At 43.1% G+C, this 288,358-nt stretch overlaps 3 protein-coding genes and 1 non-coding gene across 5 annotated transcripts; 3 read left to right on the plus strand and 1 right to left on the minus strand.

The window, feature by feature from the left end:
* The first annotated feature begins 7,946 nt into the window (after positions 1-7,946).
* Positions 7,947-82,330, plus strand: LOC149873657 (uncharacterized). Its single transcript, XM_090036724.1, has 5 exons — positions 7,947-7,968; positions 40,175-40,406; positions 40,969-41,078; positions 73,481-73,553; positions 81,795-82,330. The coding sequence occupies exons 1-4, from the start codon at positions 7,947-7,949 to the stop codon at positions 73,549-73,551; spliced, it is 435 nt and encodes a 144-aa protein (XP_089892850.1). The 3' UTR covers positions 73,552-73,553; positions 81,795-82,330.
* A 3,373-nt stretch (positions 82,331-85,703) lies between these two features.
* Positions 85,704-151,081, plus strand: LOC149873658 (spermatogenesis-associated protein 7 homolog). Its single transcript, XM_090048974.1, has 10 exons — positions 85,704-85,790; positions 92,543-92,637; positions 93,338-93,385; positions 121,718-121,839; positions 123,307-123,806; positions 123,940-124,000; positions 125,361-125,425; positions 127,960-128,037; positions 131,067-131,124; positions 149,975-151,081. The coding sequence occupies exons 4-10, from the start codon at positions 121,780-121,782 to the stop codon at positions 150,101-150,103; spliced, it is 951 nt and encodes a 316-aa protein (XP_089905100.1). The 5' UTR covers positions 85,704-85,790; positions 92,543-92,637; positions 93,338-93,385; positions 121,718-121,779; the 3' UTR covers positions 150,104-151,081.
* Positions 151,082-162,501: 11,420 nt separating this feature from the next.
* Positions 162,502-221,116, minus strand: CENPF (centromere protein F). Of its 2 annotated transcripts, XM_090048984.1 has the most exons (20): positions 221,024-221,116; positions 218,251-218,427; positions 216,821-217,017; positions 214,353-214,468; positions 213,335-213,426; positions 212,001-212,292; positions 209,239-209,441; positions 204,691-204,816; positions 202,600-202,728; positions 199,886-200,008; positions 194,902-195,037; positions 186,842-190,365; positions 183,015-185,309; positions 180,986-181,138; positions 179,793-179,969; positions 177,265-177,426; positions 175,659-175,821; positions 173,997-174,473; positions 169,823-170,016; positions 162,502-166,411 (listed from the first exon to the last, which is right to left on the minus strand). In XM_090048984.1, exons 2-20 carry the CDS (start codon positions 218,410-218,412, stop codon positions 166,205-166,207), a joined length of 8,928 nt encoding a protein of 2,975 aa, XP_089905110.1. In that variant the 5' UTR covers positions 218,413-218,427; positions 221,024-221,116; the 3' UTR covers positions 162,502-166,204. The 2 variants fall into 2 exon arrangements, with proteins under 2 accessions (XP_089905110.1, XP_089905120.1); XM_090048994.1 differs by lacking the exon at positions 221,024-221,116 and having other exon boundaries at positions 216,821-217,073; positions 218,251-218,381.
* On the plus strand, positions 215,160-215,275 carry LOC149873660 (U5 spliceosomal RNA). Its single transcript, XR_016440135.1, has one exon. It is a non-coding gene; the product is annotated as a U5 spliceosomal RNA (small nuclear RNA).
* Positions 221,117-288,358: the final 67,242 nt, after the last annotated feature.

Raw genomic sequence — 288,358 nt, forward strand, 5'->3', positions numbered from 1 at the left:
TTTTACCTTTAAATAATTTTGTTTGTCCACTGCTTTGAGGACGTTCAGAAGACATTGATTTAACCCACATTGTTTTAGGGAAAGCTCCTTCCAAAAGGAGAGACTAGAGTTATTCATAATAATCTAGAATTTAAAAAGCAAGTCACTCTGAGACTAGCGGTGTACTAAACCTTCAGAACTTGTCTGTGTCAGATAGTCAGACTAAACCTTGTGGAAACAGATTTGCCATAATAAAGTCATAACAAAATGCAGCAGTACCGTTTTAGGCAGTGGATTGATCTGGTAATAATACAATCTGTTTTGAAATTTCTAGGCCTGTAATATTAGGGTATAATGCAATAATGTTGGTTTAATACAATAATAAATGTGATAATAATTGTTAAGCACTCTTTTCCAATACAACTCCACAATAAAGGCAACTAACTTTGCAATCAGTAAGAGGGAAGTTCACTTGAGACTTAAAAACAAGAATAAAGACTCCTGGTTATAGCCATGCACATCCTTGTCCTCCGTTTGGGATTCCCTACCATGTTGTTTCATGACATTTATGGGAATTGGTGAACAACTCTGGAAGTGGCAATAACCATCTAAAGACTTTGTTTCCCAAACGTAAATCTGCTATTGGACCTAGCCTTGTTCTCTCCTGAATTCAAAGGAAGTGTCAAATCCCCATGGATTTCAGAAGGAAGCATTCCCAAACAGAGCCATATAAACACATGTTTTAGAGCAAAATTCAGTGCTGGTAAACAAGTGTGTCATAATATTCTTTTGACTATTATTATGCAGCCTCTGTGGAGACGTGCTGTTCGAATGCAGGACTATGATTAACATTTAAGTGTTTCAGCAGTTCTGAAACTGCCTACTCTCATGATTTTTCTCCTCATGAGGTTTGAAAGATGTGGTGCCTTGCCTGTAACCCCAGATCTTGAACTCAGGTAAATATAAGAAGTCAGTTTTCACATTTGTTTTCTAGTCCTCAATTGCCAAGAAAAGATAGAAAAATAATGAATCTTCCAAGCTGAAGAAAAAGGCCCTATTACTATTTCTTTAATATTATGATTTTTTAATAACAGCAAACCAGGTTTTTTCAATGGGTGAGATTGAATATAGGATAGAAAAAACTATATATATGTAGGTAAATCTGTTTTGCAGAAAGTCTTGGCCTTGTGCTATCTCTTAGTAATTAGCCCAAACACCACAGAAAATGGCCCTTTTTCTGTGTACTTTAAACAAAATGGGCACATCCAGAGCAGCGGGCACATGCATTTCCCCAAGGACAAAACTTGTCACCAGGGAATGTCCCTGTACGCCCACTCTGGCATGCAGCAAATTGCCCCAGGTGGGGTAAGAGAGGCCGGGCCCAGTAGCTGTGCTGGCCCCAGCAGACTTACCTGGCATCCTCCTGGGGCTGCAGCAGTGGAGATCCAGGTGCCCAGAGCCTAGCCAGCAGCTGAAACGTGGCTCTGGCCAGCCAGACTCCTGTTTTGGGTGACACATGCTGCACCCACGTGTGCCACCCCACTTTTTTTTGTTCCATTTGTTTTAGATCCTGGGATTTAATTATGGCTCCATGCTGCAAATATGCGGCACAGAAAAAGTTTTTCATATGCACTGCATGCATTTTGGGTGCCTTCAAAGGCTTTTGCATCTGGACGCGCCCAGTGGCTTCAAATCCACTCTGGTGCTGCAGTTGTTCCTTTATGTTTCGGTTCAAAACCAAAGTGCTATCATGGTCTCACCTACCTGAAATAAAAAGTAATCTCAGTGGAAGGGCATCTTGTTTTCTCCTCCCTCTAAGGAAAACAAAACATTCCTAAAGTTTGCCACTGAAGAATCAAGGCAAATCTGTTTCCCTGGGAACTATATTATGACTTTTAGATTATAAACAAACAAGGTTGTTACTGGGGCTCTATATGAGACATGGCAGATGCTAAAAAACTTTTCATAATCCCTGCAATCCAAAGGCATTATTATCAAAGAGCTGTATTTCATATAACATAGTTTTCTGCTCTACTTTTGAACTGGTTTCTTGGCTTCTCTATTGATACATTAAATTATTCATCTGGGCCATATATTCTCCTTATTTAAGCCAATTTTTGATAATTGCAGTATTGGATAAACATATGCTTGGCCTGATGTGCAACTATCTGTGTTACACATCTCATTTGTGGGATGAATTTCCACAGCTTCCCCATGGCTATCCCCAACTGTGGAGCGTGTACATCAATTAAATTTTGGTACATTGAACAAATCGGATGGTGTAGCCAGGTTTGATAACTTGGCATGACTTAAAGAAACTCCTCTGAAACTAGTGGAACTTCAGTAATATAAACCCAGTATAGGAAAAGAATCAGATTCTGTGATCTGATGACTAATTAATATGTTTTCTTGAAATACCTGAGAAAAATGCAGATTCTCTCTCCAAAATTAGATATCAGAGCACATCAGCCTCCTTTTTATACAAGAAAACAGTGACTCCTTTAATAAATTCATAACAACACAGTTGTAACTATAGCATCATCACAGCTCCATCATGATCTGGTGTTTAATATTTCATGTTAGGAAAGCTAGAAAAATCTCCCCATTGCACCAGTATTTTAGTTTTGACCTCAACATTTCAGTTTACTGTCACACATACACAAACACATGCCAAGTAGCTCTCTAGACTCTTCTTTAAAAAATGTATGTATAACAGTCAGCCTCCAAAGTCATCAAAACCAAACAAGACCACTGGAGCAAGAAGTAAATACTTCCACGTGTTTGTCATACTTTAAGGAACAGTTTTGGTTTAGGTTTATTTTCTGCTGGTTTCTGTGTTTAAATTAGGTTCATCTGTGTTTTTTCCAGTATCATTTGTAATCTGCATTTATGCATGTGTTTTCCACTCATTGGAAAGATTTGCTTAGATGGAGGTTATCAATCTTTGCAAGCCCTTAATACTCGGTGATCACACCAACATTTTTGTTCTATACCACAAAGAGAAAAGTTGATGCGTGGTTTCTTTGCACTCCTACCCTCTTTTACAAAGCTTTAGAGTGGGAACCCAGGCAGCAAAATCTATGCAGTATGTGCCATAACATGCAAAGGATCTAGAAATCCGAATATTGCATTGTAGAAACATTATCAAAAGGTTTCCTTTTCTGTCCTCTGCCTTTAGTCTTATAATAGGCCCCAGAAGCATCCTCTCCCTGACAGAAGTTGTCAACCTGCCATAAAAATGGGCTAATACCATGTTAGCTGACAAGACACTGCATAAAAATTGTCCAAAGTAAACACTGTCAAAAGTTTTAAATGCTTTTTGTAGGCTGATGGTAGGAGACGAAGAACACCAAGAGGTTTATAACAAATAAAAATTAATGACTTGTTACCCTTCTCCAAAGAGAGTAATAAAAGTCTTTCCTGTTTACAATGCTTAACAGGGTTCAGATCTTTGTCACACAGAGGCCAGGCAGCTATCAATAGAGAAACAGGAAATATTTGCTTGTCCCTTCTCCCATCACAAACCTATTAATAATTAACCTCATCAGGTTCCTCCACTGCTAGACTAAATCAGCCCTACTTCCATACTTGCATACTTCCCATCACTAATATGCTTCATATTTTAAGACAAATATACTATTGATGGGGGGAAGGGGAATCAGACCATGTGCTGGGGATAGCCATCATATTTTCTTAGCAATGATTACAGTATATGGGACAGATTGTCAAAATACTCATCACTTATCATTAGCCTCACTCTGCTCTTTTACAGAAAAAAAAATAGTAGAATGGAATTTTAAATCCCCCTCCCTCCCTGAAGTCTAGTGAAGAGACAGGAATATAAAACAGTTTTCCTGGAGGAAAATACGTTTTTTTCCTTTTTAAAAAATCACTTTTAGATTAAGGATTTAACTACTGCACTACCAGAAGATGAAGTTACTTCACTCTTTCATGATACCTAATCTAAATCTGACTTCACTTCACTGAAGTAGGCATTAATTTCTTCAAATACAGGAATGCACAAAACCAAGGTACAAAACAGCAAAATGTACCTGGCCCAAAGTTCCAAGCAATTCATTAGCAGAGACAGGGATAGATTTTCTAGACTTCTGACAGTGTATTTAGCCACTAGGCTATGCACCAGTTATGCACAATTGCCTACAGTATGCAATAAGGTTCTACTAACTAATGCTGCTGAAAGCCAACCTAGGTATATTTTTAACAAAAGAAGTAAACCAAAAAACTCTGAAGGGTGCTAAACTCAGATTCTGGCAAACTAGACTCAGAAACAGACCAATTCCAAAGAAAAGAAACTTGCTTTCAAAGAGCTCTGTTAAAGATTCTGAAAAACCTGCTTAAGTATCTCATTCGTTTCCATGGTTGCTAACACTAAGTTGTGAGATGGTCTACAATGGTCATTGAGGCCACACACTTCTCAAGAATTTTAAAAACTTCATGCTAGGTGCATCTACACATGTAATTAATGTGAAGCAATAAACTTCAGAGCACTTTGAGCTGGAGTGAACTGCTCCTGGGCGCAGCATCTACACAGGCACCCAGGACAGCAACAATTTGAGCTGGGGTGGAACAGGCCTGGGCTGACAGGGGCACCGGAAGTCAGCCCTGGCCTCCAAGTGGCTGCATCAGATGGTGGAGGGATTAGCTGGGACACAAGGGTACAGAACCAACAGAGCCCATGTGGCTAGGCAGGAGTCTGCCCCAACCCGGTCACCATCTACACCTGTGTTTCAGCACAGTTAAGTACTCCACCACAAGATAACATTGCTGGAGACTATATTACAGTGGAGTTAGTTTACGGTGCCCAAATACTGGCACACATGTAGATGGTGATGGTTTTCTTCAGAGCTAGTCAGTCTACTCTACAGTAAAGCACGTGTGTAGACACGCCCACTAAGGTGAAAATTGCACCTTGACTTGTTTTTGGGGAGGGTTTTGTTTTTTCTTAAATTCATGGAAGTGATCATAGCAACTTTCAGGATAAGTGCAGATACTACTGAGAGAAACAAATTTAAATCAAGTCAAGATCTCCAAGAGTTCAACGAATGATTTCTGTTTACCCTTTAGCCGTACTACGGGTCTTTGTTTTTAGCTGTTGGCTCCACTGGACACAGATGTAAGAAGGTTTTTACACCAGGGGATGACACTGTTGCTACTTAAGGAACAGGGGGAGAAAAGCACAGGAATTGAATTGCAGATTTTAGCTGCAAATGGTATTTTTCTTAAAAAGTCTTGTGTACATACATTGGCAGGAAAATGTCTGTTGTGTACAATAGAAACCCCATGCTGCACTAGAAGAATATAGGCAAAACTTCACTGTTAACTTCATAAGTATTCAATGAGAGCAAAAAGATATTCAAGACAAAAGAGGAAATACTTTTGCTCCACATAGGTGTTGTTGGTACAATTATACTCAAAGATGGAATAGACATTTATATGAATAAGAATACCTAGACCTGTAATAAGTTCATGCTAAAAAGATCAAGTAAGAACCACATATCAGTTAACAAGTAAATCTGTCAGGATTTAAGATGAGGCCTTCACATGTAGATTATTCCATATTTGCCTGCTGGGGGAGGGAGGTCTCTCTTGGTCCCTGTTCTGAAATATTTGTGGTAGGCTGTTGAAGACAGGGCATTAACCCATGGGTCAGACTCAACATGACAATTCCCTTGTGCCAAGGTCTGCAAGGGAATACACAGGTAGTACTCCAGTTATGCACACTAGGATGGATATTTGTGATCCCCACAGGACTAGCAGTGCAGAAACTTAAGTTTCTGATATTTTTCTATATTTACTTTAAAGCAGTGGTTCTCAGCCTGCCTAGATGGAAGGCACTCCTTGGACATTGCTAGCTCTTAGTTTTGCTCGTTTTTTTGACTATGGAAAAATAAAGGGCAATTCTCCTGTTACAAAGAACTAAGAAAAACCACACCAGTTAAAATAGTTTTGTCACTATACGTTCCAATTTGAAATCTCTGGGCATTTATAGACGTATTCCAGGGGACAGGAAAGGCACTTTAATTAGCACAGCTCTGAGAGCCGTGCTAATTAAAAGCACTGGAGCATCACATGCACCACTGCCTGTCCCCACTGAAAAAATGGCAGCAGGGCAGTTTGAACTAAAGCTCGAATACCTCACTACCATTTTTCAGCATGGGGACACTGATACATGTGAGCTGGAGTCTGCTGGAGCGTGGTAATTATCACGTTCCAGAAGACTCATTTAATCAAGTCTGCTCCAGTGCGCTGGAATTACAGCACATCGGAGCAGCCTCCATGCCCGTGTATAGGAGCCCTCTGGGTTTACACACAATTCACAAGATAAGTTTCAGCAGTGCTAACATTGCGTGGCACCCCATGGCTCATGACACCTCAAGATGCCTATAGCACCCTGATTGAGAATTACAGCTTTAAGATAACCAAGATCAGAATCTGGGCAGTCAAGTAATCAGTAGGGAAGTTTCTCCAGACAAAAATGCCTCAAAGACTTAAACTCCCCTTCTTGTTGATTATTATTATTTACCATTTTTATTATAGAGCCTAGGAACCCTGTTGAAAAACTGTGACTCTCTTTGAGCCAGGCACTGTACAAGACACAAAAAGGAAATATATGACTCAAGGAGCATACCACCCAGCTTTAATACAAGAGAGGAAGGAAGGATTATAAAACACAATAGGACAATATTCGTCAATGTGCTTTGCTACAACTACTGCATACAAGTGGCCTAATCACGTCCAAGTTTTTTGTAAGCATCAACACTGAGCAAAGGGATCAGGGATGGCTAAGAAGGAAAAATATGGAAGTTTTGCAAATGTTGATAGGAAGCTCCTCTAAAGTTTTGTGGGGAATATGAAAGAAGGCACAGAGATGATTAAGTATGCAGGTTGAAATAAGCTGAATGGAAGTCAATAGTGAATGACAGATAATAGGTAGAATGTAGATAAGCCATGAAGAGCCTTGAAAGGAAAAATCAGTAGCTTATATTTTATACAACAGAGAAAGGGGCTCCCATTGCAGTGGGATTAAGAAAAAGAGGTAGTAACAGTGACACAAAGACTAAGCAAACAGACATCCATGCCCACAAATGACCAAAACTGGGGAAGCAACAATAAGTAGTATACATTTGTTCAACTTTGGAGGCAGACATGTGTTTGTTTTTTGGCTGGGCAGCTCAGAGTTACCTGTGCTCTCCAGCTGCCCCAAGAGTCTACGGTAGCGAATTTCCCAGCTGCACATTGCACTGCTTAGCCTCTCCTCAGGGTGCACACCTGAAGATAGGGGAACTTGCAATGGCACATCAGGGATTCCCCAGAAGTGCCTCTGAAAGCAGAGAAATCCAAAGTTATCCCATCTGCAGAGATGTCACCTGTTGTCCTGCATGTAGGGTACATCTGTTTTGTTCAATGAAGCGGATCAGCTGCGCCTGGACGCATCCCAGCACAGATTATCTGCTTCATTTGGATACATCTGTTTATGGTCTTTGTTACCAACAGAGAAGACATATTTTTCTAGAATGGGAAGAAGAATATGTTGGGAGCAGCTAATTTTATTGCCATAGTACATAAAACCATGGATGGATATATATGAAAGAATGCTAGGATATACTTATTAACATTCCTGATGAAGTAGGTGTATCTATCCAATATAACAAGAAAGGTTTTGTCTGATGGGCAGACACGTTGCTATTAGGTAAAGGAAAAATTTAGGTCACCACTTTGACTTCAGTTCAAGTATTCTACAACCTGAATTTTTTTTAATACTGGCCTTATTCTGAAATTCATCAATGGTGTCCTGCAGGTGTTTTTTTTGGACAACAATCAGTCCATCCTTGCCAAAAGGGACTACTTTACTTGATTTTCCACTTGCTGAAGTTTAAAAGGTCATGCATTTGGTACCCTTCAAACAAACTACTTCCTCAGTGAAAAAGGAGTTTATACAATTGGCAATGGAAGTGAAGAATACCAAAGGTAAGTTATATGAATTTCAGCAAGAGAGGCAGTCTTGAATAGAGATTATTTGAATATGCTAGAAAAGTACCCAGGCACTTCTTAAAGTTAGGAAGCTGCCTCCTGGGTAAGAAAAATCAGAATTTTGGGGGAGTAGCTTTTTCCTAGTGGCAGGCATTTATCTCTAAGAGAGAGAGAGAAAAGACAACCACACCAGCAGTTCTATCTTCAAAAGCAGCCAAATTTTCACACAGAGAATTCCATTTGCAGATGAATAAGTCAAGTCCAGCTCAGCAGTTGAGCAAAATTTTCCTTGTGCTTTGATTTTACTCCCCTGCCTTATGCATTCCATTTAATTCTACCCAGGCCTCATCCTCCCACCAGAGACTATCCTCAATCCCAAATCAGATTTTCTTCACATGGAAATTCAACACAAAACAGTTTAAAAACAAAACAAAACAGTGGTTCAACATTTTTTCTTTCAGAATTCCCCATCCTCAAAAAAAGTTTTTTTTCTTTTAAACAAAAGACTACTTAAAAAAAACCCCACAAACAAAAAACAACTGTTTTTCTAATATTTATGTTGAATATTCAATTTTACCCCTTTTCTCTTTTCCTTATCGAGTGAAAAAGAATGAATGTCTGAGAGTTTACATACATGACTATATCCCCTCCCCCCCACCCACATGCTTTTCTTGCTTTATCAGTGTTTCTTTTTCCATTCTAACCTTTTCCAGAATTAAGGATCTGGAGGAAGTTTGCAAAGAATGGAAGGATGTAAATAAAAAAGAAAGCTATAAGGAGTATAGAAAGAAACAAAATAGGCAGTAGGCCTGTGTGAAGCCCCAAGTATTCGATTCAGATTCAGTGGGACAGTGATTCAATTCGGTGATGCAAGCCACTGTCTCAATTTGATTCAGCTGAACTGGATTAAAAAAATTCAGCAGCAATTCAGAGATTCAGCCATAGACTAAACAGGCAGCAATCCTCGACCATGCTGGACACAGCTGCCTCCAGCTGATAAGTCTGTTCTGGTGGGCAGAAGGAATGGGCATGGGGAAGGGGATACATCAATGCCCCCACAGCAAGGGAGCAATTGGGGTTGGGGCTGGGACAAGTTGCCCAGCCAGGGTGGTGGGAGCATAGGACTCGGGGAGGGGGGCTCCCACCACTGCATGCCGCCACGTGCCGCTGGTCCAGGAGGGCATGCAAGTGGGCATGTGCCCCATGATCAGCAGGGGGCAGGCTGCACTATGGATGGGTGGCAGAAGGCACTGGGGGTGAGAGCTATGCCCTCCTGCTGCTCGCCCAGCCAAGGTGGGGAGGCATGGTATGGTACCACTGCACTGCCTCAGACAAGCAGCATGCAGCAGTGGAAGCTACTTCAGCCTCCCCACGCCTTCAGGGCAAGCTGTGGCTTCACTCTGGCTCGGCAAGCAGCAGCAGGGCATGGGGGCCAGCACATGCACCTGGGTTGGGGTGACCCAGCAGCAGGGGCTATGGGGAATCTTAGGGTGGCTGCAGCCCTCCCATAGCTCCCGCTCCACTGTGCTCTGTGATACAGGCAGAACCAGGGCTGTGCTCTGGGCTGTGGCTGGGGCTCTGGCTGTGTCCTTCCCTCCCCCCACGACAACAGACTTACCAGCTAGAGGCAGCTGTTTCCACCGTGGTAAAGGACTGCTGCCAATTTAGTCTATAGCCAAATCTCTCCGAATTGATTCAAAGGCTTCCAATTCAATTTGGACCTTTTAATGGGTCTCCTGATTCAATTGAATCTGAGAGGAATTGGCTGAGGTCATTGCAGGACCCCTGGTACGACTTTACAAGCACTCATGGTGCTCTGGTGTGGTGCCAGAGGACTGGAAGAGGCTCAAGGTGGTTCCCATCTTCAAAAAGGGGAGGAAGAAGGACCCAGGAAATTATAGGTCAGTTAGTCTTACCTCAATCCTGGGCAAGCTTTTTGAGAAAATTATTCTAGCACATATCCACGAGGGGCCAGCAAGGGAGATTATGCTTAGGGGCAACCAACACGGGTTCATTAGAGGCAGGTCCTGTCAGACCAACCTGGTGGCCTTCTATGACCAGTTCACCAAATCCTTAGATTTGGGGTAGCAGTAGACATAGTCTTCCTGGACTTTTGGAAGGCCTTCGACACTGTCTCTCACCCCGTTCTCATTAAGAAACTGGGGGACTGTGGTGTTGACACCTACACAGTCAACTGGGTTGCCAACTGGCTGGAGGGCCACACCCGGAGAGTGGTGGTGGATGGGTCATTTTCGACCGGGAGGGATGTGGGCAGTGGGGTCCCCCAGAGCTCAGTCCTCAGGCCTGCACTGTTCAACATCATCAGTGACTTGGATGAGGGGGTAAAAAGCACCCTGTTCAAATTTGTTGATGACACTAAGATGTGGGGGGAATAGGCTGCAATCAGACCTAGACAGGTTACAGGGGTGGGCAGATCAGAATAGGATGGGATTCAACACTGACAAGTGCAAGATGATGCACCTGGGGAGGAAGAACCAGCACCATACCTACAGGCTGGGGAACTGCCTTCTCATCAGTGCAGAGGCAGAAAAGGATCTTGGAGTCATCATTGATGCCAAGATGAACATGGGCCGGCAGTGTGGGGAGGCAGTCAGGAAGGCCAACCGCGCCTTGTCATGCATCCACTTATGCATCTCAAGCAGGTCCAAGGAGGTGATCCTCCCCCTCTATGCGGCACTGGTCAGGCCGCAGCTGGAGTACTGCGTCCAGTTCTGGGTGCTGCACTTCAAGAGGGATGTGGACAACATGGAGAGGGTCCAGAGGAGGGCTACTCACATGATCATGGGGCAGCAGGGCAGGCCCTACGAGGAGAGGCTATGGGACCTGAACCTGTTCAGCCTCCAGAAGAGAAGGCTGAGGGGGGAATCTAGTGGCCTGTTACAAACTAGTCAGGGGGGATCAGCAGGCATTGGGGGAGTCACTGTTCCCCCGAGCACCGCCAGGAGTGACCAGGAATAACAGTCACAAGCTGGCAGAGGGTAGATTTAGACTAGACATCAGGAAGTGCTACTTCACAGTCAGGGCAGCTAGGATCTGGAACCAACTTCCAAGAGAAGTGGTGCTGGCTCCTACCCTGGGCGTCTTTAAGATAAGGCTAGATGAAAACCTTGCTGGGGTCGTTTGACCCCAGTACTCTTTCCTGCCATGGCAGGGGAGTCAGACTTGATAATCTGCTCAGGTCCCTTCCAACCCTAGAAACTATGAAATTCAGATTCAGAGATTCAGCAGCCAAATCAGGCTGAATCTCCTCCAAATTGAATCAGCTATCAAAGCTCCACACAGACCTAATAGGCAGATGAATACTTTATTGCACTTTTTATTTTATTATGCCATATGGCAAAACTTCACAGTTTTTCACGAAATATTTTGCAAAAGAAAGTTTACAAACGAACAGTTACAGTTCTAACCCCAAACAAAGTGGGAGGGGACCTTATAAGTGTTTCAAAACAATTGTTTTTCCCTTATTTTTTGACCAGATGCCTTCTTCAGACAAGTTGAATTACAGCTAACAATCACTGGAGCCGAAGTCGTTTACCAAAAAAAAGAATGAGAAAGAGAGTGAGAGACTGCCCTTAATGGTCATCTAAGGTGCTGTTGATACCAGGTTTTACTGGGTATATATGTTCTACATGGGTAGAATTCATTCATAAAATGCATTTCATCAACAGGTTTGCCAAACAAATACATTGAATCTTTACACCATGCTTGGGACATTAGACGCACAGTAGTTTGAAGAATACAATCATGTATGTGATATTTTGATTTTGGCATCAATTGAAGAACCCCATCTACTTCAGTAAACTGTACAGAAAAAGTGCAGGGAGTAAGAACCACATTCCAATCCCAGCTCAAACTCAATAACACAAATGCTTGACTGAAGAGAGGCTAGATAAAGACTGTTGTAGAATGGTGTAAAAATATACTACATACAAGAACAACTTGCAATAATGAAAAACCTAACTCATTTTAAGACGAACCATGGTCAGTTTATGGGGGGGGAGGAGAAATAATCATGTTGGCCTTAATGGAAACTGGACTTGATGACTCAAGTCTCCTTGAAGCTTTTGTTCTATACTTCTTTAGTCTCCAGTATCCTGTTCACCCTTAAAATTAATAACTCTAAGTGCATACCTGCCACTGTTGTTTAAACGACAGGTGCTGATGTCTTCATTCATCTCTTCCTCAGGCAAAATTTCATTTCAGTCACTAGAAGTTTACTAAAATGAAAGCTCAGTAAGGACACTGGGAGTTGACCCATGTGGTCATTTGGCTAGTCACAGACTGTAAATTATGCAAGTGCTTGTACTGCTATTAGAGAGAACAATGGGTTTTAGGACGATTTCCTGCAAGGAGCTTCCTCTCGGTGTTTGCTTTGAGTCACCTTCACACCTTTCATCAATCCACTTACTAGCTTATTAAAAATACATAAGCAGCAAAATGTTACCCTCTAGTCATTCAAGATGTTTCCAGTTCATAAAACAAATAAGATTTACCCAGAACCTCAAGTGAAGATCCCCCTCCTCCAAGATCTTACCACCAGAAAAGGGATGGCAGTGATGACAATATTAATAAACAAATAGTTGCAAATATTTGTTATAAACAACTAAACTGAAAATAATTGTGTATGGATAAAGCAAAGATTGGCATAGCAACACCAAGATTAAATATATCTTACAGTCCTTCTCATTTAAAAAAATCAACATGATTAGGTCAAATCATGGCCTGATGAATCACTAAGGGCACTGAATTCAATATAGTAAGTGTCTCACCTGTTGGGCTTAAGATGTTAATTAGAATTGTTGCTGCACCTCTATTATCTTAAGTCTTCTACATCCATGCCCATAAAACAAACCATGGATTAGATGCAGTAAATGAGGAGAGGTTATAAATTAATCTAAACTGATCAAATGTAATGAGTAAGTAGAATCTACATAGGAAGGCAAGGCACGGGAACACCATATCTTCCATAACTTATCCTACTACCTTACTTAGCTATATTCACCATCATAATTACTACAAGAGCTCTTCACAAACTGAGGATACCCCATGCTCTAGGAATCAAACCATCGGAACAGGTAGAAGGTCACTACGTTGGTACAGACAGCAATGAAGGAAAATAATTCCTTAATACTTAGATTAATATTAGCATGCTTATTTAACAAAAACAAAAGATAAAGGAGGGCAAAATGCATCTCAACCATTTTGCAAGTGAGTGTACATATGTGCACACCCACTTACGAATTGTAAAAACAGTTTCAAACAACTCTTTTACAAAATGTTTAGGTTTACCTAGACATGTTCTTGTTTTCAGTGTGTTCAGCCAAGTTAAGAAAAAAAATATCAAGATTATATTAACTTTGCTGACTTTAACAAAACTATGCAGTTAGCTTGGTTGCTAGAAAAAAGGTAGTAGACAACACATAAGGTGTTTCATTGGGTTTTAATGATTGAGGTGGGGAGAAGAGGATAACCTGTAATGCTATGGAGAACTATTCTTTTTCAGATAATTGGTCAGGAATTGTGCCAGTCTTAAAAGCAGTCTCTAGTTCCTGCACTTCATTGGAGGGTGAGTGACAGCTACAGTGACTGTGTTACAGGACAGTGGGGAAATAAATTGCTCCTGGACTTAAGAAAAATGGGACACTAGCTGATCCAGCTTCTCAGATTTTGGCCAGGCTCAGCAAAGACTTTGGAGGTTGCGACTTATTCATTGCATAAAGCATTTACATTTTTCAATTGAAAAGTACAAAAATAACCCTTCCTCAAATCACCAAATATATTTTATCTGCTTTCAAGAAATCCAAGTTGCTAATTTTAGTCGTTTTAGCGACAGGGTCAATACAGCTATAGCAAGATGCTAAAAACTGAATTCCACTACTTCTATTACATTGTTAACACAATGGATTATGCATACTATGCAGCTACAGCTTTTTAGCCCCTTTAGTTATTTGACTTTCACGGACTCAGTCCTCAGCCATGAGGACAATGGGATTGTACATAAAAATCCCCAGGATGAACATGAAACCTAAAGATTGTACTTGCAATCATTTGTGGAGTGAAAATGCCCCTAAAGTTTAATTAATTAACTTCTGCTGGTGTTTTAGAAAGTACATGGAAGCATCTATGTACAACTGGAACCATAATGTTAAAATTTATGCCCAGCATATTCTAGGGCAGGAGTCCAAAAGACAGACATGGCCTGCAGCACTGTATTAATCTGGCCTGCAAAGCTACCTACAGATCTGGAAATTTGGCTGTGGGGAGCAAATCTTCAGAACTGGGGGGGGGGCCTGCGGTCTTGCTTACTGGATCCAGTGCCCAGGACCAACACACAGGGCCAGGTAGAGGTGACACTGGGCTTCAAGGCCCAATCCTGGCACATTGGAGGAGGGGCTGTGCCAGACCCATGGAACACAATCCCAGCATGCAGGAAGGCAGCAGGTGGTGCTGGGCCACTGGGACCCAATCCTGGCATGTGGAGGGCAGGAGGGGGCAATGCTGGGCTCTGTGGCCCTATCTGGCCTGCACATAGCCAAAAGATTGAGCACCACCATTCTAAAGGAATACAGGAACTTTTCTGCTTTATTAGTCAGTAATGTAAAGGTCAAATAGCTGACAGTCTACATTCAAATGTCTTGAATGCAGCTCTGTCACGTACATTAGTATTGCATTAGGTTAAATGGCTCTGTTTGGTTATGGGAACAAGACATTAAGAAACTATAATGAGCTCATCTGATGAATATAACTGTCCTCAGCATAGCACTGCTGTAGTAAGACAAGCTTAATATTTTGCCCTGATTGCTACCTTTCCTTCAACACGTTTGCCTTATAGCAAGATCCATTATGGTGTTTTGACCAGAAGAAGAAGTGTTTTCAAGGAAATACTAAGGCACACTGTATCGAACTAGGAATTAGTCAGAGCCTACTAGTTTGCTTAACTATCAGTATCACTGAGAACTGTACTGTAAAAGGCATGGTTGTCAAGGTCATGGCATTTGCCTTTCTTTGAAGGAAGGTAAATACCGATTGGTTCTTTCTGAAAGGTTAAGGGAGGGAGCTTTGCACTTGATTAATGTGTTAATGGAGCAGTTCAAGTGTCTGAAGCTGCCTCTTCTGTAGTGCCAAAAATATAGCCAATAAGCACCTTTGAATGACTTTGGGTGAGGGTTTTCATGAAGTTTGTCCTAGATGTAAAGGACAATGCTAATTTCTCTATGCCTCCATGGACAATACCATTCTGCAGACATATATAAAGCAAAACAGAGCCTCCATCCTCTCCCCACTCACCTAGTAAACACAGACTCTACTACAGGACCCAAATCAATGGCTTAAAAAGGGCCTAATATGGGGGTAATAGAGATTTTTTCCATCTCCTCATTTAACATTTCAGACTGGGTAGAAGCAAGAACACAAAATCATCAAGAGATAACAAGTTAAGTTGAAACCAGACTGCTTCTCACTGTGTTTGTATAGTGCCAAGCACAGTGGGCTCCCAGCCTCAGTTCTGGATATACTTATTCACCAGAAATATCCTGGAGTTATATTAATAAAATTAGCCTGCATCTTCTTTTAGCCTATCATTTACAAGTTTAAAAAAGTATATCAACTTAAAAACCCTGAAACCTTCTTGCCAACCTCTCTTTGGAAATCATTGCATTTGCAGAAAATCCAAACTGCTTGTGGTTTTTGAAATCTAATCACCCATTCCCAAAACACTTGCTTTCAAAAACCAATTAAAGTTGCTAAGTGATAACAATGTACTTACCTATCATAACACTTCAAAAAAAAACCCCAAGTACTTAAAAGCACAAAAATGAATAATTAAGAACATCAATCTTATGCTGCCCACAATATAGCCAATTTGTACCTATTTCATCACAACTCCATTAAGTGTCACCATGGATTGTTTTTAAAACTTATTATTTTTATATCATGATGCCAACGTCTAAATATTTTCACGAAAGGGATAAGTGGTGTCTGGATGAAAGCTACTGAGAATCAACTTCATTAAAGTTATTAGAGTTTCTCAGAGAGTGTAATATTTACTCAATATTTAGAGCTAGATTTTAGTAAGCATTGCACTGGTGATGGGATAGGAGATGCTGGAGACTTACCAACTTAAATTATAGATAGTAGAGATCACGAAGGGTTACAAAAGGAAGCCAGAATACAGGGGAAAACCAGAATACAAAAGGAGCCTTGTTCTTTTTTAATTCATTGTAGTCTCGCTTCTCAAGAAAAGAAAAAGAAAGTCACTGTGATTTCCAAACTGCGTTTCACAGTTAAGCAGATAAACCAATTCAACAGACTGCACATGGGTTCATGCTCATGCTTGGCCCCTTTAACACATTTCTGCCCAAGGACAACTGCAGGAGTGAGGACATATCTCATCATCTAAACAATCATAACTAAGAAATACTAAAAATTGATGTGCGACAGATTTCACAAGGAGATAGAGTAAAATAAACTGAATTATTGTTGTGAATTATCCATTCAGCTCCATATAATATGATTTGAACTTCTAGATGTAGATTTTGGATCCAGCCCTAAAAATGTTGACTACTGAATGTAATGGTTATGACTACAGGCAGTACTGTCAGGAGTGCTAGCAAGAGCAGGCGCAAATTAGCCTTTCTTGAATTCTGAGACTCAAATAATTTGTCTTTACTTATTTGGGGGCAAAATTGTTCCCTTGTTCCACAAACAGCTCTCCCACAATGGCTCCACATGCTGATCCAGGGGAATAAAAAAATATCCCTTTGTGCTCAAAGGAGGAATTTCCAGTAACTTTTGTTCAAACACTTATTTTCCCTATGCAGGAATATTCTTGTGCCAAGAACCATATAGCTGAATAATAAAACTGTGCAGTGTTTGAGCAAAAAGTAGTCAACAGATAGCTGAATATCAAGACATGGATGATCCTCTAAAGTGGTTTATTTAAGGCATAATAACTGTGAGATGGCAAAGCACACAATTAGCCAAGTGTATTACTGGTGTTTGTTTCCTTTCTTCTTGTAACAAGGCACTGAGATGTGCCTGCTCCTTGAACAGAGCAAGCAGCTTGAGAGGCTGCTCGAAGGTGGCAGAGGGGATCTAATGAGGGGCTTACCTGACCAGAAGAGGGCTCAGGCTGGAGCTCTATGGCTAGGGACAGACATTATACATAAACCAGTTTAAGTGATCAGAAACTGGTTTAAGCCTGTAACAGAGCCAAAGTTCAGCGCACATAAACCAGTTTCAAAATGGCCAAAACCAATTTAAAATAGACCTAGAGGAATATATTATCAAACGTAACTGATTCAGTTAACATGAGTTTATTTCATTATTGGTTCAATCTACGCATCTTAGAGAAGCCTGTGAGGATTGAATTGATTTAGCCTCTGGTTTTTTGACTGTCTGTACTTAGCCTATAAGCTCAGAGCCTGCAGTGGTCAGGGAGTCTCTCCCCAGCAACCATGAAGTGAGGAGCCCTAGTTGCAGGGCTCCTGAAGGGACCTGGATTGAGCTAAACAATGCTGCAGGCCTGGGAACAGAGGCAAATTCCCTGGGCCAAGAAATTCTGGGTTATAGACAAGTGGCCTTTGTTTTATGTTAACTCCTAGAAGGTTTGAAGTGCCTACCAGAGGGACCATGGGCCCAGGGAAGGGCCAAGCTAGTCTGAGAGCCCAGAGGAGGGGCTGTGTGCAGGACTAGAGGGTCCACGAGTCCAAGGGGACCAAGGGCATAGGCGAGGGTATGCACACTGGGAGGTGAGAGATGAGGAAAGTTTGCCCTCTTAAAAGGGTAGGGGGCTTCTTCTGTTGTTTTTGTTTCTGTTATAGCCCAGGGGCTTATGGTTTATGTCACTGTTTATATCAGTGGTTTGTGTTGGGACTGTAAAGGGTGGGCACATGATTACCTTGAGCCCTGCCAGGGACAGGCTGAAGGCTTGAGCTACTGTTGAGTCCAGAGAAGGGCAGCATGCAAGGCTGCAAAGCCACACATGGACCAGGAGCCCAGACCCCAAGACAGGCACAGTCACATAAGTGATTGTTGAGCCCAGAGTGGGCATAATGCTACATTAGACCCACAGAACCAGACAGGGGCCCAGCGCCCAAGAGGGGTACAGCTACACTAGGGCCACGGGCCTGGGGACTGGAAGGGACAAACTAGAGCTAGCACCTCAAAGCCAGGTCCAACACAATGGGCCTGGGCTAAAAGGCATAGCTGAGAGGAAAAAAGGGTAGCAGGCAAGAAGGCCAAAGCCCAACCAGTGAACAAGGATACAATAATATCCACGAGGCTTGGGGCACGGTGCAGAAGAAAAGGAGCCATACAATTTGCCCTTAAGGCTACAGGTGCTCTACAGGAGCCTAGTTGGGCCAGGAGGGACCTACCAGGCCTGAGGGCTGGATTGAGACCCAGTGGTGAATTGCTACAAGTAAGGCTTACCCTAAAGCCTTTTGGCACGCTCCCTTAATCAACCTTTAATATTAAGAACAAGGCATGGCAGGAAAGCAATTTAGGTAGACTGGCATTAGAGTTTGAGCTGGGCAGGAGCTTCAGGGCCACTAGGGGAGAGCCATGGCCACCTTTGTGGCCATGAGACCTGCTACGCCTCAATTATCAGGTGTTGGCTACAACTGGAAGTTGGATTCCTAGCTTGGTAAGAAGAGAGTTTGATTTCATTTGGCAAGTTGTCTATTCCCATGACTTCTGTGGTGTGTAGAGGTATAAATGTTGCAGAAATTTATCCTATGAAATTAGCCACTTTTCCTGATCATTTTTGATGAACTGTAGAATCTGTTTATGAAGAGCAAGTTTTTTTTAGAAGTATACTTAGGCTCTGTCTATCAGCACTTTCGGAGGACTGATAACAGACAGCTTTAAAACAGGATGGGTGTGCATATCTGTTCCTTTTTGCTGCTCTCTTTGTGCTGAAAGCTGCAAGAGAAAAGTGGCAGGGAAGAAATCAAGAATGGATAAGCCCTACATATAAACTCTTCCTCTTAACATCTACTCTGTGCCACTGTGAGACACTCAGTTAGACAGACCTGTGTGGTATTTCTCATGCTCTTAGAGTCTATATCACCAAGCAGAGACAGAGACAAGAGCAATAAGATAAGGCAGCATGCACTGCTTAGTTCTGTGCTCCAAATTACAGAGGAATAGATAGAAAGTTGGTACAAAACGAATGCTTGATGTTAGAACTGCTGAGAAATAAATGAGTGATTTCCTATGTTGCTGAAGAAGCAGAGCAAGTCAAAAAGGATGGTTCAAAAAGAGGTTATCTGTACATTTTGCTATGCCATTTACTTCATAGATGACATGCATCATTGTGCATAGAATGTGCACAAGACTTCAAGAAAACCCCAGGTTTAAATTATTTTTTAAGATGTACATAAGGATGGTTCAGGCAGAAATGATCCTACCCTGAGCTATTCTATCTGAGGTCCCTTCTAGCCCTATTTTTCTCTGATCCTAGCGGGTTTTGTACAAGATAAAAGCAGTTTCATCTTCTGGACCTATTTCTGTTTGGCTTTTAGGCAGAAGAATTGCACCTGATTTACATCGGCACAAGAGAAATGAAAAGCATCCCCGCACTTAAAAATGGTGGCGAGGAATACCTGCTGCCGTTTTTACATGCGGGGATGCTGATGCATAAGGCGCAGCAGCGCTTTAATTAGAGCGGTTCTTGGAGTCACTTTGAAGTACCATGCCCCCACCCTCCCCCACCCCATCCCTGGAACATGTGTAAAAGTGCCTTTAAAAAAAAAATTACTGTTTTCAAAGGCCATACCTACTTATTTGCATTCTATTTCTGATGCGTCTTTTCTTTCTACATATTGGTGCTCTTCAAAAAATATGCTGATCTAAATATCAGGTCCTTCTCAGAATTGTTCTCAGTATTGTTTGCCCTTGGTGGAGTTCTCAACCTCATGTGATGAGTTGCTGACATCATATTTTAAAACCATCTTAAAACCATTTTGAATTCATCCACACACATGCGGATACTTGATTCCACACCTTGTGCTGCTGCTACCTGCCCCCCACTAATGCCTGTGCCACGCGCCCTCTGGCATGTGGCAGGTTACCCCAGGGATGATTGGGGACACTGGGGTCAGCCTTACCTGGGGTTCTGGGGGCCTCTTGGGGCTGCAGCAGTGGCAATCATGCTCCCTATGTGCTACTCTGCTGTTTTTTGAATGGGCATTTTTTGACCCCTGGATATCCAGCTGAATGTGTGGTATGTGGCACCATAGATGCGTCTGTAGCACCACATACCACATAGCCACAACTGTCTGGACACAGCCTCTCTATATAATCAGTTTAACTATGGCACTCAGATTCTTGAAAATAAGAAGTTATTAAATTCATAGCAAGTGTTCAGCACTTACAAGCTGGAAGAAATACACGCTTTACAAAGTGAAGAAGAGTCCATAGATAAGCAGGCTGTAGTTTGCTAGCTGAGGCACAGCAGTTGATTTATACCTGATTTCAGGAATAAGAGACTATGAACACCATTCAGTTTCTCTGCCTTCAGCAGTATTGGAGAAACAAGAAACCCAGATCTGTTTCAGGAAATTCTTTCCTAGTCTATGTGAACTAAATTAATACAAGACTAAAGAATGCAAGAAGTATTTTTGCACTGTACACACTATGCTTTAGTATAGTGGGTCAAATTCAGCTCTGGTGTATGAACGTATTAAGCGGCAGTAAAAACGGCTTATTATAAACTTGCACTCTGATGTGAATAAGGCCACTGGAACTAATTGTGGAACCTAGGGATAAGTCCCATCTTAGCACAGTTTGGTTACTTGAGGAGTGAAATGTTTTTCAACAGAGTATTTCTAGGTTGTCCTGCCAGCAGAGAGCACATCTCACTGTTGCTTCAAAGTCGGAGAGTGCTCTCTTGTATGCTGCCCAGCCTGGCACACAGTCCCTCTACTACATGAGATGTATGTAGCATTCACAAGAGTGACAGCTCACCAAGTGAGCACTAGTAGCTTAAATTATCCTATTCTCTTTTCCTCTGCAGCCACCGCACCTGTACAACTACCAGAAAAAAGGCAGCATCTAGGGCTGAAATGCCAGAGAACTTTCAGGAGAAAGGAATTTCCTTCAGGTCCTTTCTTTCTCCTTTTCAACAAAAAAGACTCTGCTTCCTAATCACAGACAGAAAAGCCTTCCTGAGGATCATTCTACAGAATAATGAATTAGCAATAACAAGTTTTCCAAGAAATCATCTCCTCTTCAAAAATGATCTCTCTCTATTCTATTCTCTCTGGGAAGAATGGGAATAGATTCTCTGGTTTATATATATATTTTAAAAGGCCAAATCAAAGATTTCCCAGCTTTAAAGAAAACTTATATATCTTAAGGAAAACTAAAGCATCACATCTCTTGCTTTAAGGACACAGAAAGTCTACTCATGGCAACTGATATATGAACCCTATCATTATTTACAACTTCCTTTAAAATCAGCAACACCTCTTTACAAGTCCTGTTACAATCTCTGATTTCATCCAGCTGCATTACATAAAACAAAGCACTTAAGCAGAGGGGTTTTTTAGTTGCACATACAGCTGACCAAATTTTGCCCTTTGTTATACTGGTTAAGTCTTCCCCCTCTGCTAATTTCGCACCTAACTGCATGGAGAGTTAAGAATATTTACCCATGAAGCGTTAGAATTTTTAATTTAAATATTTATTATTAAAAAGACTACCCTCCCATTCCACATGAAATCAACAAAGTGAAAGCACCATCAAGTGAAAATCAGATCCACTGAATCTAGTGAAATAGCATTGACTTCAGTGAAGTATTTGAAAGCAGTGTTTCTACGATGCAAGATCACACATATCCACTATCTTTATCCCAAACACTAGTATTTCTTGCTTCAATAACTCAATGAGATGCATACCAAATTTGTGACTAACCACGTAAGTTATCAAGTCATTCTTTCCACAACAGGGCAACAAGGATAGAGGAGAAGCAGTATATATCTTGACCCTAGTAAAGCTTTTGACCATTTCACACAACAGTCTCATAAGTATGTCAGGAAAGGATGGTTCATATGAAACTACTGCAAGGCATGTTAGTAGAAAAACTGTACCCAAGCAAGAGCTATCAGTGGATCACTATTAAAATGGAAAAGATATATCAAGTGGGTCTTCACAAGGTCTATCCTGGACTCCTATGATCCAATATTTTCATTAGAGACTTGGATGCCCTTATTAAACTTCTAAATTATAGAATGATAGGGTTGGACATTACCTCAAAGGTCATCTGGTCTGACTACTAAGATGATAGCAAGCTGGGAGGGGTGCAAACATGCTAAAGGAATGGATTACAATACAAAACGACCTTGATAAACTGTAGAAGCCTGAAATGAATAAGATGCAGTTTAATAAGAACACATGCTAAGTACTACACTTAGGCAGGAATACTTAATTGCACAAAATTCAAAAAGGGAAATGATTGATTAAACAGCCATTCCACAGAAAAGGATCTGGGATGGATTAGTGGAACAGAAACTGAACTCAAGTCAGCAATGCCAAACTACTGCAAATGAAATCAAACATCATACAGGGATGTATAAATAGGCATGTCCTACTTAAAACATATGAATCAATCTTTCCATTTTACTCCCAACTAATAAGGTATCAGCTGGAGTACCACATCGAGTTTTGTGCATCAGCACAAAAGATGTGGGCCAAAAGGAGAAGGTCCAGAAGAGAGTGATAAAAATGATCAAGGTCTAGAAAACATTAAAATAATTGAGTTTGTTTATTTTAGAGAAAACTTAAATATGATCATAGTCTCCAAATACGTAAAAGGATATAACATTCCTCTTTGATCTAAATTATTCTCTATATCCATTAGGATAGAAAACTTAAGTAATAGGTTTAAACTGCAGCAAGGAGTGATTTAGGATGTATCCTAAGGAAAACTCTTCAGCTATAACAGCAGTTAAGCAGTGGAACAGATTACCTAGGGAGGTTGTGCAAGCTCCATCATTGCATGTTTTAAGAATAATGCAGACAAACATCTATAAGGAATCTTTTACATATACTGGAGTAATAGCTTTGGGTAGGGGGATTGATTAGATGGCCTCTTGGGTCCCTTCTGGCCTTCATTTCTATGATTTATCAAATACCATTCTTCCAGGAAACTTAAAGTAATGTGGTATTTCAGGTAATTAATACTATAGCCATAGTTTTATGATTTAAGTGACGCAAATAGTGTTCCTTTATTTTTATTGTAAAAAACTAATTTTACTTGGTATGTAGGTAACAAAGGAAGAAAAATGAGTAATGTCACTAAAAATCATGGATAGTTTGGATTAACTTGTGCATAAAATCTCATAAAAGTCTATACACCACCTTTTAGATATATTTTGCCAAATTCTCCCGCAGGACCTTTGGTACATAAACCCAGAGAGGCATTAGAAGAGTACAATATAGGACTCCTTCAGCCATGCTTTGGTGAAAACAACAGGGTGACACCTGAGGGACTGAATTCCCACCTAACTCTATCACATTCATCATCACAAGACAGGTTGGTTAATATTAATTATGTAACATATTTTAACAGTAGGAAGAAGATCAAAGCTCTTTATATAGACTCCAAAGCAACTAGACACAGAACTGCCTGTAGTGCATACACACGTGAAGTGCTGTAATTAACCTTTCTCTGGTAAAAATTGTGACTTGTAAATTTTAAAGCCCAAATAAACTGAATTTGGAAGTCGTAATGCACCTCCTCTCTTACCAGGCTTTGCATCTGCTGAGAAGACTCAAGATGTATTCAGAGACAAAGATATGGTGTTTCTGCAGCTTTACTAATCATCTTTCCCCTCTTCCACTGCTCTAGTGCTCATGCACATTTTCTCTGAAAACAACAAACCAGATAGAATACAACCTGGATCACAGACCTTCTGATATATGCATATTTGAATTTTTTATTCAACCCTTGCAATTTTGTCATCACTATATAAGGATGCATGTATGGGGGCCGGGGGTGGGAATCAGGAAATCACCTTGGCTGATATAACTTAAGAAATACTGTACCCAATTGCAACCTCCATGAGAATGCTGCTACCTCAGATCAATTCCATTTATTTTGGCCACACTACTACAACTTGTCACAAAAATCAGAAACAGATCCTGTAAGCGAGCTATAATTCAGCATTTCTAGAAATGAGCTTTTCAGTACCAACAACTCTTTATGGATTTTGCCTTTTTACTATAAAGTAAAACTGTAAGCTTGCATTAAATAGTCTGGATTTTCTCCATAAAATAAAAATAAGCCATATGAAATTATGTCAGATGATTGAAGTCTATCCATAGAACAACTATATTATATACAGTGTATGCATACCTATCGTTAGCATGAGTACACTGGTTATAAGAGAGAGGGCATTCTGCTTGTATATGCTGAACACACCATTTAAAATAAATGGTTGCAGAATTTACTGCAGATGGTATGATTCAAAGGTATCTGTTTGTGATTCTTTATCTTGTTGCTTAGGATTTCTGAGAAGGAAATTATGCTGATAATTATTTTCTCTAGAAATTCAAGGCACAATAATCACATCAACTGATGTATGTATTTTGTTATTTGTTCTGCTGCTCCATTTTGTCAGGATGACTATCATATTCAATATCCTCGGTTTATTAGCATCCTGCAGTAATGTATTTAAGTTGGAGATGTTATTGTATCTTTGTACTGAAGAAGGAAAACTAATACAATGAAATTCAAAGGAACCCATATATCTTGAGTAGAATCCTATTTTACTGTATAGGCCCAAATAGCACCCAGCTCCGTAACTGCCGCTTTGACAAGTATACACATTTGCAGTCCTACTCCATGTTCAGTCTAGATGCATAAGCATTCACACAGCTACTTCAACACATGCAGTAGGCCATGCAGAGACCAAGAAGATACGTAGCTCTGTATATGCATATGCTGGCCAAGTCACAAAATAGTATCCAGCAAAACCCACAAATAAACCAGTAGGACTTGAAAAAGGAGGATTCTCCCATGCTTTTAGCCTGATAGCCAAGTGGTTAGGACACTACCCAAGGAAGTAGGAGACCCCAAGTCTACCCTCCCCTCCTCAGAGCAAAGTTTGAACTACACCACTCCGACTTTCCAGAGCAGTTCCTAAATACCAGGCCACAAGTTAGGAATTTATTCAGTGCTCTCTCCAGCCCTGCATCTGGGGACAGAGACATGCAGCTAGCCCTTGAACAACCAAGAGAGGGAGATACCCTCTCCTTCTTTTGAGTGAGATGGATGCTGCTCTGAAAGAGTGGGGAACCTGGATTGTAGCCTTGCTCCCAATGGGGCAAATACCCACATTGCTCAGCATCCATCTCATCCAGTGAAATTAAATGCGACATGCAATAGCTCATCCTTAGGAGGATGACTGGAAAGGGAATTAGATAATACTGAACCTGTTCCCTGGTAGTTAAATCAGAGACAAGCGGGTTCAAAACCCCTCTGGGTAAGGAGGACCTAAAACCTGGATGAGAACCCTAACTACTTGACTGTTAGACTAAAATCCCTCTGTGCCCCAATTTTAGGACTTATGTGCCCGTGTGGACCCTGAGTGCAGCCTATTACACATGCTCAGTAACCATGTGGGCATGTAAGTGCCAAAATGGCAGTTACACCAGTGGCAGTTTCCAAACTACGTAAGTAAAGTGAAATAGGATTCTGCCCGTTTGTGTGCGTTTAGTTGTTAAGCAATATATGCAATTTCTTCTTCATATTTTTTGTTGATTTAAATACAATTTAGCAGCAGATTCATTTTACAATAAAATTTACTCAGTACAGGCCAAATCCTAGGGCCAGCAGTCCCAGGGATCCTGAACCCCAAGTAGTGGCCTATGGAAGACCTTAGTCTTTGGAAAGACAAAGAGAACAGACTACATGTCCTCTAATGCTTGATGAAGGCAGTCTCCAGCCCACCTGCCTTGTATTGCAATGTAATGCGGAAAAGCATTCTGCACTTGGCTTGCTTAGCATCTGGGGTGGGGGACAGGCAGTTGAGGGTTTTCTTCTGCTGAAGAAAGTAAGAAGGAACTATGAAGCCAGGTAGCCAGAAGTCAGATTCCTGGCCCTGAAGTGGAGTGCATGTCAGACACCTGAAATAGAGGCCTGGAGAATGGCTTGTTCCCACACTTGCTATACTGAAGGAAGGGTAGAGATGCAAGGGAAAGGATTAGGAAAGGGTTCCATAAATTTTAATCATGATCTTGCAACCCACTTTTAAAATTAGATGAACTTTGTTCCTTTCCCTTGACCCCTTTCCCCATCAGTCTCAACCTTGCCTATCTGAGATTAAATTCATTAAAAACAGGCATAAACCAAACGTTTCACTCTTAAATCTAAACTTCCTCCAAGTTTTAGATTAGACATATTACACATGCATATTGAAGAGCCTTTAAATGAGAGAGTAATTTCCTTTGTATACAAGGATGAAGTGATGCAAAAGTAGAGGGGGAAGAAATGGTACACATAATACAGTGCTTGGACTTAGTCTCCTAAATTAAGTATTTTTTAAAACATTATCCAAAATCTAATTCCCATTTTCCCCAAGGTAATTTCAGTTCCTAGATCACTCAAGCTTTCTGTAAACGTTATCCTGGAGTTCGTTCAAGTCACCAAAATTGTGGCTGGTTTGATCAGGGCCTGTTTAAAATATAGAAATCTGTGGCCTGATTCTACATTCACTCAAGTATTAACTTCTCTGACACTGTCTCTGTCGTAATGTAAATGTCAAAACAGGAACTCAAAAGCAGGTCTCGACTCCCAGTCCTCTGCTCAGATTACCTCAGCAGTTAGTTAAACTTACCAAAATACAGATGGATCACGAAGCCGGCAAATTAAGATATTTTCAGCATTATAAGTTGTTTCTACATAGTATGAAATCCTGACTAACACAAATACATACACATTTTAGCTTGCTCTAGTTACCTCTCTTCCTTTTAAAATGTTTCATTCAGTAACTTCCAAGCTAAAATGTGAGCACTGAGAGCTTGAACCTTCAAGTGCTGAGTTTAGCACCTTCAAAAATCACCTCCTTATTTTAAACACAGCTCAATTTTGTCCTAACACTAGAACATTTGCTAAAAAAGCTGTTATAGTGTAGGTTCAGATTTCTACAGAAGTTCTTGTTTTTTCAACACTGTTATTTTTAGCATTTAAAAATATCAAAGCCATTCATGGTTTGCCATCCTTCTGATCTTCCTTTTATATCTTGGGGGGTTGATGATGCACATCATCAATGCAATTCATTCCCTTAAGTCAGAACTGCAGAGATCTGAGGATCTCATATTCCTCTAATAGAAAATCCTTCTTTCGCTTGTGGCACTGGAGCATGAACCGAATGCAAAGAGCGGGTATAATGGTTTTAACAAGAATGCTAAGTTAGAATTTCAGTTACGTTCCCTACTTTAATAATCAAGAAACCTAGTACTGTGCCAAATTAATTTTATAGTTTCTCACATCTTATAGTTACACTTTTCTGAATGAAGGAAAGTAAAGCCTGTTTTTGTTTAGCCATGTTACAATAAAGAATATTTCTGGTGAAATAAAATGCATGGACATTAACAAAATGGCATTTAGAAAATAGCTAACATCATGAGCAGACATTTGTGCAGGTGGAATTAGAAAGCCAGATTATTTTTTCCTTATACTTGAATATATATTAAATAAATAATATATGTATATGTGTGTATATGCATATATGTACATATATCCTCAGTTAAGAAATCAGACAGAGAACTTCATAATATGGGAAACAAGGCTAGAAGTTTCGCTAACCAGTTTTCACTGCCACCAGGGGCTATAAAATTAATTTTGTCTGTGCACATTTCCTTTGACAAACTAATTTAAATAGCCTTAGCCTCATTTATTTTCTAAACATGGGCGATGCTTGGCCTGGATTGCCTATACACCCTGAAGGATGAGGGAGTGGGTAATTGAAGGCTTGGATACACTGGGCTATAACATAATTTATAATATGGCCATATGCTGTTGAACACAAGGACTTTAAATATTTATACCCACTTCCAGAAAACTCTGCCTGTAGAGGTTGAGGCAGAGGGGGCTATGGCACAATGAGAATCCAACTCTGAACGTAGATAGGGGTGGTAGTGTTTAGCACTGTGTTTGTTACCACAACTGTTGCTCAAATTCATGATGCAAAAGTTGTGAGAATGACTTTGTAGTTAGCAAACCCTTCGATCCCTCTCCTGTACTCCTTATCACCACCAGGTGGCTCTAGTCCCCCTCTGCTGCATGCTGGCCCTCCTCTGACACATACTGATTAATTATAGATAATTATACAGTATGTGATTGTATATACACTGTAGTATATGTTGTATGATATACATTAATATATAATGGTATATTGTTATAATAAAGTATATAAATAATGTACTGCACTTCCCCATAAATTTGACTGCCATGTGATGGAGGATGCCCACAGCAGGTTTGCTTTCATATCCACAGTGATGCAATGAAGCCAAGTAGGAAGTTGTCTCACATACAGTTGTCATTTTTTTGAAAAGGAGCTTTTCAGCTGGAGAGGCAGGAATGCAAATGATTCTCAGCTTGTAATTATCTGACTAGGTTCACCCCAGGTGATGCACAAAGTGAAGGTTCCTCCTCCTGAGCATGGATTCGTGCCTTTGGGAACAGAAAGTGGTTTCTGTTGTAAGAAAGCGGGTTTATGGAGGAAGGAGGACCCGGGAAACTATAGGCCAGTTAGTCTTACCTCGATCCTGGGTAAGCTTTTTGAGAGAATTATTCTGGCACATGTCCACGAGGGGCCAGCAGGGGAGATTATGCTTGGGGGCAACCAACACGGATTCATTAGAGGCAGGTCCTGTCAGAACAACCTGGTGGCCTTCTATGACCAGGTCACCAAATCCTTAGATGCAAGGGTAGCAGTGGACATAGTCTTTCTGGACTTTCGGAAGGCCTTCGACACTGTCTCTCACCCCGTTCTCATTAAGAAACAGGGGGACTGTGGTGTCGACACCTACGCAGTCAAATGGGTTGCCAGCTGGCTGGAGGGCCGCACCCAGAGAATGGTGGTGGATGGGTCATTTTCGACCTGGAGGGATGTGGGCAGTGGGGTCCCCCAGGGCTCGGTCCTCGGGCCCACACTGTTCAACATCTTCATCAGTGACTTGGACGAGGGGGTAAATAGCACCCTGTTCAAATTCACTGATGACACCAAGATGTGGGGGGATGTGGGCATGCTAGAAGGGAGGAATAGGCTACAATCAGACCTAGACAGGTTACAGAGGTGGGTGGATGAGAATAGGATGAGATTCAGCACTGACAAGTGCAAGGTGATGCACATGGGGAGGAAGAACCAGCACCATACCTACAGGCTGGGGAACTCCCTTCTCGTCATTGCAGAGGCAGAAAAGGATCTTGGAGTCATCACTGATGCCAAGATGAACATGGGCCGGCAGTGTGGGGATGCAGTCAGGGAAGCCAACAGCACCTTGTCATGCATCCACTTATGCATCTCAAGCAGGTCCAAGGAGGTGATCCTCCCCCTCTGTGCAGCACTGGTCAGGCCGCAGCTGGAGTACTGCATCCAGTTCTGGGTGCCGCACTTCAAGAGGGATGTGGACAACATGGAGAGGGTCCAGAGGAGGGCCACTCACATGATCAGGGGGCAGCAGGGCAGGCCCTACAAGGAGAAGCTACAGGACCTGAACCTGTTCAGCCTCCACAAGAGAAGGCTGAGGGGGATCTAGTGGCCTGTTACAAACTAGTCAGAGGAGATCAGCAGGCACTGGGGGAGTCTCTGTTCACCCAAGCACTACCAGGAGTGACTAGAAATAATGGTCACAAGCTGGCAGAGGGTAAATTCAGACTAGACATCAGGAGGCGCTACTTCACAGTCAGGGCGGCTAGGGTCTGGAACCAACTTCCAAGCGAAGTGGTGCTGGCTCCTACCCTGGGGGTCTTTAAGACAAGGCTAGACAAATACCTTGCTGGGGTCATTTGACCCCAGTACTCTTTCCTGCCATGGCAGGGGGTCGGACTTGATGATCTACTCAGGTCTCTTCCAACCCTATCAACTATGAAACTACGCTACGTCAAAATCACTACAGAAGGCCTGTCAGTGGACAAATGCCTACAAATAACAACAACACTGTGTTTTTCTGCCAGATCCACCTTTTTAAAGCTATGTTGTTTGCTTCTGGATCACCTGTTTGAAAAAAGTCTGTCATGATCTTGTATGGCTACAGTGTCCTTCAGGTACCCTATGCCTTATACCAGAGTCTCCACCAGCAGCTACTGCCATAGATTGACATTAATCAGTATCATAGATCGCATATAACACATTGAGCTGTGGTCTGGTTGGGAAGGTAGTAAAAACAGCTTTAGTAGAAAATGTAGTTAAAGAATTAAGACAGCAATAGCTGTGCCTTTCATTTTTCAAGTAGGTATTCCTGCAGTAAGTTGCCAGGAGAAGAAAAAAAAAAGGCATTGACTAAAATTGTTTACTGTGCTCCATCTGTCTTAGCTTAGCTTGTAGCTAGTGTCCGAGTTATTTTGGAAGCGTCTATTTCCTCCTTACTCCATCCAGCACCTCACAAGGCAGGCTTGTGCGTCCTGTAAAAAAGGCTATCCTCGTGCCCGAAGAATGAGTCAAAGTTTTACCTGCATGAATGAGGAGGCAGAGATGAGAAGTGCATTGTGGATAATAACTCTGCCCCCATCATTACTAAGAGGTAGTGCTTCAGACTTTATGCCCAGCACTTGGAAGGTAACTGCTAGGAATTTTACAGACAACATATTGGTGCAAGCAAAGTAAAGCAAGATATAGGAACATGAGGGTGTGTGCCGTTGTAAATAAAGACAGTGGTAATTAGAAACTAATAGCCTTTGGATATCCAAGAATGTCATTCCCAATGTAGTCCTACATGTAACCTATATGTAGTCAGAATGTTACTAAAAATCATTCTTTTCAAAAGACATCATTCATTATTTTTAAACAAATTGCCAGTTTTATAGGATTAGTAATACCGCTTAGCTACTGATACATGTATTGCTGTTCTCAGCAGGTATGAACAGGTTTACAACTGAGTCCAAAGTACAGCCAATTATTTGACTGCATTCTTTTCCCCTTTTTCCCCGCTGTGCTTGGATGGCTTGGTTAAGAGGGACTTGGATCCAAACTAGTCTTGAGCTTGGTTTTTCAAAGGTAAAACCCTCCCTCCCTGCAAAACAAAACAAAAAAATATGTTTTCATTTGTCATAAAGGACAAAAGCAAAAATTAATGGTATAAGTCATTATTTACTCAGCAGGGTGGATGTACATGGAGCCTGAAGATAGGAAAGCCAGGCTCACCAAGTAACAGGGTCCTTGCCTGGAAGGGTTAGTCCTCCTTTACCATTCACCACATCTGGCAGATGGTTATTCCATAAGGTGCGCTTCTGCGGTACCGAATCAGAGAATTCTGCACTTCTAATTCTGTTAGATTATAAGGTACACCTCTTCCTTGCCTTCTGTCTGACTTGAGACTTAACATGGCTACCTACCTCTCTCCATTTATCAAGTCCTTACAGCTTAATTTAGTGAAGGGGATTCTCAAACTGAGGAGAAATAACCCACTCTACCAGGTTGCAGGCTAGCATTGCAGCTGCGCCATAGCTGCTACAGCAGAGCCTACAATACTCCAGTGCTTCTTCTCCATCACAGAATGATGGTGAATGGCTGGATACAGAAGTTTTACCATAAGCTAAGCATAACTGTAAAGGTTAACACAAGAAGCCAGAGGATTCACCAGCCCAACCCTGTGGCTAAAATACAGAACACCGACAGGGCTTAGAGTACAGATCTCCTGAACAGGCGCCCTGAATCCCGTCTTCCCTTGTTGTTCTACACTGTTTCCCGTAAAGGACAGACTGGGATTTGCCTTTAGAACACAAGCTGGCACAATAGGGAACAAACAGTACAATACCACAGAGAAACAGAGTGGCAGGTGGTCACTGTAGCCAAGCCTGATGTTAAATTTATTCCTAATGTTATCTGTCAACAAGCTATTTAAGGCTTGTGTCTATATTTTTATCCTTCCTGCTGGTTTGAATTTCTGGTTTATTATTGCAAATTAATGATAAAGATATTAATAAGATAAGCTTCCTCCCAGTTGCTGGAAACATGTATTTTGGAAACATTTTGCTCTCAATTTACTATTGCTAGATATGAAAAAGATTCCAAGAATCAAATCACGTTATTTATATATTAGATGAAAAACAAATGGACAGGCATTCCTGCTAGACATTCAATAAAAGAAAGGACTATAAATGATTATGATAATACCTACTGAAAACATACAGTGGGAGAAGAGAACATGAGATACAGAAATATCAGGGATTCCTGTCTACAAAGAAACCACTGTTGATCCTTGTTCAATATATTAAATCTCCAGTTTCAAAGGATGCTAGGCCCTCATGGCCCCCATTAAATGCTGCTGGAGTTCTGTTAAGTTTTCAGCACTTCTGAGACTTATATCTTACAACTTCTAAACAGGTTTTACAATGAAGTCGTATTTATTCTCAATGAAGATTTCATTTCCATGCTATCTACCATGGGTGCATTAGCCTTTGCATACCATGTTGATGATGAGCAGTACTTGGCTGTTTTTACCTCTTATAGGTTAGTAAAACCTCTTAGTTTAGTAAAAAAAAAAAAAAAGGAGAGAGAATTTCTGGGAGCTTGTTTTGTGTGTAAGACTCATTGTCCTACTTATGACTCTCTCCATAAGTACAGGGAAACAAACACAAAAATTAAGCATGTATATGTACCGTGTTCAAAGCTTTTGCTTGAAGACGTTCCTTAATGTTGCTCTCCTTGTGTTCTTAAGATATTGGGGGGGGGGGGAAGCAAACTAATAAAATGTTTTTCTTTTAGTTTGTTTTTAATGAGTCATTCTACTAAGTATTTGCATTAGCAGGTCTCCTGCTGCTGCTAGATTCCTCAACTATGTTTGTTTAGTTGTTGTACTTTTCAAGAGGCACAGCACTTGATTTTTTCCTCCTAGCTTTTCTTTGTATTTTACAAAAAAATTAAAGATCTAAATGTTTGAACAACTGATTAAGCATCCAGTCTTGCAACCATAATTTGAGTATCCCCAGTAAAGTCAACTGGACTACTCGTTGGGTGTCTACACATGCACTTTAATGTGCAGTCACATATTTTACTGTGCATTTAAGTGTTGTGTAAAAAAACCCATACAGTAATGCACAGTAAAATAGGCTATTGCGTATTAACCATCACTTAAAACCATGGGCATTCGTTACTGCCCATTAAGGCAGCCTAACGAGCATTTTTTAGTACCTCACATTGGAGCTACTAAATTTAAATACACATTTGAAAAGACAACTTAACACACATGTAGACGCACACACTGAATAAGGATTGAAGGACCAATCTGATGTATTATTATTTCTTTGTGGGGTTTCTTTTTTTCTTTGATCCAATTGAGCTGTTCTAGTATGAGCAGCAGAACAGCAACATACACAGATGAAATGCAACTACAATCAAGTTTAAAGTTCAAAGCTTTTTTATTTCTTCTTAGGCTTCAAAAGGAAGACAAGCCTGTTAATACTGAGCTCTTCTCAATACAAAAAGTTAATTACAGCTGCATTTAAGCCATTTTGAGAAAAAGACCCACATCCCCCCCGCCTTCAAATAAAGAAATCTAACATTTTGAACACTTCAGAGAAGTTTCATATTTGAAGCCAACTTGCTGATTCACACTGACATTTTGTCACAGTTCTACAATGTGATATTATAAGAGCTCTTTCTTGAATAAAAGTGGGCCATGGGCAAGGTTGTGATATGTTGGCTAGCACAAGTAGAAGCAGCTAAATCTATTAGAGGCTGAAGAGCATTTAGCTCCCTTCCAGTTCCAAGTGCTGGCCATATGTTCGCCATTCAATCTCCTGAATACTAGCTTAATAAATTTGCTCTCTCAGCAAAGCTTAAGTCCTTTCTGTTTCAGATACAAGGAAAGGGAAAAGGAGAATATGCTACTTAAGCCCAAGGCTAAAACCCATCCACTAGATTAAAAGGAAATAAAGGACTCAATGCTTACCTGTTCATAAGGGTGGTTGACCAGAGATCTTCTCTGATTGAAAGCCTGGGTGTCAAGAGAAGCATTTGTAAAGCAGCTCTTCAGAATAGTATTATTTTTACCAGATCTGGTGTTAATGTTGTTTTCCCTGCTTTTCAGTAGATTGAGGAGAGAAAAGGGAGGACTTCAAAGGACTATAAACAAAACCACCTTTGAAAGTATCAGCGTTTAAAAACAGCCTTTTCCTGATTGCAGAATTAGGGCTTACACTTTGTTTTAGAGCCCACTTCTACTCTGAAAAGTGATTGTGTATAAATGGTATCCTCTTACTTATCACATCTGTTCCCTGTGTGAATTCAGAACTGCATCTGCTGACTTCAGTAACAAAAATAATCTTTTTTTTCCATTACTTGTTATTCTTGTAGCACCACCACAACTGAGAGAGAGTGAACTGCAGCATTCCTTGTCTATCTATTTACTATGAGATACTTACAAGAATAATAAACTATATGCTTGCAAATCAACTGGCCAGGTGAAATTGAAGGTATAACCGGCCCTACATGACTCTTTAACTGTGATGCTATTCAGAAAGATAAGAATATTTCACCTTAAAGTCCCTAGAAAATATTCAGCACAGAATTTTTCCAAGGCTGAAGTTTAAATTTTTTCCTCCCCAATATAAATTCTGCTGGGATATATGTATATTTGGTTATTTTTAGCTTTCTTCTTTTGTGGAGTTACCTAGTAAACAAGCATATATGTCCTTGCATATTATGCTATGCCATGACAAACCTTATGCTCAGTTCTACATTCAACAAATTAAATTCTGTGTTTAAACATAGAGATTTCAGTTTCTATTGAAGTGAATGGCAAGTATAGTCCTTCATTCAATATTTCCAGATAATATTCCATTTTAAATACATACACTTAGAAAGGTTCAACTAATTTTCTAATCTTGCCAGGCAACCTCTAGTGATGTGAAATAGAGCTGCTTTACTAAGCCCATTACATTGTGAACTGCACAAGTATTGATGGGTGTTAGGTGAGTTTGAAAGTCACATGTTCAGGCCAGTGGGGACCTAGAAGACTGAAAGGTAAGAATCTCCCTTCTAATTTCAGGCTTTCCCTCCACCCTCTGGGGTTCCCCTAGCTCCCCTCCTGCTTCCCCCCCCCCTACTCCTGGGGCATTACTTACCTGTGGCTACCTGTGCTGTTTGTCCCAGTGAAGCAGGAAGGGAAGAGTTAACCTGCCTTCCCAAGCACTCTTCTAGCAATGTAACACCAAGCAGGAATCCAGGGTGCTGGGGGCAGTGGGACCTGATCTGGGTCAACAAGGGCGGGATCTGTGGCATAGATCAGAGAGAATCCTGCCCTGGAGTGGCCACCTAATGAGTGCTTAAAACCAGTCTCAGTCTTCATGTGTGGGCAAGCTAAGGGGTAAGAGCTCCAGGAACCCCCCAAAATTATCATTAGCACTGTTCATGCATCTTTTCTAGGAGGATGTTCCTATTAAATCTACTGTTATAAAGCAGTCAAGTCTTCTATGAATGAATGTATCTCAAGTCAGAGAACAATTTCCACAACTCCAACATCACTCCAACTATTTTTTGCATTCTTCTTCCATTCAAAAGTACTCTTTTCACTTGTGTTCTCTGCTTTCAGAAGTCCCCTAGGCTTAGTTTAAGGATGTCTGTGTTTCAGTTAAACCACAAGGTGCTTTTCTACAGCTATTTGACTCATGCAAGTGTCATTTCTCAATCATCATGTTTTTCTGCAGTACTCAGTATTGACTGAAGATGGCTTAAATTAGGAGTATATCTGCACTACAGTCAGGAACAGTGACAAAAGTTGGGTTGAGGGCATGGCAAGACCCCTTACCCTCTGTTGAGGCTGGGTTGCCCCTGCACTCTGCTCTGTGCAGCTAGGTGGGACCCTGCTACACCAGCCATATTGGAACCACCAGTCAGCTCCCATGTGCAGGCAGACTAGGCACTGCCCATCTGGCCCACCAGGAAAAAAGGTTGACCAGCACTGATCTAGACAGAGCCCAAACAATAAAGACTCAAACAGTTCATTTCTTCCCACATCCAATTAGTTGAATGCTCTAGCATAGTAACTGAGTATAATATTGAAAACACCTGGGACTGGTCACATGTTTCATTGCAAGGGAGAGGTTTGGCCTTCCCATCCTATTAGTCTCAATGGTTATTAGTATGGCACTGTGCCTGACTGAGCCTTTAGAATCAGCTCAGGTGTCTCTGCCTGCCACTGCATGATACTGGGTAGTCATATGCCTAGTTCCTACATAACTTTTTATCTGTATTTTATAAAAGAGGTAAGGATTGTTATCTCCATTGCATGGATGAGAAAAATTAAGCAGAGAGGGGTAAAGCAACTTGCCCAAGATCACCTAGCAAACCAGGGTCAGAGTTGACCTATGTGTCTCCTGAATCCCAGTGCTCTCTCGATTAGGAAACACTGCCTCCCAAAATTTGTAACAAGCAATACTTCCTGGATTATTCCAAAACCCGAAGTCAGTAATCATAATTTCTGGCTGTGAGTAGCTATAACAACTTCAAGGATAGCTTATCAGCAGGATTTGAACATAAAACCTTATCACAGATCTCTACAGCTTATCACAGACCTTTTCTGCTTCAATGAAAGACTAGCTCCTTTAACATGGAAAAATAGTAGAGTATGGTTTTGTGATTTTTCTGTGTTGGCCAGCCACCAGAAATGGAGATAATACACATTGTGCAAACATATAACAGCGAGCTGTGAGAAATTTTTGTAATGATCACAGGAACAGGGGTCAACCCTTCTTTTAAATATCATATTGGGTCCAGCCACTTGATCACAGAAGAAGAGTAAGTGTTTCCCATAGCTCTTTTACATTAGGCCCTGAGAGAAAACTTCACTCACAATTATCACAGAAGTGTACAGCCCTGTTGCCAAACACCAGTACTTAGCTTTGCTTACAGAATTGTGTTTTCAAACGACATCAAGAAACATGAGATCATCAGAACATCAAACTACATCAAGATCATCAGAAATTACTTTTGGAAAAAGCAAGGAATATTTACTGCAAAACTTAAGTAGCAAAAGATGTATCTTTATGACAAATGGAGAGAGTTGGTTAGCTGTGTTATCTGAAATTAGGCTGAAGGTAGGGCAGGATGGTACTTTAGGGTATTTTTACACATGCTGTGGGACATGGCACTGGGAGCATTGATTAGCCTGCTGCACTAATTAAAAGCTCCAGAGTGTCATGTGTATTGGCATCACTGCACTGAAAAAAATGGTGGTGGGACGCTTTGAACTAAAGCTCATCAAATGTGTTTTATTTCAAAGCATCCTGCTGCCATTTTTTTAGTGTGGAGACACATGGTGACGCTGACATGTGATGTGGAAGGCTGCCAGAGCATATCAGTTTCTGTGATCCAGCAGATTCAGTTAATTGAGTCTGCTCTGACACGCTGGATCTCCGGTGCATTGGAGCAGGCTCTGTGCACATGTAAAGGAGACCTTAGAGACTAACTGCTTTAGAGAGGCATGAATTGTTGCCTACAAAAGCTTGTGCCTCTCTGAACCAGTTTATCTTGAAGGTGCCACTCTGCCTTACTTTCTGCCATTTTTATGGCATAAAGCAGTGGCATAAAGAGGTATCAAAGTATTATAGCTATGCTGCTGTGGTGGTTCACATGAGCTAATTACTGCTGCTGAGGAACAGGGGTAGTTAACCTGGGCAGAGCACCAAACTAATACATCTATACTGGTTCCATACCATGAGCTAGATCATGTATTGCTGCATAATACTGCTTTGTAGTTTCAGCATATACTAAGTGACCCTTGATTTATCATTTACAGTAACAATGCATTTTGGATGAGTCCCAAAATGGAGTGTGCTGTCTGGGGAGCAAGGGAAATTTCTGCTATGGTGACCTGGAACATCATTGTAACCTTCTATTGAAACTCACTACAGAATATTCTTCCCTGCACTTACTTGTGCTCTACAACTTCTGCATTCCTTGGGGAACAAGTTATACTTGGGGCGGGCAATTATTTCAGGCAGAGGGCCGCTTACTGAGGTTTGGCAAGCCATCGAGGGCTGCATGACAGGCAGCCAGGGGCAGATAAATATTAATTTTCTAAAATGTTAGGGGCCTTGTGGGCTGGATAGAATGGCCTGGTGGGCCATATCCGGCCTGCAGGCCGCATTTTGCCCACCCCTGAGTTATACCAACAACCCTTCCCTAGAACCTGCTCAATACCAGAGGTAAATTCACCACTGAACAGGATAGCATTCTTCTGTTACAGTTAGATCACAGCCAGCAACCACCTGTTACTACCAACAAATAAAGCTATTCCTTTCAGTCACATGGTGGAGATATATGATTTAGATCTGAAGGTCCCGAGTTTAACTCAGAGGAGCTGTCATGCAGTCACTGCCCACTTTACCTGAATATGGTACCTGAGCAGCTTTGCAAAAAACTTTGTTTTTTATAATCACTCCTCCCTCTGTGGATTGTGCACTTCCAAATTTATTCCAGGGATTTACTGGTATTTACTCTCTGGTGAAACTGCATGATCTGGAGGGCAGGAGACAGGGATGTGGATAGGTGTGTTTCTTAGGACATCACAGAATCCAATAAGTCATCAGCAGAACATTTCAAATCTCAAGAAGCTTGACTTACACTTTAAGCACTTTTGTGGGATGCACATGTTGGACTCTAATGATGGAATACGCCTTAGGGCTTCATCTTTATGCTGGTTCATTACATGTGTACCACTCCCATTAACATTAATGGGAATTTAATGTACTGAGCAAGGGGAGAATATACCCTGTGGAGCCAGCTCAGGTCCTTGCAATGATTAGCACTAATGAGCTCCTACAAAGCCTGTTTTTAAACTAATTGTGAAGATCAGATATTGATAGTTAAACAGCTGATTAGCATTAACTCTACTTTTTGATGGTCAAGTCACCATCAACAATGCATTATTGTGAGAATAGAGACTGTTATATTTTTCTGCTGTTCTTCTTTGTTTTGCTGCACTGTAATCATCTCCTTCCCTCTCCCAGCCTGCCCTCAACAGCTCACTTTGAGGGGTGCGTTTTATTTGGAGAAGTGGTGTTTTCAAATAATCTGGATCCTATTTTTAAAAGTAGCCAGCTAGAAAAGGTCTATGTCTGGGATTGTGCAGCATCTAAATGTGTGGCTGCAGGTTACTTTTCTTCTTCTCTTGTATTGAATCATTGTCACTTAGGTTTGTTTTTGTGTATTTTTCTCCTTTGGTCTAAAATTGCCTGAAACATTTACATGTGGGTGTCAGGAACACAATGTCTGCCAGCAGCTTGAAAGCCCCTCTAAAGCCCTATATTTTTCATCTGCTGACCACGACTTTTTGTGGCTCAGCCTTTTTTTTTTTTTTCCTTTTACTACTAATCCCATTTTCTGAAAGCCCCTGGGAGACATCCTCTAAGTGAAAGGGCGCTTGAAAGGCAGATTGATTCTTTGCAAGCTGGCCATACCCACGCCGATTTGTCTAACCTTCGCTCCAGCAGTTGGAGCCTTGGCCCTAAAAATAAAAGGGAACAAGCAATAAATAAGTGCGTGTGGTATGAGCTCTTATTATATAGTGTGTGTGTGTGTGTGTATGGAGGTGTGTATATATATAGAGAGATAAAGGTGTGTGTGTATATAGAGGGTATGTATGTAGATGGAAGGGTGTGTGTGCGCATAGATAGAGGCGTGTATATTTGTGTGCATATATACAGAGATCTGTGTATATATAGAGAGAGGTGTATGTGTGTATACAGAGAGAGCTGTGTGTGTCTATATATAGAGAGAGAGGAGGGGTGTCTACATAGATATATATATAGAGAGGTGAGTGTAGATAGAGATGTGTATGTATACATATATATATAGAGAGAGAGAGAGACTGAGGGACGTGCGTGTATACACATAGCTGTGGGGTGTACAAAGGCGTATATGGATAGATGTATGTGTTCATAGCATGTGTATATAGGGGGGGCGGTTTGTAGAGAGCTTTTAAACCTCCCTCCCAAGCCGTGCGTGAGGAGAGACGGTCCCAGGCCGGGCCGGAGGGGTGTGCACAGCTGCGGGCGGCGGGGCAAGGCCGGACCCAGCTTCCCGGCCGCGGGGGTGTGGGAAGCGCTGGCGGGGCCGGGCCGGGCCCCTACCGCGGCGGCGCGGCAATGCCCAGGTTTGGTCGCCGCGCCAGTTGCTAGGGAGGAGCCGGCGCGGCGGCCGGGCCGAGCTGCGGCAGCGTCCGGAGCGGAGCAGCTCCGCGGGGTAAGAGGTCCGTCCCGCCCGTGTGGTGGGGAGGGAGCAGGAGCGGGGTCTCCGTCCCCGAGTCCCGCTACCCCGCTGGGTGCGGAGGGAAGGGGCAGCTCGGGCCCAGCCCCGGGGCTCCTGGGACAAGCCTCCTCCTGGCCTGCGGGCTTGGGCTTGCGGCCCCCCGCCCAGCGGCTACAGAGTCTCCCACTTCAGCAGAGCAGCTGCACTGCCACCTCCAAAACGCACAGGTCACCCCTTGTTTTGCCCTTGACATGACGGACAAGGGGCAATGGCATCGCCCCGCTTTCCCTGCTCAGGCAGACCCCGGGCTGGATTAACACCTAGGCACGTGGCTAGGGCCCTGAGCTGGGGACCCTGGGGCCTTCCCTCCATGGCAGCTGGCAAAAATAGTGCCATCCATCTCCCTTCTCTTGCCCTCCCCTCAGCCAGCCTCACTTCCTAGCCCCAGCTCTGACCCTGTTTTCCATGGAAAGCCACACCGGAGTGAAGATGGGGGTCTGGACCTGCCTAGGGCCCACTAAAGAGTTAATCAGACCCTGTTTTTCCCCCCCAACAGCCAGACCCATTTCCCCACAGTAGCGGTGGAGCCACATTTGAGGGAAGACTCCTCCCTGCCCAGCCAGACTCAGGACATGGGTCTGATGGAGCAGGGAAAGCACCATGGAGGTATGTTTCCCCACTCAGAAGAGTATCACCTGTTTGTCTCACCGCTGATTGTCCTTTCACGCAACATAAGGAAAGGGATCAGCAGCTATTTGCTCAGTGTTTGGGCTGCCATAAAAAAAACGTGGTGGGACAAGTGAGAGGCTGGGTAACGTCCATTTCCACCTAGGGTGCCTGTGCTGGACTTCGAAGCAGTAGGTTATGTACTGAGCCCAAAGAACAAGCATTTGCTTAAAAGGGGCCTCTGTTTCCAGGGGGGATAGACTTCTGTGATGAAAGCATTTCTGAAGATTAGACCAAACCCATGGAAAAGTAGGTCCTGATGCATTTGGATTCAGGGTCAGATTCCCTGGTGGCCTTGGGAACCAACCAAAATGCCAGAACTAGGCTCAGCCCAGACCTGAATTTTGGGACAAATCATGGACATGCTGATACGGAAAGGTGTAGTGCAAGTGACAGATAATATCTGAACTCTCTAGGAGACACCTGGGGTAAGGAAAGCAGCCAGCATGCTACTAGCAGTGGTTTCTGAGGGGACAGTCTAAGGGTGGAGCGGTGCTTCACCTATTTGACTTGGTGATGCTCTAGCTGCTCAGATCATCAAGCTTGTATCTCTTCTGATCAAGTCCTTGATGCCAGCCCATTTCTCTCTGGTGCTTCTGAGCTTGTTAGGCCTCAAAAGGATGGCCTTGCCAGTTGGGCATTCGGTCTCCTCCCCACTGTTGCCATGCCTCTGCAGGGGCATAACTGAGTACTTCCTTACTCAGGGCTAATTCTGTAATCTAGATATCAAAAGAAGCCAGGAGTGTGAAAACACAAAATCAATGTGTAAGGTGAGGTAATATAAAGGGGGAAATATAGGACCTAACGCGCCAGTGATGTGAAGCTAGATTAGTGCTAAAATCTAGTAGAACCCAGCTCATGTAGTCCTCAACAGGCCTAAATTTAATAAGCCCTTTAGAGTTCACTACTGCTGCCTATCTTTTTAAACTGTCAAAGGTCTTTTAGGTTAGTCTTTGATTGACTGCAGCTGAGGGACCTCCAGCAGAGAGTTGCTTCTACCTGAAGATAGATAGTAGAGGGGATTCGAATTAAAGCATCTTTTTTCACTTCTAGCGCTCTTACAGCAAAGATCAGTAGGGCTTCGTCATTCTACTGTGTGATCTCAGTCTTATTAAGCCAAGATTTTGCTGAAAGGTAATGCCCCTGCCTGTCTGTCCACAACACTCGCACACTGACTTCTCCAGCCCTCCTCATGCTGCTGTACTTATTTTAAATTATTCTGGTCCACTGCATGTATTATTAGTGTCTTGCGTTAACTAACTATACACTTGTCTTTACAAGAAAAACAATCCACCCCCCCCCCAAAAAAACCAAACAAACGCACACACCAACAACTAAAGATGCGTATATTTAACACTGGTAAGTTTCCTGCTAAAAAAAAAAAACTTGGCTAGCTGAACATCCAAGGTGAAGGCATCCATTTGTTCTCAAGCCAAAAACAATTTCCTGAGAGCTCTAGGTATGTGGGAAAGTACTTGGGGTGGCCTGACCTTAATGTGCACACAGTTTTGGACCTGAAAGATTGCAGTTATCAGAAGATTATCATGTTAACAGGCATGGGGATATTCAGCACCTCTTTTGAGGTTTTCAAGAAAACTAATTATATTTTTTATCAAAACATTTTAAAACATACAATTGCTTTTTTGACCAATTTTTCATTTTTAAAAGCTGGCTTTGCTGAAAATGTTTTGCATTTTAATTGAAAACCCTATTTGGTTACCAAGAAATGGAAAAAATGATTGATTTCAACTAACACCCAATACAATTACAGGGAAAAAATACAGTTTTTTTTTTTTGTTTTTTTTTTGGGAAGGAAAATTCAATGCGTCAGCTTCTAGTTTTCAGCACCTTTTAGTACCATGCAAGTTGGGCCTATAATTAGAAGTCAGATATCTTATTGTTTGTTATCTATGCTAAATCACCCATCGTCATCCAAATGGTAATCTTCCAGAAGATGTTAATCTGATTAGCCTATGGTGGTGCCTAAACTATTATAGTACTATAAAAACAATCCAAGTTACAAATCTAGGTTTTAAATAAATAGATTTTTTTCTTTTAAATGTAGTCTATTAAGTGATGACCATTTATTATTTATAATAATACTTCCATTTATTCCAATAAAATTAATGGGGTGGAACTTCATCTGATATAAAACAGCATAAAACCAAGACAATCGATGGAATCACATAGTTTATAGAACTTGTAGGTACAGCTCTTCTTTATGCCCAACCACCTATTTCTCTCTCTCACCACCCCCGCATGAAGAATATTGTACGGATTCTTTGAAGGGAGATGCAGGCATAAAGGGTCACATCCTGGCTCCATAGAAGTCAATGGCAAAACTTTAGCTGATTTCTGGATAGCCAGAATTTCATCTAAATTTACAATAAGAATGATTTAAAAAAAACAACAAACAAACAAACCCCCCCCCGTCTCTTCCTCCCCCTCCTCCCACCCTTGAAGCCAATATTAATTTACCACTTAGACTAGAATTTCACCCTAAGAGACTTGGAGGGAATATAAACCTTCATAGATCATAAGCCCATCATAATTAGTGGGAGGTGGGGGAGGAACTTTACCTGTAGATTTCATTTGATAACTGCAGCACAGAATTGCTTGTGGCATCTCCTAAGCGACTGCTACTGGCTGCTCTTGCCTCCAGGATACTAGTCTAATCCAGTCTTACATTTGTTTCTGCCTGTGTTCCTGCTGAAGCATAGGACATCTTCAGGACATCAGATCTAATCTACTGTAATTGTACCAGGTTTTTCTGTATTGGTTTTAATCACTGTCCTAGCGACCAGGAAATAAAACAAACAAAATAAGAACCAGCACACTTGGGTAAGTTTATATTTGGCTGTATCCTTTGCTAATTTAGTGGAATTTCACTAATTATCACATTATTAACTGGCCACCTAGATAGTTATTAGAAAAAGATTGATGGTCTTATCCGGTTCTTAGCTCTTATGTAACAGGTATTTGCTCTCTTATTATTTAGAGGTTATTTTTTGCAGATATGTGCTACATCATTTATACTAGTGTACTATAAAAAAAATCATAAAAACCATGGAAAAAAATAGAGCTAGAAGGGACATCAGGAGGTCATCTAGACCAATCCCCTCCTCGGTTGGGATCATTCCTGTTCAAATCATGCCAAACAAGTGTTAACCTGCTCTTTAAAAATTCCACTGATGGATATTTTACAGCCACTTTAGACAATCTGTTCCAATGTTTTACTGTCCTCAATGAGAAAGTTCTTCCTAATATCCAGCCTAAATTTCTTCTGTTACAGTTTAAACTTAACTGTCATCTAGGCCCATGCAGTCACAGAAATAAATTTTCACCATCTTTATAACCACCCTTCATATATTTGAAGACTGTTACCAAATCCCCCCTCAGTCTTCTTTGGACTAAATAATCCTGGTTCTTTCAGTCTTCTCTCATAAATCAAGTTTTTTAGACCTCTGATAATTTTTGTTGCTTTCTTCTGAACTAGTTCCAATTTCTCCACGTTTTTCTTGAAGTATGTTGCTCAAAAGTGGATATAATACTCCAAGGGAGGCCTCATCACTGCTGACTAAAGTGGAAAAAATCACTTCCTTTAATTACAAGTGACACACTTTTTTTATACAAACTAATATGCTACTGGCTTTTTTATTTGTTTGCAAGATGAACACATCATGGACTATTTTTTAGTTTGCAGTCCATTATAAATCCAGTGCTTTTTCTGCAGTACTGCAGCCTAGCCACTCACTCCCAAATTTGTATTTGTGCATTTCTTAAATACAGGACTTTGCACTTGTCCTTAGTGACTTGTGTTTGATTAATTTTTGGACCATTTTTACAGTTTAATCAAGGTCATTCCTAATGATTATTCTTTGAACACAGTGATCCAACCAGTTATGTATCCATCTTACAGTACTTTCATCCAAACAGTGTTTCATTTGCTAACTTATGAAGATGTCATGAGAGACGATGTTGAAAGCCTTACTAAATCAAGTGATTCATATCCACTGCTCTCTTTGCAATTCACAAAGTCTGTCACCTTTTTTTTTGTGGAAGGAAATCTGGTGGTTCAAGCATGATTTGATCTTCATAAATCCGTGTCAGTAGATCCTTATCACCTTGGCTAAGTACAGACATTCAAGAAGCCTGAGGCACAGTTGATCTAAGTTTTGCACTTTTCTGTAAGTGGCATAGTTTAGATTTGTAGCGAACAGAATATACATTTTCCCTTCGGAGTGGGGGAAGGAGCCAAATCTTAGACTGAATTCTGCCATTTTTAAACTAGTCTGTGTGTGCTGAACTTCTGTTATGGTTTTAAACTGGTTTCTGATCACTTGTACTGGTAAAAGTGTAATGTCTGTACCAGGCCCTTAATAATATCTCCTCTAGGGTTAGAAACAGATATTGCCTTTCATTGCTTCTGAGCTGTCATAAACAGGCTGAGGGGAGCAGGTGGGGGTAAGAGGGTGAGAGGTGGCAGGGGACCTGAGGCTATGAGGCTGATGGAGCAGGGAGTGGATGCCCAGAGCAGCAGGAGGCAAGGTTGGATGGGGGTAAGGGACAGAGGCAAGCTGTTTAACCTGCCCTCCTGCCACTGCTTTCCCCACTTCAGTAGTGAGGGGGATGTATTAAAGATGGCCCTTCAATAGTTAGATTGTAGATGTGGGAAATTATGTCAAATTTATACATTTTCTGTCTAAAATTAATTATTGGGGGTCATCTTAAATTCAGGCAAATATGGTACTTTGGTTAGTCTCTGGAAATCTACCTTGCCTTCTAATTCCTTGAAGGCTCTAGGATGAATCTTGTCTGACTCTATGGACTTAAAAACATCCAGCTTCTGTAAGTAATTTCTAACCCATTCTTTCCCAATCTAGGTTGATTATCTTCTTCCCTACCCTTGCTGCCAACTGTGCTCATCATTTAATAGCAGACATTATTCATGAAGACTGCAAGAAAAAAGGCATTAAAAGCCTTCTCTGCATCTTCCATTATTTGATTGCCCTCCTCAAATATGCAGTAATTACTGTAAAATTGAACTGTACCTATTCAGATAAATTAAGCAATGCCACTTCATGAATTACTCAATCATGTTTTTTCATGTAAGGCTATATTTTACAAGGTATTAAAGATGCCTAAAGGGGTAAAATGCCTAGATGATTTCAGAAGGGCCTCGATATCTAAGATATACTCCATCCTTGTTTGCTAAGGGCCTAGTCCTGTAAGGTGCTGAACACCTGCCCTCAGGTTGCAAGCACCTTCATTTCCACTTTTGTTCATTTGAATAGTAGTTTACAGTGGGACCATCATTCATTAATCCCAGTCAGCAAGGCTGTGCTGTATAACAGACCTGCTTTGGCTCCATAATGCATGCTGAATGACTTCTTCCCGAAAACAAAGGCTTTTGTGCCAGAGGAGCAGATGGTGAACCTATCAGTTTTTCACCTTAAGCCAGTGGTTCTCAACCTTTTTTAGACTCAAGGCACCCCTCAGAAAATACCGGTTCTTTGCTTGTACTCATTTTTTGACTATGGGAAAATAATAGAGCAGTTTTTCTGTTGTAGTCACTTCACAACAGATCAAAATGTTCTTAATGCTGTGGATTACTATTTAAAATCCCTGGGTTTCTCTTGTGAATCATATATGCACAACTAACAATGCTACCATTACTTAGCACTCTGTGGCACCCTTAAATAGATCTCAGAGCACCCCAAGGTGCTGCAGCAGCCTGGTTGAAAATCACCATCTTAAGCTATCTGATTAGACAAGTCAAATATATGTGATTCAGTTACTTGCTCTTCCTGTGGTTCAGTTCCTTTGCTCTCTGGGCTGATTTAATCTTTAAATTAAACACTTTCACACTGCAACTTTAATGCTTTTCTTAGTAATTTAGATATCATCTGTTGCCCTTGAAGCTTTACAGCTTTGCATTAAATAACTAGCTAATGTGGCCTTACTATTTGCAGTATTTCTTATTGTTACTAAAGGGAATACTTCAAGACAGCTGCTGAATGATTGTTAATATTAGATTGTTCAGATAAATACCATATTTACCCGAATACAAGATGACCCTGAATTTAAGGTGACTCCCCCCGTAATTAAATTCTAGACCTGGAAAATGCATACTTTTGTTATAATTTGTTATGTCTGGAGTCTGCTTTTTGAAGGGTCATCTTACACTTGTCTCCACCACCTGTCCCGTTACTACTGCTTTCCCTGCTGCAGTGGTGGGGGAGGCAGTGGAGAAGCATGTTATAGGACAGGCCATCAAGGGAGCAGTAGGGGGCAGGCGGTGTGGAGGCAGTAGTGGGGCAAGCAGCTTAACCAGTGCCACCTCCGCCCCCCACTTAATCCTCCTTGTACCTACCCCTCCAACAACCTCAGCCCCTGCCAACAACCTCAGGCCCCCACACCCTGCTTCCCCCAGCCAACCCTCTCCCCTCCCCTAGGGTTTCAAGTTACAAAACCCAGTTCTTGGATTTAACCAAGATGTGCCCACAAAGATGTCTTTAAACCACATGTACAGCTGCCTAGTTCTTCTGATCAGGCCTGACATTGACTCCAGCGGAGGTGCTCTGGCAGCTAAGCTACAACTAATGCATTTCCATTGTACCTTGCTAGGGATGCTAGGGATATAATAGTGGATAGAGTGGAGCTGCTTTGCTGCCCAGATTTTTTTCCCTATTCAGGAAAAATTCCCAGCTTCCCAGTATCCCTGGATTGTATAGTTCCTTTTCACTGGCCTTTTATTCTTTGGAATTGGCTATTGTTGCCCTTCATTGTTATGGTGACCACTAGCATTCATTTAAAACAAAATACTAGTATTGAGAACTGTAAAACACCAAAGTACAGTAGACAGAAAGCACAATAATGTACTGTATAAGCTTCTGTGCAGTCAGGCCAATAGCATAGCACACCATGGTAGCAGCATCAAAGTATAAAGCTGCAGTCTTTGTCTCCATCTGTAACCATCTCTGTGCTGTAGCCACTAAAAGAAGAAACTATTGTAGTATACATATGTTCAAATGATCTGGGAGAACTCTCCTGGCACCACTGTGATCTGCAAAGCCACCCCTTTTAGTCCCACCCAAACAGCTGGTATGAACTATAACAAAGGAATATGCATCCTGGCCCTAACACCAACTAAACCACTCTGGGCCTGAACATAAACAGTGGCTATCTATCTGTACAATAAGGCTTCCTCTTTATTCTGGGTCATATTCCTCTGCATGGCAGCTATATTCTGTTTGCCTCCCCCAAAATAGCACTGGTGCCAGTTAGGAGCATTCTTGGCTCCTCCTGCTTTGGAGCTCCTTTTTCTGTAGCCTCCAGGACCAGACTGCCCACATAGGGTCAGGTCCTGAGCTTATATAGACATTTGGGCTGGAAGGGACCCCAGAGGATCATCAAGTCCAGCCCCCTGCCCCAGGGGCAGGAAGTCAGCAGGGATCACAGGATCCCAGCAAGATAAGCATCCAAATGCATCTTGAAGGTGTTCACAGTGGATGTTTGAACCACCTCAGGTGGCAGTCTGTTCCAAACCTTGGGGGCTTGGACAGTGAAGAAGTTCTTTTTTAAATCGATCACAGTGGAGTTTGTGACCGTTTGATCTTGTCATCCCCTGCGGGGGCTCTGGTGAACAGACGTTCCCCCAGATCCTGATGAGCACCCCTAATAAACTTATAGGTGGCCACCAGATCACCCCTGAGCCTACACTTTTTCAGGCTAAAGAGCCCCATTGCTCTCAGCCTCTCGTAAGGTCTATTTTCCTGACTTCTGATTATGTGTGTGGCTCTCCTCTGCACCCTCTCAAGCTTCTCCACATCCTTTTTGGATTGCGGAGCCCAAAACTGGACGCAGTACTCCAACTGCGGCCTCACCAAGGCTGAATACAGTGGGAGAATGACATCCCAGGATCTGCTTGAGAGGCATCTATGGGTGCAAGCCAGTGTTTTGCTCACTTTACTAGCTGCAGCATCACACTGAAGGCTCATGTTCATCTTGTGGCCAACTATGACCCCCCAAGTCCCTTTCATCTGTAGTGCTAACTAGCGTAGCACTACCAAGCCTATAAGCACGGTGCAGGTTTTTCCTCCCAAGGTGGAGAACTTTGCATTTTTCGGTGTTGAACACTATCAGGTTCTCATCCGCCCATTTCATGAGTCTGTCTGGATCCGCCTGGATGGCCCTCCCAGCCTCAGGTGTGGATACTTTACCCCAGAGTTTGGTGTCATCGGCAAACTTGGCCAGTCCGCTTCTGACAACAATGTCCACATCATTGGTGAAGATATTAAGCAGTATAGGCCTTAGGACAGATCCTTGTGGGACCCCACTGGTCACAGTGTGCCAAGACAATTAGCTCCTGTTGACCACAACCCTCTGGGTCCTGCCGTGGAGCCAGTTCCCCAGCCAGCAGATTGTGGTGATGTCAAGGCCACAGTTAGCCAATTTAGCCAAGAGGTGATTGTGGGATACCAGATTGAAGGCTTTTTTTAAAGTTGAGGTATACAATGTCGATCTCTTCTCCCTTGTCCAGGTGATAAGTCACCTGGTCATAAAAGGAAATGAGATTGGTCAAGCAAGACCTACCCGCAGCAAACCCATGCTGGGTATCCCTCAGGATATTGCCTTCAGCTAGTCTGTTAAGGATGGCCTCCTTGATAATCTTTTGCAAGACCTTCCCCAGGATAGAGGTCAGGCTGATGGGCCTGTAGTTTGCCAGATCTACTTTCCTCCCTTTCTTGAAGATAGGTATGACATTGCCCTCTTCCAATCTTCGGGCACTTCACCAGAGAGCCAGGAGCTCTCAAAGATCTGTGCCAGGGGCTGAGCTATGATGCTTGCCAGCTCCCTGAGTACCCTTGGGTGTAACCCATCAGGGCCGGCCAACTTGAAGGTGTCCAGCCTGTCGACATGTTCCTTCATGAGGTCAGCTTCGATGGAGTGCAAGGAATCTCCCTCACCTGGGCCTCCAGGTGAAAAACTGACGCAAAGTACCCATTTAGCAAGTTTGCTTTTTCCTGGGCGTCAGTTGCCCCATCCGGTTTAGCAGGGGTCCAATGCCGCCCTTGCTTTTCCTCTGGCTCCCCACACGGTTGAACACCATCAGGTTCTCATCCGCCCATTTCATGAGTCTGTCTGGATCCGCCTGGATGGCCCTCCCAGCCTCAGGTGTGGATACTTTACCCCAGAGTTTGGTGTCATCGGCAAACTTGGCCAGTCCGCTTCTGACAACAATGTCCACATCATTGGTGAAGATGTTAAGCAGTATAGGCCTTAGGACAGATCCTTGTGGGACCCCACACCCGCTCCAAGTTAGGCACCGCTCCGAGTTAGGCTCCGGAGCGGTGAGAGACGTGCGTCCCCGCTCCCCCGAAGCCCCCAGACACCCCCTCAGCAGCCGCAGAGCCCCCTGCCAATCCCCAGCACAGCCGGAGGTAAGCGGGCTCGTGGTGGGAAGGGGTTAACTCCTCGCTCCCTGGGAGGAGGCCGCTGCCTGGTGCCGGCCGGGTCAAGCCCCCGCCCAGGCCCCTACTTGGCCCAGCCCCCCAGGGAGTGACAAGAGAAAGAGTGGGGTACTCACCAGTCCCCCTCCTGTAAGGCAGGGCCCCCCAAATCCTGGGCAGGACCCCCCTGGCCTGAGAAACCAGCGTTCCCCGATGGCAGGTCCACTGCGCATGCACGCAGTTTAAAAGGGCCCGCCAAACGGGGGGGGGGTGTGGAAAAAAAGCTCAGTTAGGCTCCAGAGCAGTGAGAGACGCGCGGGTGAAGCCCGCTGCGCCCCTGCTCCCCCGAAGCCCCCCAGACACCCCCTCAGCAGCCGCAGAGCCCCCTGCCGACCCCCAGCACAGCCGGAGGTAAGTGGGCTCGTGGTGGGAAGGGGTTAACTCCTTGCTCCCTGGGAGGAGGCCGCTGCCTGGTGCCGGGCCGGGTCAAGCCCCCGCCCAGGCCCCTACTTGGCCCAGCCCCCTAGGGAGCCGCGCGAACAGGCTGCGTAAACAGGCGCTTGAATTAGCGTGGAGTTCGCACAGGAGAGGGCACGGGAAGGCACGAGACCCTGCCTGCGACCCCTCCAGAGTAGTCAGCCCCAGCCGTAGCCAGCCTACCAGAGGCATGACATGGATGGGCACGCGCCGCACCCCGAGGGTCCCCTCGGGCTCTGCAGCCCCCCCATCGGGCACCTCAGAGACGGCCACCCAGACGGAGCCCATGGTTCCGGGCTCCACACAGACGGAGCCCCTGGCTCTTGGCTGCGGGGGCTGCCTGTCCCTTTTTCAGGCTCTGGGGCCCAGGAGCATAGCCACCTCCCCTTGCGGGGTCTGCTCCCTACTGGGGTCTCTGGCACGCCAGCTGGAGGAGCTCCAAGCCACAGTCCAGAGACTGCATGCCATCAGGGACTGCGAGCAGGAGATAGACTCCTACTGCCAGGCCCTTCTCCCCCGGGAGCCACAGGGTAGAGCACCGTCTCCCTCCACGACTAAGGAGGACTCTGGGACCTCCCGCTCTGCCCAGTCAGGGGCATGGACCAAGGTGGTCAAGGGCCCTAAGGCCCACCGCACCAAGGCCCCTCCCTCGCCAGAGCTTAGCAACAGGATCGCACCTCTTGCAGCCCCAGCAGAGCCTGCTCAGTTGCCAGCTCCCGCAGGCAACCCAGGCTCAACCACCGCTACTGGCCCCGCTCTCCCCAAGTCAAAGCGAAAGGTGTTTGTTGTGGGAGACTCCATCCTGCGGGGCACTGAGGGGGCAATCTGCCGCCCCAACCCCTTAGCCCGGGAAGTCTGCTGCTTCCTGGGGGCCTGCATCCGAGACATTGTGGAGAGGATCCCACAGCTCCTCCGGCCCACAGACCACTACCCCATGCTTCTTATTCACGTGGGCACCAATGACACGGCTCGGAGCACCCCCAACCAGGTCATGAGGTGCTACAGGGATTTGGGAGCGGGGCTTAGGGGTCTGGGAGCTCAAGTGGTGTTTTCATCGATCGTCCCAGTCTCGGGCTATGGGAGAGGAGGATCCACGCAGTGAACCAAAGACTGCGGAGCTGGTGTCATCGGGAAGGCTTTGGCTTTCATGACCACAGCCCGCTCTTTGTCGAGAGAGGCAGCGAGCTGCTGGGAAGAGATGGCCTCTACCTCTCTCCCCTGGGGAGGAGGCTCTTCTCAGCCAGGCTGGCTGACCTGCTCCACTGGGCTTTAAACTAAGCCCACTGGGGGGTGGGACTACTGCCACTGCTGGCCCGCTGAGCAACCCTTGCAAAGCCAGTCGACCAAGGCACTTAAGGGAGCCCACCCCTGCCCCAGCCCTGGCACAATCTGTGGGCAAGGCAAGAACCCCCAAGGGCACACTTGCCTGCCTGTACACTAATGCCAGGAGCCTGGGTAACAAGCAGGAGGAGCTTGTCCTCCTGCTTAGTGCAAAGAATTATGACGTCATTGGGATAACGGAGACCTGGTGGGACTCCACCCATGACTGGACCACGGGTATAGAGGGCTATACCCTGTATAGGAGGGATTGTGTAGACAAAAGGGGCGGGGGTGTAGCTCTCTATGTGAAGGAAAGCTACATGTCCCTGCAAGCTGATGTTGGCTACTGGCATGGACAGCTAGAGACCCTCTGGGTAAAAATTCGTGGGAAAAACGGCACAGGGGACACAATGGTGGGAGTCTACTACAGACCTCCCACTCAAAGTCCTGAGCTTGACCAGGAGTTTGCCTGGGAACTGACTGAGGCTGTTTGCTCCAGGACCTTGGTTGTCATGGGTGACTTCAATTACCCGGACATCTTGTGGGAAGATCACTCAGCAAAATCCGAGCGGTCGCAAAGCTTTCTCTCATGCGTGGATGACCTCTACCTGACTCAAGAAGTCTATGGGCCAACGAGAGGCAAAGCGCTGCTCGACCTGGTACTGGCTACAGGGGACGACCTAATCGGCGACCTAGTGATTGATGGGAAGCTGGGTGACAGCGACCACGAGCTGATCACCTTCACCATCCGCCGTAAAGCTGGCAAGTCAGTCAGCAACACAGAAGTCCTTGACTTCAGAAAAGCCGACTTCGACAAGCTCAAAAGGCTTGTCGGTCAGGCCCTCAGGGACCATGACCCCAGGGAGAGGGGAGTTCAAGAAGAGTGGTTGCTTCTCAAGGAAGCGATCCTCAATGCACAAGCTAAATCTATTCCAACACGGAGGAAAGGCAGCAAGAAGGCACAGCAGCCCTCCTGGCTATCCAGGGACCTAGTGGACCTCCTGCGGCTAAAAAGGAAAGCCTACAAAGGATGGAGGACGGGATTCACCTCCAAGGAGAATTATTCTGCACTGGTCCGGTCCTGCAGGGAGCAAACCAGGAAAGCCAAGGCTGCAACTGAACTCCAACTAGCTTCAAGCATCAAGGACAACAAAAAGTCCTTTTTCAGATATGTGGGGAGCTGGAGGAAAAGCAAGGGCAATGTTGGACCCCTGCTAAATCAGATGGGGCAACTGACAACTGACGCCCAGGAAAAAGCCAACCTATTAAATAGGTACTTTCCATCAGTCTTTCATCAGTCCCATGGGATGCCCATGCCTGCTATGGGACAGGGAGATCCAGGTGATGGGGATCCCCTACCCTCCATAAATGCTGACCTCGTGAAGGAACACCTTGAGAATACCTTCAAGTCAGCCGGCCCTGACAATCTGCACCCCAGGGTACTCAAGGAGCTGGCAAGCGTCATAGCCCAGCCCCTGGCATGGATCTTTGAAAACTCCTGGCGCTCTGGTGTAGTGCCCGGAGACTAGAAGAAGGCCAATGTGGTGCTGATCTTCAAGAAAGGGAGGAGAGTGGATCCGGCAAACTACAGGCCCATTAGTCTGACTTCTATCCTGGGGAAGATCTTAGAAAAGTTTATTAAGGAGGCCATCCTTGATGGACTGGCCCAGGCTAACATTCTAAGGGACAGCCAGCACGGGTTTGTTACGGGTAGGTCTTGTTTTACCAATCTCATTTCCTTCTATGACCAGGTGACCTATCACCTGGACAAGGGAGAAGAGATTGATGTCATATATCTTGACTTGAAAAAAGGCTTTGATCTGGTATCACATGATCACCTCTTGGCCAAACTGCCCAGTTGTGGCCTTGGCTCCACCATGATCTGCTGGCTGGGAAACTGGCTCCGTGGTCGGACCCAGAGGGTTGTAATTGATGGCAGTCACTCATCGTGGTACCCTGTGACCAGTGGGGTCCCTCAAGTCTCTCCTGGCACCCATCCTGTTCAACATCTTCGTTAATGATGTGGACATTGGAGTCAAGAGTGGACTGGCCAAGTTCGCCAATGACGCCAAACTTTGGGGCAAAGCATCCACGCCAGAAGATAGGCGGGTGATCCAGGCTGACCTGGACAAGCTCAGCAAATGGACGGACGAGAACCTGATGGTTTAACACTGAAAAATGCAAGGTTTTCCACCTTGGGAGGAAAAACCTGCAGCTTCCTTATAGGCTCGGCAGTGCTACGTTGGATAGCACTACAGAAGAAAGAGACTTGGAGGTCATCATTGACCACAAGATGAACATGAGCCTCCAATGCGATGCTGCAGCTAGTAAAGCGACCAAAATGCTGGCGTGCATCCATAGATGCGTCTTGAGCAAATCCCGGGACATCATTCTCCCCTTGTACTCGGCCTTGGTGGGGCCGCAGCTGGAGTACTGCATCCAGTTTTGGGCTCCACAATTCAAAAAGGATGTGGAGAAGCTTGAGAGAGTCCAGAACAGAGCCACACGCATGATCAGAGGTCAGGATAACAGATCTTACGATGACAGGCTGAGAGCCATGGGACTCTTCAGCCTGGAAAAGCGCAGGCTCAGGGGTGATCTGATGGTCACCTATAAGTTTATCAAGGGTGACCACCAGGATCTGGGGGAACGTTTGTTCACCAGAGCACCCCAAGAGATGACGAGGTCAAATGGTTATAAACTACTGTGAGACCGTTTCAGGCTGGACATAAGGAAGAATTTCTTTACTGTCCGAGCCCCCAAGGTCTGGAACAGTCTGCCAGCGGAGGTGGTTCAAGCACCTACATTGAACACCTTCAAGAGTAAATTGGATGTTTATCTTGCTGGGATCCGATGACCCCAGCTGACTTCCTGCCCTTTGGGCAGGGGGCTGGACTCAATGATCTCCCGAGGTCCCTTCCAGCCCTAATGTCTATGAAATCTATGAAATACCTAAAAAACGACTTTTTATTTTCCTTGATATTTGTAGCTAGCTGGAGTTCCATCGCAGTTTTGGCTTTCCTGATTTGCTCTCTGCAAGTCTGGCCCAGAGCAGAGTATTCCTCCTTGGTGGCAGTTCCAGTCCTCCATCCTTTGTAGATCTTCTTTTTAAGACGCAGGAGATCTGCCAGTTCCCTGGAGAGCCAAGGTGGCTGCTGTGCCCTTTTGTTGCCTTTCCTTCGAGACAGGGTGGTCTTTGCTGGCACATCCAGGATTGCTCCCTTGAGGAGCAACCACTCGTTCTGAGCTCCCATCACCATTGGGTTGTGGCCTTTTAGGGCCTCTCTGACAAGCCTCCTTTGCTTGTCAAAGTCAGCTTTCCTGAAGTTGAGGACTTCTGTATTACTGACTGACTTGCCAGCTTTACGGCAGATGGTGAAGGCGATCAGTTCATGATCACGGTCGCCCAGCTTCCCTTCGATTGTTAGGTTGCTAATTAGGTCATCCCCGATTGCCAGTATGAGGTCGAGCAGCTCTTTATCTCTTGTTGGTCTGTAGACTTCCTGTGTCAGATAGAGGTTGTCCACACATGAGAGAGAGCTTTGCGACCGCTCGGATTTGACTGAGCATTCCTCCCACGAGATGTCTGGGTAGTTAAAGTCTCCCATGACAACCATGCACTGCGATTATGCGGCATCACCCAATTCCCTGGTGAACTCCTGGTCAATGTCTGTCCTGCCCCCTTCTGGTCAGGTGATGTAGTAGCCATCACAGGTGTGTTCATTCTGACACTAAGGACCTTCCTGCCTGACTTTGCAGTTGCTTAGTTGCTGTTTGTAGCTCTTAGCCTCTGAGCAGCCTTGCTGTCTGTCCCTTGTGCCTAGTACTGCTTACTTTTGGCTAGAACTCAGCTAGAAGGTAACTAGTTCCTTAACAGTTAGCTTTCCCTGAGCTAGATCACTCTTGCAATTTCCTTTTAAGTTACACCTGGCACCCTGGTATCTTGGAGGACTATACTGTGGCTTCTTTCTGAAGGAAACGTGTACAGACAGGGCACATCTAAATCAGCTCTGCAGTAAACATCTTGTGTCTACATGTGTGGCTTTATTAGGTTGCAGGAAACTAAGCAACTCCACAGTAGGGTAGTGCTTATAAATACAAGTACTACCCTGCTGTGGAGTTTTTTTACTCTGCAGCACCACATATGCAGATGCTGATACTGCTGGCTGGGACATGAGGGTACTTCAGTACAGGGATTGTGTACTGGCTAACCCCACACTAGAGCACCCTCATGCCCCAGGCTGGCAAGCTTAGCCCTCGGGCCTGCTGCCAACCGGCGCTGCTCCGATCCAGCTCAACATGCTGCAGTCCTGGGCCTGTGTTCAAATGGTGTGCCTGGGAACAATAAACTCCAGCATGATATGCACTGAAGTTTATTGCTGCATCCTAGTAGCACATTTAGATGAGCTCACATTCGCTCTCTCAGGAGAAACTCTCTGGAGCAATTTAACCCTCGTTGTTCTGGGTTTATTTTTTTCCTGAAGCAGCCATTTTTGCTGTGGGAGAAAAAGTGTGAACACTTGTTTCTTTTGGTAGGTCAGCAATTCTCCTTGGAGAAACGAATGTCTGTATGTAGTCCATATTACCTTTGTCAGCTGTTAAAACATATTATTAGTTATTGTAAACCAGCAGGTTTCAAATGCAAATTGTAGCATCTGGAGAGGATGTTATGTTCAAGACAGTCACGTTTGACCTAGTATTTGACATATCAACTGTGATTTATGATCCTAAGGGTTTAAACTTGGAAACATAGGAATCCTAGAATAATTATTAATAAATAGAATCATAAGAATAGATCTATTTGTTTAGATTTTTCAGTTTAATAGTCTTATAGAGCATTTGTTTATAGTGTAATACATCACATCTTGTCACAGATAAAAAAAAAAAAAAGTGCAGCCATTCAGGAATAAATAAGCTACTAACCAAGAGTCACTAGGCACGTGTACACATGATATGAATGGATTCAGTTAATTCTGGCTCATGTCACGCTGGAGTTTGTTGCCCCTGAACGCCGTGTTTACATGTGTGCCCAGGACTATAGCATGTTGAGCCAGGTTGATGCAGCCCTGGCTGGCAGGGGATCTGGGGAGTCAGCCTGCCAACCTGGGGCTGCTCTGATCCAGCTCAACATGCTGCAGAGGAGCTGACTGGAGTACAAGGGTGCTCCAGCGCAGGGCTAGTCAGCAGGCAGCTGTGCACTGAAGCACCCTCGTGTCAGCCCTGTTAGCGTCTACACATGTGTCACAGCCGTAGGATAGTTAGTACTTGTGTTTACAAGTGCTAACCTATGACAGAGTTAATTAGTTTTCTGCGACCTAATAGGGCTGCATGTGTAGCTCTAGTAGAGCTAATTAGGCAACTCCACAGTAAACATCTTGTGTAGATGTATCCACTGAAACATTGCATGAATATCATGAGAAAACTCTCAGATAACAGTCAAATACTGATGTTAACACTGAGAAGTCTAATAATACCCAACTTCATAACATGTAGACAGTAGGTTCCCAGCTTCAAATGTATATAGACCTGCTTACCCCTTGCTTTTACTTGCCCAGGAGATGGCCGTATTCTTTGTTAATGACCACAGTCTGAAGAGTTTTATCTGCAAATTGCTTTGCCTTAAAAAGAAAGAAAAGTGTCTCTGTCTTTATGGAAATAGGTGCTTGACTGTGCTTCCTGCCAAAGCCTACCGGGCTTCCACATCATGACTACGTGTTTGAGAGGCAGTTTGGTTGCTCTTGCTGGAATCAGCTCACCTGTCCTGCCATCATATGGAGGATATACTGATACCCTAGTGTGTACCAATGTCTCCCTGTTAGATAATACCTAAGAGATCACATGTTTTGGCTGAACCACAGGCCATGTACTACAGGAAAAGGTCTGTTAGAACATTATTCTTTCATAGAGGGCAGAAATAAATACTAATCACTACTTAAGTGAATCTCAGCTACTTAATTGGGACAGAAAAGGCCAATGTAATTGTGGAGCTTTTATTACCATTTTAGATGCTTGAAAATGATGTAAGGAAATAATGAGTCTAAACTATAGGAAAATATTCTTCCTGTCCCCAGATTTTGTGATTAGCATGATTAAGTGGAAGAGTAAGACTGTAAGTGGGTTGCTTAGCTTGCTGTCTTTTCAGGGGTATCTGTTCCACGAGGAGCTCCTTAGCAAGCCTAAAGCAAAATTCAGCCTTTTAAATATATAAACAAACACAATAAAATCCCTCTGCCCTGTCCTAGACTCTTACACAGCTCCTTTTATTCTAGCCCCAGCACAGCAGCCTAGCCCCTTCTTGCAGTAAGCTCCTGCTCACTTCTCTGAGACCATTTAAAGCTCCCCGTGGGACACTTCTTGTGTAAAAGCTCCACAGCTAGGCTTTCTTAACAAGGCTGACTGTTCCCCCATAATGGGGCAGAACATCTTGTTACAAGGATGCTTTAGCCAGGGAGGATCATCATTGGACCTCAGACAAAAACTTCCCAATGCCTCAGAGGAAAATAATAATTATAACAAGAAGAAGTTACATTTGTGAAGAGAACAATATATATTTCTAGCCCCAGTCAGATAGTGCTGCTTTCAACATAACATCCAGTAGTCTTCCAACTCCTCATCCATTTCATAATTGTAGCAATGATCCCCATCCCCTTCAGTTGGATCAATAATTTCCCAAGAGACATGGTATCAAGAAGCCTGTTATCTGATCATAGAACACTATTAAATTCATTCAACACAATAATTTCTGATAAATACGTATTATGTTTTGTTCTATTTTCTTTTTCCTTCCATATCTTTCAGTATTTTTCCTTCACTATCTGTTTTAGGATCTTACTGCTGTTGAAGTCAAGGTAACAGGTTGGTAACAGATTCAAGGAAGGTCTGTGCTAAAATAACTTCTGTTTCATGTAGCAATTCCTTCAGTATTCAGTGAAGGAGATTATCCAGACACGCAGATTTTGTGACGATAAGTAGTCTAAATTTTGCTTCCATCTCAGGTATGATGATAGGTAAATTTGTATTTTCATTTCTATATAGTGCACAACCAATATTTTCAGTTACCTATTCATTCTCATTGAAGAGTGAGATAAAGTATTAGTTCAGTTCTTGGGGCTATCTAGGTTAAACTTGATTCCCCACCCCCCATCCGCTTCTTCCATTTTGAGTTTCTTTTTATTTATATAACCAAAAAAGCTGTTTCCAAAGTCAAAGTCAACAAAGCGCTTGGCCCTTCTTTTTTTGTTTCAGCATTTTTTTGACCAGAGAAAGATATTCCTCCTTACTGAGGCGTCTTACAGTCTCATTTTCCATTCCTTATTGATCTTCTGCTTATGCTTAATGACCTGCTTGAGGTTCCTGTACATTTACACAGGTCTGTAGTCCTGTCCCACCAATTCTTTTCTTTGCTAGGGATGGACGTTCCAATCGTACTGATACTTTTGTCTTAATATAATTCCACATCATTCCTACCATCTTAGCTCTCAAATCTAGTCAGCCATCTAAACTAATTGCCTCAGTTGCAAGAGTTAGCCCTTACAGGGCATGTCCAGATGAGTGTGCACACATTTTCCCAGGGACAAATAGCACAAGTACACCGTTGGGCTACTTGTCCACAGGGAACGCTCCTACATTTGTGCTCTGGTATGTGGCAAGTTGCCCTGACCTGGGTAGGAGAGGCTGGGGCCATCACCTGAGCTGTCCCCAGCAGCCTTACCTGGGGTCCCAGTGGCCTCCCAGGGCTGCAGAGGTGGTGATCTGGCAGCACAGAGCCTGGCTGGCAGCTAGTTCCAGGTGGTGCATGATACTGCCATGTGTGCTGCCCTGCTTTTTTCTAGTGTGGGTTTTTTTTACACTGGCATCTCCCAGTATCAGAAAACCTCCCTGCACTGCAAATCAGCAGTGCAGAGAATGCCTGCACATGTGGCACTGCAGACAGGTCTGTGGTACCACATACTGCACGTGCACACTCTTCTGGACACGTCCATGAAGTTCCCCTGCATCTTCGAAAGATCTGCTCATGGAATCATCCTTCTTGATAAGTATATGAGGATTCTCATTTGGATGTATCATCAGGCAATACTTCAGATGTGTAGAGTTGTCAGTAGGTTCTTATTCAAAGATAGCGTACATCCTACATCTTACATGTCCTGTCATCCTCATCTCTCTGTCTTGCTTGGAAGCTCTTGCAGGGATACTATAGTTGCCATCCTTAGAAAAAGACCTTGCAGGAGGATTAAAAAAGAAAAACCACTGCTACCCAAAATACATACTCATAACCAAACCAGATTCACTCAGAAACTCCTGATTTCCTGCCTTTTTAACTAGCTCCCAGTGGTTGCTGGCATTTTAGCTTTTATACCTAAGAGGTATTCCCACCCCTCTAATTAGGCTCAGTCAAAAAGCCTTCAAACCTCTCCTACTCAGTACAGCCCTTACTATAAACTCTAACTGATAGTGCCTTACACAAAGTACTGATGAAAAATGCCAGAAAAGATGGAACTGATTAGATCTTTTAAAAAGAAAGATGCTTTTCTAAATACACTGCAAGCTAAACTTGCCAGCTGCTACTTTTTCAGGTCTTGTTAATGTAAAGGAACCAAGAACAAGAGCCTGTCCTGTAAAGGTAAATTTGCCCTTATTTTCATGTGCACCATGTTGTATTTGTCTTTTGTTCTTGTTTTTCTGAGTTCGCAGGGACGGTTTCTAGGCATAACACTCCTTGGTATCAAAGAGAATAAATAACTCTTGTATTCTGTCCTTTATTCATCTCTCCAGTCCTGCTTTTTCACCTTTTCTTTGTAGCTACAGGTATAAGGGAGACCACCCAGTGACAGAAAATCTACTTTTGCTCAACAACTGACTAGTACACTGTTAAACAAGGGATTGTGCTAGTCAGAGAGCTTGGCTATGCTCCAGTTCCCAATTTCTGAGAGACTGTCTTGGGAGATGCTTGTTGAACTCTGACTGTTGTTTAAAGTAGGGATGAATTGAGTCCAAGCTGGTGAACAGTGCCATTTAAGAGACCTAGTCATTAAGTACCATGAAATGCAACCAGCTGGGTATTGGTATGACCCAGACAGAGGGAGATATGGTTAAAATAAAATTCCAAATGCCTGAAAAAAATCTTTCCATTTTAGGATGGAGACCTTTTTCCAGTCTGGCTGAAGTGAGGCAGGAGTAGATCTAGGGCTCCTGCCTCCCCTGGAGACAGTGGGGACAACATCAGTAGCAAGTGGGAGAGTGAATGTGTCACTGAACACAGAGGGGAAGGGAGGAGGGAATTCTTACTGATTTGAGCACTTTTTTTCTAAAGACCCAGGTTCCTGCTCATAGCACATGGTCTGAAAAGGAGTTGGTGGGGAGACACTGCAATCCCCTGAATCTAGGAACCTATCTAAATCATGGCAGAAGTTTGTGCGTCTTTAATCTTGCTGTTTTTGCTGTGCCACTGAGTGCCTGAGAGGCAAAAACCATGGCATTAATTGCCTCTCAGCCATTCAGAATTGGGGGGTGGGGCATGTGGTGAAAAGAGTGATAGTAAAGGTGCTACTGTGCTATGAACTTCCACCACAATTTAGGTAGGTCCCGATAATGGTAATAGTTGTCTGAAATGATATAGCTCTCTTTCTCCTGAGAAATAAGATCCACCACCCTGCATCCACACTTGTGCAATGAATAGAAAATCTCTGAGAAAGATTAAGAACACACATCTGCTCAAACCTACTTTCCTTTCAAAGTTATACTGAACACCCCACATTCTCAGCATTAGGAACCTTATGTGGCTAATTTGTAGCCACACTATGGTATGCTTTACTAATTCAGTAAGGATTACATTACAAGTAGGCATACATGGTAGAAGGCAGCATAACCGTCTGTCACTAATGACTAATATGACCAAAGGCAAGGCTGATGGCAGAACCTTTATAAAGACTTTTTTTTAATTTTTTTTTTGCATTAGCTCTTCCACACTGCAGGCCAGTTCCTGCTAGGGACAAATACTCTAAATGCTCACTGAAATCTATGGAAACTGCTGGCATTTCTCCCAATTTGCAGAATCAGGCCTTTTGTTCTTATAGAACAGTCCCTTCTCACAGCAGTAACTACCACAGCCTTCTGCTTTTGGTTCATTCTTTTAGATTGTCTTAATATTGTATTTAATTCTAAAGATTAAGGGAGATTCTGCCTCATCCTTTCTGTGCATGCCATTATCTATGTCTTGTTATATCTGCTCATTATTACTATTGTTATGCAGTGGGTGGCTGCCAGGGAGCAGGCAAGGTTAGGGTCAGGGGCTGGGCAGCGGGTGGCATGAAGGTGTCCACCAGTGTCAGAACAGTGTCCAGCACCCAGCAGTCACCATCAGTGGCCTGCACTATCTGGGCCAGGATGGTGTTGTGTTTCTTCAGTGCCTCCACCTGCTCATACTTCAGGGCTAGGAGCTGCCCAGAACTTCTTGTCCACTTGGTCCCGTACCTTCTCCCAACTACATCCTCCACCTGGCAGGCCTGAGTGTCCCCCAGCTGGTCCTCCAATGCCATGACCAAGTGGTCCAGGAGGAGGGTCCTGTTCAGGGTCCTCCTTTGGTGGAACTGGCCCATCCACAAGGCCCTGGCTGTGGGTGCTGGTGGCCCTGAGGCCTCATCACAGCTGCCAAGGGAGGCCTCTCCCCCATGTGTAGCAGCAGCCCCTGAAAAGCCATAAGACAGAAGATGTTTGTCAGAGTTTGCAACATTTCTGAGATAAGGTGCTCTGTACCCAGGGCCGTGCGCTGCCCAGCCCCAGACTGGGGAGTCAGGCATGCACAGGTGGCTAGGGACCATGGTAAGTTGGCCTGGCAGGCCTGGGCTCAGGCAGCCACTGGCCAAGCCCCACTTCCCCGCTTGTTCCTCTGGGACCGGCAGGCTGCTGGCCACAGGCAGTCTGCCTCTCCCACAATGGGACAAGCGAGGCTCCTGGCAGCACCTGCTGCTATGGCTTTAGACCCTGCTCTCCCTACCTCCTGAATGCCAACTGCTCTGCTGCACTGCCACCCAGCCTACAGTGCCTGGGCTCAGGGGGCATAGGGCTCCTGGACAACTGGGATGAGAAACTGCCTGCATCCCACCCTGCCCACAAGGGGCCTCTCCAGGGAGGTGCCCCGGGGCTAGCCCCCCCACGCTGCTGCTGCACCCCAAGCATGCCCTTGCTGCACATGCCCTGGGCCATGTACAAGGACCTGTTTGCATGGACCAAGGGATGCCTGACCCGCTATGCCTTGCTGCTGCTGCTGGCCGTAGTGCCTTAGGTGTACCTGGTACAGGACCCTGAGCTATGACAGCATGGGGGGCGAGCCCAGGCTGCCCTGCAACCTCTGCTGCTGGCTGGATGGCTACACTACATATCCCTGCTCTCTGCTGCTGAAAAGGAAATTGCTGCTGGCATTGACACATTCCTCAGCATGAGAGGCTTATGCCCGTGTAGGTGCAGGGGCATGGGTTGCTCAGTAAAGTTTGGCACTGTCTCCCACCTCCTTGCATGCTGTGTGGGGGGGAAAGCCAAGGCCAGGGAAGTACAGAGGGGGGAAGGAGGAAGGCAGGGGTAGGGGCGAGGAGGGTCCTCTTTTAAGGCCAGGGATCGCATGGCTGCCAGCTCCACATAGTCGCAGCTGTTGGTGACAGTGTGCAGCTCTGGGCAGTGTCCTCTGCTGGCGGGGTGTGGCAGTGACATAGCTGTTTGGGGCTGCGGCGCTTCTGCGGCAGGCTTTGGCCTGGACTTCCTAAGTTGCTGTTGCAGGGTGCAGCTGCGGAGCTGCTGGACACCTGAGGGGTCCTCCCTTGGTGACATGTCACCAGAGCTGGCAGGCCAGGGCAGGTGCTTGGGCAAGGCACCTGTGCTGCTATAGACAGCATGGCTGCAGCCTGGGTTCTGGAACACAAGTATGTCTGTCATTTCCTGCATAAAGGGTATGGACTTCTGGGCATTCTCCAACCAATGGAAACCCACTGTGCCCGCAAGTCCTTGATCTTTACATGGCACTGCCGCAACAACCAGTCCTGCCCGCGCTCCCCAAATCCAGGCTGACAGCCCCTCATAGACATGGGTGTTGGAGTGCCAGCCCACTTGAACTGGTGCTGCATCTTTGCCTTGCCCCACAGTGCCAAGAGGTCACCAGTCTCCTCTGTGGACCAGTTGGAGTCCTGGGTGTTGGCATGGGTGTGTCCATGGCCGTGGACAAGGATGCCATCATTGATTTGGGGTGTCTGGGCCCCTGCACAGCTATCCCTGTGCCACTGGACCTGGACAGCTGCCTGCAATACCTGGCACAGGGGTCCAGTGTGCCCCAGAGCACCAGCGAAGTGCCAATATGGGGCAGAGGTAGTGCCCCAAAGCACCTCCATGCTGAGGGTGGGCTGCAGGCAGGTGAAACTGGTTCCAGCATCCTGTTGCTGCCTGCCTCTGTGGGCTGGCAGGCCTACCTGGAGCCTGCAGCAGCCTACAGGCCTGGATGGCGGGGCTCTGGCAGCCGCGCTGGGGTGCAGGCAGGCTAGGACAGCTGCCCTGCAGCCTGCCTAGGGAGACACAAGGGTCTGAAGTGGCCTCAAGCTCCCTGTTGGTGTGCCCTAGGGCTCTCAGTGCCAGCAGGCTTTTAAAGGCCTGAGGGAGGGTCTGCCATAGAGGTAGCCCAGCCCTAGGGCAGGAGAGGCTCCCAGCTTGGGGCCCTGAGGCTAGCCTCAGGCCAGTCCCTTAGTAGCAGAGCTACATGTAGTTGTGTCTACACGTGCATAACTGCACAGTAACTAATCAAGTGTAAATTTGCTACACATTTATTTATTGAACTTTTCAATTAGACTGTAAAAATTAAAGTGGCCGTAGAAGCAAACAGCTGCTGGAAGGTTTTTCCCTAGGTGTAATAGGTCTGTGCAGGTGATATAAAACTGCAGAAAATTTAAAGGAAGTGAACATAAATGACGCAGGCAAGAAACACCATTAAATAAAAATGACACCCTACTGGATTTGGAAATCATAATGGTCATTCCTCTAGTACCGGGGTTGTTAACTAGGAGTATGCGTACCTCTATGGGTACTTGGAAAGGTCTTTGTGGGTACATGTAAGGCAGGCAGGGACAGAGCACACCCCAGTCTCTTCTGGCATGTTCCTACACATTGCCTCTTACCCAGGGGAGGGGTGCTCTGGGCACCGCTGGCCCCACATGGCACACCGTGGTGCCTCCCCACCTCACACCCCAGTTCACTTTCCTGATTGACTGCCACCCTTGGCCAGCAACCAATGGCAAGGAGGCCCCACTCTGCAAACAGACATGGGGAAGGGGGGTTCGCACACAGCAGCTGCTGCTGCAACCCACCACCCTGTGCTGCTGCCTCCCAGAAGCAGAGCTGCAGGGGGCAAAGGTAGCCTGAGGAAGGGGGGTGAAGGCAGTGGCACCCCTCTGCAGGCTGCACAGGTGCTGCCCAGCCGGCTGGATGTAGGGGGAGGGGCTTGCATGTAGCAGCCATTACTGTAACTGCCCACCACCTTGTGCTACCACCACACGCTGCTTTCCCATGGCCGGTCATACGTGCAGCTCTGCAGGCCCATCAGCAGCCTACAGAGCCTTACGTGTGACCAGCCATGGAAGAGTGGTGTGGGGGCAGCAGGCAGGGGCGGTGCTACCCACTACCCCCCATGTGTCCGGCTGCCGCCACCAGAAAGGATACACTAGTTAAAAAAGGTTGAAAACCCCTGCTCTAGTAGTATAGGTTAGTTTCCTGGGAAATCAATGCCAGGGACTTATTTTTAATGTAATTTGTTTGTCCATATGCACTAGTCTTTATGCAGAGATTGTCACAAAAGGCATTTAGGTAAATCCAGCAATGCCCAGTTCCTGAGAAGCAGGATAAATTGGCCCTCATCATTGTATATGCTGCCATGGCTAGACTGCTTCTGGTACTAAATCTGTCTCAAGTATCTCAACACTGTATGTACTCTGAAATGTAGCTGTCCCTTAGTATAGCAGTGCCTTCTGGTGACTCCAGCCATTAAATTATTTTAGAAATGGTATTAGAATAATTTTCAATCTCTTCCTGTGCCTACGAAGCATGTGTTTAAGAACACTGTTGAATCAAGAAATGCAGTTGTGCTGATTTCTGTGTCATGCAATTTCAATTGTTTCAGTGACTTGGTAGTCACTGGGTGTCAAGGTGTTGTTTGTGGAAGAATTTATGGAAGCAGGTGATCAACTGAACATTTTTTAAATGAACTTGAGCATATCTGGAGAGTCCAAGACTGCTATTGCATTGGATCCTTTCCTTCACTTGGGAAGCAAGAAATTTACAGGAGCTGAATTGAACATAAAAATGTTTCCTGGAAACATTTTTCCCTCTCTTACTTCTATACCACTCTAATGACATATAGCAAAACCTTATGGTCTGAGCTTCAAGCTACTGTTTATAAGTGCTGATTGTGAACGAAACCACTCTTTCTATGGAGAAAGCAAACCTAATGTCCTAATATATTATAGCTTCAAGATTTAGATATGTATGCAGAATGTATGGAGTTAAGATCATGAACTCAGGAAAGCTAGGTTTATTTCTCTGCCACCAATTTTCTGTGAGACCAGAAATAAATTACTTAATCGCTTTCTGGGTCATTTCTTCATGGCTAAAATGTGGATACTAACTATTATGGAGATATGGAGTAATTATGGGGATTACAACTTTGTTGCTAAAATGAGAATTATACAGTGCATGCTGAAGTCATTGCCTAAGAATGCCTTCAAATCCTACAACTGTACTAATGCAGTTACCACATGTGGGGTCCTGCCTCTCCTTACCATAGCATTGCCTGGAAGTTTCCCAGTTTTTCGAGCCCAGGCTAACATGGGATTCGTGATTAATTGTATGATTCAACTGCATCAATATGCAACAACTGTATACCTATGTAGCCACTATGCATGGGGTTCTGTATTGTCCCCCAACTCTACTAAGCCATGTAATGATTGTAACATTTTCTTCGCCAACCCTTTTATCTGGGTTATCTATTTAGATTGTGAGTTCTTTGGGATATAGACAGTCTCCAACTTTGTGTTTATCTAGAGTAGGGTCTATAGGGAAATGGTTTAAGCGAGGACTCTAGAAGTTACTGTTTTTCAAATAGTAACAACAGCAACAACAACAAAAGCATATTTGCATGACCAATTGTTATAATTACATGTGCAAATGACAAATAAGATACCACACTATTTGCAAATATGAAGGCTGTGTATACAGTCACAGTACTTGCACAGATTTTATAGTATGCATTGCATGTGCACTTGTAAATGCCTGTCTTTAAATTAGTTAAATTTCTTGGGTCAAACTGTGACACCTTTGGACATCTTTACTTAGTTTTTTTTCATTCAGGACAATTTGCCATTATTTTTTTCTTTTTTCTTTTTCAGGTTCAAGTCTTGGTTAAGTAATCACCACACAAGTACTTCAAGATAAAATGAGACCAAAATAAATAATCATAACGCCTCCTGTTCTAACAAATTTGCATGCAAATAATAGTCTTCCTTACATATAATGACCTTAACTCTGTCCTTTCATCTACAGCTCTTTCACAAAAATGATAGAATTCTGAAAACTCTGATTTCCCCAGAGATAATTTACTGATGCTTCCCCAGAAGGAATAAAAAGATGATGAATATGATTAATAATAATATTTTAAATTCTGTAAACATGCAGTGCAGGGTACATGTTAAATGATGGAACAGAGAAAAATCTTCTTTACTTGTTAATACAGTGTACTAAAGGATAATCTAATGATCGGAATGCCTTCAAATGTAACAATTAACAAAAGTGATTGAAAAATAATTATTTTTAATTTTCTTTAAGTACTATGGTCTGTCATCTTGGAACTGAGAGAACTTCCTTTTGTACACATCCTGCTATGGTTATATAGCAAGTTCTTCTAAAGTAAAGAAATACCTTTATTTCTTAATTAAAGGGCATTAATTAGATGGGATTACATAAAACAAAAGGCTGGAAGGGACTTTAGGAGGTCCTTTAGTCCACTCCTCTGCTTAAGGCACAGTTATCCCTATCTAAATGGTTATACACAAATGTTTGTCCAATTTGCTTTTAAAAATGTCTAATGACATAGATTCCATCATCTCCCTAAGAAATCTGTTCCAGTATTTAACCACATATTTAGTTACAAAATTCTTCCTAATATCCCATCTAAATTTTCCTTGTTACAATTTAAGCTTGTTGCTTCTTGTCCTCTCTCCTCTGGGCAGAGAGAAGAGTTGATCGGCATCCTCTGCAACAATCCACTTTATATTTAAAGACAATTATCAAGTTCTCCCCACAGAATCCGAAAGCATCTAGTCAGGCTTAACTCACTTTAGTTTCAGTGAGAGTTTAGCTTATGTTAGAACTCAGAGGAGATAGCAAGATTTGGTCCAAATAGGGCATATCTACACATGCAATAACTCTGGGGCATATTGTTCTGGAGATTATTGCTCCTGGGTGCTCTGAGTGTGTACCTGTGACCACAGCATATTGAACCAGGATGCAGCTGCCCCTGCTGGCAGGGGGCCCCAGGGGTCAGCCTGCCTGTCTGGGGCTGTTCCCTCCTGGTTCAGTGTGCTGTGAAGGGGCTGCTGGGTGTGAGGATACTCCAGTGTGGGGCTAACCAACAGGCAGCCCCCGCACTAAAGTACCCTCATGCCCCATCGATCTGCGCATGCAGTGCTGCAGAGTAGAACACTCCACAGAAGGATAGTACTTGTATTTGTAACTATTATTCTGCTGCAGAATTAGTGTTGACTAGGGGTGTGCGGAATGGGCTGTGTTCGATTTGGATTTGGATTCAGCCCGAATAGGGGACAGTGATTCTATTCATTGATTCAGATCACTGTCCTGATTCAATTTGGCTGAATCCAAATCTGAAGATTTGATGCTGATTCGGAAAAATCAGCGATTCGGCCATAGACACAGCTTTAAATGTTTTTTCTACATACCTCAGGGTACCAGGTGTGGCACATGAATGTTGCAGTGGTGAGGCAGATGGAGCATCCCACAGGAGCGTGGGGGCCTCCCCCCGCATGCTGGGTGGCAGACCTGGAAGTGGACCAGAAAACTTTCTGGGTCCACTTCCAGGTCCACTGCCGAGCACACAGGGGACCCATCCCCCCAGCTCGGTGATCGGCCACAGGTGGACCCTGGGTGCCCCCCCAGACCCAGGAGGCACCAGTTACCAAGCTGGGGGACAGAGAGAAGGTCCTCTGCAGGAGACCAGGAAGTGGACCAGAAGTGCTTCTGGTCCATTTCCGGGTCCACCACCGAGCGCACTGGGGACCTCCCCTGTGCTCCTGTGGGACGCTCCATCCACCCTACCATCTCAGCATTCACAAGCCACCCTGGTACTGTGAGGTATGTAGAAAAAACATTTAAAGCTGTGTCTATGTCCGAATCATTGAATCTTCAAATCGATTTGGAGGGTTCCGATTCGATTCAAAGAAATTAAAGGGTCTTCTGATTCAATTCAGATTAGGAGGTTCGGCCACCAAATCTCCACTGAATCCAATCAGCAAGTGAAGCTTTGCACAGCTCTAATGTTTACTCCAACCTAATAGGGATACACATGTAGACATGCAACCTTTACCATGCCACTAATTAGTCTACTCTGTAGTAAATATTGTGTGTAGATGCACCTACAGAGTATTACTCATAACCTTCACAGCCTCCATTATTCAGGAGCTCTGGAAATTGGTGTCGTCTTTTTACTGCATCCCTTTATGTTTATGAGGACTGACCAAGATTTTTTTAAAGGTGATGAGTGATTTGAATACTTCCGTTTGTTAGGCCTCTTCTACACATTACACTTAAGCTAAGTACAGACAGTCAAAAAAGCCTGAAGCTGAATCAGATCAATCCTCACAGGTTAATCTAAGCTGTGTAGATTTAACTGATAAGCAAGCGAACAGTCACTCACTTTTGATTCTGGAAATGCAGCTACATGCCTGCAGTGGCCAAAGCCAGCAGCTGGGGGCTACTAGAACATGCCTTCTTCCTTAGCTGGAGCAACAAGCTTGGGCCAAGGCTAGCCCGCCCACTCTGTAAGGAGGGGTTTGCTGGGGAAGTGCAAAGCATCCTGGGATGTTGGGGGACTGTGAGTTAACTCGGATCTGAAGGGAATCTGGGACACAATTTCAATAAACCGATTTAACCTAAATCAATTAAGTCTGATATCCATCCAGTTTTATCTTAAATTGGTTTTGGCCATTTTGAAAGTGGTTTATGGGCACTGAACTTCTGTTGTGTTACAGATTTGAACTGCTTTCCAATCACTTATACTGGTTTACGTATACTTTCTGTCCCTAGCCTTAAAAACCAGGTAATCACGCCTTAAGTTGTGACCCAGCTACACATTCAGCCAATTAATGGCATGATATAACAAGCAGTAAGCTATGAAGTTATTCCACAAAAAATGTGGAAGAACTTCATTGCTTGTTCTAATTGCCATTAATTGACCATTTGGCAAGGTACTCCCCTGTGACTAGAAGCCCACCCATCAACTGAGGGGCTCCTGGCCAAAGTGGTGTACCACCCACTGTAAGCTCTGCAGCTCATAAGGCTTGCAGTGGTGGCAGTATCTTTTGCTGTGGGGGCAGTAGGAAGAATGTTCCTGCTGCTGCAAGCCCTGCACATCACAAGGCTAGGTGGGGACAGTATTTTACTCACCGTCAGTGCTGTGAGCCCCTTAGCAATGTCAGCTGTGGGGTTCACTGCGGGGTTACTGCAAGCCCAACTGAGTCCCATTAGCTGTGGGGCTTGCAGCCATGGGAGCCAGTTCAGGTGGCACCCAGGATCATGATCCTAGGCTTCCCCAGCACTGGCCATAAAAAGTGCAATGAGATCAAATGCATGATCCCTCAGTTGTGCTTCCTGCCACGTATGTGTGGTACAGCAGGAGGCACACTTGCATGGATCATGCATTAGATCCCATTGCACCTTTACCTGCATGTGTAGTGGGGCCCTTAGTGTTCAAATATGTTACACCAGAAGGGGCCTGAATTTCAGAATGCCCTGAGCACCACCCTCGGAAATCAGGCATAGTCCTCTGTTAAATGTTAAAGGGAAGTCTTGGAGGTCCCTAGAAGCCGTAAGCTAAAATTATGCCTTCAAGTCAAAGAACAGTTTTGTTAATTTTGCCATCAGTGATGGTATTCACTCCACTCTGGGATGCTGGTAACTTACCCCTGCCAGGGAAAGGATCTCATTGCAGCTCAAAAAAAAAAAATTTTTCAAATATCAATTCTTACTAAATGACTTAAGTTAAACTGGTTCAACATATTGATATGTCAGCAGTATGTTGCCAAGCACTTGAAGCCTAAGCACAATAAGCCTTAGATCCCCAAGTGGTCACATAATAAATATACCTAAGGTATACATTTAAAGAGTAATAGTTAAACTGGTGCAAATGACTGTATGACTATATTTACTTCAGTCTTAGGATGGCTGAGTATAGTTTAGATTAAGCTCTCTTATAGTGAAATAAGATTATCCACGGTGTTGTTTGTACCAGTTTAAAAGCCAATTAAAATAAATTTCAATGGCATAACTTTCCCAGGTAAATCAGGTTTCTTTTGAAAATGGTACTGGCATACTTTTGAAAATTTTACTGTACATGTCTCAAGCTGTTGCATCTCATTTTCAAGAGACTTAAGGTCAGATTTTTATGTTATTTAGGCACCATTAATTCAGGTGTCAGAGAGTTAGGTACCTGCATGATTTGGAAAATCCAACTATTGTACACTTAAGAGAGTAAAGCTGACTGATTTTCTGTGAGATGTGGGCTTCTATGCACCTAAGTCATTTCTGACAAATGAGATTTAGGCTTATAAATCATTTTGCTCCTTCAAAAAGTTACCTCATGCCTTTTTTGAAATATTTCAACTGTCACAATAGGTGAAACATTATAATACTCCTTCATGACATCAGCAGAATTCAGATACTCCTTTCAGTTCTATGCTTATAGTTACCTCTGTATTACAGTGGTGAAGAGCTAATTTCAGTGTTTTGCTTTAGGTGTCTGTGCCATATTTTTTTTAATTTCATATATACACATAAATTATTATATTGTTTACACTTCACCCTCAACCTGAATCATATTACATGAGCATCATGATGGTTTTTATGCTTCGTTGTACTTCCAAGTACTTCTTGCATAAAAATATAGTATGTCACATTATATAAATGTTAGTATTATACATTTCTGTTCCACACAGGCAATTCTCATACAGATGCTGCTATAGCAGAAATTTCTTTCAATAGTGACAATCAAAATTTTCATGCCAAACAGTAATGGTATCATAGCAGGGAATAAGTAAGAGGCACTTCAAAGACACTCCATATTTAAAGTCCATAGGAGGTGGGCATATAACTCCCCTTTATGCCTTTGGAAATTTCTCCTTATCTTAAGGAAAGATCAGATTCTTCCCTTCATGCAAGGATGTGCCCAACTCTATCTTTTCCTTCCTGGTTCTTTGCCACTTGTGGGACAGCAGGATACCTATAAGAGTCATGATGTCCAGTGGTTCTTAAACCAGATATTGTTCCTGAACCCCTTTGTGGGAGTGACACAAAGAGGATGGAGAAGGAACATAAGTTACTGCAGGTTGCTTTTAGTTGTATACCATGTGTCTGGGATCATTCCAGTGCTGAATCTAGCTTTCCTGGTTCTCTAGAGCTTAATAGCTGGAATCTTATGGAGTCTTTGCAAGGCAGGAAGCTTCTTAATATAATAAATGATTTTCCATTATAATTGTTTTCCATTTGGGTTCTGAAAGACATTATAATATTAAATAATTAAGCCTTTCTATACCCCTGTACAAGAGAGTAAAGATTACTGAACTGTTTTATAAGGAAAACAGACACAAAATGTCTGAGCTGGGAGTGCTCTCAGGAGTCCAAGTCCCTTAATCCTCATATCAGCATTATTTGAATTACTGATTACAAGGGAGTGTTCCTCCCAAAGCATCTCCTGGCTCTGAAATACTTTGATGCTTTTAATTTTTCTTAATATTTCCTGATTTATAAACAGCTATTCATTATAATTTCCTTCTTTTCAAGGATCACAGCTAGCCATGGTCCCTAAGTATTCCATGATGGGCCCTTTCAGAGGACACGTGCATCAAAAGTAGTCGTAAGTATTGAAAAGAAAAATGAAAATGTCAGAGATACTGGTTGTAGCCATATTGGTCTAAAGCCAAAGGCAGACAAAAATCTGGGGACAGAAGTGATATCTTTTGTTAGACCAACTAAATAATTGCAAAAAACATTATTTGCAAGCTTTTGGGCCCACACACCCTTCTTCAGGCAAAGGAGAATTCAAAGATTGTAAAATTTCTCCCAGGTAGAAGAGAAACTTCATCTTGCACAGGGAAAGTCAGAGATGGTAGGAAAAGTCCGTCTGTAAAAACATAAATGAATGTCACATTCTGCCATTGAGCCAACAACCTAAATATTAATGAGACATATATTAAATGCATTTTTTATGATATCCGCTTTGTTGTTAAAAGCGGATATTTTCCCTACCCCATACCCTTTCCCCAGTTCAGCAGAGGAACAGACCTTACTTACAGACTAATAAGTCTCCTTAGTTTAATCTCATCTCCTGTTCACAAGCCAGCTGCACTTTACTGTCATAACGGTCATAAAATGCTCCAAGACCATTTTAGGCTGAACATAAGGAAAAACTTATTTACTGTCAAAGTGCCCAAGGCCCGGAATAGACTCCCTCCAGAGGTGGTGCAAGCATCTGCTCTGGAATCTTTTAAGAAACATTTGGACATTTATCTTGCTGGGATCCTTTGACCCCAGCTGACTTCCTGCTCCTGGGGCAGGGGGCTGGACTCAATGATCTTCTGAGGTCCCTTCCAGCCCTAATGTTTATGAAATCAGAGGCAAAGGGCTTCATGTTCCATTACTGCTCCCTCGATTAATCTAGTAACATTTTAATTCCTTGTTTTGGAAGTACCTTGGGACTGGCTGCTCTGGGTAGAAGTGTCCATCCAAAAAGGAGCATTCAAAGACAACTAAAACTTGGGTAGTTTTAGAATTTCTTTCCATTAGAAAGATCTGCTATTTTAACTGCACTGCTGTAATGAAACTAGCAAAACATCTCTCTTTCACCTACATGTATATGGGGTTAAAAATGATTACCTTACTATAGCATAGTTTGGTCTGGAATTGGAATAAGCCATATTAGTTTGAGACAAGTTTGAACCTGTGTAATGGCATCCATGCAAAGGCTTTTACTGATACAACATGTTCAATTAAAACTATCCTCCCTCACATTTCCCTAATGCTAAGCAAGCAGAGCTAGTCACACACAGAGGGCATGTTGGTTTTCTACTCTGAAGGGGACTGCAGCAAGCAAATTCCTTCCCTATCTTTGGACACTCGGGATACAGTATAGCTGGAGCAGTCTGAGGCAAGGGCTCACCAGTACTCTCTCTTCAGGATTGTGGCTAAACACCCCGAAGAATAATCACTAACTAGCAAAGCAACTTGAAATAATTACTCCATAAAATCAGCCCCGCTAAGGTAAAAGGCTGTAACTTGTGTGTGCCAGTCATCATTCTGAATACTCTGCTGGTGGATCGTTATTATTTATTATTTGTATTGTAGTTAGCACTTAGTACTGTAGTCATGGACTTGGGCTCCATTGTACCGTACACTGAGCAAACACGGAATAGAATGAAGTTACCTGCCATGAAGAATTTAAAATCTAAATATAAGATAAGCGACAGCAAGTTAATATGGCCAAACAAATGGGGGCCCATAAGAGACAATGAGACAGGATTGGCCAACACAGTAACTAGTGGTCTCAGTATGCTAGCTGCTTAATGATGGCTCTTCCCATCCTGCATACATTTCATATTTGCTCTTCTGAGCAGGGATCAGCCTCCGAAGTGTATGGATTGCATCTGGCACATAGTCACATCTATCCTACCATAATCAGAAATGGCCTCAGTCTCATGTTAAAGAAACCATGTGAAAATGTTTTCTGATGGGACTTAGAACCCCACGCCGTGACACTAGGAGCGGCCGTGATTTCTCCTAACGTCCCCTACTGTGCCAAGTTCAAGATAAAGCACCCTTGTTCTCACACGCCATGTCTTTGATGTTAGGTATTTTATAAGGAAGGCTGCCTTTTTGTCCCCTTGGACATGGTGCTCTGGTTTATCCTTGCCCCTGTTCTGTATTGTCTGACTTGGTGCACCCCAGCCTTATGGGCTATGCGTGGCTCCAACCACCCCTGTACCACGCCCCAAGCCTCACAGATGTCCCGGACGTTGTTTGGTCAATTTCCTTTCTGCGCCCTCCCTGGCTTGTCACGCAGCCTGCACCCTCACTGGCGCTCCCTGGCTTGTCACGCAGCCTTGCGCCCTCACTGGCGCTCCCTGGCTTGTCACGCACTGCCCACTCTTGGACTTCTCGCAATTGGGGCTCAGGTGGCCGTAGCCATGCCTGGCCCCCAAATCCCCGCCTCGGGTCTTAAAGCAAGTACCTGCTCTGGGGCTTCTTGCACATGCCCGCTCTGGGGCTTCTCGCAATTGGGGCTCAGGTGGCTGTAGCTGTGCCTGGCCCCCAAATCCCCTCCTCAGGTCTTAAATTTCCTGTGAGGCTCAGGCGGCCTGGGCCTTACCTGGCCCCCAATCCTCTGCACCCCTTCTCAGGGCTGGGGTCAATGCACCCCTGAATGTTGTGCCCTTTCTGGCACCGGGGTCCCCACACTACTGAGGAGCCCCTATGAGGCCTCCTCCAACCCCTAATAGCCTCACCTAGTCCTCTGGTGTCATAAAACTACAAACAGAAAACTCAAGCCCCTGGGCTATAACATAAACTCTAAGCCATCTGGCTAACCATCATTCAAATCCCTACCAGCGCATTCTCCACCCAGTATGCTCAAACAGAAGCTGCTCAGGCCATCAGGCTTCTCTTCTCTACTTGCTCCAGCTGAGATACTTCTCCCTTGGCTGCTAGCAGAGAACTGCCCCCCTGGCCTCAGCCTGGATTATATATATAGGTCAGGCCCTGCCCCCTACCAGTCTGCTGACCAACTGCGGTTGTCCCGGTAACCAGCACCTGTACCTCTTTATAGGTGCAGAGCACTAAGGTGCCCTGTGACACTTAGTTCTCCCTTTTTTGGTCACAGAGAGGTTTGTGAGGCATTTCATGGTCTTGAAGATTATGTTTATGATGTTATTTGTGAGCTGTAACCCTGTTATACGAAAAACATTTATGTTGGATTAAACTGAGCTAGTGAAAACTTAGAACAATTATAGCATTTTGTAAAGCAGCAATGATACCTGTTTGGCGGCTTCCTCTCTTTTAGTCCATGCCTCAGGAAAGAGGGTAGCTGCAGTATCTGTTTTAGAGGGTAGCTGCCACTCATATGATCAGGGGACAACAGGGCAGGCCCTATGAGGAGAGGCTACGGGACCTGAACCTGTTCAGCCTCCACAAGAGAAGGCTGAGGGGGGATCTTGTGGCCTGTTATAAACTAGTCAGGGGGGATCAGCACCGCCAGGAGTGACCAGGAAGCTGGTTCCGTTATTCCTGGTCACGAGAAGTGGTGCAGGCTTCTACCCTGGGGGTGTTTAAGAGGAGGCTGGATGAACATCTTTCTGGGGTTGTTTGACCCCAGTACTCTTTCCTGCCATGGCAGGGGGTCGGACTAGATGATCTGTTCAGGTCCCTTCCAACCCTAGAAACTATGAAACTATGAAAATGGGGAAACGAAGCTTTCTGTATGGTAGAAGTGTTACAGTAGTTCACATCCTTTGGAGAGCAGCCTTCAGCATTATATTTTTATTTTAAGTAGAAGCAACAGCTTTCACTGTGGCCTAGGAAGGAAGGAAAGTATCCCCTCAGGTAATGAGCAGGAATTAAGGATCTGGATGCAGGTCTCTTCAGTACCTTGTCTAACAACCCCATTAAGCTACTACTGTTTTGCATTTGTATTTAGGTAGCATCTGCAGGATCCAATCAGTATCAGGGCCTATAAGCATTTAAGGAAGCTTTTATAGTACCTCTACTGCCAGAAGCATTAAATAAACAGGGATTGTGTGTTTTTCTACCTTTGCTTGGCCTACAGTTAATTTCTTTTTTGATACTTTTACCTCCTTCAAGATTTCCATTGCAAGTTTAAAATCAGGCCTCAGGGATAACCTTCAGTTAGTACAGTGTCCAAGGGCTGCGTCAGTTTTCTTTATTTTACTAATATTGTCAATTTTCCTCTGCTTTGTTTTGCAGTTGATGTTTGGCTTGTAATTATTGAAGATCTTCAAAAGAGCTTGTTTATTGTTCAGCTAAAAATAGCCCAGGCTGGTAATACTACTATGGTTATACAGAAGAGCTAGGAATGTATGGGACAGGTGACAAAAATCAGCTAAAGTCAGTTGCATTAGTTTCATTAAAAAAAAGAGAAAGAAATGCTGCTTACAATGCAAATACTTCAGCTGCTTAGTTATTGTACTTACCAAAAGACTGAGGCCACGTACAGGTATTATGTTTCTATTGGGAGAGTTGCCACTCCTGTGGTAGAAACTACGGGCATTCACTCAACTATTCCAATGGGAAATACGCTTCTTCTAGGAGAAAGATATTCCAGGTGTTAACCTGGAAGACCTCCCTTGCAAGAGAAACCGTATCACAAGAAGGAATGCTTGTGTGCTCCCTTCCTGGTCTGGTCCAGGAGGGTAGTGAAGCAGTGGGTCAGAGCACCTTACCCATTCCCCTGACCATTCCCCATTTCAGGAGCAGGTAAGATGCTTGGCTCCATTTCCCTCCTGGACTGATGTTGGATGTACTCCTTGCCCCACCCACTCCCCAGACCAGGGCTGCAGTGTGGAGATGCGATAGTGGTTTGCACTGCTGCTCCAGTGCCCTTACAGACAGGTCTGGGGAAGGCACAAAGAGCAGGGGAGAGGAGGTGGGTATAGGCTGAATGCCTACACTGCTCCCTTTCCTGGTTAGATTTCTGCAATTTTTTCAGGAATTTCCACTGCTAGAAACGAATGCCTTTTTGAGGTCTAAGATTACATTCTGTTCAATCAGTGAGGCTTGCTATACACTTAAAAATTTTGATGGGAAAACTGTTTCAGTTAGGTGTATGTTTTTTTTTTTATTATTGAACTTGTTGTATCAGTAAAAGCCTTTGCGTGGATGCCATTACACAGGTACAAACTTGTCTCAAACTAATATGGCTTATTCCAGTTCCAGACCAAACTATGCTATAGTAAGGTAATCATTTTTAACCCCATATACATGTAGGTGAAAGAGAGATGTTTTGCTAGTTTCATTACAGCAGTGCAGTTAAAATAGCAGATCTTTCTAATGGAAAGAAGTTCTAAAACTGCCCAAGTTTTAGTTGTCTTTGAATGCTCCTTTTTGGATGGACACTTCTACCCAGAGCAGCCAGTCCCAAGGTACTTCCAAAACAAGGAATTAAAATGTTACTAGATTAATCGAGGGAGCAGTAATGGAATATGAAGCCCATTGCCTCTGATTTCATAGATACTAGGGCTGGAAGGGACCTCAGAAGATCATTGAGTCCAGCCCCCTGCCCCAGGAGCAGGAAGTCAGCTGGGGTCAAAGGATCCCAGCAAGATAAATGTCCAAATGTTTCTTAAAAGATTCCAGAGCAGATGCTTGCACCACCTCTGGAGGGAGTCTATTCCAGGCCTTGGGCACTTCGACAGTAAATAAGTTTTTCCTTATGTTCAGCCTAAAATGGTCTTGGAGGAGTTTATGACCGTTGGACCGTGTCATCCCTTGGGGTACTCTGGTGAACAGGCATTTTCCCAGATCCTGATGCACACCCTTTGTGTACTTATAGGCAGTGGGTGATGATGTGGGTCATTGCTGGTAACGCAGCCTTGTCTGGTAATACCTGAAAGTTGGCACTGTCTGTTAGTCTCAGTCAGAGGTGTAACTATGTGGCTGAGTGCCTAGTATGGCTGTCACACACAGGGGCAGCAATGACTTCAGGTTGCCACGAAACGACCAGTGTGATTGTGTGGCTGCAGCAGCAGCTGTTCCCCTCCCCCTTCAACAAGCTGAAGGCTCCTTCCGCACGTATATATGTTGAAGAACACATTGGAGCAGACTCAATTCATCGAATTTTCTAGAGTGTGCTAATTAACATGCTCCAACTGCCTTGGCATCATAAGTATTCAGCATCCTCGCACTTCAAAACAGCAGCAGGGGCACTTCAACTCAAGCTTGCTGAACGAGCTTTAGTTAAAAGCACCCCTGTGGCCATTTTGAAGCACAAGACACTGAATACACGAGATGCTGATGGCACTTTAATTACAGCAGCTCCTGAGAGCTGCTCTAATTAAAGTGTTCCCCCACCCCAGAGCACATGTAAAGATGCTCTTAGTTATGCCACTGGTCTCAGTCCAGTTCTCGAAAGACAGACAGTCACAAATGACACCACCACTACAGTGGTCATTAGTTGGTATTTGATATCAAATTAACAGTGGTAGTGAAAGCTTTAGGAAAGAGCCATGGTGCATTAGCAACAATATGATAGGCAGAATGAAGGTGGGAATGAATACAGGTGCCTTTCTCCTTAGCTTCTTATTTCTATGCATTTTACAGTTTTGAGTGGATAAGGTATATGCTGATGAAGTTTATATTGTCACTAGAGATAATTTTTTGTTCACTAATTGCAGTCATATTTTGAACTTTCTGGTTTCAGAAAATAGTGGTAGTTGCAGCTATTAAAGTATGCTGCTATGTACAGTCAATTGCAATGTAATTACAGTTCAATTACACTACCCTTATAAGAATGCATAACCAAAAAAAATGACTTACTACTGTCTTATGCAAGCAGATCAGAAGAATTTTAACAGAAAAAAGGACAAAAATAAAGTGTTTTGAGTCAACAGCCTAGTGAGGATCCAAATCACCTCTCATGTGCTTTTCAAAGCCACATATTGAGTTTTTAGCCATATAAAAATGCATGTTTTATCACTGTCAGTGTGCATCAGAAACCAGTAGTGCAACTTCCAGATTTATAATGGTAGATTAATCTTCAGACATGATGTGCAGAACAGTGTACTGCAGCACAATTAATAGAGGCTAGATAGATTAGTCGTGACACAACTAAATCAATTCAACTACAGTAAGCGACCTGTGAGCCATTGCAACAAAAAAAAAAGAAAGAAAGAAAACAGAAGCCAAGGATGACGATATTATTTTTGTTCTTTGTATCTCATTCCTATCAGCATTTTCTGGATCTTTTTTGATACAGGAAAAAATATATTCTTTTTAGTGAAAAAAGCATACTGCCCAAAGAAACCCAAAGAAAACATTAATCATTCTCCGGATTTCCTGTGTGTGTGTGTGTGTGTGTGTGTGTGTGTGTGTGTGTGTGTGTGTGTCTATCTATCTATATCAAATGTAGAAAAATTCTAAGTCTTGAATTTTTCAAGGGCTCAGACAAAGCAATGTTATGAATATTTTGTACATATAAAAACTCTTCATAGGCCCCCCAGTAGTTAACCCAGAAGTAGGGTCAACTTTTTTTTTTTTTAAATGAGCAAAAGGACTATATAAGGATACACAACTGTTTAAATCTCCTGTTGAAGCCAGGTTATATGCAGACCTCAGCATAAATTTTAATAGGGGTTACCACAGCTTCTCTATTTTTTTCCCCAGCAACTTAAATATTTGAAGACTTAAAACAAAAAATCCTGATTCAAGTTAGACATACAAAAAACTAGAACTCCTGGTTCCAAAATGATACCTTTTATTAGACCAACTGGATACCAAGTACACCCCTGATTCAAATTGGACACACCAACAAATTAGCTAAACTAAGCTGTTGTCTCTCTTTCACATACCTGTCTAGTGGTCACACTTGTGGCCCATGTTTACTATAGTATCTAACTATGTCACCAACTTGAATTATCCTCACAATCCCACTGTAAGATAAAGAAGCATCCGTATGCTAATTTTAGAATGGGCAACTGGGACACAGAAAGGCCAGCTGATTTCCTTTAGATCATTGAGAAATCGTCAGTGGAGACTTCCGTGATCCTTTCTTTTATTTATTATGTGGCAACATCTGCAATTTAACTTGCTATACATGAAAATTGATTTTGCTGATCCAAGAAAGTGTCAGTTTCTATAAGAAATTAAACAATTATAGTTTTACCATATTGTACATCTTCAGCCTTTGAGGTTCCGGCTGTAATTCATTTCCAGAAGGATGTTCCCATAAGTGAATTTGAGCTAGTTTTAATCTCCTGGTATTATTGATATTATCACACTGTTTTTGTCATGCTCCTTTTTCTCTACATGTATTAAAATCAGCACATCAGGGAGAGATTATGGCATTACTCAGAATGTTATTTTCTTTCTTTAGTGACAACAGTTCAGATCATCTGCTAATTTCAAATCATTACATATCCACTGATTGAAGTCAATGGAGCTACTACAGTTTATACTAGCTAGGAATGTGGTCTTATATTTACTTATATTTTATTCTGATTATAGTATAACTTTTGCCAGTGTGATGATAGGGCTTAACTGGCAAAACTTCTGTAAGCTTTTGCTTTTAGAGTTTTTGCAACTATAAAATGCCTGCAAGAACTATGAAATTTTATGGCTCTGATATTAAACCTCTTATTCTTGCTATTGTATTTATTCATGAGTGCTTTCATTGACCAAAATTAGACCACATGTAGTCATAATTTTTCACCAAACTGAGTAAAAATCTAGATTTACACGTCTTTGTCTCCTATCACATTGTGACATTCCTACTAATCTGTAAAGTGGTATTTATTATGAATAAATATAGCATTGCCTGTACTTTTACACTCAAAATCCTAAGGTATTTTATAGCAGTCTTGTATTAGATATTTATGTCAATGTCTATGAGCCATATAGTATGTACTGCTTTGCCCCTCAATAATGTAATCACCTTTTAATAATGTAAAGGCCTCTTAATAAACCTTTGGCTTGTGCTTATATGTTCCAAGTACATCGCTGTATTTTGTCAGGACAGGTTCGAGAGCCCTGTTTCTAAAGCTGGCTGTCGTTGGGTTTGCTGCTGCACATAAATATCCCACTGAAGGCAGCAGAACTTTCTTGCTAAATCCCTTGCAGGGCAGGCTCCAAGGGTAGCCATATTGCTCTCTAGTGGTTGCCTTGATCCTACCTTACTTGCCCACTCCAGCCTCGCAGGTTCCCACCCTGCTGTCTTGCCTCTCATGCCTCAGTGTTAAAGTCAAGTGGGGAGGCTGCCCACAGGAACCAATGAGCTCAGGGTGCTCTTCCTATCCTCATTACGTAGTCTCTTCATCGCTGGGGCTTGAGCCCTACTGCTCTAATTGCCTTAAGTGCTAGAATTGTGACCTCCATCTTCCCCTATAGTCATGTAGAAGCCTCACAGGTGTCACTTGGCATAGTTTTGGAGTCCCTGGACCTCAACATGCACTTAGCTCCTCAGGCCTTAAATTTTTGTTCAGACTGCAGCCTTGCATCCTTGGCTTTCTTACTCTGATTGGGTCCCTCAACCCAGGTTCACTGCCCGGGACCTTGGCTCCTGGTCTCCAGCCCAGGTCTCACCCTCCCAGGCTCTGGGCCCCTTGGCCCCAGTCTTACTATATTGGACTTGGCCCACTCATACAGTCTGTGGGGTTTTGGGCTCTCTCTTGCCCTCTGCCTTTACAGGGTCTTTCTAGGCCTACTCATACAGTCTTAGTTACAGGCTCTGATCCCCAGTTTGCAGTCTAGTCTTCCAGCAACAGTGGCAGCAAGTCTCCAGGCATTCCCTGCAGCCTCCAAGCCTCCCCTCACAGCCACTTTCTCAGTCCTCCAGTGTAAACTTAAGCACAAATATAAGCTAGATGCTGCCAAGCTAAAATTCACCCCTAGCTTGGGTCTGAGTCACACCATAGTGATAAGAAATAAACATACAACTGGTTGCTCCCTGGCTCACTCATCTTCCGTGATGGGGTAGGGGTCAGGGCCCCATTATACCTTGTCACTGGCCTTTAAACCATCAGTTGCACTAACAAGTTCTAAAACACATGTAAGCAACAAAAGGAAAAATGGTGGCACATCCATCTCCTGATTCTTTTTCTTTTATACCGGTTTATATACTCAGAGTGCTATACAAAAATTAATAAAGCCTAACCATACCCCCATGACAGAGGTAGTATTGTAAGCAGCATTTTCCTCATCTGATAGAGGAGTGATAGATGGCAAACTAGAAATAGAGAAGGTTACAAAGGAAAAAAGAAAGAAACAAAAACAAGGTTAGAACTAAGAAATTCCAGACTTTTAATTCTGTATACATCTCTTTCAGACTTCCATCAAAAGTTTGAAACTAAATCATTAACTAAAACTGTAGCCTGGGGCTATAGAGAATAAAACACCTAATCATTGCCCAGCCACAAGCCAAATCTGAAAAGGTTGTGCTAATTATCCTGATTTAAGGACTTTTCAGCACCAGTAGATGTATCAGCCAAGGGCAGATTTGATTCCCCACATCCCGTAATATGTTTGATATCACCTGCTGAAGACTATCCTACAGAACCTGTCATGTCTGAAGGGCAAATCTAGGATGGAAAAAATACATGGTTAAAACAGAATGAAGAGATCATTTACTTTTATAGACAAAATTCATTAAAGCTTCCTCTGCCACTGAAATATATATCATTCAGTCTGTATGGAGTGAGCAGCTAACTGCACTAACATTAAAATATCATAGTAAAAATTATCTGATGTTGTTTTTTATTAAGAATACCTACCCCTGTCCCGCATGGAACCTAAAGAGCCACCTGCAGGGTTCTTGGTGTACAATCAAGGCCTAATGCAATTGGGATCCATACTAACCTCAACATTAGTCCTACATAATACATATAAGCATGCTCTCATTTGTTTCTCCATCTCTTTTGGCAGTTTGCCACAAACCAACAGTAATTCATCAAAAGCAACTTTTATCAGAGTAAGGAAAAATTCTACCTAACTTTGAAGCAGAAAAATATTAAAAATCCAATTCTGCCAACCAGGTGTAGTGCTTGTTACCAGTTGTGCTCCCATTATGGTCCAATAATAAGTGCAAGCTTAGGTCCTTTGCACTCAGCTTTCACTAAACATTTAAGGCCAAGAGAAACTCACTTTATTGCAAGTTGAAGTAGAGTATTTAAGGAGAAACATAATCAAGCCAAAAAAATCAGATTGGGATATAGATACTGACACCCCCTCCTGTTTAGGATTGTATGGATCAGAGGTTTTGGTTTGGCCCATTTGAACGAGAAGGGCCAACTGTAACATTTAAGTTTCAATCTCCTTTGGATTCTGAATGTACTTACTAAAAATTAAGAATGAGGTTTAATCTTGGTTTTTACTTCATCTCATCTCTAATTATAAGGTAAGTTTGGAGGAGAGGAATCTCAGAGTCAGAAAGAAATGGAGCTGCAATCATGGAGAATGGTGGAATAGAACTAAATTCTCCAAGTAGTGGAGCAGGGACAGAAAATAGTCCAGGTATGGAGAAGAGGTGTTGGGACTTGGCATTTGAAGAAATATGAGGGTCAAGGGATAACATAGTAAAAAGTTTTGAACATCACAAGGGAAACATCAAAACATTTTGGACATGGATCAGAAGTCAAAGAAATGATGGTATACTAGACCATCAGAATAGTTCAGTCTGAATATTTTAGATATCCTACAGGTTAGAGGGTCCAAGGACTGTTATCATCAAATAGTGGGGCATATATTTCCACTCTCCATTCCAGCCTCAGTCACTGGGTCAAATCTACCTATATTTGCATCTATTCAACCACATTTACTATGCCAGGGTGTTTTGTATGTAACTGAGGGTAGAAGTTAGCTCAGTATTGGTGTGGGAGTTAGTTAAAGACATGTATACACATTTCTTTCCAATCCTATGTTCCAGTTTCTAGTATTAAATCTTTTAAATTGCAGAGTTTCATATTGTAGTGAAGATTAAATAACAAACCCATATTCTCCAGAGAACTATAATGGCAAAGATTAATGCATACATAAGTGGTGATTTAATAGGAATACAAATGCAGTACTCATACATTATGCATTGCAAACCATAATTTTCAAGTATTCAAAAACACACCAAACTGCAATAATTTATAACTCTTTCTTGCTATGTTTCCTATGTGAAAAAATAAAGTAAATGTTTTTCCATCACAAATAGAGCAGACCAAATGTTTAAACATTTTAAAGCTATTATTGTCTAAGATATTCTTAGCTTGTTGACTGAAATAAGATTTTATTCTCACAGCTTTTTCCCCTGGATCCTCCTGCAATCTGTCAAGTCAGTACATCATTCAAGATCACATGGCTACTCATTACAAGAAATTGCTGTCTGCCAAAGGTATATGAAATCTATAGTATTGACTATATCCATCAAGCTAATAGATAAAATCATACCTAAGAACCTGTTGGTTACAATAGTTCCTGGCTGGCTTGTTTTTTTTTTTCTTCACACTAAAGCAACTAATGTCAGAAGAATTTTAAACCCAAGCGCAATATAGGCAAGACTTAATTAGAACATAGAAATAGTTTTGAGAAGCATGTAATGATGTTTTACATCTCTTCCTATTTAACTTCATTTTTTAAATGAAATTTCATGTCTTTGCAAGATGCCCGACTGACACCACTGGAAACAGGTGCTCACTTGATAGAACAGGTACAGCAAAGCAGCACCAGCACAAACTTTTGTGTACTGCACTCCACCCTCCTTTGGCTAGTTTCCTTCCTGTGAGTTATCAGTATAGTGCCTGTCATACATACTAAATTCCCAAGAAATAAATATATTGCATGAGAATCATAAATGTGTAGGGCTAGAAAGGATCACAGGAGATCATCTAATCTACCGCTCTGCACTAAGACAGGATTGCTGACACCTGTTTTTAAAAGCCTCCAATGAAAGAGATTTGATGACTCCCAAGATAGCAGTATTTGACTGCCTTTGTAGTTAGAAAGATTCTAAGTTCTAAGTTGGAGAAATGTGAATTTGATAAGACAGATATCAAGTTCTTGGTCTATGTGATGAAGCCTGAAGGGTTGTCTATGGACCTGAAAAAAGTAACTACTGTCTTAGATTGGCAACCACCAAAAGTTGCCCATGGAGTGCAGTGCTTCCTTGGTTTTGCCAGTTTCTAGAGGTGGTTCATCAAGGGGTTTTCCAAGCATGTAGTCCTTATCACTGCCCTCCTTAAGAAAGGGGCATGCTTCACATGGACCCTGGAGGCCCAGGCTGCCTTCAAGAGGCTTAATAAAGCCTTCAACTCAGCCTGACCCTGCCCAGCCTTTCCTGGTGGAAAATGATGCCTCATCTTTGCCTTTGGGGCTGTACTGACCAACGATTGGGGATGCAGGGACTTCTTTAGCCATGCACTACTTTTCCAGGAAACTGTCCCCTGCCAAGCACAATTATAATATGGACTGGGAGCTTCTAACCATCAAGTCAGCTTTTAAATAATGGTGGTGCCATTTAGAATGGGCTCATCCACCTGGAATTTCAACCACAGCCAGATCAAGTGGTCTCTATTCTTTACCCAGTTGAATTTTACTGCCACATACCACCCTGGCACCAAGACCAGTAAGGCAGATGCCCTGTCCCAAAAAGATGAATATTCAGAACTTCTTCCTGCTACTCACTCCATGGTCCTGAGTCCAGGGAGCTTTAACAAGGCCACAGTAAACAAGGAACTAGTGATGTGGCTCCATTCTATGCTTCCCCAAGATCTATTGGCTTCTTGAGTTCCACAGGTTTCAGAAGGGGCCGGATCATGGCCTCAAATCAAATTTCCAGTTTTGTGATGGCCACCTCTGATGCAAGGGACACCTGTACATCCCAGAGGGGGAACTACACATTGAAGTCCTGTAGTCGTATTGCTTGTCAGTTCCAAAAGCTTGTCACTGATTTTGTGTCTATCAAAATATTTTGCAGAGGAATACACAATGGTAATTCCAAAATAACATTTCTGGTTACAAGTTAGAGTGTACGCTACATTGCTTAGACACCAGACTAATCTGCCTGCTCTTCTACAAAGAGTTCTGATCTTTGGCACAATAAGCCAAAACCCAGTTGGACTGTATGCTTAGATGATGCCTAGACTTTTCCGTTTCTTTAAAACTCTACATAGTAACTAACAAATCTGTGCACAGCATGTTCTAAGAGGTGGGATTTATTGAACACTTGACTGGATCTGTGATCTTTCTCAGGAGCAGCCAGCTGAGAGCATTGATGGATGTCCTCAAACACAGTGACAAATCTATATTAAAAAAGGGAATGCCAAGTAACTTTCCTATCTTATTTCAGTAATGGTTTCCTTATATTTGGATGTTTTTGATGGTTACTTAAGGAAGATAAAATTGGAGTTAGCCCAGTGGTTCAGTAGGCAGCATCCATTATGAAGGTGATGTTGAGGTGACTCCTTTCAGAGATCTGGAAAATTACAGAGGTGAAACTGAATGGGCTGGGGGAGATTACTTTAGTGTCTAGACTCAAGGTTGTGACTGAGCAGCAGCATTTATAAATACTTCCTTTTTCCAGCTATAAATTGTGGGAAGGAGAATTTGGGACATAGGATTTGCCATCTCAGCACCTTGTTCCAGGACATCCTATCTATTTGAGTCACTGGAAAATGTCAGATGCTTCAGGAAACGGTGAAAAATACTGTAATGGAAACTGCTACCCCACAATAATGGAGTGAACTGTAACTGTGTTTAGGCTTCTATAAATCATATAGGCCTTTGCCATCATGACCTTGTCTAACCAAGAACCATGTTGCTAACGTGCCACAAGCCTGGTGACCACATACAATTTTCACAGAGTTCAGGTTGTAGCTGCTATTATTTTTCATAGAGTAGCCTGTCAATTCAGCTCTTTCCAGCAGTGAAAAAACTTGATTCAAATCTAAGGACATAATTTTTAAAGTGATATCAGCACTTCCATGTTACAAATGAATACCTTTTGACTACATTATGAAATTTCTTGGCTATTCTTTCTTTCCATTTTTTTCTATCACCATAAACCACCATTTCTCTCTTGGTCAGGTTGGTAAAGAACAAGTAACTATTATGAAGTCACTACTCATCTGCAGCCAGGGAAGGTAACCTGGGGCTGAGAAGTGTCCTTTACTTCACATTACCACATTGAAAAAATATAACACACAAGCATGTTTCACCTTCATCTGCTTAGCTTTGTATGTAGGTGAATTTTTGCCATTGTGGGACTAATACATTTTAGTCACAAAGTAAGTGTGCACCTAAGACTGAAAAATACCAATTCCTTTCTTTCTGATTGAATAGTTACTCATAAATATACTGGACTCTCTAGACGTATCCTGATGAGCATGCACATGCCATTTGCAGCACCCAAAACACATTTGAGGTACTGCAAACTGCACACATCCACCCATTAACTAGCAATGCTGGGGGGGTGGGGGTTGACACTGGGAGATCCTGGTGTCAAAAAAACCCCCAACGCTGCTAAAAAAAAGTAGCATGCACAGCACGCAGCAGCAGATTGTGCCAACAGAAATGGAGCCTGGTTGTCCGCTGGCTAGGCTCTGAGCAGCTGACTCGGCACCGCTGCTGCCCCAGGAGGCCCCCAGAACTCTAAGGCTGCTGGGGCCAGTCTCCCCTACGCCACTGGGGTTATTTTGTTGTGCACTGGAGCACGCATGCAGGGGTGTGCCCTGGGACAAACAGCAGCAGCACAAATATTTGCCGCTGTTATTTGTGCCTCAGGAAATGCATGCCCTTATATGTTTGCACTCATTGGAACACACCCCCTAAGGGCAACAACGACCACTATGCACAACTCACACTTACTATAAGCTCTGCTACTTAAATTAAAGCTCTCTGTCTAGTCATGTGGGGAGAAGGGCCAGCGCAGAGAAAGAACTGCTTCGAGGATATTTAGGTCATTCTTTTTAATCTAATGCGCTTGTGCTCAAAAGGTAAATTCACAGACAGAAAGTCCTAGTAGAAGAGGCGCTCAGATGTTCTGTTTTAATTATCCAAACAGGTTTCAATTTTTTGTAGTTCAAATGAAGACACTGCTCTTCCATAGCAGCATTCAGCTGATTGATGTAGATTTGTAACACTCACATATTTTCACATATTTTACCAACAAAGTCTGAAGTTATACACTTCTGAGTAAAAGCATTAAAACATCATAATTAAACTCTATGAAGTCACATTAGAGAGATGACCTTTAATACTAGAACATATACTTCACTTAGTCTCAGCCAGTCAGTCAGTCCCAAGGCCATGCCAACCGTTGAAGCAACTTTGATATAGCAATAACTTTCCTCCATCCTTTCCGGGCTTTTGCAATCCTTGTACAATCTATGGGGTCAGGTTTACCCTGCCACTGGTATGATGCAGCCCAGTTCAAACTGTTTCATGGTCAGGTTGTTGGCAACTAAACCAGCACCTCCCCATACCTGGTCTGCCAGGTGAGGAGGGTGTATAGAGATGCAGCAGGACTAAAACTAAAACCTGCCAAAGGGTGGATGAGCTCACAATTGCCAATGGCCATCCACACCTGGAGAAGAGATAGGCACTGCCAGGTTATTTTTGACTGAAGAATCTCCAATGATACAAAACCAATTAACCACCCTCATAATGGATCGGTTGAGCCCCAGGTTAATAACAACAACGTTTTTCATTGGCACTTAGTAGGATGAAGTAGAAAAATATGCTACTGTCAAGCTGACCTCTTCTACTGAAGATGCTCAGGGTGGGATGGTCAATAATGTTACTGGGTCAAAAATCAAGCTCACTAAACAAGAAATCACCATTGGAACATGGAATGTGAGAACTCTATGCTACAGGAAAACTTGAGGAGCTTGTCCCTGAAATAAATCTTGCAAGAGTCTTGTAAAATAAATGTTGAGCACAGGTATTCTCCTTAATGATATGAAGCATGTCATAATTCTTTTCATAGTAAAAAGTGATACTAAATCTCAAGGCATATGTTCAAATTATTTCCTTTAACATCCAGTCCCCTCTACATAATCATACAGATTCTGATTTTCAAAAGTGCTAATAAACATCCATTATTTCCACTGAGGTCAGTAAGAGCATCAAGTGCTTAGCACCTCTGAAAACTGGGTCTTCATTTTTTAGGACCTGATATTGTGTGGATTTGAGTGATGTCAGCTCATCTGTCCCTTGAAAACCTGGCCTTCCTGGCCAAACTCCAGTTGGAGATCTGGAGTCCACGGCTCTGTATATCTGAAACATTGTTTAGGCATGGTTGCACAAGATCAAATTTGATATAATATATAGTGATAACCACCTGTCTGTCTCTCCTCTGTCTTTCCTCTGTCTCATGAAGAGGGATCCAGGTTTTCCATTTCCCACAAAATTTACCACAGATTTTACATTTTACCAGAGACAAACACGGATTTCTCATTTTACCGGAGAAACCTGCAGATTTTGCAGTTTTGTGATGAGCCCTCTGTAGGGCTCAGGAGTGCGGGGAGGGTGCTCCCTGCCACTGCATGCAAACCCATGCCCCCCATATCTGTGTGTGTGGCAGGGGCTGTGTGCTGCCTGCTTCAGGCTTATGCTCCCAGCCCTGCTGCTCTCTCCTGGGGCCTGTGCAGCCCAGCGTGTGTGACCTGGTGCTGCAGGGAACAGTGAAACCACTCAGGAAGCTGCCTGTTTCTGCGAGCTCCATGCTGCCCGCATCCTCTGCATGCAGCCCCATGCTGTCGCCTCTGCTGCAGTCACATAGGCAGGGGATGCCTCGCCAGGGCAGCACAGATCTCACAGTGGCAGGCAGCTTCCTGCATGGCTCCACTGTTTTTTGCAGCATAAGGTCACACATGCCCGACTGTGAAGGCGCCAAGGGGTGGGGGGAGGCAGCAGGGTGGGAGCCCACATGGGCAACACCTGGCCCCCACCCTGTGCACAGAGGTAGGGGGCACGGGTCCCCCTGTGTGCGCCATGAGTGTGTGCCATGGCAGGGAGCAGCCTCCCCTCCCCAAGCCTGCAATGGGCAGTGGGATCTGGGCTCCGCTGCAGCAGCTGCTGCATCCTGCCAGGGGCAGGGGGTTGCAGACCCTGGTCTGTGGCCCCATAGCCCTGGCAGCTGAGAGCCCCCTCCAGCAGGGCTGTGGAAGCAGGAACTGTGGGTGGGGGGCAAGGAACACCAGCAGGGCTGAGGGGGAGGCTGTGCAGGGCAGGGGAAGTTTGAGGGGGATTGAGGGGCACCAGGAGAGTCAGGGGAGCTGTGGAGGACCTTTCAGTTTAATCACAGATTTTGGGGGTTTATCAGAGAATTTGCAGGGGGGTATTAATCAGAGAATTTGTGATTTTTATTTATTTATTTAATCAGGGAAACCCATGATTCCTGCTCATGAAAATGGAGCTTCTGGCCTTTAAATGAAATTGGAATTTTCCATTACTTATAAGTGGCTGTCTCCTGCTTGGGCTGTCAGCAGTTATTTTTCCCTAGATTTCAGCAAATCTTTTATTGCTCTAGGTGGGCTGAATTATACAGCACTTCTGGTTGCATCCTTATGATGTAACATTCATCTCATGAGAATAGAACTGAGAGTGATGTAAAGCAGAAGTCTAATAAGATTTAGATTAGGAATTGAAACTCTTTTAATTTAGAGTTTGAAAATTAAAAATTAAAAACCCTGATGATTGCAAAATGTATGATTCCTAATGAAGTAACACACCTCCTCACACCTTAACTTGTCACATCTCCCCTGGCTACTGACTGGAAGCACTTGCACAAGAGTTGCCTCTGAATAGCAATGTGTGCGAATACCAAGCATCTGGACTAGCTCAAACTTCAGCTTTCCTGATTTGCAACATAGTAGGGAATGTGGTAAAAGCCATTATCTATTTTTTTTACGTCTTATGTTATTATAATTTGACTAGAGATAGGTCCAAACCAGGGATGGATTGGAGGAGGGGGAGGTGCAGCAGTGCAATTACATCCCCCTTTGATTACTGTTCTACCCAAACTTTAAAACCACCTGCCTGGGAGGGGAAGCAGCATTTCTATTCAGGCAGTGCTGAGAGAATCAATTCACTTCCTGGCTCATTTATCATCTCCCTGATTCCTATTAATCTCTCTCCACTCCACAGGTGTGAACAACCTTCTGTCCTTTTTAATTGTCTTGATGTTCCGCTATGCAAACTATCCTGCCTTCTGCAATTTTGCTGTCTGTTAGTCATTCCTGGTAATGTCTCTCTTCCATTTCATATCCCTGCAGATTATTTTTAGCTCTAGCCAAAAAAATTTAACTTGGGTATGGTAATATTAATTCAGGTGTAGAAATGACTGCCAGTAAAGTATTGGAGCCACTGTCAAGATGCTCAAGAAGTCTAGATTATGTTTTATGAAGCTAAATAAGAGATGTACATAACTATAACAAGTACAGAACTAATGATACAATATCTTTTTTATTATTTTTGCCTAGTTGTATTTTTCAGTGCACATTCCAATAGTTTACATTTGTTTTTGATTTGATCTTAAAAATAATACAGTGCTAGCCCCTTAATATATTAGTCAAACTTGTAATTTCTCTTTAATTGGAGAAAAATGTGTTGTGTTATATATGATGATGTGCCACACCATCTGCAATCCCTTCTCAAAATCTTAGATCCACCCATGGTCCACAAAATTCAGACCCAAGTCTGAGTTTCCCTCAGGAAAGGAGGAGGAAGAACTGTGTAGGTCACTTTAAAAAAACCCAAAACAGCAGACTTTCAGGACTTGTAAAATAAAATGTCTTTAATAATATAAGCCTTGGTATTAACCATCCAAAGTTCCTAGTGAATTCAGTTGCTCAACAGGATCATCCCTATCAAGTTTAGTCAGATTATTCAAGGGAAATGTTGAGATCTCAGTTAAACATGCTTATTTTTCTGTTAATCTAGCTGCTGTTGATTCATCTGCACCAAAAAGTTTGCATACTAGCATTAAATGTGAGTATAATTTTTATTCTGCTTTCAAAATATGTTTGGTTTGGAAATATTTATCTTGGATAATCTTATTTTGTTTTGTGATGCTGATGGTGTTTTGAAAACCACTTGCACAGCTAAAGTTGGCATCATTCCAAGTGTGGTCAAGATGATAACATAACTGTATCAATAGTGTGCTACATGCTTGTACTGATATGTGCTGAATCTCAGGCCCTGGGATTTTGCCTTGTTTGTACTCCAGTTATTTTGTTTGACATATATTTTTTTTGGCTTGATTTTCCTGTCTAAACCCTGAAATTTTAGTTGACATACATGGAGTACTAATCACTAACCTTGTATATTCCTTGGTAATTAGTACTAATCATAAGGCAAATAATTCATGGAACAGGAAAGGCAGAAATGAAAATCTGGGCATCAGGCAAGTTAAAAGCTAGAGCAGGTTTTGATGATTTATTGATTGGGTGGGGTTTTTTTGTTGTTTTCTAAAACAGGGGAGTGTTGGTCTGCATCCTGTCGCCATCTGTTGGCTGAACATGGAGTATCAATGGAATGGGGAATACAGGCAGATCTTGTTCCACTTCCCCCTTCCCCCCCCAAAAAAGGCTGGTGGCAAGTAGGTAGCACAAGATTTACACACCACCCCTGGAGACAACCTATCACCTGGCGAATGGAAACAGGACTTATATTCACAAACCTTGGAAAGCATTCCATTCCTTCTGCATTTGTTGGTTGTATAGATTAGAAATATACATGTCCTTTGTATAGACAGTTACCGTACTGTAAAATCCAGGTAAAAATTGCCCAAAAAAGAGAAAAGAATCATTTTTCAACAATGCTCTTAGGTACCTAAATTTGGGCATGACAGTGAGAAGGATATAACAAACTTGAAAGAAGAGAAGTACAAATATACAAGCCTGTAGGATAGTGCACATACTGTAGTGATGCACTTCTTACAATCTAAACATATACTTACAAGGTTCAGAATGTGCTCTTGAATGCAGAAGCACAAGAGAGCCAGTGAGGGGTCAGAACTGAAAACTGAAATTCTCTTCCTTGTTTGGGATGCTTGTTTTTCCCATTAACCACTTTACAAAAACAGTTCTGAACTAATGGAACAAAATAATACAGAAACAGAGTTGCAAGCATAAGTGTTAGTGTTTGGGAGAAAATGGTACTCTCGGGGAGAGAAGATTTTCTGTAATCTACCTGATTTCTGAATTTCTTTCTACACACAACAAATGTTAACGACCACCCCACCCCCTCCTTCATAGGTTTTGATCTTTCAGGAATCATCCTATTTTCTTCTGCTAATTGTTTGTCTGCTGCCCCTGGGATTTTCCTTCCCCCCTCCAATTTCACAGCTCTATTCTCTTAGCATTCACTGTGCCTGCTTCCTTGCTGAGCCCTGATGAAGAATGCCTTGCATTTGAAAGCTTGTCTGATTTTATTCCAACCATGCAGTTGGTCAAAAAGAAGATAGCACCTCCAAAAAAATCCTTGCCTTTTTCATTGTTTAGAAAGGTCAAGAGGACGGAACGTATTTAACTACTTGGAGAGGGTTTATTTTACAGTTTTATATTGTTCTGTATGGCTGGTATTACCAGAGGTGTGGCAGCATAGCCTACGGCAGCTACACGATGCCCCAGGCAGTGCTGGCACCCACTGTACCAATTACAACTGTGCAATCAGCTGCTGCTGCAGCAACAGTTGCTTTTGCACCCCACCAAAAAAGGCAGTGCCCAGACTGCTGCCCAGCTGGGCTCCCTTTAGTTACACTGCTGGGTATTACTATATATTTAAACTTCTCAACTGAGAGCAATGTGCAACACACTGAACATACATGTAAGTAAGAAACCACCTCTGCTGTGAAAATCTTCTAGTCCAGGGCCGGCTTCTAGTCCAGTCTAGTCCAACTTTGTTGTGGTGGTTGGGGTGCCTCTACACCCCTCCCCAAGATCCCCCCTGGGTTCTGCTGACAGCACATAGTCTCCTCTGCCAGTGGCAGCACATGAACCACTGCTCCCTATCACATGGCCTGCATAGGCAGTGCCTAAAGCTTCACTCCCCTTCCCCACCGACTGTGCAGCAGTAGGAGAGGCAGTCAGTGGGGTCACATGCTGGCTTCTTGGGCTGCTAGCTGGACAGTCCTGTTCTAGTCAATACAGACAAAGCAGAAGGCTAGAAAATAAGGATATTATCTCAGTTTTGCTGGTGGGAAACTGACATCCAGAGGCCCAGATCTTGCAATGTTCAGGCGACTTTAAGTATAAACAGGCTAAGACTGTAAGCTGAAGCCCTGGAGGACCCAAAGTGAGATTCTTAGATTAGTTGGGGGAACACCCCTTTCACTAGTGGGGTCTGTTCCTGTAAGCCCAATACCTGGTACCTGCCTGGCCCCAGCATCAGAAACACCTCGGTCAGAGCTTGCACAAAGATGGTGGGAGAGCAGCTAAATGTAGGGAAAATGAATGGGAGTAAAGGAGAGAGAAAAGGCAATGGGGGAGAGATATAGTAGCATGCCTTTACAGGGATGTGCACTTGGAACAGTGAAATAGGGGATCAGTGAGACTCCTACTGTGCTGCAGGGCAATTAGATCAGAAATCTTAGCTGGGAAAGTCCTTTTAGAATCAGAGGAGCAGTTTACTCTCCCCACAGTGCCAGCACAGCTCCAGTGATAAACAAGCAAGAAAAAGAACATCCCCTACCTGGAACACTATTAATCCTGGGGTACTGTGAACCCCCAGGAGTAAGAAGAAGTCAGTCCTTGTGTTCCCGTGAGCCCAGGGGCTGCAATTCTATGTGACAATCATATGGACTGTCCAAGGGCATGTAGGAGAGCTCCTTGTGTATTCTCACAGCACAACACAATTGTGTAAGGGGCAGCCAGAATCTTGCACCAGCTAATTAATTTTCAGTACAGCCCTTGCTGTGCGCTTTAGGTGTTCACTCAACACAGGAAGTGAAAGTCCTGTGGAAAGGAGAACTTAGAAAATGCTACTGGGAGGTCATGGGGAGAAAAAAAGGCACCAGTATTCCCAGGCTTGTTCTAGGGCTACATCTTCATTTGCGTGGCTCAACTATTGATTCAGGGCAGCTGAACGACTCTCCCAAGAGACATTCTTTTTAAGAAAAGAAAATCTTTAAGTGGCCCTGACTTTCCCTAGTCTTTTATCTTCCTTTATAGGGGGGAGGTGACAAAGGGACCAAGGAAGGATTTAGGCAACTACAGTTCAGACTACTGCTCCCAAAATGGAATCCAGGACTGGCATCAGGACTAAGGACAGACATCACACACAAACCAGTGTAAGTGATCAGAAACTGGTTTAAACCTGTAGCAGAACAGATGTTCAGTGCACATAAATCTGTGTGAAAATGGCTGAAACCAGTTTGAGATAAACCTGATTGAATGTAGGATCAGACTTGACTGATTTGGCTCAAACCGGTTTATGCAATGTCTGTCCCAGATTCCTTCCTGGTTTAAGATAAACCAGACACCCCCAGCATCCCAGCATGCTCTCTGGGCTGGGTGGGGCTCTCTGCTCCACAGCAGGGCTTGCCCCTCCCCTCCGCTTCCTGGCTGGAGCTCCAGAGACTGCAGGCTGCCCCCCACTCCTTTTCAGCACTCCCTGCTAAGCAGGAATTCCCTCCTCCCCTCTGCCTTGCTGAGAAGGTTTCTGTGTATTAGCTAGCAGACCACATGCTGGGTCAGTGCCCAGGGCAGTCACTACACTGGCCCCTCGACCCCCTCTTCCCCCCCCACTACAACACTGCTAGTAGCACAGGCATTCAAGGGGAGGTAAAGACTTGGGTTCTGGTTCCTGCTCCCAAGACTGCTTCTGTAAGGGTGCTGCTAACAGACACCCTTCTTCTCCCCTATTGAGCACTAACACAATGGAGGCACTGGCATAGCTAAGGGGTTGATGTGCAAATCATTCTTGCTTTAGAAAGTGATTTAATGGCTCCCAAAATAGGCCTCTATTCAGCATTGGCAATGTGCAGGGGGTGCATGCAGGTGCACATACACCCCCTGAGCTTGGCAGTGCATCCCCTGCAAAAAGTGCCCTCGACGCTGCTGGCAGTACCTGCAGGCAGTTGCCGCTTGCCACCTCCCCCCCCCCCACTGCCAACACCACCAGCACCATCTGCGGGTGGTCCCCGATTGTCGCTGGGCATCGCTGGTGCTGTCTGCAGGTGGTCACCACTCTACCCCCCCCCACCACCGACATGGCCGTGGCTGCCTGCAGGAGCTTCTCGCTTGGCCTGCCTCTGCTACCGACACCACACACAGATGGTTTCCATGCCCCCCCAGCCTCCAAGGGCATACAGCATTCTTACTACTCAGCATTAACATTTGGAAAGGTGGAGAATAAATGAGGGATGTTTTGCAAGACTGTTAGTGTGATAGGAGGACACAGGTAAATCTCTGCCCTGGAGAAGATTAATATGTTTTCTTCTTTCCATTTAAAAAAAATGAGACGTCTTTTTTTCCTGTTTATGATATTACACTAAATACACATGACATCCTTTTAAATCATTGAAAACTATCATAATAGAAAAGTGTTTCAATAAATATACAACCTGCTAGAACACTACTCACTTTCCATAATTGCTTACCATCTTCTAAATCTATGTATCCTGTAAGTGCCTCTTTGCTTTGCAAATGCATGATTTGTATTGGATATCACCTGCTTCATAGATGACCTGCAAGAAGGAAATTCAGGTTATTCAACAGTAAGTCACATATGTATACAAGCCTATTAAAAAGACAAATTTAAACAGCCGGAGAGATTAATTTAAATCCATAGTCTGAAAAGATGGAACAAATACTGTATACCAGTCTTTTGTTTCTTATAAAAATGAATATACTATAGATAATTATCTTGTACATGATTATTTGAGAATCTGAAAATGCCCTATCTTATAAGATGTTTGTACATTCACTTATTAAATTAAAGAATATATAGGCAGAGAAGGACAAGTACTAAAACCAGATTATAGGACTTTATTCCAGAAGCTTTCAGGTGTTAGACGTAGTTTGAGTTTGATGTATGAATAACTGTGTAGTAGAGTTTCCAAGTAAGGGCTCCATTTTAAGTGAATCTGCGACCGATGAAGTGTTGTAGTGTCAAAACAGTGCAATACTGCCTGTGTTTCTGTTTGTCCCCATTTTAAAATATCAACATAGTGGCATCCAAAACAGAATGTTCATAATACATCTTCCAGTATATCAGACCTTTCTATATTTTCAGCACAGGCTTGTAACAGCTTCTCAGACTGTTTATAAGATTATACCATCTGAGGCAAGTGCCAGCAAAAGCAAGATGGTTATGTACAGCAGGGACTTTGATACATAAGTTAACGATGCAGGAAAAAGCTAGGGGCACACGGTAATTTCCAGTACATGATAATAGAAACCGTTTATAAGAGATATGAATGAGCAGATATAGACCCAAAGTTTTCTGCTTGACAAACTTGTAAAGGTTGAACAACATATTGTTCAAGAGACCCTTCACTGTAGGGTTGTTGGGCTCGGGAATGCCCTTGCTGGTGCAGCTGGCATTTTCATCTTGTTGTTGGGAAGCAAGAATCTAATTCTCTAGAATATGGTTTCTTGTATTCTTTGGTCAGGGAAATCTGAAAAGGGATTTATTGGTACTTAGTGCCTTAGTTCTTTAAAGCTGTATTCTGAATAGAATGATTTTATGCTAGATGCATGTGTGGAAGAGCCCCGAGCTCAGAGAGCCCCAGGGCTGACCAGGCCGGTCGGAGCACACCCAGCCAGGGCCGGCAGCGCAGGAACGTGGGGTGCGAGAGTGGTGGCGCAGCCGCAGCAGGGAAGAGAGCGCGGGAGGCGAACCTAACGCAGGGCTTGGCGGCCCGCGCCTTAGTTAACTTCCCCAGGTGCAGCGAGGAGCCGGGTGGCTCAAAAGCGGTGCCGGCGCAGAGCTTCGGGGGACCGGAAGAGCGGGAGGAGGAGGAGGAGCTTCCCGGCGGGGAAGCGGTGCGACGGAAGATGGCAGATCGGCACCTGGCGAGGGTCTTCTGGAGCTGGGAAGGGCCCCGCAGGGGCAGGACACGAGGGACGGAGGGCCCTGTCGGCCGTGGACCAGATGGTGAAGGCTGGGGTGGGGGAGCTCCCCATCCCAGCCCCAAGCAGCGCGGCCCGTAGCCGGAAGCGGCGGAGGCGGGCCGGCCCATGTGGTGCTGAGCAAAAAAACAGAGCCCAGGCAGGAGCGGCGTGCTCTGGCCGCACAGAGGGAACCCCAATTGGGGAACATAGGCCTCCGGCAGGAGGCGGACGGGACTCAACAAGAGACCTGAGCCAGCCCTGGCGGGGAGCTGGCGGAGCAGCTCGCATGTCGCTAATGGGACAATTTTCTTTCGAGGGACTAGCCCACCTCAGCTGAGGAGAGGGGGGCACCCCTTTCGACTCATAACGGAGGCCTGGGCGAGGGTGTAGGGGAGGCAGGAGCCCTCATGGACCCCAGACCGGACTGGACAGGAGGTACTGCTTTTGGACGTGTGCGTGCCAGGGTATTCACTGAACCTAATAACAGCAAAGTCGTGGCAGGCAGACTTGGCGAGAGCATACCAGAAGCGGGATCCACCCCTGTAACAGGAGGGCAAGCCCCACAGTGATCTGCGGGCGCCCAAACTCGCGCCATTGCGGGCGGGCCCACGGACAGCATAGATAGACATACCAGGTCATAAGAAATATATCTAAGTATGAATGATAACTCATTAATGGGCATGGGTAAGTAAGAAAACATGGTACAGCTGAAGGTATATTGGGCCAGTTTCAAGGCAAGAGCAGAGTTAATAATGTATCTTCTTCTTGTATGATCTACTCAGCAGTGATCAGCTCAGGTCAAGCAATAAGGATACCTCATTACTCAGCCTAGTAAAAGCTACCTTTCAAATCTCTTCCTGAGTCAGATGGCAGGCATCACAGAAAAGAAGAAGAGTGACCAACAAAACAGTGATTGGGTATAAGTTTTTGTCGTACTGATTAGCTTCTTTCTCTCTCATTAACCTGGGTAAGCCAGTGCCCAGCTCTAAATTCTCCTCAAGCATTTGAAAACACATCTATCAACCTCTTGGCTTAAGAGTAAAAGCATTTACTGGAAGCCTATCAAAGTTTACCAGTGTGGAAGATGTACTGCAGTACATATATGATTCAATCATAAAAAATGAAAATGAAGCAGAGATGTTTCAAGCATCAGGCAAGTAAAAATCCCTGAAAATACCCATTTGTGAAAATTGATTCTAACCAATAAAACCTGTTACAATGTATGTGTTAAGTCTGCATGCTTCTGAAGTAATCAAAGTGTAGCAAAAGCACTACCACCCTGTTTCATTCAGGGTTAAAGTTACAGCAGCTTAACTAACTGCTATCACTATAACTAATGTGCACTGCCATGTGGCAGCTCCCCTGCCCCTTTTAAAAGTTAAAGGTACATTTGTCCATAGCCCAGACACACTTTTCAAGAACATGTCATGAACCAGTTGATGAACAACCCGAAGAACGGTATGATTGTTACAGCAGAGTTGGCAACATTTTTCTTCCAAAAGAAATTTTAATGATCTTTTGGGGGTGGGTGGAGGGGAAGAAAACTATTCCATACTGAAACCATAACAAAAAAAGAATGATTGAAATTTTCCAGGAAAGGCAAAAATCTCAAACCATTTTCTTTCAAAATCAAAATGTCTCATTTACATTTTTAAAAGCAAAAGTAAGCCCAGAAGTCCAAGATCTGAGGCTTCTGGTGTCTATGGCTCCTTGATCCCCATTAGTTCAGGGAGGTCCCACAGATTCTTAAAAGACTCACTGAGGAACTGATAGGCTAGAAACCCTTGCAATCATGACTGAGCTTGATGCTTAAAATGTGGAAACTGAGGTTCCCAGCTCAGGAGCAGAGCTGTGCAGAGCTTTTATGCTCCCTTCTGTGGATCCAAGACCCTGAGAGTTAATGCCAGGGTTAGGACTCCCAGACTTCTTGCTGCAAAGGTAGGAACCAATCTCTGGCCAGTCTTGTTTCGACTGCCTTGGAGTTGCAAAACCTGGAAGCCCAGACTCATGATCAGTCCTGTAGGTAAGCTGGAAGAAAACAGTAGAAACTTGCATATAGGTCATGAGAGATCTATTAATACTTACCAAAAAATGAAAGAAACATGAAAACCCAGTATGTGTATATATAGCTATATCTCTATATGTATCGATAGATAGATATGTGTCTATCTATCTATAGATCTATCTATATATTCAATACATACACACACGAAAATGTACATGCACAAAAAATGTACAGCCCAAATCATTCCATCAAGAACTTGGTCAACCTGTGGTTGTGCATATTAACTGCTGAGCTTATTGAGGCCCAGAATTCTTTCTACATGGTAAAATACTATTCCATCCAGAGCTACCCCAGCCAGCTGTACACAAGCTAGTTCAGGCATTGGAAACAGTGAAGTTGCATTAGTGTGGTGCTCTTTTGAATGAATTAATTGGAGTGAATAGCAAAGAATATTAGCCTGGTTTGTCTGTTGCACTTACACAAATGTACTGCTTTCCATACCTGAGCTAGATATATTGAGTTACTATGCAGGGCACTCAACAGTACTGCATAGACCTATCTTTATTCTCATCACAAACCTAACACACCAAACTAGTTATCCTTTGACAGTTGGTGGGCATCCATGGTTGGCTGTCTTCCAATGTGTGAAAGGGGCAGTAAAAGCCCCTCTAGTGGGTCCCAGAACCCTGCCCCACATACCTCAATACTCACCGCAGAGGCCCAAACAAGCAGCAGCTGGGAGGGAACACAGACATGGGCTCCACAATTCCGGAGCTCCCTGAAGCTGCAGATTGGCGAGGGATGGGAGTGGAGCCTCAGTGAGATGCGGGCTGCTCAAATAGCAGCTGGAAGAGCAGCTGAGTGGCCAGCGGGGAAAAAGGGAGACACCAGCCAGGAGACACAAGGAGCCGAAGACAGGGTCACTGGGCTGGAGAGCAGGCAAGCGGAGTGGGGCAGTGACCGGAGGGCTCTGGCAGGGCGGCGTGGAAGAAACCCAAGCCTGGGGAGACGAGAGATGCCCAGGAGAAACGCCGCAGCCCCACCAGGGAATACAGGTATGGCGGCTGGGGAAGGCGGCAGGGAGCTACTAGCTCTCACAAGCAGCTTGGCGGGGAGAAAAAAGCAGCCTGATGTGGAAACTGTGCGCTCCTCCACTTGGGAGGAGCAAGACAGTGACCCCAGGTCAGCAGGGATCTGGAGGCGGTCGTGTTGGGAAGAAGGATTGGGGAGGGGCACAGGGCGGCTTCCCACCCCCATAATCACTAGGAAGGAAGGGACAAGAAACTCCCCTTCATCCTTTCTCCTTTGTTTTGAGTAACAAGCGGGCACTGGGAGATGGTATCCCAGGGGGCCGTCGGTGGACGCCAGATGCTTTCTGCTAGATTTAAGTGAAGTCCTACTCAGCCTGAAAGCAGGGCACGTTTATGTACCCAAGTTGGCCTGACGCTGAGGAACTGGCTGTGAGAGGAAGATTGTTCTGGCCAAGAAGGCCCGACCCATCCCAGGGCAGGTAATCTGGATGAAAGGAGATATCATCCAGAGGAAGACCTGCAGAGTGCAGCATTTGTCCAGGCCGTGGATGTGGTAAGGGTGGGATAAAGGGGAGGTTTGGAGCCCCACGAAGAAAAGACCGGGGTTGAGACCTCTTCGCTTTTCGGGGCCACCTGAAGGGAACTGCCTCCCCAACAAGGAACATCAAAGATGTGGCAGGTGAGTAGGAGCAGCACCCATACCATCTAGGTGGCATCCGAGTCCAAGTCTCACCCCGATGTTGCTCAGGAGCAAGACACCCATCAAGAAGAGGTCAAAGCCCTACAACACCTACCAGCGACACAATGGTGTGTTCTGGTCCAGAGAAAACCATTATTTCTACACCTAATCAGAAGGCTTTGTGATACCAGGTCTGTTTCCAGCTATCAGACTGACAGGACCACTAGATGGTCAGTCAGTCTGATAAAGCCTTGCTGTAGGACAGTTCTACACTGAGCAGGAAACTCATGACAGAATTTCCAGGAGGGAAACCAAGGTAAAGGAGAACTTTTGGGAAGAATCCAACCTTCATCAAATAGAATTACTGGATCAGAACAGTTTCCCTTTTTCCTTTTTGTTGAGCAAAGTTTTAGTTGCCAAACTAAAATTCATACTGGCAGAATGACCTACTAATCTTAATGTATGTTGCATAGTTCCTATATCCTTCTAATACAAACAGTATATGTGATTAAAGAGGTATAGAATAAAGAACATAAACATTGACACACTTCACATAAAGTAACAAATCAAATAAGTGGAATTATGGGCAAACTATATCATATTTACTCAACTAAAAGATGACTCTGATTAAAAGGCACCCCCCCCATTAATTAGATTCTATATACGGAAAATGTATACATTTTTTATAGTTTTCCAGGTATAGAATCTAATCATTGGACATTTGCCTTGCAGGGATAATAAATCTCGCGGGGGGGAGGGGGAGCAGCTAGCCCCTTTGCTCTCTGCTCTCCCTCCAACTTTTACATCTGCTAACTCCTTCCACCTCTCCTTACTATCTGTCTCTGCTCTCCCTGTGCACGTGGAAATAAGGAGCACATCTGAAAACAGTAACCTTGGAATTAAACAAGGCTGTGTCAATTGGCGCACACACACTTAGTTCATCCAGAATTGATGCATGTTACCCTTTTTGAAACTCCTGCAAGTTTTAACATAGGTGCTCCATAAACAGTTTTAAGCAGCACTTTGGCAACTGTTCATAGGTAGTAGAATTTTTTTTTTAATTTTGTGTTTTGGGCCAAATCATCTCCAAAATCTACTGAATGATCACAACTCAATCACTGAAGCCTACGTAGCGCTACCACCAGCAACTATCCTATCTCCCAGACTCTTCATCTTGGGGTTTCAGATACTCACAAATCCATGGCACACATCCTATATGCAAGCCCCAAGCCCGGATACCTTGGAGTTCAGATGCCCCCTAGTCTTGCTTGCCTCTAGCCAAAAGGCCAAAGGTACCAGCTGGAGAGAGAGCCTGAGAACAATTTCCCATCACTATAAATTGTGTAGCCAAGATTATTATTATTATTTTTTTGCATATATCTTGTCCTGTGGCTGCTGTGGTTCACCTGACAGTCCAAATCATATCATTGTGATTTATTCATACACATTCCTATTACAATATCTGTACCACACTTCCTTGTGTCCATGTGCTTGTGTGTCCATCACCATCACCCTTGCCCAACACAAAAGCATGCAACCTTTCCTCTAAACCTTGCGTGCACCCCTTCCTCTCCCCCCGTAGACCCTTCCCGTACCCATCTATTTCTTTCCCAGTCCTTTCAGTCATCACTGTTGTTGTTGCTTTTCTCTCTTCATCATCTCCACTGCCATGATCATCATCATTGTCGCTGTCTTCAGAGGTCCCACCCCTAAACAGTCTGTGCCAGTCCATCATCCTCCAAATTATCCCTACCATGTCCTCCCCAATGTCTTCCACTACTTACTTATAGTACCCTTGCATCCTTCTCAGTCCCATTCTGACACAGGCCTCTATTGAGAGGCTTGTGTGCCCATATATGAGCAGGTTCCTGAACTTCCATAAAGCATTTCTAAAGTAGAAAATGAATTGGTCAAAGCAGGGCATCAGGGTTCCCTTCTGTTTGGACAGGTGCCCAAAGAGCACCGCTTCTCTGGTCAGGGTTTGGACTCCTGTCACCATCTTGAGATGTATAAACACTTTCTTCTACACCCCTTTGACCATAGGAGGATCAGTTGCCTCTGCTTTCCATGAACAGGTTTCCCTTGAGAAGTATGGTTACTTTTTCTGCCCCTCTCTGTGATGCTGTACCCACACCTGCAGAGCATAGTGGTCTGCTTGCCAGTTCATGTCTCTGTGTTCTTTTTGCAGGTCCTTGTGGAAGACTCTCTTCCACATGGCCTGGAAGCTGTCATCAGGGAGTAGGTCCATGGTCAATACCACATTCTGTTTCCTCACTACCGCCTGTATTTTGCATGAAAAAATGATCAATTTCTTGGTGCTGACCATTATTTTTCTTTCTTCTTAGAAGAGTAGTTCAGTGCTTAATTAATAGCATGCTACAACCTTACTTTTTGTGGCCTACATTGCTTTTGCTCTGTCTGGGTCCTTGTATTAACATTAAAAAGAGTTATTTCATTTGCATTTTTAACCAATAAAGAAACTCAAGTATGCAACTACTGGGACATCATAACACACCTGTAGAAAATATACAGCCCCAAAGAGTTAGAAGGAAATATTATTTCAAATAAATATGAAATTGCAGTATCTTCTCTCAGGATAATTACAGCTTGAATGGATAATCTGTATTAATCAATTGCATAAATTGACTTTTCCCTGTCTCATTGAGGAATATTAGTCATCATTTATCTAGGATAATGATGTTAGGTGGATTGAGGACTTTATGAAAATTAACTTGTTGATGTATATACACATCAGTTTGTATTATTAATGTTCTATAAATTTAGAGTGCAGGTACAGTTTATAGTCATTCAGGTCTGGAAGTCCTAACAAAGAGTTATATATGAGCACCACTCTACTGAAAGGGATGAGAATACAACCAACTGTCCATACATAATGTTTTGTAGGAGTCAGGTACTAATGACAGATCAGTCAGTCTGATACATTAATAAGCTACTCTCCTTCAAATTCACAGTCTGCGTATAAACTCATCTTAGATCAAGACTACCATATGCTAGGTGCTGTACCTTTACATAATAAGATAAAGTCTCTTAAGTACTTACAACTTTACAAAACAAGCCAGATAAAGGGCAGCATAGGGGAAGCATTATTATCCCTTTTAACAGACAGGGAACTGAGGCAGAAGAGCATTATCTTACCTAAGGTCATACTAAGGCCCATAGTAGTGTTGGGAAATTATTTTATGTTTTGTAAGGGTATATACAGGTGTCACACCTAGATTGATATAACTAGAGTTTCATCAATGCAAATGCTAAACTGTACACAAATTCAGGAGATTAGATCAGGCAAAAAATGGCTGCCCAATTTAATTTAGTTCATTCGTGTGAATTGTACACTTAGATTGACCTAACTAGGGTTAGGTTGATCTAAGTGCCGATCTGTACAGATGTTCAAGAAGATTAGATCAGGCAAAAAATGGCCAGCCTGATCTAACCTTATAGAAGTCCCCTAAGAAGTGAACTATATAAATTGGTCTAACCCAGTCTAACCCAAATGTGTGTATGGTTCAATCCTGAACAGACAACTCTGCCTGTCCCTCCCTGCCACCTCTGACTTACTTAGATTGCATTCCCAGTGCAACTTCTGGTATCAGCGAACCTGTGTACATGTGGAATCTGATCTATGATCATGCCGTTTAAAGTAAGCCATCTGATTGTAGATTAGGTCCTAGGAACATGTGTACATGTTTACAGCACAGCCCTGGGGCTAGGAAAGCCCAGCCACCTGCCTTAGCCTCAGTGCTGTGAATTTCCTTCCCTCCCCTGCAACTCTGACAGGGCTATCTTTAGCCCTCCCGGACTGACAAACCTCCCAGCCAACCCACCAATCCTTCCCCCCCATACACACTGTGGACTCAGCAACACCCCCATCCTGCCAGCTCCCCCCCCAGAGGACCCACTAATCTCCTTCAATTCCACCAATCCCATCATGCACTCACCAGCCCCCCTGATGTAACCAATCCTGTCCCCCCCCCGCAGACTCCACCACATTCCCAACCCCACCAATACCCCCCGAGGAGCTGTTAGCCCCCGCAGACACACCCCACCAAACCCCCTGATCCATCATTCCCCTCTCCTCTCCCTGACTTACTTATATAGGGCTCTTGGCACTGGTGAACATCGGTATAGCTGGCATCCAGTTTACAATCACACCACTTAAAGCAAGCTGTGTGACTGTAGATCAGATCCTGAGAACATCTCCATGTGACCTAAGTTCTACTCCATTGCTTTAATCATGGACCGATCCTTCATCTCACACAAAGAGAAAATATAGTAATCCTTGAAAGGAAGATATGTAAATGTATCTATTTAATTAATCTTTATTATGGAATAATATTGTGCTGCTGCCTTTTTAGCATATGGAGAGCAAAAATTCTTCCACAAGCATTACATATTGAGTCTTGCTGCTTTTGACTTCCTGTAGCAGTGTCAAAGCTAAATATTATACTTCAGAAAATCTATGCTCTAACAAGACTGAAAGAAGTTTCCTGTGCTGCAGCTCTTAGATTTGCATCCCTTACAGTATATCAGTTGCATACTAATAGATTGGGGTTGTTTTTATTCCTCTCCTTCTATTTTCAGGTGATCAATTTTTTATAAAATCAAATTAAATGGATACTGAACAACATGCTTGGTAAGAATATCCAGCATCCACTCGCTCTTGTCAGATCTTCAGGCAAACTTGTACCTTAATTTTACTTCCATATATTCTATAAACATCATGCAAATGCATCATTAACTTATTTTAATCAAACAACAGTACATCCAAATTTTATCTGGGGGTCATTTATTCATGTTTTGAAACTAAGCAAACTTGAGAGAAGATCTGTGAGTAATTGTATCTGCTGAAAGCAGGAACTATTGGTACCGTTCAACTGGAATAGGAAGTAATTGTTGGTGGAGAGGCACACATATATTTTAGAATGGACAGAGTGGCAGGGCTGGATGACTTGGTGAACTAGTAATGGAAACTTTTTGCCTCCAGGTTTCTAGTACTGAGTGAATATATTTAAGATTGGACAAATGTTTAATGAACAATGTGTGAAGAGCTAGTGGATCTAAGAAATTAATCTTGGGTCACACTGAAGAGCTGCTCCTTCACAAAAGCATTAGTATCACAAGTGCTGTAAATTACACCCTTCTTGGTAGTTTCACCAGAGGTCAAAGGGTTGTGCTGGCTGCTCTCGCGATCCTCTCTCTAGAGATCACTAGAGTGGGGGAAAGCTTAGGTTGCAGCTATCTGTGCTGTAGTTATTATGCAGAGGCACAGAGCCTGGAACTGAAATCTTCTCCCAGCATCAACTCCTACCTTTCTGTTTTGTTTTGACAGCTTTGGGATATTTCCGTAGTAAGGTATTGGGTTACTTTAAAGATAGATTGCTTGGCCCGAAGGCATGATCAGCAGCTAGTAAGAAGGCATGGTCAGCAGCTGTAGGCACAGACAGAAGAGCAGCTCCCATTGTAACTCATGGCACTTCACAGGAAGTGCCATGGGTTACAACAATCCTCTGGACCCAACAGATGTTCACTTCTGGGTCCCGAGTGTTGGGAGACTGAACTGCTGTTCAGAGTGGCTTCAAGCCTACAGCTGCTCTCCCCTAGCAACACCCCTCCCCCTTCCCAGCCCTGGTGCTGTTTTCAGAAAGGGATAGGGGAAAGAGAGCAGAGGGAGCTCATTCTGGGAGTTCCCCAGCTAGCACTGGAGGCTGGGGTGGGTGGATTGGAGTCCCCCTACCTCGGGGGGGCTCCAGTGCACCCACACCACCCTCCAGTGCCAGCAGAAAAAACCCCAGACCAAACTCCCTCCTCTCCCTTCCCCACTCCCCTCCCATTCTGAAGACAGCTCCAGGAGCAGGACTGAGCTGTGTCAGCCCGGCCTTGCTTCTGGCGTGCACAGACACAAGTCACTGAAGGGGGTCCCAATCACAGAATTGGGGCCTTTTAAAGTACTCTGCAGCCATGCACTGGTATTTGGTCATGGGTGCTTTCAAGGGCACAATAGGGTAAAAATCATCACTTCTGTCTGTGCATTGTGTTGCTCATCAGGTTAAGACTCTTCAGTCACTACCCACTTTAAAGAACAGGCCCAAGACCTAGGCTGATGCAGAATTTCTTTCCACACCTCAGATCAAGAGTTTGCTGTTGACTCATGTTATAACAGCTCTTCCGCATGCTCTGTAAGCCAGAGTGGAAGGTTCCCATAATTACACTGGTTTCCTCAGTTTGGGCTAATGAAGGAAGAGTTGTCTCTAAACACATTATGGTGATTCAGTTCTTTTCCTTCCATCTATGATGTAAGTCCCAGGTTAATAGGAAATGTAGGAGTGCAAGGGTCAAATAAATGGTAACACATTTAAAAATATAGATACACCCAGGCAGTAGGTTTTCTATACCCTGGGAAAATAGACTGAGAATAAATTATAAGGAGGTTATACTAGCTTCCTACCTACTTGTACACACTGTCTACCTTTAGTTTTCACAAGTGTCAGTGTGGCAGGCCAGTAGGGGGTGCTCCTGTGTTGAGCCACCCACCTCACTGCGCCTGACCACCTTCCAGGCTCCGAGTGCGTCCCTGGGGGCGCCTCACGTCTGGCCAATCCCCTTCCTGGAGCACACCTGCTAGCCTGGGGTAAAAACTGCCACTACCCACGGCTGGGCTTTATTCTGGCTCTGTGCACCCTGGGAAACACAGGCCCAGTAGCCCTCAAGGGTATTTGACTCACTTCAGGCACTTGGTGCTTCTCTCAGTCAGAAGCACAAGTAGTGGTCTCCTTTAGCCGAACCAAGGGGACCCCAAGGCATAATCTAGACCCACACCAAATAAGTCTCCAGCGCTAGGTACAAAGGAGAACTTTATTGTTTACAAGGGGTAGGGCTGCAATAGGGTACAGGGTAGAGCAATATCAGAGAAATCCCACAGAGCAAACTGGCATGGCTGGGTAGCCTTTGGTCATGCATGTGAGTTACTGCACGCTATATATCTAGTTAGATCTCAGGTAGCTTTCTCATGAGTATCATCCAGAGGCAGGTGGAGATTCCCTCTAGAGGCAGGCAGTTTCTTGATCATGAGTTTTGAGAGAGAGAGTAGGTTTCAGATGGTCCAGCTCCTCTCTCTCTCAGTCTTCCTCATGGCTGCTGCTTCTTCCTCCTAGGCAGTCCTTAACTTATATAGCCTTTATGACCTCATTTACCTGGTCCAATGGAGGCCAGCACCTGTTGGCTGTCAGCCAACCAATTTGAAATGCATCGCTAGTTTCTGGGCAGACTGGCAGTTTCTGGGCAGACTGGCAGTTCCTAGCTCCCCAGGGAGTCCAAGCCCCTTACCCAGGTCTGTGATGCTAGTCATGTAGGCAGAGGAAACAGGTTTTCCCTCTCCCTCAGGAATGCATCCCGCTCAGGTTACCTAAAGAGATAGGGTAAGGTGTGCCCTCTGCAGGGCCCATCTTAACCAAATTGTCACAGAGCAGAGTTTTGGGGTAAAAACAGAGGTGGCCTTCTGCCACAGTCAGCAGGTCAAACATTGCCTTCTTTTCACTAGGATTTTACATTGTTAATTATTATGTGTTAGGTCAAACCATAGAGGACCATCAACTCAAAAGCAGCCCCAAGTGCACTGCACATGGACTAGCATTAGTCAAAAAACGTACAGTGAGGAACAATGTATAAAATAAATGTAAAGATTTATTCTCAAGCTGCTTTCCATGTGTGAGTGGACCAGAAGTATTAGCAGATATTTGTGAGCAGAATCACTGCAAAAGTATTCTTTCAGTTTTGTTTCTGCTGTTAAGTTAAAATTTTGCATGCAAATTATGGCAAGAATTGTTTTTCCAGAAAGCTAGAGAGCAGACCTGTAGCATAACCCCTAATATTCAATATCTATCCTTATCCCTCCCATAGTTATTAATACATGTGTTATACCTGTTCTGCAGATGAAAATAACGCTTCCATTTCCCATCCTATAAAGCCAGATTTTTTTAACTGATTGTGGTGAAATTTCACAATATATGATTATTCTATTTATCCATAATTTTTACCAAAGTAATAAGAATTTTAGGATGGTACTTGATCTGTACTTGGGGGTTGGGAAGGAAGCTAACACTCAGAATGACCTTCCCCTTTCTGTTTCAAGTGGCAGGGGAAAATGTCTACCTTAAGTGAAAGAGACTGTATACTTTTCTAATAGTTTGCAAGACTGCACATATGAAAAACTAAAACCTGGTGTTCCAGATTCATTAACAGCAACAGGGCAGCATCTTCAGCAGCATTTTAAAGCCTATGAAAGCACCCCAAAGTCCCTGGATATCTGTTTTCCTCTGGCTAAGCTTTAGCACCTTAGTATGCTCTGGCTCATGGCCCTATACAATTTCCCTAGACTCTCTGTTGGGGCTTTGGACTACTCAGCCTCATCCCCTTTTTATATGGCTAGGCCCTTTAGCCCAGACCTACTGTGTCAGGCCCGGCTTTAAGGCCCCAGCCCCTAACTGGACCCCTGGCCGTGGTATGCTGGTGCTGGGCTCTCTAGCCACTCTGCAGCTGCACCCCATGGACACTAAATGAGGCCTCCACCTCCCCTACAGCCTTAACCACAAACCACCAGTATACAAATGAAGCATAAACAGTCAGCCCCTAAGCTATAACAAAATAAAGGTAAAGAAGGCAATCTGTCTGCTTAGTTCCATGGTTCTGCCTCTTCTCTGTGTCCCACCATCTGTTGCTCTCCCTTGAAGAGCTTCTGCGGCTTCCCTGGGAGTTCTCAAGAGTCCACCCTCTCAGACAGCTTCCCCCTGGCCAGCTCAGACCAGGGTTTATATAGCTCTGGCCTGAGCTCTCTTCCAGTCACCAGCCAGCCAGGCTTAGCTTTTAACCTTGGCTCTGTTGGCCTGCTATGCCCTGAAAGTTCTGTTCTTAAAGGAGCCGCCATGCTTTCTAGTAACAGGGCTTAGGTTTCCTGTTACACACCCCCCTCTCTTCTCTTTTGTCTGGGGTTTATCCGTCTCCTGCACGCCATCCTCTGTCTCATATTGCCATGAGAAGAAGTCAGCATTGGCATTCTTGGTCCCTGGGCGATGCTCCACAACAAAACAATACGGTTGAAGACTGAGGGTCCACCCCATTAGGCTCAGATTATCGGTTTTCATGTTCTGTAGCAATCGCAGTGGTGCGCAATCGGTAATTAGCATGAATTTCACCCTAACAAATAATGTCTGAATGGTTCTATGGCCCATGTGATTGTCAGGCACTCTTTCTCGATTGTGGCGTGATTCTTCTCAGGGCCTGAGTCCACCCTCAGCCAGCCACCCCCTGTCCAGCTCAGACCAGAGTTTATATATCTCTGTCCTGAGCTCTCTTCTGGTCACCTGATGCCCCAGTCATCTGACCAGGCTCAGCTTTTAACCCTGGCTCTGCTGGCCAGCTGTACCCTGAAAGTTCTGTTCTTAAAGGAGCTGCCGTGCTTCCTAATAACAGGTCTCAGATTCCCTGTTACAGTTGCTTATATTGAGTAAAGCATCAAGAAAAAACAAACAATTGCTGAGTAAAGTTACCTTCAAATATAACCCATTAATACTAGGGGAACTGTATAAAAGACTATGTTCCTTATTTGTCTGATAACATCTGCGAGGGAATCCTGCTTCCAGCTGCCAGCTTCATGGTTGCCTATTATTTCATTAGTGAGACAGTCAGTCACAGCAGATGCATGGCTTGTAGGCAAGGATTTCTGAGAGATCAGTATTCCAGAATTGAATGGTTTATTGCAGAGAGCTAAAGCCTTCTTGCCTTACCCATGGGGGCTTCTTGTCAGTGGTGATGGGAGTACCCACATTGCTAAAATGAGCAGAATTTGGCATGGACTTAAAAACAATATGGTAAGATGCACTGTGCTGTGTTGCTTAGCAAAAATTCTAGGCATGATTCTTGACTAAGCTGGCCCTTTGTAGTGCTTTGTTTCTTTTTTAAAGTGGTAGTTATAGTAGTATGATATTTAAATATTGACAAATGCAAATAATGAAACCTAGCATAAATGAATGCTCAACTGCAGCACAGAACTTAAAATGTCATGCACACCCTGATGATTAAAGTGCCCAGATCAGGCTTTCCATAGCAGCCAAAATAACAAAAAGTATAATTTTCTCCACCAACAGAGCCCAACTCCCCTCTGCAAAATGCAACATTGATCAATCTAGTTCATGCTTAACAAACACATTTTATAATCCTTATTCAAGCAAAATTACCACAAATGCAGAACCCCCCCAAATTTGGCTCTTTGTTGTGAATACCAAAAGCCACAGACCATGGCTTTCTCTGTGTTGCTCAGTCAGTCCCAAACACAAAGATGGTATTTAATATATAAAGCCCCGATAAGATCAATGAATAACAACTGATAAGATTCTGAGTGTTTTCGTCTGGGAGATAAAAAATGAAATTTAAGATGAATCAAATGTTAGTGCATGCCATGCCTCCTGAATTACACTTAATGAATTTGTGTATTATGAAGCAGTAATGGACCATTGTATTCATCTCGTCTGACCTCCTGTTTTCACGGACATGGCCTCTTTTTGGGTCCTCCCATCTCCATTTGGGTGTTTTTTTTAAATATCAACAAATGTCCCAGATTTTGCTCTGCTTAGCATTCAAGTTTTTCCCAGCACTTCCTGTCTTACCCTACCAAGGGGCTGCTTGGGGCTGGGGAGAGTGGGGGGAGGGCGGTTGGAGGCAGGGGGCACAACATGTGTCTATGCATGCACACGCATGTGGCTGGCATGCAGCAAGACGGGTGCTGGAAGTAGCCCTGGCAGCTGGATGTAGGTAAGTCTTGTGGGGGTGGAGGTTGGAGGGCCAGGGCTTGAGGACTGTCTGGGGGTTGGTGTGTTTGTGTTCATAGGGGCAGGGCAGGGCAGCCGGGAAATGCTGCAGGGCTGGGGTGAGCAGAGAGTTGGGAGCACTGGGTTGGAAGTGAGTGGCACCGGCAGGGCTGGGTGGGGGAGGGCTGTGGTTTGGGAGTGAGGGGCACCAGGGTGGGCGGGGTCTGTAAGTTAAGACCATGGGGCACAGGCAGTGCCAGGAAGCTGTGGGTCAGGAGTAAAGAGCATTAGCTGTGGGTCAGGAGTGAGGAGGGATATGGGGGCTGCAGATTGGGAGTGAGGAGCACCAGCATGATGTGAGGTACTATGGGTCAGGAGAGAGGTGGGGCAGCAGCAGCAGTGCTGGGGGGACTGTGGCTTAGGAGCAAGGGCCAGAGGTAGGGCATAGGCATATCACTGCCCCCCCTACCACAATTATATTTTCCCCACCCCCCTGGCAAGTGTCCTTTTTTTTAAAACTGGAAATAAAGTAACTCTACTTCTGTATAACACAGACCATAGGGCTTCCATGAATTAATTTCTGGTTGAACTAGACACACATTTTGAAAAAAATCCAATTTTCATTTTACAATATATACCATGGTTCTTAGTAAATTGTTTCAGTGGCTAATTCTTTATTACTAGTTTAAATCTGTCCATTATCAACTTCCATTCATTGGATCTTTGCCTGGTGGAGTGAAAAGCTTTCCATTACCACATTTCTGTTGCCTATATCAAAACAGGTAGTAAAGTAACTAAGTAAATCTTCTCTTTGCTAACCTTAGCTAGCTGAGCCCAATCAGAAATATACAAAATCTCATATTTCCTAGTATGATAGTTCCTTTCTGAAACTTCTGTCAGATTATCAGCATCCTTCTCTAACTGTGCATACTCGAACTGGACATACTATTTAAGTAGTGATAACACTAGTACCAAATAAAAAGGTTAAATAACCTCACTTCTACTCGGCATACCTTTGGTGACACTTCAGAGGATCACATTAATCCATTTGGCCAATCACACTTTGGAAATTCATGTTTAGCTGATAGTCTGCCCTGAACCCCGAGTCTTTTTTAGTCACTGCTTCCCAAGATAGCCATCAGTTTGTTAATATGGTATGTGCATTCTTTGTTCCTAGATGTATGGCTTTACATTTGGCTGTATTATAACTGGTTTACAAATGCTGCAACTTACTGCATTATCAGTGAACTGTCATTTTCATTCTACACCATGATCCCCACTGGTGGCCTCGCAGCTCATGGCCTGGCCTGGTTCTCTGGGTACCATCCCCCTTTTCCCCTCTTGTTTGCCGTGCCTTGCTGGTATCATTTTATTGGGAAAAGAGAGAAAGTTACCAAAGAGAAAGCTACCAAAGGTCCCAGAGGGAGCCCTTGTCTATTAGTAGTCAGGGACTCCTCCTGAACCTTGCTAATCCCCATCCTGCCCTCAAACACTAGGTGGGCCCTCCTGGCCCATCCAGGCCCCCAGGGAACCTGTTTCCTTAAGGGCAGTTTGTGGCGCTCAACCTCCCCTATAAATATGCCCATGACTTGCAGATGTTACCGTTCAATCTGTCTCATAGGTGCTTTGCCCTAAGACAACACCAGGCCTCTTCGGCCCTCCACACCCTTGCTGAGGCCTCAGCTTTCCCAGCTTGTACCCCTTTCATCTAGCTGAGCCCTTTAGCTCAGGTCCACTGTGCCAGACCTGGCTTCTGGGCTCCAGCCCCTGTCTTGCCCTATCAGGATCTGGACTCTTGGCCCTGGTTTCTGCCCCTCAGGCTCTGGTCTCAGGTCACTACTACTGTCTGTCACACCCAGGCATTAGCTCATTTGGCTGCTGCCAGTTATGGTTACAAGGAGAGCCTAAGACAAATGAAACAGAAAGAGATTTGGTTTAAAAGCCTTTTGCTCAGTTTGGTTTGCACTTGCTGTACTTTATGTCTCATCAACCTCACTGTTTCCACAGTGTAGAGAAAGTTAGTTTCTACTTGTTTTGTGTATGAGCCTTTCACATGACAACACAGAGAAAAAGCATTTTTAAAAGGACAGGAAAAGGCAAAGTGTAAACAAACAAAAATTAGTTGAGGGACTGAATAGTGGTAGTAGTAGTACCAAAACTTATTTTGTTATGAGAAGTCCTTGATTTCCAATTAATTATGTCCCTTTAATTGTACTCACTTCATCTCTAGCTAAATATCAAGATGAACTCAAATAGCACTTTGCCATAAATCTGTACAATTAATGGCAACCGCTGCAGGAGGAGGCATAACTTAGCGAATGACTGAGCTTTGTCTGAGTGTTCTTGAAAAACAGTTCATGGAAACATCCTTACAGAGGACTCCAGGATACAGCTGTTATCCTGGATACTTTTATATAACTTACACAGAAACATTTTATACAAGTGTTTTGACAAAATGAAAAAAGTAATAATTGTCGACAATAGCTAAAACTAGCATATATTTTCCCAAGGGTGAGTGATCTGGTTCCAGATTTGCATGCACAAGGTCATAGCTTCATCCTATTAACAACAACATACTGATAATGTTAATTCCTATTTAGATTAATGGGAAGCAGGATAATAAATCACATTGGAGTTAGTAACAAAGCACTTGTTCAGTAGCTATCCTTCAGACATTCATTTTTTGACCTTTTATCTCTATCTGTTCAGCACCAGTGCAATTAATCCCCAATTCCAAATTAGGACGGCAGGAGCTGCCATAATATAGTCAGAATGGGGAGGCAACTTAGCTTTGTGATAAATAACTACTGATCATAGGGAAACCTGGGTCCTTTCTAGACTCTGCTGTTGACCTGCCATAAGACTTTAGAATAATCATCTTCTTTCTATGTCTCCATTTCTGTATGTTATCTGTTATATGCTTCCATGTGTTTGTATAGTGCCTTGAGTAGCTAGGCTACACTGTTGTGTGAAGCCTGTAGGAGTTGTTGCTGCTTGTATTACAACAGCATGATAAAAAACTGGTCTTGTTAAATATTATCAGTAATGTATTTGGAAAGCTACAAACAATGCTAAAATACATGTTGGGGTGAAATCTTGGCTTCAGTGAAGTCAATGGGAATTTTGCTATTAACTTGAATATGATCAGGACTTCATCCTCAACTAGGATTTTGGTAGGAAAGTTACTAGATAAAAGGTAGAAAGTTGCATTTGAAGGAATAGCAGAAAAGCAGATAGTTGCTGTAGATAAATTCAAGGAAAAAGGAGAAAAGCATTCAACAGATTATGGCATTTTTATCTAGCAATATAAGATACTGAGTAGTTTGTTGTAGCATTTTAACTTTTATTTTAATAAACTGATAGCAAACTTTGCACAGTGTACTTCCAAAACACCATTATCCTGGTAACAGGGAAATAGCCTGCCTACTTTTATTAAGTCTCACACTAACAGTAAAAACGGGGCTATGGACAAATCACATAAATCCATTAAGCTTCTTTAAAAGCCATAATGCTGGCAGTCACAACTCCCCACTGATGCACATAGATACCAGATGTTAATGCACAGTGCTATGAATGTACAGTACCTAATGCTAACAAACAAGTGAAAATGCTAGGGCTGTTTGACTGGGAAAATGAATATTTTCTCTAGTGAATTTATTTATAACCAGACCAAAACCTCTGAAAAACAACATCCTGCTCCCACTACATATATTTTCATCTTAACCTTATACTACATGCAAGGACAGAGGTCTGCAATACTGGGAGATCCTTTATGCTTAAGAAATTCCTATTGGGGTATGAAAGGGATGAGTGTGTGTGTTTATGCACACATTTATGCGTATGCATGCACGCACATGGGAAAGGCCAGCCTCACAGTAAGGGAAATATTGTCTCAAATATTTATAAATAATACAAGACATACAAATATTTAATGGAGGAGAAAACATTTTTCCTGATGCTGGAAGTTATGCTTGGAGTTAAGAAACTGAGATTTAACCTAAGGGGGGGTAAGTATTTTCCTCATGTTCCCCTTTCAGCTGAAATAACCAAAGAATAGTAGAGCAGGCAGCTATTGTGTGGTACTAAACTTGATATGGCATGGATATATATTTGATTGCATCAAAAAGTAACGAGATGTACAAAACCCTTATCACTGCTGGTCCTTTAAGGACTATAAAACTCAGGTTGAAGGTGGTGAGCACATTCACATGGCTCTTTCAGTTACTACTACAACTCTTTGCTTTGAGCTTCTGAAGAGCCCTCTTGATATATCTGGATAAGATTGAATCCCAATCACTCCCCATTTCAATCAGTGGAAAGCCTTCCGTTCAAGCAGAGTTGGATCAGACCGTTTGTGATTAATTACTAAATCTATACATAATTTTCAAAACCTGAATGACAAGAAACATATTTAACATATTCAAGATGAGGTTCCCACCCCCTGCACCTCCATTTAACATAAAGGGGGAAAAAACCTTGTCTTGGATTTGCGTACCAGGACTGAGGCCAGAGCTGCTGCCACTGCCGGTGCTGCCTACCCAGGGTGGCTTGAGGTAGCTTTTGTGGCAGGGAAGTGTTGGGGAGACCATGCAGTGCAGCGGCAAAGGGTGCACAAGTGAAGAGGCATGGGAGGGACCATGAAATGGTAGGACTGCTGCTGCAGCTCCAACTCAGGCCCAACCTGACCAGGGACCAGAGCCAGAGCCATCAAAGGGTAAGTGGTGGCAGGGGGGACAAGTGGCAGAGGGAGGACAAGGGGTGAAGATCAAGCTACCAGCCCCCCCCCCCTCTGCTTTCCCTTCCATTTGCCCCGCTGCCTCTGCTTTTCCTTCCACAGTAGTTGCAGGGAGGAAGGGGGAGAGGGAAGACAAATCTAAGAACTTCCAGTAATTAGATTCTATGTATGAAAAATTGAAACAAACGTATAATTTTCCTTAGAATCCAAGGTATAATCTAATTATTGGCAGACTGTTTTTCATTCAAAGTAATATTGGATTCAGGTAAATATGATAAGAGTGGATCAGAATTGCTTGTGATTCACCTAACTCTGTTCCTGTTATCTTCAGCAGGATCTTTGGCTCCTATTGAAGTGAACAGCAATGCAGAGCACATGTAAATAATTTTCTGTGTAGGTTTCATGTAACTCCTTCCTCACTCTAGGATCCTACTGTCTCCCAGTTCTGTACTAAATAATGTGCTTTTTTCTCTTCCCCGTTCTTCAGTGGATAGTTCTGTGTGTAGTGTATGGGTTTTGATTTCATAAACTATAGGTACACACTGCTGTCTGGTATTTTGGAATAGAAAAGTAAAAAAAAATGTACCTTGCACTTGGAGCAAAGGATGCAAATCTAGTAGTGGTTCCCTGGACATGTGGAGACTTGTTCAACATTACCAAAAAAAGTCTCTCACAGACACGCTTTAATTTTGCAACAGAAGTTTCTCTGTATGTCACCACCTAAAGCTGATAGGTGGAGCTCCCCTATCTGCATCTTCTCATGCCACAGGGTGCATGTGTAAAAGGGTGCCAGCAACTGGGGGTGGGGGATGTGGCAGGCCAGTAGGGGGTGCTCCTACACTGAGGCACCCATGTCACTGTGTCCAACCACCTTCCAGGCTCCAGGTACCTCCCTGGGGGTGCCTCACGTCTGGCCAACCCCCTTCCTACCCTGGGGGTAACGTAGCCACCACCCAGGGTCTGGACTGATCCTAGCTCTGTGCCCCCTGGGAAACACAAGCCTAGTAGCCCTTGAGAATACTCGATCCACTTCAAGAACTTGGGATGCTTCCCTCAGTCAGAAGCACAAATAGTGGTCTCCTTTAGTCAGCCAAACCAAGGGGACCCCAAGGCATAATCTAGCCCCAATAAGTCTCCCATGCTAGGTCCAAAGGAGAACTTTATTGGTTACAAGGAGTAGGTTTGGAATAGGGTACAGTGTAGAGCAATATCAGAGAAATCCCATAGAGCAAACAGGGTGGATGTGTAGCCTTTGATCACACATCTGAGTTACTGCAAGCTATATATCTAGTTAGATCTCAGGTAGTTTACTCATGAGCATCATCCAGAAGCACATGGAGAGTCCCTCTGGAGACAGGCAGGTCATTGATCATGAGTTTCAAGAGAGAGAGCAAGTTTCAGATGGTCCAGCTTCTCCCTCTTAGTTTTCATCATGGCAACTGCCTCTCCTCCTGGGCAGTCCTTAACTTATATAGATCTTATGACCTCATTTATCAGGTCTAATGGAGGCCAGCATCTGTTGGCTGCCAGCCAACCAATTTGAAATGCATCACTGGTTGCCGGGTAGACTGGCAGGGTCCCTCGCCCCCTCCCAGTTAGGTTAGCATTGCTTAGAACAATAGGGAGTTTAAGCCCTCCACCCAGGTGGGCAGTCACATGGGCAGAGGAAGCAGGTTTCCCCCCTCCCTCAAGAATGTATCCAACTCAGGTTACAACTCACTGTCACCTAAAGAGATGGGATGTGTGCCATCTGCAGTGACCATGTTAACCAAATTGTCACATAGCAGTTTTTGGGGAGAGACAGAGGTGACATTCTGCCACAGGGGAGATCCCCCATCCGCAGCTGCCAGTACCTCCCAGCTGGGATATGGATTTCTGAGGATTGGGGATATTTCCGTGCTGGCTGGTGAGTTTAAAGCCCCAGTAGGCAGCCAATGTCAGGCTGCATAGTGAGGCTTTACGCTGCCACATATTCAGTCTAAGTCATAATGGAAACCTGCCATAAAGACCTGAATATGTGGCACAGTTAATGTTTATCATATGAGTCACAGGTATCATAAATGTAACATCTACCAAGACCAGGGTCATCCCTGGTGGGGATAGGGGGGGCAATTGGGGCAACCGCCCTGGGCCCCACATTTTGGGGGGCCTCGTGGAACTGGGTGGAGAGGCCATGGTGACTCCAAGCCACCGCCACCGGCTTTGTGTCCAGCTGCTCACTACCTCCTTCCCCCACCCCACCGCCGATGGTGGTGGCATTTTCTTCACATGCAGGGTGCATGGGATCAGGGCAGAAATGGGGCCCCACATAGGATGATTTGCCCCGGGCCCCACACCCTGCTCAGGTTGGCTCTGACCAGGACCCTAAGAATGTATTTACTGCAAGGTAGCTTACTGTGCTTTCCAACCTCTTCAAACTCATATGTAGTATCATCCCTGGAACTTTGTATGGAGAAGCAGTGTGGTGTAAATTAACCTTTAAGCACACTTTACACTATTTTTCCATGTATTTTTACCTCCCTAAGGTAAAATGTAGTATTAGCCTGTCTTACATCCACACAAGAGTATTAAACAATAGTAGAGCTAGAGTTTAAGCATAGCAGCTTTATATCATTGTAGTGGTCTCCTAGGAGTTGGTCTTATTATTAGTTAGTAATCTAATCATTAGCCTTTGGATTTGGGTGAAGGGGATTAAAAAATAAAACCATGTTTTTCTTATCCTCTGGTGGTAAAATCTCTCCAGCATAAATGTCTTATTCAAAGTCCTGAGCTGAATCTCACCTAAGTCTAGAAATGTGTTTCAGGGGGGTGATGGAGCAAATGTGCAGGTGTCACCCACCAAAAGTGGGGGAAATCGCATCCATGGATGTACCTGTGTATCAAGAGTAACATGTTCTGTAGAAATAAGTTTTGTCTAAATAAGTAATATTCTGTCACATTGGCTAACCATGTAACCACGCATTGACTAACCATGTATTTGCATTCCCACATTTACAGACAGAGATCAGCAGAGGAAAGACAGACTAGTAAAAGCAGTTGAAAGATATAAGAGGGAAATCATGCGAATCCTTTCCACTCCATCATTTAATGCCAGGAGCATTTCTGCAGATCAACAGAAGGTAAGCAATATTCTTGGCCAGTTATTATCCTGGGATCTGACTACGCTTGCATTAAGAAAGCAGCAAATCACACAAAATGCTAACAAACTTGCAATTAAGTGGTTTTAGTCTCACATGATGGTATATGCCTCTAATGCAGCAGTAAAGGCAATTTTATTAATTCAAACTACAACTTTTTCAAGTTTCAACCAAACAACTGTATTTTGTTTACTACTGTTTTATTAAATAGGGATAATATTTTATTTAAATTTTGCTTTTGTGGGTTTTTTCTCCTCTGAACAAAACCTATTTGTTGCTCTCACTCTAAAATTAACCTACATGCATGTTCTGAGTGAACTACTAGGCTTGTAGGTTTGCCATAAACTGCAATATGAAAACTTAGTCGTGCTTTATGCTAGCTAGAACTCCCACCTACACTGTTGTTATCCTTACATAGCCTCCCTGCTAGCAGTATGCATGTGTGCACACACACACTTTGCTCCTTTGAGCTAAGGCGTCTCATCAATTTTAACTTGGATGATAATTTCTAACCAAGAACTGCATCGGTCTTTGGAGCTGATCAAGTCTAATATTAATATTTGAAAACAAAAAGCAATACCTTGCATTTAACACTTTCTATAAAATCACCCACTTGAAATAATTTAACCATGTACTTACTGGTATTTCTATTAGGAGCAACCTGTTTTGTAAGAAGATTTCAAAGGAACCAAGTGTAAAAGGTTTCTTTACTGTATTGATTGAGACACAATCCTGCAGCCTTTAATGCCTCATATTTCCCTTTTCTTTATTTCAGAAAGACTTTTTTTTGGTAAAAATAAGAGACTCAAAAAACTGGCTTCATTTTTCTGTATGTTTATCAAGTGTCAATTAGCAGATGGCTCCTAGAGTAACACTGTAGAATCTGCTTCACTTGTGCAAATACAGTGGACCAAATCCTGATGTCACTAAAATAAATGGCAAAACCCCCATTGAGTCTGTGGATTTCATCCCCCATGTCTTGAGTTATTGGAGAACATTTGGCTTTTGATTTTAATTTGGGCCCCAGGAGTGCTAGTATCTACATACACATATATGCAAAAAGGAGTGAATGATACTGTCCTAGTTGGTGCAGCTTTGGTTGAAGGTTTGTGAGCTGTGTCTACAAGAAAGCACCATAAATGGGAATACACAGGAACCAAAGAAAGGAGGTCTTTTCCCTCCTGCTGCCAGACCATCATAATAGAGATCTAGGCTTCTTTAAAAGGCAAGGAGAACAGGCAAGGTACTGGCAAGGAACACTGCAAGCTCTGGAAGTGCGTCACAGAGATTTTGCTCAAATTGCAAACCTCTGAGCTCTAGGAATCAGTGATATCACTTTCAGAGCTACTGATGGGACATCAGGCTTTGTGTTGGAAATCTTAAGCCTCACACTGAGTTGAAACAGCTTTGGTTCATTGTTTGACAACTATTTTGTTCTCTACTTTGCAGTTGCCACTGTCAGATAAGAGCTACCTGCACTTGGCATTTGTTGAGAAAGGATGCGCCATTACAAAAAGAGAACCTCTCTCTTACATACCTTACCAGAAATCATACTCAAGGATTCCATCACCAGTTTTGGCTGCGAGAGAGACCATACATGAAATTGTTCAGCAAGCATCATCTCAGACTCCTGCTGTTAGACCAATTTGGTGGAAGTTATCTTCACCATATAGGCCGTCTCACTTGCATGTGATGGGTAGCAACAGGAAGATGACGTTTCAAGATTCTTATAAGAAAACATACAGTGGTGATCTCCTTGACAAACATTCAGACTGGTTCACAGAAAAAAAGCAACCTTTTACCCCTCAAATTTTAAAGACATCAAGTCAGTCTTCTCTTTCAAAGTACAGGTACTATAATCCTCCCCACAAAAAGATGAGCCATTGCCGGGGAAGACAACCCCTTAAATCAGCTGCAGCGTACAGTCAAAAGCCAAGCAAATTTTACAGGTAAAACACTGGCAGTTAAGAGGTGTTTATCACATGTTTGCAGATTAGTAAGAAGAGTCTGTGTAACTTTAGCAGTTCGCTTGCAAATACATACATCTAGCCAATTCTATTAATTTTCCTTTTCATCTTTCAGTTCCTTAGAAGAGGGACATCTGAGATCACATCCAGATTACTCTACATGGCAACTGCTTAAGGTTGTTGTATCCAGTCTAATATGGAAGTAAAAAAATACATATATGGCACCAATATTTATATACAAAAGCTGTCCTCTTTCTATGTCCAGTGCCATTTTAGAGATTGATACAGAGATCCTGGTTTTTGGTGTTTCAAAATTAAAATTTCTCTGATTAAGATAACCCAATATCCACACTTTTCTGTGATTTTATTTATCTCTCTCTCTATATATATATATATATATAGAGAGAGAGAGAGAGAGATAGGTAGGTAGGTAGGTATCAGTTGAACACAATATTTTATTGATATATTTACAATTTTAAAGCAATTTGGAAACCTACCAGTACTTCAATCATTATAATAAAACAAATTTGAACTATGTGTAAATGTTGCCTTTTGATTTTAGGTTATTTATCATGGAAAATTAGACCTCTCCCTGCCCACTTCACTCACCAGGACATGGGGCCAGCTGCAGCTGTCCTCCCTCACTTTGTGGCACTGAGCAGCCCTGATAGGCCAATGCCCCTCACACCCAATCCACAGCCCCACAGCCCTGCCAGTACCTCTCACTCCCAACCTGCAACCTCCTGGGCCTTTCCTTATTCCTGACCCACAGCCCCCCACAGCCCTCCTGGTGCCCCTTACTCCCAACCTGCTGCCCTCTGCCCCCAACCCGTCAGTGTCAGAGGAATGGAGTGGGTGTGTGGGGAAGGTGGGGGAGTGCAGGTGACATGGTGGGGGGCCTGGAAGGGGCACTGGTGATGCAGGAGGAAGGGTTGGGTGGCACAAACCACATGGCAAGGCGGGGGCATGTGCCTCTCCCCCCAAGATTTCTGGCCCCACAGTGGGGCTGGACCAGCTCCAGAAAGGAGCTACCTCTGTGGCCCATCAGGTGGGACCCGGTGCTAGGGGGAGTGCCACATTGCCATGGTGAGACACGGCAGCAGCAGTGCAAAGTTATACCCCTCCGCTGCTGCCAGGTGGGCAGGGGATGCCTCAGCTTGGTGGCCACAGTGGTGCTGTGCTCCCTCCTGTGCTGGATCCTTCACACTGGGCCGCGGAGGCAGCTCCTCCAGAGCTAGTCTGAGTCCACTGTAGCCCTATGCCCTGCATCCCACTACTTAGCTTAAATAATACATTTTCTCTGTACAATGCTGCTTATACAGATCATTTGTACTCATGGACTTCATACTCAGACGTCTATTGTATATGAACTGGCCTGTTGCTTCCAGTAGGCTGCTTTATAAAAGCATTAGAATTACTGTAATCTTGACATGTTATAAAATCAGATAATATTCCCTATAGGGTTTTCATTGGCATTATAAAATGTTAATAAAGAAGCATTAAAAGACCTTTTTCCTTTTTATTTGAACATGGTAGGACCATGAATTGCGGTTTATCAAACCTCAAATACCACATTCTCCAAGCTCACAGCTTCAGGAAAAGTGAGTGAATAATGTGTTCTCCCTTTAAAATTATTTCTTATTACATGTCCAAGTGGGTGCGTGATGTTACTTTGCCATAGCAACACACAACAGCAATGTAGCTTCTGCAGGCGACTGCATGTGACCCTGGTATAGCACACGACTATGGCAAAGTAGCTGCTAAAAATGTGTACCATGCATATGGTGCAGTATGTGCTGTTACTACACCATGAGGTAGTGTTTCCAAAAGGAAGTACTAAATCAAAGCGCAGTAACAACATTGTCATAGTGACATGTAGACACACCCAATAAGAAGCTGACACAAAATTGAATCAGGGTTGGTTAAGCACAAAGAAACTGGCAAAGTGCATAGAGCTGAAGTAGGAATATTGATGACACAGCCATTTTGCTACCCATATGAGGGATTACAGGAACAGGGGACTAGAAAAGATCTCTTGGCCATCAAGCCCAGTCCTCTGCAATTGCAAGAAATCACATCATAATAACCATCTCATAACTTTCTCAAGCTAATAAGAAATATATCATAATAATTATAACTCCTTCCTATTGCTAGCAGTATTTTTAAATGATACATCAAAGGCTAAGAACTTCAACAGTGATTGGTAATATTTGCCTTTCCAGCAGTAGCTGTTCTAAGCGAGGTGGATTCTCAGATGCTCTTTTGGAAAATCAGGCCTCTTTAAAAGTGTACCTAAACGAGGCAAGACCCAAAATTATAGTTGTTACTGAAATTGATCTTTATTTGAATTAGCCTGATCCCTGTGAATTACTAGCCAAATAAAAACTTTCTGGGAAATTTCTTTGATATTTTAATCCTCAGGATTTCTGGAAAAATCAGACCTTAAGCAAGAGTGGCAAACATAATAGAGTCTCTCTTTTGAACATCAAAATCAGTGGTGTTGGACTCAAATAAGAGAACACTGGTAGTGGCCCAGGAAGAGCACCAAGATAAGCTAAATTAAGACACTGAGCAAGAAAACTGCTGGCAGGAGCTGCTCTTCTGAAAGAGTTCTGGTTGAGTAACTTGAAAGAAAGACCCACGTTTCAGAGCAGTCTGCCCACATTCTACCCAGCTCCTGTAAACAACAATATCTGGAGACTGGCAGCCAGCAAGCTGTCTATATAACAGCAAGGACATAATCAAAAAGCTGTTTTCCTTTCCATATCCCCTGAAAAGGAGGATATAGTATCCATACTTTAAATTAGCAGAGAACTTGATTTGGTGGAATACCTTTCAGTTTTCATTAACAAAGACTTTTAGGGCATGTCTGTGCCTCAGTTACAGCATTAGGCACAGGTATGAACAGGTGTTCATTTCTAGCACTAGAAAATTCTGGGAAATTTCTGCCACTAGAAATCTTTCCAAAAGAGGGAGCAGTACAGGCAGTTCCAGCTTGTAGCTTCCCCTTTTCCCCTGCTCCCTGCACCTGCCCCAGACCAGGGTGATCCAGGTTTGGGGAAGACTCAGGGAGCAGCAGCTGCTTCACTCTTCCCAAGCCCTGAGAAGAAAGGAGCAGAGGGGAAAGGCTTCCTGTGCCTTCCCTAGACTAGGGTCCCTCTGAACTGGGGAAGCACTGGAATAGCTGCTGTTCCTCCCCTCCTGGTCTTTGGGAGAAGGAGAGCAGTGGGGCAATGCTCCCCACCCATTCCCTAGACCAGGGTTCCCTAGTCTCAGGAAGACTCCGGGGGCAGCAACATATTAACTCCTCCATGATTAGGAGGAGTCAATCTGTAAGGAAATGCCCCGCCCATCAGAGTCTGGGGAAGGAACTGGTGAAGCTTCTGCTTGATAACAGAGGAGTCAAGCCTACAGGTGAGGTGTTCATTCAAGTTGTTAACCTGGAAGATCTTTCTCCTCGATGGGGCCTGTTTCCTATCGGAGAAACTGAATGAACACCTGTAAACTGGCAATTTCTACTGGGAGAAAGGCAACTCTCCTGGTAGAAACATAACACCTGTATGTGGCCTAAGACGTGCCATTCTCACACTGTGCATACCACCTCCTGAAACAGAAGTAGCATAGCCACCTCACTGTGGCACTGCATATAAGCCAGTAGGCTTTGCTTCTCTGGTGTTGGGTGCCACACGTCACTGAGGCAGTTCACTGCTTATAGTTTGGTAGGTTGCAAGGTCAATATGACACTGTCTTACCTTATAATGGAGCAGTGTTACCATGTCCTTAGGGCTTGTCCCTACAGTGGACTCTTCTCCTGGTTAAACATTTCTAGGAAGTGTTGGGTTAATTGACAGAATTCTGATCACAACTAACCAGCAGGGTAGAGAAGGATACATGTTCAGCATCTTGTTAGCAAACCTTGATTAAACCCTCCTGGGACCTTTCCTACAGAAACTCCATAATTGACCCATACAATTTTTCTTTGCCTACATCAATTCATCATTCATCAATTCATCTTTAATTAAAAAAAGTTATACCAGTTTGCACTGTAAGTTTGTTCATTTTCTGTATGGGATAATCAAAAAGTCTTGTAGTGCCTGGATATTGTGATGATGGTTTATGCCATGTTTTTGTATAGAGAAGAAGAGTTGCAATACCTTCAGTTCCTTCAAGAAGTTACAGATGATATTTTGATTAGAAGTTGTTATCACAAGGAGTAAGTACTTCAAAGTTACTACTTATTGATCTGAAAAACCAAATTGTGGCTGAATATACAGAGAGTGGTGAGCCTAGGTGAGCCTAACGGCTTTAATGCTAATTTTGAAACAGTCTCAACTTGTCCTTTCAAAGTGTTCTGTGGCTTTTACATTTTGAAAGAATTCCCAATAAAACACAAAGCTTAGAAATAAAATAGGAGGTTCACTGAAAATATTTTCTATTCCCCAATAATGTAGGGTAGAAATAAATAGATATTCTTAGGATGAAGTGTCTACATGAAATGACAAATATACATTATTGCTATAAGTGTCCTGGATTTTAAGTCTGGTTTTGATTAGATTCTTAGGGTTAAAAATGACACAGAACTACCTTGAGTCTTCCTCATCAAAATACATCTTAAAAAGGGAGCTTTTACTCTCAAAAAACGAAAGGTAGAATAAGATAGTAACTCTGTAATGATGCTTTTTTGTTTAAAATTACAGTAGAGCAATTGCATTGTTCTGCTTGCTAAATAATTAATGAAGATCAAAAACTAATACACCGAGCCCACTCAGGTACCTACCTGCATCTGTGTGGAGTCTTCAAGTTGGCTACTGAAATGGTACCTTTCATCCCACATGCACACATTCTTTATAATGATATTTCTAATAGTGAATGTTTTGGGAGCCCCACTAAATAATAATGCTCTGTTTGCCCGCAGCCAACACAGACGAGATAAAAATCAACATTGGTATAGGTGTCCTCTCAGTTATGAAATTATCTGCAGATTTTTTTCAGCATGGTTTTATTTCTTCCTCATCAGCGATAAGTATAAGCAGTATAATTTCAACTCTTGTTTAAACATACTGTTGCCCACAGCCCATTTTTCATTTCCCAGGAGAATTCATAGGATCATAGGCCTAGAAGGGGTCTTCTGGGCCATTGTGTCTAGTTCTTTGCTGTCACAGAGGGATCACTTCCTATAATCCCTACTCTTCAGTTGTTCTTAAAAGTAATAAAACTCTTATTAGTTAAGGAAGCTGTAATAAAATCATTATGCCAAGAAATATATTGATAAATCTAAGTAAGAATTGAATAACCAAAAGAAATCTCTCCAGCTGCCACTAAATGAACAGAAAGGTTTAGTACCTGTGTGGTTCCCTTGGTTTGAGTATCGGTCACAGGGTCAAAACTAAATTCATCTGCTCTGCTGTGGTTTCACAATCCGGTTGGCACCAACTCTCTTTGCTAACCTAAGGAGTGTTCCCACCCACCATACATAGTTATCTAGGTTTATGCCTACATTTGCCTGACAGCCCTGATTCAGGAATACAAAAGTTAATTGGACTGCCCTGGTGTTGGGCTCTGGGAGAGTCCCAGTCTCAGCATTCCTGGCATTGAAGGCCTGGGAGTTCTTGGTTTCAAGAAGAGACCTCAGCTCTCAAAATGTCATGGAAAGAGGCCACAGATCCTCTGGTTTGCACCAGCAAATGAAGCTACACTAACCCTTGAGAGGAATGAGAGGAGTACACATAACACCCTGTAAAATAGAATCGCAGCAAGAATTGGTAGCTATTCCTGTATAAACTTTGTGACTCCTTCACCTAATGCCTGTAAAAGCAGACATCACTGCACAGCCTTTCTTCCCCTCTCTCTACCTTGCAACTCAAAGCCACGTTTGTCTGATTATGCTCTTAATGCACTATAGTTTGATGCAGGATGTCCATGCTGCACTCTGGCAGGGTGGATGGCTTTATGTGGACAGTATTCAACCACTACAGTGATAGACAGTACCAATGAAATAAGGATGATAAAAAGCCTTGAGCAGTGTCCAAATATTGTGCTGGAGAATCTCTAACAGCAGAATTTAATTTCTTTAGAGATCCAAACTTCAGATCAATAATAGTTTCTGTTTTAAATCCCAGAGTTGAATTGCTAAATGGGTTTTAGCGACAGTCTATAAAAAGAACAAGTGGTAGCCTCAGTTTATCTGTTGCAGGATTAATATAATGAATGCATATTTTAGAGCCTCTATTCATCTAGTCCAATATCTGTAAAGATAAAAACCTTAAGTGCCCTCTCCAGCTCAGACATGCAGTATAATGCTTGAAGGATTCTGCTGAGACTGCCAGATCATTGCAGATACATATTTTTCATGACTGTCTGGTTTCCAGTCACTGGGCTAGAGCAAGATCTGAAATATGATTGCAGAACTTGAAGGTTTAATTTCCTTATCCAGTTAAGTTTGTATTTCTTGTATGTCGGTTTCCATTAGTCTGTCTTTTACTTACCTATGGTCACAGCCAAAAGGGAAAATATGGAGGCAGACCATTCTGAAAGTATGTCTGTTGTAGGGAACATATTATACATAAGCATATCCTCAAATTAAGAAGGATTCGACTGTAAATGTTCACCCATCAGTAGTTAACTAATCATGACTTTTCAATAGAGTTTAAGGGAAAGACCCTCCCTTCGCAGATTCCTCAGGACTCTGCTGTCTAATATATGGTATTCATCTTTAACTAAGCAAGAGGACCTGGCTGGAGTCCATCTGCCCCCTGACTAGATTCACACTGTTAAAATTTGTGGGTAGGACTTAATAGGATAGTTCCAAATAAACTTATAGAGATACAGATTCAACTGCCACAGAAAAGCACAGAAAACCACTACCATCATATGATAATGGGGAGCATAGACATTTATATTTGCCATAAAGACAGTGTAAAAGATAAAAGTCAACACTGAATTAAAATCATAAAGGCAGAAACTGCTATTTTTGGATTTTAATTTATTGCAGGCAGCCTCACACCAATTAATGTGTACACTTTGGAGTGAAGGATGTTAGTGTTCAAAATATTTCAGACTTTTTTTTAATGTAATGATAGCTTTGATAGGAGTAGGGGACCTACAGCAGAAATGAAGAGTTAGGATGCATCTTGACTATATTTCAAAATTAGTAGTTGTCATTTGAAAGTGTATTGTTTTTTAGGGGATTGTGTGGTTTGGAGGGTATTTTTGTTTTGATGTTCCTTTTTGCTTTATTTTAAGGGCATTGGATGTTTTATTACAAATGCACATGAGAAGTAGAAGACATGACCTTGATGAGGTGAGCAAAAAATATCTATTATTAAATAGTCTGTCATTTGCAAGAGCAATGTTGTACATCAATGCAGAGTAACAATTTATGCCACTGTTTTCTATACAATTTAAAAATAACCTAACCTTGCTTCCACAAACAGCAGCAGACATAGGGTGTTTTGCATTGAGCACTAATATTTATGTATGTTTATATGCACATTTCCAGATTCCAAAAAGTACTTGATGAAATACTTAGCATGCAGATTGGTTTAGACTGCATAAGGCATTTTTGCAAGAAACATTTGTTGCAACACGTTTCTGCTGTTTCTGCCATTTTCTGTAGCAGAAAAGCAAGAGAAGATCTTGGCTCTGAAAGCCCTGCTGCTCTGAAAGTGGGTCAGTAGAGAAACTTCAAAGCTCAGCAGCAAACTTTGAAGTTCCATAAGCTTCACAAGCCATTCCTTGAAGTATGGTGTGTACCCGCATGCACACTGAGCAAATCCAGGTGGCCACTGCTAAGCACCAGGAATGTCAACTCAGACAAGAGCTGGAAAATTACTTCTGTGTTGCTGGTGATCCCCTCAGTTTGCACTCACCTGGCACAAGTGAATTTTCACTAGCAGAAAAATTAAGACTGGTAATGAATGTGGATTCATGCTGAAATTGTTTGGTAGACATCTTGAATGAACTCTCCAGTTAGGGAGCAATCAGCAAACATCATCCTTTGTTCACTGTTCATGCAGCATCAGACTAACAGGGGTCTATGTTTGGGATGCCTCATCACTAGTGATAGCCATAATCACAGCACCTAACTCTTATTTACTGCTTTTCATCAATAGTTCTCAAAGTTCTGTAGCCCCAACTTATAGGATGGCAAACAAAGGCATGAAAAGATTTAGGAAAGGTCACCTAGCAATAGGGCTGTGCGAAATGGGCCCTATTCAATTAGGATTTGGTCCAAATCAGGAACAGCGATTTGATCTGTTGATTTGGATCACTGGCCCTGATTCGATTCAGCCAAATCCGAATCTGAAGATTTGATGCCGATTCGGCAAATCAGTGATTCAGACACAGGTACAGCTTTAAAAGTTTTTTCCTACATACCTTGAGGTAGCAGGCATGGCTCATGATCGCTGCAGCGCTGAAGTGCCTGGAGCGTCCCACAGGAGCACCGAGGACTCTCCAGCATGCTCAGCAGTGAACCCAGAAGTGGACCAGAAGTACTTCTGGGTATGCCAGGGAGCATGCGGGGGGTGCCCCTGCACTCTGCTCCCAGCTCAGCGATTGGCCACAGGGGGACCCCGAGTGCCTCACCCTCCAGACCCAGGAGGGACCATTGCTGAGCCAGGAGGATGCTGGGGTGTGTGTGGGGGGGCGGGATGCTGCATGCTCCCCGGTGGACCAGAAAGTGGACCAAAAGTGCTTCTGATCCTCTTCCAGGTTTGCTGCCAAGTGCGCTTGGGAGCTCCCCGTGCTTCTGTGGGATGCTTCATCTGCTCCAGCACTGCAGCAATCACGAGAAAAAACATTTAAAGCTGTGTCTATGTCCAAATAGCCAAATCTCTCTTAATCGATTCAGAGAGATTAAAGGGTCCTCTGATTCGATTTGGAGATTCAGCCAACGAATTGGGCTGAATCTCTACCGAATTGAATCAGGGACCAAAGCTTTGCACAGCCTAGTGGACAAATGCGGACTAGAGCACTCAGTTACATTATGCAATACAGATTAATAATAATGTGACCTATCATATGATGGATATAACGAATAGTTTAAGCAATAACTATGGCAACTAGTTTGTGAACAATGAGTTTCCTGTACTATGGTCACACAAATAAATTTCAAATAATGATTGAATTAGTCAAGATGACAAATTGAAGCCTTCTTGAGGATGTCATAAACTCAAAACAGGCTTCCAATAATAAATCCCTTGCGTCTGCAAATGCCTCTATTACTGAACCATGCATTATTTCAGTTCCCTGATTCTGTTTGGCGGTGGAAAAATGAAAGGGTAGTCCTGTGATTAGGACATGAGACTAGGACCTCTGATACATGGGTAAGATCTCTGCTTCATAGACTTTCAATTTGGCTTTGGACAAGTCAGTTTTAGTGAGAGAGAGACACCATAGGATAGGATCAGTGACTTTGCCTATGTAAAACTCCTGGATTCTTAGTGAAAGCACTTAAGAACAAAATTAAAAAGACAGTAGTCATTAGGTTTTCTTGTACAAAGCTGCCAACACTGACCTGTTCAAGGTCCTTCTCCTTGGCAGCGCCATCAAGTGCTGTCCTTCGCGATCCAGTGGCTGCTGGAATTCCCGGTAGTCTTCTGCTGAAACATGTATGGGAAAGAATTCCCCAAAGTCCATCTATCTGCTCTTCATTTGTCTCCCCTTCATTTTTGTTAGTGGATGGGATGTTCAGGCCTTAAGTGATTAGCAGAGTTTGAGTGGCTACATGTTGTCTCTCTCTCTCACTTTGATCTATGTTAACACCACCAGAAGGCTGCCAATGGGTGATTAGGTTCCCCTTGTACTAAACACAGTACAAACTAGAGCAGAGAATTTAGGAAGGAATACTTTGGGTGAGAAGTGCAAAACTTGAGCTTTTGTGGTGACACTGGCTCTGTGGATGCAGGGAGAGCAATGGATGTGGTATACCTTGACTTCAGCAAGGCTTTTGGTACACTCTCCCACAGCACTCTTGCAAGCAAGCTAAGGAAGTATGGGTTGGTTGAACAGACCCAGAAAACTAGCTGGATCCTGGGGCTCAAAGAGTAGCAATTAATGGCTTGATGTCTAGTTAGCAGCTGGTATCAAGTAGAGTGCCTCAGCGGTCAGTCCTGGGGCTAGTTTTGTTCAATATCTTCATCAATGACCTGGAAGATGAGATGGCATGCACCCTTAACAAATTTGCTAAGGACACCAAGCTAGGAGGAGTAGTAGATATGCTGGTGGGTGGGACTAGGATTCAAAGAGGCCTTAACAAATTGAAAGATTGGGCCAAAAGAATTCTCATGAGTTTCAGTAAGGACTAGTAAAAAGTCCTGCACTTAGGATGGAACAAACCCAAGCATCAGTTCAGGCTGGGCACCGACTGGATAAGCAACAGCTCTGCAAAAAAGGACCTGGGGGTTACAGTGGACAATAAATTGAATATGAGCCAACAGTGTGCCCTTGTTGCCAAGAAGGCTAATGGCATACTGGGCTGCATTGGTAGGAGAGGTGCCAGCAAATCAAGGGAAGTAATTCCTCCTGTTTGACGCTGATGAGGCCACATCTGAAGTACTGTGTCCAGTTTTAGGCCCCTCACTACAGAAAGGATGTGGACAAATTGAAGAGAATCCAGCAGAAGGCAACAAAAATAGGGGCACATGACTTAAGAGGAGAGGCTGAGGGAACTGGGCTTACTTAGTTCTGGAGAAGAGAAGACAGAGGGGATTCAATAGTAACCTTCAGCTGAAGGGTGTTTCCAAAGAGGTTGGAGCTAAACTGTTCTCAGTGGTGGCAGATGCCAGAACAAGGAACAATGGTTTCAAGTTACAGCAAGGAAAGTCTGGGTTAGATATCAGGAAGAATTTTCTCTGCATCCTTGAAGGTTTTTTAGACCCAACTAGACAAAGCCTGGCTAGGGTGATGTAGTTGGTGACAGTCCTGCTTTGAGCAGGCAGGTGGTCTATATCTATGGTTCTCAGGCAGGTGGTCTATATCTATGGTGTGTGGGGCAGGGGGTTGTGGGCCACAGGGGGACATGTGCCCCCCAGATTTGTGTGCCCACAGTGGGTTGCAGCCTAGGTGGACTGGCACAGGCAGGAACCATCTCCTTCACCCAGCAGGAGGGAGCTGACACAGGAGGGCAGAGCAGGGCAGTGAAGCTCATTGTTTCTACCACAAGGACCCCCATGCCAACTGCACCATCAGCAGTGTGAGGGGGAGGCATACTGCCCTCACCTCTTCCTGCCACCAACCACTCCCCTCAGGTAATTGGTCTACCCTGCCACCATGGCCCAGCTGTCACTGCCACTCCCCTCAGATCACCCACACTGCCTGCTACTCCACATGTCCTCTGGGGTAGAGCCATGGCCTGAGGGGAGCTGCAATGGTGGCTGGGCCATGGAAGCAGGATAGAGCCACGGTGTGAGGGGAGCAGCTGGCAGTGGGAGGAGGTTCAGGCAGCATGGTACCCACTCAATCCATTACTGCTTGTGCTGCTGGTGATGTGGCTGGTGCAGGGGTCCCAGTGGCAGCAACAAGTCTCGTTACTCCACTCTGCCCTCCTGCACTGGCTCCAGCCTACTAGGCTGTGGAGCCAGCTCCTGCCTGTGCTGACCTGGCCAGGTTGCATCTCTGTGCTCACTGTGGGTGCACAAATCTGGGGGTACCCCCCATGCCCTACCAATGAGTTGCCTGCGTTCCCCCACCCCAACGTGTCATCTATGCCCTCACCCCCACCCCATAGACTTACCTGTGGAGAACCGATCTTCATGCTGCCTCGCTACCACATGCAGGTCCACACATGCACATGGTGCCCCCTGCATGACTGCCCTCCTCCCACTCTCCCCAGCCCCCAGCAGCCACTTGCAGGCTGGAACTCTGCCAGTCTGAAAGGGAAAACCCACAGTTTCCCAGTTTTCTCCTTTAAAGGAGAAAATCCATGATTGTTCATGATTCTTTCATATACTCTTGTGACCCACTTTTGGGTCATGACCAATGGGTTGAGAAATGCTGGACTAGATGACCTCCTGAGGTCCCTTCCAACCCTCATTTTCTATAATTCGGTGGCAGTTCATGTTCCAGGTCTCTGTTCATAAGAAGCAGCATTGTTTTGTGTGTCCCTTTTTTGTGAGGACCACAACTGTGCAGTTATGCATTGTTGTTCAGCATCCTCATGGATGAGAAGGGAGTAGATATGTAAACATAGACATTGATATTGGCACCACTTACTTAGGGAACTTTAAGGGCAAAAACTGTGACACTTAAGAAGTTTACACAGTAGCTGAGCAAGATTGCAACTTGGGACATACACACCTAACCACCACCTCAACCCCAGCTTAAATCTTTTTTTTTTTTTTTTTTATCTGCTTCCAGACATTTTGAAGAAGGTTCAGGGTTGTGAATTGGAAACAAAAAGTTCTACTAGGTAAGGCACCATGGCTGAGGTGGATTTCTGATGTACACCTATCCTCAGCATTCACCATTGCCTCGTTCAAGTGCACTGCTCAGCATGGTGGCTTTTGAGAATCCCATTGTGAGGTTCCTAACTTTCCCCAGGTATTGAATATGGAAATCCTCTCTCTAACCCAGGTTTGTGAACTGTGCTGTGGGAACCATATCCTTTCTGCAAATCTGGGCAATACAGGGCATTTTGTAGGGTTTAACATTCAATGGAAATAAATAGCTTGAGGCTTGAGATTTCATAGTTTAAAACTCACAAATTACAATGGATTCAGATGGAGTCTGCATTTTTACTAGCACTAGCCAGTTCAAAAGCAGAGTCATCTTTGCTTGCTTGTTTCCACAGCGTAGTGTTGATGCTTGGTGTTGTACTCTCAGACAGAAGGCTAAGTGGGAGTTAGCAATGTACCCTGCATGACAATTAAATATCAGTTTAAGTGATTATAAATTGGGATGTGGAAAGCTATTTTGTATCTTTTGAAGAGCTTCAGTTAGAATAGAAGAGGTGTTTTTGGTAACTATAGTAGATATTAGCCTGACTGACAATCAGTAGGCAGGGAAAAGTATACTGAAGAACAATCTGAGCTAAAGTTACTGAACTCTAGGTTAATATCATAGACAAAGGAACTTTCTGAAATGATGCCTTTAATTGAAGAGATCTGTAATGTACTTATGACTGGATCATACTGAAAGTATTTCACTTGAAGTCCAATCCTGCAAATTTCTGGTGCCATACCTTTGATACTAGACTTCCAGAAATTTGATGGTGACTGGTTCCTCATAGAAGATACCTAGCAATTCTAAAAGCAGTAGATTATTACTGTATCCCATCACAGCATATTTATTATTTACTAATTTGCTGGACTGTACCTTGGACCAACATTTAGGTATGGACATCTTCATAGATAAATGATACTATTTTGTGGCAGCTCAAAAAAGAGCAACAACCCACATTAGAATGGAGGAGGGACTTGTATGTATCTTTTAAAAATATAAGGTGGAGGTTGGCTGAATAATGACTAAAGGAGAATAAAGTCATCTACAGGAGCCTAAAGGCTGTGAACACCAAGGGTGAGGACTTGTTTTAAGAAGTGCAGAAAGAGTTCTAAATAAGGAATGAATGGACTGTCCGTCTATCAGGGAAAGCTTGATGATGCAAGGTATGTGCAGATGTTACACTTAGATCAATCTAACTAGGATTAGGTTGATCTAAGTGCCAAACTGTATGTATGTACAGTCAGGGAGTTCAGATCATGAGAAGAATGACCAGCCCACTCTAACTTTGTTCACCTAAGGAGGTGCACTGCGTAAACCAAGCTAATCCATGCCTGATCTAACCAAATGCATATACAGTTTCAGAGCACAGCCCCAGACCTGGGAAAGCCCAGCTGCTTGCTGACAGCCTCCTACCCTGCCTTCCACCCTGACAGAGCTATTTTTAGCCCTCCAACTTCCCTACCCACAAAGAGACAATCCCCTCCCCCCAGCCCCTCTGATCCTACCCAGAACCCTCCTGTGAACCCACGAGTGCCCTCTCTCCCCAGACTACTTATATCACATTTCCAGCACCAGTGAGTGTGTGCAGAAGCAGGAACCTGATCTACAACCATGTGGCTTAAAGTAAGCCCCGCGATTATAGGTCAGGTCCTGCAAACTTACGCCTATGCCCATGGTGAGATTTATTAGGTAGTGTAATAGCTGATTGGCAGAAGGGCCCTGTCAGCCCTGTCACTCACCATTTGCTCCTCATGGTTGGGAGGCAAAAACTGCAGTTTTAAGCCATGGCTTTTGCCTCCCATCTGGTCAGCAGCAAGCATATTTAAAATGGCAGTTTCCACCTCCCGGCCATTAGGAGCAAATGGTGAGTGGTGGGGCCAACAAGGCCCTTCTGCCAGTCAGTGGCAGAGGAGGGCACAGCAGGGATTTCAAAATTAAAGGAGCCACTGCACCATGAACTGGGCCTGCAATTTAAACCAGGCTGTACCTATGAGGTCTTTTCCACTTCCAGTTTCTGGTGGTCTTAAAACAAAGCATTTGTGTTCACATACCATTTTCTTTCTGGCATGGGTAGAAAAACAGTAGGATAAAAGCAAAACAACTTCCCAGAGGACATTTCCAAACTCAAACTGGGATGCTGAGCAACAAACATTTCTTGTTGTCTCCTTACCATGCATACCTTTTCCGGTTAGTTTTTTGCTCTCTGTTCCTGCTGGTAGCAGTATATACACAGCACAGTGGGTGTGTCTACACGTGAATTAATGCATTTATGAGGTACTAAATAAATGCACATTAGGCTGCATTAATGTGCAGTAGTGCAAGCACACACTTTTTAGGTAATGCTTAATGCGCAGTAGCCTATTCCACTGTGCATTATTGTATTAGCACATTTTTATGTGCCACTTTAATGAGCAGTAAAATAGGCTATTGCACATTAAAGCGTACGTGTAGATGTGCCCAGTATCTCAGAGCTAAGCAGTAAAGTAGTACACCCACAGTGAGCTACAGGTACTGAATGCATCACTGGGGAAGTTCGATGTTTTGGTAGTTTGGCATTTTATTCCTTCACATTTGTATCACTTAGCCTCCGATATTGCCTAGCTCTTCAATCTATTTATTCCCAAAACTGTCTCTGCAGAGAGCAAAACTATAGCCAATTTAAAGGAAGCCACATACCTGAGTGGATTTTTTAAGGTTTATTCAAAGGGAAAGAGAGAGTAGGTAATTTAGAGAGAAAAGATGATGATGCAAAAGATAGGATGAAAAGCCTAACAAACACAAAGGAGAAGATGCCCTGTGAGGTGCAGTGGCAAAAATTTGTGGAAAAGGCAACACTGGAGATGTAGGAAACTATATTTTAAAATAAAAAGTATCTTTTTTAATGTGAATTGTGCCCGATGTGTGTATATTAGGGTTTCATTGATGAAAAGCTGGGATGCATTTTCTGATGGAATTTTTTCCTGTAACCAGACTTCAGTCTGAGGAAACTTTCATCCTGGGCTCCTCATAATACTTCAGCAGAACAATTTTCTTTGCCTTGAAATCTCCAACTCTACGCTAGCTCTTATTTATACCCCTCTGTGCCCAAGGGAAAGTCTACTCATTTCCTCCCAAGAAGGATTTATTTCTCCCTCCCACATCTTTTTACTGCCTCTGCAAATTGCTTCACATTTTGTGGGCTGCTCAGGAATCTTCATCCAGAGCTGCTTTAAATATTTGGACATATATTTTGTTGGGCTTTAGAATTGCATTCTTTCATCATTTATTAAGAAACTTGTGAGTTCTTTCTGATAGTCTTTTACAGAGAGAAAGAAAGATGAGCCCCATTTTCTATAGTACAGATAGGGGAAAAAGCTATTAATAAATAGGTTTTTATCTTCTTTATTAAACACATTGGAGAGAATTGTACTTCTAGGAGTACATTTACAGGTGTTATCTGCAGAAAATTGGTCACATTTTTTTTCAGATTCAAGAAATTATAAATTCCTTGGGAAATGTCCCTACACTATATTCCAACCTTATTTTAGCAGCCGATAAAAAACAATTCTAGGAGTCCACCAGGGTAGAATATGTCTCACGTGCCTGAGCCAACCACTCAAATGTGTTTGCAACGATATCATTTCATGAAACGGATGAGAAACTAATAAAAGATTTGGAGAGGGCCTGCAATCCTGGCTTACTTTCCTGTAGGTAACTTAATTCCTGAAATTCTGTCAGAAAAGCAAAGCTTTAGAAGACTAGATGATAATATCTGACATTTCTGTAATGCTTTATTTTTAGAGAACTGACAACTTTTCTCTTAAGACACCCTACAGATACCATTACAGTTACATCTGCAGGTGAAGCAACAGCATAAATGTTGCTAAGCTTTTTAGGACAGCAAAGGACAGAAAGCCTGCTAAAGAGTCAGTTGGGCCATTGAACATTAAGGAAATTAAATCAGCTTTTTGCATCAGACTTTTCTACGGAAGACGTTAGAGCAATTCCCTCGTCAGATCCATTCCTTCCAAGAGACGGATCAGTAGAAATGACCCAAATGGAGGTGTCAGTAGGTGAAATTTTAGAGGAAACTTAACAGTAACAAATCGTCAGGACCAGATGGCATTCATCATAGAGCCCTGAAGGTGCTCAGATCTAAAATCGAAGAACTACTTACTGTAGTATGCAATCTATCACTAAAAAGTCCTCAGTCCCAAACAAATGGAGGATTTTTATTGTAACACTAGTTTTTTAAAAAGAGCTCTAGATGGGGCTCAGGGAACTACAGGCCAGCAGATCTAACTTCTTTCTCTGGCATATTAGAAGTAGTAATTACAAAACAGTTCAGCACATGGATGAATAGGACTTCCTAGACAGAAATCAGTGCGACTTTCCTAAAGGGAGTTAATGGCTTACCCACTTATTAGAGTTCTCTGAAGATGTTAACAAGCACATGCTCTGTTGATGCATCATATCTGAACTTCCAAAAACCTTTTCCTAAGTCCTGTATCAAAGGCTCATAAAGAAAGTAGCTATCATGGAAATTAGAGGGAAGAACCACTTGTGGAACAGAAATATGCTGAAGGATAAAAAACAAATCAGTTTTCAAAATGGAAAGAAATAAACAGTCTATGAGTCTCCCAAAGATACAACTGGAACCACTGCTGTTTGATATATTCATAAATGATCTAAAAAGAAGGTGAATAATGAGATGGCCACACTTGCAGATGGCACAAAATTGTCCAGGGTGTGAAAGACCAAAAGGTGAAGAACTACAGAAAGATCTGGCAAAATTGAGCAAATAAGCAAAAAAAAATAAAATGTACCAAGTGATAAATGGTTCATTCGCACCTTGAATATTGCATGCAGTTCAGTCATGCCCTTGCCTGCCACCTTTCCCCCCCACAAAAAATGATCTAGAAGAACTGGAAAACAAAAAGAGAAAGGCAACAAGGATAAGAGGTGTAGAGGGGCTTCTATATAAGGAAATGCTGAAAAAGTTAGGAATTTTCAACTTAGAAAAGAGAGGGGTGATATGTGATAGAGGTTTATAGAATATTAAATGGTTCAAAGAAATGAAATAAGGATTTTTTATAATTTCTAAAAATACTAGAACTGGGAGACATGCAATGAAACTATTAGATAGTAGCTTTAAACTAATAAAAGGTAGTTTTTTTTTCACACAGCATGTGATTAATTGTGTGTTTGGGTCCCTGGGCACACAACTGTTACCACTAGTATGATGTCCTTTGTTGACATCTTTAAGAGCACCCGGCTTCCTGCAGGCTTCAGAGCTTTACCTGGAAACTGAAACTCTTAACTCCTACAAAAAAATAACCATCAGCTCATTTAATTACAGACAGTAAGATTTCCCTTAATAGTTCTGTAAAAGTAAGGTTTTGATTAGGGAAACAACAAGCATAGATGTAGGGCCTTTTATGCAATGTTTGCCAAGTGCTCCATCCATTTTAGAGATAGCATACTGAGACAGCAGTCAGGGATAGTGCTGAATGAGATTTCCAATAGTCTAAACATTACTGTCCTGCCCTGTCCACTTATTGCTCCACTGGACATTAAGACTTCTGAAAAGTGCATTGGGCTAGTTGTTCATTCTTGCTTTGAACTTCTGAGTGCTTAGAAAGCTTCCCCCCCCTACAGATGCAGCAGTTAAAATCAACAGAGCGTACACCTATACGCTTTGTCTGAGAGCTTCTCCCTTTTACTGTGGAACTTATGAACAAAAGTAAAACTGTCAAACAGTCCTTCTATACATGCCCATATGGTGATGGTCCTACTGTGCTGTGCTTTAGCACTTCTTTATGGATTCCAAAAAAGTACTAAAGCATGGCACAGTAGCAGCCTGTATTGTACTGTACGCTGGGCACATGGTTATTTTTAGCTAGTCCTTCACCGTAGCAGTGCACTATAATGAGTGAGCACACCACTACAGTGAAGTAGCTGCTGGTCACGTGTAGATGCATGTGGTCGGTACAGCATGGTAGTGAGTCACCATAGCGATGTACCATCCCATGTAGACATGCCCAAAGTGTTGTACATCATCTTCCTTGGATTGCAAGCAAACAGCATTCTACCTCTTGTCCAAGCAAACAAAACAACTGCTGCACATCTCAATGGATAATACAGAAACATTTAAATAAGAAAAAAGTTTTAACTTTAACTTCAGCTGGTTAAGCAGGGTTTAGCTGACCTAAAGCTCCCTGTGAAGAGAATAAAATGGGAGCATAGGAATTGATGTGAAAGGAAGCATGAAGACTGCAGGAAAAATCTTGCAGCTAAAGTTTAGAGGAAGTGTCTATTCACACTTGAATTTGAGTTTTATGAGGTCCGGGGAAAAACCTGGAACCTATTTTCATAGAGGTGCAAAAACATTTGAGATCCCCCAACTGATTACTCAGTATCTAGAGAAACCATCTAGGATCTGATTCACCACAGTGTAGATCTTTAGGCGGATTATAAAACATCACACTTTTAGGCAGCAAAAGGAAACCAGTATTAGGATAACTTTGGTTCCAAGGATCACTTTACCAACCTTCAAAAATACATCCCCAAGCTAATCTGGTATTGCTTTAAGGGTCAGTTGCCATGTCTACATGTGCATTAATGACCTGTGGTTTCTGCGCATTAAGTTTAGTACCTGTAATAATAGGTACTAACTAAATGCACAGTAACTGGTGCTCCTATGCAGCCTTTTAAATGACACTAATGCACAGTAGATTAATTCTAGTATGCATTAGTGCAATAACAGGGCTTCCACCATGACATGCTAGTGTGCAGTCAAATTACTCTACTATGCATTTAGACTCTTGTGTAGATGAACCCAGCATAATGGAAATTTAAGCCTGATAGCACTATATAAAGATGACAACATGCACACACTGGCTTCATTTTTATATTGAAACTTTCATAGTATCCCATGGGCATTCGCTAGTGCAGCAAGATGGGCGATCAGGAATTCTCTCACTATAATTATATACCAAAACCTTTCCAATTTGGCTTCTGTCTTTGCAGCACTTCACCCAAATCTCTAGTATTCCAATTCACACAGTTTCCCATTCCTAGAACCCACCTTTCTATTCAGAAACTTCTTATAAAAATGCACGTATTCATTTTCTTCACAAACATAAGTTGTGACCAGTAAGTCGTCATATTTTTTCCTAAAAATACAAGGAAAATCTTTTCCTGGAGACATATTTTAACTATTTCCATAACAGGAACTCACTGCAACAAGGCTTTTCTTTGCATACTTATAATTAGGCTACAGTGATTACATGGTAAAGTACTTCAACCACACCTTACATTTGCATCATCTCCACCTGTGTAAAAGTACCATTGCTCCACTGAAACCAGAAGAAATCTGCTCATTTACACCACTGAAGGGTTTGGTCTTTGAACACTTGTAACACTTGCCTGAAGTAGTATCCATCTTTGCTTTTGTATTTGTACATGAAATTCATTAACCATAATCTATCCATCTTTTGTCTCAGATTATACTTTGGATTTAGAATTTTATCAACTATCACATTTTTAAAAGCTTGCTCACAACACCATTGTGATACAGAATACAGTAGTACCTTAACAGCAGATATGCAAAGAGCTCCATGACTTGGAAACAAATATTTCAACAGTTAAGCGGTTCTTAGTGGCAATGAATCTCCTTTTCAGAGCCACAGGAATATAGGTCAGAATACTATAGTCTTTACGGGGATCAGTCATTTTTAAATTTAATACAAAAATTAACACAGTTAAAAAGCCTATGGGTAGATTTTAAAGTGACTTTTTCATTGCTCCTGAGTATTTCTTAATGTCTATCAAGGCCATAAACCCTTCAAAAGGAAAATAAATGTCATGGTGAAGCCTGCAAACCTCATCTATCAATCTGAGAAGTGACTGTCCAAATAATTGCTTCAGATAAAATTCAGAAACTCCACATTTTCTTAAACCAATATGTTAAACTAGAAGTCGGGGTGTTGGTTGTAGCTGTGTTGGTCTAAGGACATAGGCAGACAAGGTTCTTTGAGCAAATCTGATATCAAATTTGAGTAAATAAAAGATATCAGATTTACCCCCAAAACCTTTCTAAACTAGAAGTGTCAGTCATTTTTCCAAACATTGGGAAGTGTCTCTCTCATTAAAGGCCCAATCTTATCTACATTTAAAACTTAGAAAACTATTTTTTCTGTGAAAGTAATAAAAGGGTCACTATGTCAACCAACATGAGCTTTCCAACTTGAATTTTGGACTGCTCTCATTAAATCCCAACCAATTTCCTTATAGGCTGTTTAACAGTAACTTACCCCAGTTACATCCATTCTTTTCATGGTACTTCTGCTCTAACAAGTTTTCCCAATGATCAGGATAAAGAGGAAGAGTTCATAAAGCATTTTTAGCTCCTAATCCTCATTGAAGGATAATCCCTTGGAGGGATTTCCCTTGATCCATTATTTCTATAATTTACTATTAAAGTGACTATTTAATTAATTCAAACGGGAAGTCCGGTCTCACAGGATATGCTTCTTATGCAATTCTAAGCTGCTTGGTAGCTATAGTTCACCTGCTGAATGGAATCAAGGCTGTTGCTCACATATCAATTGTCTCATCCCCATTCATTATGGTAGATCATGAATATATTTAACATGGATTTCATAACTTGGCTCCTAGAAAAGTTGCTGAGAATGGGTGACACAATGATATGTAAAAGTCCAGTCTCCACTAGCAAAGTTTGAAATATCAAGGTTCCTTACAAGCAGAGTAAGTGCCATGCATGTGACAGGGCCTTGCCTGAGCCCCCGATTTACCAGAAGACTGCTGGTTGGTGTGAGCCTGGGGAGAAGGAAAGGCGCATGGCCCCACTTGAGGGAACATGTGCCCAGCTGTTCCAAGTAAGCCAGGACCCAGGTGGTCAAGCTGCAATCCAACTAGCCGGCACCATGCTGGCTGGAGGAAGTGTGTTAATGGCTCGGAATCAAGGTTAAAAGACAGACAGAAGAAAGAAGAGGGAAGATGCACTGGGACTCAAGGGGAGAGCCCATGCATTTCCCTCACCACTGGAAAGGACCTCAGCACTACAGACACTGCCAAACCATAGCCCGTGCCAGAACCCTCAGGTAGAGCAGTACAGGTTAGGCGGGGACAGGAGCAGGCAGCGCTGCAAAACTGGGTGGGAGAGCAGCCAGAAGAGCTGTGCAAAGACAGGTGACCAATGCTGTCTGACTGTCAGGGAGAACTATGGGCCTGGAGCTTGGAGAACAGTGATCCAGGGCATGGGGCCCATGCTGAGTCACCTCAGGCCAACCCAAACAATGCAGCACCCTGCAAGGGATGCAGGCAAGGGGAGCCTGCAAACATGATGCAGCCTGCCGGCAGGTACAGAGAACTTAGACAAGGACAGTTGGAAGTGGTAACCCGAGGCAACCTGGACTAAGTTCACTACTGTAGTAGGGGTACTCAGCTAATGCTGAGGCATCAGTGCCCTGCCCAGCCAACTAGCCTGAGCAACTTCAGTTTAGTTATCTTTTTCTATTGGAATCCTTTGAAGCAAAGGCACAGGCACCATCCTGAGCAACCTTGAACCACACAACACCTACAAGAAGGACCACCAAGCAGAGACCAGACTTACCATCAAGGTCCAACAGCAACATTTGAGCAGAAGGTGGTAAAGTGAAGGGGAGGAGGAGCCCCACAGAAGATCAACACAGACTCGACCGCACTAAGACCAACTAGCAACCATAGGTAGCATCTCCCCATAATTAACCATTTACTCCACAGAAACAGGTTGTGGCAGTTGAGAGGAGGGAGTTGCATCACAAACTGGTGAACAGGGCATGCACGCTGCCTATCAGCAGCTTTTCTGGGCATGTACCTGTCAGCTGGGCATGTACCTGCCACAGTGCACAAAACTGTTTGGCTTGCTAGCACTGTTGCTGCTGCTGCAGGCATGTAACAATGCTAACTGCTAGCATTGTTGTAGTTGATAGTATATTATCATAAATGCGATGGTTAGGCTGTGCCCTCCAGACCATTCACAGAATGCTCTTGTAGTTAGCCGAGTGTGTTCTAATTTTGTTTGTACTACCAGTTCTAAAAATTTTGCCTATGAACTTCTCTTATATTGTGTAATGACGAAAGCCTACTATTAGAAGTAGTCGCATATTTTAATCATTTATACTCACTCTCTAGTTTCAGTATGTTATGGCATTATTTTCCACTTCCTATCCTACTGTATTGCAGTGTGTTGCCATAACTTGCTAGACAGCTGCTGTCTTTCAGTCAGCCAGTTTCAGTGGCTGCACTTTATTGGTGTTGAAAGAGAACCCTGATCTGGTAGTCTGAAAAACAGCATGCACACTCTCAGCTTATCAATGAATTGTGGTGATAACATGAAAGATTAAGTCACTAACGCTTCTTCAGTGAGTTAAAAGATATAAATGAAGAAGGATGGCAGTGACCAATATCAGTATAGCTACTTGTTTGAAACCTTGTTTGCTTTTATAGTTAGTTTATATTGAGCAAAAATCTGTGTGAAAAGATTATTTTGATGTACCTCAAATAGCATCATTTAGAAGGCAAACAGCAAAGTGAGAAGTTGAACTGGGAACAATATGTACAAGTGCATTGAAGGAAAAACAATGAAAGCTGTGCTCTTGGATTTGTACAAGTCTCTCCAGCATCCTGTAGACCAAATAAGAATTTGTATAATCTTTCCCGTTGCTGAAGTAAGCCAGCCATAGGCACAACAGAGATAGGGAACAGGAGAACATTTCCATCCAAATTCTTGGAATATACTGAGGGCAAGAAAAATAACTGCAGTGGCTGCAACTGAGTATGATATTTTTTGTGTAGTCCCTCAGCAGACAAATTGTTTCAACTCACAAGAAAGGGACACCAGATAGGAAACAAAAGGGAAGGAAATATCAACTGAAATTTTGCAAATCTAAACAGCTTTTCCTTTTTGCATCTTGAGGCCCCTTACACACAGAGCCTAGTATGTTATATAGAATATTAGACGACAGCAACCGTGTCTCCCCTATTTCACCTCTAATTAAATATAGACAGCTCTGTCCAAGGCTGTCTTTATATTTTAGATGCTTTGGCAACAGGTCTCTGGATATAACCTACTCGTTCTAGCCAATTCACTGACCTCTGAGTTTTCACACAATTTTAGTATGAGAATGACACTTAAATGCAGGTTGCTGCAGTAGTGTACCTAGGCGTGGGTAAGGCACCTATCCTGGGTACCAGGTTAGGAGAGGCACCAGAATTGGCCCCCACCTCCATGGAGTCGGTGCTGTGGCAGTATTGCCACAAAAGGAACTCCAGAACTGTTCCTGGCTGATGCTGCTTTAAAAGCAATAGTCAGGGCAAGCACAATACATGCGGTGACTGTGCCAGCAGCAGCTCAGTTGAAACTATGCAGGACTCCCTCCATGACTCAGGTTGATGACCCCGTACCCTTGGTTTTGGAACCTGCATGCCCCCTGCTTGTGGCACATGTTTGGGACTGGACTAAACCAGATCTCTTGTGGACTGGAAAGGCATCAATTAGTTGGTATTTATATCCTTGGGAAAGCAAAAGGGAAGGAGAGCTCTTATCTCCTTCCTTCACCATCACAGAATGCTGCTTGACACTGTCCTGTTTTCTCTTCACTGACAAAGCTGCTTTGTTTTTACAACTTATCCAAGTATCTTAACCAAAATTATATTTATTATAGGAAACGGCATCTAATCCGAGTATATTTGCTTATATCAATCACTACCAATATTATAAGATAAAGCTGTTTTTCAGATATTTGGATCATCTATTTGAAGGACTTATTTTTATAAAGTCTTCTTTCAGGCCTTGTGCTCTGTTTAATTTGATCTCATTACTGGTTTGGCTGTACATACTGATTGCTTCCTTTACTTTGTTGACCAAGTTAGTTAGAACATCTGCAAAGGTTCACTTTGCGGTCACTCAGAAACAGACTTTGCAGCCTTTGGATTTAGCTACACTGCTGCAGCTTGGCCTGAACCCTTGAAAATGGGCCAAAGCTGGCAACATTTATTCTTCTGAAGGTCTGTTGCTGAAGAAAGTGCCAACAGCCAAACACCAAGGAAGAGAAGTGCTTAATAATAATTAACAGTCCGAGGGGAAAAAAGATGGAAGGGCAGTTTATAGGAGTCATAACATGTTGGAAATAAAATCCAGATATTTTTGCTGTTATTACAAGAATTCAGGAAAGAACCCAAATAAAAAATGGAATGCAAATATCAAGCTGCTTAGCATTCAAACACTTCAGTGTTTCCATCACTGCCCTTACCTCAAATTCCAATGATGCAGACTAGTCAAAGAGACTGAGAATTATTTTTCTTGTTTATGTCCTCAGAAGTGTTGAGGAACTTAATTGATCATTAAGGGTCAGACACACTGAACCACGCAAAGATTATTAATTGTACTACAAGCGAACCAAATCCCCAGCACTTTTTGAAGTCAATGGCAGCAATATACACTGAGAATTACCACTGTTGAAAGAAAAAAACAGATAACCTCTAAAGTGAAAATTTTCTTCTTTGGTGGGGGGTGGAATCAAAGAATGAATACAGATTTTCTTTATTTGCCTCCAGCAACAGAACAAGTAAACCCAATGCTCAGAAATTGTTAGTCTGATCTGGACAGGGGAGCCTTTGCTTCCTGTAAATCATATATTTCTCTTGCCAGCAACAATATTAGGAGCATTTACATCATGTTTCACATGGATCCTCTTCATGTCTTCCTTCAAAGAATTTACAGCTCTCAGAAGACACCACTTCATTACAGAATATTGAGTGCAAATTCTCACTAGGCTTTAATCTTTCTACTTAATTTAAGGAAAGTGGTACAAGGAGATGAGAGTATTGAAGGCTGCTGATTTTGCACATCAATTGCCAGTGCATTCATTTAACTAGTTGAACACCCAAATGTACGTACAGGCAAACCATGATCTTTCTGTAAAAAAAAAAAAGAAAGAAAGAAATGCTTATGGAAGACCAGCAAAACAGTACTGAGTAGCTTTAAAGCTACCGCCTGTTTTTTCAGAGCTTTGCATTTGGACTTGTTGCATTTCACTTGATTGATTCCAGACCTTTACTCAGTTTATCTAAATCATTCTGGATCCTAGCCCTACCTTCCCAAGCATCTGGAGCTCCACCTAATTTGGTGTCATCCACAGTTTGCCAAGCACACACATAATCCCATTATCCAAATCATTACTGAAGATGTTAAACAATATCAGGCCCAGGACAGAATCCTGATGAACCCCATTTGACACCTTCTCCCAACTAGACATTGAGCCATTGATGACAACTTATTGAGCATGATAAACCAACTAGTTATGTATCCACCTTAGTGCTGTCATCTAGTCTATTTCCTTAGGTTACTAATGAGGATATTGAGGAGATGGTGTCAAAAACCTTGCTAAAATCAGGTACATAACATCCACCGCTTTCTTCTGCCATCCACAGAGCCTCCCACCTTATCAAAGAGGAAATTCAAGTTAGGAAGGTAAGATTTGCTCTTGGTGAATCCATATAGATTGTTCCTCTTCACCTTGTTCTCCTCCACGTGTTTTGAAATAGGTTCTTTGATGATCTGCACAATAATCTTTCCAGATATGGAGGTCAGACTGATGGGTCTGGAATTCCCCAGATCCTCCTTCAGTTTCTTAACAATGGACACTATATTTGTTCTTTTCCAGGCATCCAGGGGTTCAGGTGACCTCCAAATCTCCTTCAGTAGATTAGCACAGGCCAACAGGTCAAATCCAGCCCATAAAGATGATTTAGTTCACCTTTGCTGCGGAGGGGCTGGGCATCTGCAGTTGTAGCAAAACCCCCAGTTTTTTTTCTTTTAAATGCATTTCCCAACCATTTCTGACTTTTTCTTTCCCTCTCTATTCTGTATAGATAAGTATAAATGAGCTAAGACATAGGATAAGCGTCGGCATTTTATTTTGGTAGCAATTTGCATTTGTTTTGTTTGTTCTCCTTTATATTGTATAATTATTACGTTTATATTGATTTTTACTGTTCTATATTACTGTTTTACTGGTAGTATGTGATTCAGGTAAGTTAGCATAAGACATTTCAAGTTTCCATTTTGTTTGTCAAGTCTCCATCCTGTCCCCAGGCCTGGTTGTGTAACCCATGACTCACACCTACCCCTCCTATGTAACTTGGTTCCTGAATGAATGGGGTGGATGAGGGTGCTTGAGAGACAATGGCAGTAGGTCTACAAACATCTCCCTTTGAATGACCAAACTATCAACACCAATACATGGACCAAGGACCCAGCCATTGGAACCACCCTCAGCATTCAAGAAACAAAAGATGAGGCAACCCACCATTGTGCCAAGGCTGCACATGCTCACTAAGAACACGTGGAGCCCTCTGGAACTGGACTGACCTTGCCTGGACAAGCCTTTCCCATAGGAGATCAGAGGTAGTCTGCCCCATAAAAGGGGTAGTGAAGACTGACTCTTTGGGACGCCCTCTCCATCTGGACCAGCACCGTGCCACACCACCTATCCACCCAGAAGCCCTGCCAGCGACCCCCCTCTGGACAACACCTACTGGACAAGGACCCTTTTCCAGCCTGGATAGGTAGCTATCATCCCCCACCCCCTCTTCAACCAAGGACTTGGACTCTGCTTCTCTTCCCCACATGGACTTTCCAGCCCTTCCACTGAGTCTCTTTCTCCTGCTGCCATTGTGTGTGTGTGTGTGTGTGTGTGTGTGTGTGTGTGTGTGTGTACACCAATAACTTCATGGGGCTGTGTAGTGTGCGGTCTGTTTAATAAACCTGTTACTTTGAAACCCTGAGTTGGGTTTGTCTGTTTCCTGACTGTTTTCTCCTTGCCATCACTTATCTGCACCCCCAGTCTCTAAGCCTGTTTCCAGCCCAAGCTCCCAGGTTTCTGCCTCGTCTCTTCCTTGCCACCACTTATCTGCCCTCCACCCCAATATCTCAACTGTCTGCCTCAGTTTCCAGCCCCAATCTACCTCAAGTAACCCCAAGCCTCAGTTCCTCAGTCAGCTTCTCTGTAGTCCACTGGTTCTAATCTCAGTTCTGGCAACATTCACTCCTTACACTTTAACTCTCTCTCTCACCTGAACCTTCCCCCAAATATCCCAGGTACCCCAAGCATACACATACATACCGTGCCATCCAAGTTAGGAACTTACCTATGTATAGGTGGGTTGTATGCGTGTGAACTGGTGAGTCTGTGTGTGTATGTATGTATGTATATGTCATTGTGTGTATGATATATGAATTAGTGATCTGTGTATGTGTACTGAGTGTGTGGGTATGGACAATTGATTTTTGTCTAACTTTTGGGGGTATAGTGTACGTGCTTGAATTGGTGATGGGTATGCATGTGCCTAGGCTGGTTTGGATGTGTATGTGCCTGAGCTGGTAGTGTGTGTGTGTGTATGCACCTAATTGATTTGTATGTTTGTATATGTGCAATTGTGTCATATCCTCCTGTCTAACAGCACAATATTGAGATCCTGAAAATTGGCCCGACCCCACAGGGCAACACAGTGAGGCTAAGTGCAGGTGGTTACAGCTGCCTGGGTTGTGGAGATTTGCAGCCCATGGCAGGGGGCTGGGTTGCAAGCTCCAGCCTACAAAGGTTATCAACACCTCCTTTAGATGCATCCCATCCATCCCTGCTGACTTGAAAGCATGAAACTTCTCAAAGTAATCACTAATAATGTTCTTTCACTACTCTGTTTGCCTCCTTTCTCATCTTTGCTGCCAAATATACTCTGCATCCATCAACTGACTTTATGCATGAAGACTGAAGTAAAAAAAAAAAAAAGGCATTATATACCTCAGCCTTCCTACACCATCCATAACTTGACTGTTTTATTATGACTGGGCCCTGCCCTAGCCACCAACTTACAGGATGGCTGGTAGCAAGTGTGAGCTGGTGGAAAAGAAAAAGCATGTGACTGCTTCAGAGAACGTGTGCCCGGCTGTTCTGGGCCAGCCCAGGTCCACATGGCCAGGCTGCAATCTGATGGGCCAGCATCATGCTGGGTGGAAGAAGCACTGATTGGCCTGGAGCCCAGGGGAGTGGGGCTAAAGGACGGGTTGAAGAAAAAAAGAGGGAACACATCAAGGGGAGAGCCCACGAGTTTCCCCGACTCTTGAAGGAAGACCTTGCTGCCACAAACATCGCCAAACCACAGCCCACACCAGAACATGCGCGTGAAGCAGCACAGGTCAGGCAGGGAAGGGAGCAGGTGGTACAGCAAAGCTGAGCAGGTGAACAGCCAGAAGAGCTGTACAAAGACAGCTAGCCAACACTGTGTGACCAGCAGGGAAACCTGAACTCCAGGAGTGCCGCAGAGAGCAGGGAACCAGAGTGTGGGGCCCATGCTGGGTCACCTCAGGTCAGTCCAAGCAGTGTAACACCCTGCAAGGGATGCAGATGAGGGGAGGCTGCAAACAAGGAGCAGCCTGCCAGCAGATGCAGAGCCCAGACAAGGGAAACTGGAAAATGGTGCCCCAAAGCACTCAGAACTAAGTCCCTTACCTCAGTAGGGGGGCTTAGCTAACACCAAGGCATTAGTGCCCTGCCCAGCCAACTAGCCTGAGCAATTTAAGTTCAGTTACCTTTTCTGTAATAATTCTTTGAACTGAAGGCTCAGGCACCATCCTGAGCAGGCTCAAACTACACGTAGCACCTACAAGTAGAACAAAGTGCAGATAAGACTTGCCATCAAGGTCCAACAGCAACACCCGAGCAGATAGGGATGGGGTGTAGTGGAGAGCCCCACAGAAGACTGACACAGACCCAACCTCACTAAGACTATTGAGTAACCATAGGTACTACCCCCATCGCTAACCATCCATCTTATAGAAACAACAAGTCGTGGCAGGAGAGAAGAGGGAGTTGCATTGCAACCAGGTTAAGAGGGCACACACACCACCCATTGGCAGCTTTCCCAGGCACATACCCATCACAACTGGTGCATTGGCTTGGAAACCCATAACCAAGGGATAAGCAGATCACAGGCCAAGTCACAATGAATGACACAGCAGGATAAGTGAAGGATGGCAACAGACACAATGTATGATCTTGCAACTACTACAAGAACTTACCAAGGCCAAATCCTGCAAGATGGAGGCCCATGCTGCCCTGTTCTTGAGACAAAAGCATCTCATAGAATCGCTAGCAAAGGCCCAAGCAGCCAAGTACAAAGGCCATGAGGAGGTTCACATGCCAAGATGGTTAAGGATGATGATCCAGAGCCATATCTAAAGTCATTCGAGCACATGGCCACAGTGGAGGACTGGGATGTGAACTACTGGGTACCTGGTTAGGGTCCTTCCTAACTAGCTAGGCCCAAATAGTTTATCGGACATCTTCTCATAGGGACGACTTCAACTACCAGAGGGTCAAAGCCACCACACTTTTACCACTTGGAGGTGTCTCATGAACATTACCTGAAGCACTTCGAGGCTAAGAAAAGCAAGGAGTACCGATGGCCCTGTCTGTTAGCCCAGCTCCTAAAAGATAATGAAGCCAAGTGACTTAAACTAGAAGAGAGGCAGTCTCAGGAACTATTTGAAATACTAGTCCTTGAACAATTTATCTGGGACTTTGAAGACCCAGGGGTGGGTGTGGCGGCAGCAGCCGTGCTCCCTAGACAGGCCATCTAGGTCACTGAGACGTATGCAGAAGTGGAGGAGGGGCTACATAACGAGGGGCAGATGAACACAAACCCTGCAGGTAAAAATAGGGAAAGGCAGTAAGCAGGGCACAGGGCCAAGGCCGAAGGGGTGACAGGTGGTTCTGGTGTGGGGTAGCTGGGTATCAAGTATGGCGTTGCCCTGTGGGGCTCCCTAGCCATGATATGGGACGTGAGTTCTCCCTCAAAGAGCTGGAACCAAGTCCTGGCAAGAGTGAGGTAAAAAAAAGGACTGTCATTTCAGGCATGCCTGTACTAAACAACCACACCCCAGGTCCATTGTAGACACCTACATGATGGTGGTGGTAGCCAAGGGGTGCACAATCACCACCGTATGAGATGATGCACAGAGACTGTGGTGCACACAACTGCCCTACTGGCTCAGGCAGGAACTCCAACCACAAAGATTACATTAGTCTGCAAGCACAGACCAAACACTTATTGAACAGCACCAACTGCCTGTGACAGTCCTAAGAAAGACACACAAGTTGTCGGTTAGACAATCCAAGGACATCCCTTGTCCAGTGATTCTTGGCCAAGACCAGTCATACTTCCCTGAAGTTTTGCAGGATGTCCTAGAAGAATTGGTGGAAAGGAAGGGAGTTAGATGAACAGATGGATTTGCCAGGGAGACCATGACAACTACCTCCACCAGAAACCTGATGGACCCCTGGCCCTAGAGGATGTGACTGACTTGGGGCAGTTCTGGGTGGAGAAAGTGAATGATTCAGCATTTTAGCATGCCTTCAGGGAGGGTCTGGTGCATTGTAATGGGAAGCTGCTATGGCCAGAGCTGGCAAGTCAAATGCCACATTTTGATGCGAGGGAAGATCTCTTATATAGGATTGGTAAAGGGAAAGGTCAGAAGGTAGAGGTGGCACAACTTCTGGTCCCTTAATGATCTAGGATGCCCCAATTAACCGAACACACAGTAGGCCAATGGCCAGACATTTCGGGTGAAGTGAGACCAAAGTCCATCTCAAAGCGCTTCTTCTGGTCCAGCTTGTATAAAGTTTGCCACTACTACAAGATGTGGCTGGTTTGCCAGGTATCAGAGGCTGAAAGACCACCAGTGGCCCCCATGGTGGCAATGCCCATTATAGAGAAACTCTTTAAGAGAATCACCCTCAACATAGCATATCCATTCCTGAAAAACAGTATGAGGTATCAATATACATTAGTGATTATGGACTATGCAACTAGAGTCCCTGAGGCCATACCACTCCGATTGGTCATGGCATCAAAAATCACAGCAGGACTGGCTCAAGTGGGTAATCAGGGTGGGGATACCCAAGGAAATCCTCACCAACCAATGTATTTTTTTCATGGCTCCGGTGGTGAAAAGAATGAAATATCTGAGGACCTCAATGTACCACTCACAAGCAGATGGTATGGTCAAGCATTTTAACCACACACTGAAATCTATGTTGACAAGGTATATACAAGGGGATCCAAGAAGGCGGGGCCAGCTGCTGACACCATTAATGTTTACCATCAGGAAGGCACCCCAGGCCTCCACAGGCTGGTCACCATTCGAGTTAGTGTATGGTTACCAGCCACAAGGATTGCTTAACATCATAAGAGAAAGATGAGAGCAGCAGCAACTGGGAGGGGCTGGACCAGAACCACCCGTTGCTAGCCAAGTGGCAGGGGCCATGTGAAGTAGTGTGCCGTGTAGGTCCAGTGGACTATGAAATGTTAAGCCCTAGTAACTGACATAAAAAGCAAATTTACAACATCAATCTGCTTTAGAAATGGTAGGAGTGTAATGGATACTTAGTGGCACCCTACCCTGAGAAGTTGGAATTAGGGCCCCCTCCAGAAGAGGTTGAGTCACAGGAGAAGCCAGCCTTCTGGGGTCAACTGACCGGGGAGCTGACACACCAGCTCTGAGAACTGGTTACTGAGTACCGAGAGGTATTCTGCGACAAACCTGGGAGAGCCAAAGGTGTGACACATGGACTAATTACACCTGAGGGGTGCTTGATCTGTGAAATGTAGAGATGGATCCTGTAACACCTATGTGGGGCCATGAAACAAAAAATAGAGGAGATGCTAAAAAAGAGGATCAAACACAAAAATCAAGGCAGTGGCAAAGTCTGCTCATGATAGTACTGAAGAAGGACAGGGCCTTACATCTTTACATAGATTTCCAGAAATTTAATGCAGTGGCAAAGTTTGATGCATTCCTGATGCCAGGCATCAAAGAAATGCTTAAAAAAGACTGGCCAGCCTAAGTGGAGACACCTTGAATATAATAAAGGGGTACTGGCAGATCCCCATGGCTGTTGAGGACCAAGAAAAGACAGTCTTCAGCATGCCATGGGGCGTGTTTGAGTTCTACCACATTCCGTTTGGCTTACGTGATGTGGCAGGCACCTTTCAGTGCCTGATGGATCACAGGGGCACTGCACCAGGAGTGCATGTTGGCATACAATGACAACATAAATCATCTCAGAAACTTGGGAACAGCATGTAGAGGTGTTATGAAGAGTCCTCCCAGGAGTTGTATAAAATGGAGCTGACAGTAAACCCAGGGAAATGCATGCTGGCACAACGAATGAAAGGGACCTGGGGGTAAAAAACTGGCCACAGTATGAACATGAGCTGGCAGTGTGACGTTGTAGCCAATAGGGCCAACAATACCTTGGCATGCATCAGTTGATGCATCTCCAGCAAGACTAAAGAAATGATTCTCCTGCTTTACTCAGCATTGGTGAGACCACAGCTGGAGTACTGTGTCCAGTTCTGGGCGCTGCACTTTAACAAGGACGTGGTAAAGCTTGAGAGAGTCCAAACAAGAGCCACCCATATGATCAGGGACTTGCACAGCAAGCTGTATGGGGAAAGGCCAAGGGATCTGGGACTCTTCAGCCTGAAAAAGGGAAGACTGAGGGGGGACTTTGTAGCAGCTTACCGCTACATCAGAGGCGTACATCAAGGTCTCAGTGAACAACTGTTCACCAGGGCACTCTTGAGAAAAACTAGGAGTAATGGTCACAAACCCCTGGAAGACTGTTTCAGGCTCAACATTAGGAAAAACTTCTTCACAGTCAGGGTGTCCAGACTGTGGAATAAGCTCCCTCCAGAGATGGTGCAATCACCTACCCTGGAAATCTTCAAGAGGATACTGGACAGGCACCTTGCTGGGGTCACCGGACCCCAGTTGTCTTTCCTGCTTGGTGCAGAGGGTTGGACATGATGATCTTCTGAGGTCCCTTCCAGCTTTACAATCTATGAAGAGACAGCATCTGAGTTTCCAGGGGGGCCAGGGGCAGATATGCCCTCTAGCTGATGAAGTAAGGGCATTAAGTTCATATGAGAAACCAAACACAAAGAAACAGATTCACAAACTACTACTTCAAGTTCATCCCTCACTTTTCAGTGTTAGCAGCACCTCTCAGGGACTTAACCAAAGCCAGTCAGCCAAAGTCTAATGGTTGCCCAGAGCACAAAGAGCCTTGAAAAAAGTCAAGCAGGCTTTGTGCCTCAGCTCAGTATTGTATACACCTGATTTTAACAAGCCTTTTATCTTACAGAAAATCATGTTGGGAACAGCAATAGGGGCAGTACTAACCCAGGAAAAGGAGCACAAGGAACAGCCCATAGACTACGGTAGTCTTAAGTTACTTGACCACAAACACAAGTATTCCACCACTGAGTGAAAGTTCTTAGCCATACAATAGGTGGTGGAGTTACTTCACTATTGCCTATTAGAGTACTCATTCGCATTGGTGACTTACCACACCATGCTGATGTGGCTGCAGTCAGCCAAGACCAACAGTACACATATTATGCGGTGGGCTCTTGCATTATAGCCATTCCATTTTACAGTGCACCACTGTCCTGGGAAGAATGTAGTGGCTGACTTCCTGTCACACACGCATGAAGAGGAGGAGGTGCCAAGAGACTTTGTGTATCCCATACCCTGAAGTAATGGCACAGGGCTCAGGACAAGTCTGCAAGACAAGAGCAAATCAAACAAGAGATGTAGGTATGTGACAGGGTCCCATCTGAGCCACTGACTTACCAGATGGCTGGTAGACAGCCTGAGCCCAGGAAAAAGAAAAAGCGTATGGCCCAAATTCAGGGGATGCATGCCCAGCTGTTTCAGATCAGCCTGGGCTCATGTGTCCGTGTTGCAATCTGACCGGCTAGTGTCACTCCAGTCAGAAAAAGCCTTCTGATTGACCCAAAGCCCAGAGGAGCAGGGATCAAGGACAAGCTGAAGAAAACAGAGCCCATGTGTTTCCCAGCCATTGGAGAGAACCTCAACGTCATTGGACCACAGCCCACACCAGAACACACATGCAAAGCAGTGCAGGGCGGGCAGGGAAGGGAAGGGAGCAGGAGGCGTGGTGAATCTGGGCAAGTGAACAGCCAGAAGAACTGTACAAAGCCAGCTGGCCAACACTGAGTGACAAGCAGAGAAAACCGTGGGCCAGGAGCACTCCAGAGAGCAAGGAGCCAGAGGGGGAGGCCCACACCGGGTCACCTTAGGCCAATCCAAGCAGTGTAGCACCAGCAGGTGCAGATGGCTCAGACAAGGGCAGTTAGAAATGGTGCCCCAAAGCACCCTGGACTAAGTCCCTTACCCCAATAGTGGGGCTCAGTTAATGCCAAGGCATCAGTGCCCTGCCTAGCCAAGTAGTCCAAATAATTTAAGTTCAGTTACCTTTTCTGTTATAATCCTTTGAATCAAAGTTCAGGCGCTGTCCTGAGCACTGAAGCCTACAAAAAGAAGAACCTAGCAGAGACCAAACTGATCATCAAGGTCCAAAAGCAACACCTGAGTGGGAAGAGGAGGGGTGTAGGGAAGGAGGAGCCCCACAGAAGACCAGTGCAGAGCTGACCACAGTAAGACCACTGATGGCCACAGGTACCACCTCCATAACTAACCATCCATCTTATAGAAAAAGGCATTCATGGCAGGTGAGAAGAGGGAGGTACGTTGAAACCAGGTGAACAGGGCACACATAGCAGCTTCTCTGGGTGCGTACCTGTCACTTACGCATTCCACAAGGGACCTATCTACACTTTGGTCTTCCTCTTTGCACATGCCTGTGGAATCCCTTTTAATTGCCTTTTTCAAAATAATAATGTTTTCAAGGGGCTTTGCTAGTTGCATTTCAAATTGTACCTTGGCCTTTGTGCCTAAGGTGATGCTTTATCATTACAACGAATGTAAACTATCAATCAAGTTCTTTTGTCAGCATCACCAGAAAGCCTTACATTAGCTCAAGTGAACCCTCCACAGAGGAGTTGAAAGCCTTATTGTACATTTCAAGGTAGGATAAGTTGGCACTTATGAATAGAGTTAGAATAGTTTCAGGGTAAAGGTAGTCATAGTAGCCTCAACAAAGAAGAGAAAGAATCTTTGTGAAGCCACTAATAAGGCCAAAATCAATACAGATGTTGTAAAGAAGAAATGGAATGGAACCTATGCTACAAGGTAATTATACTTTTTCCAAGTAGCACAGGCAGCTTGTGTGTATGGCACGCAGCAGATCAGAAAGTGGACAAGCAGCAGTGGCAGATAGAGCAGGAAGCAGAACAGCAGATGGGGCAGAGGAAGGGGCTTCAAGAGGCCGTTGGGGAGGGTGCAGAACTAAGTTGTGGCAGACCTGCCTACAGCTGGAGGCCCACTGGCATATAGCATGTTTATTGTGTTCAAGACCAAGTCTTCACTTCTAAAATGAACTAGCTTGCCATTTATAATGCAAAGAAAATCCAGGTCTGCACATGTGTTCTCTACTTACAGTGGTAGTAGAAAAAGACTAAGGAAAGAGACTATAGAATTATATTTCAATAATATGTGGGACTGCCCAGAGGGGAGTGCCACACACTTAATTTGGTATTCAGTTTTTCTTCTTAAGGTCTTACACAGTTGTATGCAAGCAACCCAAGAGCAGACAGAGTGCAACAGAAAAAAAAAATCAGCAAACTGGACAGTGTAAGATGTTTCTTCCCTTCTCACTTCCCCATACCCACAAAAAAAAAAATCATACTGGATTATATATTCTTCTAAATAATGTGACGTATAGTCAGCAAGGCAGTGCTGTACCTGTGTAGCTACAGCACAGTGGCACTTTGCATCCTCTGAACATTGGCACTTGAAGTAGCATAGGATGATGTTTAAGAAAATAATAATATGTCCAACTAATATTTTATTTACTTGAATGTAAAATAATCCTGATTATAAAATGATTAGATTCTATATATGGAAAAAATTATGTTTGTTATAATTATGCAGGTATACAATCTAATTATTTGAGGTTTGCCTTGATTTTTTCCCCCTCCTACATGCTACAGCAGAGAAAATCTGGGGAATTCAGGTGGCCCCCTTGTCCTCTGCCACCTCAACTTCTGCCCCACCATCTATTGTTGCATCCTGCTCTCCCTGAGCATGTGGTAGTGGGGGGCAAATTTGAAAACACTGATGGATGAATTGACATATTTGTTTTAAACTGATACAAATTTTGGCACAGGTACTCCACAAACATATTTTTAAGCAGCACTTCTGTATCCATTTATGTAGAACAAAAATTATACTTATTAGCCCAAAGCCAAAAGGTTCATGGTTTACCATATAACTCATTGGGCTAGGCTCCTGTAGAGTCAACAGCACTTAAGCAATGGTGGCCCCATTGCTCAGCATGCATATGTACTCCAGATGATACCCACAAAGGATTAATGTGCTAATTAGCCCCCCTCCATTCATATTTGGAAATGGGTGTTCTTGTCATGAGTCCTGGGATCCTCCAAAAATTTATGTGCAGGTAAGGTGCAGGACAACCTGGTCCATTTCCATTTCATGGAGGGTAAAGCCATACTAATCATGTGAGACAGGCTAAGGACAGGGGTGACAGAGGGATTTGGGGTGAACCATTTGGTGCCCCATTTGGTGATGTTTGCTGCTGAAGAAAGGGGAATCATTGGAAATGAGAAAGAAAGGCACAGGTCAGCTGTGGGAGTGAAGAGGAAGTTAGACACTAAGGGGGACTAAGCACAATGGACACTACCATGCATCTTATTCAGATTAATTATACTAACCTCTCCTTGCGGTAGGTTCCCATCAGCATATTTCTCCAATATCGGCTGTATATATTATAGTCATGCTCAGTGTTGGCTACATTTAATCAGCTTTGTGATTGGTTGCTATTACTGAGCACATGCTGCTTTTGGCAGCAGTTTAACAAGAGACAATGTATTTAATATAATTTCCTTCTATGTGACTGTAAAATGAGGAGCTTCCCCCCCATGCTGATCGGGGGAAAAACCCTTGTCTTATATTCAAGTAAATATGTTAGTTACACTGAAGCTGGGGCATGATAAATGCTGCATAAATCATAAGGTCTTTCACCAACTGTGGCAAAAAAAAAGGTACCAAATTACTGCTCAGTCTTCATAGCAAAAATATATTTCAGAAGCAGGTTGGGCTCTTTAGTCCTCATTGAGGAAACACTGAGGTTTTTTAGTACCCTACCCAATAATTTCATCTCTTTCTCTTTATGGCTGTACAAACAGTGACCAATAGCACTTGTAGATGTGTGGGAAGTCTGTTTCAATGTGCTGTAATTACCGCAGATCAGAGCAGACTTGATTAATCGAGTCTGCTGCAGCATGCTAATTAGCATGCTCCAGCAGTGTTGGTGTCTCATGTATTCAGAGAACCCACGCTTCAAAATGGTGGCATAGATGTGTTAGAAATATTATTAAAAATGCATTATCAATAGCTGTTAGCTCCCATCAATAGTGTTGTCCTCTGAATAAGCATGGCTGCCAGCCCTCCTTGTCTCCTTAAGGAGAGAGGGAAGGGGGGGTTGGAAACTGAAGGAAAAACTCCAAGAGCTCTTTGTACTAAGGTATCACTCTCTCTTTGTTCTGCAAATTTACTATCTCTTTGTTACACTAAATCACACTTTCTTTCATGGCTCCCACATTCTTAGGCTAAGATAAGAATAATTGCAATCTTAGCCTTGGAGTTAAACCCTCCATAACCTCGAGTGCTTTCTGGGCAAGCGCAATAACCTAATATATATTAAGCCTATCCGCCCCGCATACTTAAGTAGTTAATTATAATACACATGGGATGCATGATCTGACGTATTCTCATGCATGTTTGTATGAACCGGAAATGAGTTGTAAGAGTTCCTGCTTCTGTACACGTGCCAGAGGAGAGGGGATAAAAGCCTGCTAATGATTGTGCCCGGGGGCAGGGGGTTTTGATCTTTTGTCTTCTCCCTCTGACCCTATTTGCAAATATATACCTTTTGTCTCACCAACAATGTGTGCCTAAGGATTTGTTATTCAATGAGCCTCCAAAGAAACGAACCGTGATATTTACATCAGATGCTTTAACTAAAGCTCATTCAATAAGCTTTAATAAAGTATCCCTGCCACCATTCTGAAGTGTGGGATGCAAAATATATGAGACGCTGTGAATATACAAGAGGTGATCAAAAAGTTCTAAGACTTAGCCTTTATTTTAAAGAATAATATACAAACAACATTTTTATGAGCTGTCCCCTTCAAAGTAATCACTCCCAATGTTCCTGCCATTTGTCCCAACGTTCCTGCCACTTTCAGAAGCAATGCTGGAAGTCTTCAACTGTGAGTTTGAGTTCTGCTTTCACATTCTTATGGATGGTTGGAATGTCATCAAATCTCCTTCCTTTCAGCTTCATTTTGATTTTTGGGAACAGAAAAAAAAAAAAAAAAAAAAATCACATGGGGCATGGTCAGCTGAATACGGAGGGTGTGGGTTTTTTTTCAGCCAAAAATTCTTGAATGGAGACAGCAGTGTGTGAAGGAGCATTGTCTTGGTGCAGAAACCATCGACCATTTTTCCACACAGCTCACAGTGGTTTCTTTTAATTTTATCCCTCAATCGAATCAAAACCTCTTTATAAAAGGCCTGATTGATTGTTTGACCACTTGGTACAAATTCCTGATGAACAATACCCCAAACATCAAGTCTTAGAACTTTTTGATCAAACCACGTACACACTCCCAAGAGCTGCTCTAATTAAAGTAACCCCACCGCAAGCATGGCGAAGATTCAGAATAGGTCCAAAGACACCCAAGACTCACAATAGGTCTACTGAACTATTGGTAAAAACAACTATAGTTTAATCATGGCAGCATTGCTAAGAGAGGGTTCCTAATCTTTTCTGTACAATTCTGCAAAAGAAAACCAATGGAATTAAATGAACTGCAGATACCAGGGTGAGAGTTGCTCCATAAACATTTAAACTGACAAAGCAGTAGAGTCTAACATAAAAACACAGTCATGCTTAGTAATAATCCTATAGAGAACCAGCAATCAAACAAACCTTATGCATGTGCTTTTTCTTTCACCATTAGGTAAAAATGAGAAAACTATTTCAAGATCTGAAGGAAGATCTGAACAGCAGCACTAACCAACTAGACCCTTCCATCAGCTACAATGGAATAATCTCCCAATGATGCCAACACCTTTCCAGTATGCTTTTAAATTTACTGTTTTCAAGCACACTGCTCTTGCTCATTCAGAGGTGAAAGTTTTAGAGAACAAATTGGACCACATAAACCTGAACCATAATATAAATATTGGGCAAAATGAGAATTAAGAGTAAGGCCAGTTAATGCATTTTCTGTTACAGAATATGAAAGAGTTTAGTATTACCAAATTTACCCAAATCCAAGATGACCCTGAATTTCAGATAACCTCCTCCTTCCCCTCAACAATTAGATGTTACCATGTGTTTCTCTCAAAGACATATCCATTCAGAGATCACCAGTCCTTTTTACAATGCTACCAAACTGATACTTATGAATGAGTTCAACTTAATTGTGTGATTCTTTTACAATACACAATTTAAGGAAACATCCAATGTGACCCTAGGAGCTCACAAAGCAGGAAGGATACACTGACCATGCAACTGTGGTGTACAGACCACATTTAATCTAATTTAATAATCGGAGAAACAAAGCAGAGAGTGTACCAATTAATCTATCCCTTAATTTATAATTGACTTATTGCTTTAGAGTGCAACATTAAGCTGGTCCTATGCAAGGAGAATAAGATCCAGTCCTAATGTCATACATTTAAAGGACTCTTTGTTCCTTAGTTTCCCTGAACATTCCACATCAGTTCACAAAATTAAAGCAGCATTTCCGTAAGGTACATTTAAAGTACTAATGCTCAAACCATCTTGAGGGCATGGAAGCTTTGAAAACATGAAAGAGTAAAGCTGGGCCAATCTAGCAATAAAAACATAATATGTCCATTTTCCTTGATTCTACTCAGCTATTGCAACCACTAGAATGATTGGAGTTGCATTTGATATTGCAACACCCCAGTGAAGAACTGTGTAAAGTTCTGACCTGACCCCATCAGAAGGTTATAAAATAATGCTTAAATAATAACTAATACTTTAATTACAGCATATTTTCATAAAGTACAACCTAGTCACAAAAAAACAGATCAGTTACCGAAGCATTTGAAGAGTTTGTGTCACTCTGGTCATATCATCCGAGACAAAAAAGGAATGATATACAGGTTTCCCTTGCTTCATGCTGTACATACATTCCTGGAAAACAGCATATAACTCATATTTGCATAAAGGGAACCTTCTTTACAATGTAACTAATAGGGATACATTCCAAGACCTCAATTGTACTGACCCCCAGACCCATTTCTATCACTTTTACAAGTGAATGTTGATACTCAACAACAGCAGACAGTACACGCGAGCACAGGGCACTATCATAATGGGGATGGCAACTACAGAACACATGTCACAGACAGCAAGCGAGGAGCACAGATCCACACCGGAGTCTGTATTTTGGTGTGCATCACTCCCACAATGCACCGCACAAAGCAGCTGACCATGGGCTTCCACCACACCAAGTGCCTAAGAAAGAATATACCTCACATATAACAAATGTTTGATATGAAAAGAGTCATCGCATAAGAGCAAATTCGCACATACAGAACCAGCATGAAATGAGGGAAACCTGTAGTTGCTATATTTCTTTAAAAATCCACATTTGAATTACACTAGTTAATGTATTCCCCTGATATTATCAGAAAAATTCTTCAAAAGGAAAATCCTGATATTTTAGATTAAAATAATGCTCCATTTTAAAAATATAACACAGAGACAAACCTTGTACATTTCACCAGGCCCCGACTCAATAATAAAACAAAGATGCAGCAGATAACACAAGTTTGACTTGGAGTAAAAATGTATTGTTCACTTAGGTTTACACAATTACACAAGAATGCAGGGGCGTGGGGGTTCATCCTCTTTCAACTTGCAGGTGGTTAACAAATAAAGAAAAGTTACAGAAAAAACTAGAGAAAGTCTGATCCAATATGAGAACAGAAAAAGAAAGTACCTTCTATCTACATTGTACAGTTTTGTGTGTTAGGGCTCCTACTGTTAGTGTTTTGGCAGGTTTGATTATTTTAATACGTGGCCTGGAAAAGTAAACACGAACAGCATTTTTCTGGGGTAAAAAAGAGAAATCATTTCCACTCAGTTGGGCAATTAATCATTTAGATAATCAATCTGATGTGATACTTTTGTTTTGCCTAGCATTGTGTTCAGCTAGTAGGTTGGCCTCAATGAGATCCTTTCAAGTGATAAATCTGTTTTTATTTTATCTTGGGCTTTTTTGTAATGATTTTTCACAAATTCAAATGCATTTTATCATGACCTACATTAAATTTCCATTTTTACTAGAGGTGCAGTCTTGCCAAATGCAAACTGGTTTTGCAGCCATTTCACTTCATTTTCCTTTGTTCACCCACTTTTCTATTATAGCTAGAGAACCTTTTTGTTTAATAAATGCAAACAATAATCTGTTTTGAAAATGTGAAGTGGTATTTCTAAATAAAAGGAATACTGTAGGTTGTAATGTAATATACCACATATGTAATATATGGTTTGCTATTTCTTACATTAAAATTTCTATTTCCAAAAGTTTTAAAAAAATTATTTACAATCAACCAAGAATATCAGCTGGACATCTATTCTATCAGAGTATTTCTAGTAGCTTTAGTAAGTATAGCTATTAGTAAGTGTTCAAGAACACGTTCTACAAAACCAATACGTTATAAAAGAATAAACAGTCTTTTCACAAAAAAAAAAAAAAAATAGACATATGTTTAGTCACAACAAATATTTTCTGATCTTCTAAACAGGATTTTGCTCTGAAGTGATCCGAATGCAGCTTTACTGTACCCTACAGTTTTCTTCTTCATCTTTATCAGGCAAGGTTTGTTTCCGCAAAGAATATTTGTTTTTCGGCGTTTCAAGGCTCTCTATTGAACTCTCAGCAACAGCCTTCACAGATTGCTTATTTACACACAGAGGAGATCTTAAAGTAGGTTCCATTGGTAAGATGGGTGTTCCTGCTTGGCACTGCAGAGCATCATTCACCTGCAACACAAACAAAAAGGATCTTAGTGCTATACTAGTTGTTAGCAGTCCTGTCAGTAATAGGGATACCTATTCCAAGTGACTGAATATTAGTAGCAGATAGTGTGCAGGAACACAATGCATCCATGCATGATGAATTAGAGCAGTGGTTCCCAACCTTTTTAGACCACAGACTGGCAAACTGTGGACCAGCATACTGCAGACTGGTGGACTGCCAGTCTCCAGTATGCCAATCAATTCTGGACTTCCAGTCTGGCAGCCAACCGTCTTGTGGACCAGCAGCCAACCCTCTGCAGCCTATGGGTTGGGAAGCACTGAATCAGAGGGTAAAAGAAAAATGCTTTTTTTTTTCTTTTTTTTTTTAAAAAAACACTCTGACCAGAGGAAGAAGCAGCTCTGGCTTCATGAGGTGGCTACAAGCGCTACAGGGGAAGTCAGGAAGTAGCATAAGAAGTGAAAAGCAGACAGCTTCCAGGGGGAGCAGAAGGAATCACTGACCAGGAAAAACCAGCAGAGCAGACCAAATGCCTGAGTTCTCCTGGTCAAGGAGGGTACATCAAGCAGGCAGAGGTCCTGGTATTCTGACAGACTGTTTGGGAAGATCAAAAGGATCCCTGAGGATTACTGGGGAAAGTCCTGTAGAAGCCCAGAGAAAACTTTGGGGAGGGCCCCACAAAGACTGTCAATCCAGTCCTGAGAAGGCCTCAGTTTAGAGTGCTGTGGGGCTTCCTCAAACTGCACTATTCCTCGATGCCAACTGGAGACCCTAAAATGAGAATGAACTGTGGCAGGTAAAAGAGAAAGGATTTTGGGGGAACTTGCAGAAGGGATTGAGTGTGGGTACTTCCAGTGGCCAGGCAGGGTCAGGGATCCCCTACAGTCTATTACAGTCAGCATCCCTACATGAAAGCGAAAATAGTCTTTTATTTAGTTTTAAAAGCAACACTTTTAGGGCAACTAACTAGCCAACTCCACATTCAGAGGTGTAGGACTGGCATCTTCTTCCTTGTTTTAAACATGGAAAGTCGTGCAATATGGCAAGGAATAGGCAAAGCCGTCACAACACAGTAGGTCCTAGTCTACGTTCTTCCTCCATCACTTGACACTACAAAGCTTCATATATCTTTCAAGTTTATTACTAATATTTCATAATGCACCTCCCTACAGTATGCTCTGTAAATATAACAGTTTCATAACTAAGTGCTCATCGCAGTGCTCTTTGCTAACACGGGGCTGAAACCACTACTTGCAGTGAGATTTGTGAGCACATATTAATCAAGTTCTGTTTTGTCATATTTAAAAGACATAAAAATGATAAAAAGCATGTTTGAAATCTCTTGGCAAATTTGCTAAGCTTGTTTGAAATGAACTATGTTCCACTTTCAGACTTAAATCTGAAATAAAGTGGTGGAAGGAAGGCAAGAGAGGCTTGGGGTGGGGGTTGGAAACACAGCACACTGAATATTGTATTGATAACACTCCTGAACAGCAATTTTTTTGTAGTTTTGTCCTATGTCAATGCAAAACTTGCAAGACAAGAAGAGTATTCCTTGCTGAAAAAAAGCAAATACACATACCCTACAAGTGACTGAAAGAGTTAATGGGCATAGTGTAATCCCTACAGCTGATGAGGCTCCTATTGACTTATACTGAAATAGAAACAACTGAAATTCTTATCTTCCACTATACTGTTATTCGCCTGTACAGCATTTTTGATTATTAAGGTTAGGAACAAGATGTCCTAATACAAAATATTTACAGGAAATTTGAGCAACAGACAGCTCTGAGAAACACTGCTCCCCCCAGCTCCATGTTACTTACTGTCCCGCTTATTTGCTATATCTTTAATTATACTGCTGCAATCAATAAATAAGTTCTACTTCAAGCTTGTTGATTTACAAGCTTCTTAAAAACCTATTATATTTGTGAAGAGGGTTGAATCAGATGTCTTCTGATGTCTTCCAATGTTGACTAGTACTCAGGACTTCCTTTTAATTCTTCCAGGAATACTGGGATTCTCTACATATTCTCAGAACTTTGTCCATTTGGAAAGTATTGTGAGATGTGTATAGGAAAGGAGTGCAAATCAAACTTATTGAGGTCATTTATGGAAACAATAACAGGATATTCAAAGAATATCTGAGATGGGAAAAAATGCACATTTTTAATAGAACAGGTAATTTTAACCATTGAAACAACATGCCTATGAGCATAGTGGATTCTCTACCACCAGAAGTCTTTGAACATGACTAAATCCTTTTAAAAGACACCTTATAGCTAAAAAAAAGGAAATTTAAAATTTAAGCCTTCATATTCAGGAAATTGTTTGGTAAATTATATTCTCTGTACTATTTAAAAGATCAGAATAGATAGTCATAATTGCCCCATTCAGCCTTAAACTCAAACTCTTTCACCAAGTATAGACTGCACTTGATCTGAGCCTTCAAGAGGCCGATAAAACATAACAGAACAAACATGTTGATAAAATATAACAGAACATAGAGATACTCTGTGGTTGACCTATATTTGATTTGACATTTAACTCCAGAAAAAATCCAGGGATATTTTCAGTACTGCAGCTTTTGTGTTATCTAGTAAGCCAGAACATTCAGCCACTGGCATCCTTTTAGGTAGCCTTAGTAAGGAGCACCAATACCAATATTCCTGAGTTTTTAGTAGGCTTATAGCTTCGCAATTTGAAATACTGTTCATGGAAAGACAGAGGTTTGCACAACTTCAGAGGGAGTGGCAGCTGCTGTACCCCAGAGGCAAAATAGCTCCAACTTTAACCCTACTTCTCCAGCGATCAGGTTGGAATGATCTAGCTACAGGCTCCTGCAAAACAACTGTTAAACTGTAGCAGCTGCTTTGGTTATAACTTAGTGCTTCAGGGCAGCTGAATTCTGTTCTAGCAAAACTTTTTAGCATTAGGCCCCGATTCCACTCTTGCAGTAGTATGAGTTTTCTGTGTATAACAGGCATATCTTTTTAGCATCTGGCGGATAAAAATTCACTAAAATTACGTTGTCAAGTTTCAAGTGAAAAATTAACGCTTGTGTAGCAATATATGAACAAAAGAACAAAATTAAGGCTGTACAGACAAGTTTCATTACAGCATTTTCTGAATGGCTGTTTAAAAATAGTTAAAGATTTGCATTCTGTTTAGGTTATCCAATTTAGGCATTTGGTATAAGGTCACAAATTTGACCACAGAAACAATTTTAAAATTACCACTAATGCCCAGACTTCTGATAGTCTCAGATTTATCCACTGTATTTACATGCATGGCCTTGTCTTCAAGATACTTTTGGCATATCTAAGAAAGGTGGTATATCCTCAGACCCACTTGGCAAGATAAATGCACAATGGAAATTTCCTATGCTTTAGACATTTTTATACAGTATCAGTTACCTTTTGTGATTTGCTGCCACCAGCTGTTGGTTTGGAGAGCTCAGCAAGATTATCTGACCTGCCTTTTTGAAAGCTCTGGGTTGATGGTGATGATCTCTGGCTTTGGGCAGCAAGGCGGGGACTGGTTCTCAGATTTAAAGATGTTCTGCGTAAAATATAAGGGCTAATGTTTCCAGTAGGGATATCACCAAACCCTGAAAAACAAACAACTTCCCATTAGACCTGGTTGATTTAGTTATGTTATTGTTCTAGCCAATTTGATCTCACCCATTTTGACAGAGAAAACACTAGCTCAGGGGTCAAACTCCTTTGGCCACAGGGGTCAGATGAACAGCACAGACCCTGCCCCCCAACCCCACCCCGCTCAGGTCAGTCCAGTGTGGCGTATGGGTCAACAAGACGTAGGGCCAGCACTACAGCTGGATGATACAGCTTCATGGGCCAGACCCACCCTGCGAGTCATATCTTTGACACCCCTGTCCTAACTGATAAACGGCACTTATTCCAGTAAATAAAATACACTGGGGGCTGCCTTGCATTCACAGGATGTTGCTTACACTGTTTCTTGCAACTCTCATAGCAAGTAAACTGCAAATCTAAGCACTCAACTACTAGAGTCAACTGCTGGAGCTAAGAACACTCAGTGCTCTCCAGGACCGCCCCCTTCTGGTCTAAAAATCACATTTACTGTAGAAGTGCAATTAAGAATATGTGCTCAGACATGATCCTGAAGGCCTTCCTTGTGCAATCACCCCACCTTCTCTCAATTCTAATGGATCCATATACACATACTTCCAACTACTCTTCTGATGCACTCTTAAAGATGGAACCAAGCTTCAAGGATATGTAGCTTGCAATAGACTGTTAACAACCCCCTCTGTGAAACTAGTGAGGAAATTTTGAACCATAAAAGCTTCAGGAGCCCATGAAGGGGAAAAATATAACTACTTTAGTACTAATTTCTATAGCAAGCATCCCCGTGGCCACCAGTTTCATAACACGTCAGTGTCAAATACATACTATATTTACAGGTACTCCCCACTTAACATCATCCTGGTTAATGTTGTTTCGTTATTACATCTCTGATCTATTAGAAAACATCCTTGTGTAAAGTCATACAATCCTCCAGTATAATGTTGCTTGGCTACAGCCAGCTAGTAGGTAACTACTGTGATGCAATTAGATTCACTTAAAGTTGCATTTTTCAAGAACATAAGTACGACATTCAGAGGAGTAGCTGTACTCCAATCCAGGAGGAGGTTTTCCCTCCCCTCCCATTTAATATGGGGGGGTGGGAGGGAAGACTCATCTTAGATTTAGGGCCTCAGCTGCTGCCTGCCCCACCACCACTACCGCCCCTTGCCCACCTCTGGGTTTCATCAGGGCTCTAGCCCAGTTTCATCCTGGGGCATGGAGCGTGGGGTTGTTCTGACCCCAGCTGGGCACAGTAGCAGTTGTTGTTGCAACAGCAGCAGCATCTTCAACCCAGGACCCCAGGTCAGAGCTGTCACTGCTATCAAGCTGGCCTAGAGCAACCATATGCTCTGTGCCGCAAGCTGGAGCCATAGGCTAAGCAGCAGTGGGTGGGAGGGGGGGCATGCAGCAGGGCAAAGGCTGCAGCAACAGAGGTTAGGAGAGCCAGATGGGGGGGCAGGCAGCAAGTCATAGGTGGGACAAATGGCAAGGAGCAAAAGTACTGGGGAGCAACAGGCAGGGATCAAGCTGCTTGACTCCCCCACTGCCTACCCCCTACCACTTGGTTCCCCTGCTGCTGTTTTCCCTGCTTCAGTATTAAGATGAATTTTAAAAATGACCATTCAATAATTAGATTCTATACATGGAAAATTATAACAAAGAGGGGTGCACCAACAGAGATTTTGGGGGCCGACAGCTGATTTTTAAGGAGGCATATTGTCCGATACTGATCGGATTCCCAATACAGCTGTACACAGCTAGTAAGTTTATTGTGGCGGAAGGGGAGGGAGGGCAGAAGGAGTGTGGGGGGGTGCATGACATGTGCCCTGAATTTCCCCGGGGGTGGGGGCTGGGGTCAGGACTGCACTAGGCTCTTTCTGGTGCATGGGGGCCATGCTCGGGGCAAGCAGTGGTGCTGGGAGGCGGTTACAGGGGGGACTACAGTGAAATTTGGGGTGGCTGCAGCCCCCCCGTAACCTCCCTCCCAGCACTGCCACCACCCGCCCCAAGTGCAGCCCCCATGCACCAGGAGCGCAGTCCTGCATCCCCAAGCACAGCTTCCACATGACAGGAAGAACCTGGCACAGCCACAGCACACAGCTGCAGCCCGCCCCCCCCTCCAAAGATCCAGGGCACATGCTGCCCACCCCATGTGCATGCAGCAGCTGCATCCCCCCCACCAAAATGAGCCACAGCTCTGTCTCACACCTCACCCCAGCTGGGCAGCGCCTGCCCCATTCCCTCCCTCACTGCAGAGGCATTGATCTGCACCCCCCCAACAGACTTACCAGCTGCATGCAGCTCTCCATGCTGCTCAGCTGTGCTCATCACCTACATGCTGTGCTGAAATCTGGCCAATTTCAGATGCAATCGATTTCCTTTATATCAGTGCCGATCCAATATCGGACCGATGTCTCAGTGTACTGCTAGTAACAAATTTATGCATATTCCATGTATAGAATCTAATTGGGGGTGGGTGGGGGGGCTGTCTTAAATTTAGAGTTGTCTTGGTTACAGGTAAATATTGTACCTTACAAGTGAATAAGGCAAAAAAACCCATTAGTGTTCTTTACGGTATATATAGATGGCCCCCTAATTTTCTTCTAGTAGGTTTGGAGAAGGAAAAGTGATACTGGGAATGTTCCAGAAACTCTGCTTTGCTGGAGAACTTTTACAAGATACTTTGGAGGACCTAGATGCAGGCATAAGAGGCTGAAATCTCAGGAGTAACTCAAGTATCACTCCCTCAGCCCTATAGAGCTGTTGAGTCTGAAAAAATGCTTCTCAACCTTTCTGCACTCAAAGCGCCCTTTACAGGACTCAAGACATCCCTCACTGAACCTAAGGCACCCCCCTCTATAACTTTTGTGAACGGAGAGGCACCAATTTAAAAAATTAAAATTTATATGTGACAATGCTTACCCCCCGTGCAGAGAGGCTGGGCAGCGAGGGTGGAGGATGGTTCAGGTAGACACGTACCTGGACCTACGTTTATCTACTTCATTTTTCTGCTCATCTTCTCACACCTCATGGCACCATTCAAAGGAAACAGTGCCCCACAGCGTACCTTATCCCCTGGTTGAGGAACACTGGTCTAAAACTTAAGGGATTGGTTTATCTAGACAGGCGATTCTCAGCCTTTTTAGACTAAAGCACCCCTCAGAAAATACCAGCTCTTACCTTTACACTTATTTTTTGACTACAGAAAAATAATAGAGCAGTTCTGTTGCAAAGAATTCAGAAGCACAGCAGGGCAGATTGTGTTTAACACTAAGAAACCCTACTTGAAATCTCTGGGTTTACCTTATGAATCATGTTTGCCTGCTTGCAGTGTTAACACTGCTTGGTACCCTGTGGCACCCTTTAAAACGTATCAAGACATCCCAGGGAGCCGTGCCTCCCTACTTAAGAATTACTGATCTAGACCAAGATTCTCAAAACTACCAACTTAAACTTAGGATTCTAATTCCATATTTAGGCATCTCCTTGATTTTCTAAAGTGCTGAGTAACCAACAGCTCCAACCAAAATCCACAGAACTATTAGCTGCTCAGCCCTTTCAAAAATCATTCAACTGCCCAAATGTGGATGGGAAGACTAACCTAACACCCCTTGTTTTCTGAATGTTTAGCAATTTTACTGTCCTCATAGTTACTAAAAGAAAACACATGGATAGACCTCACGCAGACAACTACTAGAAACTATATACTGTGGAAACAAGATAGACCAGCCCACAGCTTTACTTGCATGGAACTGTATTTACAACTCTTGGACCTAAACTCCACATGACAAGCAGTTGAATTAATGAGTTATGCCAAATATATGAGGGTTGAATTTAATAAATGGCATCCCACTTGTTTCAGTGAGTTTTATTCCATATATGGCAACATAACTATTTAAGAACATAGAAACAAAAATTTTACTCCATCAATATGGAATACAAGGAGGGTGGTATTACGTTATACTGAAGTTGCAATTACCCTTTTTCACCACTTCTGGGAGTCCCTCTGGTTGATATTCTGTGTTCTCACTCAGTGAATCCTGGTAGATAGCTCCTTTTTTAAGCTTTTTAGCCAACGTCTCCGGTATAGGGGATCTTGGTACTCCATTTTCTTTCTTTATTTCTTGACTTCTTCGTCTTTTACCTGAATGCTGAGTTGGCTCTTCATTCAACCTCCTCTTTGTAACTGGCTGATCATTAACTGTTACTGGATTATCCGAACTGTGCAAAGGAGAATTACTGACAACAATGTCTGTTGTTGGTTTCAGCTGAGCATTCAGCAGGGAGACTTGCGTTTTTAGCATTTCATTTGCTTCCTCTAGTTTGTGGAAGTTAACAATCAAAGAGCAGTACTTCTCCAGGTTCTCATCTGCTTCTTTGGTTTTCACTTCTATAGATTCCTGCAGTTCTTCAAGCTTCAACCTCATTTCTTCTGTACTGGCGCCATCAGCAACAGCTGAGCAAAACAAAGATTCATTACCTATTTTAATAGCTTTAAAGATACCTTACAAGGAGGTGTTTAGAATACAGTGATCAAATATTTGTTAACCAATTAGAAAGGGTGCATGTTTTTCAAGGACAATGACCTATAACCAAAAAGGACACTATATAATAAAAAATGACCTACAACATCTGCAGAATCTGAATGCATCTGACACAGGGTGCACAAACAGCATTATTTCTGGCCCTCAGTTTTGGAGAATTGATTGCAGGTTTTCAGATAATTTATGGAAACCTGTTTATACTAATTATCAATGCTTATTAAACACTAAATAGTATGCATTGATCTATATGATGACATTGTCAGACAAATATTCCTATTTTACATACTGTTCACAAACATTTTAAATTTTTTCCTATCAGCTCTGTCTTCTCTAACAACTCCAGAAAAGTTCATGATTACTGAAAACCCAATATGTTTTCAGTAATCGTGAGCTCTTCTGGAGTTGTTGGAGAGGATCTGATGAGTGGGAGGAGGGAATTGAATCTGTTCTACCTATCATTTCCCTCGCCCCAGAAAGTTGCAGCTGTTGCCAAGCTGATAGCTAGAAAAAATAACGGTACTGACTGAAATGTAATACCGTAAAAGACAGCTTCTCTCGCTATCTGTAACTCAAGGAGGACCAAAAAGTATTTTCAGGTTTGACTTTCCATAAAGTTACAGAATACATTTTTTCATGCATTAACAGTTATCCATTCCCAGAATGTGATTTGTCTTTGTGTTTACTAAAAACAGAAAGAACGGGCATTCCAATATTCCATACTTCTATAGTGAGCAGTACAAAATGTTGAGCCAAAATGGCAAAAAGTTACATGCAACAATCTAGTGCCATCAAAATAAATGCCAGTTCTGATTTCAAAATGCAGGCATTGAATATATGTATTCAAAATACATAGCAGCCTCTGAAATTTGAAAAGACAAATCGTCAGCTGATTTTCAGTTAGTACAAATGACAGTTCCATGGTTCAGAAAGCTACAGATTTACACTAGCTGGAGATCTGTCCCTGTTTAGAACCCTGCGTAACAACAGATGTTTGGAAAAGCATTTTAGAAACAAACGTATTACCATTAAAAAATGCATCATTACTAAATTACAGCAAGACATCCTGATACCCCATATTTTTTCTGAAAATTACTTACTTTGATTTTGCTCCTTTAATAAAGCATCCTGTTCAACAATTTGTTTCTGCAAAACTTCTTTTTCTTGCTCCATTTGTTTACAGGATTCAATACAGAGCTGCAATTTACTGTGGGCCAATTCAATTTCCTTCTTTAGCTGAACTATGGTCTTAAGATTGTCTGCCTACAAAAAACAAAAATAAAACATAAAAAAGGACCAGAGCTGTGCAATTAAATTACAGGAGCTCCTAATTCTGAGAGACTTTAAAGTCATACTTATTAAAGAACCATGTGTGTAGCTTATAAGAATAAAACTCTGCAAGTGAACTCTAGAAAAATTGTGAGCATTCAGATAAGGCTGTTCAACCGGCAGCTCTCCTAACACCCAGCCTGCAGACTCCCAACCAGTTGCTCTCCTTGTACCACTCCTTCTGCTTCCGTCTCCAGGGTCCCTTTCCCTCTTCCAGCTTTTGCTTTCTTCCCCTGGGGTCTGGGCAGTGCAGCCTTTGGAAGGTGGTGGGGAGAAATTTTTCTACCTGCACTGCCTATACAGCTGAAGGGAGCACATGCAGTGGTGCAGCCCCTGACAGCTCAGAAATCAGATGGCCTTATGTCAGAACTAACTTCCTATCTATTTCAGCTGAATGCAAGACTGAGGTTTGAAATGACTTCTTGAGAAACCCAGCTGAAAAGCATGTATTTCAGATGTGTGTCTGCCCCATGGAAAAATAGATTAAAGCATCAGAATAAATAAAATGTGGCTACCTGAAACTATAGGATAAGGACATTAGGGCATGATGTTTCTGTGGCTGTGCAGTAAATATTAGTTTACTGCCTGCTAGTCATTACATTGGATCCAATGTATAAGAGCACTTCTTCACAGTGAGAGTTATTTAAACTGCAGCTAGTCAGTCATCATAGATGGAAGGAGGGAGAGTGAAGGTAAGGCAATACAGCATTGGAAAACAGAAATTCACTTGAATGGACAAGATAAACTTTGCTCCTGTGGCCTGACTACAAACACCAAAACCTTATTTCTTTTAAATAAACTTAAAGCAATTTTTACCATTTTTTTTGCAACTACATAGCATTCACATTGTTATCCAATCATTAGCAAGAATTCGGTCATAAGAAGAACCATGCTAATAAATAAATCAGATGGAAATTCTTCATCAATCAGAACAGATATGCTCACAAATTGAGTGTACGGTAATAAGACACTTACTGCTTTGGAAAGTAGCAAATCTTATGTCCAAAATAATTAAAAAACAATACAAGTCTGTTTACTTCGGAAAATTACTTTGAATTAGAATAGCTATTAATTAATATGCTATGTAATACAAAGTTACACATTCAGTATAGAGACTAGACAGTCACATTAGTATGTCAGACAATCTTGCTTCACCCTAGAGGGTGAATGTTAAGTCACATCTATTGCACGTGACTTTCCAGCAGAAACAAGCACTAACTGATTTGCCCGTTAAAAGCCAGAGAAAAGCTCTTGAGGATTAGACTGTCAGTTCTGTATGGAAGCTACTGGACTTAAGACTATACTTCTTCCTAGATTCTAGCTAGAAAGTTAATTTGCAAGTCAGAACTTAAATTGTAGGTAGAGAAAATAAAATACCTTGTTTTTTGTAAGGCCCTCTATCATCTGATTGGCTTCTTTCAGAGAATTATTTAATTCCTCTTTACTTGATTTCAGGAGCTCCATCTCCAACTTTTGTGCACTGATACACTGCTCCAGTGACTTCAGTTTGTCTTGACATGCCATAATTTCAAGTTCATTCTATAGACAGAAAATAGGGTTAACCAATATGGTTTTAAATTGGCCACAGAGAGCTGTATTAAAATGCTTACTATCCTCAGGAGTCTACAGTAATCTTACACAACAATTTGAGAGAAGTTTCTAATATCATAAAGACCATGCTTTAGGTGTAAATACTGCACACGCAAATCCTGGATGGGAGAATTCTAAAAAACCCAAAACCAGAATTAAAAATAACCTCACATAAATCACAGGAATGAAAACAACATAACAGTACAAATAACAATTTTGAATGATTTATAACTTCGGGCATCTTGAAATGTATCTAGATATGTATTTGCAGAGGCAGACAATGATTTTTCCAGACGGAGGAAGAAGGAACTTTTATAGCTATGGACTACATTGACAGTTTAAAGCATGCCAGTATAGCATCCCTATGCATTTTTCAGTACATTTAGTGAATCTTAACTAGTTAGAAAGAAACCTATCACTGTCTTTTTTACAATAATGCTAGATGATATTTGAGTTCACAAAACCAGTCCTTTATTACTTTTATGGATGAAGAGGGGCCCTAAACCAAGTCACATCAGGGTGCAGCAGATTTTCAATATACTGGAGGGTCTATCTTTCGCTGCTTTTGAAAGTTTTGGACATACCATTTATATTTTACCAGTATTTCTGCATGTTATTTATCACATAAGCTCTCTAGGGTACTATTTAGGCAAATATATTGCTACATCTATCATTATCAAATGAGACGGACATAAGCTATTACACTGTAATGATATGTAATGAAGTACCTGTATCACTACTCGTTACAACTTTAACCCTCTTTCATCCAGGGTTAAACATTATAGCAGTGCAGATAATTTGTATTGCTACAGGATCATGCAGGCATAACAGTTGCATCTAAGCTGATGCACACTATGGAGCAACGGTGATTCTCTCCTAAAGCAATTAAAAAGTGTGTTTGGCCATAACCCATATTAGCATTTCTACTAAAAAGTCTATTCTTACACTAACTTAACTTTAGGAATCAAAGCCCTCTTCCACAAGCTCTCTCTCTTCTGTTCACATAGTTTTTGTCTGTCAAGTGTTCCATCCAGATGCCCCAATCACCAATTTATCTTTTTAGAACTGAAGATCCCAGGTCATGTTTTTCATTGGCTTGTACTTTATATACCTATTCATTGTAATGCAGGTTCAAAAAGCTATAGTTCTCACTCACACCCCGCCACACATTAGAGAAATGAATGGTGTCATAAAATAAAGAATAAGCCAGAATGTTATTCCACAAGAAAAGAACAACAACTTTGTGGCTGGTTCCTATCACACCATTCAACATATGGCTAAGTGCGTCTTTATGGCTGGGACCATATCATTTGACGGGGTTCCCAGCTGCAGGAGTGCATGGTGTACCCCGCTCTCACAGCCCCTCTCTTCCTAATTCCTGCTGCTTTCTCTTTTTAAATGTAATCCAATTTCATTCTTTTCTTCACTGTTCCCTATGCTATGACCCTTATCCTTGCCTAGATTTCTGTAACTTTAGGCCCAGTCTTGCTAATCTTCGTTCGCAAGTAGTTCTAATGGAGATATGTGTACACAACTTATGAAGGTACTAGGATCACGATGTACTGCATTTACTCATACTTTTTACCAAAAACGTAATCTTCCAAAATTGGGGTGCAAGTCTGAATTTTCTGAGGAGAACAGTAGAAGTGTCATTTCTATTCAGGCACCACTGAGGGAGCCAACTGAATTCATGGCTGGTTAGAATCTCTCTGATTACCACTTATTGTTCTTCTCTTAACAGGTGTTAAAGGCCCACTTCCCCTTTTTAATCATCTAGGTGTTACACTAATCAAGCTATCCTTTCTTCAGCAATGCTCCTAAAAAATTTGAAATTGAGCTAGTCCTGATTTCTCATCTATTTCACAGTCCTGCAGACTATTTTTATTTCTTTTCAAAATCCTAGATCTGCTCATGCAGTCCAGTCTTTATCAGCAGCTACAGTTTCAGCTTCTGGCAGAACACCCATGAGCTGCTGACAATTCAGCTGTGAAAGTGTTAAAACTGTAATTTTTGCCTGAATAGGAAAGGAAAGATTAGGTTCTGTCCCTGCTCTATGCTGATAACTCTGGAAAAAGCATTTCTTCATTTTGCCTTCCCAAAATGAAAGTGCATATCTTATTTGGAGACATGCGGTATATAAAAAAAAATATGGCGTATTCATCTTTTCCCACAGCAATTATTTAAACCAAATACTATGAAATACCATAGCAAAGATAACTTTCTTGGGGATATGATATACAATCGGTGTTTGTACTTCAGTATTTAAACTTCCCTTAGTTTAAAATCCTATCATAACATTTCTTAATTTATTTTACCTTTTTGTCTGTTTCTGCCAGAACAACCTGATGATTCTTCTCCATTTGATGAAGCGTTCTTTGATATTCTGACAGTTCTCTTTTCATTTCTCTTCCTTTCTCTTCCAGTTCCTTCTGCACCTTATCCAAACTGTTACTCAATTCTGTTTTTTCTACCATGTTTAGATTCAGCTGAATCTGCAAACAAACATGACCATTTGGTAAATGCATTACTGTAGATGGAGAAATAATTGGTACGTTAAAACCTGATTTTTCATTTGGAAAAACAAATCTTTGAATGGTAAAATATACAAGATAAAAGAAACAGTATTTATTAGGCATATAGGTACGCTGTAGTCTTAGTGCAAAATCTTAGTACAAAAACAGCAGCATACAATACCAAGATTAATTACAAACAGGTATTTTAGCACTGAGCTGAACAAACTTAATCTCTGCAATAAAATTAGCATTAAAGTCAAAGCTTATCCCTTTAACATGACATAACTGTTTCTAGTAATAATTCTTTGACAAGTTCAGTCATTTGTCTCACAATCACCAAGAGGAAGCAACATTCAAAAGTATTCACATTGTTTTGTGACTGTACTTGGCAGGAAATTAGAAAAAAAGGAAGTTACTTCTGGATATATTTCATAAAAGTCACACTAGCTTGAAGTCCATGGCTAAACACCTATTGATATCAATAGCAATAGAAAAAGGCCCATAAGTATGTCATTTGTACATAATAGCACCAACTACAGTCTATTTAAATCAGAAGACATCTTCACTACTGTACATAAGGCCCCACTTCATATGAACACATTTTGAGAATGAAATAATGAGCAAGAGTCATGAACACAAAATTTAGCTTTATCTACAGCTGAGCTGTCAAGAAGTTTTGGGGTTGGTTTTTTTTAAATACTTGAGAAATGCCATACTTATGCAAGTGATCCAAGATACTAATTACAGCCAGATACATGTATGTAACAGAAAAGCAGTGCATTTCATTCTCATTGAAAGAGTTTTCAGATATAGAATACAAAAGGGAAAGATAAAGAACACTGAAGACTGAATTAAATACTACATTTCTAGAAGGACCAGGGGCAGAATCTCAGTTTCCTGAAGTCCTTAAATCTGTTGAATTCAACAGAACATTACAGTAGGTGAGGACCAGGCATTCAAACTAGGAAAAGTCTGGTCTTTGTGCAATAACTAACCAGGTTCTTTTCTGCCTGTTCTTGAAGATGTTGAACTTGTTCAACAAGGATATTCCTTCCGGTGGTTAATTCTTCTTGCAGTTTCATAATCTTCTCTTCACTCTTCTTTAGTTTGTCTTCCAGCGAGATATTATTTTCAGTGAGTTCATTTACCTGAAAATTAAATATTATATTGTTACTTTTGAAACATGAATGTCATTCTTCCAGAGAGCTTGAATATAGGCAGCAAACAATTTCAAAAACAAGTTATTTAATTCTGCTTGCTAGGTCAAATCCAGCATAGGTTGCTAGCAACCTAATGGTGCTACCATAAAAAAAAAAGCAATCCTGTGGCAGAAGTCCAGTGCCTATGAATTTTTCTCTTTCGTTCTACTTCTTTTCTCACTGGCAATTTGCCTACCCTTGAGAAATCTCTCTCCCCCTATCTTCAAGTAAACTATCCCTGAATACCCTGACATAAGAAACTTTTTAAAAAGCTGACTTAAAAATTGGTAGCAAAAACTTAACAAAAAGTCCACAGAAGTCTTCCCATTAAATACCATGGGTTTTGAATAGACTACAATTTTATAGTAGAGATGTGAAAAATTAAAATGCAAATCACACTACAGTTTTCAGTAGCACTGTAAGAGATGAGGAAACTCTTCACACACATCACGCAACAAGTATGCGTATATCTGGAATGGTGATAGAAAAGGTTCAGACTTGAAAGTGCACATATATGTTCTGACTAAAAACAAAGGGCATCTGTACATGAGCACAGAGGCAGCTCCATTGTGCTGTAATTTGAGTGCACTGGACCAGACTCAACGTGGTAATTGCCATGCTTCAGCAGCCTCCTGCATATCATGCATCAGCATCTCTGGATTTCAAAAAAGCAGAAGGAGCACTTGAACTAAAGCTCAAACGAGGTTTAGTTCAAATGCTGCCACTGCCATTTTGAAGTGCAGAAACGGTGATACACAAGACTGTGGTGCTTTAAATTAGAGCAGCTCTTGGAACCACTGTAATTAAAGTGCTGTCCCCCCCGCCCCCTGGAGCATGTATAAAAGTGCCCAAAGGACCCACTGGTTCTACTTTACCAAAAATTGTTGTCAGTGAGTGTGTTTACATGTGCATTTGATACTGGAGCAGTTTACTCATGAGTAAACTACTTGCGACTAAATGCTGCTAGTTGCCCCACCAGCAGATTGGGGCAGGGGGCTAGGACCTACCCCACTTCTACAGCTCTTTCCAAGCCCCATGCCTTGATCACCTAATCAGGACATGGGGCTGGGACCTGCCCCTGACTAGGACAGCTCCCAGCCCTTGCTCTGCGATTATGCAGCAGAGGCTGGGGAGCTCCCAATGCCAGTTCCGTGACTGCAGGGCTGAAGCTGGGAAACCCATATCTCCCAGTGCTAGCTCCACAATCGTGGGGTCAGTGCTGGGAGACCCTCATCTCCCAGCACCAGCCCTGCAGTTTGAGAGCTGGCACCAAGAGATAAGGGTCTCCCAGCCCAAGGCCCACAATGACAAAGCTCAAGCTGGGAGATAAGGATCTCCCAGCCTTCGCTCTCCAATTATAATCCAATAACCGGAGGCTTGGAAATCCCTGCTGCCGAGTCAGGGAGATAGTCCCCACCTAAGCTCCGATGATGGAGTCTGCCCAACAGCAGATAGCTCCTGGGGGCAGGGAGCAATCTCCTGCCCCCTGGTGGCCAGCTGACTGGGAGCACATTTGCTCCCAGTCAGGCATCTACGCGAGCACTACTGCACTATTAATACTCATGAGTAAGTTTGCTACTTCCATTTCCAGATAGCAAATTTACTTGCAATTAGCGAGGTTTACTGCACAGTAAGCACGTGCATGTGAAGACAGTAAACTATGCTACTTCATATTAAAGTGTCTTATGTAGATGCATTCAGTCACTACTACATAACTCTTAATTTAAAGCTGTGCTTTACTTCAATTTGTAAGGAAGTGGTAAAACCCAAGACATTTTACCCTCATTCTTATAAGACGCCTTTACATTAATTTCACTTGTCTCACCTTTTCAAGAAATGCAATTTTTTCAGATCGTGTAGATTCCAACTCCTTCTCAAGATCTTTGTAAGATATTTTTAGATTTTCTAAGGCAGACTGCCAAGTTTCAGTGTTGGATAGATTTTGAACCTTTGGTATCAATTCAGCCATCAACTGTTGCAGCCCTTCTTTTGCCTCCTTCCAGTGTTCATGTTCATTTTCCAAATGTAAAAGCTGTATGGAGACCTGCTCTGCATCTTTTATTTGATTTTGAAGTGTAACATTTTCTTGGATCTTTTCAGTCAGCTTTTGCTTGTAGGTCGCAAGTTGCTGAACAAGTGCTTTCACTGATTGCTCTAATTTGGCACTGAGGGTTTCCGTTTCCTGAAGTTCCTCGAGTAATTGTGTTTTATCATCATATTCAAGGCATCCAACTTCATTAATTATGTCTAATCCTTTTGCCTCACAGACTTTTTGCTCATTATAAGAACGCCTTGCATCTTTCAGCTGAGATGTGACCAACAGCACAACATTTTGCAACTCTCTCATTTTAATATTTTCTTTTTCCGTTATTTCTAGCAGTTTTACAATGGTGGAATTAGAAGATTCCAATTCAAATATTTTTTCTTGTTTTTCTTTTAGTTCTTTAACCAAACCTTCTTTTTCTGCCTGGATGTCAGTAATTTCTAATTCTAAAGTTATCAATTTTTGCCCTCTCTTTTCCATCTCAGTGCTTAAAGTTTCCGCCTCTACCTTAGCGGTCTCTGCTCGAAGAATTGCATCTTCTAGATTGTCTTCTGATATCTGCAATTCTCTTTCAAGCTTCTCAACTTTGTCCAAAAGAGAGTCTCTCTTCCATTCACACTCTCTCAGTTTTTCAGCCATATGGCATTTTTTCTTTTCATCAGATTCTATTTTTATTTTCAGTTTCTCAATTCCACATCGCATTTGAGCTACCTCCTCTTGTGCTGAGTTGAGCCTAGCAGCAAGTTCACGTTTCTCAGTTAATAAGCCTTCCAAAGATTTGGAAAGCTTTGAGTTTTCCATTTCTGATGCACTTAACTGAGTCTGCAACATTTCTGACTCTTTTAGAATCAATTCTTTTTCCTCATTCAGATGTCCAGTTAGGCTTTGCAACTTTTGTTTTTCTAATGCTAGAACCTCTTTATTTTTTTCCAACTGCTGCAAAAGACAGTCTTTTTCCTTTGTTAAATGACTTGCATTGGACTTTTCAGTCTCAAGTAGTTTTGTTAGTGTCTTCACTTCAGCCTCCAAGATCCTAATAAATTCAGTAGAATCTATTTTATTTGATTCTAGCTCTTTCGTTTTTTCTTGCAGTTTCTGATGCACTTGATCCAATTCCTCTTTGTTTTCCCTCAAAATACTTAGCTCTTCACCAAGCTGGTTTCTCTCAGCTGTGATGACAGCAAGTTGTTCTTGAAGACCAGACATAGTTTTCAGTTTATTTTCACCGTCTCTTTCTAATTGCTGATTTTTTGTCTGGAGCACCTCAATGTCACCTTCCAAGGCCAAAGCATGGTTCTCAACATTAGCTTTCTCAGATTGAGTCCTTTTCAATTCATTTTCTGTTTCAAGGAACTTTTCCTGCCACTCTCTTTTGGTCTTTTCTAAGTCATCTAGCATGTCTGTCACATCAGAAAGTCTAACTTTGTACATTTCCATTTCAGACCTTACTTTTTCAAGTTCTTTTTCTAGAGTCATCCCTCTACAAGACAGTTGCTGCTTATCAAAAGCAGCAGATTCAAGTTTTTCTTTTAAGTCACGTTGCTCTTTTTCAAGGGCTAGAACTGTTTTTTCTAGTTCTGTACAAACACTTATCTTTGCAGTAAGCTCCATCTCCTTTAAATCCAACCTTGAGTTTAATTCTTTGATTTCAAATAGCAGCATATCAGCTTTTTCATTGCTTCCTTGTATTCCATGGAACAGCTTCAAGTTTTCCTCAGGCTTCTGAGTTAACTGTTGCTGAAGAGTTTCAATGGCTACTTCATTTTCCAAGAAATCCACAGCAGTTTCAGATAAACTGTGACTAGAAAATGACAAATCACTTGTTTTGTCTGAAAGGTTTGTGTTTTTGTCTGACATATAGCTATAGTCTGTCTCTGAAGTAAATTTCTCCGAATGCTTTTCTGTTGATCTTGTTTCAGTAATCTCAGTTACTTTTCCACATTCAGCAGTCTCTTCTAAAACAGTTTGCTCACAGATCCTTATGTCAGGTGTATCACTTTCATGTGTCAAGTTCTCACTGGGCAAACTATCCACTTTTAATTGTTGCAAGCCATTTTCTTCTTCTTCAGGAGGCACCTGTAGAAGTCAGTAAAAAAAAAAAAAATGAATCTAGAAAGACAAATTTATTACATAAATCTTCTGGTAGCTCCTTTTCCCTCATTCACAACAAATGGGTAGGAAAAAGCCAACCAGAAACATCTATAGAAAATGAAGGAAGTCCAGTATTTTTGCTGGAGGCCCTAACTAAACTCTGCTTTTCAATCTGGGCCACAAAAAAGTGGATCTAAAGCTGTAGGAACATTCTAGCATTAACATTAAGAAACCCTGGAATTATATTAACTAGTTTTACCTCTCCTATTAGAAAAAAACAAAGGAATTCTCTACTAATGAAGTTTTGCTCATTTATTGATTGGGATAATGGTACTTATGGGTGGGGCTGTGAATTTAACAGAAATTCTATTGGACTTACAAATGCAAGTGGTGCCTCAGGCCTTGAAGTGCTAGCAAAAAGCAAAGCAGCCTGTGTAAATCATTAGCTCCTAAACGTTTAAAGTTGAAGGAAACTGGCCCAAGACAAATCTGTATAAACTAGCCATTAATACTAGAAATTAGAAAAACCATTATAGCAACCAGGTTCTGGGACAGCCTTCCAATGAGAGTACGGGACTAAACACTTCCAAATGGAAGGAGTTATATGAACGTAGTGCTTGAGATACTCAGCAGATTTTTAAGATTTCAAAAGTGTTCAGCCTGATTTAAGAAATCAGTGGGTTGGACACAAGTTAGACTTCATCTAGCAACAAGCCACTGTGCTTGTTGAAAGGGAAGTTGAAAGTAGCTCTTGGTGCCCTCTCATGAGAAATGAGGGAATGGGGCGTGTGCCACTAAAAGATACTTCTGGTTTCATACATAAGGTGCTAATTTTTCTGGACTGTAGCTACGGAACCAAAGATAAAGTTGCACATTTCCATATCTCAACTGAAACGGTATTAATGATATAGAGAAAATACTTTTAAATAGTTTTCATTTTTCATAAGTAAGGACCTACCAAAAAAATCAGGATTTTACAAAATCTGGCATTGCCCACAAAAGCTGCAGGGGAAAAAAAAAAAAAAAAAAAAAAAAAAACCTCACCAAAAATAAAATGCTGGCTCCCCAGAGGGAGCCAGCTACCTTCACCATGCCATGGCCTAGCTGTACAGGCCACCGGAGAGGATTAGGGGCGCTGCTCACATGACAGGCAGCCCAAGATGGCTGCCATCCCCACTGCTGACTGGCTGCAAGTGCTGTCCAGCATAAGGCCCTGCCCCTCTCCAGTCAACAGCAAGGGCAAGGCCATATGATGAACAGACCTCACAGCTAGTAAGTGGTGAGGGGCAGGGCCACCAGGGCTCCTTGGCTAATCGGAGGCATGGGGTCCCCAATGAAAAAGGCTGCCAGGCCCGCATTTTCCTCATTAAATGAGCTGGCATTTTCCTCATTAAATCAGCTGGTAAGAACCTACCACCTCAAATTTGGTAGGTTCTTATTAATAAACAAGCCTGTTTTGGCTTGTACCATAAATCCAATGACATACACAAATCAGTGTGAAGTGAGTCGTTACTTACATCTTCAATGTCTGTGCACGGCAGTGAACGAGAACTTAGATCAAGGCCTTGTAGTTGGAGTCTTGCCACTTCAAGCTGTAGAAACAAATTCTCAGTCTGTTTTTTCTCTGCTGCCAGTTTATATTCCATCTCCATGGTTACAATATTGAGTTTTTGCTGCCACTGATCATTGTCTGAAACATTTTGCTTTTTGAGGTCATCTATTTCTTTTCTTTCAGAAAGGATTATTTGCTTTAGTTCTTGTATCTCTTCATTTTTCATATTTTCTTGAGAGCAAAATTGGTCTTCAAGCATCTTGATAGACTTTTCGTATGTCTGACACAGTGTCTGAAGCTCTTCAATTTTACTGTTCAGCTGAGATTTTGTAGATGTAATGCTCTCTTGCTGTGGAATATGTTCCAAAGCATGATCATAAGGCTCTTCAACTAAACTAATTTCTGTTGTATCCCCTAAAACAGATTCTTTGGAGCTATTCAGATGAGTTATTTCTTCAGACTTTTTGTACATATGATTGTCAAAAGAAGAACTCACAAAACTTTCTTCTGCAAAACGGGAGATTTCATTAAGACCCAATGGAGAAAAGATGTGCTTGGAGTCAAATGATTTAAACTCACCACTGTTAGGGACAGGAGTCACCTGTACTAAATCAGTATGAACTTTGCTCAGACTTGTTGACAAAGCAGAATTTTCTGCTTTAAGTGTATCAATACAAGACTGCAGCTCAGATATTTGAGAGATTGTCTTACAGTGCTGCTCATGTAGAATTTTATGCTGGTTTTGCAAAGAGAAAAGTTTTTCCTTTATTTCAACAAAGTGTATTTTAACTTCTTTTTCAGATAATTTTAAAAATTCATAATCATAGTTCAGTTCAACATTGCATTCCAGAGATTTGCATGACATTGACTCATTAAACTGTATTTCTGATCCATCTTCATCATTTTGATCCATAAACTCATCAGGAACAATAGCTTTTTCTTCCTTTAATATTTTAACTTCATTCATTAATAGTTCTCTCTCTTCTGCTATTTCAGCAGTAGTTGCCACAGATTCAGTTTCTGATTCATTATGTTCAGTTGTTAAGGCTAACTTTTCAATCTGCACCTTTTCACACAGTTTCTCCAACTCATTTACTCTATTTACTGTCATCTGCCAAGAAGATACTAGTTGAGCATCATCATTCTGGCTTGATGTTAACTCATGAAGACCTGAAGAACATTTTTCATCCATTCCCTTTTTATAATGGTACTGGGAAACAACATCACCATTGAAATCCTCTGAATGTTCATTTGTATTCATCACTATAAGCTTAGCATCTGGAGTTTCTAGTTTTTCTTTAATAATTTCTAATTCTTGCAGCATCCCCTCTTTTTCCTTCTTACTTTCTTCAAGTTTTATCTCTGAACTTTTCAAAGCAGCCTCTAGTTGCATTACCTGCGTCTTGTAGTTTTCTACAGAGACTTCTTTGTCCTCAAGATCCATCTGTAGCAGCTCAAGCTTAACTTGACATTTATTCAGGTCTCTCTCTTTTTCTTCCACAGACTCTTTCAACTGTTCATAATTAGCTTGTGAGAGAAGGCCTAAGTTACATATTTGATGTTCATTCCTTGTTTCTATTGCCCTGATTAGTTCCTCTCTCTCTTGATGCAGGATGTTATATTGTTCTTGCACTTTATTTTGTTCTGCCCTGACATGTAATATCTCCTTTCTTAGACAATCACGCTCAACTGAAAATACATTTTGGATATGGAAAAACTCTGATTGTAGTTTCTCAAGTTCCTGAATTAAATCTCTATTTTTTTCCTCTGATAACTTTAGCCTCAATAAAATTTCTTTGTGTTCATTAATAAGCTGTTTGTCTTCTTCTATTTCTGATTTTCTCTCCTCAAAGTTGTTTGTTTGAAGTCTGAAAATACTTTCTATGTTGGCATTCTTTTCTTCTACCGATTGGTATTTTGTTTGTAGAATTGCAAGTTCTCTTTCAATTTCTTCATGTTTTTTTTCAAGTGACAGTTGTTCCTCTTTATGTTTTTTGGACATGTCAGAAATTATTTCTTCTCTTTCCTTTAAATTATTACAAATATGGGCATGTGCTTTTAGAAGATCTACCTTTTCTTCTTCTAAAGTTGTGTTAATGCCCTGAAGGGTTGCTTTTTTTTCAATAAGACCATCAATTTCTTCTTTATATAAGCAAATCATTGTAGACATCTCTTTTTTCTCTGAATTCCATGTTTCAGACATAAGTTGTAATTGCCTTACTGATTCCTCAAGCATTTGGTTATTTATTTTTAAATCTTGAATCTCTGCTTGCCGAGTTTCTAATTCTTTATTCAACTTTTGGAATTGCTTGTCCTTGTCTTCAAGAGCAGCTAATATTTTACCGACAAAATCCTGCCGAGCAGATACATCCTCTTGCAAATTACTAATATGGTGCTTAGTCTCCGTCACAAAACTTCCATGAATCTGTTCTACTTCAAACAGCCTTTTTTCTGTCTGACCCTTGATTTGTATCAATTCTTCATACTGTTTCTGTAAATCTGAATTCAACTGCTTTTGTGCTATTAATGAAGTCTCAAGAGAAGATATCTGATGTTGTAAAACAGTCACATCCTGTTGATTGTTCTTTCCTGTTCCTAGTGCAACTTTTGTAAAATGATTTTCTTGATCTTCAGTGATTGCTCCAGGCTCTTTTGTTGATGCAGTGGCATTACTCATTGCAATTTGTCTGTCATCTAAAACAGTTTTACAATCATCATTTTGTGAATATACTTCTCCATCTTCTGTCACTTCAGAAATATCTTTTGATTTTACAAGAGAACAGATTCTGTCATATTTAACAACCAACTCTTGATAACATTGATCCTTTTCCACTGCCTTATTTTCTGTCAACTGGAGCCTTTGTCCAAGAAGGTTAATTTGGTTGGTGAGCTCTGCTATTTTCCAAGTCATATTTTCTATTTCTTTCTTATATTTTTGCTCTGAACAGTCTGCTTTTTGCTGAAGTTCATCATAGGCTTTTTTCTGTGCGTCTAATGTTGCATTCTTACATTCTACAGTCTCTCTGAGATTTTTAATTTCTATATTATACCTTTCATTTTCAATTTCCATGTTTCTGACTCTCTCACAGGTTTCATGACTTTTAACTTGTTGATTTTTGAGAGACGTTTCTAAGTGATTAATTTTGTTTAGCAAACCTTCCTTCTCAGACTCTAGATGATTCGCAAGCTGTTCATTTTCAGTTTTCCAGTCAGAAAAAGTGATAATCTCCTTTCTTATTTCTTCACATTCTCTCTTCTTCACCCCAAGGGCCTTCTGTAAATCTTCTGTTTCTTTTTCCATTTTGCCTATTTTATTGTTTAATTCTTTAATGTGATTTTCTCTTTGTATAAGCAAGTCTTGAACAGATTCTTGCTGCTTTTCCATGTCAGCTATTACTAATTTCAGTTTCTCCAAAGTTACAGAACTATCTTGCTTGTTTAAGTTTTCTTGGAGCAACTTTAGCTCTGCTTCCTGTGAGAGATTTTTATCTAAGACATTGAAAAAAAAATATTAAAAAGGTTAATCTAAAGAAAATTAATTATTCGATCAACTATGTATTAATCTTTTTATAATATAGAAGAATATAATTAAAATGTCCTTGTGTCTTTTGAAACCTTTACTTTTGTATTATTCAGCTGGCTAGATTGGACAGACTTTTGGAATTAACTAAACATGCTTTATATAAAAACATGGTCATGATAGAGTAACAGAAAGAACACATTGTAGCTAATTCTTCACTTCACAGTTGTAACTCTGTTGCTTCTAAAGTCTCATTTCCAATGCTCTAACCTCAAGAACTAGGGATAACCATACTAATGACTACTGGAAGAATTTTAGTGACCTTTTTATTCATTTTTCAGCCTTTAAAACTAAAATACATCAAACCAATCAAAATGCTTGGTAGAGCAAATTATCTCATTCTCTTAATACTGCGTCATAACAGAGGAATTTCCTGTATTACTAAATAAATACTATTGAACACCAGTAATTTACTGTATAAAACAGAAAATATTTTCCTACAAGACAAATAAAATTGTCAATTTTCCATTCAATAATCTTCTTTAATGACTCAGTAGATGCAACTAAATTATATTTAGTAAATCTGTAGATGACACCAAGCTGGGTAGAGCAGAAGACACTTTATAGGACAGTCATAGGGTGTGGAGAGGCATAATCCTTAGAACACTCTAAATAAGCTTTAACCCCAAGGCCATGTCCATGCAAGTGCAGCTGTGCAGTATGTGGCACTGCAGACGGGTCTGCACATCTAGGCATTCCCCACACTACTACCTTGCAGCACGGGGGGATATTCTGATCCCAGGAAATATACCAGGGTCAAAAAAATCCATGTGGAAAATAAGTGGGGTGGTACACACGGCAGCAGCACATGCCACTCAAAACCAGAACCTGGCCAGGCAGAGCCACACTCCAGCTGCCGGCCAGACTTCCAGCTGCAGCAGTGCCATGGCTGCAGCTTCCCCCAGCCCTCAGGTAAGGCTGGTCAGGCCAGCACAATTGCTTGCCCCAGCTACCCCTACCCCACCAGAGGTAAATCAGCCACATGCCAGAGTGCTCACGGTACAGGTGTTCCCCAGGGACAAGTAGCAGTGGCACAAAGTGGCACACGGCCCAAGAGTCTAGATGTGCATGCCACTGAAGACCAGTTTAAACTTCCTGGAATCTCTCAAAAGAACACCAGCAAAAAAAGGTACTATTCTGAGGCAGTCCTCCATAAGCCAGTCCAATGTTACATGGGAACAGAGCATTCTGTGCCTATTGTCTGGTTAGTCCTCCAGGTATCCCAAACTACACTGTTCTTCACTCCCCTACTCCACCCCCACACACATGTAGGACAAGGGGTTGCTGTGGAACACAACCAGGACTCTATTGTGCAAACAGACAGTAGTGAAGCAAAGCATCCATGTCAGTTTGATTCTGTGCTGCAGACACTTGATCTCCAGGGCAGGGTATGAAAAGCTGCAGAGATCTTAGGGCCCCAGAGTAAGCCCTCTAGGAAATATAAGCACGGGACCACACATCTATCACAGCACCTAGCACCCCCTCCACTCCCATTCTTCCACTACCCCAAATGCCTTGGAACCTCCTTCCCCTCCCCAGTCCCTCCACAGCTGTGCATTCCTAGTCAGGGCACCACCACTTAGATTTTGTAAAATACAATCACATTCTTCACTGAACACAATCAGTCCTTTTTATTCCCCCCACCCCTTTTTTTTTGAGACAGGGGAGCTGAAATTGCAATTGTGGGCCATATCTTTCTCTTTCTTGGGCACCAGCCAAATCCAGGTCTTCCGCCCCCCTCTACTGGAATCCTAGGGAAAGTCCAGACACTGGAAGGATTGATGGCCCAGATAACACTATCACTCCTCAGTGCAATCACTAAAAGGTGACTTAGAACCCTTAGCATGGTACATACAGACGCTTCTGTCCAGGGATAAATGTGAACAAGTTCCTCATCAGTGGGTGCTTGTACACGTACATGTTAATGTGCAGCAATAAATTCCAGGGCATATCACGCTGAAGTTTATTGCTTCTAGGTGCCACGTTTACACATGTGCCCAGGACCACAGAACATTAACTGGATTGGAGCAGCCCTGGCTGGCAGAGAACCTGTGAGGGGGTCAGCGTACCAGTCCGGGGCTGCTCCAACTTGGCTCAACATGCTGCAGAGCCACTGGCTGGGGCACAAGGGTGTTTCAGTGTGGGGCTAGCAAGCAGGGAGCCCCCGCGTGCCGCAGTCAGCTCCATAAGCATCTACACATGTGGTGCTGCACAAGAAAAGATTCCAGAGCAGGATAATAATTGTATTTACAAGTACTAATCTGCTGTGGAGTTTATTAGTTTCCTGTGGTCTAATAGAGTCGCACATAGACACTGATACATTTACTGCAGAGCTAATTAGGCAACTTGGCAGTAAATGTTTCATATAGATGCATCTAGTAACATTCCTGGAACAAGTTAAGCACTATGTCTGTCCACACCCTTAAAACATATAAGTAAAAGATAAACCAACATGTTTCTGGGATGGTTTAGCTAATTATGCCTTGAGCAGGGTGGTGGACTGAGATACCTGCCCTATGATTCTAAAAGAATGATCCAATGTTTAGTTCTTGATTTACAGCCTAAACATACCCATCTTCAATGTTCTTCTCTGCCAGAGAAATTCTATGATACACTGGTTAAGTCATTAGTCTCTTCATGCTTCAGTTATCCATCAATAAGACAGAGATAACAGTAATACTCCACTACTTCACTGGCACGAAGCTAGCACAAATGAACTAAAATCTAGAATGTGAATTGATAATAAAGGTCATAAATGCCACTTATGTACCAGAGCTTTAGATTATTTTATAAAAACCCCAAATATGTACAGACAGTCCTCAACTTATGATGTTTCAAGTTGCATCGAACAGCACTTATGACACTTGTAAATTGACACCCTGTTTCAAGGTTCCAATGCCAGTTTCACCTTTACAATGCTGGACACAGCTGCATCCAGCTGGTAAGTCTGCTGTGGTAGGGGGGAAGAAGGGAGAGAAGAGGTGTGGGAAGGCAGATCAGTGAGGGAAGGATCCCAGCTGGGGCAAGTGCTACCTGGGGAGCGTGGGGAGAGGATGGGGTGACTCCCGCTGCAGGTCCAGGAGGGCGGGGGCAGAGGGGGGGTGGGGGGACGTGCCAGGTGAAAGGCGCTTGAGCAGCCCTGGCCCCAGGCACCCCATACAGATCTGGAGCACATGCCCTGCCGCTGCTTGCCAGGGCGGAGTGAAACTGCAGCTTGTCCGGGAGGTGTGGGGAGGCTGCACAAGCAATGGCAGGGCAGAGCCCTCACTCCCAGTGCCTTCCACCTGGAGCGAGCTATGCCTGCATCACACACCCTCAGCTCCCCTGCCCCAGCTGAATAAGCAGCGGCAGGGCAGAGTCCCTGCTCCCAGCACCACTGAAGCGTAGCCTGGCACTGCCCGCCTTGCAGCGGGGCATGCAGCTGGATGAGCTGCAGCTTCTCCCATGACTGTCCATAGCCCCCAAAATGCAGCTCAGCACTGCCAGTATCTCTGCCAGGGGGGCAGTGGGACAAGCCATGGCTTTGCTCTGCGGGCTATGGGCTGTTAATCATTTGACTAGAGGATCAAGTTAAACCCCATGGCTCCTGTGAGTTTAGGTATCATTCAGGAGTAAGCTAGGAGTCTTTATGATAATCTTTATGAGTCTTTATGATGAACAGCAGAAAGTAGCAGAGGAAAAAGATGAATCCACTGTTGAAGCGACTCCTCATAAAGTCTTGACAACAAAGTTGACTGAGGCACTTCAACATTTGGAAGCTGCCATTCCTCAAACAGGGACATATAACCCTGACATAGAACACAGTGCATCAGTGAGTAGGGGCATATTTAACATGTATAGCTGCTACAGAGAAATTTACAAGCAAAAGAAGAGAACATCTGTCCAAACTTCCTTGGACACTTTCTTAAACAAAGCAGGCAAGACTCCAACAAAACCTGTAGCCAAGACTCCTAAGAAGACTCAAGCCAAGGCCCTTTCAAAAAGTCCAGCAAAATCACCTCGAAGAAGTCCTTCTAAAAATCAATATGATTGCTATTTATAATACATTAATGTAGCTATATTACTCTTTCATAATTGACTGAGTACAAAATTCTGGGTTATTTTTTGGTGAAAATAGGGTATCAGGCCTTGGTTCAGGAAAACAATCCCCCATTTATAATATTGTTTCCTATAGGAAAATTAGTTCCAAGGTAAGTTTTGACTTAAGATGTGGCTTTCTGGAACCAATTGTGTCTCAAGTCCAAGAACTGCCTGTAATGGAATTAAATTAACAGTAACGAAGTTCAGCAAGACAGAGCTCATACACAAACATTTTCTCACCTTTTTGTCCATAACTATTCTCCCTAGGAAGCCGAGACTACACTACAATTTTACATCTTCCTCAAGTTCCACACAAAAGCAATGGTTTGCAACAAGTTTTCAATAAATTGAAACATTTAACTCACTTTTCATCTCTTCTGCAAAATTCTGGCTCTGCTTTAAAAATTGCTTTGCTGTTTTTAGTTCTTCTTCCAGCTGGTAGATCTCTCGCAATTTTTGATCAAACTGGCAATTAAGGAAATTTTTTTCCTTTTTCACTTCCTAAAACAAAACATTAGTTACAAAATCAAATCATGAATGAATTACAAAAAATCTGATTGGTTCCATAAAGTTATTCAGAAAAGACAGCTGTGATTTGGTATGCAATCTGTTTGGCATCCTGGGAAAGTAGGCCTTGATTTCTAAGCGTTTCTTGGGAACAAAAATTGTACCAAATGGCATAGATTTGTACATCCCCTGTAACCAGCTATTGCCAATTTCCTGTGGCCTAACCTGAGCAGATCTCAATTTAAGAATTGATACAGTGAGATAAAGTGACTTATCCAGAACCAAAGACAGAGTCCATTTCAGAGACAAAATCAGAAATTTCCAATTCCACATCCTGTGCTCAAATCAACCATCACTTGGGATGGATATCTAAAATACATAACATTATTCTTCCTGCTAAACAACATGCAACTGCCTTGGATGTAAAGAGTTAAGACTTGGATGGGTCTGTTAGTTCAAGGTGGCATGCATTCTATTGAAGTATTTTTCTCCAAAAAACTTAAGACCAGTAAAAAGTATCCAGACAACTAAATTCCAAATTGCTTCTGAAGTCCAAACTCCTTTCTCCCCAAACTCTTGATCAGCTGAACAACAGATGGCATAGCACTGGCAGAGCTCATTTGGAAAAAAGCCCTCAATTACTCATCTAGTTACTAGTAGCAGATGGGCACCGGAGCATAGAAGCCAAGTTCAAGAAAAGGAGGGCATGCATGGAAAGTTAAAAACTTACTGGCAGAGTAGGCTTTTAATTTGTAACTATTTAAAAAAGTCAACCTAGGACAGTAATTGAAAGTGTTCCTCTCCACTCATAGCTTCCAAACCTGAAAATTCAACTGGTATGTCAATCACTTGAAAAAACACACAGGTTTTCAGGAACATTTACTAGAAATTTTGATATATAATGAGTTTTAAAGCAGGATAAATTTTGAGCTTCTTGATTTTGCAATAGCATGTGCTGATTTCTACTCACAAGTCAGTATACAAAACAAGCACTAGCAAATCCCCATTTTTCTGCCAGTTCCTCTTCAACCAAGTTTAAGGTGTTTAGACAGCTGAAAGATCCAACCCTCTTCTCCTGCAGCTTGATGCAAGGAGCTGACTAAGAAGTGTTCAGCAAAAACTTGGAAGTCACAACCTTACATCACTGAACAAATCCTAAGTATTGAAGACAGTCCCTGAATAGCCAAAAAATAAAAAGTTATCTTTTCTCTAGGTATTTCCAGGGCACTCATATAATGGGTTAAACCCACTAAAATGATGAAGCAGATAAAATTACTTCATTCAAAAAAATGAAAATTGTTCTCCATCTCGAAGAGAAGGGAAAGGAGAAGAGAAAGACATACTAGTACTATTTCCCAGAAGTTACTCCTTAGTACATGAGTTGTTTAGGTACAACATGATTACAAGCAATTCTAACCCAGACACACATGCACCATCTAATGCCACCACCTCCAAAAACTGTCACCAATATGCTTAAAGTGTGGCTTATCAGAAAGGAAAGTGATGAGCTAGAACAGAGGTCTTCACCTTACAACTTGCTGGCCAGAAAAACAGGGTCTTCAGCAGCATTTGGCAGCAGGGGGCTATGCCCACTCCATGCTGTACCACAGGTGGGGGCTTCACCCATACTGCAGCCAGCTGAGCAGAAGAGAGAAGCAATGATGGGAAGAAATGATGACCAGGTCCTAGTGCCAGCCTACGTGGTAAGTCATTTCAGCCTGCCTAGTAGGGCATTTCAGAAAACATTGCTGACTCCTGTGCTAGAACATCCCAGAACATCCTTGAGTCCCTGTTACTGCAAAGTACAGAATTCCTTGAATTCAACATTAGGGCTGTGTGAAACAGCACCATTACATATTGACTTCTGTTTCACCAGGATAGTGTTTCATTTAGTTTCGAAAGCACTGTTCCGTTTCATTTTGTCAAAACAGTTTCGACGTTTTGTGCAGAGGCTATAATGGGGAAGCACAAAGCTGCCTATAACTTTGTCATTTCTTGCCTGACTCAGATGAAACGTGCAGGGATAGTAGCCACTTCTGAGGCCATGAAGCCTGCCTAGTTTCACGGAGATAGGCGCAAGGGTTTTTGGGAAACTGCACCTCAAGCTGCTGACAAGCAAAACATGTCATTAGCCAGCGTCAGCAGCCTCCTGTCATTCCATGTGTAGATCTGGGGCCCCTCACTGCCAGAAGGGCTCTGGGACTGAAGGAGTCAGAGTGCAGCCCGGTGGCAGGACGTGGGGAAGAGCCAGTGGTGGAGCCGCTCAGAGCACAGCCCTACCTTGCCTCCCGCCACCGGGCTGAGCTCCATGGGGCGGTGGAGGCTCCAGCTGCCAGACTGTGCTCACCAGGGCTGTGCTCCAAGAGGCTCCTCCAGCCCCATGGAGCTCAGCCCGGCGGCAGGAGGTGGCACAAAGCCAGTGGTGGAACCACTGGGAGTGCAGCCCTTGGTCCAAGCACAGCCCTGGCCAGTGGCTCCACCCTGCCTCCCACCACTGGGCTCAGCTCCATCGGGCTGGCAGAGCTGTTTCGAGTGCAGCTGGGTGGCAGGAGGTGGGGGAGAGCCACTGACCAGGGCTGTGTTCAGAGCTGCCCCACCACTGGCTCTCCCCCATCAGGCTGAGCTCTGTGATGTTGACAGAGCACAGCCCTGGCTCTCCACTGCCCCCTGCAACCAGGCTGCACTTTGAGTGACTCCGCCAGCCCCACAACACTCTGGGGGGTGCAGCCCCCAGATCTGCATATGGGATGACAGAAGGCTGCCCCTGCTGCCTGGGGCCAGCAGCAGCATCCTCCTGTCATCCGGTACGAGGATCTGGGGGCCTGCACCCCTGGAAGGGCTGCAGAGCTGTGCCAGACTCCTCCCGGGAGGCATGGCCCCCAGATCTGTGCGAGGGATGACAGCAGGGTCCTGCTGCTGGCTGGGACCGGTACTGAAGCCAAGTAAGTCCACCTTCAAAACGTTTCAAGTGCCCTTGTTTCATTCCGAAACTGTTTTGAAGGCATTTGTTTCATTTTGATTTCACTGTTTCGAGGTTGAAACAGCTTCAAAACGAAACACCCAGTGAAATTTTGCACAGCCCTATTAAACATGTATCCTGTATGACTCAGTAGTGAGATTCATCATTTCATATATCCAACAACATTTTATTCAACTGTTAAAGTGGTTTAAATACAACAGCAAAGGCAGGATACATCATATTCCTAGTACTAATAAAAATCTCTCTGGTAAACCAAGCAAAGAAATGTCCGGTTCAATTTTCACTTTATTTTTGTATCCCAAACCTCCAACCAGACTTGTTTTTGGATGTACAATTAGCATCCTTCAGAGAGTTTACTAAACTGATTCATCACAGCTGGGAGTGGAGAGGGAGGAATGGGGTCTAAGTTCTTCATGCACACTAAAAAACACCCTCACATGGAGGCTGTGAAAAAGTAGAGCTAGAGAAAAGAAATATTTTAGTGATATTGATCATTTAAAATATTATTTATGAGTATTTTTTAGATTCAGCTATTCAGTACAACTATTGTTCACAGTCTAGAATAACACCACCCAATTCATCCAAGTGACTTACCAAAGCAAGCAAGCGGATGAAGAAAAAAAGAACTAGTGAATTTAAACCCTAGAAAGAAGACTATTTTTGTAAGCAAATCGAAACACTTCCAAAAATTTGCTGCAACAGTGCTGTCTCCATTCATGCAAGGCTTTCACAAAACTGAAATGCTTTCTGTCACCTTCATCAGGTTAGTCTACCTCCAGCTGTAGCCAATCAACTTAGCTTCAATCATATATGCTTTTATTACTCCCGCCTGAAAGTATGCATTTCATTTATTCAGAACTGACGTTTTGGGCACTGCAGAATGCCGCAGCACCCCGTCTCAGCAGCAGAGGTTATCATTGTTATTTTACTTCTAGGCTTCCCTCAGCGCCTTAAAATAAAACTGAAATCAGGCCTCAGTCCTTATTTGGGGATCTGAAAAACTGAGTTAGTCCCAATGGAATCAGCTGCAACATCAGCTATAGCTCTTTCTCTGAGGGCCCCTTTACACATGCAAGTAAAGGCATGATGAGCACTAATGTATAATCTACACAACTGTGCATTAGATCCTATTACATCTTATTCCTGGTGCAGGGGGAACCTGGGATCAGGATCCCACTGTACCAGCAAGAAGCAAGCTCCCACAGCTGAGGGCCCCCTTCAAGTGAGGGGTTCCCAGCTGCAGGGGTACCCAATGCACCCCCAGGACTGGGAGATGGAGCTGCCATGATCTCCCAGGCTCTGTCAGGGGTGCACAAAACACCCACAGCTGGGAGTTGAGCCCTGGCACCAGAAAGCATATGAGAGGAATGCAGCATCAGCAGCTGTGAGACCCAGCAGCTGCAGGGTGTTGCTGGGACCCAAAGCTGGCAGCTGCTGGGGCTGAGTCCCCTCAGTTGTGGGACTCTGAGCTCCAACTGGGTATAGTACACTCTTGTGACTGGGAACCCTATCAGTTGACCAGAGACCCTGCTACATGTGCAAATTAAAGTTAGTACACAATTTTTCAAAGTTTAACTTTATAACTGGTTGGAGCTTTTTATGGTGTGATAGCTATTTTGGAAGAGTAGTTCTTCTCAAGGTAATTGTGTAATTAACCAGTTAATTGCGCAATACCTGTAACATGTAGAGGATGCCTGAACACAACCAATAAAAGCAGAGTCAATGTTTAAAGATGAATTTGATAGGAATACAAGATACAGCTTACAGAGTTCCCTAACAAGTCAGTAAGGTGTAGATAGCACTAGTACTTGTTGATTTCCCATTTAGATTATTAATTATACCAACTACTCCAGTTTATTTACCTCAAAGTTTTTCCTCAGCTCATTTTCCTTTGACTGAGTTGCTAGTAATGCCTGATCTGCTCTACTCAGCTTCTGAGTAAGCTCACTGCAATCACGTTCCAAAAGCTGTTTTGCTGCTGTCACCTACAAGGAAAAAGATCAAATGGAATTTGCAATTCTATTTAAAATTACTTTTTTAAATAAAGGCTTTTAAAATAAAAATCCAATTGCTTCCTTAAAGTATGAGCTAGAGTTTTGATGCAACAAAACCGAACAAATTCAAGTTCCATCTTTTTTTTTTTTTTTATCCTAAGGGAAATCCAGAACTGTGGTGTTCAACTTGCCTGGCCCCACAGGCTGGATGAGTGGCACAGGGCCAGTTCGAGGGCCTCATGAAACACTGGGTCAGTCCATGGATGCATGTCAGTGCACTGATGCATACCAGACCCAGCCAAGGAGCGACTCTGTACACTAACCCAACTCCATGTGCTGGATCTGGCTGCAGTACAATTGGGGATCCTGGCATGATCCAGTTAAGAATCAGACAGTCCAAAAGAAGTGCATGTAAAGAAAAGACAATCTTAAAAACTCAAGACTGCAAATGCCAGTATATGAAAAATATTTCCAGGCAAATTCTGAGGTGCACAATCACAAAGCAACATTTAAAATACTGTTACGAGTTTGGAGCCCTTTTCAACCAGTGGAGCAGCAGTCTTTAATACCTGTTCTCTATTCTCCAAAACTACTGGTTTGGCCCCCTTGGCCAGATACAGACCACAGGACTCTTTGCAGGCCAGATCCAGACTCAGTTTAAGTGGCAGAGGAAGCTGTGGAGGTTAACAGCACTCCCACTGTTCACACCCCACCCCCTCCCCTAACAGGGCTCTGTACCTTGGACTCCAAACCTGCTCACCCAGACCCTAAATTGCCAGACTCTTCAGGAGCCCTGAAGGCCAGAAGACACAGCTCTGTGGACCAAATCCAGCCCACGGTCCATTTTTGACACTTCTGCACTACTGTATTTTTTTTTAAATCAAAGCATGCAGTTTGGAGATGTAAAGCAGTGACTTTTGACCAACAGGCCTCAAAATTTCTTGCAAATTACCATGCACATTCAAACTTCTAATTGAAAATAGGGAGGCAATATCTACAAACCACTTACTATGGTGTTGTAAGGCCACTTGCGATTCTTGGAGCAGTAACATGCTCTTAAGAACACTGAAGTTTAATTGCCTGTATTTATGGCCTAAAAACATTAAATCTGTAGCTTTATTTCCTGAGAATATAGTTAGAGATAAAAGATTAGCACCGTAGTAACCTTTACGTTAAGACTTCTGAAAGAAACCTTACATTCATGTAGCAGTAAGCAAGATCATAAATTGAATCATCATAATCAGATCCAGATACTTCTCCCTAATTTTAATTTATTTTAGATTTGTCACAATAGCCCTACTCCAAGTTAAAAGGAAGGAAATTCCATCACCAAGAAAAAAAAAAGCCATTATGGAAATGAGTAAGCTTTCCAGGGGAAAATTTTAAAGCACCAAAGTTCCTGCATGAACCTGAAGTTTCTGCAGTAGGTGTGTAAAGAAGAGTATACACAAGGAAAAAAGAAGTCATGGAGAATAGTTGTAACAGATAGTTTTAGAACTCATCTTAAGTCAATATACTATGACTATGTATTACAAAGTCAGAATAAAAAGCAACTTATTTGAGTAAGGAAAAAGCTCTTAAATAAGAGCAGAAAGAAAAAGGTATTCTCAGCCAAAAGGCTCTGACACCATAGCATCTCTCTCTTGGTATAGCTCTCAACAAAACTGCAGATGTCTTACAAGCCTCCTCTGGAGTCCTCAAAAATTGTCACTTGCCCTCTTTCCAGCAAGATCCCTCCCCAGCTGCAACCTCTCCCGCTGGCTGCTACTCCCTTTCAGATGCACCCATCCTCCAGGGTCTCTGCCTAGAAACTAGCCAGCAAGAAATTCTCTCTCAATTCTCCCTGGAGTTTTTTTTGCTCCCTAAACAACCACTTCTATTTACCCCTATCAGCAAGCCTGTTTTGGTGGCATGATCCATACCTTGTCATTCTCTTCACTGGGAGAAACAGGCTAACTAACAAAGCAGCTAAGCCCCAGCCCTTTGTGTATCAACACACCTTTTGATAAGAACACACAACAGCTTATTCTGATTGAATTGAAATTTACTTAATTTCACTTTAATATTATAGCCATATAGATCTAAGTACACACACAAAAACCAGGCTTTATTAATTTTACATGAAATAAACATCAGCAAATAACTAGCATGTTATACATGTGCTAGCATATAACTAGGCATTTATACATGTGCTCCAGGAGTTTGGGAAAGAGGGGCACTTTAATAAGAGTGGCTCTCAGAGCTGCTCTAATTAAAGTGCCCAGTGTCTCATGTAGCAGCATCCCTGTGCTTAAAAATGGCAGCAGGGTCACTTTAACTAAAGCTCATTCAACAAGCTTTAGTTAAAGCACCCCCACCACCATTTTTAAGCATGGGGATGTTGATACATGATATGCTGGAGTCTGCTGGAGCACAGTAATTACCACACTCCAGCAGACTTGATTAATCGAGCCTGCTCTGACACACTGTTACTACAGCATATCGGAACAGGATCGCTGCTCGTGTATAGGCACCCTAGAAGACCACAATTTAGATGCTTCCTTCCCAGTTTTATTTGAAGTTTTTACATCTAAGAAGCCTACTTTGTCAAGTTCTGCCCGTAGAGCATTGTAGTCATTTTTGGCTTGCTGCAGTTCCTGGTTCAGCTTGGATTTTATCTGGTTACACTGCTGGTCTAGTGTATGTAAGGAACGCTGTTGACGAGACAGTTCCTAAAAGTCAATGATAGAAAAGAAACATAAATACAACTGCCACAGTTTTCTAGTCAAAGTACTGTAACTGTCACCTCTAGCGAAGTGGGGGAAGACACACTTTAAATAGCCTGTCCATGAAAGGCCTGGGGAATTTTACAGGCATCGGGGATAGCAAAAGGAGCAGAAAAGGATAGGTGAAGGAGAAAGTAGAGAAGCATGTGTGATGCCTACTGGAAAAAGACATCTATTTACAAAATAAGTTAGACTCCCTTCAGATAAAGATCACAAGAGGTTGTCAGGAGGAAAAGGCAACAAAGTGATAGTGCTTCCCTTCTATAGCCTTCCTAGGCAACCATATATCTTCCAGTAAAATCAAACACCCCTCCAGCATACTTATGTACCCTCACAACCTATTTTCTAGCATTACTTCCATAAACTACTAAGATTTGCTTTTAGCAGTAAAATAGTAATAATTTCAGGAAAGCATTCTAGAGTGATCAATGAAGGGCACTTTGACTCAGAGAACTGCAGAGTTGAAATGTGCTGCTTTTAAAGCAGCATTTCACCTATACCCTAGTAAGATGAAATGCTCGCTCTCTCTTGGGTTTCCACAGCTATCAAAAGGACTGCTCATCTTTTGTTTAGGAGGTAGAGTACAATCGGGTCAAATTCACTGTAGCAGAAAGAAACACAAGTTGTAAGACCCAAATGTGGCATTATTCATCTTCCCTAGCACCAAAACAGTGGCTGAAGCGTTGTCATACTCCTAACTCAGTCATGATTCCTCCTTCAAAATTTGAACCATAATCCAGATTAACACTCCTGCTAATCATGCTTGAAGCACACTTTGTCACAATCAGACATTACTATATGTGAACTATCTATAACAGTACTGTCTATACTGATGGTACTAACTCACTAAACAAAGTAAGAAACAGCACTTAGCAAATACAGATTTCTCCATTATGGTTCACTTCATTTCTACCCAATCAATAGGATTGCCAAAGGTTTTTGAATAACATGGTTTTATGCATTTTGTTGATGCCACTTTGATGAAGTCTTCATTTTTAGCCTCTTCTAAGATGGCTGAAGTCAGTTTATTAGCCTGACAGGCACAACAGGTAATTGCTGATCGCAGTCTCTGCAAGAGCGCTTCTCTCTTTATTTTGGGACACAAACCTGCAAAGTGCTGGCCAATGCATGTCATTTCATGTTATCCTGCCCGAGATCCTAATACTGGATACTTCCAAGCAAGGCTAGGGAACTCATTTGGATTATATTTGGGTATAAAACTGATTATACCAACATTTTTATCTATACATAAATGAATTAGAACTCCAAGTCACATTTCAAGACTCAAAGCCTTTCCTCCACTCCTGCCTTCCCAAAGTCTTGATAGATAATATTATAGTGATGCACTATATAATCAACAGGCAAGGTGCAGTGAGATCATCCCCTCCGTCAGGGGTATGTAAAACACCAAATCACTCCTAGAACTATATGGTTACCAGGGCATAAGAGGCATTTGAAATGCCTATCATTCAGGAACATTGCTGCCTTAGACAAAGAGCAGAGACCTTGTCCCAGCCATGAGATCAATGTTTTACACCTCCTAAACCTCTTATTTAATAAAAATAATGAAATAAAAATAAAATACGTTGAATGTTAAAACTTATTGGAACACTAATCCTAACTGTGCTAGAAGAAACCCATGAGGGCACTTAAGTTCTGCCTTCTTGTCATGGGCAGAAGGAAGGAATTCGGAGTCAGTAGGAACCACTCAGTATTTTATGCTCCTTAGTGGGAAGCATAAGACACGCATAGCTCCAATTGCTGCTGCTAATCAAAAGAATGTGAATCTGTGCACAAAAGTACTAGCACACCTACAGTAGGATCAGATCAGGGAAAAGTACTTCACAATGAACAATTTGTTCACCTGAATAAGAGCAGTCTAAGGGAAAACAATGGTTCTCGTCTTACCTCCAGATATTCCCTCTCCTTTTCTTTTACTTTGTGCTCATATGAGTGACGAGCACTTTCAGCATTTTGTCTTTGACACTTCAGTTCTTCTGACAGCTTTTTCACTTTTTGCTCCACTGTTTCATACTATGAAGAATTTAAGAGTTACGGATGAAAAAGTTATTTCATTGTATTTGTATTGCTATAGCACCCAAAGACCTCCCCTATAAGGACTAGAATCCCTCTCTACTAGGTACCATGAAAAAAAGAAAAAACAGAAAAATCAGGTTTTTTTGGAGAAATCACAAAAACTTGAATGATGAAACTGACAGGTACTCAACTTTATCTAAGGCTAAGCTGATAAGGGATTTCATTTGGCTTCAATACAATAACATAATAAAATTCAGTAGGTACAAATAAAAGCTAAATAACTAAAAGCATTTAGACATGCAATAATTGAGAATTTCAACAACAACAACAAAAAACCACAGTAAACCAGTCTGGTTCACTGGAACAGCAAGAACAGCATATTTTTCATTGTTGAATTGACAATACTGTTAACAGCACACCAGGGAGATTTACAACCAATTTAAAAGAAAACTGCCATGGCAAAATGAAAATTACTCTCTCTGCAGAACATCCTTGATTTTCTGAAGTCTTTTCATTAAAGCAAATAACTAATCTTCAACTGAAATAAAGTGAAAGGGTGACAAAATTTAAAGCTTCTTCATGGTTAGCTGATATTAACCTAGAAGATGACCCAAAAGACAATTTAATGTGATGAGAAAACATTATTGATACCTGTGCATGCATATGCACTGGTAACTGTGCACTATCATATTTAATTTATGCTTTATTGAAATGCAGTTCCACTTACATAGTTATAACTTAGTAAATTATTGATGAAATGGAACATTGTGACAAAAGTACCCTTCTAATTATAGCTGAAACACTGACAGAAAATAAATATCTAAGATGACAACATGCAAAGATGACAACATGAATTCTGGGAAAATTATGATGATGCCATATGGATACCTAATCACAGTTTCATAGATACTAGCTTAATCTGTGCACTGTCAAAGACCACATTCTGGTTGCCTTTTTAGACAACAGACCTACTGTTTATTCAGTCTATTGGAGCAACTTATGTATAAAAAATAAATTTTGAAGTCCAGATCTTCCTCACAGCATCCTGTTCAACCAACCTAGATGGGTGTAGGAATTTTTTTGTCAGAAAGGAAAAGCCATGAGAGAAAAAGAGGAAATATTTTTAATACCCGAAAGGCAGCAGTTGACTCAGTTAGCTCCTGCTCTATTGCCAGTCAATCAATACAAAGCATGATCTACCAGTTCAAACAGCTGCTTCAGAAGAAAAGCACAACTGAGTCCTGTTCAGCCTGCCAAAACCTTGCCTAACCAACCCCATACAAAAAAAACACACTTCACTTGGATATCCCAGTCCTGTATAGCCCCCAAACCACTGTTTCATCTAGTGTTTGTACAGATGTAAAGTTTGAAGTTTTCAAATGTTTGTAACATTCCCCATTGCATGCTTCAAAATCATTGCACTTGCATGCAGTGCTGTGTTCTCCAGCCAGGGAGTGCACAGGGGGCTGTGGCAACCCGTGGCTCTGTTCCCCACTTCTATCACATAGTGGAGGAAGCAGAGTGGACTGACATTGCTGCTCTGCAGCTCCTGTTTCCTGGGATGGAAGCAGAGCTGATGTTAGTGAGTGCTCTTCTGCTGCTCTGCCTCCAAATCTCACAGAGCAGGAAACCAAAAGATAATGTACATGGGTACTGGGGAGCTAGAAAGCAGGAATCCTCAAAACTGTGGTGCACTGTCTTGTGACAGTGGCAAGGGGGCTGCTGGGCTAGGACGGCAGAGTTCCAGGCCCTGGCCACATCTGGTGACCCCTGTATACAAGGAGCATGATAACCAGAGTTCTTCTTCTTTTAGTAGCTTAATTTTCTTTTGCAACTTGTATTTGTAAAACGGAGAAGGATAATACTAAACTCCTCCTCCTCAGTTATTAAGGAAATTCCTGCAGCTTTAGAAGCAACACAAATCTGAAAGTGGAGGACTCTGATAAGAGATGTTTAAAATATATGTACACTCAGAATATAGCAAGCAATAATTCAAACAACTAAAAACTGTATTGGGTAGAGAAGAGAGAAGCATCCTTTGGCTAGGAAGGTACTGTACAAATTAAATAGCTACCAACAGCACTTTCAAATTTTAAGACTAACATTTTGGAACTTAAGAGATCCTTGCTCACTGTTTAATAAATCGTTTCCAAATTTGACATGTTCTCTTCAGAGGCTGAATTACTGTTTTCTAGATAAACCATTTGCTCTCTTTGCCCGTGAAACACTACTTAGAAATTACAGTATTTTTAAAGAAGTTGGCACTTGTTCTCTCTCATTTTCAGCTGGGATGAGCTGAATGATAGATCATCACGTATTCTTCATATGTTCCATATTTACTACCTTAATTATATTTGATTTTAAAATAGGTTACAGTAAGAAAAAACCTTAATCATATCTATTTGTTATGGCTACAGTTAGAATACACTTTAAACATCTTCACAATCAAGTAACTATTTCAACACTAGGATGAATAGTTCAATGTTCCAGGCCTTGTCCTATTTCTATTACCTTCTTTAATGGTCCTCAAACAACTGGCCGAGAACAGAAACTCCTGTATGCTCCTGGGGCAAATTCTCTGACCCATGCTGATGTACAATTACTAGCATCCCCTACAGGCAGGATGCAGCAAAATTTTACAGCCTTCTTAGACCTGCATCCAGGCTGCATACACACGTACTAAGCTGACTTAAAGTAAGGTGACTTAACTAAGTTGACTTAAGGTGAGCCATGTCAGAGAGTATATGTGTACAACTCCCTTGATATGGTGGCAACCAACTTGTGAGCTAAGTAGATTTAACTAATGTGACTCAAGATAATACACCTCAGAGGTATATTATCTTGCACTGCATTTAAAATTGACTCTGCTCCACATATATATGTATGCTCTAACCGTTAAGTCAACTTAACACAGTCAGAAAGTTAGTACAGTAAAATCCCTGTCATCAGGCATGAGTGGGGAATGGGGGGGTGCCAGGTATCTAAAAATGCTGATTACCTGAAAAGTGCAGGTTTCCAAATGGATGCAGAGCAGGACTGGGGGAAGAGTGGCCGCATGCGGAGCAGCAGCAGCGCAGGGTAGCAGGTGGCAGCGGCCGTGTGCAAGCTTCCCCTCCCCACCTCCCGCCGCGTCTGGATAGAAATTCCAGTTAGTAGAGTGCTTTGGACAGTAGAATACCATATAACAGGGATTTTACTGTCTGTGTGTATGCACCCCCAACTCTCAACAAACAGAAATCCTACCAGAAAATTATGTGCAATGCAATAATCATACCTACAGAAAATATAGGACAGTAGTTTTCTTCTTAAATACACCACCACCTTTGAACTAAGCAGGGGGGAAAAGCAAAATACAAAAAGGGACAGAGTAGGCTTGGTGGAATTCAACTTTTATTTTTTTTAATAATTTAAAAAGCTAAAAATAAATGTTTATTTTTAAGCATTTGTTTCATTTTTTATCCACTTAAATTTTCGGATTGTACAAAGTTAGAAGCATGGGGGCACTAGGAATGTAAAAGTTTAAACAGTAATTGTATTTATACCATTTAACATTTACTGTTTACCTCCCAGCTTGGTGCTACCTGCTGTCAGGACTGCAGCATCACACAGTTGCTGCAGAAGGGAGGTAACTAGTGGCTACTCGGGAGACAGGAACCAGGCAGAGTTGCACAGTGGAGCTGATAGGGCTTAAATAGGAGTGAGCGCAGTAGCAGGGCTGTCATTGGGTGCTACGGGGCAGGCTACAGAGCCAGGACTCCCACCTCTTCCTCACTGTAGACAGACCAGAGGAGGAAGTCAATGAAAACAAAGTAAAGGCTCTTCCCCGCCAAGCAACTTTATTTTTACATTTCCATATGTGCAAACATCAGGGGCCCTTTAAATTAAGCCCTAAGTCTAAATATCTTGGATTTCTAAAAGTATTGTTTATAATTACAGCACATATATTGTAAGACATTCTCAGCTTTAAGTCCATCACAACCTAGTTTTTAATATAACCTTATCCTTTAGAATACATGGACCATTTTCCTTGGCCTACTGAAGCTTAAAAAGTAGATTCTAAATTGCAGCCTAGATTGTCTTACAGTGGCCATCTGAGGTCAGATCTTGCCACCAGATGTCATTGTTGCTCCACAATACTTCATCAACAAGGCTTGTTCAGATTTTCAAAGAATCCTACCTAAAGGCCAGAGTTTGTATGACGACAAGTTACTGTTATGAAGGTCTTGGGACCTTTCAGAAAATGGCAGGCTAATTAAAAGTATTAAAAAGTTGTCTGATATAATTTTTTCTCTTTTGTATATGCTAATAAAACAATATTCAGGTATCTTGAAAATGTAATTGTGGCTAAATAACTGACAAACATTAGCACAGGAAATTAGCTGTACAAAGAGCCAAAAGTGATCTGATTCAACACGGTACCTGTGCAGCAGCTTGGTCAAGTTGTGCTGTCATTCTAGTCAGTTCATCTTTGCCTTTGTTCAAGTTATTATCTTTTTCACTTAATGTCTGCTTCATTTTATCCAGCTGAAGTTGAGTTTCTTGAAGTTTATTCATATGAGATTTCTTTTCTTTTTCTTGAACTTGTAGAATGTGCTCCAGTTCTTTAACTCTGGAGCTTAGCTCTTAATTTAAAAAAGAATGTGAGAAATGTTTTAGTATTTTAAAAAGCTACTTACAAGCAGCCTACACAACCTAAAAAGATTTATTTTCTGTATTTTATAAAACCTCAGGCCCCTGAGAAGTACAAATAAAAAGGATGTTAAAATATTAATGTATTTAATAAGTGAGATTTTTCATAAAATGTCCTTATATTATTTATAACAATGAGTTATTAAAGCATGCCAAATTTTAAAAATATCCTGGGCACCAGTTATATATTTTTGAGCATCAGGAGCGACTCTAGACAAATTAATAGCTTTATTTTCTGGTTCTTATATGTATGCAAGGACCACCAATACTGCAGACATAGTTCCTTGAAAGCAGTGATTCTCAAGTAGATGCCATGGCACCCTGGAATGCCTTGAGGTCCTTTAAAGGTGCCTCAAGATACTAAACGTGCAAGCACCTACATGTGATTCATAAGATAAATCCTGAAATTTCAAACAGGAATCCTGTCTGCATCAAAAACAATCTACCCTGCTGTGGTCTTTAGTTCTTTGAGACAGAAGAATTGTTCTATTATTTTTCCAGTCAACAACGAAGTGAAACGTAAAAATTGGTATTTTTCAAGGGATGCTTTGAGTCTAATGAGGTCAAGAACTACTGCTCTAAAGATCTGCTTCCGCTGAAGACATTTTTGTTAAAGGTCTAACCTCATTTTTCAGATGATTAAAGCTTTGCATATCTGCAAACTAAAACTAATATTATCAAGATAAAAGTATTTAGAGAAATTCAGAATCTGATTTTCTCCCCTTTAGCTCTGAAGAATAATAGAGTGCAACATCAAACTGTTAACAAGTAAGAGAAATTATTGTGTGTTAATCTTTTATGATGATCTGTCCCACTGCTGCAGGACGCAAAACTACTTGCTTGTTATATAACATACACACACACACATCAACAATGACAGAAAAAATAAAAATTCTTCTTTAAGTCGTGGACAACCCCTATAAAGCTGCAGTCAGATGCAATTAATTTTAAGATAAAACAACAATATAAACTAAGCCTTGACCTGAAACTCTAGGCTTTTGAATAAACAGTGCATCACAAGTGGATGTTTCTACTTGTAAAACTATTCTACAAAAAAAGATTTACCAGTAAAGCTGGTTGGAAACACCAAGTTGCTGAAACCAAAACATCTTGCATTCAACAACCTTTTACTGAATCCAGGGAAAGGTCACATGAAATCCTTCCTGGGTTCTTTGTAAACTACCTGTGGGCCAGGTAGTGGCTGTTTCACAACCCCTTGATCTGGGGCAGCCTCTCAGTTACATTCAGCAGTGTTAAGAAACGCTGGGAAGATAATTTCATTTAGGAAATACCATGTGGGGTATTTAGAAAATGAAAATTTCCCCAAATTTCTGCACTGTAAACTTTGGAAATTGTAAGGGGTTTTTTTTTCCCCGATTTGGACCGAAACCAAATTTTAAACGTGAAATTTCTCAGCAACTGGAAAGCCTACCTCATAGATTTCACTAATACCAATAAGAATTTTTTTGAAAGGCTACTTTAAGACTCATGGGTTCTATGTAGAAATCTTCCGGAAGAACAAAGTGCTGAGAGAGAAATTGCTTCTGAAGAGACCCATCCATCCTTTCAAAAAGAATGGTATACAGACTAAATACTACCAAATTAACTGACAGAAAACCTCAAACCAAAGCGAGACTGAGCTAAAATTAAGGAATGTCACATGAAATTATCATAAATCCCCTGTGACAAAACAGCACATCTGCTGATGACACAAAGCTCATCCAAGACAGCTACTAAATCACTGTTAAAACTTTACAGCTACTCTATACAGATCCTTCACTACATGGGGGCAGGCAAGGTAAAGGTGAACCTTTCAATTCCCTTAGTGAGGGAAGGGTGAGAAGTGCACTCAGTTCAGAAAACTTTAACTGCTCATTCTACTGCACTCTTTAGTTTAACAAGGGGCATACACTGCCCCTGCCTCTGTTGCCTATCTGAGGCATGAGAAAGAACAGCTTAGTAAAGGACCTTGGTTATCAGTTTATTTCAAAATCTGTTTTAGACAAAACTCAGAAACAAATGGGAAGGTAACCTATTTATTGTATTTACTCTTCCTTTGCCAAAAAGAAGACAACAAATTCTGGTTATTTCTCATGAAAAGTCATTATTGCCTGGAATAGGAAGGTAGTATTTTAAATGGCATTTTTCTATATCCCCAAATTCAGTACATCACATTTCTAACAGGGACCTATTCTGCAAGTTTATAATATAAAATCTCTTATAGCCATACAAAGATCAGGATCAGAAAAACAAAAGGGACTAAACATAGCTGAATGAAAACCGAGTTACCTTACCAATTGGTCCTTCCTAGAAGAACGTTTTTATCAATTAAAAAATGTTAACAGACCTATCATATAGTATTTTATACGCTGACCTCCAAGTCATTAAAAGGCTGAGAAAGACTTATAGTCTTTAATGAAGAAGTTCTATGTATTGGTTTTAAATTCTCCTTAAAATCACATTTAAAGACACCGTTACACTATGCAAGATACCTTGGTTTTGTGCTTTTAACCTATCAATGACTGGAGAATTACTAGAATTATTAGAGAAACTTCTGTTGAAATCTTTCTTCTCTGATCTCAGGCCAGAATGGCTGGGAGTCTTCTCTTGTTCCCAAGGAAAACTGGAGGTAGAAAAAATTCTTTTTAAGGGGGTTTCCTGATTGCTGGATGAAGGACAGTTTGGTGTCTTTTCCTGTTGCCAGGAGAAAACTGACAAGGATGCCTGATGCCGAGCAATTTCCCTGTGACTCATAGTGTTTTGAAGATGAGATTGATTTATTTTCTGTCAAAGAAAAGAGTGAAAAAAAGCATACACAACTTTATATAGTTCCATATCTGACAAATTGAGAGAATGTATTCATCAACCCCCCCACCCCAGTTGGAAATGGTAGAGCAATAGGTCAAGATATCAGTTCAATTTTTTTTATGACATAGTAATACTAGCCATCCAGCTGTGCAAGATACTATGCAATTCAAGCTGCTTTTATATTCTAGTAGGCAACTGGCTGAAATAGTTCAGATTAATATCCTAGTCAGCTAAGGAGGGTTACAATTCCAAGAAGTTGTATTTGTGGTTTCTTTTATCTGGCATGTCTGGTTTTTGGGGGTTTTTTTAATTTTAAACTAATATTAGAATATTTTCCTGCCAAGTTTATTAAAATCAGCTCTCATCAGTTATGTCATCAGTTACGTACTTAGTGCTAAACTCGATATAGATACACACATACACCACTTGCGACTTGCTCCTGATTAGAGGGCAGGCAAAAGCTATGGTTTTAAATATGGCACCGTTTTTGCCTCCCACTACAGATTGACTGAGAGGCCTCAGATGGCCCTGCTATTTATTACCAACTAGTAGGGAGGCAAAAATGGCTCATTTAAAATCTCAGTTTTCACTTCCATGCTGATTAGGAGGGAGCGGGTCCGCCACTAACCATCAGCGAGGGGGTGGGGCAAGGAACAAGGTGCACATGGGGAAACATGCAAAATTAAAAGGAGCTGCTGCACACTCTACGTCCGCCGTGAATTTGTTAGGTCCCCACCTATAATTCCTTAGGTTAAAATGCTTAACAAATCCTAAAAGTCAAAATAAGTATCACTTAGTTTTGAAAAGCTATCAGGAAGTGAACTATATGTACTTCTTATTTTACTCATGAATCTCTGAAATCTACATTTGTAAGTTATGCCATTAATGAAAACAATAAATTTAATTATACCAGATTTTCCTCAGAAATCATTTGGCTAATTTTGAGGTATTTCACTTTTATCCACTTCTTACATTATATCACTAATAATACTACATACACCATTTAAATTATTCTTACTTTAATTTGGCTGGCTCTCAGTTCTGCCTCTAATCTTTTTCTTTCTTCAACTTCTTTATTGTATTTTTCTTGTAGCTCCTCAAACTTTGAATCTGCAATTTGTTTAATGAACTTTTATTAAGTCTGTACATAGATAACAAGTTTATGCCCAAATTTAAACAAAAATGATAAACCAACAGCATCAGAAACCTCCAGACGTATGAGACAAAGCTCGGTGAAATCTTCTAAAAAGTAAAATTAATCATTTCAGGAGCTCAGTCTTACACACTGGACTGAGATCTGGAATTCAGTGCCGCAATGAAAAGACTACTGCAAGGCCTAGGGACCAGTGCTTCAGGTACAATGGACACATAATGCCAAATGAAAATAGACTTTTTCCCTAGTATTTCCATATAATTAACATTAATTTTTAGCATTAATGTGACATATCAGGCATTGCAGTTGGGATCTTCAAAGCAACCTAAAGGAAATCAGTGATAGTTGCATAACAAACCCCTTAGGCTCATTTAAAAAGTGTACCCTAAAAATCATATAGGTCAAACTGCAAATTTTAAAATTGGCATCACTGACATAAAAGACAAAAAGGTACAAAATAGTCAGCTGGCTTTTGCTTGAATTGCATAGGCATGCACACTACCATGTGACAACTGAACTTAAAATATTTTTCTAACCTGAGCAGTCATCAGTGTCATGCTGATTCAGTTTTAACCAAAGTAACATTTGTGAAGTCAATTATGCAAAAACTGGCTGCAGCTGATATTAAAAATAAGAGCTTTATTTCATAAAATTGCAATGAAATCTGTAGATATACATGACTATTCATGCTCTTATAAGAAAATCCATTAATGAATGTGATATAAAAGCTACAGAATAATACTGAGTAGGGGGAAAAAAAACTATGTACACATTACTTTGATACACCTTTAAGATAAGCTTTGCTGGACTTTTCCTTTTCCACTGTACAAAAGAATTTAATATTTATTCTATTATGTGTATCACAGGGAAGAAACAAGTTTACCATTCTGATTTTGAGTTGGTGTTAAAGAAGCAGTAAAAGTCTTCTGTGGTGTGCCACTGAATGATATATCTCCTGTAGTAAGGGATTGCAGACTCCTCTCAAGCTCGGATTTGCACCTGTTTGAAAAGGAATTATATAAAATGGAATTAGCCAGAAGAAATAAGAACTCCTATTCTTAAATGTAAGAGGTCAAAATGCAAACTGAATTGTTTTAGATACCAGTTCAGAATTATAGTATGATACAAATTAATATTAGAACCTGTACTTTCACAGCTTGTGATATTTGGCTATTGTAAGAATATATTAAAACATGAAAAGCAAAATTGACTTATATATTTTATACACACACAAAATACATACGCAGAACCATAGCTTGACCTGAAGACCAGATCTAGCCAGGGCCCAACTCCCTAAAGTATGCCTCCACAGTACTAGGTAGTTAGGCTAAGCGCTGTATAAGAAATAAAAGGATTCAGTAAGTTGTTTTTTCTTACCAGTGTTGGAATTAATGGGCAGAACACATCTCCCCACTGTGTTCTCCTTAGACTAGTAGTTTCTGAGTTTATGAACTGAACAAAAATGCTTTGATAGTTATGTACCATACTTAAAGGATGTTGTTTGTAGCCCTGTTGGTCTAAGCTTATACAGAGTCTGCCTATGTCCTTAAAGAAGGGTGTTTGTGCCCAAAAGCTTGCAAAGAACAATTTTTCCAACTATTTAGTTGGTCTAATAAAAAAATCACATCTACCCAAACAACCTCATCCGTCTTTCCAGTAAGGCATACATAACTATAAAAGGAAAGACGCTTCGCTGGTCTCTCTTCATTTTACATACATTTTTCACATTTTACTAAAGATTTCCATAGAGAGGAACAGTTACAAGTCTTGAACCAATTTTTTTTTATTAAAACACCAAACTTTGTGTTTTAGGTAGGAACCGTCCTATTGACATAAAGGATTCTGTGCCACTCATGATTCTCATGGATCCTACCTTTCCCAATATATTAATGAACAAAATAGAAAAAAAACCCAAAAGAAACCAAAGCACACAAGTAGGTGAAGTGCCAAGCACGCCTTTGGAAAACTGAAGAAACAGGCCCCCTTCTCGCCGCCCACCTGCAACAGCTCACCAAAAACTCCCTAAGTGGCCCTCCAGCCCAAATAATTGCCCATCCCTGATTTAAGACTTCCAAGACATTCTTCACTTGTTTTAAATCATAAGAGAAATAAGGTACTACAGCAGGGGTAGACAACCCCAGGCACATGTCAGGTTGCAGCTTGCAAAGGCATTTGGCTTGGCGCACATGCCTTGGGGCAGACAGTGAGGGAGCTACAAGGGCCTGATCCTTGTTGTGGCAGTGCAGCCCCAGCCCCTTCCCACCTCAACAAACACGCCAGGGCTCCATGGACCTCAGTGCAGCTGCTGGCAGCCTTCCCACCGCCTGCTCCAAGCAGCCTGGGCTCTGAGGCAGGCAGCAGGGGCAAGCAGCCAGGAGGCTGCAGGCGGTTTCACCAGGTCCAGAGCCCCAGCCCAGTTCATTGCTGGTGGTGAGCGTACATGTGCCTCAGGGTGGATGGCAGAGAAGGGGCCAGGGCTGCTCTGTCACAAGGATCAGGCCCCTTGTGGCTCCCCCGCCATCTGTCCCTGGCATGCCAACATCTTAGTATTTTTGGCATTCTACCAACAAACATTGCCTATCCCTGTACTACAGACTTTAAATATAACCTGCTCACTCATTTGGGGTTTGTACTTGCCTCCTTATATAACCAAAAGGGCATGATGTGTTAATGTGGGAACACAGAATGTTAAAACACTCAAAAGAAAGATGTCTGCTTTGAGAAACGGACAACACAAGATGCGCAGAGAAGCAGAAGACTGACTGTAGCCATATTGGGGAAAAAGTATATGCAGTGATGCCCCTCAAAAAAAGTGATCCTGAAGACAGATGTGCCTCGTATTCATAATTTTCACTGAATGCAACAGGAAGTCCAAGTACCCAGTATCTCTGTTTTTAGGACTCTACCTAAAAGTGTACTGTAGGAACCTAAACATTAGGCACATGTTTGAATTATTTAGCTACACACTTGAACTTCATTTAAAATGGAGAACAAGAATATGAATAACCAGTTTATTTTTTTAATGGAAAATAAGCAAGTAGATCTGTAACCAAGTTACAAGAAACAGCCTGTAGGGCTAGCATGATTAGAGTACACTGATCTTTGTAGCCAACAGCAAACAACAGAGTAATGATGAGACTAGCAACCACATCTGTCTACCTTTGGCTCCTGTGCCTGAATGATCCAGTATTTATTTACAGCTTGATAGATGGTGACAACTTTTGGCTCCAGTTAGGAGTGGGACCCAAACTGACATCTCTGGAGCCAAAATAAGGTACCTTGACTGATCTGGTACTGCACCTCAACAAGTAGTAACAGCTACATTTAAGATACACACTTTTAAATACTCACCTTTTAAGCTCCTGTTCCAGTTTCTCTATTTGTTTCTTTCCTGAATTCAATTGCCCCACTTGATAGTTAACTTGTGATTCTTTTACTTGAAGTTCATGTGAAATTTTCTGCTTTGCTTTCTCAAGATTATCACATAATTCCATCAGGCTCTGGTTCTCTCTTTTCAGTGTTGCTCCTTCACTTTTTTCATTTTCAACCTAATTGGAATAGTCAATAATAAAATGTCTCTCTTATTTTCAGATTTTGATCAAGCCTGTGAATAAAGAGGGGGTGTTTGAAATCTTTAGTCCTCTTCTGACTTTACTCTGAATGTTTTTTTCTGTAAAGTAGAAATTATTTTATGCCATGCAAATATTTTCCTTCACTACATTTAGAGGGTTTGACAGTACTGAAAACTTTAGTTATACAGAAAGCTGTTTTGTCATCTTTCTAGCATATGCATGACAATTTTGAACCAGGCATTTGCCACTTGTCAACACTCTGACACATGCACATGTTAAAGTGATTTCTTTAAAGTAGTAGTCTAACACCAAATACCACACAAGCCAGAAAAGCTCCTTATAACCCTTACAAGACATGAGATGACTAAACCTAAAATCATATCACTGACAGCTTTGCACCCTAATCTTCCAATCAGATAAGTTTCATAAACAAAATTCTTGAACTGCTAGAGTTAAATGTACACATTACATGTATTAAGAGCAATGTTGCAGAGAAAGGCATACCAGCAAGCTGCGCTTTGTACTAATATACCAAAACTATGTCCTTTTCTTCCACACCTCCTGAGGCAAATAAGACAGTGATAAATGCAGTTTTGCTAGTATAACTACAACTACTCTAGGGGCTTCTGTCAACAGAACTAAAATAGTCCGATATTGCACTGCTTCATACTCCAACATACTGGCATCACCTATGATGGCAGAAATTCATAGTACAGATGTTACAGTGATGTTCAAAGAAATAACTGACCAGTGTTGTCTTGTATGTTAGGCAACAGTATAATGATGACCAAACCTCTATTAAGGTTTTTGCATGCATCACAGCAAAAGAGAGTTCCTGTGAAGGAAGGATCTGAGGCTACCAAGGTAGCTCCACAGTTATTCATGCAGAAGTGAGATGCGTAGCACTGAGAACACACAAAATTGCCTGTCTGAAAGTTTAACAGTTAAGCAACGGACACTAGCCTCAGTCCGATCAGAGGTGGAAGATGATTTTTTAAATAAGTGACAGATCATATGTAGAAAAGGGATGGGTTATATCAGTATCTTTAAAATGAAGCCAAACAGATTCTGTTTCAAGTAGCAAAAAAAAAAAAACTACAAGAAAGTCTGTAGAGTGGAGTGACATACTCAAAGCAACAGGATAATGCAAAGATCTTGATACCAGTATTCTAAATGCATGTGAACAGGATAAGATGCATTATAAATTACCTTCTGCTTCTGCTTCTGCAAAGCTGCCTCCAGAGAGTCAAGTTGGAACTGCCTTTTCTGTCGTTCTTTTTTCAAGTTGTCTAGTTGACTTTCAAGCTCCTGAATCTTCTGAAGGGCTCTTGTGGAAAGACCTTCTTTCCATTCTTCCACAGCCCAACTCATTTTATCTCCTTGTTCCTTAATATCAAATGAAAAATTATTAAAACCTGAAACACAGAGGAAAAATACCAGATCCTAAAAGGTTGAAATTTCAGGGGGCCGGGGGGGGGGGAAACGGGCATTATTGCGATTAGGAAGTATATCAGTCATCAGTTAAGGCAGAGAGCAAAAGTGGGCAACACTAAGATCACCAACATTATGGACACCCAAACCATGGCCAGCAACTTTATACCTGGAGAGTGACTACTTTAACATCTTCTTTCTTACAAGAAGATGGAGAAAAGCAAGTGATTTAATTTTTTACAAGGATTTTTTTAGTTCTTTGCTTCTATGCTTTCAGGTGCATTTTAGAATGCTAGCTCCTATAATTTACTTAGAATCATATCAATATATAATTTGTTAAAGATTTTTCATTACTGTGTAGCTGTACAGGCAAAATGCTTCAATACACATTTATGTTGGAAGTCTTAGAATCATAGAAAATTAGAGTTGATCTAACGGACTTCAAGAGGTCATCATCTAGTCCAACCCCTCCCCACCCCCAACTCAAAGCAGGACTAGCCCCAACTAGATCATCCCAGCCAAGGTTCTCTCTAACCAAATCTTAAAAACCTCTAAGGATAGAGATTCCACATCTCTGGGTAACCTGTTCCAGTGCTTTCCTACCCTCCTAGTGAGAAAGTTTTTCCTAATATCTAACCTAAACCTCCCTTGCTACAACTTGAGACCATTGCTCCTTGTTCTGTCATCTGTCACCAATGAGAGCAGTCTAGCTGCGTCATCTTTCAAACCCCACTTCAGGTAGTTGAAGGCTGTTATTAATCCCCTCTCAGTCTTCTCTTCTCTAGACTAAATAAGCCCAGTTCCGTCAGCCTCTCCTCATAAAACATGTCCCCCAGCCCCTTAACCATTTTCATTGTCCTCCACTGGGCTCTCTCCAATTTGTCCACATCCTTTGTAGTGGGGGACCCAAAATCGGACACAGTTCTCCAGATGTGGCTTCAATAGTGCCAGGTAGAGGGGAATAATTATATCCCTCGATCTGCCAGCAACACTCCTACTACTTCTGCACTCTGCTGAGAGAAACTATACCGTCATATTAGGCTCCTGCTGTCCTGCTCTCTTTACAACAGTTTATAACATTTGGAAGGAAAACAGCTGAGCATGTGGCTCTCTTTCTGCCAGCATGAGGCAAGCATGTAAGTATAAACACATGTCCAATCATTGAGCCCTTTTTGACACAGCTGTACAACTGTTTCTTCAAGTTGTATTTGATACAATGGCAAATAAAGTAATCATATAGGTTTTGAGATTAAAATTAAGGTAGAATAAGTTAGCTGTGCATTCACAGAAGACAAATATTACTCATGTAGACCACTCTTTATTGAATGACCACTTTGCATGTTTAAGTTACTATAAGAGAATAACAAACACTTAGATAAGAGGCTTTAAAATGTTCCAAAATACAGCTGCACATTTGCAAGTTACCTAAGGCTCAGGTCAAACTCAAATTTCCAAAGACAGACTCACGTTCTAAAAACCAGCCTCACATCCTTCCCAATTGCCAACCCACCTATACTTATGTTTCTAAAGAAATACAGGGCAAGGATTCCTTAGGGTGATCACTTTTACTGGACCAACCACATAGCTTGGATAGAGTTCAGATGAGCTGCTGAATAAGCAGAGAAATAAGATTCACAATAAAAAAAAAGTCAGGTTCACATCAGCCTCCGAACTATAAATAGTGCCAGTGAAATTGTAGCTGTGACGGTCCAGAAATTATACAAGGGGCAAGGATGCCTTAGGGTGATAGCTTTTATCGGACCCACTACGTAAGTGGGACACACAAGCTTTCGAACACAAGGTGCTCTTGGTCCGATCTGTTTCAAGTGATCTGCTTTGGAGCAGGTTAAGCCCAGATGGTTTCTCAAGTTCTCCTGCCTAGCTGTATCACACAGCCTGCGTGTTGTGCCTTGGCACAACATTAGGTTTCCTGTGCAGGCTTCAGTTGGGGCTCGTCCTAATAGTTGGGACTCTGAGCAGGGGATTGGAGGTCCCCGATCCCTTCAAACCCTCATGTTCTACTATCCCATGATTAAAAGGATGGCAGATGCTACGTTATCTTTCTTAAGTATGGGCTTTTGCTGGGATCCTATGACCCCAGCTGACTTCCTGCCCACGGGGCAGGGGGCTGGACTCGATGATCCTCCAGGGTTCCTTCCGGCCCAAATGTCTATGAAATCTTAAAGGCTTAAAGTGGAGCCTTGAAAAGCTCAGCTAGCTCTAGCCCAACCGTGCAATGGGGCCAGTCCCACAGAGTGCCCGACACTCTTCCTACCCCTCAGCAGCAAAGTAAATGGGGGGCCTCATTTGCATGCATATTTGCCCAGTGTCAGCCCACACGATCATTTCCAGCTTCCATGGCGATACTTTCATCATATTTAAGACTGGCACCGCCGGCCCCAACCGCACCAAACAACTGCTCCCCCCAGCCCAAGGAGCCCGGAGCCAGCCACTTCTTCCCGGTCCCGGCTCCGTCGGTGCGGGGGAGGGGGTGGCGGTTAACGGTCGCCCGAGCCCCCCTAGAAGGAAGAAGGGGCAGGAGGAATCTCACCGCGGCCTCGCGTCCGGCTCCGCTCAACTTTCGAAACCACCGCCAGCGCTGCTTCTCGTAAGGATAAACTGCTACCGGCTCTGATTGGCTAATAACGCCGCCACTCAAGACCCCCGAGCCTCTCAGCTGCGGCTCCGAGAGCCCCGGGGCGGGAGCAAGCGCCACGATTGGTGCGTTCAGGCGCATTCAAATGCTATTGGCTGCGAGGGTGGAGAGAGACGCGTCGGGAAGAGCGTACGGTGGAGTAGCTGGGGGGGGGGCGGGAGGAGCACCGGGGGCGAGAGACAGGGATCTGATTGGGCCGTAGTAGAGCGGAAGGGAAGCTGATTGGTCAGTCCAGCGGTATTTAAGGCGGCTGTGTGGCAAAGGAGCCTTCGCAGTCTGAGGGCAGAAGAAATAGGGGTAGGAAGTGGTCTTCAGGGGCTCCTTTGACTGCCCCCTGCCTAAGCCACCCCCTGCAATTCATTGTTTCTCAGCAAAGCTACCCAGTCAACCCCCTACCAGCCTGGTGCTGGCTGCTCCTCTGCACCTGCAGCTCAGCCTCTGGCTTGACAGCAATATGGAAACCACAAGTGTGTTGCTAAGGGCTGAGCCCTGTGCCATTTCCCCATAGTGAGATTTTGGCTGGCACAAGCCCACATGACATGGATGTATGCACAAACCATTAAAATTGAATCCATGGGGTCACCCAGCCCAGCAGCTCTATAAAGAAACCAGAGCTGTGGCTGCAGCTGAGGTAAAACACTGCATCACAGCTCTGCCCAGGCTTGGTTGCTCTGCCTTCCTTGTCAGAAGTGGGGTTGGAGCATTGCATCTCCATGGGTCCCAGATGTCATATATATATTTAATATATATTGTGTATATGTGTTATAACAGGCATGGGGAGGGGGGTTGGTGAAAACTGCTATCAGACCAACTAGTGGGGAGAGATATGAGATGCATTTTTGGGCACACAATGCCCTTTGCCTGATGTGAGGCAGGGCATGCTATACCCAAAAGCTTCTCTAACATCTCTCTTCGTTATGCAGTTGTTCCAACCAAAGATATCAAGAAATTGCTCCCTGTAAGAGTTACTCCAGCCCAGCCCAGATTAACAGGAGCCTGTTCCCTCTTCTCTCAGGTGGACTTCACTGCAGGCAGCAAAAGCTTTGCTGGAGCCCATGCTGCAGCTGGGGTTGGGGAGAAGTAGCAGCAGGGAAAAGTCATAGCCTTTGGGGAATGCCAACCCACCTCAGATCTGAGCCAGGTAGTTTCAGCCTGCAGCTCTGAATGGTTTCTGATTTACAGTCTAAGATAACCTGTTGACCAGTTAGCCTACGCCAACCCAAGAGCACTTTTGCTATCAACTTAGTGTAGTTCCTCTGACTTGCCACTTTGGATAGGGGTTTTTTTGGTAATGGCTGCTTTTCAACACCTGGGAAATGGAGGAAGGCCAGATCACTCTGAAACCGCTCTACTAAGTGACTGTATCCATCGTTATAGTGGTTGCACATGTGTTTGGCATTATGAAGGCACGAAAGAGAAGTGGTGAAAAGATTATCTCGGAACTCATTTGTTGCAGACACCTCAAATTCCTGTCTTTGGCTCAGTGGCTCTCAACAAAATCCATTCGTGTTTGAAATAATATCTCTTATCCATAAAAGTTAAACAAGTGAAATGTTACAGATGACTATAGTCCAGACAATTTTGCATTTGGCAAAGAAATACTAATGTGTGTGTTCTATCATTGCTGATGGTTTAACTTCAAAAGAGATTTTATTCAGTTTCATTGTTATACTTAGGAAATAAAAAATATTTGGTGTAGGTAATTTACTTTGGTTGTAAACACCGTACAAGCTGTTGCTAAAATTTGCTCATTTAATACTCTGATTAAATAAAATGTGCTTTTAAGCAAGAGTTTTACTTTGCAGTGTATTGTGAGTTAAGATCTTGCTTTATTTTCCGTATTCTTTGTTTTTCATATTGCAAGAGCACTGAAAATGTGCTATGTGCCATGCTAGTACAAAGAAATGCACATTCCAAAGTTTCAAAATAACTTACAATGTGAAAGGGACAAAAATGGAATGGTGTGGGAATTAATATTATAGACAAGTAGGGTTTAAGCTAGTATTTGTAGTAATTTTGCAGGTTGGATTGTCATTGTATAGACAAACTCTCATGCTCCTTTCATTACTGGTGATTAGCTGGCTCGTTTCTTGATGGGGGTGGGTTTCATTGCTGATGTAATGGTTAGCTATTACAAATATACTCATTCAGAAATAATGTATTTTCTGTACTTGAGGCTGATCTGAATTTCAATCATTTTGTTTCGTATGGCTCATGAGAGAAGATTCGTACCATCATGAGGGCTGGACTTGTGAAGAAATGAATACCCCCTGCTAGATTCTCACCACCCTTATCTTCCCCTGGGGTCAAGAAAATGTGGTCCATTGCTCTCAGGAGCAACTCAACACTTCATCATTTCTTACTGTTCTCCTGCCGCCTTACCAACAATATGCTTGGCTCTATTTTTATTCTGTTTTCAAATAATCCCTACAAATGTATCTACTGCTATCACACAGAAATGCTATAATTTTGCAAAATGAAGTTGTGAGTAATGAAGCTCTGCTAGAGAGAAAAAACAAATGGGTTGTTGTAAATGTGGCTTATATCATTTTCTCCAAAGCGTGACTAGGATTTCTGCCTCCATGTAGTAATTAGTCTTATAAATATCTGACAAGGGTGGGCCTGAGCTTGAAGCTTCTTGTGCTACTTTGTTATTTTAACTGTTAATATTAACCTCTGTCACAGCAACTATAGGATTCCTCCACTTGATTTACAAAGGCTAAGTTCAGATTTTCAGCTTGTGATATAATAAAAGATTTAACAAATACTTTGGTCCCCTGGGTCATGCCTTAGTGTTTGTCACTAGCTCCCTGGGAATTCCTGTGAAATTCCTTTCAATCCATTCTTTTTATGTGAAATATTTGAAGTAAATATTTGTGTGTGGTGAGACCATGAACTCTGGCCAATAAAATACATTCCATGCAATTAATCTCTTGTATACATGGAGCTAACTTCAAGGAACACAGCATACTATTAAAGGCCACTTAGCTTTGCTTTCTCTCTGCTTATAGTTTGCAACATTCATATTGTAGTGCAAAAATTCTGGCTATAAACAAGGTGGAAGCAACTGTGCTTTTTAGTCTCTCTGTGTGTGGCACTGCAGTGAGAAAGAATAGGATGCTTTCCAGGTAACAGCACAGAGAAGGTGGCCATAGCAGTGAAGGATATCCTGAATTGTTCTGGGGCAGCAGTTCACAAACGTTTTCTTCTTGCATACTCACTTTCAGATTCACCAGCTGCCTGCCTACCCATACCAGCATACGTTTTATATTTTAACCCCTTAAATGCCAATTATCACCATGAAAATAAAATCTTCCATTACACAATTTCTCCCACGTACCCCAAACAGTTGTCTTGCATACCCACACGGGTATGCATACCACAGTTTGGGAACCCTTGTTCTGGGGTATTCCTAGGGTGAAACAAATGTGTGTGGCACAGAGAAGACTCTAAACTGAATGATTACTTCATTTCTGGATAACTTCATGTATTCTTCTGGTGGCAGTGAAGAAAAAGACAGCAAGCAGTGGAACTGCAGCTACTACAGCAGTTGGTTCTCAATTCATTGAGCATGGGAATGCCTTCTTAGATGTAAACTGCTTATGTCTGGAAAAGATTTAATCCTGAGTAACTTTCATATATCTAGAAAAATTTAGACTTTTTCCTCTAGAACCTATAATACGTGATACCAACCCACAGTACTAATTAGGTGGGCTTTATAAAGGTTCACAGTATTGGAACAGAAATGACACCACAAGGTTCAAAACTGAAATGTTGAATGAGATTTGGTGATGAAAGAGCAAATTAAATGAGTTTGATGAATCTATGAATGAGATCCAGTGGGCTTTTCCATGTGTGTCAATGGGAATTCCAAGATGGGACAAAACACCAGAGTGTATGCAGGAGGGAATAATTCTTTAGAGGCAAAAGAGTGCACTTAGATAACCTCATAGGCTTTCAACTTTCCAAACCTCCTAAGCCTCCCTCTTGCAAGTAGTTGAAGATAATACAACAGATTTTCTAGCAAGTTGTGTTCACAAACTTTGATAATTCTTTATGTAAATCTAAGGGGAGGCAGGAGAATCCTATTTAACATGCTCTCAGTTGCTCATATTTTGGCATTATGTGCATTTCATAAACTGTATTTAGCAAAAAAAGTCAAATACCTGATTATATGATAGCATTATAAAAGCTCTTGCAAGGCACTTTACATGTATTTTCAGGTAGTCAAGTTTCTGGGCCATACTTGGAGCTTTGCATGCTAACAAATCCTAACATGTCAGAAGGAAAAATTAGCAACCTCTTTATGGCACAGAAATATCCCATGATAATTTTATCATGTGGCTGGTTGTCATGTTATGATTTATTGTGCAATATTTGCATAAAACAAGCAATAAATGTAATGTTTGCCAGTGGCCAAAGTTGTTCAACAAGCAACACCTTTGTGGCTGATCCACTATTTTTATCCAGCAATATATTGTTTTAAAATCTGACATATTACAATTTGTCTTGCAACACTATCTTATAAAGTGTGACTAATGTCTGCTAGAGACCTAAGTCATCTGACAGGCTTCCTGTTCCACTAATTATTATTTTTCAGTAATTTTTTTCAAGGTGCCTCTTTAAAATATCCATTTTTCAAACTGCAGTTTTTTTTCTTTTGTGATGTTAGGTTAATTCTCCCATACAACCACCATCTTTACATTTTTCTGTAAGCAGACCTTCATCTTTCTGCATCCCTCCAATTGCCTCAGGCTTAACTTAAAATAGCAGTTGTCATTGTGATGATAACCCTCATGGTAGGAGCTCATAAGAATATTGCTTTCTGAGACTGCTGCTCTTCAGTTACTCATATAAGTGACAGAGCTAAATAAGCTGTTCAGCTTCATTGTTTCCCACCCTAGCTTTGTAAACTGCAGTACCATGTACACTCTCTAACTCTAACCTCACTTGCAGCATGCTGTGTACTTCCTGCAGATGAATGCCCTGAACTCCAGCAGGAGTTAGGAACTTCAAATTTCAGTTGACTAAAATGAGGGCTGAGGGTCCTCAACATCTTACAGACTGGGGCTTACATTTAGGTGGCCAGTTTTCAGTTGTAAGACTTAGTTGAATCACTTGCTAAATTGCTTGAGGTGCACAGTTTGTTTCTTTCATTTCAGTGAGAGGCTTGGAACATGCAAGTCCCTTTATAAAGTGGAAAAGGAAGTTTGATTGTCTTTTCTTTTTGTTTTGCTGAAAGTAACCTGGGTACACCCAGAGGTGTGCCCGGTCCTCAATTGGATGGGATAGGTGGGCAGGCAACTGTGCTGTGAGAGGGATGCTGTGACTCAGGTACAGATCCCTCTATTCACTATAGAGCCACACCACACAAAGGGTTCTTAACTATATACAGAATTTAACATATATAAATATATATACACATACACACACGTATACACATATATACATATATACATACAGTTGTATCTAATTCTTTATATATTAAATAAATTGGTGTATATATATATCCCAAAGCAATAGAGAAAATTAGAGAAAATTAACCCCTATATACTCTTATACGTACACATACTTATAAATATATTTGGGAATGGAGTTGCACGGGGTATGCTTTGAGAGCAGCCTCCTTACCCAGGACCCCGAGATCTTAAAGGTAAGCCAATAGGCCCACAGGGCAATCCCATCCAAGCCTCCAGCAGGTAAGTACCAGGTTCCCAATATAATACTCAACAAATTAAACAACAAGAAAAATAGACTTCAATAGAAAATAATAACCTTAAAATTATTTACCCAGTAAAATATAACATAATTCACACAGTACAACAAGTTTATAGAATATTAGGTGCAGCTCCCCATTTTATAGGGCACAGTCTCACCCAGTTCCCTGAAAGGAGGGGGGTGGGGGGTCCCTTTTCTCCAGCCCTTCCCCTGCAACCCCCTATTCCCTGAACTCATGGTTGTCCTGAGTGGGGATGCAGTAGGCTTGTTTTCCCCCTGTATGGACCTGGCTGCTGCTCTGGCATGCTGCAGGGGGGTTCTTCATAGGCCGGGGTCTGGCCTTAGGCACCTCCAAGGCCCCACAGCACCTCCAAGGTGGAGGTCAGCCCACCTTTTCTGGCCCCAAGCCCAGTGTCCCTGTGGGAGGAAAGGGACTGGCAATGTTTCAAGAGTGCCTTAGGGCAGGTGTCCCTTGATGAGACCCAAGTAGTCTCTCATCTCTCCCACGGCCAGGGTTTCATGCACCAGGGTGTGCACTATGTGGGGCCTGAGCAGGCTTTCCTTGCTCCCAGAGCCAAGTCTCTGGTGGTGGCTCCTCCAGCAGCATCTTCAGGAGCCTAGGGCTATCGCCCACTGGGGCAACTCTCCCCAGCTTTTCTCAGCTCTGCTCTTCTTGTCCCTCACTGGTCTGGTCTCTCAGTCGAACATGCTGTTCTTTTATAGCCATCCAGGGCTCTGCCCTGGATCGCAAAAGGTCCAATCAGAGCAAAGGGCAGTGAAAACCTTCTCCAGGACCCCTCTTCCCAGGAGCTCTGCCCCCTGATCATAAACACCAATCAGGAGAAGGGGAGGACACCCTCTCCTGATTAGTGGAAGAAATTGCATTAATGGCTCAGCATCCTGCTTGAGCCAGCAAGCTGCGCACAAGCTGCGCTGTGCCTGGTACACCTGCTACACAAACATATTTTTTTATTATTAAAACACTTAAATGCTGCAGGTGTGGAACTGCCTGAAAGTCATTCTGAGAGGGTAAATGTCAGATGTGATCAGTACTGTTGAACTAAGCATAGCTCTGGAAATGAGATGGTAAATTGAAAAGCAAAATGCTTTCTCTGGACACCCCAAATTATTTCCGCACTATTAAACCTTACCCAGGTCTTAGCTTGGTTTTAGCATGTGCTTTATGATGTTAAATCCTGTTAATTTTCCAAGTACTGTTTATTGAATGGATTCTTGTGGTTCATCCATTCTATAGCTGTTCATAGCAGCTCTTCTATGGCAGACACATTGGCTTCTGTCTTAATGCACATCCCAAAACAGTCCTCCTTCTTTTTGGTTGTGTTAGAATGATGTTGTGTGATAATCCAGGAATAATGTTAGAGATGAGGATTTTCTAGGGTGATGTATTTGAGCAGACCAACTGCATAGTTGGGATCAAGGTATGTGTAAAGCTTGATTTCAAAAGCTTGTCTATCTTGTCTACCCAACCAACCAGTTGGTTCAATAAAAAAGATTACCCAAAAAGTACTTACCACCCTTTTTTTGAGAACTTTAGACACAAGAAACTGTTCCAGTCTAGCAAACAACGACATTTGTTATAAACTCCTTAATTGCTAGCATTTTCCTGAGGCTTTGGTTTACAAAGGCGTTTACATGTTAGCTTGTGACTGATAGCTTTATAGTAGATCGATATTCTAAGATGTAAAAAAGATTTTAATTGAAGATCTGTTTGGTCTTTAGGTTGAGAATCGTTGACCAAAACTTATTTAAGCTGGTTTCTGTTTTGTCCATTTTATGGCATTCTTTCTTTTGGAGTATACTTAATGACTTGCATCTCATTAATAAGGCATTCAAATTTTATTCTTTAACCTTCTTATGTAATGTCTGTGTTGGGAGTTGTTGAGGTTCTCATTACACGTGCTGTTTTATAACTAATTTTTAATCTTGTCTATTTTTGCAATGATGAACACTTTTTTCATCATTGCTTCCATGTCAGTTGAGCTGTCACTTAAAACGTCAGCAAAATCTCTCTTCTAATGTCCCATTTAAGCCACATCATGCTTTTTTAGTACATATTTGTACCACAAAATTTGCCCTTTGTAATAAGTCAACAGCTGCGTCAAACTGGTGATAGAAGAATTCCTGTAGCTTGAAACCTATGTTTATGCTAAACCATTGCAGCGGGGCATGGCATGGGCACAGATAGACTCCACTTGTGCACCTAGGGCAGTGCACCTGGGGCCACAGCAGCCAGATGCCAGTAACCTGGTGGAAAGTGGGGGGTTAAGGCAGCATTGAAGGCAGTGATATGGGGAGACACCGACACGGGGCCCTGGGCCAAGTCCCTCAAAAGAGAGACCATCCAGCTGCACGGAAGGTGGGGGGGGGATTTGACCTGGCTGCAGGGGCGGGGGGAGCCAAGTACGGAACCTAACTCACCACTGCCCCCCTCTGCAGCAGCACAGTCCAGGCTGGGGTGGCCCTAGGTGAAGCACCTGTCATTCACCGCCTGCTCGCAGCAATGCCAGGCACTCAGGGCAGGCTGCTGCAGGCCAGGGCCATGGACAGTGGCATAGGAAGGCAATGAACCACTACAGCCCAGGACTGCAGCCTAGTCTGACCCGCCCTGCGGCCCAGAGATGTAGGCAGTGATTGGCTTGTGGTAGCCCACCCCAAGCACCCAATGCTGCTGTGAGCAGGCAGCAGGTGACAGGTGTCTCACGTCCACCACCACAATAGTTTGCTCTGCCATTGAGAGTGGGAGGGATGGGCTGCCACGGGGCAGTCACTGCCTACACCCCTGGGCTGCAGGGCTGGGTCAGACTGGGCTGCTCACCTAGGTTGCAGGGCTGGGCTGGACCAGGTTCTGGTGGTCCATTGCCTCCCCCACCTTTTCCCATGCCCCTGGCCCACAGCAGCCCACCCCAAGTGCCCGGTGCTGCCTTGAGCAAGCAGCAGATGACAGGTGCTTCACTTTTGCTTGCCACAAGAAGTTTGCTCCGCCACTGCTGCCTCCAGGAGAGGGAGTGGGGTGGGGGAGGGCCATGGGGAGCTGCAGTGCAACTGCAGCCTGCCTGCAAACTGTAGTGCCCACACAGGGATGGAAGCGGGAGGTGGCAGGTACTGCCCCTTGGGACACCCCAGCCCAGGTTGCACTGCCACAGCTGGAGACAGCAGTGAGTGGGGCTTCATAACTAGCCTTAGCTCCCCCTGCTTCTGCAGCCAGGTCACATCCCCCCTCCCTGCCCCATCCCTGCAGCCAGCTGGCCACTCCTTAGAGGGACCCAACCCAGGGCTCCATGTTGGTGCCCCCCCCCCCCGCTTGTAATGTGGGGATTAAACCCCTCCTCCCCCTCAGTCTACTTGGAGTCTGGCCACTGTGGCCCTGGGTGCATATGGAGCTTATTGGTGCCTGTATTATCCCCTCTGTAATGGGGAGATTAAACCCCCGTTTCCCCTCAGGCTACTGGGATCTGGCCCTGCCCCCAGTCCTGCTGCTGAACCAGTGAGAGGCATGGTGGACTGGGGACACCTGGCAAGGACTGCTGCCCCCTTGCCAGGCAGACCTGGAAGCACTCCGGGACAGGGTTTCCCACCCCCACCACTTTCACAGCCAGCTGGACCAGTGATAATGCCAACGCTGCTTGGCTGGAACATACAGCCCAGCCTAGCCCAGGGCTACAGAGCATGCTGGGATGCTGGAGGACTCTGATTTAACTTAAACCAAGAAGGGGTCTGGCATAGGTGACATGTAGGGGGAGCATAAGGCCACGTGGAGGGCACATGCCCCCCCTGAGATTGATTGCTGCCAAAGCCACCGCTGGCTTCTGCAGGCAGTCCCCACCCCACCTTGTTGCTGATGTGGCCACTGGCAGCTGCAGATGGTCTCCACCCGCCACTCGCCACCCCGCCCCTGCTGCTGACACTGCTGGCGGCAGCTGTGGGTGATCGATCCCCACTAGCCACCACCAACACCACCAGCAGTGGCTGTGGGTGGTCTCCACTCTCCACCCACCACCTCTAACACTGCCACTAGTGGCTGCGAGCTATCCCCACTCACCACACGCTGTCATGATGCCTCTGTAGTCACGGGAGGCAAGAGCCATTCATGGCGTCTGGGACAGAAGTTCCATAAACCAGTTTGACCTCAGTCAATTAAGCCTGATACTACATTCAACCAGGTTTATTTCAAACTGGTTTCAGCCATTTTGAAACTGATTTATGTGCACTGACTTTGTGTTCTGTTACAGGTTTAAACAAATTTCTGATCACTTTAACTGGTTTATGTGTAACTTCTGTCCCTAGACTAAATGACTGCACAGTAACAACTGCACAGTCACAACTTGTGTAAACACAGCCACTAATTCTTAAAAAAATAGATTTTTGAGAAATACTTTTATTAATTTTTTTAATTTTAGAAAAATGGAGGGAGGCAGGAGAATGCATTAGCAGTGGTTTCTCAAATGCTGATTATGATCTGCAGAAAACAAGAGGAAGACATATGGTAAACAGGGAAGGAGATGGTCCATGGGACTGCTGCTTTTGCAAGGGTCTGTAGAATAATACAGCTGAAGGACTGCTGCAATAAGACATAAGTATGCATACATGTTTATATAGAAAAAGGAATTGGGGTGCAATCCCACCCTTACTCTCAATTCACTCCCCCTCCCCCATTAATTTATTGCTTGTAATCTGACAGCATATCAGAACCAGAACTTTAACAGTTCAGAGGATATAAACATATTTTCATCATTGGTTTTTTTGGGATTTTTTACTCTGCTTTAAACAGCCTTTGTCTCCTTTCCATTAACCATTAGCTTGTGTACAAGAAAACTGTATTTACTGCTTTGTAAAGGGGCCTTGTATTTATCTCTATTCAGCATACATTTTTTCGGCGACGCCACAGAGCTGTTTGGCCAAGATTTGCAGGTGTTCCTTATGGAGAACTGTTTTGGGATAAAAGCTTTCTCATAATGCTTGTCTTCTCATCTCTCCCCTCTTTCCTTGAAGAGCATTTAATCCTGAAGGAAAGGGGCCTATTTTTTTTTCCTTTGTGACTAGAAACTGATTTTGAAAATTGAAAAGAAAAAAACCAAATTAACCCAGAACTGAATTAGTCTGAGTATGTTCCCTTACCCTTAAGCATGGAGACTCAGCCTGGGCTGCCATTTATGTATTTCTGGAAGGGAATCCAGCCCCTAATTATCAAATTAGATGCACATTCTGGTTCTTTGGCATGACTTCGTTGCTGCCCATCTGTTATTCTGGCACCAAGCTCACTTACAAAGTAGCCTACCAGTTATACCAAGAACACAGGAGTCAGCCAAAGATGGGTTTAGAGAGGCAGTCTGCAGAACCCTTTATGTTCAGTCTCTTCTGCCAGAGCTCCTCCTGTTAGCAAACAATGGTGGTATAAACCCATATGCTTCCCTACATGAGATCACATCTGTGGAGACAGATGCAGGCATAGTTGTACAAACATATAAGAAAGGGTACACTAGGTGCACTTCTTAAGCCAAACTCCACTAAAAGTTTCTAAGGCCTTGTTTTATTTTGTGCTTGGGGTTTTTTTTATACCGATGTAGCTAAGCCTTTCAACATCACTATTGTGAAGGCAAAGGCCTGTTTGGTCCCAAACCAGGCCTGAACTAAAGTATTTAGGAACTAGTAAAACTGGTCTGAACTGATCTACATTTAGGATTTTTATTAGTGTCATCCCATTACATCAGGACAAAATTATCAGAACCTAGACCAAATCTTTATTCCGTATCCCCTGAATGGTATCCTGTATTGAAGACTTAGTTGCCAAAAGTGTGAACAGATATTTTGGTGGCTTACTGAGTAAGGAGAGTCTTTTGTAATTTATGGACCTTTCTTCCAAGGAATTATAAATGAGGTTGTTTTTTTAATGGCACCGTCTCAGAGCACCCCTTGGAGAACTCAAAAAAAATAGTAATTTTTCTCAGTTTCCCAATCTACTTCCCATTAGATAAAGTAATGATTCGTTTCAACCACAACCTGTGAAAGGAATCCATTTGCCCCCTTCACCACCTTACTCTGGGTTTTGGTTCAGAGTGAAGTCATTCTTTTTCCTGGGGACTTGTCCTAATCCAAGGTCCACTAGCACCTGAAATGCAATTCTTTCCCTTACAATGAACTAAAGCAGGTAGCACTTTGAAGGGATGCACCAACTAAGTCTTTAGTCTGCTTTTCAAAAGAAGTTTCCAGTACTAAGTCTGCCTTTGAATCCTTCTGCCAATTTTCTAGTTTTATAGTTGCTTTTGCCTATAAAACAGCTACATTGGAGAAATATTTTAAAGTAAGAAGTAAGAAAAGGGACTTGGGGCTCTCATTTGGGTTTCTTAGGCACATGAAATAATAATGGCCTGTACAACTTCTTCAGGAAGGAGAAGAGGGGAGGAACTCTGGACAAATTCAGACTGTTACATTGCAGTCATTGCAGAAATTCTTTGCATAACTTTTGGAGTTGTTTAGAAGGCTAATTCTTCTATTGAAAGAAGACAAGGTACTTTTCATGCATGTTCCATGCTCCCTTTAAGGGAGTTAAAATTGGCATCCTGTCCACAGAATAGGTTTCAGCATTTTATGTACTGTATATATCTGAATCGAAGACAACCCTGAATTTAAAATGACCACCCCCCCAGCCAATAATTAGATTCTACACATGGGAAATGTATAAATTTGTTTAACTTTTCCATCTAAAGAATCTAATTATTAGAGTGTTGTCTTAATGTTTTCCCCCTCAGCTCCCATTACTACAGTGGGGAAGGCAGTGGTGGGAGAGAAATGGAGGGCAGGAGTAGGGGGGGCTCACGTGGAGCAGGCATGTTGATGGGCAGAGGTGGAAGGGGGCATGCAGCAGTTTCCTGCCCTCCTACCACCTCATACTTGATTCCAAAACAAGGGGGTTTTTTCCACCATATTACATGAGGAAAAAACTCATCTTAAAATCGAATAAATACTGCACAGTAATTGTCTTTTCTAAAACATTTTTTAATGTATTCATCCAACCAAAAATAAAATTATTTAAAAATTCAGACATATTAAGATTTTGCTGTTACAGAAATCAGCCTCATTTCACTCCCTTGTTCAGCAAGATTTTAAAATTCTTTCAGCCTCTCTGAAGATATAATTATAGATTTCAAAGATCAAAGTTTGTTTCTCAGATATCTAATCTTCAGACTTGATAGATTTAGAGAAGAAATCATTTCTGATCTTGATTAATTGGTTTTATTTTTTCAGCAATTTTTCATATAACTTTATTCAGTGACTTGAACCTAGTGTTTGACCAAACCATTGAGACATTGGTGTCAAAATGCTCGCATTGCCTTCAAGCCTTCAGTTTCTTGTGTTGTAACAGGGACTCTGTATGAAGGGAAATGACTACTACTAAAGACTTAGAAAGTAACTTCTGATTGCAGTTCCCAAGGGCACCATGCTTTCTCAACTACAAGCATGCTGAGGAGGCTCACACCTGGGCATGAGCTGGGAGGAGCTGCTGTAGGAAAATATTTTCCCAGGGTTTGTAAAGAATATAGAAGTAGTTCATACTTACTAGTATGAAAGTGAGAGTAGACTTGGGACCCAATCATTGCTTGGGTTTTATTTCTGATTCACTGGCTTGCTGTGCCACATCAAGTCATGCATTTAGACTATTAGGGTGTTAGTTTTGCCATCTATGTGGGATTAATAATGCCTTCTCACCTTTTCTAAAGCACTTCAAGATTTTGGTATGAAAGGTGTTGAAATTGAAATAATTATCTGTTTTAACCAAGCTCCATGCCTAGTTTTCTTTGTCAGTTCCAAAGAAGACACTTTCCCACTTGATTTTGAAGTTTTATCAACAGCTACACAGTGAATAAATATTTATGGCTTCTGATCGATCGGATGAAATGTCAAAGTAGATACTTTAGAATACCACAGAGTACCATAGAGTATGCAACATCATGTACAAGTACTGATATTGCTACAGTGGTAAGCTGCTAAAAGGATGGCTAGTCAGAAAATCAACATGGTCATATGAAACTCTCTGTTTTACAGGAATAGGATATATCAGAGGTAATATCAGTACTTCTTTTGCTTTTTGTACAGGTGATTGTTTTCTATTCCACTTGAAGTGGTAGTTATGGGTAACCTTAATTCACTTTCTAGTATCGTATTTGACCTAGAAAGCATGGTCATGATGGTAGGACAGGATCAGATTTTGGTTAGCTGTGTATGGCTTGTTACTGAGGATGCTGCTATATGGCTATATGCTATGGACTAAAGTAAATGGAAAATAAGTTGTTTAGCAAAGTTTCCATAATACTTTAGTTTGTTTTATGTTATCAGCAGTTAGTCTCTTTCTTGACTCCTTTGGAAAATGATAAATTACATATCCCATTAAGTAACATAAGCTGCTGCTATCATTTCCTTTTTGTGAAGTGCTTGTCAGTCTTGCTCTGGTTTATGCTTGTGAATAATCTTGCAGGGAAGGGGCTAGTGGAATGGAAATTCTGGGCCTCTGGCCCTGAATTAGCTTTCCTTTCCAGTAATCAAATTCAAGGGAGACAATCATGTGAGCAACAAGTTAAGGTAGAATAAAGGATTTGTCAGCTTATCTTTCTGTTTTTTGCTTTAACCCCAAAGCTGCCGTTCCTTACTGTTCTCTTCGCAGTGTTCTCTCTCCACAGTGGTCCTGCTGCTCTTAATTCCATATACTAAAACACCTCTGTCACCCGGCCACTTCTAGAAGCAGAAACTCCCAACCTTTCTCTTGGACAGCTTGTGACAGGGGGCATGCCTGGGGTTGGGCCTCTAGCCAGCCCACCCACCTGTCCATGAGGCAGTCTGCCCAGTCTCTCCTGCCACGACTTTGCTGCTACAATAATCTGGTGGTAGATGCGGGAGACTGCCCATTATATGCCCCGATGCCGGGGACACTATCCACAGCGTGCCCATCTTCACTCAATAACCCAATCCCATGCTGCTTTTGCCTGGGTAAATGGTCTTACTAGCCTAGGACTCCCATGAAGACCCCAGAGGTCTCCTCGATGACCTTCAAACCCCCAAACTCTCCTGCCATGACTTTGGATGGTTCTTCAGTGGAGGGGGTCCCCTCAGAGGGTGCCTCCAGAGTTGTCACGTGTCTCGGCCTAGGGGGCTCCAACCTCTCCTACACCCCGGCCATGTGCCAGCCTAACGAGACAGGCCTCCGGGTCTTTTGCGATTGGCCCCTTCAATGTCTTCCCCGGTTCCCATGTCCTGCTCAGCAGACCAACGCCTTGAACTCCAGCCAAAGCCGGTGGGCCTGGTGACACTCTGTCTTTGGTACTATCCCTTTCAATGCCGTATGTGTTCCACGGTGAATATTGTTGGTTGTCGCCACATTCTCACATGGTCTACCATCTCCTAGTGGTGTTTCTAATTCCCCGACCCTGATATATTGTTCCAGGCTACCCTACTTTGGGCAGGGACTGAAAATAAATCTAACTGAGAAAGGAAAGCATGAGCTAGATGCTCACCCTCGGAGAAGCCCAACACCGCGGGGCCCCGATGTGAAAAAAACAAAAGGAATTATGACAAAAAGGAACAAAACAAGGGAGAGACAAATGGAAATGCAAAGTAAAGAGGGGCAACCATGGGGAGAGCCGCATGCCCCCTTCACCCCTAGACCATGCGTCCCCTGGGCTGGGGCCCACACCTCCGCCCCTCACTGGGGTCTCTCTGATCCCCTCCAGGATCCGCCTCTACCCTAAAGCTGCAGCACCTGCCACCTCCCTGCCAGTTTGCCTGAGCCCCACCGGTCTTCCCTGGCATGGGGAATCCCCACAACACCTATGGCCAACGCCACTGCTGGCTTTGCTACCAGCCCTTTTAATTGTCACTGGTCTTCTCCGGCACAAAGTTCCTCCACGGTTCCTGCTGCCACCACTGCTGCTGCTGACCTCACTACCGGCTCGTTTGATCTTCACTGGTCTTCCCCGGCATGGAGATCCTCAGAGGCTCCCACTGCTGCCAGCCTCCCTGCTGGCTCATTTGATCTTCATCAGTCTTCCCTGGCATGAAGATTCTCTGTGACTCCCATTGCCGCCGCTGCAGCTGTTGGACGCGGTGACTGGGCACGCTCCACTCTGCAGTTCCCTGCCACTTCTCCTCCACTTGGCGCTCCCCTGCCTGTGCTTATGGGACCAGTTTTTATCTTCGCCAGGTGACATCTCTTCATGACATCTCCCGGCTCCAGCTGGAGATAAGTGCGGCTGATAAACCGCATGGACGGTTTTCCTTGGTGCACCTCCTCGCTCCCCTGGACTCCTGCAACAGGTAAGGTTTTTTCTATTTTTACTTTGCCCTGGGGTCTGCCTCTGGATGAGGCCTCCTCTTTGGTCAGCCCTGTGTCCCTGGGACACACAGCTCCGTACCTTCCCTACACCATGGTCCATACCTTGCAGATGGCATCCAGATGTTTATTACATCCCGGCCCCTAACTTTGGCCACATTCATTGGGCTCAGTACCCGACACTCATACTAGGACTCCTTGCCCCACACACACACAGTCGAGGCTCCCAGCCTCTGGGTTCCTTGCCTTTTCCAAGCTCAGAGCTCCTTGCCCCTCATTCACCCTGGGCTCCTTGCCCCACTCTGGACCCCCTTGCTCCTGCCGACCTCTTTGCTGGGTTACCCACTAGGATGTGGGGGCTGGGGTTATAAGGTGCTCCTCTTTGCCTTTCACCTGGCATTTCTTGGGGGCTCTCACACAACTATGAGCCCCCAGGCCACTCTTCCCTGGCAGGGTGAAGTTTCACATCATGCCCAGGACCAATTAGGCCTCCTCCATCCCTCTAGCCTCACCCTTACCTCCAGGGTGTCCCAGGAGCAGCTCAGCTCAATGCTGCCTCTCTGGCTGCTCCACATAGACTGCTGCCTCTCTGGCCTATATTTGAAAATGGCTGCCCTCATCAGGACTCAAAGGTGCATTGCCACATAGCTATTCAGCTAAACCAAGCAAGGAGCTAACTTATGAATTAACATCAGCAATCTAAAGAATTTTGGCTTGGTCTGATGACTAGTAATTACTAATGTGGCCACTTTGAAAAAATATGGTACCCAATCAGGACCTACAAAAAAAAAAATCTCTCCAGTACAGATCATCTCCTCTCAGTGGTGCTTAGAGCATTCAGAAATTGGAAGCATTTTTGGATATTTCCCTTCTAATACTGATGACTTGATAATTCACTTACCCTGAAAAGGCCATTTGTCCACCCTTTCAACAAACAAATGAGTACAGGAGTAGCAGCTATTTAGAAGAAAGAGTGCAACAACCCAGAAATCCCCTCTGGACTATGCTGCTGGTCAAACAGTTTCTGTTACAAGAAAGGACACTGGAAGAGATTCTCGCATTTAGGGGCAGCTGGACATGTGGTCTGTGACTGCTGAGTGCATTGACATTTGCAGAAAGCAATGAGCTATAACAGCAAGTTTCTTTGGAGCTTGTTGAATTTGAGAAGGATTAAGTGCAATAAATGACTTAAAATAGCTAGCACTATTGGGTGCAGTAGCAAAATGAGGATGGCACCTGCTTTGCAACAGCCAGTGAATGAATGGGGAACAGAGGATTTCCAAATGCTACAGAAAATTTGGTCGTCTCCCTAATTATTTTCTTGGGAAAGATGGCCTATAGTGACTCCAATAACTGTGAAAACATAAATACCTTCAGTTTATGATTATTATGAGACTAAAGGTGCCTACTGCCTATGGCACTAAGTCAGATAATTAACCATTTGGGGATGCAGTAGAAACTCACGGATTTTCTTGTACCATAGTCTTCTGTCAATGATATTTCTGGAGTGGAAAGAAAATGAGGAAATGTCACCAGCCAGATGGTTAACTTGAGCAATACATCATGTTTAACACCTAATCTCTGATGAGTCATTTGCTAAGAATGAGTTGTTTTTAACTGATTACTACAGTTGACTAGCACCAAATGTATCTGACATTTGGAATACCTAACTCTTGTGAGCTGCAATAAATTTAAATATATTTTAAATGCCTGTCATTCACAGATGTAAGCCCTATGTAACTATCACAGCTTCTGTTAGATATAAATACACATTAGTGTTTATTCACCTGTTGAGCAAGCTGGTAAATATCTATGTTGTGACCCAGTAAATATCTCCAATTTGTACTTTTGCTATGTAGTAAAACTCTTTCAGAGTCAAACCTGGATGCCTGAAGTTTGGTTCCTGAATCCACATTTAGCACCTAATTAAAAGGCTCTGTTTTTTCAGAAGTTCTTGGTACCTTTAAAAATTAGGATGTTCCTCTTATTTATACTTATATCCTGCCTACACTTCTTGCTTCAAAGTTTCATCTGTTCAATCCACAAATATCAAAAATTGTGAGAGCTTTGTGTGTCAGGTGACAAAATGGAAATTCTTTGTCATAAAGCGTAACAAAGTGTGAAATCAAAGGTTTCAATATACTATATTACCAGATGAACTAAACTTATATTCACATATTGTTCTTGCTACAGAGCTCTCCTCTTTTTCATTCTTTTAAATAAAGTTCTACATTTTAGGTAGCAAGAAAAATGGGTGTAGTTTAACACATAATATCTGACAATGTGCTTGGTATCTATTGATAGCAAACAATCTTGCTATGAATCTGTACCTATATTTCTGATCAAAGTAAGCATAAAGAATGATATTTTTTTCCTGAATCCTTTTCTTCAAATCCACTAACAGTTAAAAATATTGGTAGCCATCCCCCCCCCCATATATTCTAAGGGAATAGAAAAAGATACCATGTGGATGAATGATTTAGTCGAATGTATATGGATAATAGATTTTTGAGCAGAGATATACATACGCAGGCTGGTCAAGGACAGATCCAGAGTGGGGTCCAGTGGCGCAGTTGCACCCTCCTGTTGGACCACATCACAAGAGCAGCAGCAGCCAAGGACTTTTTTAAAGCCCCAAAGTAGTTAAGTCCCACCCCTCTGGTGGTCTGGCCATCCTAGTCATGACAAAATACATTTTTCACTCTTTTCTGCTTTCCATTGCAGTGATTAGTGGAAACACAAAAGGTACAAGTCAGAACATTTTTGGCTTTGTTTCTCTGGGCGCTGGCAGACATGCAACTCCCTGCTATTACTCCTGGTGCTTTCTGTGAAGCACCATGAGTTACAGCACACACACCCCCACCAACCCAACAGACATTTACTGTTTGGTCGGGCAGGGGGGAGAAGGGGAGAAGAATTGAGTTTCACTTTGGAGACAATCCAGCAGAGCTAGATTGCATGTCTGCAGCCTTTATTACCTAGCCCTGCTCCCCTCCTCTCTGAGCTCTGGTTCTATCTTCAGGATGAGAAGGGGGAGAAGGCAGGGGAGGGAGCTTCAGTCTGAGGTTTGCCTAGCCTGTGCTTATGGGGAGAGTGGGTGGACTAGAGCCCCTTACCTCTAGGGGGCTCCAGTCCATCTGCCTTCCCCTCAAATGCAGGCTGGGCAAACCCCAGACCAAAGCTCCCTCCCCTGCCTTCTCCCTACTCCCATCCTGAAGACAGCACAAGTGCAGGGCTGGACTAATGCAGCCCAGCCTTGCTCATGCAGAGAGAAAAAAAGAAGTTAATGAAGGTGCTCTGCTTTGAAGCCCCTTCATCTGAACCCTCATTAAATAAGAATTAATTTGTTGCATGATTGGGCACTTTTAAAGTGTTCTACAGCTGTGTTCTTCTGTCACAGCATGGCTGTAGACTGCTTTCAAGGGGCTGATTACTCAACAAATATCACTTCTGCCAGTGCTCTCTAAGAGCAGTTAAACAGATAAAAATAGAAATGCACTGTTTGGAGAAATAACTGGAGACAACATTTTTGCTCACTCCCAAGGTTTGTTCTCTTACCAGCCTTTGAGAAAAGACAGGGTATTGTATCCTTAAGTATTTAAAATGTTAATAAGCCTTATAACATCTTTGTAGGTAAGGAGCTAGTTAAAGACTCTGTAGTTGCAAACCAGCTGTCTTCATGTCAACCAGCTTTGCTTGCAAGGCCCAAGAACAGTTTCTAAATACCCAAGTAAGTGGTCTAATTTTCAAAAGTATTCCCACTCACTGTTGCACGTGCAGCACTTTTGAGAATCAAGCTACTTACACATGTGCTTAAATATGGACTTAGGAGTTTTACCATAATCACCTATATGTATGCTTTAAATCTTGATCTAACTGTTCTTTACCATGGGTGTTTCTACACATGCATTTTACTGTGCAGTAGACTAATATACTATGCAGTAAAGCATCACTGTCTACATGGCAATTAGGCCAGTGTAGACTGATTTACCATGCTATCAGATAGTCCCATCAGGTGCAAGTACTATCCCACAGTGCAGTAAATTTCTGCACTTGAATGTGTGTGTGAATGGTGATGAGGCTGGCTGGGGCATGAAGATATTCCAGCGCAGGGCTAATCAGCAGACAGCCCCCATGCTGAACCACCCTTGTGCCCTAGCCAGCCCCTCTGCAGCACAAGGAGCCCCAGAGCTACTTTGACAGGGCTTCATGTGCTGCAGAGTGATTGGCTGATGCATGAGCAGTCTCCACGCTGAAGCATCCCTGTGCCTCAGCCAGCTTCCCTGCAGCACATGGAGCCCTGTCAGAGCAGCCCTGGGCTGGCAGGCTGACCTCTTGGGTCTCCTGCCAGCCCAGGCTGCTCTGACCAGGCTTTACATGCTGCACTTAAGTAAGCTTCACATACAAGTGGTGCACCCAGGAGTAAAAAACTCCAGAGCAATAAGCTCCAGAGTTTATTCATTAACATTAATTGCATGTGTAAATGTGCCTTGTAAGTGTAGCCTTGATCTCTACTGCTGGTATCAGAAAACCTGTTTGTGACAATGGTATTTTAGATCCAATTAACTAATTTTTGTCCTGAATTCACTAGTTATTTGTCATTCCCAGAGTATGGGAATGACAAATAATTTAATCTAATGACCTAATCTAAAATTGCTCATCACTTACAACCAGGGCTGTCCCTGGGGGTAGGGCAATCAGGGCGACTGCCCCTGAGCTAGTCTATGCTGCCACTGACTTCACATCCAGCCACTTGGCACAGATCCACTGCTGAATCTGTTGCCTACAGCCTCTCGGCATACCCAACCCCTCAGCCATCACTGAATCCAGTGCTGGCTTCCTTGAGTCCAGGGCAGGGCCCCACACAGGCTGGTTTGCCCCAGGCCTCTCACCCACTCTGGTCGTCTCTGCTTACAACATTTATATATGGCTTAGGAAAGCTATGAAACAGGTGAGGCTGTGAAATTGTGGAGTGATTAATCCAGTGCACTATTTTGTTTTGTATTTTGTAGACATTTTTGTATCCTCAAAGAAGTTATTTGAGAAGATTGTTTCCGGTATTATAGACATGTTACACACAGGGATTTTTAGTAAATAACCTTTCTATTTTTTTAAAAACAAACAGCATTTTCCATCCTATAAAAGCAACCGTATACATACCAGCTTCCTTGTAAGTGTAGTTTATGAATTAACAGTATGCTTTGAACTCTGCTTTTCAATTTGATCGTAAGGGAGATATTTTCACACAGAAAAATAAACCCCACTAGACTGTGCTCCCTTAATCTCAATTAAATGTTTGACTGTCTAGCTTTGATAAAATATGAAGCAAAATCTGATGGTCCACAACATTTTTGAAGTTCATTCTCTTTTTAGAAGCAAAAGAAAAACAAAGCAGACATAAAATAACATATGACAGATGGGTTGATGTTGGTAAGAGTTTGCCCTCAAGCATGAAGAAATTCTATGGCTGCAACTCTTTCATAGATTTTATAGACATTAGGGCTGGAAGGGACCTCGGGAAATCATCGAGTCCAGCCCCCTGCCCAAAGGGCAGGAAGTCAGCTGGGTTCATAGGATCCCAGCAAGATAAGCATCAAATTTACTCTTGAAGGTGTTCAATGTAGGTGCTTGAACCACCTCCGCTGGCAGACTGTTCCAGACCTTGGGGGGCTCAGACAGTAAAGAAATTCTTCCTTATGTCCAGCCTGAAATGGTCTTGCAGGAGTTTGTGACTGTTCGACCTTGTCATCCCTTGGGGCGCTCTGGTGAACAGACATTCCCCCAGATCCTGGTGGTCACCCCTCATAAACTTATAGGTGGCCACCAGATCACCCCTGAGCCTGTGCTTTTCCAGGCTAAAGAGTCCCATGGCTCTCAGCCTGTCATCGTAAGATCTGCTTTCCTGACCTCTGATCATGCGCGTGGCTCTCCTCTGGACTCTCTCAAGCTTCTCCACATCCTTTTTGAATTGTGGAGCCCAAAATTGGACGCAGTACTCCAGCTGCGGCCTCACCAAGGCCGAGTACAAGGGGAGAATGACGTCCCGGGATTTACTCGAGAAGCATCTATGGATGCACGCCAGCATTTTGGTAGCTTTACTAGCTGCAGCATCGCATTGCAGGCTCATGTTCATCTTGTGGTCAATGATGACCCCCAAGTCTCTTTCTTCTGTAGTGCTAACCAACGTAGCACTGCCGAGCCTATAAGGGTGCTGCAGGTTTTTCCTCCCAAGGTGGAGAACCTTGCATTTTTCGGTGTTAAACACCATGAGGTTCTCGTCTGCCCATTTGCTGAGCTTGTCCAGGTCAGCCTGGATCACCCGCCTATCTTCTGGCGTGGATGCTTTGCCCCAAAGTTTGGTGTCATCGGCGAACTTGGCCAGCCCACTCCTGACTCCAATGTCCACATCGTTAATGAAGATGTTGAACAGTATGGGTCCCAGGACAGAGCCTTGAGGGACCCCACTGGTTGCAGGGCACCATGATGAGTGACTGCCATCAATCACAACCCTCTGGGTCTGACCACGAAGCCAATTTCCCAGCCAGCGGATCGTGGTGGAGCCAAGGCCACAACTGGGCAGTTTGGCCAAGAGGTGATCATGGGATACCAGATCAAAAGCTTTTTTGAAGTCAAGATATATGACATCAATCTCTTCTCCCTTGTCCAGGTGATAGGTCACCTGGTCATAGAAGGAAATGAGATTGGTCAAACAAGACCTACCCGCAACAAACCCGTGCTGGCTGTCCCTTAGAATGTTAGCCTGGGCCAGTCCCTCAAGGATGGCCTCCTTAATAAACTTTTCTAAGATCTTCCCCAGGATAGAAGTCAGGCTAATGGGCCTGTAGTTAGCTGGATCCACTCTCCTCCCTTTCTTGAAGATCGGCACCACATTGGCCTTCTTCCAGTCTTCGGGCACTACACCAGAGTGCCAGGAGTTTTCAAAGATCCGTGCCAGGACCTTAGACAGGATCTTTGCTGTCTAATAACATTTTTGGTGGCCTTTGATGATGATGTTGATTTTTTCCCCACTCTGCATAAAAATTTCCACCCTACTGTCACCCAGCCAAAAAACCCTCAATCATTTTTCAAACTCTTATACATGGCTGATTCTGGACACAGAAATGATAGCAGCAGGAAATGGTTTTAAAAATAGAGCTTTTCAGCTGGGATGGTTTGGCCTTTAGAGATGGTGTCATATAGTTTTAAGAAATCATTTTCAAGGTTACTTATTGGTTTAGACTCAAATTGTATCAAGTGGTATGAAAAGTACACATGACAGCACCAGGTAAATAGCAGCTTCTTTACTTTAAACAGTGATGTTATTCTTTCAACTAAAAGGTAGTTGACCAAAGTAAAAATAGAAGACCTTGTACCTGTTGAGTAACTTAAAAAACAGGGGAGAAGGAATTGTTTCAATTTATGTTGTTTACTACACATGCTTCCAAAGGGCTACTTCGAGGCTCTTGTACAGGGGCAGAAGTATTAGAGAGAACTTCTTTCCCCTCCTGCCTTCCATTGGTGGACATTAAGGCTGGGGACAGACACTCTAAAAGTCTGAGCCTGAATTGATTCAGCTTCTGCAGGTAAGTCTAACTTGGCTAGGCTGAGCCCATTTCCAACCATACAGACCATCCCCCTGGGCTGAGGAAATTCAGGCACATGCCTGCAGTGACTCAGGCTGGAAGTCTAGGGGTGCTAGAGCAGCCCTCCCTGCCCTCGCGGAGTTGAGGTGAGGGGTGTATGGCCAGATCCCAGCAGGAGACTCCAATTAGGAAGGGGTATAAACCCAAAACCTTCCTGCAGTCCCAGGCTTTTCCCAGATCTCTAATCAAGGGGCAGGAGTGTTGCCAGCCCCCAGCTGGCACTGAGGCAAATGTAGAGTGTGCAGTGCATACACCTGTTGATGACACAGAGCTTTTCAATCTCCCTCCCTGCTTCTGTATACTATCTACAGCAAACTGACAGGCAAGCAAGCTGGGGGTGGTGGGGCTAATAACAATGTCACCCCTATACCAGTGTTCATTACCCCATTATGAAAACAGAAGGGCATTACCAGCTAACTGTTGACTGCCTGTTGATTCAGCACAGACCCAGCATGTAGTCTGCTAGCTAATACACAGACACCTCTCCGCAAGGCAGGAGGGAGGGGGGAATTCCTGCTTAGCAGGGAGTGGTGAGGGGGAGATGGGGAGCAAACAGTTCTTAAACATCTTTTCCAAGGAAAGACATTAAGCTACCTGTTGAATAGCTCCAAAAAGCCTGTCTGCCTCTGTCATTTCCCACAGCATGGACTGTAGCCAGCATGTGGTCTGCTAGCTAATGCTGACGTGTCTGTGAGGGATGGGGGAATACCTGCTTAGCACAGAGTGGGGAGAGGAGGGGGGGAGCAGAAGCCACACAGATGCCTGCAGAGACTGCCAAGTTCTAGTGAGGCAGCAGAGGGAAGGGGCCAGCCCTGGTGTGGAGCAGAGAGCCCCACCTAGCCAAAGAGCATGCCAGGATGCTGTGGGACTCTGATTTATTTTAAACCAGCAAGGGGTCTGGGACAGACATTGCATAAACTGGTTTGAGCCAAATCAGTTCAGTCTGATACTACATTCAACCAGGTTTATCTCAAACTGGTTTCAGCCATTTTCAAACTGGTTTATGTGTACTGAACATCTGTTCTGTTACAGGTTTAAACCAGTTTCTGATCATTTAAATTGATTATGTGTAATGTTTGTCCCTAGCCTAAAGGGTAGCACTGGTTCCTAAATTGGGCACAATTAATAGACATTGCACTTGTTGTGGGACCAGCTGTACCATGACTTGTCCCAGAATGGAGAATTTGTAGGATTGGCATTTCCATGTATTGTCCTGCCAGTCAGGTTTAAGGAGTGGCTGAATACATTACTACTTTTCTACCAGCAAGTAGGAAGGCAGCACACACCCCACCATGTTTTGCTGTGGTCAGGTATCCATAGGTGCCCCTGATTCTGCCAACATCGAGCAAAGCACATATTAGGTTTTATGAGACAGAATTTGGTGTGATTCACTGCACAGCTCATGCCCCTGACTATCCACTTGTATTTCCAGTGCATTTGTGCTGCCACCAGTGGCTGTGACCCAGAGCTTCTACCACCATCAGCTGCTGTAGCAAACCCCCCCAGTTTTTCTTTTTTTCTCTTTTATTGCATTCACTCCCCTTCCTCAACCATTTCTGACTTTTTCTCTCCCTCTCTATTCCCTATAGATAAGTATAAGTAAGCTAAGATGTAGGATAAGCTTTAAACATTTTTATTTTGGTAGCAAGTTTTTGGTTTTGGATATCCACTGTTTTATATTGTATTATTATTAAGTTTGTATTGATTTTTACTGTTGTATATTGTATTATTATCATTTTTGTATTGATTTTTATTGTTTCATATGGATATTGTATGGTTTAGGCCTGTGTTTGTAGGTGAACCAAAGTCATGTCAAGTTTCCATTTTATATGTCAAGTCTCCATCTTGTGTCCTCTGCCCGGGCATCCCCTGTGCGTCACAACTGTATGAGTCACGTATCCCTTCCATGTAAATTGGTTCCCCAGTGAATGAGTGTGATTGGAAATGATTGAAATACAGTGGTAGCAAGCCTCTACTGAATGGCCTGTAACGACTGGGCCATCACCTCACATTGATACATCCAGGAACCACAGACCTCACCCAGGAACAGACACAAGAACCCAGCATTTGAAAGACAAAAGACCCTGCAGAACCAGCAACTGTCAGCATTACAGACACCCAAAACTGCACATCCCTGCATGGAGCACACATGCTCAGTACGCCAGGAGCTGACACTTGCCTGGGCATGCCTCCTGTCACTAGGGTCACACAAGCTCTGTCCCTATAAAAAGGGACAGTGAAGACAGACCCAGTGGGATGCCCTCTCCATCTGGACCCACAACATGCCTCACCACCCATCTACCCAGAGGCCCTGCCAGTGACCCCCTTCTGGACAACATCTGCTGGACAAGGACTGCTTTCCAGCCTGGATAGGTAGATATTACCTGCACATCTCCTTCTACAATTTGGACTCTCTCTGTCTCTCTCTCTCTCCTCTTGGACTTCAGTGGACTTCAGCCCCTGCCCCAAGCCTCTCCAACCCCTGCTGCTATTGTGTATGGGAGGTATGTGGGGGGGGGGTGCAAGGAAACCAATTTGGCATTGTGTCCCTATCTCCCCTGTTCAATAAAACCACTGTCATTTGCAACCCCAAGTTGGGTCATGTTTTACTGAATCCCAGTCCCTTCCTTCCTTATCTTAAATTCCAGCCTCATTCTTTCTCTCTCAGCTCCAGTTCCCACCCTCTCTGCTAGTTTTCTGTTCTCCTACCAATTCCATCTCCCCTTTTCTACCATCTCTCAGCCTCTCCCTGCTTTCCTGCTGTCCCTGCTGCCTGCTGCTTTTCCTGTGATTTTCTGCTGCCCATCTCTGTTTTCAGGCTCTGCCTCCCCCCCCTCCTCCCCCCTGCAGTTTCCCAGCTCCTATTAGCTGTCCTGCAGTTCTCTCCAGCTTCCAGCACCTACTGCTGCTCTCTACAACTTCTCTATCTGCCCTGGAGCCATCCTCTGGCTCCCCACACCCAGAGCCCCTCTTTAACACACACACTTCCCCTTAGTCCCATTTTTTTGGTGTGTGTAGTGTGCATGAACCTAGACTAATTATTTTGAACGTGCGTGTATCTGAGTTGCTAGTGTGTGAGAGTGTGTGTGTATATGTGTATATATATATATATGGCATTGTGTGCATGATATACAAATTAGTGACCTGTGTCTAACTTTTGGGATGTATAGTATATGTGCCTGAGCTGGTAGTATGAGTGTGTATGCCTAATAGGGGTGTATGCACTTAGTGAGTGTGTGCTTAATCGACTTTTATGTGTGCATGTACAGTTGTACACCACGCCCTCCTGTCTAATAGCACAATATTGAGATCCTGAGCATTGGCCTGATCCCTCAGGGCAACACTGCCATGGCTCCATATGTGTTCATTGTCTTGCAGGGTTGGAGACAAAGTAGAAAAGGTGATTTCAGTGGGGCCTGCCACTGCCACGACTACTTCTGCCATGACTACTTCTATTCACATGTACAGCGAGGGAGCAGCACTTGCAGGGGAGAAGCAGGGGACGTGCTCACTGCCAAACAATAGGCAGTCAATGGCTACATCCAGCTCCTAATCCACAAGAGCAGCTGCTGCCTGAAGATGCTTTGAGTGCAGGTCAGTACAATGTGCCCAGGCAGATATGTGAGTGGCTCCACACTGTGGAAAAGCATTTCTGGCCCAGAGAGATGAGCAGCACCTGGTAGGAGTGGATCATCACAGCCACCTGGGACAAGAAACAGTGGTTTGCAAACTTCTGTATGTCCAGGGGCACCTTCATGGAGATCTGCACCAAGCTTGCCCCACACATGTTTTTCATCCTTTGAATTTGAAAATGACCATGACATCACTGGATGGTTCGGTTTCTGTGAGCATGAGTGGCTGATCAAGCCAATTTGTGCTTTGAACTGTCTTTAGCACACTGAGCAAGAGATGCCACTTTGCGTTGCTTGATCAACAGTGGATGTGCTGCTGTTGCAAAATTTACACTGCTTGTGCTTCTGCTCTCCCTCAGCAGCTCTCCTCTGCTCATAGATGGTAGGTCCAATATGGATGAGGCTTTACCAGGTGGAATGATCATGAGCAACATCTTCCCAAGACTCCATGTCAATGTCAAAACATTTCAAGGATGACTTGCAGGAGTCCTTGAAACATTTCTTCTGGCCTCCCTGAGAGCACTTTCACTCCTTTAGCTTGCTATAGAAGAACTTTTTTGGCAGTTGCTCATCTCATTCTGGTGACATGGCCTGTCCATCTCATCTGTGACTTCACCAATAGAGTGTGGACACTTGGAATGCCTGCCCATGTGAGAACCTCAGTGTCTAGGACCTTGTCTTGCCATCTTATCCTCATCGGTTTCCTCAGACAGCCCATGTGAAAGTGGTTCAGCTTCATAGCATGGCATCTGTATACTGTTCAAGTTTCTCACGCACACATCAGGACTAGCAATGCTGTGGTTTTGTAGACCTTCAGTTTTGTTTGTTAACTGATGCCTCTGCCCTCCCACACATCTGCACATATTCTGCTGAAAACCACACTTGCATTGGTAATTCTGGCACTGGTTTCATCATCAATGTGAGCTGGACATGACGGTGTACTGCCAAGATAGGTGAACCTGTCCACTGCCTGGAGGATTTGGCCATTCACTGTGATAGCAGGCATTGGTAATTCATAGGGGGTGCACGTGCACCCCCTGAGACTGACGGTGCATGCCCTGCAAAAAGCGCTGCTGACACTGCCAGTGGCACCTGCGGACAATTGCAGCTCACCACCACACCCTACCCCCACTGCCAACACCACTGACAGTATCTGTGGGTGGCCCAGTATCACTGCTGGCCACTGCCAACACTGCCAGTGGTGTCTGTGGGTGGTCGCTGACCACTGGTCAGCACTTGCCACACCCCTTCCACCACCAACAGTGCCACAGCTGCCTGCAGGAGCTCACCACTCACTACCAACACTGCCACCACTGCCTGTGGGAGTTCACCATGCCCCCCCCAGCTTCCACGGACACACGGTGTTCATGATATCAGGCTCTATGTAAGGCTTTCCTGATGCAGACTGGTGCATCACTTCTGTCTTCTTAGTGTTGATTGTGAGACCAGAGTTGTCAAAAGCTGGAAGGAGATGGCCCATACTCTGCTGTGCATCAGATTCAGATTTGGCATTCAGGGAACAGGCATCAGCAAACAGAAGTTCTTAAACAGTCACTTTCTATAATTTCATCTTTGCCTGTAGTTTCCTCAAATAGAAGAGCCTGCCATCAGTCCAGTATCTGATGTCAATCCCAGTGTCAGTCACAAAAGGCATCTGTAAGCATGGCAGAGAATATCATACTGAGGGTTGGGGCCAACACACAGCACCTCTTCACTCCACTGGTGACTGTTCACCCATCTGGTCTTGTATAGGCACTCTCTAGCGACCTCAGAGCACATGCCTGGCTTCAGCCATGGGGTGTGTCCCTGGGACCTGTACATTGGGTTACATTCACCCCCAAGGGAGGCCCTGACACTCTCCTGCCACAACTTGATCTTCTTTTCTTCAATGGTGGGGCTCCCCCTCATGGATTCTCACAAACCAGGCACTGCCCTTTGTGGGCGTTCTGGGGCCCCGCCTCTCCTACACCCCAGCCATACGCCAACCCTCAGGACAACTGGATGATGGATCACCGGCCTGTCCCTTTGTGTTCCCTCCTGCTCTCATCTCTTCTTGCCTGTCCCTTGATGCCCCTTTACCCCGGGTGACTACAGGGTGCAGGGCCATCCTGCATCTGATCTTACTGTGATAGCAGGCATTGGTGATGCATAGGGCGTGCACCATCAGCGTCTAATCTCCCCTTTTGAGGTGTTTCAGTCCAATGTGCTGACTCCACTCTTCCTCTTGACCTGGTGCACTTGGAGATGCCTTCTCTGGTCCAGGCTCTGTGTGCCCTCCAAAATAGTAAAATAAAGAAAAGGAAAGAAAGGAATAGTCGGGGTATAGGCCTCAGCCCACCCCATTGATGGATCTGGTGTCTGTGGTCCTCAGGATCCCTCAACGCCATCCTCCTTGACCCAGATGCCCGGCTGAGCTGGGTGTGTACTGCTTTTCAGAGGAGCTGGAACCCTTCTTGTGGGTCCCCATCTGGCCCCCTGCCAAGCTGACAACACTGCCGCTGTGCAGCCCGGGGAGCAGCTTCACTTTCCAGCTCCAGTATTGCTGCCCTAGTCTCTGTTTCCCCGCCATTGGCTTTTAAATCAGCTGGGCGTTGGTTTTTGATGACGTCATCCACCGGCACCATTCCCAGCTGGAAATAAAAGTGGCTAATGAACTGTGCCAGCGACCCTTCTCAGTGCACCATGGCTTTTCCTGAAAATGGTAAGTAAGCCCTCTCTTCAGAGCTTTTTGTTTCTTCCTTCAGGCAGGTCAGCCTTGCCTCAGGTCCTGCCATGGGAGGGTGCGCCAGGGCCTCTGTTTGTGTCCCACTGGGACAGACTGGAAATGGTTCAGATGACTTACCATCAACCACAGTGCAAGCGAGCATGCTATCATGGAATTCCTGAACCATGGCAGTGAATTTCTCTGGGCAACTGACTTTTGCTATTATCTTCCTCACACATATAGCAGCAGACATGGCAATGAGGGTGCCCTTATCCAGGGAGAAGTATGGTGCTGTTGCTATATGGAACCTCATGACTCTGGACACTTTCTGGTTCATAGCAAACCATTTCAGCACTGGCAAGTTGATGGTTGGAGAGGCAGTGTAGGTGTTTCTGGAGATCCAATGGGTGCTGGCCTTATGCATCATATCCCTTGCTGACCTACAGGAAGTTATAGATGGGATTGCTAGCCTGGCGCTCCACAGAGGCACTGGGGCCTTCAATGGCAGACATCACCAACCTTTCTCCCATGCACCATGGCCATGAATTCATCTACCAGAAGGGTTACTTCTCAATCATACTTCAGGCAGTTGTGGACCACTGCAACTGTTTCACACACATTAAATGCCAACTGGTTGAGCTGGGTTCACAGTGCCAGGAAATTGAGGAGTCTCCTTCTCCCTTAACTGATGAAGTGGAAGGAGTTTTTCCCTGGTATGCCTTACAACCGATTTAAGGGAGTGATTGTACCCTTGTTATTAATCAGGGATCCCACCCTCCACTGCACCCCTGGCTGCTGAAACCTTTCACTGAACGCAAGAAAGAAAACTTTTTAAGTACCAACTAAGCAGCTTCAGAATGGCTGTGAAATGTACTTTCAGGTATCTCAAGGCTTGCTGGAGATGCCTGAGGATACTCATTGATGCCAGTGAGTGCAATGTACACCAGGTTGTAGTCTCTGCATGTAAGCTGTACAACACCTTGAAGGCCAAGAGGGAGCCCCTGCCCATGCCCCTGCCAGTTAAGGTGCTGACAGGCACCATGCCTGCAAATTCTTAGAGGCTGTGGGGACAAAAGGAAATTCAAAACCCTTATTGTCTGAGCCCAGGTCCATTTCATAGTCTGTTTGGCCAGTGAGTCTGTGCAGTTTGGCAAGATAGCCAACAAGACTGTGATCTAGCTCATCACTTGGGTCGCTTTGGTGGCCTGTAAGGGCTGCAAGTCCTCAACCATGGTCACATAAGAATCCTTGTTGCTCTCCTGGGTGGTACGGGCCTGTGTCCACTGCATATTCAAATGTGACTCTGTCATTGACCACAAAGATGTTGGACAGTTCCCTATAGTGGGCACATGACCCTGATTATGCCTGACACATTTGTCATCCTGTGTCCTCACAAACTGCTGTCTCACTAACTTGCACTTGGACTGGCACTCAGCACAGTCATAGTCATGTCCCTCAGCTGCCATTTCCTTCATGATCTATTCATAGACCACCTTGTTTCAGTGGCTTGACCAGTATGCCAGATGGTTTTTGATCTCATCCCAGATAGCAATGAGATGTACTGCCTCTTCCCTGGTTGGGTTGCTGCCATGCTTGTTCATGATACTGCACTCAGATTGAGGGACCCTGGTGGAGGAAGAATGGATGGGTGTATGTGTATATGCATGGGGATGTGGAAGTCTGAACTTACCTCAGTAAGTGTTGGATGGGACTGATGACCTTCCCAACAGCTGGATGGTCAAGTGGATAGAGGTCCCTGGTGGTTGGCAGTATTTGAGGTTGGTTCAGTTGATGCAGGTTCCAATGCTGATCTTGGGTGGGTGGTGAGCATGAAATGACTAGCATGTTACAATGTAGGACAACTAATAGGTGGGGGTGGGCACATGAGACCTCTGGGCAGTAGAGTTTTGTGATCAAGTATGAAGTGGGCCAGGATTTGGGCTGAAGCAGTGCCTTGTGGGATGTCTGGAAGACCAACAGATGTGACTGTCCTACAGTGGTACTGCAAAACACCATTCAGACGTCCTTCACAATAGCTCAGGACAAAGTGTTAGCACCTCTTTTCCTTTGAACTTTTTGGGGGTTTTGTCCAGTGATGCATGACAGAATGCTCATGCTTTGTCCTGAGATAAAACATTTTCAGAGCTTGTATAACTGTCAGAGTCATTAGAGCTAACTCTGCATGCCAAGACTGCATATAAACCATTGGGATTAGAAATGCTTGCCTCTCCTTGATGCCATGATTAGAACTTTAACATTCACACTCTTTTGTAGATGTTTTATATGAAAACTGAGTGAATGGACAAGAAATAGAGTATGTATCTCTAAATGAAGGCATGGAGTAAATGGACGCCCCTAGCTCTTCTGCTGGGCGCTTGTCCATTGTACTGAAAAAGTTGCTGACAGCCTTTCCTGCTTGCACTGATGTAGCAGGGGGCCTCTAGCTCCTATTACTCTGAGTAGAAGTGAAGGCTGCATTAGGTGGCTGCAAGAATTCTGGCAGCTGAATTGGTGCCAGCTACAGGCAGTTAATCTGTGGAAGGGATTTGGGATTTGTAGTAGCAAACTGCAGGCCACTTTCCTAAGGCTGGCAGCAATAGGCTAGGGTGTTGAACTCCAGGCACCAGAGCTGCTGGGGCTAATGAGAAATCCATGAACCCAGCTGAGAGCTTCTGCAAAGCCTCCCTTGTCAGCTTGGTGAAGGAGTCCCCAGAAGTGAGGGACTGAAACTACTAGGCTAGTGTCTGCAAGCTAGCCATAAACCCTGAAGGGTGGAAGCTGGGAACAGAAGAAATTGGGTAGTCTCAGCAAAATGCAAATGCTAGACTGTAGATGAAGGTAGGGAACAGCTTTTGAGGCAGGTGAGTCCTAGGTTCCAACTATGTATGGAAATGAGGGCCATGAAGCATGGGATGGCTAGTAAGGGGTGAGCAGAGGCCAGTAGGGGTGCCTCCAAAACTCTGCTGGAGAGTGCTGCATTACATAAAATAGAGGGTCTGAGGAAAACTGATGTGGCACCAGGGGCCAGTGCATGCTACGATGTTTAAGAGGAAACATATCCCAGAGAAACTCTGCTGGGGATAGAGAAGCCCTGATGATTGGCTGACAGGAAATCATTTACAGGGACTGCTCCAGCTTCTAAAAGCAGCCTCCTGTATTCATTATACTATTTAACACCAAAGGCATGGGAAAAGAGAAATGGGAAGTGCTACAGAGGCAGAGAACATATTAGGTGGACCTGATCACCAGGGCTGTCCATCTCTGGGGTCAGAGACCTAACCCTGCTACAGCAGACCAATACCAAAAAGTTTTACAAGTGAATACGCCTGAAAACTTTCATATGATATCATCAAAAGAAAATAATTAAAAAATTAGTAGGACTGGTCAGCAAGGATTAGACAAGGTAACAAGCAAGACTGGGAGCTCACTTTTCCTGTCTGCAGAAATAGGCTTGTTTTGCATTACTTCTAGCATAGTTAGTGTCCATAAGGGGTGCAATTTCCCTTCCCTCTGTCCCCCTGTCTCCCCCTGCAACTTTTCACAATCCCTTCACAACTCCTAATCGACATAGCTATATAGGCAAAAAGCTTAATGTAGACTCTCAGCAGGGCTAACTCCTTTTATTGATGAATTATTCTAGCCAGAGAAGAGCACACTCTTCACAGTTGGGGTCAGTCTTCTTTGCCAGATTTGTTGGCACACCCATGCTTAGCAAACTTTGTAGGTAAGCCATTAGAAAAGTTGTCATCTGTTACCAGATTTTTATTTGTTTTAATCAGGGAATAAACAAATGCGATCGAAGTAGACAGAGATCACTTGGGTGCAGAGATCACTTGTAAGGAATACACAAATACTATCAGACTAGCTTCCTCTGAATTTGCCAACCTCAGTGGCACTATCACTTTCTCAATGACACATTGTCTGAAGGCACTAGTAAACCATCAAAAAATAACAGGAATCTCTGCTATGACAAAAAAATTATAGTCAGCTTCCGAAGAGTATAATTTTCTGATTTAACTGAAATTGCTACCAGGTGCGAATGGCATTTCTATAGGGATCTGACTTAGCTTTTTCTTTTTTTAAAATAGCATAAAAATATCTGGTCTTTTGCATGCTAACAACTGGTCAGTCAAGATAAGGAATAACAGCATCTGAAGTTTTAGATTTATTGCTACAGTTGAATTCCTGTTTTTTGGACGATATGGCCCCTGTACTTCCCAAGTTACTGAGCTGTATCGAAGAGAGCATATCACATTTCAGATCACCATGACTGTTAGTTCTTGAACAAATATCTATGACCTGTGTCAAAGAAGACTCCCCAGGGAGTGTCCTATCTGTCTGGTTTGGAATTACAGTTTTTATTCACTGGCCTTTCTCAACCACTGTTGACAAGGATTTAGAGATCTTTGTTTAATCTGTATTTAGTCAGTACCAGTAGCCCTACAAGTTCAGAATCTGTCATTTGCTGAGGTCTGCTTGGTGTGTATAAAAATAGGGTACCAGGAAGCAAGCCCCATCCACCAAATTATCATGGTGCCTGTGTGCTAGCACAGTGCTGTAATTTATTATACAATTTATGGGTTAGGGAATTCCTAGCTGGCCATTCAGAGCCACATTCTTCCACTTTGCAGTGCCTGAATGGCTGGCGAAGGGGAAAAAGAATCTGGCTGATACATTTCTAGTACACTGAAATTCAGAACAAGAAGCCACACTTCAATACAGGGGAGAAGTGAATCACTGAACATTTTCCCTCTTACCAGACCAACGTACAAGTACTTGACTATTTTTCATTTATTATTTTCTTGATCTGTTATCCATTTATATATGTTTGCTACATATACATTAATGTAAAAAATGTAATATGGGCAGCATTTGCAACTTGCATACAACTAATAGACTAGGCCATACACTTTCTTCCCCAGTTGTCTCACTGTCAGCAGAGGATAACTGGGTTGCTTCTAATTTGCAGAATTCAAGTGGGACTTGGACGTCCCAGGGAAAACCCTACACATAAGGACAGCTCTGCATTTGATGCCTATATATGTAACTGAAAGCTATTTAAATTGCATCATGCAGGCTTCTGTCTGTAAACTAAGTTTGTGATTTTTTTTTTCCAGTGACTACTTCTGGAGCCATCCTTCAGGTCACAAGTATTTTGTGTGAGGAAAAAGTGCAGAATTCCAGGTTTTCTTTAGGCCTTTTGTTTCATTTGTTTTGATTTCTAGATGATTTTTAATTGTATCATGCATCATTAATGAACAATTAAGATTAAAATTGTTCTTGTTCAGTTCTTGTTTTATTCATGTTGTTAAGCTGATCTGCTTGCTAAATTGACTGTACTCTCCTAACGTAATTAGTAAAATGTAGCTGTCTCATAAAGTGGGACTGTTCCAGCCACTGACTTTTTTGCTCCACTTCCTCTATAAATGCAGGAAATAAGTTGTTCAGGTCCAAGGTATAAGATCTGCTGCATACATTTATGGCCCAGTGCCCAGAAGAAAAATGTTATATCAAAGGATTAAATATGTCACCTATGGTTCAACAGTTTGCAAACACTGGAGTCAGAAATAGATATCTTAGTCATTTGGGAAGCTGACATTACCCACTACTCAATTAAAGATATTGTTTATTTCTGTCCATGGAGAGTCATGAAACATTGGACTTCTAAAATAATGATAATCCAATCAGTAGGGGTTTTTTCCCCTGTTCCATTTGACAGGATATTTTGGGTTTTGTCTTGAGAAGTGAAAGCAATTAAAAACCAGTGCTTCAGATCTGCAGTTCCTGACAAAGCAGTCTCCAATAACAAATTCATGAGTTGGGAGGGAAATGGAAGTGCAGTCACCCTTGCAGCACTGGTCAGTTTCTGCACCCCCTTTTACAAAATCCGGGATTCACCCATGCATGGGAATATTGAACAACAAAAAGCAACTTTTCTTCCTAAAGTGAGACTGAAATTTTGTTTTCAAATGTTAAGTTTTTAGATATATACCTAATATATATTTAAATATATACCTAATCTCATACCTAATATTTGCAGAGAGAGAGAGGTGCAATAGTGCTGTATAAATTTCACAGCATAGTTGGAAGGTACTGCTGAATTATATGGTGTGCTCATAATTGAAACTACCACAATTTGAAGTAGAATTGTTTTGGTAACTGCTGGGATTGCATTCCACATTTTTTTACAACTAAATGGGCTGCTTCTTGCTTTATAATTTAATCTGGCTACCTTTGCCAAAATTGTTTGCTTTTATATCTCTTAGAATTTGTAATAGGCACTAAAATTTCCATCTCTTCCCCAGATATCTGTACTCATTCCCAAAGGGATCCCACACTCTTGGAGACCATTAGGCTACAAACTGAACCAGATCATCTGAAAGGTCACATCCCTGGAAATGTGAATCAAGAAAAAAGGTGGTATTCTGTGCAGAAGTGGTCACTTTATTTCCCCATGATGTTATTTTGTCTATTTTCCTCATCAGCTGTTGAGATTGGACTTCCTTCAATATTCTTGCAAATATATTTCTTAACAATCAGGAATTCATTCTTGGCATCAGACAGTGTAGAGCCATCATTTTCCATATTTTGAATGGCCTGAGCTTCAAGCCATGTAATAAATTTTGAGTTTCTCAGCCCAAAGACATTATCATTGTCACACTAGACCAGGTCTGTTGGGATCCAAGTACTGACAAGGGTGAGGAGGGGCAAGCAGAACCCAGAGGCAAACTAGGTCAGCAAGCCAGGAGGTCAATCTGAGAGCTCCGATCTAGGAGCAAGCCAAGTTAGGAAGCCAGGTCAAGCAAATATCAGAGACTAAGCTGGGTTCAGAAGCCCAGAAATGGAGCAGAGCCAGGAAATAGCAAAGATAGTCTGGGGTCAGGTTTAAGCCTGTTGCCCAGATCCATTCTACTCCTGCATAGGGGTTTATGTGGGGGAAGTGGAGGGTCAGCCGACCCTGACAGACCACACCAGTGACAGGCAGTAGGTGGAAGTTTATACCCTGCTGGCTTCAGGGCCTTGCCCCATGTGGGTGATCAGTTAAGGCAGGGTAGACCTGGATGAGAGGCTGGTTTGGCCAGGTGAAGGCCCCAGATTCAAGCCTGTGGCCTCACAATCATCAAGAATGTCAGGGCAGAGTATTTAGGGGCAGTTCTGGGCCACTCCTTCTTTAGCAGCTGACTGCAATGTTTTTGTGCATGTCTGAAGGTTTTTGCGAAACTTAATAGAGCAGGGGTGTAAAACATCCAGCCCTGCAAGGCAGGTTGCCCACAGACCCCCTCTCTTTTTCCTCCCTCTCCCCCTTCCCCAGCATACTTGATTTGATGCCTGCTTCAGTCAGTCCAGGTCCTGCTCTGGGACCCATGCTGACACCCCTATAATAGAAGATGCCCATCAAGTATAACAAGGCTTATTGAATGTGAATGCAATTGGGTGCTGTAGTAATAGCACTATACTATATTAAGTTTAGTTCTTGTTGTCACTCTGGGAACTAAAACAAGGGGGTTTTTTCCTCATAAGTGGTGTTCAGTGCAGCTCCACCATGGCTGCCGCGGGCCACGTTGAAGACAGTGATGTGGCAACACCATTGTCCTGGAACTCCTATGCTGACTGGCTAGTCTTCTGTCTGGAAGCCAATCTCTTCGTTTACATTGGATCTAAATTTGAATAAAGCCTTGTTGGGTTTCATATGCCTTCCATGTAAAGATTGATGTAGAGTTTGGTCACCTTGTAGAATAAGACATCCTAGAAGGAGCAGTTGCAGACCACTCCCATTGTACCCATCATGAAACCAAATGAGCATGGTTGAATATGTGCTGGTGTCAAGACCCAGTCCCCAAGCCCCCATCCTTAGGACTCAGGAACCAAACACCAGTTCAGCCTTCTTCCAGGCCACAGCTCCCAAAGGAAAGGAAAGTGGCATGAAAAGGGGCACAGTGAGGAAAGGCTTTCTACCACTGGCCCTTGATAGGCCCAAGGCTCCCAGCCCCTGACTGGATCCTCCCAACTATATAAGGCTTCCTGTTCGTTGGGCAAGCTATCTGGGTTACTCTGTTCTTGGACTGCTTTGCTGTTTTCCTGCCTCCGTACATTGACTCTAGATCATACCACCTGTTGTTGACTCTCCTTGGACTTTGCCCTCTGTCTTTGCCTTTTATCTTGGATTGTCACAACTCAGTTTTCACAGATATCTAACCCAGCTTGCTCCCTTACTTTGCTCTGTCTAATGTTTTGGTCTCGCTCAGACATTGGCCCTCTGGCTTTGAGCTTGGCTACACCTTGGACCTTGGCTAACAACTTGTGCAAACTACCAGCCAGACAGCCTATGCCTTAGTATGTGACAACAGACTACAAGTATATAATAAGCAAAGCATTACAGGGACATCCAGAGCTGTCCCTAGGGGTGTGTGGGCCTGGGGCATATCAGCTTGTGTGGGGCCCCCGGGGGTGGCGGGGAGAGCATGGCAAGTGGCCAGAGCTAGCAGCACTCAGCGATGGGGACAGAGCACCACATGTCGGCTGTGGCAGGGCCTATACAGCACTATCCATGGGGCTCCCCAAAGCGCAGGGCCCTGATTTGTGCCCTGCCCTCCCCCCAGGGACAACCCTGGGGACTTCTATGTCAGGTTCCAGCTGTAAACCAGCTTCTTAATGAAGGAGGTACCCAGGGATCAGGGGTTGAAGCTAATAGTCTGCCTAGCTGGAAGGCAGGGAGCCAGCTGCAAATGTTGACTAATAAACAGGGGTAGAGCTAAATGGGGGCTAAAGCTCCAGGAGCAGAGTACAAGGAGGAGAGGAGATGCTGGTGCTGGTGCTGGTGCTGGTGCTGAGAGAGAAGCACCAAAGGTCTGAGGAAAGACGGCAGGTTCTGCTTTTTGCTTGCTTGTTTGTAAGCTTGCTTGGTTTATTTGCCTTGTCCCCATAGTAGAAGAAGTCCCACGTAAAATAAATGAGCTAGAAACCTTGGAAATGGAGCTGACTAGCCAGCCCTCTGTAACTGCAGCAGTTAAACTGACTGCACACCTACACCCTTTGCCTGAGGCAATTTTTATTGTTTATTCTCAAACTTGCAGTAACTGAAAAAGGTAAGCTATCAAAGAGCTGCTCATCGTATTCTTCAGATCACAATTGACATTCTGCCTGTTTCTTGTCCAAACAAAATGTGTTTGTATCATAACTGTTGTAAATAGCTTCCTTATTTCAGTAGATAATAAGGAAATATCTACAAGTAAAAACTTAGCATTAAGTTCAACAGCAGCAGCCAGCATTGTACACTCACAGCTAAGCAGGGTTTAGTTGAACTGAGACTCGTTTTGAAAAGAATGAAATGGGAGCATAAGAATCAATGTGAAAGGTACTGTGAGGACTCTGCTGGGAGAAGCTTGCAGCAAAAGTTTAGAGAGAGCTTTTGTTTCACCGAGCCTGAATCTGAGAATTCTACATATTTCAGGTTTTTCCCAGGGTAAATTTTCACAAGTATGCAGGCACATTTGCATGCACACTTTTAAAGTGACTGTACTTAGCTCTCAGGGGAAGCATTTGCACAAATCTGTGAACATAAAAGGATTTAGAATTCCATGACTGAAATAAATCTTTGAGATTCCCTGACTGGCTGGATTATTCATCAGTACCGAGACAAGTCATGCCAGTACCGAGACAAGACAGATTATGAAACATTGTACCATTAGGGTTTTTATCACCCTAACTCAGGTGTGGGCAATTATTTCACGTGGAGCACTGCTTACCCAGTTATGGCAGGCTGTTGAGGGCAACATGGGTAGCCCCACCCCTTGGCAGGGGTCTCTGGAGCTGGGCTGGGTTCCACCAGCAAGGAGAGGGGGGAGCTGGCCCAGCTCCACAGAGTCCCTGCTGGCTGGGACCCCACGCTCCTCCCACCCTGCTCTGGGCCCCAATGGCACTGGCCCCAGGACACCAGTGCAGGACCCATGCTCCTGCTGGCTCCCCACCCACTCACTCCCAGTGCCCCCCAGTCCCAGGCTCGAGGCAGTGCACAGCCCCAACCCCCTGGTCACTGGCAGAGAAGAAGCTGGTGCTGAGCGCGGGGAAAAGCAGCCCCTCAACCACCCCATGGCTGGAGCTCCCTGCTGCAGGTGCTCGCAGCCCTTGTGGGGCTGTCTGGAGCAGGCACAGGCAACCCCACACAGGCTGCAAGTGGCTACAGAGTGGGGCGCTGGCCATGGGCTGCTGCTGCCTTCCCAGAGCTCACATGCTGGGCAGCCCACAAACACTGCCTAATGCAGCAAGGAGGGGGGCCGCAGCTGCTGTCGCCATGTGCAGCCCCAACAGCTGAGCCCAGAGGCAGCGCAGGTCCTGGGCTGACAGTGGGGCTGGGTTACAAGGTAGTGCTGAGCTCAGGGAAAAATGGCCCCTCCCCATCCCGTGCCCACTCTGTAGCCACTGGCAGCCCACATGGGGCTACCTGTGCCTGCTCAGGACAGCCCCATGTGGGCTGCAAGTGGCTGCAGCAGGGAGTGCTGGCCACGGGGCAGGGGAGGGGCCAATTTCCTCTGCACCGGGAAGGAGCAGGGAAGGAGCCCGGGGGAAAAGCTGAGCGCCAAGGGGAGAAAAGTGGTCCCTCCACTGCCCCGTGGCCAGCACTTCCTGCTGTAACCGCTCACAGCCCGCACAGGCCTGTCCTTAGCAGACACAGGCAGTGCCAGGTGGGCTGCGAGTGGCTGCAGCGTGGGGTGCCAGGCACTGGGCAGGCAAGGAGCCACTTTTTTCCTCCCCCCCACACTCAGCCACTTTTCCCTGGGCTCTTTCCCTGCACAGGGTCCTCCCCCGCCCTTCCCCCCCAACTTACCTGCGCTTTCGGCACAGGGCAGCCATGTGGTCCCAGGCCAGAAGCCCCTGCTGGGGCTTCCAGCTGGGGGGGGTGGGGCCGGGTGGGCCCTGCTCTTGTGGGACCCCACCAGGCTTCCCCTGGTTCCTACTGCCCTTGGTTCCTGTCATTATTGACATTATTGACAGGAACCAAGGGCAGATAAATATTAATTTTCTAAATTTTAGGGTCCTCATGGGCCAAATCCAGCCCATGGGCCATATTTTGTCCATCCCTGCTCTAACAGCATTATAAAATTATAGCTAAATTTTTCCAGCATAGTTTCTGCCTTTGCAACACCTTTCATCCAAGTTGCTAGTATTTCAGTCCCTACTCTTTCCCAGCACTAAAACCTGCCTCTTGCTTCAGAATATTTTCAAAGTCTGGCAGCCCCCTGTGCCTCAGTTTCCCAACAGAAGCCCATCATCCCAATCTGACTCTCTTGTCTCCCCACAAACAGTTAAGTTATGGCCGCTAAGAAACCATACCTTTTTCCTAAAAATCTGAAGAAAGGAGAGAGTGGGAAAAGGGGAGATAGGGAAATGGTGAGGGTGTTTACTAGGGGCCTTGTTACAAACTACATCTAGCACATGCTAATGCACTAATTTTAATACCAATTAAAATTAGTGCATGCATTGAGCAGTCTCACCTTAAGGTTTAATACCCCATGTAACATGCACTGCTCTGATGTGTCGCTAGAGGGCTGGCAAGTAGGGATGTGGCCAGGAGCCATGTTGTCACTGTGCCTAGCTTGCCTGCTTTTAGGGTTAGGGTCGGTAGCCCAGATCGTGGACAGCCAGAAGCTGGCAGGGTCTTATTGGGCCTGCTGGTCCATGCTGACCCCCACATTTCTGGATCTAGCTCACTGTCCCCTGCTGGCCCAGACCAAACCTGCTGCACTGCACTGCCTCCCCCCCCCACCCCACACTGCTGGCCTGGATCAGGCCTGCAATGCTGCCTGTCCCCACCCCACTGGCTCAAATTGGGCCCACTGTGTCACCAGACCCACCCCCCTACTGCACCCCCAGATCAGGCCCACAACTCAGATTCCCACTCTCCCCCCTGGCAGCTGCCAGCACACCTGCAGCTCCCAGTACTTTCCTGGCAGAGCAGGCAGAAAAGAGGAACCTAGCCCAGAAAGCATCAGTGCTGGCAGCAGGCAGGTTCTTCTACCCTGCCTGGTCCCCTAAGATAATACCAGCAAAGCAGATAAGCTGAGGGACATGGGGCGGGGTGAGTTGCAAGGACTGGGGCAGATTCCTACCTTTAGGTGCTCACTGCTGGGAAAAGAGAGCAGCTGGGAGCAGTGCCTCCTGGGATACTGGGCTAGGGACAGAAATCACACAAAGACTGGTATAAGTGATCAGAAACTGGTCTAACCCTGTAACAGAACAGACTTTCAGTGCACATAGGTTTCAGAATGGTGGGACCCAATTTAAAGTAGACCTAGACAGATTAGTATCAGATTTAAGCAGTTTAGGTTGGACTGGTCTATTGAACTTCTCTTCCAGATCCCCTCCCCTCCTGACTCAAGGGCTGCCATGGTGACCGGCTCTGGAAGCCTAGGGGTAGGTGCAGGGGTCAGTCAGCAGTGTGTCACAGAGCACTTCAGTACCCTGCTCCTATAAAGAGGTACAGGTGCTGGTTGAGCACCTGTAATCCACACTGATAAATATTGAGCACCTGTAATCCAGGCTGAGGCCAGGGAGGGGGTTCCCTGCTAGCAGCCAAGGAAGAAGGAGCTCTGTGGGAATAAGCAGAGTAGAGAAGCCTGATGGCCTGAACAGCTTCTGTTTGAGGATATCGGGTGGAGGAAGCCCTGGTAGGGATTTGAATGATGGTTAGCCAGATGGCTTAGAGTTTATGTTGTAGCCCAGGGGCTTGAGTTTTCTGTTTGTAGTTTTATGAGACCGGAGGACTGGGTGAGGCTAATAGGGGTTGGAGGAGGCCTCACAGGGGCTCTACAGTTGTGTGGGGACCCCAGTGCCAGAGAGGGCACAACATTCAGGGATGCGCCGACCCCAGCCCTGAGAAGGGGCACAGAGGATTGGGGGCCAGGTAAGACCCAGGCTGCCTGAGCCCCACAGGAACTTTTAGACTGAGGAGGGCATTTGGGGGCCAGGCACGGCTATAACCACCTAAGCCCCAATTGTGAGAAGCCCCAGGGTGGGCACGGGTGAGAAGCCCCAGAGGGCACTCGTTTTAAGACCCAAGGAGGGGATTCGGGGCCAGGCATGGCTACGGCCACCTGAGCCCCAAGTGAGAGAAGGCCCCAGTGTGGGCACAGTCATGAGAAAAGGCCCCAGTGCGCATCTGTGAGGGCGCAGGCAACCGCGAGAGAGGCCAGGGAGCGTCCACGGGGAGTGCAGGCAACTACGAGAAAAGGAAAGGCCGGGGAGCGTCCGTGGGGGTGCAGGCCATTGTGAAAGAAACCAGGGAGCCCGTGAGGGTGCAGGCAATTGCAAGATGAACCAGGGGGCACCAGTGAGGGCGCCAAGAGGAGAATTGTACCGGACGTTGTGTGGTCATCTGCGAGGCTTGGGGCATGGTACAGGGATGGTTGAGCCACGCATAGTCCCTAAGGCTTTAGTGCACTGAGTCACCTAAGACAGGGCACAGACTGGGATACGTCAGGGTACCATGTCAAAGAAGACAAAAAGGCAGCCTCCCTTAAACACTAATAACATCAAAGACATGGCGGGCGAGATGGTGAGGGTGTGTTGACACCAGCTTGGCACAGTAGAGGATGCTAGGGGAGTTCACGGCACCCCTAGGCTGCGCTCCTGTCACACAGTGAAAGCAAGGGGTTGGGGGGTGTGCCTCAGCCAGTCAGGGATGACCCTGCTCAGCTGTCCTTGGCAATGTCCATCACACTAGGAGGTGTGCGGAAGCATTCCCCGCCTTCTGGCCTGGCCAGTGCAGGCATTTGCCACCCCCTGCCAAAGGCAATGCGAGGTCTATTTGCTTTCTATCTAATCTTTGCATCTTAGAGGAATCTACAGCAGTTGGACTGATTCTACCTTGGGCTTTTTGATTGTCTGTACTTTGCCCTGGAGAATTGCTCCTAACTGGTCTTGGGCCTGTCAAGCAGTTGTACGTGATTGCAACATGAGCTGTTTAAAACTAGTTAGAGAAAATCCTGAATAGAAGAGTTTTATCTCTAAGCTGCTCAGAGGACCCTTAGCATGTGTCCACTATCATAATGTATGGATACTCCTGGTTTAAAGGCCCTTACTATGTATTTAAATTAACATATAACAACACCCTAATACTACAAAAAGATCCCATTACTAAAATGATTACTTGGTAAAGTACTTCAGTCACACCTTACATTAGAATCCATCTCTGCCTCTGTAAGCAATCATTATTCTACTAAAGTCAAAAGATATCTGCTCACTGGAGGGTTTGGCCTTTTGAAACTTGTAACTTCTTCCTAGAGTAGGATACACCTTTGCCTTTGTCTGACAAGAGTTATAAAAGTAGAGGGTACCTCTCATAGAGTAGAAAAGTCATCATTTCCTAATTGACCCTAATCCACTTCTTTAGTGAGGAGACACTCCTGGGTTTTTCCTCGTACATATTAGATCCATATTTTTAATCTCCACATCTTGTTGTCTCATTAGACTAGGCACTGGATTTAGAGTTTTAGCTAGTATCTCAACAGCAAGATATGCAAGGAGCTCCATGACTGGAGAAACATTTCAACATTTCAGAAATGTTTCAACAGTTCTCAGTGGCAATGAATCTCCATTCCGGAGCCACATGAATATAGGTCAAAATACTGTTGTCTTGATGTGGATCAATTGCTTTTAAATTTAATGCAAAAATTACTGCAGTGATAGCTGCAAATCCGATAGGTAGATTTTTAAATGACTTTTTCATTGTTCCTGGGCATTTCCTAATGTTTATCAAGGCCATAAATGCTTCAAAAGGAAAATAAATTTTGTGGTAGTGAAGCCTGAAAATCTTGTCAATCTGAAAAGTGATTTTTTTTTCTTGTCCAAAGAATTTCTTTAGATAAAATATAGAATACTTCATTTTCTCTTAAACTAACATGTAAAACTAGAGGTGTCAGAGACACTTTCCAGTGTCAGGGATAAGTAACTATCTCATTACTGGCAGCTCATCAATCTTCTCTAGCTCAGAACTTGGAAAACTAGTTTTTCTGCTCAAGTAATAAAGGGCCAATGCCCACCAACATGAGCTTTCCAACTTGAATTTTGGAATATTTTCATTAAATCCCCACCAATTTCCTTATAGGCTGTTTAACAGTAACTTACCCCAGTTCCATCCATCCTTTCCATGGTATTTTCCAGACCTGTTCTTCTGCTCTACCAAGCTTTTCCAATAATCAGGATAAAGAAGCCATAGAACATTTTTTACTTCTCGGTGAAGGAAAACCTTTTGAGGGTACCTTAGTCATCCCAGTCCATCAGTCTTTAACCTGTTTTCCACTTGATCCATCCTTACTATTTAATTCAGACATGGGAAACCTAACCTTACTGAAGGAGATTTTAGGTAATTCTGCTTTGTCTTCTGATATTCAGATTTTACTCCTACATTTTCCAAGCTGCTTTAGTAGTTACAGTTCATCTACTGGATGGAATAAAGCCTGCTGTTCACATATTTCATTAATAGATCTATTTTCTCTTCCCCACATACTGTGGTGGATCGTGGATGCATTTAGCATATATCCAATAATTTGCCTCCCAGAAAAGTTACAGAGAGCTACTAAGCAGGTCACAAGATGATATGTAAAACCTGGTCTACACTAGCAAAATTTGGAATTTCAAGGTGTCTTACAAGCAGGGTAGGTGCTTGTGTCCATGCATGAAAGTTCATGCTTTTTGAGCTTTGTTACATCTGCAGTTATGCAAGACAGTGCTAACTGCTAGCATTGTAGTTAGAAATGACATAGTCACATACATATGCAATGGTAAGGATGTCCTCTCCAGAGCACTCACTGAATGCCCTTTTAGCTTGCCGATTGTGTTCTGGTTTTTCATCTGCTATTGATTCTTAAAATTATGCCTATGGACAGTTGTTAATCGGGTCATCTGAAAAGAGAGTTGCATGTTCCTGAGGGGACTCATTGCTGAAAAATGGAAGATTAAGTCACTAACACTTCTTCAGTGAGCTAAACGATATAAATGAAGGAGGATGGTGATGGCAAAAATTAGCAGTGATACTTAAAATCTTATTTTTCTTGGGGGTCATTAATACAATGTAGGACTTAACTCAGACGTCAGTTGTGTGTAGTGTAGAATTTTATCTTTTTAAAATTCACAGCCGGCTCCAACTCCAGGCCCAGCCAGGCAGCATGCACAGCCTGGGGCTCCAGCCTCAATGTGAAAACCTTCATTGCCTTTGTAGTTTACTGTGTATTTGGAGGACAGGGTGTAGAATGTGTGTGAAAAGATTATTTTGAAACAATGAAGTACTGCCAGAAATCAGACTTTATTTTTGAACAACAGCTGCTATATTATGTGCTTGTCTCATAAACCATCAAATAGTTAAATAAACAAGAGTTTTGGAAGGGCTTGAAACTTCATGTTTCAGGTTTATGCAACATCTGTCAAGATTAGAGGAAGCTTCTGTAGGACAAATTACTTCCAACTGCTTAATTGGAGGGTATCCTGCATCACCAAACAGAAGTGACAATTTTTGCCTGATATGGCCATAGAAAGTAGTCTATAGCCATGACCAAACACAAGTAACAGCTGGAGACAGCTTTAAAAATGGCCAGTCCAGTGAAAATCTGACCCCCCATTGCATGAGGCATCAGATGAAGACCTTTCAAAATGTAGCATCTTCTGTAACTTGTGTCTGTGAGCTCCCAGGCTGTTGCTGTTTTCAGAATGGGAGGAGGGGAAAGGAAGCAGAGGGAATTCAGTCTGGTGGTTTTTCAGTCTCCCCTGGAAGGTAAGTTGGGTGTATTGGAGCCCCTGCCCCCCCAAGTGGGGGGACTCCAATTCACCCACTCCACACCCTTCAGCACCAGCTAGGGAGGCCCCAAAATGAGCTCCTTCCTCTGCCTTTCCCTTCCTCCCATTCCAAAAGCAGCAAGCATTGGCAGAGAACTGTAGCCATTGCGATGGGGACCTGGCTGCAGGCTCCCAGCCCACGTCTAGATTCCCCTTCCCTCCTGAAACCAACAGTGACCTTGTTTGGTTTGGGGTAACACTGTAACTCAGAATGCTTTGCAGAACTTGTTCTGCGTTACAGCTGGGAGCTGCACTTCTGTCTGCACCCCTTGTGAAATATCTAATTTTGATCTATCTTGGGAAAATGACACTTTTCCTTTTGAAGGTTAAAGTTCAAAGCTAATGCTGAGAGAACAAGATAGGACAAATGTTTGGCTTAGGATCCATAGGAAGCACACTGGATTTTGACACCTTTGGTAATGAGTGGCTGTTAAAACAAGTAATCTGAAGAAGACAGGGGGAAATAGGCAGAAAAGTGGAGGTGTCTTGTGGTATACTCTCAATGGCATCAAAGTCTCATCTGTAACAGATATTGAACTACAATCACTTTGTAGGCTAAGATAAAAAACAATTTCCATTCAAATCAAACATTTTTTAAGAAAGAATCAATGCTACCAGGCACATCACTTCAAACTGTTTTTATTATTTGCAGATTACCTACATGTTGTTGGGAGGTAAGCTTGCTGTTAATGAATTCAAACTAAAAGGGAATAATGCAACTGGCTGTTAATTACATTGTAATAGAACTTCAGGACTGCACACTGAAAACTTCTCTTTAGCCAGACATACAGCATCAGTGAGCACTTTGCCAAGCAGTCCTAGCAAAGAATGTAAATGCTACTTTAGGAGCTGCTACAAAAGGTAAGAAAACAATTCAGACTCTCTTCCCACTTAGGCCCTACTCAATTACATATATGCTCAAGCGTGTTGCAAATTTGGGCCTTAATTCTTGGCTCTATTATTCAGTGATTATTAAAATACTAACTCATTGCATATAGGCAGCACATAATAGTGTATATTAGGGAAGTAACACTTTTTATAACCATTTTGAAGTTTAAAGACTCATTCACTTAATTCAGTCATGGATGCATGCAATGTATATGTAAATCAGTCCTTCCATAATTGATATCTCATTTTTGCTAAAGGTCTGCAACTGAAGAAAATGCCCACAGCCAAACACTGAAGAAAAGAATAGGTAACAACAGTGCAGGAAAAAAGTTGAAGTAGGACTGTTACAAGCTTGTAGGAGTCGTAATGTGTTGGAAATCATAAAAACCAGGTCCTTTTCTTTGTTCAATTTGTTGTTAATGCTCACAACAAGATGCCCAAATCAAAAATGGCATGAAAGCATTAAGCTGCTTAGCATTCAAACACTCCAGTGTTTCCACCACTGCCCTTGCCTCAAATGATGGAGACTAGCTGAACGGAGACTGAGAATCATGTTTCTTCTTTATGTCCTCATAAAGACTGAAGACAGACAAAATCCAAACTGCCCAAAGATTATTAATTGTACTGCAAGTAAATTAAAGTCTCTTGCACTTTTGAAGTTTTCAACAGCTCTGTAAACTGAGTTAGCACTACGTTGACAGGATAAACAACAGGTATCTCAAAAGTAAGCGTTTTCTATGTGAAAAAGATCAAAGAAAAACTACAGATCTTCCTCATTTGCCTCCAACAGTCTAAAACAAGGAAACCCGGTACTTAAAACATGTTAATCAGATTTTCAGGGGAACCTTTGCTTCCTGTAAATCAAACACTTCTGTTGTCAGCAACAATATTAGGAGGATTTACATCATGTTTCAGATGGATCCTCTTCATGTCTTCCTTCAAAGAATTTACAGCTCTCAGATGCTACTTTATTATAGAATACTGAGTACAGGTTCTCAATAGCCTTTTATCTTTCATCTTACTTCAAGAACAGTGGTGCATGGAGATGAGAGTATTCAAGGGTACTCTGTTTTTTCCCTTAGTGCACACATTGGTTGCCAGTGCATTCATTTAACTAGCCGAACACCAAAATATACTGAAAAATCATGGTTTGCTTGTAGTTAAAGAAAATGCAAATTAGATGTGAGTATCCCGAGTAGTTTTAAAGGTACTGCTCCAGCTTTTCAAAGCACTGTTCAGTATCTGAACTGTATTAGACATTTGGAAAACTGGACAACCATTAGAATTAGTCTTTTTATGCAAATTTCTCCCTTGGCTTGATACAAGTCAGGGCCTTGTTATACATTATGCTGTGAGCTGCATTAACTGTTAGTGCTAGTTCAAATTTGGATCAAGCACACTTCAGGCCAGCATGGGCCTAGAGGACTGCAAGGTATAAATTCCCTACCCCACTCTCATTTGGGGCTCCTCCCCATACTTACTTGTGGCTGTCCATATTGTCCATCCCAGGGGAGCAGGCAGGGAAGGGTTAACCAGCCTGCTGAGCTCCTGCCACGCCAGCTGCTGGGCTGCTGCTCTTCTCCCAGCTAAGCCCAGCTCAGAGAGCAGTAGTGATGGTAGCTGGGAAGGCAAGTTAATCCTTCCCTATCTGCTTCCCTGGGGCAGACAGTGCAGTCAGGCACAAATAAGCAGATGGGGATGGGGAGAGGAATGAGGATCTGGGATACTGGAGGGGGGAAGGAAATGGGCCAGCTGGGGGGTATTTACACTAAGTTATAGCCTAGAGTGGGTATAACTTGGCATAACAAGACGGGTACCACATATCAGAGATAATACTGCCCCAGACTGGTGTAACTTTGAACTACCTAACAAGTGCTTAAAAATAGCTGTGGGTGCTGTTGTGTGCACAATCCAAGGGTTAAGAGCTCCAGGAGCTGCCCAAAATTATTGTGTAACAGCACCCCTACACATTGCACTTTGAGCAGCTCAAATGTTGATTGGTGTTAGTGTTAGCTTGTTTTCAAAGCAGTTGAACCTAACAGCTAAAAACCTTCTCTGACTGTCTCCCACCTGCACCACTAGTGGGCTGGTGAGCCAGGGGCCTGACTAGAAGCTGTAGTTGTGAGTTACTGCAACAGGGCTGGGGAGACAGGGCAGGCTTCTATTCCTGCTTTAAGTGTTGTTAAGTGAGAAGTGGGGTAGGGGTAGGGGTGGGGGCAGGAACAAGAAGCTTGGAGGCAGAGAGCTAATGGAATGGGGATGGGAAATGAAATGGGAGGTGGAAAGGAAATGGGGGTGAGAGAAGGGGGGCAAAATGAAGGAAGTCAGCCACTTACGTGTAAAATAAAAAGTAGTTTAAAAAGGTAAAGTGGTAAAAAGTAGTAGAAAAAAGTAAAATGAGGAAAGGCACATTTGGAGGAGCTACTGGCCCTGCCCTGGGAAGAAAGCCCCAGCTCAAAGGGACCCCTGCCTTGTTTCCCTCCCCTTCTCCAGACCCCCCTCCTAGATTTGTCCATGCCCTGCAACTTGGCTAGCTGGCATGTGCTCTGCAGGTTGTTTGCATGGGGTTACACCCCTGGCAGTTGGATGATCACACTCTTTGGGTTGGGAGGGGAGTTGGCTTGGTGCCAGAACCACCTCCTGCAGTAGATTTCAAGGGATAGATAGTTTGTTCACACAGAACAGGGAACAAACTGCATCCTAGGGTGCTGGAGGACTGCAACTTGGGTGGATCATCTGTGGGGAGCAGCCACACATTAATGGAACATATGCTGGATAACATGGATCAGAGAGAAACCTGCCCTAGAGTGGTGTAACTTTAAGCCACATAAAATGTGCTTAAATCTAGTTTCAGGTGTTAACATGTAGACAATCCAGGGGTTAGGAGCTCTAGGAACTGTCTAAAATGAATGTGTAACAAGTACAGCTATTGTTCAGATGATGTTACAGCATTATGAAGAATGTGAATTACAGGGGTAATCAAACAAGTGCTTACACATTCAGAAATGTTTTTAGGCCAATCTCAGAGTCGCCTATGAGTCAGTGGGTAAAAACTGTGATGCCACAGCTACATTGCTACAGCGACATGCATCCTCAGTGTAGCTCATGGCTACAAATAACTGTGCACCATGCAGATGGTGCAGTACAGGCTGTTACTACACACCGTTATTTAGTACTTCCAAAGGGAAGTATTAAAGGCAGTAACAGGGGCATGTGCAGTAACAGGGGCATGTGTAGATTTCATAGATCTCATAGATTTCATGGACATTTGGGCTGGAAGGGACCCCGGAGGATCATCGAGTCCAGCCCCCTGCCCCAGGGGCAGGAAGTCAGCAGGAATCATAGAATCCCAGCAAGATAAGCATCCAAATGTGTCTTGAAGGTGTTCAATGTAGGTGCTTGAACCACTTCTGGTGGCAGTCTATTCCAAAACTTGGGGGCTCGGACAGTGAAGAAGTTTTTTCTTATGTCCAGCCTGAATCGGTCACAGTGGAGTTTCTCACTGTTCAATCTTGTCATCCCTTGGGGTGCTCTGGTGAACAGATGTTCCCCCAGATCCTGATGAGCACCCCTAATAAACTTATAGGTGGCCACCAGATCACCCCTGAGCCTGCGCTTTTCCAGGCTGAAGAGCCCCATGGCTCTCAGCCTCTCATCATAAGGTCTGTTTTCCTGACCTCTGATCATGCACATGGCTCTCCTCTGGACTCTCTCAAGCTTCTCCACATCCTTTTTGAATTGTGGAGCCCAGAACTGGACACAGTACTCCAGCTGCAGCCCCACCAAGGCTGAGTACAATGGGAGAATGATGTCCTGGGATTTGCTTGAGAAGCATCTATGGATGCAAGCCAGTGTTTTGCTCGCTTTACTAGCCACAGCATCACACTGAAGGCTCATGTTCATCTTGTGGTCAACCATGACCCCCAAGTCCCTTTCATTTGTAGTGCTAACCAGCATAGCACTACCAAGCCTATAAGCATGCTGCAGGTTTTTCCTCCCAAAGTGGAGAACCTTGCATTTTTCTGTGTTTTTCAGGATTACTGGCAAAGTCCTGTAGAGATCGAGAGAAACCTTTGGAGAGAGCCTTGGAAATACTGGCAATGCAGTCCTGAGATGGCCTTCATCCCTAGTGCTGTGGCGCTTCCTTAAACTCCACTGCTCCATAGTGCTAACTGGAGACCCTAAAATCAAAATGAGCTGTGGCAGACAAGTTGGAGGGTTTTCTGGGAGCTTGCAGAAGGGATGGAATGTGGGTACTTCCAGTCAACAGGCATAGCCACTTCATCACACTATTACAGTGTAAATGTGGACATAAAAATGAAAGTAATCTATAATTATGTGGCAAACTTGCCTATCTTCTCCCAGTTCCTTGGGCTTAGAGAATTGCCAAAGCGATTGGTGGGGCAAACCCACCATTCAGAGACCAGCAAGGGAGGAGCGTTGGGAGGAGTCAGGGTGAGGTGAGGAGCAGATCAAATTGAAATCTGTGCTCCACCTCCCCCCAGTTGACCAGTCTTAAATCATGGGGTGGAGCTCCAAAAAGGTATATAAGGAGCTGCATGCACAGTATGTGGAGGTGGGGGGAGATGACAAGGAACGGAAAATAAAGAAGAAGCAGGGGCTGGGGAACAGCTACCCATGGGTCATTTCCAGTTGCCCTGAAGAGCCTGAACACTCCACCATTGGAAGAGAGCCGTATCCCCAACCCCTCGCCATGAGAGAGCACAGCAAGCTGGTGCAGATGTCGCTGCACAGAGGGTCCGGGAGGGACCAGGACCTTGGGAGCCACTCAAGGTGGCTTGGGTCTCCGATCCCGGCACAAGGCCAGACGGTGTAGGTGTCGCTGCACGGGGGGTCTGAGAGGGACCAGGACCTTGGGAATCACTCAAGACAGCTCAAGTCTCCAACCCCTACTCAGCGGAAAGCGTGAGTTCTCAGGCAAGGGGTTTTCCACTGGGGAGGGACACAGTGGATAGCTCCATTAGAGGGGGTTTAAGCTAGAGAGAGACACACACCTCTAGAGGAGGCAGGTATTTGGGATTACCACACCTTACATTTTGGAGTGTTTATTAACTGCTTGTTGTGTTTTCTATTCTGGAGTGTTTATTAACTGTTGATTGTGCTTTGACCCCAGCTAACTTCCTGCCCTTCAGGTGGGGGGCTAGACTCAATGGTCTTCCGAGGTCCCTTCCAGCCCTAATGTCTATGATATCTGTGAAATCTTTACATTTCGGGGGTGATTACCCATCAATTGCTGGGAAATACTTACCGTCTGAGGATCCGTGGACGAGGTTTCTCTCTTGGGTCTTGGGGACTGCTATACTTACCTGTTCTGTAATCTGTTGACTTGAATGTATTATATGTAAATAGTTATCTTCATCACCCATCCAGTTTATTCTATCCCCTCCCCTTTTATTCTGCATCTGAATAAACCATGTATATGGGCAAGATATTGTGTCTTGGCCTTCCTTTATAGAGATACTGGAGAAGGGGAAGCTGTGAGCAAGCTGCAGTTTTCATCTCCCGAATATACACCCTGTTGACTATCCCCTCCTATTGGGAAGTGGCTTGCACACTTTGGTACACCCAGGTTACAATTATAATAATCTAAAAGTGATGTTATTATACAATAAATAATTTATACACACATACACAGAGACACTTCTTATAGCAACAAGCTAGTCCTCACCTCATTCAGAAGCGTAGGATGCCATCCTCCATGTGTTAGACAAGTCATGGCAAGTCATGTGATATATCAAGAAATAGACAAAGCCATCAGAAGAACGCAGCAGGTCCTAGCCTACATTCTTCCTCCATCACTGGACACCAGAAAGCTCCATATATCTTTCAAGTTAATTACTGATATTTCTTATCTTGCCTTCCTGCCATCACTCTATTTTTCAAATTTAAGTCAAACAAACCAAAACACATTTCATGTCAGATATTTAGCTTCAAGCCAGATAAAATTTTCCAAGAGGTTTCAAACATGACTTTTTTCATTTTTATGTGCAAATATATTCTCTTTTAAATATGACAAAGCAGAACTTGGTTAATGTGTACTCATAAATCTCACCGAAAGTATCGTTTCAGCTTAATGTTCAGCAAAGAATGCCATGAGCTGAACTGGCTTTCTTGCATGCAGACCAGCCTCTGGCTTCTTTACTATTTGTTCCGTCCAGGAAGAGTACACAGCAACTGCAGATGCTTCCTCAGCATGACAAAGGGTTTTTAAACCAGAAAGCTTGCTAAGATATGTTTCTCCAACTATTCAGTTAGTCTAATAAAAGATATCAGATTGACCTAAAGAACCTTATCTGCCTATGTCCTTAGACCAACACGGCTACTACCTGCACTCCTTAACACATACAAGTGATATGAGTTTTGCTTTCAACCGTTTGAGAAGCACTTTCAGAGCAACCCCTGCACCTATTGCCTTGAAACTTGGCAGACTTCATGCCCTTAGAAGGTGCCACCATCTCTGCTTTTTTCATCTAAATCTGCAAAATAATGACAAAGTTATAGGTATTTTAGTGATTCCCCATTATAATGTATGGCCGAATCTCCGAATCAGCACCAAGTCTCCAAATCCGATTCAGCTGAATCAAACTGGGACAGTGGCTCGAATCACCAAATCAAATCACTGTGCCTCCAAGTCAGCTGAATCCGAATCAAATACTTACTGCTTTGCACAGGCCTACTGTGCAATAGTGCCGATTACAGCGCATTAAGTTAATACCTGTTTTTATAGGTACTAAACTTAATGTGCTGTAATTATGGTGCATTAATGCACATGTAGATGTGCCCACTGTGGACTAAAAAACTCCCTGGCAGCACACCTGTAGATAGTGCCCCACCTGTCTGGGGCATGAGGGTGCTTCAGTGCAGGGGCTGCCTGTTGGCTAACCCCATACTGAAGCACCTTTAGGCTCCAGCCAGTTCCTCCCCCTCCCTCCTACCCTGTAACATGTTGAGCTGGGGAGAACAGACCCAGGCTGGCAGGTTGACTCCCCAGGCCTTCTGCCAGCTGGGGCAGCTCCAACCCAACTCAACATACTATAGTCCTGAGCATACGTTCAAATGGCAATAAACCCTAGAGTTTATTGCTCCCTGGAGCAATAAATTTCAGAGTTTATTGCTTCGCATTAATTACACATGTAGACATACTCTGATAGCCTTATAAATAGCATTAGTATACAGGAATATCAATACTTACCCTTGAGTGCTTAATGCTCAATTTGAAATGTTAGTTAATATTTCTGAAAAAGATTCTCAACAGAAAAAGATTTGTTTTCCAGTTCTAAATGCATTTGCACTGGCATTCAGAGCATTCTGTCTTGTATATTGAAATACTCAATAGTTGTCATGTAACTAAAATAACTGACATAACATTTACAATATTTTTTGTCATGCTTTTAAACATTAAGTATGTAAAAAAGTGGAGAATTCTACAATATTTATACCTCTGCTTTGCTTATTTATAAGACTCTAGCTCATCTTCCCTATGCTCTCTGATGATCAAGTTATAGTTTCTGAGGCTTTAAATTCATGTTTATGGATGCAGAGTGAAGTGCAGAGTGCCAAACATTTTTTGATAGTATAAAGTATTAGGTCCTGATTCTTAGTGAGTCTTCAGTGCAAATTCAGAGCAGTGGCATATCTTTTTTAGAATCTGGCAAGATAAAATCCACCAAAATTATGTTGCCAACGCTCAACATAACTGAAAAATTAAAGCTTCTGTAGTAATACATGTACACAAAGGGACCAATTTAAGGATGTACAAGCAACTTTCCTTCAGGCATTTCTGAACTTCTGATTGGTTGATTTTGCAACCTTAATAAGTAAAAAAGTACAATTTGCAGGTAAGTGAGTATGCACAAGCACACTGTGTGTGTGTGTGTGCGTGTGCACATGCATGCAGAATAAAAAGTAACCTGATTTTTCTCTAAGCAGCAGCCTTTAAATATTTGAAGGCTTGCTTCCATTCTGTTTATGCCTATTATTTAAATTGGATAAGATAAAATAATGGATTTGATTACAGAAACAATTTTTAAATTACTATAATGCCCAGACATCTGCTACTCTCAGATTTATCCATGGTATTTACACATATGACCTCGTCTTTAAGATATTTTTGGCATATTTAAGGTACTCCTGAAAAAGATGGTATGTCATAAGATTCACTTGGCAAGATAAATGCAGAATGGGAATTTCCTGTGATCTGGAGACTTTGATACATATTTAAAATCAGTTACCTTTTGTGATTTGCTGCCACCAGCTGTCAGTTGAAAGAGCTCAGTAAGATTATTTGACCTGCCTTTCTGAAAGCTAGGTTGATAGTGACAACCTCCAGTTTTGGGCAGCAAGGCAGGGATGAGGCCATAGGTGTAAAATTGTTCTTTGCAGAATATAAGAGCTAATTTTTCCAGTAGGGATATTGCCAAACTCTGAAAAATAAGCAGCTTCCCATTAGACATGATTGAGGTAGTTACTAGGGGAGTGCAAAGTGGGCTATATTTGATTTGGATTCGGCCTGATTTGGGGGACAGTGATTTGATTTGTTGATTCACATCACTGTCCTACTTTGATTTAGCCAAATTCAGATGTGAAGATTCGATGTTGATTCAGAGAATCAGCAATTCAGCCATAGACACAGCTTTAAATGTTTTTTCTACATACCTCAAGGTACCAGGCATGGCTCATGAATGCTGAGATGGAGCATCCCACAGGACTGTGGGGGGGGGGCCCCCGCATGCTCAGTGGTGAACCTGGAAGTGGACTGGAAGTACTTCTGGTCCACTTCTGGGTCCACCGCTGAGCCCGCAGGAGACTCCCCTCATGCCCTGCCTGGCTCAGTGATCAGCCACAGGGGGACCCTGGGTGCCGCCCCCGACCCAGGAGGCTCCAGTTGCCAAGCTGGGAGGTGAGATGGGGTCCTCCATGCACTGCAGTGGACCCATAAGTGGACCAAAAATGCTTCTGATCCACTTCCGGGTCCACTGCCAAGCGCGCTGGGGACCCCCTTATGCTCTCATGGGATGCTTCATGCACCCCACCATCTCAGCATTCACGAGCCACCTGGTACCTTGAGGTACATAGAAAAAACATTTAAAGCTGTGTCAAAGTCTAAATCATCGAATCCAAATCTCTCCAAACTGATTCAGAGGGTTCCAATTCAATTTGGAGAGATTAAAGGGTCTCCTGATTCGATTCAGATTCGGAGATCTGGCCACCAAATTGGGCCAAATCTCTGCCAAATCAAATCAGTGACTAAGCTTCACACAGTGCTATTAGTTACATTATTTTTCCAACCAGCCTGATTTCACTCATTTCAAGATGGAGGTGGTATTAGCTGCTCTCTCAATGAGTTTTAACTGTGATCCATATATGGTAACACAATTATTTAAGAACACAAAAACAAAATCCCACACCATCCCATAGTGAAGTTACTACAGATACATTTTTATCCATCTCTGGGACTCCCTGTGGTTCATATTCTATGTTGTTATTCATCAGTGTATGCTGATGGATAACCCCTTTTTTAAACTTTAGATAAAGTCTCTGGTATAGAGGATCTTACTTCCCCATTATCTTTTTTGGTTTCTTTGCTTTTTACCTGAAAGCCAAGTTAAATATTCATTCAACCTCCTCTCTATAATTTACTGATCATTAACTGTTACTGGGTTACCTGAATTTTGCAAAGGAGAACTATTGACATTATTTGTTGTCTGTTCCATCTGAGATCTCAGTATAAGCCTATATTGTTAACAATTCAATTCACTTCCTCCAGTTTGTAGTAATTAACCATCAGTGTTTGTCAAGGCTGTCCTCTTCATAGAGGCTGGAGGCTGGTTGGATCCTCCCCTCCTGTAGCAGGGCTGACCATCATGGTATTTGTGCTGTTCCTCACCCTTTCCCATTTCTTCATGTTGGTAGCCCATAATGAGATGGTTGCAGTCCACAGGGGTACTTGAGGAAGCAGCAGAGGCAGCCTCCTACTCAGGAAGGACTGCAGGCTCTATATGGACTGTAGTCTAGTCAGGTCCTCCACTCTTGCATTATGGCCTGCAATGGTGGTACCTGTCTGCCCAGGCAAGTTAAGAACTGCATCATGACTAACTTATAGCAAGACATCTGATACTCCATATTTTTTCTGGGAATACAACTTACTTTAATTTTATTTCTTGAATAAAATATCACATTCAACCATTTGTTTCTACAACACTTTTCTCCCCCTGCTTTATCTGTTTGCAGGATTTCATTCAGAACTGCACTTATTATAATTCCAATTCATTTTTCTGAACTGAACTATGTTCTTAAGATTCTCTGCTTGCAAAGTAGAAGAGAAATTATTTATTTATTGCACTAGAAACGTCAGTCTTCTACATAAACATTACATTCTTCAGCTGAATCCTACTTGTCAGTAAAAATGTAACATTATTAAAAAAAAACTAGACCAAAGTTGTAATATGCCCTTCTATAGTCATATACCATTGAATCACAGAAGATCCTAATTCTAATAGAGAAACTTAGAAGTCATTCTTATTAAAGGGTGTGTGTGTGTTTCCACAGGAGAAAAAGAATCTACAAGTGTACACTGGAGATTACCTAAGTGTTTTATGTGACAAATTACGAGCATTCAGATAACTGATGTCAGAAAGAGCTTCCTATCAGTTTTAGATGAATGCAAACAGGAGGTCTGAAATAACTTAACAAACCCAATTAAAAATCATATGTTCCAAAACTGTCTGTATTCCCTTCAGAAATACACTGGAGTACTAGAATAAATTAAATGTAGCTACCTGGAAATATTGGATAAGGTCAATAAAGCACAATGCTTCTTTGGCTGTACAGCAAATACTATAATTCATCACCTGTTTGCTGCAATATTGGATCCAAAGTACAGGAGTACTTTTTCATAGTGGCAGTCAGCTGGTCTTCGCAGAAGCAAGCTGTAATGGGACCCCTACCCCATTACTAGAGAGGGAGGGGATCTAATGGTGACTGGCCCTCATTTCCTAGGTTTATTCCGCTTTTCTTTACTTTTTCTTTTTTTCTGAAGCAGAGTTAACAGGCAGAGATGCCTGAAACCAAATGGCTCCCTGGCACAGGTACAAATAGTGCCTGATGGACCTGGAGTAGAAATGGAGGGTCAGGTGACCCAGGAAGGGTGTAATAAGCCCATGCCAGAGAGGCAGGCTGGCCATAGGAGCTGTAGAGGACAGAACTCCTGATGGAAGAGTCCAGGGGCAGGATTTGAGATGGTAAAGGAAGGACTCAGAGCAGTACTGAGGGTAGAGAAAAACTTGGAGTCTGTACTAGGAGCACGATAAATACCCTGACCCTTTTTGTTTTCTGTTTTGCAAGCATCACTGGGGCACATCCACACATGCAAGCATGTGCACTTGCAGCAGCTCAAATAGAAGAGGCACAAATTTGAGCTGGGGCTTTTTGCTTCAGGAAACGTGCTTGGACATGTACTTTGTTGTGGAACAAATTGTGCCACTTGGGGCAAAATAACCCTGCCTGACTCCTCCCAGATCTGCAGCCAGACGGAGCTAGAGCCCAAGCAGTATAAAAAGCTGACATGGCAAGTAGCTCAGGGCTACTAGCCCTCAGGAGCTTCTGGGGCCCAGACAATTGGTACCTGTGGACACTACCCCTTGTGCCAGTTGTACTGCTGAAGCAGCCCTGAGAGTTCCCTGCACCCTCTACCCACTGCAGCAGTCTGGCAGTGGGGGCTGCTGCCTCAGATGGGGACTGCACAGCCAATAGAGGCATCTGCCCCTCTGGGCCAGTTGCCAGTGGACTGCAGTTGTAGGGTTCACCGTGGATCCTGCTGCAGGTAAAAAGTTCTCTTTTTTTTTTCTTTTATTTTCATTTCCTTTTGAGGTTTCCTGACCCCGAGGCTCCCTCCTGGCCTTTTGGGGTCTTCCCTCTGTTCCTCCCCATGACAAAGCCTTTCTGTCTTTATGGAACATCTCTGATATTTTTTTTATGAAGTCTTTTCTTTAAGGCAAGTAACTACTGTTCAGATTAAATAAGAAAGTGAAGAGGTGACATAATTTAAAGCTTCTTTATGGCTAGAGGCATTTAACCAAGAAGGTGACCAAAGCTAATTAAAGCTAGTGTAATATGACATAAAAATGTTACTGGTGCCTGTGTAGATACATAATATTTTAATTTATGCTTTAACTGAAGTGCTGGAAGGTTCAATCAATTGTGCTGTCATGGGTATATGGATTGACATATATATTATTTTAAACCATCTAAGGAATCTGAAATAATTCCATTTGTGCAGTGTGTGGTGTATTTTGTTTTTAGCTGTGAATCACCTCAACAAGCTGCCTGGTGAGGAACAAAAAAATCTTGTGTTAAGACTGTAGGGCCCAAGACTGCTCCCCTAAAGAACCTAACATCATACATCCAAATTGTACACAAACTTGAACACTTCTGTTTTAACACCTTTAAAAACATTGGTAGTATATATGTAAATTAAATAACTTTTCCCCCATTACTATAACATATTAGTGTAAAGAAAGCAACCAATTTCTTTTTCTTTTTTAACACAACTATTTTTAAAACAGTTTAGGAATATGTATCGCACACCACATGCACTTTCCCCAAAAAATTAGCCTTCCAAAATCGGAGCACCTGTTTAAATGAGGAAGCTGATTTAATGTGGGATGGCTCCTGGGAGCTAATTTCATAGTAAGTAGGCTGCATGCAATAGGGGAAGAGTCCAATCCTTTGCAGCACTAGCTTTCTCCTAGTAGCTCCTCAGTTAAAGCTTTAACACTGTCACAATGTCACTGACAACGTTTTAACCCTGTCAACGCTGCTAGTTGCAGAGCTGCAAGAGGAGAGCTACTAATGCAGAGGACTGGAATCCACTCTTCCTACATGTTGTCAGCATGCAACCATGTCTCTGTAAAAACAAAACAAAAACAAAAAACCTTTTATCTTCTGACCAACTTCATTTCTTTCTGTGATCAGGTGACTCATTACCTGGATGAGAGAAAAGCTGCTGACATCATGTACCTCGAGTTCCAGAAAGCCTTTGACCTGGTATCCCACAAGATACTGATCAGAAACCTGGAAGATATTGGACTCAACTGCGGGCCCATCAAGTAGGTGCGAGACTGGTTGTGGAGTAGGATGCAAAGTGTCTGAATGAATGGCTCGACGCCATTCTGGCAAGATGTGGGCAGCGGCGTACCCCAGGGGTTGGTACTTTGTCCAGTGCTGTTCGATATCTTAATCAACGACCTGGATGAGGGGATGAAAAGTCCACAGACAACACCAAGATATGGGGTTGTGTGGACACACCCACAGATAGGCTGCAGATACAAGCAGAACTAGACAAGTTGGCATGTTGGGCAGAACAGAGCCAAATTAGGTTCAACATAGAGAAAGGCAAAGTGCTGCATCTGGGAAGGAAGAACCCCCAGCACACCTACAGGCTGGGCATTGCTAACCTGACCAGCACTACAAATGAAAGGGATCTGGGAGTAACAATAGACCCCAGTCTGAATATGAGCTGGCAATGTGACACAATAGCCACTAGAGCCAATAACACTCTGGCATGCAATCGATGCATCTCCAGTAAATCCAAAGAAGTGATTCTCCCGCTTTACTCAACATTGGTGCAGCCGCAGCTGGAGTATTGTGTCCAATTGTGGGTACCGCACTTCAACAAGGAAGTGCTAAAGCTCGAGAGGGTCCAGAGAAAGGCCATCCATATGATCAGGGACTTGCATGTCAAACCAAATGAGGAGAGGCTAAGGGATCTCAGACTCCTCAGCCTAAAGAAAAGAAGGCTGAGAGGGGACCTGATTGTGGGTTACCGCTATATCAGATGCATACATCAGGGCCTTGGTGAACAACTGTTCACCAGTGAACCATGGTGGAAAACTAGAACCAATGGCCATAAACTCCTGGAAGATAGTTTTAGGCTGAACATTAGGAAAAAGGTCTTCACAACTAGGGTGTTCAGACTATGGAACAAGCCCCCCGCCCCGCTTCGGTGGTGCAATCATCTACCCTAGAGGTCTTCAAGAGAAGACCGGACGGTCACCTGGCTGGGGTCATCTGACCCCAGATGGCTTTCCTGCTCATGCAGGGGCCTGGACCCGATGACTCTTAGGGATCCCTTCCAGCCCTATGATTCTGTGATTCTCGAAAAAGGTGTCTCTTATTTAAAGGCATGTGATATGTGAGAAAATAGATGATATAAAAATGTATAAAATAATGAATTAGTGAATTGTTGCGTGGTGATTTTTAACTTGTTGCATTTCATAATGCTGGTTAAATTGTATTTAAATTTATCTGACTTAAACATGTAATCTATTTTTTTCTTCCTCTTCCCAGCATAATAAACAGCTGTAACATCAGTTGTGTTAAACCTTACAGCTGTTTTTATTTTTTTTAATCTCATCAAAGCACTGAGTTGAAAAATTGCAACCTAACCTAAATACATTGTCAGTGATACAAAATCCACCTGTATAATTATAATTTTTTTTTAACAGCACTGATGCAAAATCTTTCACATTTCTATCATATCAATGCAATAGACCAGGGGTGTTCAACGTCTCGTCCACAGGCCAAGTATGGCCTGCAGAGCCTTGCAATCTGGCCCATGGAGCTCCCTACAGGTCAGGAATTTTGGTATCGGGGGAGTATGACCCTCCTTCTACATGGCCAGGTCAGGATCAGGCCACACCCCCTTCTCTTCATGCAACTGGGTTGGGGCCAGGCTAAGGGCAGAAACTGGCCTGCTGTATCCCCCTGCTCACCCCACTCCAGCTGTGCCCCCTTCCATGCAGGCAGATGGGGCTCCGCTGTATACAATTGGGGTGTTGAGCACCACTGCTGTAAATCAGGTTATGCTCAACCTATGGCCCTCAGGTAAGATCTAGCTCACAGAGCCATGTCATCCAACTCATAGGACTTCCCATGGCTCTGGAAAATTGGCAGCAGGGGAGCAGTGACAATTAATAGTAACACTGCCACTGCTTTCCTGCTGCCAAACTTCTAAGCTCCATGCACCTAGACTGGCCCAACATGGAGGAATCAGGCCCTGGGTGGATCTTTACCATGTGGAGGGATTGGACCTGGGCTGCACCACCCCCTCCTGCTCCTCCCCACCTTACACCAGACTGAGCCCATGGACTGCATGCAGCTCATAAATCAACCTGGCACTGCTCATCTGGTCCTCAGGGAGGAAAGGTATGGCACCAGAGCACACATTGAACATTTTATCACAAGAGAAAATGCACCAGCATCACTAAAAGGAAACTCACACTCTACAAACAATAAAAACATGACAATTCACACCTTTTTTCCTCTACTTTTCAGAAAGCTTCATTTTTTTCTCTAGCTACCAGCGTTATCCTTCTCCGTTTTACAAACATTAGCCTCTCCTTCTCAATGATTTAAGCCAAATCCTGCAGTTTTGGAAGCAACACAAATCTCAAAGTGGAGGACTTTGGTAAAGATCTTCAGAAGATGTTTATCAAACAATAGATCACTAAAAATTGTATTAGGGAGAGAAAAAAAGAAGACTTTCTGGCTAGGACAGCATTAGACAAATGATGGAGCCACCAACAGCACCTCTATATTTAAACCTGACATTTTCCTCTCTTTTTAATTTAATAAATACATTGAGTTTCCCAATTTGGCACTTACTGTCTTCAGAGGCTGAGTTTTTTGGTTTGGGGCATTTTTTTTTTTATTGTAATTTTTAAGTAGTAGTTTACAGGTAAAGTAAGTGATTATTTTATCTAGAAAAAATAAAAGTCTGCACTTATTCCCTCACCTTATTTTCAGCTGGGATGATCTGAATGATAGACCACCACAAGTTCTTCAGATATTCCATATTTATGACCTTCACTACTTGATTTAAAAGTGAGTTTCTGTACACAAAAATATTTATCATGTACACGTGTTACGGTTAGATTTGGAATGCACTTCAAACATCTTCACAGTCAAGTAATGTATTCAAACACTGGAATAGTTCAGTGTACCAGCCCTTGACTAACTTCCATTACCTTCTCTAATGGTCCCTAAAAAGAACAGACATTATTGTATATTCCAGGGGGAAATTCTCTGACCATCACCATCAGCCATGCAGAGGTATAATCATTAACACTCTCTGCAATTAGGATGCAGCAGAAATTTACAACTTTCCTAAACTTCATTATCTTAATGCACAGAAACACAATCACAGCAAGATGTATAATGCAATCACACCGTATTTTCTCTCACACAACCTCCCCCAAAATCAGCGCCCCCCCCCCACTAAAACTGGAATACATGCATTACGTGGGGAAGATGTTTGCTTCACTAAAAAAACAAGCATACCTGGAGAGAGCATGCATGCCATGCAGCTGCCAAAGTTCTTGTTGCTTGTCTGGTTCAGCAAGCTGAAGGGACAGGTCCTGTATTAAGAGTCTCATAGCCATGGCTATTGGCTGAGCACAGTAGTGTGTCCCTGAAATAGTAAGTTAACAGCTGGTATCTTGTTGAGGCTTATGATATGGAAACAATACTTTATTTACAGGAACGTATATGAGGAACTACATGCAGTAAGGAACAAACAGTGTTGCTACTGCTCTACAGTAAAGAACAAGCAGTGTTGCTTTTTGTGTGACATAAAGTAAGTCCTCCTGGGAACAAAGAGTGTGGAGGCAATCCAGAAGACTGTCTGGGTGAAGCAGCAGCCTATCTCACCCAGGGATACCACCCTTCCTGGACACTCTTCCCAGGAGAACTTACTCTATGTCACATAGTTAGCTACAACTCTTGAACAGATATTTCTCTACCTTCTGCCTTCCAAAAATGTCACATGTGAGAAAATATGGTATATGATGGTACTCGACCTTTTAAAAAATACACCACCATCTTGGAACCAAGCCTGAGGGAAAGGTCGAATGCAAAAGGGATATAACTATGGGGAACTGTGGGATCCATGGCCATATTTACATGACATAGCTACATTTGTAATATTCCACCAAATGCACAAGAAAGTTGTAGGAAGGCAGCAATGATCAAGAAGGCACAATACAAACTAGCTAAACTGAGTTTCATCTGACCTTAGGGGTTTCTATATCTCCCACAGTTTCTATCCATGTCTGGGGAATACAGACTGGTTAGAACAACATATCCTGTACCAAGATCTCCATTCATGATTCCACCTAGTCTGCTGCCTCTGATGCTCTCTCCCAACATTGGTATTCATGTAAAATATCTCAAACTTCTTTAAAAAAATTAGGAAACCCTCAAGCAAAAATCTAAACAAAATATAAATTGAAGAGACGGTAAACATATTGAGAGAACAAGAATGCTGGAATTACTAAAAAACAAGAAACCCAGCATTGAAATGGGGGAAAATTCAGAGCTGAGTTCATTTATGGCCTTTAAATTTAAACAGATAGCATGATAAAGTCCAGTTTCATAGTTTCTAGGGTCGGAAGGGACCTGAGCAGATCATCTAGTCCAGCCCCCTGCCATGGCAGGAAAGAGTACTGGGGTCAAAAGACCCCAGCAAGATGCGCATCTCACCTCCTCTTAAACACCCCCAGGGTAGGAGCCTGCACCACTTCTCTTGGAAGTTGGTTCCAGACCCTAGCCGCCCTGACCATGAAGTAGCGCCTCCTGATGTCTAACCTAAACCTACCCTCTGCCAGCTTGTGACCGTTATTCCTGGTCACTCCCGGTAGTGCTCGGGGGAACAGGGACTCCCCCAATGCCTGCTGATCCCCCCTGACTGGTTTATAACAGGCCACAAGATCCCCCCTCAGCCTTCTCTTGTGGAGGCTGAACAGGTTCAGGTCCCACAGCCTCTCCTCATAGGGCCTGCCCTGTTGTCCCCTGATCATATAAGTGGCCCTCCTCTGGACCCTCTCCACGCTGTTGACATCCCTCTTGACGTGTGGCGCCCAGAACTGGATGCAGTACTCCAGCTGCGGCCTGACCAGTGTCACATAGAGGGGGAGGATCACCTCTTTGGACCTACTCAGGATGCATCTGTGGATGCATGACAAGGTGCGGTTGTCCCCATTTACCCCATTCTTAATTAATATTCCATGTGACACTAATTATTAGTGTACACTCAGTTAGTTTCTGTACTTACACAAATCCAAATTGTGAAATCATGGCACTTCAGTGACTGAAAAGAGTAGATAATAATTGGAGATTACAAAGAAGCCATTACAGAAAAAAAGTTACAAAAAAGTGACACTGGCCTTTTCTTTAAGTCAGCACAGTGGCTTCTGCAAGCATCAAATTTCCTAGAATCTTTAGGACAACATCCTTAATCAACAAATAACTTCTTAGCATATTGTGAGACACGACCGTGCAAACTGTTATTGAGTGTGAAATGAACAAAGATACACAAGAGACTGAAATTAATAAAAATAATATAATTAAGGTTTTGACTTCTTGCAAATATTTGGTTCTCTCTAAGTTTAACCTGAACTCTGAATTTTTGGAGTTTCTAATGTTACTGTTAGTGAATACAAATTCAGTGTAAGATACCCTCAGCCTTAACTCCATCACAGCCTAATTTTAGCTCAGGGACATCCCTTAGGGTATGTCCCCATCAATATGCATGTGCAGTTTGACGTACTGCATGGTTAATTTCCAGTGCAGCGGGCAGCCGGGGGGAGGGGGGGGTGTTATACCAGGAGACCCTGGCTTCAAAAAAAGGGGCACAACAGACATGGCAGCAGCATGCACTGTCAGAAACCGGAACCTGGCAGGCCAGAACCACACTCTGGCTGCCAGCCAGGCTCTGAGCAACTGGCTTGGCACCACTGTTACCCTGGGAGACCTGCAAAACCCCAGGTAAGACTTCTGGTGCCAGCACGGGTGCTGGTCCCAGCCTCTCCTACCCAACCCAGGTCCCTTTGACACACATTGGTGTGTGCTTGCAGGGGTGTGCCCTGGGACAAATAGCAGCAGCACAAATATATGCCACTGCTATTTGTTCCCCAGGATATGTGCACCCCTGCACTTGTGTACTCATGGGAACATGCCCTTAGAATCCCATTCCCTTTGACCTACTGAGGTTCAAAAAGTAGATTCTAAATTCCAGCCTAGATTATTTGACAGTGTCCAGCTGAGGTCAGAACTTGCCACCAGATGTCATTGTTGCTCTACGATACTTAATGAACTAAGTCTGTTCAGAATTCCAGTGAATCCTACATAAAGGCCAGAGTCTGTGTGATAAGTTTTTGCTATCGAGGTCTCAGACTTTTCAGAAAATTGCAGGCCAATTAAGAATATGATGTCCCCAGTATATGTACATGAAACAATATTCAAGTATCTTGAAACGTGTAGTTGATCAACCTTAGTACCAAAAAGTAGTTGTAAAAGCAACTAGAGGTGGTCCAATCTGACCCTTGTACCTGTGCAGCAGCTTGGTCAAGTTGTGTTGTCATTCTATTAAATCCATCTCTTTTTTGTTCAAATTACTACCTT

Source organism: Crocodylus siamensis, chromosome 1 (genome assembly GCF_052110815.1).
Source record: "Crocodylus siamensis isolate JL-2025a chromosome 1, ASM5211081v1, whole genome shotgun sequence".
Classification (NCBI taxonomy): Eukaryota; Metazoa; Chordata; order Crocodylia; family Crocodylidae; genus Crocodylus; species Crocodylus siamensis.

Coding starts and splice junctions, on each gene's coding strand:
- CENPF (XM_090048984.1), bottom strand. CDS start 218,412: ATGAGTTGGGCTGTGGAAGAATGGAAAGAAGGTCTTTCCACAAGAGCC. Junction 212,293..213,334: donor TGAGAGCCAGCCAAATTAAA/GTAAGAATAATT, acceptor TTTCTTTGACAG/AAAATAAATCAATCTCATCT. Junction 174,474..175,658: donor ATTAAAGGAGCAAAATCAAA/GTAAGTAATTTT, acceptor TGTTTTGCTCAG/CTGTTGCTGATGGCGCCAGT.
- LOC149873657 (XM_090036724.1), top strand. CDS start 7,947: ATGGAAGTGAAGAATACCAAAG. Junction 7,969..40,174: donor GGAAGTGAAGAATACCAAAG/GTAAGTTATATG, acceptor GTGCGTGAGGAG/AGACGGTCCCAGGCCGGGCC. Junction 40,407..40,968: donor GAGCGGAGCAGCTCCGCGGG/GTAAGAGGTCCG, acceptor CCCCCCCAACAG/CCAGACCCATTTCCCCACAG.
- LOC149873658 (XM_090048974.1), top strand. CDS start 121,780: ATGCGAATCCTTTCCACTCCATCATTTAATGCCAGGAGCATTTCTGCA. Junction 123,807..123,939: donor AAGCCAAGCAAATTTTACAG/GTAAAACACTGG, acceptor TTCATCTTTCAG/TTCCTTAGAAGAGGGACATC. Junction 128,038..131,066: donor AGAAGTTGTTATCACAAGGA/GTAAGTACTTCA, acceptor CTTTATTTTAAG/GGCATTGGATGTTTTATTAC.